The sequence below is a fragment of the Mesoplodon mirus genome, assembly GCF_964341445.2.
Source record: "Mesoplodon mirus genome assembly, chromosome: 4".
Classification (NCBI taxonomy): domain Eukaryota; kingdom Metazoa; phylum Chordata; class Mammalia; order Artiodactyla; family Ziphiidae; genus Mesoplodon; species Mesoplodon mirus.
The window spans coordinates 187,243,120-187,476,620 of NC_138979.1; the positions used below are offsets into that span (position 1 = coordinate 187,243,120).

General features: G+C 49.2%; 6 protein-coding genes and 1 long non-coding RNA gene across 34 annotated transcripts; 3 read left to right on the top strand and 4 right to left on the bottom strand.

The window, feature by feature from the left end:
- Positions 1 to 3,506: 3,506 nt before the first annotated feature.
- KLC1 (kinesin light chain 1) lies at positions 3,507 to 62,107 on the top strand. 23 transcript variants are annotated; one of them, XM_082619765.1, is made up of 17 exons: positions 13,530 to 13,603; positions 19,680 to 19,941; positions 22,025 to 22,255; positions 25,427 to 25,505; positions 25,997 to 26,222; positions 30,553 to 30,640; positions 31,244 to 31,345; positions 33,924 to 34,097; positions 34,254 to 34,353; positions 38,662 to 38,711; positions 38,797 to 38,864; positions 40,187 to 40,295; positions 43,340 to 43,474; positions 50,390 to 50,520; positions 54,599 to 54,665; positions 61,295 to 61,367; positions 61,732 to 62,107. In XM_082619765.1, exons 2-16 carry the CDS (start codon positions 19,681 to 19,683, stop codon positions 61,364 to 61,366), a joined length of 1,893 nt encoding a protein of 630 aa, XP_082475891.1. In that variant the 5' UTR covers positions 13,530 to 13,603; position 19,680; the 3' UTR covers position 61,367; positions 61,732 to 62,107. The 23 variants fall into 23 exon arrangements, 22 of the variants coding, with proteins under 22 accessions (XP_082475892.1, XP_082475890.1, XP_082475884.1 ...); XM_082619763.1 differs by having other exon boundaries at positions 13,581 to 13,603; positions 43,340 to 43,501; XM_082619766.1 differs by lacking the exons at positions 13,530 to 13,603; positions 61,295 to 61,367; positions 61,732 to 62,107 and adding exons at positions 3,507 to 3,777; positions 55,674 to 55,918 and having other exon boundaries at positions 43,340 to 43,501.
- XRCC3 (X-ray repair cross complementing 3) lies at positions 59,144 to 68,285 on the bottom strand. Its single transcript, XM_082619769.1, has 7 exons — positions 68,145 to 68,285; positions 66,346 to 66,483; positions 65,993 to 66,205; positions 62,843 to 62,997; positions 60,573 to 60,785; positions 60,443 to 60,489; positions 59,144 to 60,357 (listed from the first exon to the last, which is right to left on the bottom strand). The coding sequence occupies exons 1-7, from the start codon at positions 68,197 to 68,199 to the stop codon at positions 60,138 to 60,140; spliced, it is 1,041 nt and encodes a 346-aa protein (XP_082475895.1). The 5' UTR covers positions 68,200 to 68,285; the 3' UTR covers positions 59,144 to 60,137.
- Positions 68,286 to 71,892: 3,607 nt separating this feature from the next.
- On the top strand, positions 71,893 to 84,025 carry ZFYVE21 (zinc finger FYVE-type containing 21). Of its 2 annotated transcripts, none has more exons than XM_082619778.1 (7): positions 71,893 to 72,082; positions 79,510 to 79,560; positions 79,760 to 79,928; positions 80,725 to 80,800; positions 80,885 to 80,976; positions 83,170 to 83,312; positions 83,444 to 84,025. In XM_082619778.1, exons 1-7 carry the CDS (start codon positions 71,945 to 71,947, stop codon positions 83,477 to 83,479), a joined length of 705 nt encoding a protein of 234 aa, XP_082475904.1. In that variant the 5' UTR covers positions 71,893 to 71,944; the 3' UTR covers positions 83,480 to 84,025. The 2 variants fall into 2 exon arrangements, with proteins under 2 accessions (XP_082475904.1, XP_082475905.1); XM_082619779.1 differs by having other exon boundaries at positions 83,802 to 84,025.
- A 261-nt stretch (positions 84,026 to 84,286) lies between these two features.
- PPP1R13B (protein phosphatase 1 regulatory subunit 13B) lies at positions 84,287 to 172,860 on the bottom strand. Of its 5 annotated transcripts, none has more exons than XM_082619772.1 (18): positions 172,599 to 172,860; positions 136,808 to 136,955; positions 131,726 to 131,845; positions 123,818 to 123,894; positions 103,998 to 104,099; positions 101,644 to 101,818; positions 100,431 to 100,627; positions 98,144 to 98,284; positions 95,218 to 95,398; positions 93,657 to 93,761; positions 91,290 to 91,459; positions 90,427 to 90,928; positions 88,541 to 89,307; positions 87,815 to 87,952; positions 87,612 to 87,745; positions 86,858 to 87,024; positions 85,943 to 86,142; positions 84,287 to 85,368 (listed from the first exon to the last, which is right to left on the bottom strand). In XM_082619772.1, exons 1-18 carry the CDS (start codon positions 172,605 to 172,607, stop codon positions 85,327 to 85,329), a joined length of 3,375 nt encoding a protein of 1,124 aa, XP_082475898.1. In that variant the 5' UTR covers positions 172,608 to 172,860; the 3' UTR covers positions 84,287 to 85,326. The 5 variants fall into 5 exon arrangements, with proteins under 5 accessions (XP_082475898.1, XP_082475896.1, XP_082475897.1 ...); XM_082619770.1 differs by having other exon boundaries at positions 88,541 to 89,334; XM_082619771.1 differs by lacking the exon at positions 172,599 to 172,860 and adding an exon at positions 140,128 to 140,216 and having other exon boundaries at positions 88,541 to 89,334.
- Positions 124,698 to 125,606, bottom strand: LOC309802285 (melanoma-associated antigen 10-like; the record flags this gene model as incomplete). Its single annotated transcript, XM_082617704.1, is given in 3 exon segments — positions 124,698 to 124,820; positions 124,822 to 125,349; positions 125,433 to 125,606. Coding segments are annotated over 3 exon segments (825 nt in total).
- Positions 139,181 to 140,970, top strand: LOC309803485 (NF-kappa-B-activating protein-like). The gene has a single exon (XM_082619777.1). It carries the CDS (start codon positions 139,194 to 139,196, stop codon positions 140,430 to 140,432), a length of 1,239 nt encoding a protein of 412 aa, XP_082475903.1. The 5' UTR covers positions 139,181 to 139,193; the 3' UTR covers positions 140,433 to 140,970.
- A 50,526-nt stretch (positions 172,861 to 223,386) lies between the features above and the next one.
- LOC309801911 lies at positions 223,387 to 224,802 on the bottom strand. The gene is made up of 2 exons (XR_014293683.1): positions 224,631 to 224,802; positions 223,387 to 223,485 (listed from the first exon to the last, which is right to left on the bottom strand). It is a non-coding gene; the product is annotated as an uncharacterized lncRNA (long non-coding RNA).
- Between the last annotated feature and the right edge of the window lie 8,699 nt (positions 224,803 to 233,501).

Below are 233,501 nucleotides of genomic sequence, written 5' to 3' on the forward strand. Positions count from 1 at the left end.
GCTAGGGCAGGGGGCGGGGAGGGGTGTGGACCCGAGAGAGGAGTGCGGGCTGTGGGCGCTGGATGAGGTGCGGGGCGCGCAATGGGGCCAGCAGGGAATTGGGGGGTCCTGGCCGTAGAGCCTGTGTTTACCCTCCCCCCTCCCTGTCCCTCTGCGGGTGCGCAGGCCCCTCTCTGGCCTGGGCCGACCAGATGGGTCGCCCCTCCGGACTGAGGACGCCACCCAAGTACCGCTTCCTGGCCCCTCCCCACTGCCATGAGCAAGCAGGCTTCCTTCCCTTCCTTCTCCCTGCCTGCCCTCCCTCTCAGGCACTCACAGACTGGGGCCGGCCCCCGCTCCCTGAATGCAGACCTCTCAGGATCAAAGGGAAATCCCCAGATTCCAGTCTCCCCCAAAGGGCTGTGCCTGGACACAGACATCCACAGACATTTACAGTAAAAAGATGGTTGCTTTATAACCATGGTGACATCCCGCCCCATTCTCCACTGGAGACAGAGGATTGTGTGGTTTGTTGGGCGCTGGGCTTTCCTTCCGGCACTTCCTCCCCTGGGACCGTCATCTGCTGGGTCCTTCCCACCTGCCAAGTGAATGTCCCTCTTGCATGGGGTCTCCTGATCCCTGCCGCACCTGGCCCAGCCTCCTGTCTCAGCTCCTGTCCTGGGCTCACCTGTGCAGGGGCCCCTCATTCTCCCATTGCCCAGCCTCGCACCAGACAGTATTGGTTCTCAATAAACACTGGTAATGGAATGAGCGTGGGCCACCCTCCTAGCTTATCTCCTATGCCCTGGTGCCTGCGAACCGCAGGAGGTTGGCTTGTGGATGTTTCCGCTGTTCCTCGACCAGGGACCTCAGTCACAGCTTCATCTGGGCCCTGTAGGCTGTACTGCAGCCCTAACCTCTGTTTCGGCCTATAGGCTGCCTGTTGATTTCTCAGGTTTTGGAACAGGGGAGTGAAAGGTGGGAAGCAGACAGAAATAGATGAGGGCAGAGAGCACGGCAGGAGGATGGAGAGACAGGGACAGGCAGAGAGAACGAGGAGGAGGCGGCTCAAGCCACGTGCGCTGCCTTTCCAAATGGAAGAGACATACATGGGAGTGAGGAGGGAGGCCGCTCACGTCTCTCGTGTCTGTGGGAGGAACCCCTAGTCCTGCCCTAAGGGGTCGGGTGAAGGGCCCAGCTCTGGCCAAAGATCCCTGCTGCCCCCCAGGCACAGCCCCACCCCTCCAGGACCCTGGTTGGCCCAGCAGGCTGTTGGCTACAGGAATGTGCAAGCGTGTTTGCTGCCTCTAGGTTTCTGGGGAAGGACAGATAACGAATGAATTTGCGGCCCCGGAGTAGCCCTGATGAGGGTTCCCCACCACAAAGGCATCAACTCCTGGCTCCGCCAGTGCCTGCACAGAGAGGCCCAGGGGCTTCCATGTGATTCCTAAAGCCGAGTTAACCCCTCTTCGGGAAGCAGCAAGCAAACCTTGGAACCAGCAGGACCTCAGCTGCAACATCTGTAAAACGAGAGAGCAGTGCTTCTCTTGGGAGTTACAGTGAGATTCAGAGGATTGAAAGAGGCTGAGGCTCCTCGGGTTCTCAGGGAGGACGGCCGCTTGTTAGTCGCAGAGTGAGACCCCGGGTGAGGACGGGCGCTCCATCCCGCCGCCCTGAGAATGATGGTGCATCGCAGTGCTTCCAGGAGGGTCCCTGATTGTGGTCGATGATCGGCCTTTTCTCTGTTTCCCTCATCACTTCAGATTCATTGCTGCCTGAGGACTTTTGCCTGGAGTGTCCCCCCACCATCCCCGCCGGCTTTGCAGTTGGCTGCTTCCTATTATTTAGGTCTCAGCTCACCCCACCACCTTGCCTCTGCCTGTCGCATCATCTTACTTCAATTCTCTGCCGAGCACTGCACCAGAAAGAGCAGGCATCTTATCTATCCTGTTTACCAGTGCATCTTGGCTTTTATCGTGGTGACCATGGCAGTTCAACAGATATTTGTTGAGAGAATAAAAGACCAAGATAATAGAGCCTGAACAGAGCGGCAGCAGAGGGGATGGACTAAAGCAATAGCAAAGGGGTAGAATCTTGGCCACCCATCGGAAGAGGGCATAAGCATCTCAGGTTCCTCACTTGCTGGCGTGATGAGTGAGTGGAAGGAACAGTCACTGAGCCCAGAGCTCAGCCCACTCTTCCCCTCTCCAGAGCACTTCAGTTACAGCTGCCTGCCATGCTCAGCCCCAAGGTGGTTGCTGGGGAGCAGGTGACATCCAAGCTGCAGTGCGGCCCAATCACTAACGGAATATGGAGGGGTTGTTTGACTCTGATTAACTGCCTCTCTCTCTCTCTCTCTCTCTGCCCAGTAATTGCTGTGTCACCAAGGATCTTCCCCACTTTTAGCTCAACTTTGCATTTACAAATGAAAGCAAAGTAACTGGACCACCCTCTGAAAATCTAGGAGCATTTATTTCCCAGATGACTGGGTCATCTCAGGGTTAAAACGGCTGCTGGTGCTGGGGTGGTAGCATCTGAAAAACACAGCAGTTTAAAAGCGAGTGTAGGGGGGACTGGCACAGGAACCCCTCCTGGTTAGTAATGCCACTTGGGGCATTCGCAGACACCTGGGGGGGGTGGGTCTCCCAAACTGGTGGCAGGCGAAGAAAGCTGAGCCTTGCCCACTGAATCAGCAGGCATCCTCGCAGCTGGCTGCTGAGTCAGGCCTGCAGAGCCCCGATGCAGCAGGATGGGGCCCAGGAGCACTCTCTGACCTGGAAGTACTGCCCTTTGGGTTGGGCTGGAGGTCGTGGCACTGCGCCCAGGGGTGTGCCCTGGTGATGGCTGCCCGTGGGTGGGGGGGCGACAGCACCTCTGCTCTTGCCAGGCAGTAGAGGTTAAGCATCCCACCCTGCTTATGAGCCTGAGGTGCGGTTCCTGCGATGCCTTTGTGGCTGAGGGGAGGGCTTGGAAAGTGCCCTTGGACTCTGATCCTTGAAGATCCGATGGCCCAGGGGCGAGGGAACGAGATAGGCAAGGCGTGGGGACTGGGGGGGTCAGGGTCTCGACCGAAGACTCCAGATTGTCCTGGAGAAAGGCCTCCTGGCTTAGGCTAGCGCCTCAGGACACTTTCCTTTGGAGGCGCTGGTGAAAGCCCCCCTAGTGGGTTCTGGAAAGATTTAAACGAGCACATAAATATTATGTGAATAAATATTATTCCTGATACATGAGAGCAGGAGACGGCCGCGCCCGCGAGGGAAGGGGCCGGACGCGGTGCTGACCGGCAGCGCTGGGCCAGCGCCCTCCTCAGGCCACCTTCTGGCCCTGCCCGCGCGGGGCCGCCCACGGAGGGGGGGAGCCGCCCTTCTCCGCCCCCCAGTGTGGCCCACGGCAGCCAGCCTGGGAACGCGTCTGGGTCCAGGAGGCCCGCTCCGCCGGGCCCCTGGTTCCCGGGCCGCCCCGCCCACAGGCGGCGGGGCAGGGTGACGTCACGGTGGCGCGCGGCATTGTGGGGCGGGAACGCCGAGCCGGGGGAGGGACGCGGAGACGCCATTTTCGGCGGCGGGAGCAGCGGAGTCGGAGCCGGCTGGGCGGCGGCTGCGAGGAGGAGCCGCGGGGCACAGCGCGCGTGGGCGGCCGAGCATGCTGCGGGGCGGCCGCGCCGGCGCCCCTCGCTTGTGACCGCGGCGCCGCACCTGAGGCGGCCGAGGCGATAGCCCCGGCGGTCCCGCTCGGCGCACGCGCCCGCGGCCTCCCGGTGCTGACAGCGCGAGCGCGCGGCCCCGCGGGAGCAGCACGGTGAGTCGGCGGCGGGCCCGGGTCCTCCGGCCGCATCCGTGTCCCTTCCCGCCCCCGGCCCCTCCCGGCCCCTCTCCGGCCCTCGGACCTCCAGCAGGTCTGTCCCCTTTCTCCCCCGGCTCCGGCTGCCGCCCAGGACCCCGGCCCATCCCCGTCACGGCCCCTTCAGGTTCGGGTTCCCTCCGCGTGCCCATCTGGCTCCGGCCCCTCCCGGCCCCCCGCCCGGCCCCGCGTCGCAGGCTCGGCCCCGCTGCGGGCGGGGGCGGCCGCCCTGGGAACAGCTGTGGCCCCGGGAGCCGCGCGGCGGGGGACGGGAGGGAGGACGCGGCGCGCGGGGAGGGGGCGGCCGGCCCGGCTCGCTTTGTCCGAGTCCTTCCCTTTCCTTCCGGCCCCCGCCCTCTCCCGCGGCACCGCCCAGGGCGGGCGCGCCTGTCATGCTCGCGGGCGGTCGGCGGGTCGGAAGCGTGCGGGCTGCTTCCCGAGAGTCCGGCTGGACCCCGCCTGCCTCGCGGCCCCTTTCCTCTAACGGCCAGACCCGAAACGCCTCATCCTCAGTGTTCGCCTAGGCTGGAGTTGCTCCCACTAAACTTGTAGCATTCCGGTCCTGGAATACCTACTCGGTTGTCAAATTTGATGCACCTCTTTCCTTAAAAATTTAAAATAAAACATTAAAAAAGTGAATGCCTGGTGAATTGGATGGTTTTATAACTTAAGGTTAGTAGATCCAGGCAATTTGGTGTTAGAGATTTTGTACTGTTGCTGCTTTTTACTGTTTTGTTAAACAGCACATTCAGAGTTTACATATTAAGCGTTTGTTAAGGAGAACTTGAAAAAATGATGTTCTTTAGAAGTGTGAGAGCAGAAAATTTGTGATACACCATTTAACCTGCTGTGTGAAGGGGCCGTTGGTTCTTTGAGCCTTTGCATTAGTTAAGTGCAAAGGCTTTTTTTGTAGAGCATGACTAAGCCACTGATCAGAATCATTAGCTCAGAATACGTTGGAATAGTTCAGTGAATAGTTGCATTAGAAATTGGAACAGCCTCCTTAAATCTCATATTCTTATTTAGGATGACCCTCTTTTAGGGACTGGCAACAAGCCTTAGTTAAGGTGGGAAATTTGATTCATTGTTCTGTTTTCTAAGTACCTCTAAGAGTACAGTGATATTAAATACTAAAAGTTTCAGATTGTGTGGGATTATATGTGGCGGGGGAGGACCCTCTCTTAAGAGCCAGTTTCTCCAAGTCATCTAAGAATGCAGCCTCATGTTGCAGTGGAGCCTGGCAGCCCCGTTGTCACTGAGGGGCGTGGAGGACCTGGGGTGGTAACCTCACGGCAGCCTTGCTGGTTCACCTAGCTTGGCAGTGTCTTCTAACAGTGCTGTAGACGGTACATAATAAAGGAAGAAAGACATGCGTGGGAATCGCCAGCAAGGAGGAGGGAGGAAATGCCACTGGGGAGAGGCACATAGTATCCTAAATATTGCAGAGTAAGTAAAAACTCAGCTGCAGTTACTTAAATTATATATTCTTTTAAAAAATTATACCTTAAGCATGTTTCATAATGTTGAAAGATAGGTAAGTCAATGTGTAGCTTTCCATGTAGGGCTATAAACTATTTCAAAATATAATTGTACAAAAAGAAAACTAGAAGTGGAAAAGTCAGAAGTTAAATAAAGTGTAGGATTCGTATAACCTGGAAACCTAAGTGAAATATGATAATAAACCAGAACTTTATTGACAAAGAAGTGATCAGTACAAAAGTACTGATCAAAAAGTACAGGGAAGTTTTAAGTGTCAGTTTCGTGGTATAGGATAGAAATGGTTAGCCTATAAAGATGTGAAAGCAAGGTCTTAAAACGTCTGTTGAGAACCAGCTGAATGGCAGGTGCTGTGCCATGTGCTGTGTCCTGGAGGAGCTCACAGTCTGGTACCACAGATTAGATTGAATGCTGTGCTGAGTGCCCTGAGGAGGTGATTCTGGCTGGGAGACGTGAAGAAAAGTGGGGTGGGACTGGGAGTGGCGGTGCTGCAGATTGGGACTGGGTGAGAATGAAGGATGAGATCAGGAAAGGTGTGTCTAGGGAGGGCGGAGCTTCTGAGTTCGGGCAGGGCAGTAGGCACAGAGGAACAGATGAATTAGAGAGGGATTGATGGGTTAGGGTGGTCCTGACTTGGGGCCTGAGTAGAGTGGGGGAAGGGTGGGGCTGTAGGCAGAAGGAGACTATAGGCAGTTTTCAAACCCAAGCCAGCTGCTGAAACCGAAGTGGGATCATGTCACTCCTCTGCTGGAGTTCTCGCCAGTGTCCTGTAAGCACCCAGCCCGTCTTCGCCCCCTTGTCTTCCGACGCTTGCCCTCATTCAAGCACGCCCAGGCGCATTCCGAGCCTGCTCTTCGGGATATCAGTGTGTCCTCACTTCCCCACACTCCTTACCACTTCTCACTATCTTTACAATATTATATTTTCTTTTCTTTTTTTTTTTTTGGCCACATTTCGAGGATTGTGGGATTTTAGTTCCCCGACCAGGGATTGAACCCAGGCCTTGGGCAGTGAGAGCTCGGAGTCCTAACCACTGGACTGCCAGGGAATTCCCTACTTAATTATTTTCTTATATAGTTTATCTGTCTCCTCCACTTAACATTCAGTCTCCACAAGGGCAGGGTGGGGATTTTTATCTGGTGTATTCAGTGTCAGTGCTTGGCACATAATGTGAAGGAATACATCTAGAGTCACTTCCTTGTCTCTATCTTGGGTGACTCACTGGCAGGTGACACCCACCACGATGGGGAAAATGGGAGGAGGTGAGTTTGGGTGAGTTTGGGTTTGGGTAGGTTAAATCCACGCTCGTGGGGCGGCCAAGTGGATTAGTGGTCAGTTGGAGATTCAGGTCTGGAGCTCAAGACAAGATTTAGGCTGGAGATAAAGATTTGAGAGCTTCTGACACTTGCTAGAGATTGCGGAGTGGCCCTAAGGGTAGGAAAGCCCTGGGACATAGGGAAGAGGAGGAGGGCAGTGTCAAATTGGCTAAGAGGTAAGGAAAGATTTGGACAGAAAAGTCTATTGGATTTGGTTCTGGAGGGCTATTTGTGACCTTTTAAACTTTTCCTGAGAATATTGCTTTCCAAGACTGGAGGGCTAATTCAGAGATGACCTGCATTTTTTTCTCCCGAGGTATCCTTGTGTCATTCTGCCCTGTAGCCTGCTTGGTTAACATACGCTTAGATCAAAAATGAATTATGTTTTTATTTTTAACTAATTTTTGGAGGCAGATGAAAGCAATCTCAATCTATGCTTTTAAATATGCTTGGTATGTTGTTGATACTTAATAAAGCAGATATAAGTGAATATCACTAGAACAAACAATTTAAGCTAAGTGCCTGTGTAAAGTAGAAATTATTTCCTTGGTTCTAAAATATCCCAGTTACCTCAACTTTTTTTTCTTTTTTTTTTTTAAAGGTTTTTTGTTTCTTGTTTTTTTTTGATGTGGACCATTTTTAAAGTCTTTACTGAGTTTGTTACAACATTGCTTCTGTTTTCTATGTTTTGGTTTTTTGGCCATCAGGCATGTGGGATCTTAGTTCCCTGACCAGGGATCGGACACGCACCCCCTGCATTGGAAGGCGAAGTCTTAACCACTGGACCGCCAGGGAACTGCCTAACTCAACTCAAACCTTAGGTTGTTCCCTGACTTCGATGGCATAATGTGGAAATTTATGCTCCAGCCTCTTTGAAGTTATTGTACTACTACTGATACAACTGATAATAGTGAATTTAGCACTGTGCCGGGTAAAATTGGTGCAGCAATCACCTCTCTCCTGCTGTTGAGGAAACTGAGGATTAGAGAGGGCAAGTTATGTAAACCAGAGGTAAACAGCTGGTTTAAAGCCTTCTAATTCAAGGCTTTTTGCTTGTACACTTCAAGCTTTGAACCACCTTGCTATCATGAGTCACAGTAATGCTAAGCTCAGTCTTCCAGTTGCCTTCACCTGGGACGCCCTTGCCCCATTTCTTCCGTTTCAAAAGCCCAGGCGATGCAGGGTGGTCATGGTCACTCCTTGGGGTTGCTGTCTAAAGTATAGTGTTTCGGGTCACCATGTTGGTGTTGTAGTACTTGTGTCCTTCAGAGAAGCTGCCACAGGCTCCGTGGTCAGTAAAAGCTGACTGAATCTTCATTCTTATGGTGAATATGGTGGTGTGTTTTCTCTTAAATTCACTTATTCTGTCTAAAAATTATTTGTATTATTGACCAAACGGGGAAAATATGTTAATTTATATTCTTTTTAGATTGTGGTTTTAAAAAACCCCAAATTTACCATCTTAACCATTTTTAAGAGTGTAGTTCGGTAGTCTTTTTTTTTTTTAATTTTTTTAATTAGTTTCTGCTTTATAACAAAGTGAATCAGTCATACATATACATCTGTTCCCACATCCCTTCCCTCATGCATCTCCCTCCCTCCCACCCTCCCCATCCCACCCCTGCAGGCGGTCACAAAGCACCGAGCTGATCTCCCTGTGCTCTGCGGCTGCTTCCCACTATCTATCTACCTTACGTTTGGTAGTGTATATATGTCCATGCCTCTCTCTCGCTTTGTCACAGCTTACCCTTCCCCCTCCCCATATCCTCAAGTCCATTCTCAAGTAGGTCTGTGTCTTTACGGTAGTCTTAAATATATTTACATTGTTGTGCAGTAGATCTCTGGAACTTTTTCATCTTCCAAAACTAAAACTCTGTATCCATTAAATAACAACTCCCTATTTCCCCCCATCCCCTTAGCCCCTGGCAACCACCATTCTACTTCCTGTTTCTATAGATTTAACTACTTTAGATACCTCATATAACTGGAGTCATACAGTATTTGTCTTTTTGTGACTGGCTAATTTTAATTAGCATAATGTCCTCAAGATTCATCCATAATTTCTATTTTTTTAAACTAAAACATCATTAAGTTCTACAGCTTTTTTTGTGTGACATTTATGTTAATTTTCTATTTACCATATAACAAATTACTGCAAATTTAGTGGTTTAGAACAGTAATGTTTGTTATCTCACGGTTTCCTGGGTGAGGGGTTCAGGCATGGCTTGGCTGGATCCTCTGCTCAGGGCTCACGTGGCTATAGTCGTGTGTTGGGCTGCTGTTCTCTTCAGAGCTCAGGATGCTCTTGCAAGCTCTTGAGGTTGTGGCAGAATTCAGTTCTTTTGGTTGTAGGACTGATGTCCTGGTTTTCTTGCTGGCTGGCTGTCAGCTGAGGGCTGCCTCCCGTAGCTCCTAGAGGTGGCCTGCACTCCCCTACCAGCATTACTGACTGACTTCCATAACCATAGGTTCTGTCTATTCTAGAATTTCATGCAAATGAGATTAAACAATATATGTATTTTTGCATCCATCTTCTGTAACTCAGTGTAACCATTTAAAATTCAGCACATGCGGGACTTCCCTGGTGACGCGGTGGTTAAGAATCTGCCTGCAATGCAGGGGGCACGGGTTCGATGCCTGGTCCGGGAAGATCCCACATGCCTGCGGAGCAATTAAGCCCGTGTGCCACAACTACTGAGCCTGTGCGCCACAACTACTGAGCCTGTGCTCTAGAGCCCGTGAGCCACAACTACTGAGCCCGCATGCCACAACTACTGAAGCCTGCATGCCTAGAGCCCGTGTTCCACAACAGGAGAAGCCACTGCAATGAGACGCCCACGCACTGCAACGAAGAGTAGCCCCTGCTTACCGCAACTAGAGAAAGCCTGCGTGCAGCAACGAAGACCCAACACAGCCAAAGATAATAAATAAATAAAATAAATAAATTAAAAAAAAATTCAACACATACAATAGCATGCGTCAGTGATTTGTTCCTTTTTGTTCCTGAGTACTGTTCTCTTGTGTGGCTCTACCACAGTCTAGCCATTCTCCTTTTGTTGCGCATCTGGCGTGGGGAGCATTCATTCTTGTACAGGACTGTGTGGACGTACATCTTTTTTTTTTTTTTTTTTTTGCCTCACCCCGAGGCATGCAGAATCTTAGTTCTCCAAACAGGGATAGAACCTGTGCCCCCTTCCCCCCCACTGCAGTGGAAGCATGGGGTCATAAACACTGGACCTCCGAGGAAGTCCCACATTTTCATTTCTTTTGCATAAATACCTAGGAGTGGAATTGTTCATAGGTTAGATGTAGGATTAACTTTTAAAGACACTGCCAGTTTTCTAAAGTGGTTGTGCATTTTACGCTCCCACCAGCAGTGTGTGTGTTCAGTTGCTCCATGTCCTCTCCAGCTTTTAGTGTTGTCTGCTTCATCTTAGCGACTGCAAGGCTGTAGCATCTTGTGATGGGTTTAGTGAGCATTTCCCTGGTGACTAATAATGATGAGCACTTATTCACATACTTACTGGCCTTTTGTATACCTGCTGTTGTGAAGTGTCTGTTAAAGTCTTTTGCCCATTAAAAAAATTGGGTTGTCTTTTTGTTCTTGATTGTAGGAGTTCTTTATGTATTTGGGTACATGTCTTTTGCCATATGTTGGAAATATTTTTTCCCAATCTGGGGCTTAACTTTTTTGGCTGTGCCTTTTAATAATTAGTAGTTTTAAATTTTGATGAAGTCCACTTTATCAGTATTTTTCTTTTATGGTTCCTGCTTTCTGTTGTCTTCTCTGTTTTTATTTCTGTTTTTTTATATTTATTTACTTATTTGGCTGTGCCGGGTCTTAGTTGCGGCACACCAGATCTTCATTGTGGTGTGAGGGATCTTTAGTTGCGGCACGTGGGATCTAGTTCCCTGACCAAGGATTGAACCCAGGCCCACTGCATTGGGAGCACAGAGTCTTAGCCACTGGACCACCAGGGAAGTCCCCCTCTCTGTTTTTAAATTATTAAAAATGTGTGCTCATTAAGGAAAACTCATGATACAGAAAGATGTAAAGGTGTGAGTTGCCTCTTTCTCTTTTTCCATTTCCTTTCTCCTGAGAACTCATTTAAAAAATTTTTTTAATTTCCTTTCTTTAGGAAAGAAAATTATTTCATGTATGTGTTATTGATTAGCATTTAAATACGTGAACTTAGTCTTATGGTATTATGTTAATCTGCTGACATTTTTCATTTTGAAATAAAAAATTTTTTTTTTAAACCACATAATGAATACTTTATATTGTTTTGCCCCAGTCACCCATACCACCCTCTTATGTATTCTCTTAGTCACGTCTGATGAAGTTCTTTTTCCTTTTTGCTTGTTCAACCAAGGACTTGTAATAGAGACATCTGCATCATTTGGGCTCACTCACCCTTGTTTCAGGAAAACACATGTTCTCCCATATTTTCATGTAGTACCCTTCCCTATAGCTTCTCATACTTAAAATTTGTATGCGGAGAGATGGACCTGTGGTCCCACAGCAGATTAAAAGACCTCAGTGCACTCCTGGCCCTGGCCTGGAGCGCTGCTCGGGGAGAGGTAGGCACTTCACCAGCTGGTGGGGGATCTGGCCTTCTTGTAAAGTTCTTTCCACAGGTGGTGTGGTTAGGTTATCATAGAGTTAGAGGATCTCTGTACGCAGAGGTGGCCCAGTGCAAAACAGAACCACACTCAGCCTCAACTTCCTGAGCAGGGCTGTGGGGAAAAGTACCCGGAGTTCTGACTGCCTTTATTTCTAATTCTGCAAGGGCATCTACAGTAGACTCACCCAAGAGGCAAATACAAGCTTTTGTTTTATCCAGTGGTTTATAGTTTTAGGATGGAAACAAATTCAGAATAGGTACTGTAATTATGGAGTCTTAAATTTTAAAACATTTCACTTTATAGATTTTTCTGATTTTTAGACCAGCAGGATTTGTTCATTCGAGTTCATTCTTGTGACCCAAGTTTAGAAGAGGAAATAAAAGGATTAGATAAAGTTAGATTAGATCAGAGGAGATACCATGGTTCTGGCAGAAAATGATGCAGTCGGTAGTTTCCCTTGGCAGGCTCTGGAGTTGTATCTCTCGGTTGTCTCTGTCAGTTCATAGCCCAGAGATGAACTTTCTGGTCAGGAGGTACCTGATAGAGCACATCCTCCCTCGAGTAGATTATAGTGATTCTCAGTGGGTAAGGGCAGGCCATGTAGAGCTGGATAAAATATATTTATTATTATAATATGGTATTATATTTAGAAAACAAACTCACTATTGTAATACAAACCACGAAGGGGTGTGACATTTGCATTTTTATCCAAAATGTCATGGTTTGAACAAGATTGAGACCCTGCAGGAGACCTTTTTGGATTTTGCTCAAATATGAACCTTAACTTTGTTATATAAACTGGGGGAGTGACATACCTCCCTGCTTACCCTCTCCTGCCCCCACCAAAACAAAAATGAACCATCCCCTGGAAATTCTCGAATTGTATTTCCCTTTGACTCTACACTGTATAATTTTTGTTCTGAAATTTCAGAACTAAAAAGTGTATATTTTTACTTCTAATATTACCATTGATTACCTTTTTAGTTGCAATAGGTAACGTATTGTGTATTTAGACATTTTTAAATACCTTGAGAAGAGCTTGAGATTTTTGTTTATCAAAAGGGGAGCATAGGATAAAAAGATTGAGAAATGAAGCTTTCTGTGACTCCTTGATAGATTAGGTCCCAAAGTGGGGTATTGTGTTTTTCTTTGATCTGTATCATTTAATTAAAAAAAATTCTGGTTGTATTTTACTGAGATATGATTCATGTATGAAAAAATGCACAGGGTTTTGCAACCATCTGATTCCAGAACATTTTCATCACCCCAAAAAGAAATCCTGTACCCGTTAGCTGTTACTCCCCATACTCCTGTCCCTTTGGCAACTACTAATCTACTTTCCGTCTCCATGGACACTTGATATAAATGGAATTGTGCAACACGTGGCCTTCTGTGTCTGGCTTCCTTCAGTCAGCGCACGGCTAGCTACGTTGTATCAGTATCTCGTTCCTTTTTATTGCCAAATAATATTCCACTGTCTAGATATACCCCACTTTGTTTATCCATTCATTAGTTGATGGACATTTGGGTTATTCCCACATTTTTAGTATTATGATTAATGCCAAAATATTTGTGTACAAGTTTTACATTTGTCCAGCATTTTATTTTTTGGACCATTCATGTGTAAGTTTTTACATAAACATGTTTTCAATTTTCTTGGGTATATACCCAGGAGTGGGATTGATGGCTCATTCATTTAATTTTTTAAGTTTTGACACTTGTATCGTTTCACCCACAACACACTGTAATCTTGGGTTCCAGGATACTGAATGTCTTAGTCCATTCAGGCTGCTCTAACAACATACCATAAACTGGGTGGCTTATAAACAACAGGAATTTATTTCTCATAGTTCTGAAGGCTAGGAAGTCCAGGGTCATGCTGACAGGAGATTCAGTGTCTGGTGAGAGCCTGCTTTTGTTTCATAGATGGTGTCTCCTTGAGGGAAAGGGTGAGGGAGGTTTCTGGGGTCTTTTTTATAAGAGCACTAATCCCATTCATGAGGGCTCCACCCTCATGGCCTTCCCAGAAGCCCTACCTCCAGATGCCATCACCTTAGGGGCTAGGTTTCAACCTATGAATTTGGGGGGATACAGACATTCAGATCATAGCACTGAATATTTCCCTGAATACAACTTGGGTTGTTTTCTACAGACTCGTTAGAGACTCTCTACTTGCTTCTCCTCACTCCTGCCCTCTACATCAGGACCTTCCCTGTGCCTGGTGCTCATCAGGGCTTGTGTGGAGAGATGGGTCTGGCTGGCCGCCAGAGTTTCCCACTGGATCAGCTCAGATACCTCCTGGAAAATCATCTCAAATGTGATTTTCTGCTACCAATCTTTGCTAGGTAAAGACCTCCGTGTTCTTCCCTCCATCTTATTTTTCTGTGCCACTCTCTGCTGTGTTTATAGGAACTTCATTTCGCACTCAAGAACTGTCAGAATAACTCACATTTCTTTCTTGGCTGTTATTCACTCTGCATACAGATCTGCTACTTTTTTTCCCCACGTTTCGTATTATAATTTTTTTTTAAATTGTTGGCTGCGTTGGGTCTTCGTTGCTATGCACGGGCTTTCCCTAGCTGTGGCGAGCGGGGGCTACTCTTTGTTGTGGTGTGCAGGCTTCTCATTGCGGTGGCTTCTCTTGTTGCGGAGCACAGGCTCTAGGCGCGTGGGCTCAGTAGTTGCGTCACACGGGCCCTAGAACGTGCGGGCTTCAGTAGCTGCAGTTCGTGGGCTCAGTAGTTGTGGTGTGCAAGCTTAGTAATTGTGGTGCACGGGCTTCGTTGCTCCACGGCCTGTGGGATCTTCCCGGACCAGGGCTCGAACCTGTGTCCCCTGCACTGGCAGGCAGACTCTCAACCACTGTGCCACCAGGGAAGCCTGGTTTATGGGTTTTGGGAGGGAGACCCCTGAGCCCAATTTTGGACTAATGGCTGATTCTAGGGCTGGGCTAGGGAGAATACAAGATGGTCCTGGAATGTCCTGTAGTGCCAGAAAGTGCTCGAAAAATAAAAGGATGGGCATGTCAGTGGGGCACAAAAGAAACGGAAAGAGCTCCCGTGGCCGGAGCGGGAACAGTCGGAGCAACAGAATAACTAGCGTGTCTGTTTGTTGTGCGCCTGCCAGGGCTGTGCTGGTCAGCGGAGCCGCCTGGAGGCGCACTCAGCAGCAGGGGTGGAGGGAGGCTGAGGGCTGACAGACTGGGATGGCTGACATTAGAAATCAGCGTGACCTCTGCCATAACCCTCTCAGCTCTCTACTGTGATGGGCTGCAAAATAGTGTTTCCTCAGAAAGGTAGTTTCTAGATCAAACTTTAGTAGGAGGTTTTTTTTTGGTAGCGTCCTGGGGCTTGTGGGATCTCAGTTCCCCGACCAGGGATTGAACCCAGGCCACGAGAGTGAAAGCCTAGAATCCTAACTACTAGGTCACCAGGGAACTCCCTAGCAGTTTCTTATTTTAAACATCTTGAAAAAAAAATTTATTTATATTTATTAATTTATTTTTGGCTGCGTTGGGTCTTCGTTGCTGCGCGTGGGCTTTCTCTAGTTGCGGTGGCTTCTCGTTGCGGAGCACAGGCTCTAGACGCGTGGGCTTCAGTAGTTGTGGCATACAGGCTCAGTAGTTGTGGCTCGCGGGCTCTAGAGCATAGGCTCAGTAGTTGTGGCGCATGGGCTTCGTTGCTCCACAGCATGTGGGATCTTCCTGGACCAGGGCTTGAACCCGTGTCCCCTGCACTGGCAGGCGGATTCCCAACCACTGTGCCACCAGGGAAGGCCTCTTGTTTTACATAAACTCTTACTAGTCCTTTCTTTCAGTTCTCTGCCAGTTCATTCATGGAATGCTCTGTACCTTCACCTGTATGCCTAAATTCTATTCTAGTTTCTCGTGGGTCTTTTAACCTTTAATTCTTTATGCAATATGGACTTTATTTTAGTGTATAGTGAGGGTAGGAATGCATCTCCCCCCCGCCCCCCAAATAGCCAGTTGTCTTAGCGCTGTTTTTTATATAACCCACCTTTGGTTATAATGGCTTAGCTTAGAAATAAGAGAGCTATGGAGCAGTATAAATATATGTGCCATTGTGTGCTTCCCTCTGAAGAAGCAGCGTGCACAGTTGAATCCATGTGATGGTGACTTGGATGGGAGATGAAGAAACTGTCACGATTGAGGCGTGCCAGAGGAGTATGTGAGGTGTGAGCCGGGGAGATGGAAGATTTGGAGAGTCCTATGCCTGTTACACAATATTTGAAACGTTATCTTGTGGATGTGATAGTAAATGTATTTTGTGTTTATTTTAGAGGGAAGAAGTTGGCTCAGTGGGTAGAAGTTACAAGGAGGGAGATATCAACTCAGCAAAAGGAATAACTTTCTAACTAAATACTGGAACAATCTAACAAGGAACTGACTATCTTACAGAGTAGTGAGTTATAGGAAGTGTGTCTGCAGACCTCGAGCAGTCATTTATTAAGGAAGTTCCTGATTCCTTGTCTCCCGGGTGGGAGATTGCATTGATCACTGAGTGGTTCCTGTGTGTCTGTCAGCCGCTGTGCTTAGTGCCCCATCTACACTTGCCCATGTTCATAAAAGCCTGGTGAGGGAGGTCTGCTAACCACTGAGACCCCAGGAGGTTTGGGGACTTCGCCCGTGCTGCGGTGATGGCTGGTGGCAGAGCCAGGCTCCGTCCTGTCCACAGCACCTGTCATCTCATTTCTCAGGAGAGCTGAGTGCCCCCCAAAAGCATTTGGATTCTCATTTTCTTTTAAGAGTAAGTTTAAAAGAAAACTGCCTTAAGCGACTCTTTTTTTGGTGTATGTGTGTGTGTGTGTACGCATGCATCCAGATAACATTTGTATTCATCACGCTTGTGTATGGTTAAAGCCATTACAAGAGTCTGTGAGCACACAGTGCCCTGGGGCCAGTTTTGTTACATATTCCTTAAGGAATTAAAATTGAGTTTCTCTAAATGTATTTACTTAATTGAGGCATTCCCTCAATTAAAGTGGTAAGTCTTTCTCGTTTTGTTTTCTTTTTTACCTACCTAAGTCCTGCCTTTTGTGGTTTTCGTACTTTTGTATAAACACCGTCCCCCTTTCTCTTTTATGCCAACAAAAGTGCCCTCTCTTCCCTTTTCAGCCACTGCTGTAACCTGTAGAGGCGTGACACTGACCATCTTTATAGCTGCACAGAATTTAACCTGCAGAGCTATGACTTACTGCCCATTCATGCCCCAAGAGCCTTGGTTTTCCGGAGGTGATTTGAGCAGTGAAGTCGTTGCCATTTATTACTAGGTCTACAGACTCTCCTCTGCGTCCCTTTGGGTTTAACACTGCTGGGAAAGACTGAGAAGTTGCTGGCAAGGTGTCAGGCTTTCTGAGCAGAGGCGTCGAACCTTGGGCCAGCAGAGGGCTGGGAAGTAAGTGCCGTGGGTCTTGGTGGATGGCTCCGTGGCGCGGTCACTGATGCCCTCCCCCCTCTCCTGACTGCTGCCGTGGCTGCCTCACCCCGGCTCTTGCCTTCAGAGCGCAGGTGTGCTGTGGCCTCGCTCCTGTGCGTCTCTCGTCTTACCACCGTGAGCGTGCCTGGCTCACAGCGACCTGCAGCCCCGTGCAGCTGCTCACAGGCAGCAGGAGCGTGCACATCCCTGCCTTGCCTGTTGCCAGCAGTGCCCCGCGCTTCGTCTAGAGAAGATGTGCCATTTGCTGAGAGCAGCTCTCCTGGGGGTGGCGGTCGCGGGTCGTTTCTTCCGAGTAGCTGGCCTCCCCTCTCCAGGGGGAGTGCCGCTGCCCCCTCACCCCCCATGCTCCCACCGTGAGTCCTGTCACCTGTAAAGCGTCTTTAGCTCTGGGTGGATGTGTTCATTTACTTGTCTTCTTACCTGCATGTCCCTGAGGCTGAGGCCCTTGTCACCCCGTGTAAGCCAGGGCCTCGCTCGGAGTATGTTGTAGTAAAACACTTTTATGGTCTAGGTTGGGGAAGAAGAGAATAAACGTTGCATCGATAGGAAATAATACATAAATGTGTTGCTGCCAAAAGTGGAGAAGGAGTCCTTCATATTGGGTTTTTTTTCTTTCTCTAGGGACACCAGTTCTGGGAAGTGAAGCGTAGGCAGTGCTCAGATCCACACCTTAACCTAGTGGTATTGAGTCCTGTTCATTGGAAGCTGGTTCTAAAATGTTTCCTTCATTCATTCAGCAAACATATATTTAGCGTTTACTGTGTGACAGGCTGGGAATATAGCGCTGAGCAAGACAAATGAGGTCCCTGCTCTCCTGGAGTTTGCAGTGCAGTCGGAGAGCTATGAGATAAATAAGTATGTAACGAATCTAATAATACTGCACGGTCAGGTAGAGGAGTCGCCTCTGTTCTTTTGTTGTTTTCTGGGCTCTTTGTATTACGGAGGTGGATTTCTGAATAGTCCTACAGACAGCTTCTACATTTCCAAAGTTTAGTCTTTGTGTTATGCAAAAAAATCAGTTTTCCAGTATGAAACTGGGGGTACAAGGACAGATGTGACCGTGTTATCAGCTGCTTCCAGCCTTCACTCCCAAATCCTGGTGCTACTTCCCCAGAGTTCCCTGGTGGTCTAGTGGTTAGGATTCGGCGCTTTCACTGCCGTGGCCCAGGTTCAACCACTGGTCGGGGAACTAAGATCCCACAAGCCACGCAGCATGGCCCCCCCCCCCCCCCCGCCAAAAAAAACAAACCAACCACTGCTTTCCTTCCCCCAGCATCTATCAGTCCATCCATTCACCAGATGGTCTGTGAGGGCCAGGAACTGTCCTACGTAGTGGGCATTCACTGTGGGTATAAGGTAAAGTCTTGCCTTTTAAATAGAACTGATATTTAAGGGAATATAAGATAATATGTGAAAACAAAGATTTTGGGTGGTCGTAAGTGCTCTGAAGGAAATCATTCTCAGGTGATTTAATATGATTTCCGTCCCTATCACTCTCCTGAACAGGCTTTCCTAATGATCACTGTTTGTGGCCTTAAAAAAAAAATTATGGGATTTAAAAACAGACATGAAACTAGAGAGGGTAGTAAAAAGAACTATTGCTTTGTATTAGCCATCATCACCATTTTGCCGATGTTGTTTTATGTGCCCCTTTCCCCTTTCCTTTACCTTCTCACTGTAGTAGTTTAAAACCAGTCCCAGACACCATATGATTTCGTGCTGGTGGCCTCTTGGCTAGTCTGACCCAGTAGGCATGCTCAGCCCTCACTCTCCTGGAGTCTTTTTTTTTTTTTTTAATATGTTTTTAAAAATTAATTAATCTATGGCTGCCTTGGGTCTTTGTTGCTGCGTGCGGGCTTTCTCTAGTTGCAGCGAGCGGGGGCTACTCTTCATTGTGGTGCGGGGGCTTCTCATTGCGGTGGCTTCTCTTGTTGTGGAACATGGGCTCTAGGTGCGTGGGCTTCAGAAGTTGGGGCACGCGGGCTCAGTAGTTGTTCTGCGGCATGTGGGATCTTCCCGGACCAGGGCTCAAACCTGTGTCCCCTGTATCGGCAGGCGGATTCTTAACCACTGCGCCACCAGGGAAGCCTCCTCCTGGAGTCTTTACAGCACTGGTCATCCTGCTGTGTCACTCTTGTGTCACCAGGCTTCAGTCAGGTGTGGTTCTCCTGCTGCTCTGATTGTTCCCATGCTCCTTTGCTGGTTTCTCCTTTTCCAGCTGTGACCCCTTCTCAAGGCTTTGTCTGGTAAATATGTGACCGAGAATTTACTATCCCTTCTGCATTTCATTAAGGAAAAAAAAACTTGCAAACATTTAGAGAAGATTTTGTTCATGGAGGCTATGTGTTTTATTTATTTTAAAATTTTATTTTATTTATTTCATTTTTGGCTGCATTGGGTCTTTGTTGCTGCATGCGGGCTTTTCTCTAGTTGTGGAGAGTGGGGTCTACTCTTGGTTGTGGTGCGCGGGCTTCTCATTGTGGTGGCTTCTCTTGTTGCGGAGCACGGGCTCTAGGCGTGCGGGCTTCAGTAGCTGTGGCACATGGGCTAAGTTGTTCGGCGGCATGTGGGATCTTCCTGGACCAGGGCTCGAACCTATGTCCCCTGAATTAGCAGGCGGATTCGTAACCGCTGTGCCACGAGGAAGCCCTGCTGTGTGTTTTAGAAATGCCATTTGGATGTTTTGCTGCTTTTCATCTTTGGCATTAATTTCAGTTACTGTCATTCCTTCCGTAAAAAAGAAAATTCAGACATAAGCCAGAAAAGTAATTAATTTGGTCTGCAAAGGAAAAACAGAAACAGTACAGAATGTAGTATTTCCAGGTAATAAATCACAATACACATATTTATTATTCACCTATAAAAATGTTAATTCAAAAGTCTTCACACATGTATCTCGTTAAAGCTGTAACATAAATTAAGCCTCTAATGAGATGTCTATCTTTTTTTTCTTTTTCCATCCTAGAATGTATGACAACATGTCCACAATGGTGTACATAAAGGAAGACAAGTTGGAGAAGCTGACACAGGATGAAATTATTTCTAAGACAAAGCAAGTAATTCAGGGCCTGGAGGCTCTGAAGAATGAGCACAATTCCATTTTACAAAGTTTACTGGAGACACTGAAGTGTTTGAAGAAAGATGATGAAAGTAATCTGGTGGAAGAGAAATCAAACATGATCCGAAAGTCACTGGAAATGTTGGAGCTTGGCCTGAGTGAGGCACAGGTATAAGTCTCAGATATGAACATGAAGCTGACAGTCTGGCAAAGTGGAGACTTTGTTTGACATATGAGGTTTAACTAAACTAGAGGGCAGATACTTACAGAATAATAGAAATCAGCTTATATGTGGGTTATGTATGTTACACAAGTGATGATTTGGGCATGTCTAAATTTTAAAAAGTGGAGCGAAAATAGAGGTAACTCTGTGTCAGTTAGGATTTGATTTGGCTGCATGTATCAAACAGCAAAAGCAGGGGCTTAAATGTCGGTCATGTAAAAGCACATACTGAGGTGCGCTGTCCCAGGTGGGTGCTACAGCGACTGTAGCAGCTGTACCATACTGTACCCACTGTGGTACGTCGTCGGGGGGACCCAGGCCCCCGCCACCTGCTGCACTACACCCCAGTCAGCCTGTCTCGTGGGCTAAGGCAGAGTCCCCGCTGCAGCCACGTGACCCCACCCCAGGTCTGCGAGGGGGCAGGAAGGGTGTGCCTCCTCCCGTCAACTCCTTGAAGTGTGCCTGGCACTCTGCTTACACCTCATTGGCCAGAACTGGGTTCTGTGGGCACACCTAGTCGTGAGGCACACTGGGGAATGTTGTCTTGCCCCTTAGAGTTCCAGGTTCTTAAGCCTGAGGAAGAAGGGTGAATGTTGGCCAACAGCTCATAGTCTCTGCAGTACCCCAAGACAAGATTGTCTTATGCACTTGACTAAACCTTTGTTTCTATCCTGCTAGACATAGAGATGAAAAAATTGGAAACATTTAGGTGTGCCCCCCGCCCCCCCCGCCATAACTTTCAGCTTTGCCAACATATTTTAGGTAGAATCAAATACACTAAAAATTGGCTTTTTTTTTTTTTTTTTTTTTTTTTGCGGTGCGCGGGCCTCTCACTGTTGCGGCCTCTCCCGTTGCGGGGCACAGGCTCCGGACGCGCACGCTCAGCGGCCATGGCTCACGGGCCCAGCCGCTCCGCGGCATGTGGGATCTTCCCGGACTGGGGCACGAACCCATGTCCCCTGCATTGGCAGGCGGACTCCCAACCACTGCGCCACCAGGGAAGCCCTGGCTTCTTCTTTCTTAGCTTTCGTCTTGTACAGCGAATGAATGAGGCAGAAGTGGGGCTGCTGCGTTACCGGTTCCTGCTTTCACAGAGGAAATCATTCTGTACCAAAGTGATGGCCATACCCTGATTTTAGAATTCTTCATCCTAAGCATGTTACAGATTCTAATTGTAGGACTTTGGTTATTGTGAGTCTCTTATTTTGCAAGTTGTGTTGAAAAGCGATATAGGGGTGAACCTCCTTTTTTAGTTTGGCAGATATTGGGGTTAAAAGAAGAAGGAGGAAAGAGCCCCCACCTTCTAGAGTTTCAGGTTTTAGACCTAGGAGGATAATAAAGAGGGAGGGGCAGGTGCACGGTCTGCAGAGAGAACAGACCAAAGCCGGCTTTCCTCCCCAACTCTTTCAGCCCTTATCCTCCCAGGCAGGCCCGTCCCTGAGACCCATCAGTGCACCCCAGGCAGAGCCCAGTAGGGACCTCCGCTTATGAGTGCGTCAGGGCGTCCTGACTCTTGGTGCTGGCCACACCACAGAGCCTTCGTCCCTTCCCCTGCAGTGGCGAAGAAGTCTTGTCTGTGTGCCCCGCCCCAGTTCCACCACCAGCCCCTCACAGGGTGACCTGCGCTCTGAACACGTGTGCAGGTGTGTGCATGTGCTCTCACCCGTGGCAAAGGGTCTCTGAGAAATTCTGTTGGTGCCATCTAGATAAAAAGTAAAAAAACGCAGCCTTATCAGTTCAGTAGCTGCCTGTCCATTGCTAGTCCATTCGAGATGCTTTCTAAACAGAAAAAAAGTGCATTTCTCATAGGTGTTCTGAGCATGTGATATTCTTGATCATGCCCTGAATGTAGCCTGTGACTAAAGAAAGGGTGGAAATAGAAGTAAATGGCAAATTGTACTTGTATGTAGTTTGGAGCACGTGTCTGCAGGTGTCAGCTGGAGCTACAACCCCAGGACACTTGCGGAGACGGGAGGTGGCGTTTGTTGGGCTGAGTGCTGCAGTGCTGTCAGCGTTTCTGTCTGTCTAGGTTATGATGGCTCTGTCAAATCACCTGAATGCCGTCGAGTCGGAGAAGCAGAAGCTGCGTGCACAGGTTCGTCGTCTGTGCCAGGAGAATCAGTGGCTGCGGGATGAATTGGCCAACACGCAGCAGAAATTGCAGAAGAGTGAGCAGTCTGTGGCTCAACTGGAGGAAGAAAAGAAGCATCTGGAATTCATGAATCAGCTAAAAAAATACGATGATGACATTTCTCCATCAGTAAGTGGTTCTGCAGGAATGCCGTATTGACAATTACCATGTTATTGTCGGTAGATTGTTTCAGTCAAGCCGGCAGTGTTTTCCTGTCCCCTCCAGCGACTGTGTTTAAACAAGACCAAGGATTAAGGGTCTTGGGACTGAGTCCCTGGGCAAGTCATATAAGTTCTCTCTGGAGTAGTTTTTTCGTATGTGTTTTTTTGAACGATGGTCAGAAAATGTAAAAATACTTGGTAAATATAAAATATATGCAGAGAGGTGCCATTGCCTTCAATGAGGTCTGTCGCAGCTTGAGATCTCCTGAGCATCCTCACCCTTTGCGGTCTGGCTTCCATGCCCATCCCGCTGCTGGAATGCTTTTCCTTTAACAGTGCCCTGATCCAGTCGCCTGAATCCAGACTCGGGACTACCTCTGTAGTTTGTGGTGGATCTTCACTTTCTCTTTGCAAGCCTCTGCCCTGCTCCCAGGACACCATTGGTTCTCCTGCGCCCTCGCTCACGCCTCCTTCTTGGCCTCCTGCGGTTCCTGAATGTTAGGGTTCCCCAAGGATCTTCTGTTGGCTCTCTCTGGATGTTCATCCCAATCTCGATTACTGTTTTTCATTTTCTGTTTATTTCTGATTCAGTTAACTTTTTTTTTAAAGTAACCTTCTTTATTTTGGAATAATTTTAGATTCACAGAAAAGTCGGAGGTGGGGCCTCTGGGAGGTAGTGTGGATTAGATGCGGTCATGAGGATGGGACCACCATGACGACATTAGTTACACAAAGAGCAAGAGACCCTAGGTCTCTTGACATGATACTGTAAAGAGAACTCCCACATGCCCTTCACCCAGGTTCCCCTAGTGTTAACATCTTGTATTGCTGTATAACGTGTCTGAGTTAACTTGGGGCACTGTCTGTCTCCAGAATACCGTAGGCTGCATGGCTTAAACAATAGACACTTAATTTCTCCTGGTTCTGGAAGCTGCAAGTCTGAGATGAGGGTGACAGGTCGGTTTCTTGGTGAGGGCCTTCTTCCTGGTGTGTCTTCATGTGGCCTCCTTGGTGCATTTATGCAAAGAGAGAGAGGACTAGGGTCTCTTCCTCTTTGTGCAACTAATGTCGTCATGGTGGCCCCATCCTCATGACCGCATCTAATCCACGCTACTTCCCAGAGGCCCCACCTCCAGATATCATCACACTGACCATTAGGGCTTCAACATACGGATTTGGGGGTGGGGAGGACAAACATTCAGTCCCTAGCAGTACATTTGTTAAAAGTAAGAAATTAATGTTGCTACATTACTATTAATGAAATTACAGCCTTTCTTTGCATTTCACCAGTCCTTCCATTAGTGTCCCTTTTCTGCTCTAGAATCCAATCCAGGATTTCACATGGTATTTTGAGCTAACGTTTTTTTAATGCCTGCATAGTTCTAGGCATGTTCACTACATAATCTGTATACCATTGAGTTCCACATTTGTGTCTCCAGTCTGAGCCCTCATCCTAAGATTGTAGGAACGGTTTTGTGTATTGTACCAGCAGACCTACACTTGCCCTGTGTCTTAGCTTGGGCTACCATAACCAAATACCATAGACTAGGTGGCTTAAACAGCAGATCATTTACTTTCTGGAGGCTGGAAGTCAGATATCAGGGTGCCAGCATGGCTGGTTTCTGGTGAGGACCCTTTTCCCAGCTTGCAGACAGCTGTCCTCTTACTATGTTTGCACATGGCAGGGTGTGGGTGTGGGGGAGGGAGAGCTAGCTCTGATGTCTCTTATTATTAGGGCACTAATCCCATCGTGAGGGCCTCACCCTCATGATTTTATCTAACCTTATTTCCTCCAAATGCCATCACACTGGGGGTTAGGGCTTCAACATGATTTTGGGCACAATTAGTCCATAGCACCCTGTTTTATGAGGCATACTGTATTTCTCCCTTGCATCTCTAGGTCAGGAGCAACTGAATGTTTTGATTTAAAAGACATAACTCCTGTAGGTTGCTGTGGGAATAAGAATAGAGAAGTTGATTCACCTGGAAAACTGGATAACATTGAGCAGGGGAAAGCTGGTCCCATAGACTCAGAGACATTTAAAACTTTCTATTTGGAAAACATGTCTGGCTTGGAGAAGAGATGCAGTGAGCTAACCCTGCCCCCCTTTAGGGGTTTGCATGATAATTTTTCTGCCCCGTTCCTCCTACTGCTGCTGGTGCATTTCCTTAGCATGAGGAGTTCTCCTGCGGGGCCCTGGGCCGGGGTCAGAGTCAGGAGACTGAACACAGGCGCAGTGCTTCCTCTCTCCTCTGCAGCCCAGTTTCCGTTTTTGCTGATTATCTCAGCAGAGTCCTCGATGACGTTTTTCACTCATTCCAGGATCCAGTTCAGGACCACACGTTGGACATAGTGGTCACGTCCCTTTAGTTGTCTTTCATCTGGAACAGGTCCTTTCACAGAAAGAAGAAAGCCTGTCTTTGTCTTTCATGACATTGGTATTCTTGAAGAATACAGGCCAGTTGCTTCATAGATTGTTCCTCAGGTTGGGTTTGTCTGGTGTTTCCTCATGAGTGTGTTTGGATTGTGTGTCCCAGATGGGAATGTTATAAAAGTGACGTGTGCCTCTCAGGTCCCTTCCAGAGGCAGATGGTGTCCGTCTGCGCCAGGGCGGTGCTGAGTTCTCACCTGGTCAAGCTGCTGTCTTTTCTCTCCATCGTGTGGTCACTCTTTTTACCCGAGGGCTCATCTGTCGGGGACACGAGTCATAGGCTGTCACACTGCTCTTAGGGGTCCTGTGGTGGAGATACTGGGTGGGGAGGGGAGTGTCCAGCCTGCCAGTTCTGCAGTGTTCATAGATTTGCCATTTTAATCATTTTGTTTCCAAATAAAATTTATTTCAAGGGCTTCCCTGCTCTTTGAACTTCTGTAGGACACGGGTGACGACTAAGGCACAGAGATGCCATCGTGATCTGTTCTGCCACTCCTGCCCGGACAAGTACTTTGAGTTCAGTCTAGCAGGCTTTTTATTACTCTTTACTAAACTGATGGATAGACCAAATTGTGGCTAGTCCTATATTTGATCTGAAAAACAAACCATCTTTTCTATTTTTAGTTTAAATGAAATTAGTACCGAAGATTTCCAGTGCAGGATTTCTAGTATTTGTAGGACTGATACTGTCCTGGTTGGTCTTATAGGAGGACAAAGACACCGATTCCACCAAAGAACCTCTGGATGACCTCTTCCCAAATGACGATGATGACCCCGGTCAAGGAAGTAAGTTGGGAGTGGTGGTTAAATGGCAGCATGCAGACGGAGGTGGCGGGTCCTCGTGGGGTGTATTGCTGTCATTAGCAGGCGGTGGCGTGCCTGCAGCCTGCCTCACAGGAGCCCTTGCACACTTGGGCTGCCTCGTGGTTCCCCAGAGAATTGCGAGTCATTTGCTCGCTGGGATCGAGTAACGTGCCGAGCCAGCCCTCGTGAACGGGCACGCGCCAGCAGTTCCCACGCGACCTGTGGATTCTCACAGAGTGGAAGGGCAAAGGAGTCTTCCTGGGGCCAAGAGCAGTCTCACCACACTGTTGGGGCGCGTGCGGCACCCCCGACAAGTTGCTGGCGTTGCCTCTCCTGCGCGGGGAACGCTGGACAGGTTTGGTACAGTGGGGACCACGTGCTGAGCTGGACCAGAGCCAGAGCGGGGAGTGCTAATCAGCTGGTGTCATCGGGTGACTTTCTCTGTCGCCTGAAGTGAGCCCTTCTCTGTGCAGTGCAACAGCAGCAGAGCAGCGCCGCGGCGGCCGCCCAGCAGGGTGGCTACGAGATCCCCGCGCGGCTGCGCACCCTGCACAACCTGGTCATCCAGTACGCCTCGCAGGGGCGCTACGAGGTCGCCGTGCCCCTCTGCAAGCAGGCCCTGGAGGACCTGGAGAAGACCTCTGGCCATGACCACCCGGATGTGGCCACCATGCTGAACATCTTGGCCTTGGTGTACAGGCTAGTAGTCCTCATTTTATTCTCTTTATTTTACCTAGAGACAACATTTTTAATGAGCTTGCCCTAAAAATACATTTCTGTAAACTGTTATGAGCTACCTTTCCAGCCTTATCATCCATTTCTCTTTAGACAGCCAGGGGTTAAGTTCAAACATTTAGCAAGCTGTCTGGCAAGAGTGTGACCCTGAAGAACGGACGCTGCCTGGGGCTCCCAGGCAGCCTTCCGGGACTAGCCCACAGCACCCTTTGCTCTGGTCAAGCTAAGCTCTTTTGATTTTTTTCCCCACAATACTTGGTATACCAGGCTCCTTCTGCCCACCCTGCCTGCCCGTATCCCCTGCCTTTCTGAGGCCTTGTCAGCTCTCTCCTTTCTGAATGCAGGGCTCCACGTGCCCCTTCCCAAGTTGTGCCCCATAACCCTGTCCCTGCCTCTCTTGCAGCACTTGCCCTGTACTTGGCCTCTGGGTGATTTGAATTTTGTCATCTCTTCTCCCGGGATCCTGGCTCCTTGAAGTTGAGGACCAGGTTGTCTTCTTGTCTCCACCTTGAGTCACTTGAACATGTTTGCTAACTCAGAAGCCTTTGGCGAACTTCCTGAACGGAATTAAATAGTTTGCTTAGTCAGTGACTGGGCAGTGGTACGTGGGAGCCCTTTGTCTGCTTCTGTCTTTTAGCCGAATTGACCTGAAGTCGAGCAGGTCGGGGTGTTACTCACATGCAGGACTGGTTTGCTGTGGCCACTCCAGTGTGGTGGGTTTCAGTGAACTGCTCCATTTTTCTTCATTGGTTTGGTTGTTTCAGTTTAGCCAACAGTTTTGATCCAGACGTATGTAAGACTTTGGGCTGGTTCCTGTGAGACCCTAAAGATGAATACATAATACCTGTTCTCGGGGAGAAACCAGAACGTGGAATTTGAAGTCAGGAGAGTTCAGTTTGTATCTCTGCTAGGTGGCCCCTAGACAGAGGATGTTGTCCAGAGCCCTTAGCTTTTCTGAGCCTCTGAAGGGTTGCAGGGGATGTGAGACATGGTGTTACCTGGCACTGTGAAGTAGTCAAACAGCATCATCTAAACCTGTTTCTAAAGGAACTGAGAAGCTTGTTTATAGAGAATAGGCTGGCTATGTTCATATGTAATTATAGAAGCAGGGAGACTGTTGTTAATAAAATAACACAGAAGCGGGAATTCCCTGGCGGTCCAGGAGTTAGGACTCTGCGCTTTCACTGCTGGGGCCAGGGTTCAATCCATGGTTGGGGAACTGTGATCCCATAAGCCGCTTGGTATGGCCAATAAAGAAAGAAAGTAACCCAGAAGTGTTCATGGAACAGAAAGATGCCTTCCAGCTGAGAGGATTAGGGCAGGCCTAATGGAGGGGTGCGAGCGCTGCGGCCTTGAAGGGTGTGTGTGGGGCAGGCTCCTGCGTCCTGTTTGGCAGTAGTAAGGGATGGGGCTGGAAGGGCTGGGCGCTCTGCAGCTGCCGGGCTTAGAAGAGTGGCTGTGGGGAGCGCACAGGACCTGAGGGGGCTGGAGCCTGGAGGCAGGGCAGCCAGCCGGCAGCAGCTTGGGGCTGGCGGGGATGGAGCTGGGAACCTGAGCAGGGAGGGGGAAAGGAGAGGGAGGGCTCCATGAAGAGAAGAGGAGTAAACTGTCCGGAGAGGGGGGTGATCACCTTCAAGAGCACAGGAAGGAAACCGAGCACTGCCACGCCACTGCTGCGGCTCGGCTTCCAAAGCAGCATAGCCTTTTCCATGCTGCACAGCACTCTGTTTTACAGGTAGTCCTGACATTTTTTGACAGGTTTCCTGCTGATGGACATTTAGGTTTGCAGATTTTTACTGTTACGCATTATTGTAAGAATTCCCTAGTCACAGGTATTTGCATTTAAAATCTTGGTAGATTATGCTAAATTTCATTCCAGAAAGGTCTTTAAAAAATTTACATGCCTACGAAGAGCATGAGAGTTTTTGGCTGATGTTAGATATTTTTATTGTAAATGAGTTAAATACAAAATGTGTGTAGAATGCCACTGGAATTTGTTGTACTTAGGGTGCGTGGTCACACAGATGTCATTGTGCTGGGTGCTGGGAATTCGGTGGCCTCTCCTCAGTCTTGTGTTTTTCCTTCACACTATAGTGTGAGAGTTTACTCATGTCAGCAGAACATTTGAAAAAAGTTAGCAGCTACGTATATATTCATATTCAATATTGTGTCCTAGAGCTGTACCATAACTCTATTTCAACATTTTTCTATTAAGGGACATTTAATTTTAAGCTTTTTGCGGGGGGGGGCATTAATTTACTGATGAACATCTTTTGCTCAAGTTTTTTTTTTTTTTTTTTTTTTTGCGGTACGCGGGCCTCTCACTGCTGTGGCCTCTCCCGTTGCGGAGCACAGGCTCCGGACGCACAGGCTCAGCGGCCATGGCTCATGGGCCCAGCCGCTCCGCGGCATGCGGGATCCTCCCAGACTGGGTCACGAACCCGTGTCCCCTGCATCAGCAGGCGGACTCTCAACCACTGCGCCACCAGGGAAGCCCATTTTGCTCAAGTTTTGCTCAGGATTTTGTATTGTTTTAGTGTCAATTTCTAAAGTGGGTTAGAGTATAAACATGATACGCGGGCTTCCCTGGTGGCGCAGTGGTTGACAATCCGCCTGCCAATGCAGGGGACACGGGTCCGATCCCTGGTCTGAGAAGATCCCACATGCAGCAGAGCAACTAAGCCCGTGCGCCACAACTACTGAGCCTGTGCTCTAGAGTCTGTGAGCCGCAACTATTGAGCCCACATGCCACAACTACTGAGCCCATGTGCCACAACTACTGAGCCCACGTGCCACAACTACTGAAGCCTGCGCACCTAGAGCCCGTGCTCTGCAGCAAGAGAAGCCACTGCAAGGAGAAGCCCGTGCACCGCAACGAAGAGTAGCCCCCGCCTGCCGCAACTAGAGAAAGCCTGCGTGCAGCAATGAAGACCCAACACAGCCAAAAATAAATAAATTAAATAAATAAATTAAAAACAAAACAAAACATGATACACTTCTTGGTACATGTTGCCCAGCTGCTTTCAGGAAGGTGGTGCCAGTTCACACTCCTCCTCCTCCATCACCAGCCTGGGGATGGGCTGCTTGTCTCTTACTCTTTATTAATGGAGAAGTGCAGCATTGTGTATTAATTTGTATTCTGTAATTATGTGTTTTTAGTCATTTGTGTCCTTCTGTGAATGTTCTGTTACGTTTTTTAAAAAATATATATTTATTTATTCATTTATTTTTTGGCTGTGGGGTCTTCCTTGCTGCACGCGGGCTTTCTCTAGTTGAGGTGAGCAGGGGCTACTCTTCGTTGTGGTGTGCGGGCTTCTCATTGCAGTGGCTTCTCTTGTTGCGGAGCACGGGCTCTAGGCGCACGGGCTCTAGGCTCGCGGGCTCAGTAGTTGTGGCCCAGGGGCTTAGTTGCTCCTTGGCATGTGGGATCTTCCCAGACCAGGGCTTGAACCTGTGTGCCCAGCATTGGCAGGCAGATTCTTAACCACTGCACCACCAGGGAAGTCCAAAACTTATATACTTGGCCAGAATTAGTGTGCTTCGGAGGATCTGGAAGCCTTATTAACCCTTGCAGTGTTCTGCAGGACAGTCTGGCTTCTGCAAGGCAAAGCCTTGCTGGGCAGCCGTTCTTTCTCAGTTGGGAAGTATGTGTACTCAGTCTCACAAAGTAAATAACTGGTTGCAGCCCCATCATCAGGTAGCACTTAAACCAAGGGGGCTGGGGCTGGAGGTGCTTCTGTCTCCCCACTGTCAGCAGGACCCTTCGCCCCGCCCTGCTCCAGCAGACACTGTGGGGTGCATCCTGGGCTTCTGTTTCACAGGCTTTTCCGTGGCACGTGGCAAATCATTAGTTTCTTAGAGCAGCTCTGTGAGTCACGTCCGTCCTTTTTAGGTGGGCCGACTCTGACTGTGGAGCCCACGTGACGTGCCAGAGCCACGCAGCCGGTAGCTGGCAGAGCTGGGTGCAGACACCGGAATCCGTTCCGTCTGCCTCACCATTCTGGACGGCCTCGCTCACTGTGTGCGGGGTTATGGGGGTAGTATTGTCCCAGTGATCTAGACGGGAGGGCCAGGTTCAAAGCTAATCAGGCCCGACTCCCAGCTCACCTTGCCAGTACCTTTATTGATGGAGTCTTTTTCTCCTACATTAGGAGTGTTTTTAATAGTTTTAATAGCTAACGTCTATTTTTTAATAACTGAAGCTTAACTTTTATTTCTTTAGTTCCAAAATTACATTTTAAGGAGATGTAGTAAGCTGTGTCTATAACACTTAACTGTATGTTTTTCAATTTAGAGACCAGAATAAATACAAAGATGCAGCTAATCTACTGAATGATGCCTTGGCCATCCGTGAAAAAACTTTGGGCAAAGATCATCCTGCGGTTTGTATACTGGTTCTTTCATTCTTTTTATATATTATTTTCCCTAATGTATTTTTATACCCATCTCATTTTAATATTAAACTCAACAGGGAAGATTTAAGAGCTGCCTTTTCACTGGACGGCACAGGTAGGACTTCCCTCACTTAGTACAAGTGGTGAGCTTCAGTGCTGGAGACTCCCATTTAGCAGGTGTCAGTGTGCACTTAAGTTGTTTATCGCCCCACCTCAAATGGATCACGTACGGTGTTTTTTGATCCTAAATCAAATTGCATGTACTTCTGTAAATTTTTTCATAAAGATTTTGTATTTATTAAAATCTGGTCAGATTTGCATATAGATCTATTTTGGTTGGCTTTGTGGCTTTCAGTGAAATTAAAAAAAAAATCAAGATCCTGTTGATGTTGATTTGTTAATATTCTGCAGTGTTACTTTATGCATCTGTCTGTAGACGGTGAGATTGCTCTTTTGCCTCTAAGTGGGGTCATGTTCCTTCATCCGGCTGAGAGCTCTTCCCTGCACATACTGGGCGTGATGAGTGTGTGATGTCTCCCGTCCCCTCCACCGCTGTCGTTTACTGTTCTTCGCGGTTCCCTGTGTTGGTAGGTGGCAGCAACTCTGAATAACCTCGCAGTGCTTTACGGCAAAAGAGGAAAGTACAAAGAAGCTGAGCCGCTGTGTAAACGAGCTCTGGAGATCAGAGAAAAGGTGCGACTGAGACGGTTCTCCTTGAGATGCTGTGTTTTATGCTTTTAAATAACTCACTTTTTTTTTTTTAATAACTCACTTTTAAGCTTTGAGATAGGACCACTGTGATATATCATTACTGACCATTTACTGAAAATAAGCTCTTCAGTCAGGTGGGCAGCCCCAAACGCAGCCAGATGGGCCCATACACATGGGAGTTTAGGAGGAGTGGAGCCTTGAGTCTGCATGCCCTCCCAGCCTGAGGCCTGGAAATGATTCAACTGAAGAAGGAATTTCTCAGGCCTGTAGGTGGAAGGCACGGGGGCATTTCATTGACAGTTGGGCCCGTGCCTGTCAAGAAGAAAAACATTAAAATTTTAAAAATGAGGTCAACAAATACGCTTATGAAACTGAAGAAAATGAATAATTGTTTTTGAGAACTAAAGAACAACTCAGAGCTATAGATTAAGTCAATGTCATGGATAGGTCATATCAGCTAATACAGTTGATAGTAATTAGGTGTTTTTAAATGTAACTTGTTAATGTCAGCAGTGCTCTGTATGACCGTGTATTCAAATGTTAGAGACTTGGCAGGTCCACGCCATGATTTTTTTTTAAGGTTATTTTATGACATATAGGTTTGTTTATTTGTTTGTTTTTGGCTGCGTTAGGTCTTGTTGCTGCGTGTGGGCTTTCTCTAGTTGTGGCGAGCAGGGTGTGCAGGCTTCTCGTTGCGGTGGCTTCTCTTGTCGTGGAGCACAGGCTGTTGGCGTGCAGGCTTCAGTAGTTGCAGCATGTGGGCTCAGTAGCTGTGGCTCACGGGCTGTAGAGCACAGCCTCAGTAGTTGTGGCGCACGGACTTAGTTGCTCTGTGACGTGTGAGATCTTCCCGGAGCAGGGATCGAACCCGTGTCCCTTGCATTGGCAGGCGGATTCCCAACCACTGTGCCACCAGGGGAGTCCAATGCCATGATACTTTAATTTGACTTTTTGTGTCATTATTTACCATTGATACTGAGCAATCTCATTTAATTTTGAGTCATATGGCAAGGACTTGGGAAAGGGAAGATGAAAAGGGGCTAATTATCACATTATGCAGGTAAAGTTTTGTCCATGTTGCCATCTGCATAATATTTACAAAATAAAATCGTTTTTATTTTATTTTTTATTTATTCATTGAGATTTTGAGTGGGCTGGGGTTAAAATCAGGGAGAACCACAAACGTATCAAGTTGAGGATTATGAACTATAGATGATGATCAGATTCATTCATATATATTTGCTCTTTCATTCAGTCATGTAGCCAACATTTATTGAGGACTTGGAGGCTCCCTGCTTGGTTAGAGTTGGTGATTTCAAATTAGACACAGTCCTTTCCCTGGGAACACAGTGCAGTAGGCAGACCTTGGGAATGCATGTGCCTTGGCTTCTAGCCTAGGGCTCAGGGAGCACATAGAGCAGGGGCTTCTCCAAGTACAGGGCTGGGACTGCACTGGGCATGGCCTCCCACAAACGGCCAGTGTTGGAGCTGAGTCTCAAGAACTGAGGTCAGAGCTTCCCAGGCAGGGAGAGGTAAGGAATGCAGAGGGGATGGAGAGGCAGCCTGCCTCATTGGGGACTGTGTAGGTAAAGGCACAAGGTGAGAGACTGGATGGCTGGCTCAGGTCCTGAGGAAGCAGTGTAGTGTTTAGTTGTCCATCTGTGTGCCAGCACCGTCCTAGGTGCTGAGAGGACATTACATCCAGACATTGAGACAAGGCATTTGCACACTGAGGCTTACATCTTAACGGGTGAGAGTCAGGCGATAAAGGACTAAATAGATAAATAAGATAGTTTTGGGTAGTGATACTTACAAAGAAAGAAAAAAAACCAGGTGATTTGCTTGTGAGTAAACTGGGTGGGGATGGGCTGAGGGCTCCCTTAAATTGGATATAAGGAGGTCCTCTCTGAGGGGACCTGTAAAGAGACCTGAAAGATGAGTTGTTTAGTGGGGGGTGGGGAGCAGGGCAGTGCTGGGAGAAGAGTGTTGGGCGTCTGGGACAGTAAGTTCAAGTTCGAAGAGCCCTGAGGTGAAGTTTGAAATGCGAGGGAAGTGGTTTGGGATGCTCAGAGAATCTGGGTCTGAATGTGAAGGGATACGTAGGCTGTGAATTGAAGAACTGGAAGTGTCCTTTGAAGGCTGTTCTGTGCACGAATAAGTGTAATGTAGTTAGACTCAGAAGGGCCAGGTGTAAGTTCAGGCACTTCAAAGACTGGGTGGTCATATTAAACAGCCTTTATAAAACCCAGTTTCCTCATCTTCAAACTGTGCATAGTACTACCTACCATGTAGGATTATTATAAGAATTAAAGACACTAAAGCACGTGAAGGAAATCAGCATAGTCGTCCCCTCCCCCCAAGAATAAGGAGTTCAACAAATTCTGGTTAAGTTATTTTTATTATTGCATGGGGAGCCATTTAAACGTCATAAGCCTGGAAGCAAGGCACAGTCGTATTTATGTTTAGAAAGCGCCTTCTCATGATAGGGTAGAGAATGGATCGGATGGTACCGTGTGAAACAAATAATAAGTGTTTCTAATACACTATTTTTTATTCCCAGGTTTTGGGAAAGGATCACCCTGATGTTGCCAAGCAGTTAAATAACCTGGCCTTACTGTGCCAGAACCAGGGCAAGTACGAGGAAGTGGAGTATTACTACCAGAGAGCCCTCGAGATCTACCAGACGAAGCTGGGGCCCGATGACCCCAACGTGGCCAAAACGAAAAACAACCTGGTACGCTGACAGACGTTGACAGAGGTGCAACTCTGTAGATAGAGCCAGATGACTTTCCTCCTGAAATCTGAACTCTGTCTCATAGTTTAACCTATAAATAAGAACGTATGCTTCACTTACGTATGAAGAATAGTAAGTACTTTGTTTTATTTTAAGGCATCCTGCTATCTGAAGCAAGGAAAATTCAAGCAAGCAGAAACACTGTACAAAGAGATTCTCACTCGCGCACATGAAAGGGAGTTTGGTTCTGTAGATGGTAAGAAATGTACTTTTGTTTCTAAGCAGATGCAGTTGCAGGATGCGTTAAACATAGTGATTTCCATGAAGCAAAAGGATAAAAAAAAATAGTGATTTCTAGCTTGAACTTGGTAATACCCAAGTCATCACAGTATTTTCAAGACAGAATTTAATTTGAATTTTAGAAATGATTTTCCATGGAGCGTTTATTGGAGCGGACCCAGTCTGAGTGAGTGCCCATCAGCTCATCATTCATCATCCAGGGACCGTGGTGAACCCTGCGTACCTGCCCTGGCATTACCGATAATGGAGTCATGCAGCCTGTGGTCAGGGTGATGGGCCACACTACCCTCACCGGAGTCCACACGTGCTTTAGGCACAACCTAGATGCACTGGCTCCAGAAAGCCTTCCTGGAGTCATTAATGCTTTCTAGAATTGCTCTGTAATACAGTGGTTCTCAAAGTGCCGGCAGGAACCAGCAGTTTCAGCACCACCTGGGACCTGTCAGAAATGCAGATTCTCGACCCATCCCAGGCCTGCTGGATTGTTTGACGGCCTTACGGAGCTAAGGCCTGTCTCCTTTGTATTCCTTAAAGTATTGTAGGTGCTTAATATTAATATTTTATAAGATTTTAATTGCTCAGTAAAACAGTATTTGTGTGTTACATGAGGCATCTTCCCCCCTTTACTACCCTATTACATAAGGATTTCAGAATGTGAACAGTTGTTACTAGTGTGTGGGAAACCTTAGAATTCGTGGGGAAGAAGGTTTTGATTAATAAGTATTTTCTTCTATAGAGAGTTTCTAGAAACTACTTTTGAAAAATCTTTGAAAAGTGTATTAGTTTTTCTCTGTTAACAAGTGGAGCAGTAAATCTCTTACTATCAGAAGATCGTAATGCCTCAGGCCCATCAGTTTGACAATGGATTCTGTTTGCAGTTGTGCCGGGATTGGATAACAGCCCACCTCCCTGGACTTGTACAGTTCACAGGGAACTTTCATGTCCTCCTCTAACTGTAGAGGCCTTGCTGGTTTTCTGTTGATTCCAGGCCATCTTCTTAGTGCTTCTTTAAAAACATTTTACTCTTGGGGAAGACTTGTTTCCTTGCGATTTGCTAGCTTCTTTCTACTAAAAATAGTAACATGAAGTCCAGTTAATTGGGTTCTAGCTAAAAGCAGTTTTTCTGTACTTGGATTTATCCTCCACACAAATGTTAAAACGTAGGACAGAAAAACATTTTTTCTTTAGGCAAGATGCACATGTGTCCTGGTTTGCTGTCGGGGCGTGGCTTTCAGGTCACGGCCTTCTTGGCTACAGTGCAGCATTGAATCCCATGACCTGGTTGGTTGTCAGGAAACCTCGTTCTCTTAACTGTGGTGGATTCTTGTCTGTCCTAACAATAGGGTTAGATTAGCACATAAAGCTAAAACTGCAGTACATAACAGTGCTGTTAAGCTTTAAATACTGCTCACTCTGCTTTGTTTAAGAATTGTGACACACACTTATTTTTCCAGTTAAACAGTTGGACCAGCACCATTACCCGAACAGCCCTCCCATCCCCCCACTCATTCGTAAGGTCATGCTCTAAATTCTTCATCAGGTCAAGGGTTTTGTTGCTGGTGGTTGTGGCGGTGGTGGTTCCTCTGCTGGACCATTCCTCTCCATTTATGCAGGTGTTGATTCTCGTACCAGTCGCCCATCTTCTTGGCTGCTGTGGTGTGCAGTGAGGCGGGGTGGGGGCGAAGTTAGACATGTGATGTGACAAAGTCTGTAAGCACGCTTCCTTTTTAAAACTTCCCTGGCTAGTCTCACCGTTGTTTTTTTTTTTTTAAATTGACGTATAGTTGATTTACAATGTTGTTAATTACTGCTGTACAACGAAGTGATTCAGTTATATATGTACATTCTTTTTTATATTCTTTTGCATTATGGTTTATCATAGGATACCTAATATAGTTCCCTGTGCTGTACAGGAGGACCTTGTTGTTTATTCATTCTGTATATAATAGCTTGCATCTGCTAACCCCAAACTCCCATTCCACTCCTCCCCCACCCCCCTTCCCTTTGGCAACCACCAGTCTGTTCTCTCTGTCTGTGAGTCTGTTTCTGTTTCATAGATAGGTTCCTTTGAGTCATATTTTAGATTCCACATATGAGTGGTATCATATGGTATATGTCTTTTTCTGACTTACTTCACTTAGTATGATAAGCTCTAGTTGCCTCCATGTTGCTGCAAATGGCATTATTTCGTTCTTTTTTGTGGCTGAGTAGTATTCCATTGTATATGTGTACCACATCTCCTTTATCCATTCATCTGTCAATGGACATTTAGGTTGTTTCCATGTCTTGGCTATTGTGAATAGTGCTGCTATGAACATAGGGATGCATGTATCTTTTTGAATTACGGTTTTGTCTGGATATATGCCCAGGAGTGGGATCGCTGGATCATACGGTAATTCTAGTTTTAGTTTTCTGAGGAACTTCCATACTGTTTTCTATAGTGGCTGCATCAATTTACATTCCCACCAACAGTGTAAGAGGGTCCCTTTTTCTGTACCTTCTCCAGCATTTGTTATTTGTAGACTTTTTAATGATGGCCATTCTGACTGATGTGAGGTGATAACCTCATTGTACTTTTGATTTGCATTTCTGTAATAATTAGTTATGTTGAGCATCTTTTCTTGTGACTGTTGGCCATCTGTATGTCTTCTTTGGAGAAATGTCTATTTAGGTCTTCTGACCATTTTTTGATAGGGTTGTTTGTTTTTTGTTGTTGTTGAGTGGGAGCTGTTTGTATATTTTGGAAATTAAGCCCTTGTCAGTTGCATCATTTGCAAATATTTTCTCCCATTCCGTAAGTTGTCTTTTCATTATGTTATGGTTTCCTTTGCTATGCAAATGTTCACTCTTTTAAAACCAGTATTTAAAACTAGTTTCATTCTTCTCCTATGACATGCCAAATAATCCTAAGAATAGTTAACCACATACTAGTCTTCTAGTTAAAAACAGTTTAAATGTGTACTCTTATTTAATATTCTCAACAGTCCTGTGAAGTGGGTCACACATTACTCCATTTTAGGAGCGAGGACACTGCAGGCTAAGCGACTCACCCAGGATGGGTAGCTGATGCGTGGTTGGACTGGGTGGGAGCACAGGTCTTATTCTCCAGAAACCTCAAAAATAAGTGAAGAGACGGGATCATGAAAATCACCTATAATTTCATCATCTTTTAATTTTTTTAGTGTCTTTCCTTCCTTTTTTGCCTATTGATTTGCATAATTGAAACCACACTTTATATATAATCATGTATACTGCTTATTTTCCTTTATACTTGTAGCTTAAGCATTTTTCATGTCATAAAAGTGTTTTCATAACCTTCGCTTTTTAAAAAAATTTATTTATTTATTTGTTTTTATTTTTGGCTGCATTGGGTCTTCTTTGCTGTGCTTGGGCTTTCTCTGGTTGCCGTGAGCGGGGGCTACTCTTCATTGCAGTGTGCAGGCTTCTCATTGTCGTGGCTTCTCTTGTTGCAGAGCACAGGCTGAAGCGTGGGCTTCAGTAGTTGTGGCACACGGGCTCAGTAGTTGTGACCACGGGCTCAGCAGTTGTGGCTCACGGGCTCTAGAGTGCAGCCTCAGTAGTTGTGGCACATGGGCTTAGTTGCTCTGCGGCATGTGGGATCTTCCCAGGCCAGGGCTCAAACCCATGTCCCTTGCATTGGCAGGCAGATTCTTAACTACTGCGCCACCAGGGAAGCCCATAACCTTCACTTTTAAGACTGCTTATCCTCCATGATGTGGGTGCATTATTTGGAAGCTTTGGATGAGTGTGTTATGTGTCAGTGTTCTCAAAAGTGAAGAAAATTTTAAAGGAATATTGATTTGTAGTTTTTCCATTTTTGCTCCCAACATCTTAATATTATTTCTTAGACTTTTGTTTAATGTTAGTTGTTCAAATTCTGAATAGTTCCAAGTGTTACATGAGGGTTCTAGCATTAAAAGTTTCCTTATAGGGACCCTAGCATTTGTCTGTGTTTTTGATCGTTGCCTACCCTGTCTAGGTAGGTACCTGTGATTCCATGTCTTCTGTTTTCAGAGCTGCATGTGAATGGCCATTTCCTACTGGTTTCTTGTGGTCTGGTTCTGTCTTCATAGTCTTTATTCTCCATTGTGAAACCTTGTCTGTCCATGATGTGAAAAGTAATATCTGAGAAGGATCATATGGAAAACAAAACAGAAACCTTGCAGTTGCTGAAACTTGACAACTTCCACTTTGTGGGCTCTGTTATGCTTCAGTTTACAGTATGTTATTTTTTCTTCCCTAGATGAAAATAAACCCATTTGGATGCATGCTGAGGAAAGAGAAGAATGCAAAGTAAGGACATACTATTTCGAGAGATTCTAAATTGAATATATTGCTTAAGATAATTATTCACTTGAAATTATTTGCTATAATTTAGGGAAAGCAAAAGGATGGGACTTCTTTTGGAGAGTATGGTGGCTGGTACAAAGCCTGCAAAGTTGACAGGTACGTCTGCTTAACTGAAAAACAGAGACACAGCTGTGGAAGGTGCTAATGCTTCAAAGGTAGCTTGTAAATGACCGAGTATGTAAGTTCCTTAAAGTGGTGTGGTTGCACAGTCCCTGATTTCCCCCAAATTCCAATGAAAACTCCGTAACTTCGTAAATGAGGTAATTCATGTACACAAAACCCACTGTAATATGGGTCACATGGGTAAAATATTGGTTCTGTTCATTAATGCTGTGTCTAAGGCTAACTACCAAATCGCAGGAGAAGAGATGACTAAATATAGAGACACAACATTTAAGGTGGCCATAGAGCAAACTCACGGGAAACAGGCCAGCAGACGTGCAAAAGCCAGCACTTTGCAGGTGTGTCCAGGTGCACACCCCAGTCTCTCCCGCAGCCCTCAGGGCCTCTGTGTCTGCGGAGGGTTGTGTGAGCTCCTTCACCAGCAGCCCGTGAGCCTGTGCAGATGGCCGTTTCCTCTTCTGACTGCAACACCTTTCCTGCAGTCTTTTTCCTATATTAACTTTTGCTCACCCTTTAAGACTTAGTTTACCAGCCTTCTATTTCAGAAAAACTCTCTGAACCCCTAGTTTGGAACAAGTACTCCTTCTTTGGGTTCCCCATAGCACTTAGCATAACTTCTGAATTGCATGTGCTTTGTTTCTCCCAATACTCTGTAAATTGTCTCAAAGACATGGAGTATAGCTTCCTTATTTCTAAAGCGCCTGTCATCAGTAAGAAAAAAATCTCTTGAAGTATATCTGTACTTAAAAGGAACTAGATTTATTACTCGTTTCTTAGTAAGAGTGCTCTTTGAGGAGTGCAGAAACACTGTCTGTGTCCACACTGTTGGTTCATCCTTTCGCACACACAGCCGTCATTCTGTGGCTCAGATCTCACTGGTGATGAGTTTTGGATTCACTTGGCTTCCCCTCTACTTGTAGAGGGAGGGGGGAAGGTAGATAGCAGCATTGAAACGTGTGTCCTCTTTACTACCTGGCACAGTCAGCTCTGCCCCCGAGGGGGGAAGCCTGATGGTCACTGGACAGACCCAGAATAGACATTTCTGTTGAGACTGCCCGGTGGTCTGGAAGGAACACAGGGGCATGTCCCATCAGCCACAGGGCTCAGTGCGGTAGGCAGGGGATGCTTGACACAGAAGAGCCTTTTAGAGTTTTACAGTTAAAAAAAAGTACCATAGAAATTTAAATAATTTTAGCCAAACATAAGTCTCTTTGTCCTTTAGATTATGTGCTGTTGATAGTGGTTGCTCTAAAACTTATATTTTATCGTTTTGTGTATCATATGCTTTCTTACAGTCCAACTGTTACAACTACTTTAAAAAACCTTGGGGCACTTTACAGACGTCAAGGCAAATTTGAAGCTGCAGAAACATTGGAAGAGGCAGCCATGAGGTCACGTAAACAGGTCAGTCAAAAACCTTCTGTTTTTAATTTAGCCTTCCGTTTTTAACTTTGAGTTTAATGATTCTCTTTTACAAGACTTATTGAAACCTTGATTTAGAAATGGAAAATGTTTACTGTTTTAGTTTGTACAAATAAAATTATATTGTTCAAGCGACAATATAATGTAAATATATTGTAAATATGACACCAAAAGTACGAGCAACAAAAGCAAAAGTCAGTCAGTTAGATTCACCAAAATTAGAAACATTTGTGCATTCAAGGATACTATCAAGAAAATGAAAAGACTCACAGAATGGGTGGACATATTTGCAAATCACATCTCTGAGGAGGTCTAGTGTCCAGAATGTATAAAGACAAAAGGCCCACCTAATTAAAAAACGAACACAGGACCTGAATAGACATTTCTCTGAAGATGCTACACAACTGCCAACAAGCACATGGAAGGACGCTCAACATCATGAGTCATCAGGGGAACGCAAATGAAAACCACAGCGAGGCGCCACCTCACACCCACTGGGCTGGCTGGGATTCAGCAACAAAACAGAAATAGCAAGTGTCGAGGAGGAGGTGTAGAGACGGGAGCCCTTGTGCACTGCTGGTGGGGATGCAGAACGGGGCAGCTTCTGTAGAGAACAGTTTGGGTGTTCATCCAAAAGAGAAGCATAGAGCTCCTATCTGACCCTGCAAGTCCACTCCTAGGTATACACTGGAGAGAATGGAACGCAGGTACTCAAAACAAATACAGCCGATGCTCGTTATTCATGGTACTTATGTTCTATAAAGTTGCTCTGAACACTGAATTAGCAAGTACTGAACCATTGTTTCTAGGGAGATACAGAGTTACGTTCCTGGGAGCCTCTGGTCACGTTTACTTCAACCGATCAATACGTAACCTTGTTTTAGGTGTGTTTCTGTTTAAAGACACCTTATTTAGTATATGTTGTTGATTCATCAGCATCGAATTATGGCCAGCAGCACTGTAACTTGTGCCTGAAGAGAACTTACCTTTCTCCATAAGGCACACCCCAGCCTTCCTGCGCTTAGGAACACCAGAGGACACTTGAGCACCGCTCTCAGGGGCCGTTTTAAACAGTGAAACCACTGACCGAAATGCGGAAAACATGGCACCAGATGACTTAGACTGGGGGAGGGAGGATGCTTGTTTACAGTATAAGGTGAAACAAGAAAGCAGAGTGTCGCCTTGTTCGATCCTAGCTGGGGACGTGCGCGTCGGGTGACTCCAAGTTTTCTCCACTTCGTGTGTCTGTGAATGACCCTGAAAGCACTGCGACTCTTGATTTTAGGGTTACGATACCTTTTGGCCAGTAGGTGGATTAGCAGATACGGCCTCCGTAAGTGATGAGGATTGACTGCGCTTGTGCACGTACGTTCGTGGCAGCATTACTCTCAGTAGGCTGAACGGACAGACAGACGTGTGTTCGTCGGTGGACGAGTGGGTACACGAGGTGGTATATCCACGTGATGGAATACTGCTTGGCAGTCGGGACCGCCGCAGCGCCTTCCTTCATCAGCTGGGGCAGGTTAGCTGTGCTGAAGCTCAGCCGTGAGGAACATACAGGGGAAAGGCGGGGTTCTTGCCCTTCGATTGCCAGTTCTAGAGCAAGGAGGTAATGTATTCCTGTGTATGTGTATAATGCCTATGAGGATGGCAGGTTTTGTTTTCTGTTTTTAGGGCTGGAGGGACAGGTGTGGCTTTTTCCCCTGAATGGTGTATACGTAGCCTATTCTGCAGTTGTTGGTTTATAGCCAGCTTTTGGCTGGGATTACGGTCGCCCATAGGTACCTGGGAACTGTTTCCTTCCGGAGACCCTGCAGAGGGGTTCGAGAAGGCCCAGTGCAGTGTTGCTCTGGTGCTCTCCTAGCCTGTGCCCTGCAGGAGCCCCTCCTTGAGTCCTGTCGTCCTTCCCAGGTCTTCTGACTCTGAGGGGCTACTGTTCAGGGGAGGGTGCCCTGGGCGCAGGCGGCGTGGGATTCTGGCCCGACCGGGGGTGGTCCGTGGTGCTCCTTCATCACCGGGCTTTGCTGTAAACCAGTGCCAGATAGCGTTCATCCAGCCGGTGGTGTCCAGAGTCAGGAGCTGCAGATGTTTAGAGAGAGGGGTGTTGCTAGTGCTTTGTTGAGAGCAGCCCCTCCTGCGCCTGGGAGGGCCACGGCCCGCTCCACTGTGGAGGTCGCCGCAGCACATGGTCTGTTTGGGTGTTGTGCCCCCCTGGGGAGGAAACCCTCAGGGTCAGTGAAGGGGCAGTATTTGCAGGGGCAGCTGTTCGGATTGGGATTCCACGTGGAATAAAACATGCTGCACCTGCTCATCAGATGGTGCTGCAACGCACATGGAGAACGTTTGCTGCTGGGTGTTGATCCGGTTATGTGTTCACTCAGATGTGCGTGGGGTGATCGTCGAGAAGGCAGGCGGGCGCTTGCTGCTGCCCGTCGCTCTGCGCAGTAGGGAAGTTTGCTGTTAAAACGCCTGTTGTTAAATTAGTGGCTAATTTTTTAAAATGTTATACCGGGAACAAGTAATCCGTGAGTTTTCAACCATGTACTTATTTTGGAGGCATGGAACACCAGGCACTTAATGTTAAAGTGTCAAAAACTGGGCACTTTCCCAGCGTCTCACCATGAAACTTCCAAACATAGAGCAAAGTTGGGAGGATTTTATACCCGTGTACCGCCTCCTAGATTCAGTCACGAGCATCTCTCCCATCTATCCATCCTTCAGTTCTTTTTTTTTTTCAATGCCTTTCAAAGTTGTATACCTCAGTACACTTCCTTTTAAATACTTCAGCGTGCACATCATAACCTGGAGCTCAGTAGGTGTTTATAATTTTTTAACATTTGAGGTAAAATTTACATATGGTGAAATGCACAAGTCTTAAGTGTACATTCCTGAGAATCACTGTTCTGATTTTTCCCTCCAATGTTTAAGAACTTTTTTCCCCTAATATACATTTAGTTATCTTAGAAATCCCCAATAAAACTGAAGTGCTGATGGAGCAAACCCTTTTCCCCCTGCCTGGCTCGCAGGGTCTTGACAATGCTCACAAACAGAGGGTAGCTGAAGTGCTGAATGACCCTGAGAACACGGAGAAGCGGAGAAGCCGCGAGAGCCTCAGCGTGGATGTGGTCAAGTACGAGAGCGGCCCTGACGGAGGGGAGGAAGTGAGTATGAGCGTAGAGTGGAACGGGGTAAGTACAGTACACAGCGCGTGCTCAGCCTGTGCTGCGAGGCCCCGGGCGGCAGCTTGGGCTGTCTCCCACCGGGAGTGCTTTCTCGCATCTCCTGGCTTAACTGCTAGACAGCCTACTTTTCTCAAATTAAGTACAAATTAAGCTTTTTGTAAGTTCTGCTAACACTGAAGTCTGTTATTTGTTTGAAGTAGTAATTTTCTTCTTTTTAGGAATCCATGAAAGCTGTTTGGCTTAACTTTGAGCACTTAAATGCTGATTGAGTGTCCTGGTTTTTAAAGCATAATTCATAATTTGGTTTTATTTTAATATTAGGATTAGTGTGGCAGATAACTAACTTGCTTTTTTAACTTACCCATTTTCATTGCTAACTTCAGTGCTCCTAATTTCACTGACGAGGCTGCTGTGGATTTTGTTAGAATTAATTTAAATACTTCCAAGGAAAAGGGTGATTCAGACAGAACTCGTCTGTAGAAGAGAACAGGTCAGGAGTGAGAATGTTAGGGTGGCTGCTCTTCATGTCCCAGCTCAGTCCACGGAGGGCCCAGCGGCTCACCGCTCTCCATGGTTACCTGCCGGAGGCTTTTGGGTCCCGAGCATGTGCCTCTATTAGAAACATGTCACCTCCATGGCCAGGCTGTGCCTCTGCCTCTGTGGAAGTTCTTACCACTGCTGTTTCTCCAGTATTGCCTTCTGGACATTTTCTTTCTAGTGAATTTTTGTAACACGTGGGTAATTTTTTTGTACATTGAGCTGGTGTCTTTGGAATTCTGCTTTTATGGGGGAGGGTTGAATGCAGGATTAGCTTTAATGCATTCAGGTGCAGTGTTGATTTTTTTGAAGTCACGTAATGCAATTTGATTAGTTGTAATTGTGCAGATGTTTTGCCAAATGGTAGTTTGGGGCTTTCTTATAGTCTATCTTTTTGAATCTATTTATTCTTTGGGATTTTCTACAGCTGTAGCAATTTGGTAAGGGTCAGCACTCTAGCTGACATTTTACACAGAATGTTGTTGGCCAAGCTTTAAGGGAGAGCGTCTCTTTCGGCCGTCTTTACCTGGCAGCTCCCTTGCTTTGGTTTTCCTGTGCCAAGACAACCAATCAGCATCTGCTTTGACCACTCACCCTGTCGGGCAGTCGCCCAAAGCGAAATGAGGGCGGCTCTGCCCTACTCGTGTCCGTGTCCAGCCCGCACTGTGTACTGTACTCTCCCCGAGGTGGCTGCTGTCTGCGTGCTCTGTGTAGGAGGCCCTCCTTCCGCTGGTCTCCAGGAGCCAGGGGGCAGGGTTTGATCCTTCAGAATGAAGTTCTGGAGGAGCTTTCTCTTGAGACAGTATTTCTAGGTCAATCTTTTTATGAAATCACGTGAAAATAAAGTTATTGACATCTCAGAGTTCTATTACTGTCTTCAAGACTGAGACTCGGGGGTGAGGGAGAGCTGCTCTCATTCCTCCGTGGAGGGGTGGGTGGGCAGGCGTCATGGTGCGGTGGGCAGAGGTGGGACCCCGCCCCCCAGTTCCTGCTCTCTGCCCTTCACCTCACATTTCCTCTCTCACTGTGGACATGCTGTCACTCAGGACACACACACGCTGGGTGCTGGATACCTTTTTACTTGACTTTTAGACACTAGCGACTCTGCATCTTTGACAGAATCCACCCCAGGGTGCTTTGCCTGGGCTGGATCCAGTTGACTGAAAGAATCTAGACTGCAGGTCATCCAGTGCAGCGGTTCCTAAACTCACTTTGAGCAGCAGAAGGAGCCATCCCTTCAGATGGGTCTTACGTGAAGCAGTGAGTCAATAGAGCCCTGCTTGGGTTAACCAGGGAGGGACAGGTGAGAGCTGGCGCCTGAGGCCACGGCTCAGACCAGCACCGCCCGCCCCGCAACGGGGGCCTGGGCTCTCAGGCTGGTTTCCTTCGGAAGCTCTGAGGTTCTGAGAGGTTAGTGCTGCTCTCCCAGCACTTGACTTGAGTTTTATTTTCAAAGCATACATTTATGTTTTAAAAGGAGACAGGAAAGGCAGTGTGCACCCTTAGGTGGTGTTTGGTTTTTTTTTTTTAACATCTTTTTTGGAGTATAATTGCTTTACAATGTTGTGTTAGTTTCTGCTGTATAACAAAGTGAATCAGCTATACATATACACGTATCCCATATCTCCTCCCTCTTGCATCTCCCTCCCACCCTCCCTATCCCACCCCTCTAGGTGGTCACCAAGCACCGAGCTGATCTCCCTGTGCTACGCAACTGCTTCCCACTCGCTATCTACCTTACGTTTGGTAGTGTATATATGTCCAAGCCACTGTCTCACTTTGTCACAGCTTACCCTTCCCCCTCCCCATATCCTCAAGTCCATTCTCTAGTAGGTCTGTGTCTTTATTCCTGTCTTACCCCTAGGTTCTTCATGGCTTTTTTTTCTTTTTCTTAGATTCCATACATATGTGTTAGCATACGGTATTTGTTTTTTCTCTTTCTGACTTACTTCACTCCGTATGACAGACTCTGGGTCCATCCACCTCACTACAAATACCTCAATTTCGTCTCTTTTTCTGGCTGAGTAATATTCCATTGTATGTATGTGCCACATCTTCTTTATCCATTCATCTACCCTTAGGTGCTCTTTAGATACAGCTTTATTGAGGTATAATTGCGTGCAACCAGAGGAGCCCATTTTAAGCCCACCTTGGTTTAGAGGCTCACACACTGCTGTCCCCACATTATCTCGGTCCAGGTGTGAGGATGAAGTGTTCAATGCTGTCTCTGCGTGAGTGCAGATTCCCCTGGGATTACAGGGCAAGCAGGTTAAGCATTGTTGCTATTTGCAGCCACTTTCCTGTGTGCATCAAGATTTTCTCTGTTATGCAGTCAAGATAAAAGATAAAAATAAATTGGGAGTTGAGGTGGACGCTGAGGCTGGACCTGTCTGTAACTTCACGTTCAGATCACGGGTTCTCTAAGGCAGCCTCATTGTTCTTACTTGCTTACTTTAATCATAAGAACTTGTTACACGTTTATAATGAGAAAATGCTGTTGAGGTTTTATTTTATATTGGGGTTCTACATTAGATTTTAATTTTTTAAAGAAGGATTTCAGCGCTCCTTAAAAAGTTTGGAAACCGCTGCTGTAGGGAAAGTGCTGAGCTGCTCTGTTGGGAAGATGCACAGAGCCCTCACTTGGGTTTTCACAAACATTTTCACAAGACACTAGGCGCAGGCCTTCTCAACATTCAGAAATAACATGGACCACAAAGGGCAGTGTGGTCAAAGACAAGACAAACTAGGTTATAATAGTTACTCCCTGCAGATACTGCAAATCTGGATCAGCAGAGAACTGAATTGTATGCTATTAAGATATAAGAAACGTAAGGCTCCCGGGCATATTCTAATTCACGTGAAGTTTCTGGATGAGATTCTTGACATGGTAGATAATTTGTTTAGGGAAGTACAATTCTGTTCTTTTTCTATGTACCATAGAGATCATAATTGAAGTACTTGAAAATGTAACTTCATCAAATGTTATTTTTGTGTAAACTGTTCAGATCTAAAAGTCACTGTCAAGATAAGTCTCTTACGGTCCTGCTTCTAAAGATGCAGATGCTCTGTGCATAGTGACCCTTTCTGGGTAAAATTGACTTCACGTTAACTGTGAGACACATGTGTGTCAGTCACCGGGACCCAGGTCCCCACTGGGCCACGCAGGAGCCTTGGGGCTGCACTGTAATTAACGAATTGCCTTTGCAGTGGTCCCACTAGGCCACCAGGAAACATCAGACGTCTTACATTCTGAGTGGAATCTGAGCTTCACCTGTGCTGGCCTTTCTGTTTTCAGAGTGCCAGTTCTCTACTGGGGTCCTTCTGAAGTAGCCCCACCCCCATGTCCCCATCCTTTTTGTACTGCTCCCCATGTTAATATTTCTAAAAGCTTTTAATACACTAAACTCTTCCCCAGGATTCCTGGGAATGAGGTAACAGTTAATTAGAAATAATGTAATTTTTTAAAAATAAAAATTAAACTAGGAAGACAACTAGAATAAACCAAAGAAGAATTTAAAAACACCAAATCACCTGAAATCCATAGATAATAATTACTGCCATATAATTCTTCACCAATACATTATACTGTTAATTTTTGTTCAGAAACCCAGTTTTTTGATGCAAATATTCTTTCATGGCAGTATAACGATCTAGACCATTCTGAAAGTGTTGGAATACAGTGAAACCTCCCAACCCTCTAGTCTGTTTTGAGTAGAAATCCACCTTGTTTGGGTGGGTTTATGCTGTCCTTCCTGGTGGTTCTCAGGGGCCAGGTTCCCAGCTGGTGAGAGCGAGGAGGGCAGGCAGACCCACCTGCTCCACCGCCCACTTTCCCTCCAGGTGCTGCTCCCTAAGCCCAGCCCAGCCTGCCTTGTGGGGGGGGGGGCGGGGCGGGGAAGAGTGAGCGTGTGTGGATAAGTGTATGAAACGCTCTTGGAATCTGACTGAAATTACTCTTCCATAGTCTGCGGAGTGTCTAGTACAGGAATATTACAAATAGTACTACTAACGAGTAGCACTGAATTTTGAACTGAACACGAGGAGTGGTACTATTTATAGCATTAACATTTTAACATTCTGTTTCTAAAGAGCAGCAAGAACTTGTGTTTTCTTGTCCTCCCAGCATCGGTGGGGAGTTGGTAACAAGTTTTATTTTTCCATTTTAAAGATGAGAAAGATGAAGCTCGGGCTGGTTAAATGACTTGCTCAGCGTCGCATGGTGAGTCAGCGCGGGCGGGGCTCAGGTCCCCGCGGTCTGGGGCTTCCAATCTGCCAGGACCCAGGATGCGTTGCTGCTTCGGAAATCCTTTTTCTAGTTAATTTTATTTTGGATTATCAATTGCATGTTTCAAATGTGCTATAAACTTTAAAACTCAGTGTTTCTTAACATTTCTGAAATGTCTAAGATGTTAGTGTTTTTCAGAGAAAGTCCTTTCTGATTTCAGAGAGAACTTTATAGTTTAGTTCTATGCAAGAGGATTTCTGATAAAGTTAAAGCTTTAATGAATGCACTCCTCCTGTGCATAGCAGTCTTTCCTTTGGTCACTGTCGATGTTTTTTGTTTCAGAATCTCCTAATGTACAGTAACTTGAAAACCTTTTTATTGTAAGTATCAAGGAGATTTCTAGCATGGTGCCAGTCCGTGCTCTAAAAATGTTGAATTTTATTTTATTGAGGATTAGGAGTGATTTTAGTCTAGATTATGTAAAATGTAACATAAGGTCCAGTACCTGTTTCATACAGGGCTGACAGGAGCAGACAGAAGGTAATTCCAAATACTAAAGCGGTAAAAATGCTGCTTAGATTTTGTGACCTAGAAATACTGTAAGCCAAGCTGTGCTGCGTGGAAACTGGCTCTTTTCTCATGAGTTTCACCTGGGCTTTCTCTCTCCCTTTCTGTCTAACAGGCCTAGCTGCCCTCTGTGACACTCTCACTGTCTCCTGCATGATGGGCGGCATCCCCTCCAGCTTTTCTTCTCTCTCCAGTGCTGACTGCTGTGTTTAGCAATCCCCTAGGATTCTTGTCAGAGCTGCACCTCTCTGTGACTGGCCATTCCTTTTGGTGCTGCTGTCCTTCTGGGGGGTTCCTTATCTCTGTATACATGTAGCTTTGCCAGATATGTACTTAGTAATATAAACTGTGTTAATAAAACCATTTACTGTGTAATACATGAGTTTAAAATCTAAGAGCAATTAGCTGTTCACTTTGATAAGAGGTAGTTAGTTAGTATCCCCCAGGTGTTACTGCAATGGCATGATGGTGACTGTGACACTACCTAGGCTGTCAGAATAGGGCATGTGCTGCTCCTGTCGCGTTTGGAGACCTGGCGGGACCACCCTGGGCTCTGGGCGCTCCCCTTAGGATCGTGCTCAAGTAGAATTTGCTATGTAGTCTTTGTGTGAAATTTTGGCAATTCTGCTTTTCTCTACTAATCTTTAAGTGTTCAGTGATTTGTGTATTTGTGTCTTTCTAACTTCTAATAAACTCACTCCAACTGACCTGTGTCTTGGTGTCTGTCTGCTTGGTAGACCTTCCCACTCTTTCCATGGAATGCAGCATTGCCGTAGCTTCTAGAACTGGTGGGGCTACTGTTAATCTTACTAAATGATTCATGCTGAGAATAAAAGTTCTATACACATTTTTTTCACTCTGTGTATTTGATTTTCATATGCAGATACTGCCAAGTGTTTCACTTATTAATGTCTGAATCAGTTATACGAAAGCTGGGCACTCTTTTACTTGCTTCCTACAAGGCATCTAAGGATTTTTAGTTATTTGTATAGAATGAACGTATTGTTTAATTTTCCCACTACATTTATAATCTACATTTAATAAAACTGTCCTATAAAACTTAATGAAGAAACAGTATATCTATTGCATGTAGATGAAATTGTTAAAAGGAAGTTGCCTATGTCAAACCTAAATGTTTTAGGTCCTTTACTATTTCATGGACCAGATGCTTCCATATTTATTAAACATGGAGTTTGATTTTGGTGACCTTCTTAGAAGCTGCCTTAATTTCCTTGAGTCTTTCTGTGTATCTTTTGTTTCAAGACAGTAATATAATTAATTTTCCTTTGGGGATTTTACTACTTCTGTTTGAATGAGCTTTTTCATGTTCAAACGTTTTCATATTCATTGGATTATCTTTCATGAAATTTAAAATGGATAGATTTCTATTTAAAGTGTATTTACATACATGGCGAATTGATAATTTCTGTAGGAATCACATTACCAGCAAGTCACAGACCGGCAGGTCAACTGCGATGTGAATTCTTGTTTTCATTTAGCTTTGTCTCTTGCGGGTTGGGAGGGAGAACCATCTGGCGCTTCACATTTGTTCACGTTTTTTTCAGGATGGCACTGGATCTTTAAAACGCAGTGGTTCCTTTAGCAAACTCCGGGCTTCAATTAGACGCAGCAGTGAGAAGCTGGTTAGGAAGCTGAAGGGAGGAGGTTCACGAGACAGTGAGCCAAAGGACCCTGGGTAACTATCGCCGCCCCGCCTGCCCGCCCGCCCTTCTCGCCCGCAGACCTCAGAGCTGCATTCCCGCCTGCTTCCCACGCGGTAGCAGTGCAGAGGGTTAGTAGCTGCAATCCGACCTTTTCCCAGGATAGGTTGAGAAAAAATTGTGAAATTTCCCGTTGAGAGGCTAAAAGAGCTGAAGCCTTTGAAAGAAATTTATGGAATTCTTTGATTTTGTTACCTGTGCAAAGAAAGCCTTAACAGTGGAAAGTAGGAATTTAATATTAAAATATTGAGCAGATTAACTTGTTTTTTCTAAGTTTGCATTATTCATTTTTAAAACCAGCATTAGCTTAAATCCTTTAAAGTTAGTTTTAATCTTTTAAAATCAAATGCCAGCTATGTGACTATATTAAATCTCATCATACAGGTATTACTATAGGAAGAAAAATGGTTTAAATAGAAGGATCACAATTTCAAGACTTTTGTTATAATGAGTTTCTTTAGGAGATTTTAAAAAACCTTAGGTTTTTCATGTGTTTAGAAAAGGGTCTCTTCAGTCATGAGTCTTTTAAACAATAACTTTTAAGTTATCAAAGGAAACTGATTCTAGGATATTCCTGCTTTTTATAAGGTTCGTCAGAGGAAGGGTTCTGTGTCCTTCTCTGTTCGTGTTAACAAATTGCCCTGGTTTCTGGGTTATTTCTGGTGTAAACGGCTTCCTGTTTTTGGATGCGTTTCTCACAGAAGCTCTGTATTGTACTGTCAGCTGTTCGTGAAACTCAACCTCCCTAAAACGGTACCTCTTTTGTGAAGGTTGATTCTTAGTATGACTCTCTTTTAAAGTATTTCACTTTAAGTTCTGTAAGAATTCTAATGTCTCAGGACTGAGACCGAGTTCCTTTGGGTAATGTAGGGGAATATAAAGGTGGGTGCGTTTACAGCTGTGCGCTTCGCTGCCTGTAAGGCACGTCCCGTCTCATCCCTCTTGTCATCAGTTGGGGCCTGACTCCCGAGACCCCTGGGGTCGCCCAGCCCGGCTCTCTGCTCCGCGCGCCTCACCCGCACCTGTGGGGAGAGGGGCTGGGCTTGCCCTTAGCTCCGCCCCCGCATCTCTGCTGGTGGAGGGACTTGCTTCCCGATGGCCTTGGCGGCAAGAGCAGTTGGATGTTTATTTGCTGCCATTGCCCTCGTCTCAGAAATGCCTGCAGTCTGCAGAGGGAGTTCCCCGCGCTCCGCCGACGTCCGCTGTGAAACCGCCGGAAGCTGCGGTGTTGGAAGCCTCTGGGGGCTTCTGCGGGCGCGTGGGGCGTCGGTCCTTCCTGGGAGGAGGCATGTGCGCACTGCCTTAGGGAAGTGGGTCCTAAAGTGCCCTTGTTTGGTTTCCAGAGCTAAAACGATAGGGTGCTGTCTGCCCCTCTCACAGCGTGGTGAGGGGCTGAGCGGATTGCTGGGCCCTGCTGAGTCCCGTTCCTGATCCTCGGGCGGGGCTGATGCGTGAAGTGAGGGCGCGTCACGCGCTCTGTGCCCTACGGGCCGTCGGCCGGTTCCGCCAGGGCAGACGCACTGCGGCCTGGGGTTCTGGATGTCTCGGGGCTCGTTAGGGCAGCGTCCAACTCTGGCACCGAGTCCTGGACGCGGCAGAGCTCACAGTTTCTCCTTCTTCACGTCTTTGTCTTTCCCGTGACGCCGCGTGTGTGGACGCTCCCCAGTACGGATGTTCACGGCGCTGAGAGCGCTTTGCCAGCCTGACCTGATGAAATGCAGACCCACACACTTGCATATCGTAACAGTTTTCCCATGTGATGTTATCTGGGTTGATATCTTACTAAACTTTTTGAAAAACTAAATAATTTAGAAAGTTTATCCCATCAAATGCATGAAACAAAGTAATCCTTCCAGGTAAGAGCAGCAATCTTTATTAACTAGACCACTGGCTCTCCAACTGGAGCATGCCTCGTCGTCTCCTGGAGGGCTCCTGAAACAGACCGCAAGGCCCACCCCTGCGTTTCTGATGCAGCGGGGCAGGGGTGGGGGTGAGGTGGGGGGGGGCGAATTCGCCTTTCTAGCAAGTTCCCGGGTAGCGTCAGTGTTGCCGGGTGGGCCACGTTGTGAGAGTCACTAAAGTGGGTGCCCCGGGAGCGGGGTCTGCAGCCTGCAATGGGCACAGCTCCAGGGAAGCACTGGACTGCCTGATGGTCTGGGCGCCGCGGGCTTCAGTGAGACTGTGCGTGCGATTCCGAAGAGTCACTGATGGGGCGAGCTGTTCTTTCACTTCACCTTGGAAAGAAAAGGAAGTTTGAGGAGAAAGTTTGTGTACCTTTCTTAGGAAAAGGTAGCTGGCCAATTAAGTAATAGAATAATTCAATATGGCAGAATATAATTCACTGGTTATTTGGTTTGATTTTATCCTTTGTTCTTTAGTGGTTCTGATTAGAGGAAAACCTGTCCAGAGCTCTAGCAACACTTGTGTGGGGTTCATTGGGATGTTTTTGTCTTGTCCTAGGTGGGAAGTTCGGGGAGTGAGGTTTTTTTTTTTTTTTTTTTTTTTTTTTCTTTTTGTGGTATGCGGGCCTCTCACTGTTGCGGCCTCTCCCGTTGCGGAGCACAGGCTCCGGACGCGCAGGCTCAGCGGCCATGGCTCATGGGCCCAGCCACTCCGCGGCACGTGGGATCCTCCCGGACCGGGGCTCGAACCCGTGTCCCCTGCATCGGCAGGTGGACTCTCAACCACTGCGCCACCAGGGAAGCCCTGGGGAGTGAGTTTTATAATACTTGGGAATGAGTCAATTAAGGCTTTGCTTTTGGTGTAGTTTGTTTGGTGACAACTCAGTAAGTGCCTGCTGTGTGCCTGGCACTGTGCCTGTGGCGCTGGCGGCCATGAGTCCATCACCTGGGCCTTTGGTCCCTGCAGCTGGTGTGCACGTGCGTGTGTGTGTCTGTGTCTGGTTGTGCTCAGCCTTCACACCTGTGCTTCACCCTTGCAGCCATGCCCTCAGCTTGTAAGTAATAGTGGTCACTGTTGATTTCATAGTAGTTCAAATTCAGAATTACTGATCCTACTATAAACATTTAAAAATAACCTTTCATATTGGTTCTTTTAGCTTTAAAAGAGAAGGTGGCTTTTTGAGGTCATCCGTGGTGGCAGTAAGCAATTACAGTAATTATACGACTCTTTGCAATTTAAGTGTAGATTAGAGGTAATGTGTAAGATATTTTATTAAGTAGTTTAAAGGTGTTAAACGGGAGAAAAAAGTGAATGTCTACATATAAATCAATATGTTTTTTGTAAATGTAAAGCCATGAAATATGTTTTAAATTTTGGTTTCTGAGCAGAGAAATACTAGCCTTACAGTTTATTTTACTAATAAAAGATTATTTTTTCCTAGTTTTAATATAGAAAAATCTACAAAATACAGCATATATTTATGCATTTGATCTTAATAGTGAGCTTTGAGGGTCTCTCTTTTTAAATATTTATTTATTTATTTATTTGGTTGTGCTGGGTCTTAGTTGTGGCTTGCAGGCTCCTTAGTTGCGGCATGCATGTGGGATCTAGTTCGCCAACCAGGGATGGAACCCGGGCCCCCTGCATTGGGAATGTGGAGTCTTACCCACTGTGCCACCAGGGAAGTCCCTTGAGGGTCTCTCTCTGACGCGGTCACTTAGGGGCGAGGTTTACGGGAGTCGTTGAGGTCCCCTTCCTGAAACGCATCTCAGGAGGCTCCTCGGGCTCCTACGCCGAAGTCAGCAGGTGGCATTGGCAGAGCCCCTCGGCTCCTATAGGAGCCAGGTTTTAACAAGTGAAACTGCAGCGACACTGGCTTTATGGGGCTCGAAGATAAACTTTTTGCTGAGAAAGACGCAGAGGAACTAAGTTTTTTTCTGCCGGGTGCAATAGAGTAGATCTGGGATGTATGTGTAAAGAGTTGGGTGGGTTTCCCAGTCTGGGCGAGATAAAGGCCTCCTCTCCGTTAGGGATGGTCCCAAGCCCCCATGGTGACAGAGGCTTTGGAGGGGTGGCTTTGCTGTGCTCCCTGCTCCTGGTTGACTGATGTGCTGACGGTTTGTCCTTGCATGTCCGCCGTCCTGGGTGCAGCATGAAGCGTGCCAGTTCTCTGAATGTCCTTAACGTGGGTGGCACGGCGGCCGAAGACCATTTCCAAGTAAGGAGCCCTGCCCCACTTAACACCCTTTACATGTTGGCTGGACCTTTCCTCATCACTGCTGCCATTTCAGTAGAGCCTGTGAACATTTTAGTATTTCTGATTCAAGACAAATAGACACCATAAATGATACTTTCATAGTCGGCATGAACTTAACCATCTGAATTATGGGAATGCTGTGAACATTCTCAGTATACGAATTAATGATCTTTACAAATACGTTGATAATTAAAAATTAAATATTCTGATAAAGTAATATCAAAACTTGACCAGTTGTTAATTTGTATTATTAATTTGTATGATTTTAGCTTCTAGTAGTTTATAACTAATATAATGTCTAGCTAAGCTGTTCAGTGTTTTAAAACTATTCAGAACTTCACTAAGTACAGTCACTTTGACACAACAGTCTTTAGCACTTTGTCACCTGTCCAAGTCTCACACAGACCAGTCACCTTTGCACTTAAAACTGTTGGCATCCTGTTCTCCATTACAAATGGCCTTTTTATTTTCCATGTGTGACTGGTGGGTGCGCCCAGGCCTCTGGCCCCTTCTGAGACCTGGCTGCTGTCCACCGGGACCAGGTGTCCTGGTCACACACCTGTCGATGCAGCCGCTTCCCAGTCACCTCCGTCCCACCGGTAAACTATTTGACGTACAGGGACAGTGACGGCCGGCAGGTGTGCTGACCTTCCTCCTCACCCCCAGCACGCTGCGGGGGCGGCTGTCCCCAGGATGCTGTGGTCGGGCCTCTAGCTTACAAGCTGCAGGGTGCTGGGAGGATGCACTCCTGACGATGACAGTAGAAGAGGCGACGTTTGTTTTTAAAAGGCCTGGAGCTGACACAGTCCTTTTGCTCCCGCCTTGTGTTTTGCACACGCACATCTGCGCGTCAGGACTCTCGTGGGCTGGTGCGAGGCGTGCGGCTGTCATTAGTGCCGAGACCCCTGGAAGCTGGCGTCACGTGAGGTGCTGGTTAAGAATAATGTTTCCATTTGTTTTCTCACGCAGGAACGACCTAATTGTCTGGCCGACTCCAGAGCTCTGAGCGCCAGCCACGCCGACCTGGCCCCCACGGGTCGAGGTAGAGCTAGATTAACTCCCAAGGCTAACGAGCGCTGAGATCCCCACAGTGTGGCCAGGCCCCTCCCCCTGCAGGGCGGCCCTGGGGTCGCCACCTCTCCTGGATGGTGACCTCCACCACCTGCTGGAGGTTGGCCCCGAATTCTGTTAGGCGGTCTGCAGCCCTAGTGCCCGAGAGCTGCCAAAGCCCGGCAGTGGGACCCGGCCAGGTGTGGAGCTGGCTCAGCCTGCTCGGGGTCGGCCGCCGCTCGTGGACACCGGCCCCAGCACCGAAACCTGCTTTCAATTGTAATATACTGTGTTAAGGCTGTTCATTAAGACTGGAACCTTAAACTACATCCTTTGAGACTAGGAATCCAGTGACCTGTGGCAGCGATGCTGGGATTAGGGAGCGGGGGAGACGGGGTAGCTGCGGGGAGGCCTGCACCCGCTTCTGGTCTGCATCTCAGCCCCTTTGGAACCCTTTTCCCCTCTCCAGGCCTCTGTACACTAAGCACATGGAGATGCATGTTTTCCTTTTAAAAAGCTTTTCTTTGTAGCGTTAAGTAACACAGGGTGGGTTCTGACAGATGCATTTTCTTTTTTTTTTTTAATTTATTTTTGGCTGCGTTGGGTCTTTGTTGCCGCACGCGGGCTTTTCTCTAGTTGTGGCGAGCGGGGGCTGCTCTTCGTCGCGGTGTGCGGGCTTCGTATTGCGGTGGCTTCTCATGTTGCAGAGCACAGGTCCTAGGTGTGCAGGCTTCAGTAGTTGTGGCTCACGGGCTCTAGGACGCAGGCTCAGTAGTTGTGGCGCACGGGCTTAGTTGCTCCGCGGCACGTGGGATCTTCCAGGACCAGGGCTCGGACCCGTGTCCCCTGCACTGGCAGGTGGATTCTTAACCACTGCGCCACCAGGGAAGTCCTGACATATACATTTTCAAACCAGCCCTGAGACATTATTATTCCTTAAGGGAATCCGTGAGACTAGCTGATAGGTTAAGAAGGTGTAATTCCAGATGACGCCAACTGTACAAGGGTATATCCCTGCTGATGAGGTTTGAAAGAGGATCTGGAAAGCTGTGAGCATCCTTGTGAAATGTTGTCAGGGTTAGTTTCTAGTTTACCTTTATGTTGTCCTATGGGTGGTGTCACTGAGCAAAGGCGCTTCCAGCCACCTTTTCCTCAACAATTGCACCGGGCTGGGATGCTCCGTGCTCCCTGGGCTCCCTGTGGGGACTGGGGGGGGCTCCCTGTGGGGTGCCCTTGGACTGCACGTGTCCTTCCCCCCAGTGTGGACCTCGGACTGAGGGCTGGAGGCAGCAACGTCCTGGGGTTTCGGCGCAGCAAGGCTCGGCTTTCAGCTTCGTTCAAAAGTTCCTGTAAGTCAGCCGTGGGTCACCTCAGGGCACCGGTGCTTGGGTTGGTGAGAGCTGCTGTGTCCCCCCCGAGGCAGGCACCCTGGCCTGGTGTTGGGGGCCCTCGAGGCTGACCGGTCTCCTGCAGCCTGTCTCCTCTGGCCACGCTCCTTTCCTCAGCTCCTGACTCCACTTAGGTTTTGCAGCTTCCGATGGATCAGGAGCTTTCAAAGTGCTCTCTAGAGGTGTTTAAAAAAATATGCTGGGTTGTAAGAAACCAGAAGAGCGGAGCTGTGTCCCCTGTGGGCACTGTGGCCCTTTCAGGTCCACGTTTAGGTGCAGTGGGGGTGATGTGTGTGTGTCACATCAGAACCAGGAGGGGACCAAGCTGTCCTGGCTCCTCCTCCCACTACACTGAAGTTTTCTCCCGGCCACAGAGCTGATACAGGACATCGGAAACCCACTCGGTTTCCCTTAGTGACAGTTGTCTCTGGAAAAACAAAGGGCATTTAGAAAGAATACACATGGGGCTGAGAACAGAATTTAATTTTAAGCTTCCAGTTGGTGAAGAGAGACCTTCTTTGCAGGGGCCTTAGTGGAACCTTGTCTCGCTTTGAGCCCTCTGGCCCTGGTTCCCCGAGGGTTGTGGTGGCCTTTGTAAGGCCACATGGAGACAGCGTTTGGGGTAAGAGAGGCTCGAGGGCCTTCTTGAAGCTGGGTTGTAAAAGCCTTCGTGTCTCAGAGGGGATGCTACCTGGGAGTCAGCAGTGTCTGATTTTTGAACTTGTGTCAAAATAGAGAGAAGCCAGGTTGTAACCTACTTCCAGTCTGGTAGTCAGGATTTTAACATTCTCGGAGAGAGCAGTGGGGGTGGTCCAGCCCTCCCTCTTCCTTTCCTGGTGAGGGGACCCTAGGGGGCCAGCACCCATTTCTACACTATGTCTATCACGTTAGACTCCCCTGGCCAGAGGACGGACTGGCAGCGGAGGAGCTGAGGGTCTACGTGAGTGTCTGAGGGCAGAGGTCGTGGAGAGCCGGGCCTCCTGATCCTCCCGCCCCTCCCGGGGCGGAGCAGGCGCTTCCGGTGCTGCAGGGATTCAAATAGTTATTTTCTGAAACTTAAAAAAAGTCCCTATTATGTGTTTGGTCAGAAGGCTGCTAGGAATATCATGTAATTAGTCATTGTCTTTACAGTAAAGTATAAGTATCGCTAAGAATTCAGCGTTTAGTTTGTAGGACTCATTGTTATAACTTCACAGAATGTTCTGGGGAAGGCATGTTACATCTGTATGAGGCCAACTTTTGATATGTTTGAATGTTGTACTGTGTAATCATGGGATATCTGGAAACTAAAGCAGCACTGGATAGCACCAACCAAAGGTGAAGTGCAAGTGAGCTAAGCGAGCATCGTCCTGCAGATGTCTCCTCTGTGTAATCGGGCTGGTGCATAAAGACGTGTGCAGTTTCCACTTAGTTCTCCAGCACGACAGGAGGACGGAGATGGTTTATACAGTGGTGTGGAGCTACCCCTCGGGGGTCACAGGCCTGTGAGGACTGTCCGATTGTCCCTGGGGCATGCTCTGGGGGATGGGATTGGCTGAGAGGCCAGGGAGAGGCAGGGTGAACACTGCTTTGGGACTTGGTGTTCCTGAGACACAGAGAGAAAACCCCACTGCAAAGTCCTATGGCCCCTGGTGGGTGAGCACCCCCAGGGCGGCCTGTCTGCCTGGTGGGCAGGTGCAGCTGCCCAGAGGCCGAATGTGGGTGCGCTTGTGCTGGTCCGCACCTCTGCAGGGGGTTGGCCATGAAACATACCTTCTGTCTTGGAGCAGTAGTTTTCTTTTCTGTTAGTGTGACTTGCCTAGGAAATCATTTGGAACTGTTTATATTTACTTACAAAAATAAAGTGTTTTATTTCCTGTTGTAAAGTCCCTGTACTTTTGCGGAAAGGCTCTTTTGTAAAACTCCAACCCTAAAAGAACCTTTTCCTGTTTAACGTGAGGCACCCAATCTTTTTAGGGTCACAGACTACTTTGAAAACATGATGAAAGTTGTAACTGGACCAATCCCGTCCTCGAATGACGTGCACAGAGCGTGTGCCCCGTGACAGGGGTTTACCACCCTGCCCCAGTGAGCCCGTGGGAGCCTGGGACCAGTGTCTAGCTCCTGGAGCTGTGGGAGGGTGGCCACAGTGCTGAAAGTGGAGTGACAGGGCTGCCCCAGGGCTGTGAGGACAGACGTCACGTGTATGAGTCCCGAGGACAGTGCCTGGCAAAGAGCAAGCGCTGGTGAGAGAGTCCAGGGGCTGAAGGTGCCTTCCCGGCATGTCTGTCCAGCCGGGGCTGCTGTGTGCCGGGCAGCAGTGGGAGGGGGCGAAGGCAGGGCGCTGACGGGGGTGAAGGCGGCGCAGCCCTGCCGGAACTGGGCAGTCGCATCCCTTGGTGACCCCGGGGCCTTGTGCTGCCACGCCCAGATGCTCAGATTCTGGAGTTCCTGGCCAGATGCAGCAGGACCCCGGCTGATGGGAGGTCCCGAGTGCGGGAGTGCCCTGCCAGAGTGGACGCGCCCCCAGGCCAGCCTTGGAGGAGGCGCTGAGGGCACAGCGGGACGTGCTCTCCTTTTAGATTAGTCCTCATCTGCCCAGAACGGATCTCCCGGCAGATGGGCCAAGCCGGCGCCGCGGCTGCTTGTGCTCGCCGGGGCTGGTGGCAGGGGCAGCGCACAGGGCACGTCTCCCCGCCCCGACGCCTCTCCCGGACCCTGTGGCCTGGCCTGCCGTGTTCTCCACCCCGTGCCAGACCGGGGCCGGGGGGGTGTGCTGGCAGCCAGGAGCCGACAGCCCAACCACGGGGTGAGGAGGGCCACCCAGTGGGCGCTCGTCTGACCTCGGCCCCACCGTGGCCCGAGGCGTGGGTGTTGGGAGCTTTGGGAAGGGGATGCGGAGCCTGCGGCGTCAAGGTGGAGACCCCGTCGGGCCAGGGCCCAGGGGCCTGCATCCGGGCGGCTTCCTGCAGCCCCTGGTACCTGAGGGGACCCTAACCAGAGGGAGGGCCACACGTCAGCAGGACTCGGTACCAGGCGTCCCCCGCACACCCTCGGCGGTGACCGTGTAGGAACAGGACGAGGGCGGCAGGTGGGGGGCGGAGACCACCCTCAGGGTGCGGCGGGGTGGGGCGCAGCCGGCCTCCTCGGGGCGCAGCCGGTCGGCCATCAGCCTCACCAGGAGCTGGTTGGACCAGGTTATTCCCAGGGCCGGAAATGCCCGCTCTCCCCCGACACTGAGACAGAAAACAGCCCGACTGTCCTGTGCTGTGCGTGGAGCCGCGGGCCCCGCCACCCCTGCCCTCGGGGTGCCCCACTCACCCCGGCGGCCCGGCTGCCGCACCCCGCTCCTCCGCGGATTCCGTCACCTGGAGGGTCCAGATCGGGGTCAGCGGCAGTGAGGACCCGGCCCCCCTGGCCTCGCCCTCCCCGGGGGCGGAGGGGGGCCCACCTGGTTGACGCACAGCACGGGGCTCCGGAAGGTGCAGCTCAGCTGGCGCAGCTCGGCCCCCAGCGCCTGCAGACGCTGGGCCCTGAGGGCCGAGGCCGCCCGGTCGAACTCACAACGGAACGGGGCTGCCACGGAGTCGATGACCACCAGGCGGGCCGTGCCCCGTGATAGCAGCACAGGCACCTTCTTACGCACACACTCCAGCAGGGCGTCCTGGAAGCCGAGGGCAGGGGGCGTGGCCGTCACCACCTGCGCGCGGGGGACCCTCACCCCGCCCTGACCTGGGCCATCACAGCGGCCGGGCCCGGGCCCCTCCCCTTCAGTGGCCCCGTGCTGGGCACCGACCGCCTGGACCACCACGGTCACCAGGACTGCCCAGCCCCACCCAGTGGAGGGAGGAAGCAGGTGTGCGGGGACCTGAGTCTGTCCTGCCACCAGCGTCGCCTCCCACGTGAAGACCCCCAGGCCGTCCGTGCCCAGGCTGCGCGCTAGGACACTGACCGGCCCGGCGTGGGGCCTCAGGTGCCTCCAGGCCAGCCCCCCTGCCCCCCCAAGGCCCTACGCGCTGTGCTCGGGGCAGCCCTATCCCTTGGGGCCGCCTGGCCCTGCCTGCCTGGACTCGGCCCCGGTGCCTGGTGGCTACACACTGGCCATCCCGTCAGGCACTCCTGAGAGCCGTCGGGTGTCTGGGATGAGATGCGACTCTGTGCTTAACTCCCCAGGGTGTCTCCAGCAGAGCCTCTCTCTGTGGAAAATGGCAGCAGCAGCAGCGGCCTGGAGGACGCCAGCCTTAACGTGAGTCCTGCACCCCTTCCCGCCACCGCGGGCAGCGCTGGGGCACCGGGGGGCCGGGGCGGGGGCAAGGCTGCGCCCGCCTATTGCAGGGTCGGGACTCCGAGAGGGGCCTAGCTTGGAGACCCTGTCCCCTGGGAGGAGGCCTGGGGCCCCGAGGCTCTGTTTGTGCAGCAGCGTCAGGCCCCGGTCCGCACCTCCGGCCCCCGCCCCAGGCAGGGCCCCCCAGTTGCTGGGCAGACACCAGCGAGGGCCTGGGGGCCTCCTCTACCAGAGCTGCTCCCGGGACAGAACTTAGGAATGCCCGCCCCCCCACGCCCCCGGGGTCTCGGCCGGCCTGGCCCTGACCCACTGCCGCGTTTCGCAGTGAGGATGCACCGGAAGGATGAGGCCTGTGCCGCTCGTGTGCATCCAGAGGCCCTGTGACAGCCAGGGGACGGTCGCGAGGCTGGAGGGCCTGGAGCCGGAGCCTGTGGCACTGACCGTCTTCTCCTGTGTCCACGCCCTGAGCACCATCGCGCTAATAACCACGCCGCCTGCCGCCAGCGCGCACTCACCCGCAAAGCCACGGCCGCGCTGGGCCCCTAGCAGACGGCCACCTGCCTGCCGGTCCACCCTGGGCCGCCTGTGCCCTCAACCAGCCCGGGCTCGCGTGCCACCGCTCATCGTGTTACTTCCCCGTGCTATGTGTGGTCATGTATTTTACGGTAAAATTTTCTAAAATTAAAAGTTTATACAGCTCATCCTTTACTGGAAATTCTTTTTATAGCTGTTCTTAAATGGGGGAAGGGCCCGGGGGGTGGCTCTGCGCACTTGGGTTCGGTGCACTGGTCTGTACTCCGTCTCCCATCTCCCTCCTGAAGCCTTTGCTTCGTTATTCAGCCCCAAACAAACAATGACCTCAGCTGGCTGCTCCCCCACCGCCTGCCTGCCCCCTGCCCCCTCCCCAGGGGCCACTGCCCCCTGTGTTCCCACCGCTGTCTGCCCACGGGGAGGGCACGTGACCCGGGGACGGCTTCCAGGTGTGGGGTCGCCCCAGCGGCCCAGCCAGGCGCGCTCAGCAATCTGGGGGGGCCTCGACAGGGCTTGCCCCTCCTTCAGAGGCAGAGGTACAACCCCACACCACGGCTGCTGTCGGGCCAATGGCCTGGACGGCAGGTCCTGTCTTCTGGGCCGCGGTCACCTCTGCGGCCGGGTGAACAGCCAGCCGCAGGAGGCACTTGCCCAGTTGGGGCCTCCTCTAGGGGGCAGGAGGTGGCGTGTCTGGCGCCCTCCCTTGCCCGCTCTCCCCTTGGGGTTAGGCTGCCAGAAACACGCTGGACTCCCAGTTCAGCCTGAGTCCAGGTAACAAGTAGTGCCAGGCTGAGCGGAGCACACGGCCCCCAGCAGGCAACTCGCCGCAGGTGGGTACTGGGGCCTGACCTCGCGGGTCGTGCACGTGGCCCGCCCGCACGGCCGACTTCCCCTCAGACGCTTACCACGTCGGCTGCGTGCTCGATGAAGATCTGGTGGCCAAACTTGATTTTCCTGACCACGTCCCCTGGGACGTCTGTCCGCAGGCACTGTTGCTGAGCGATGAGCTGCTGCAGACGCCGGCTGGGGAAGGCATCCTCTGTGCACACGTAAACGGCCCCTGGGAAGCCGCGGGGCGGTGAGCAGCTGGGGGTGGCCTGAGGCCGCCCCACCAGAGGCCAACGACCCTCTCCTTCCTGCACTGCTTCTCGTGGGTCTGCCCCTCCGACCCGGCACAGGGGCCGGCCGGCGTCCACCTCTCAGCGCAGGCCCCTCGCCGCCGGAACTTCACCCTGTGGGTCTGCCCGCCCTGGGCTGTCCGGGTGGGAGCGAGGGGAACTGTAGGGGCTCCCGGCTTTCAGAAACGCCCCCTCCTGCAGACACAGGGAGGTGCCCCTCCCAGGCCCTGTCGGGCGGATGTTCCCTCAATTCCACTGTCAAGGCTCCTCCTACGGTTCTGGGCTACCTGGTGGTAACTGTCTTTGCTGTGCCTGGAAAAGCCAGTAAACAAAACACAGGCGATGCATCACCAGGGGCCTGGACTCCCCACCAGAAGGTACCCCCGGAGTCCTGCGCTGAAAAGAACCAGGGGCCGCCGATGCTCAACAGAGGAAGGTCCCAGGACAATTCAGCGGGGAAAGAGTAGTCTTTTTAACAAGTGGTGCTGGGACAGAGACACCCACGTGCAAAAGGGTGAAATTAGACCCTTACCTCATACCATATAGGGAAACTAAGTCACAGTGGGTCAAATATGAGAACCCAAACCATAAAACTCTTAGAAGAAAACACAGGGGTAAATCTTACGACCTTGGATTAGGCAGTGGATCCTTAGATATGACACCAAAAGCACGAGCAAGAAGCAAATTGGACATCATCAAAGTGAACCACCGTGCTTTAAAGGACACCAAGAGGGAGAAGACGAGAGAAAATACTGCAAACTCTTTATCCGATGAGTTCAGTATCCAGATTATATAAAGATCTCCTACAACTCCACAGGCAAATAACCCAAGCTTTCAAATGGGCAAGAGACTGGAATAGACATTCCTCCAGAAACACATGAATGAGCAGCAGCGCGTGAAGAGATGGCCCACATCACCAGTCACAGGTGGCGCGGTCAGCGCTGCGGTAAGACCACCCACGCTGGCATCAGAGGGACAAGCGTGGGCTCAGACGCGCAGGGATTGGAACCTCCTGCATCGTCGATGGGAAGGAAAACGGTGTAGCCGCTGCTGAGAACAGTCTGGCAGTTCCTCAAAGTGCAAAACACACAGCTACCGTACGACCCAGCAAGCCCACTCCTGGGTGTCCACCCGAAGCCACGCACGAACAAAAGGTGTGAACCACCCACATGACTGTCAGCGGATGAAAGGGCAGCTACGTTGTGGTCTGTACATGTGATGGAACATTCTTCAGCCCTACAAAGGAATGAAGAACCGACACATGCTCCAGTGTGGGTGAACCCTGAAGACATTACGCTGGGTGAAAGGGCGCATTTGCATGATCCCATTTGTCTGAAATGTGCAGAACAGGCGAATCCACAGAGACAGGAAGCAGATGGGTGGTTGCCAGGGGCTGGGGAGGGGAGAGTGCAGAGTGACTGCTCATAGGGATGGGGCTTCTTTTTGGGGTGATGAAATGTTCTGGAACTAGATAGTAGTGGTGAGTGCACAACTTTGTGAAAATGCTAAAAACCACTGAGTTAAATAAAGAGGAAAGGCCTCAGGACTTCCCTGGTGGTACAGTGGTTAGGGATCCATGTGCCAATGCAGGGGACACAGGTTCGAGCCCTGGTCCAGGAAGATCCCACGTGCCGCAGAGCAACTAAGCCCGTGAGCCACAACTACTGAGCCTGGGCTCTAGAGCCCATGAGCCACAACTACTGAGCCTGAGCTCTAGAGCCCGCGAACCACAACTACTGAGCCCATGCGCCACAACTACTGAAGCCCGCGCGCCTAGAGCCCACGCTCAACAAGAGAGGCCACCGCAATGAGAAGCCTGTGCACCGCAACGAAGAGCAGCCCCCGCTCGCCACAACTGCAGAAAGCCTGCGCGCAGCAACGAAGACCCAACACAGCCAAAAATAAATAAATAAGAAAGGCCTGTGATCTGCCGGTGTGCTGGCGGAGCCCCACCAGGACGCTCAGGGCCACGGCTGAACCTACTGTTCCTCTCGCTGTACTGGTCAGGGCACCACCCCGGGGAGGGGACCCAGAGACGAGCCAGAAGCACCGACACCACGTCCGCGCGCCCTATGTGTGAGTGTGTAACCTTCATGTTGACCCGATTCTGTTTCAACAGACTTTCAAACTTGGAAAAGAGATGCAAGATGGAGGGAGAAGCACCGTCTGACCATGTCAGTGGTGAGCTCCCAACCCTTGGGGCCTCCCTAACCTTTCCTGACACGTTCCAGCCCATTCCCGGGGGCAGGGCTGCCTGGGGAGCCCCCGACGTGGCCGAGACCCTCGTCCCAACGCCGCGGCACCCGTGTTCTCCACACCTCGGGAGAGGCCTGGACAGAGGGGCCACAGCCAAACCCAGTCGCGCGGCCCTCGCAGGTCCTCGCCCCACACCCCGTCGGGCGTCTCACTGGGACAGGTGAGTGGGGTGCCCGCCCACGGAGGGGCTCTGAGAAGCTGGCGGCAAGGCGGCCCGGCATTTGAGGGTCAGCGGGAGGAGCTCCACAGTTTCTGAAGCACAGGATCCAAAATAACTCCAGAGCCGCTTGGCCATTCTTTTCAAAATTGGGGCTTTCAGACCTGGTTTGGGAAGTCACTTTCTCAGGAAAATGTGCCTCAGGCCCCACATTTAACGCGGTCACAGTGGCCGAGGGCCAGGCCTCTGCAGGGGACATGCCGCTTTACGGAGTCACCCCAGACCGGCTCTGTCCCCCCTCGGCCAGGCCCCAGGGCTCTGCACTTTCGCTCCCACCGAGGGGCCCCTGGCCCCCCTCCCTCTCCTGAGGCAGGAATTGCAGAGCTGTTGCGAAGACAGAGACGGGAACCCTGGAAAACGGCCCCCAGGGGCAGCCTCAGGCCTCGACGGCAGGTGCCCGCGAGGTGACAGGTCAGGACCCCTGCCTGCCCTCACCGGGCGGACAGGTGAGCGGCCGCACTCACCGGCCCCCAGGCCTCCGTGTCGCCATGGGAACTGCACGGCCAGGCAGAGCTGCAGCGCCAGCTGGGTCTTCCCGGCAGAGCTGTGTCCGGCCAGCTCGGTGATGCCATCCAGAGGCAGCCCGCCACGGAGGAGCCCGTCCAGCACGGGGCAGCCCAGGCTCAGGCGCTGGTGCTGCTCGGGGAACTGCTCCTTCTGCTGGAGCAGGTGGAGCGCTGGGTGCGGGGAAATGACAGGTGAGCCCAGCCCCGCACAGGTGCCCCCGGCCCAGGAGGCCCCTCGGGCTGCAGCGCCGCGGCCTCCGGGCTCACCCCCGCGCCCCGCTCCTCCAGCCAGACCCCAAGGCACCGGGCACCTGTGCAGACGCTGCTTCCCCGCAGGTGTGAGGAGGCTGCCCTCAGCAAGCGCTGTACGTCGGGGCCGGAGAGGCGGGTCAGTCTCTGCAGGTCTGGTCCAGAAAGATGCAGAACCTCCTTTACTGACCTCAGTTTGGCTGAAGGTATAGAATCAATTACAAGACAAGGTCAGACACAGCAGGGACAACAGGTGTCCTCCAGTTCTGGGGACCTGGTGGGGAGAGGCCAGTCCACCTGCTCCCCGAAGTTGCAGGGACCCCCAACAGAGGGCGACCGTGACGGGACGGGAGGGAAGGGGCCTGGGGAGGCCCACGTCTTGGCTGCAGAAGCCGGACGCTTGGGCCTCTCCCTGGTGCCAGGAGCAGCGGCCTCTGCCTGGTCCCATGCCCGCCCGGACACATCTCCCAAGACAGGTCTGTGTGTGCACAGCCTGGGAGGGGCCCGGGCCGAGTCGGGGGAACCGTGCACGAGGGAGAGGCCGCAGGAAGGGATCCAAAGGAACGTCCACTGAACCGGGCCACGGGATGGCCAGTGGGGCGAACAGACAAAAGAAGAGTCAGCACGCTGGCGGCAGCATCGTGGAGGGCTGGGTTACAGGGTGAACGGCCCGAGGAAGCTGGTGTTTCATGAGGAAAATGAATGATTTTGAGCTTAGATAAGCACATTACTTTCAAACAAGTAGAAAGAAAAAATACGCTAAAAAAAATAGATCCAACCAATCCAGAAGAAAGCATAAAAGAAAAACAACACACAAAAAATAGGACAAACAGCGCAGCATAATAAGGGAGAGTTAAACCTATATTTATCAGGAATTACCTTAAATACGTATGCACTGCATGCTTCAGTTAAAAGACAAAGACTGAATGAAAGGGGAAAACAAAACTACTGCTGTGCCCTCGGGATGGAGGAGCCGGGGGCCACCGCTGCCAGCCCTGTGTGCACTCAGGGCCCCGTCACCTGCTCACAAGCACCTGATGTCGAAGCGTCCCTCACAGACACCCCGGGAGGCAGGGAGAACAGAGGGCGGGTGCAGGGCGCCAGCCGGGCTCCAGAGGGGCCAGTGCAGCCTGCGGATGGATGCGCCCAGATGCCAGCAGACTCGGTGGGCTGGCCAACCCTTTGAGCATTTAGAAAAGAGCCACCGCTGCCTGACAGACCTACTGCGACATGGGAATAATCAGAAGTACAGAGGAGATGCAGCGCATGAAAAAAGGAGGCAACCACTAACTTTGGGGGGAAAACCAGAGACGGTAAAAGAAAGGAAACAGTCACAACCCTGGGTTCAGTGGCAGCCATTATGTCCCTAGTCACAGCTCTGATGGCTAATGGGACCCAAACTGTGTTCCAACTGTGGGGGGGAGGTGTGGAGGAAGCAGGGGCACACGGGCACCAGCCTGCCCTCACCCCCAAAACAGGAGGCCTGTGAGGACTCGTAACACAGACAAATCAAACACAGCAACGTAAGCACACTCGTCAACAACCCAGATATAAATACAAAAAAGTTGCTAAAAGACTCCTAAGTTTCACTTTTCAGACACTATGTGTACTGCTTTGATGAAAATGAAATTAACTTAAAAGAAGTCCTTTCAGTTAAAAACACACACACACACACAACTGAAAAACCTGTGGCACATTCCAGCATCAGGTCGTTGATTAGGACCAGCTGTCCTGGGCTCAGTAACCAGAGGGTCCCCAAGGCTCGGACAGGCAACCTTGTACACCTGTTCTACGTAAGGTGTGTATATATGTACGTTCATACTTTTACACAATCACTTTATATAAACATCAGCAAACGCACCTTTCTTAGCTGCAGCAATAATTCTAGGATTCAGGTCCAACTGATCCAAATCCATTTTTTCAATGGGGTGACCACAGAGATGGACGAATTCCCAGGGACACGAATTCTGACGCGCTTGCCGTCCCCTCGAGCAGCCTGGGAGCCGAGTGCAGCAGAGTGACCGAGCCCAGGTGCGCGGTTTCCTTTGTGACAGGGCCACACCATCAGCCCAGAGCTTGGAGAGGCTTCACTGCACCAGGAACAGCACTGAGAGACGTCTAAGGCGGCGCTTCTGGCCGGGTAATTGTTCGGTAACTCAGAACCTAGGACTCAATCCACACACAGATGCATCTGAAGAGCCACCCCCTGCCTCGCATTCTGAAGGTCAGCCCGCTTCATCCCCCGCAGAAAGTGGGAGAAACCGGCTTGTGTCCCAGCCCCACGCCCCCCAGGCCAGGGGTGCCCTGCCCTGACCCACCTCTCTGGGGTGACGGCGCCGGATACAGTCAGAGGCCCGTGCGCGCTGGGCTCACCCGAGTGGAGCCTGCTTTGCGTTCTCCGGTGTGAGTTCCCTTAAGTGTGTCTCCACGGCGATCTGGAAGGAGCAGAAAAGGCCACGTGTGGTGGATCTCAGAGGACGCCCAGGAGGTCGGAACTGCTGTGACCACCGAGCGGACACCAAGCCCGGCCCGGCCTGCAGCCTGCCCTCCCCGCTGGCAGCAGGGGCAGCCGGCGGCGTGTCCACCCAGGACGGCACAGCCGGGGACGCAGCCGGGCAGTGACGCTAAGGCCGTGGCCGCTCAGCAGAGGCCAGGCTCCGCGTCCAGCAGCAGCAGCAGCGGCAAGGCCTGGGCCTCTGGACGGTGTCAGGCCGCTCCGGAAGCTTAAAGAACCAGGCCGTGTACACCCCCTCATTTGCGGTCTGCTCAGGGAGCCCCTGGAGGCAGCTCCTGGGAGGGGGCAGCACGGGGCTCTGGGGCCCACAGCCCGGGCAGGGGGTCTCCGGGCCAGCAGGCTGCTCCCACGTTCTGCTGGCGCAGTGGTCAGGGGACTCCCAGGCCAGCTCCTCGGGGCAGGGCTGACAGGAAACACTGCTGAGGCTGAGGAGAGACACCGAGGCCCTCAGGACTGCACATCACAGCAGAAGGGCGGCCTGAGTGCAGGGCCCCAGTACCAGCTGCGAGGTGGCCGGGGGTGTTGAGTAGCTAGGAGTGCACCCTGAGGCCGTGTGGGAGACGCCCGGGCATCAGACATCCGGACAGAATACCAACCTGGGTTTGTAAATTCTAGAGGAAGTGCGTGTGTTCTTCCCCTGAACTTGTGGGAAGCCCCTCCGGCGTGGGCCCTGAAGCAGGGAGCAGCGAGCGGGCTGGGGTCTGGATTCTGAATGATGGGGGGAGGGAGCCTGCGTGGGGACACAGCCGGGAGGTGCCTGTATATAAAGCTGGGATCCTGACGAGCAGCTGGACATGGGGCAGGAAAACCAGTGGGCGACCACCAACCGAAGGGCCTCAAGCTTCCGTGATGGGGGGGTAGGGCCCCCAGAAGCAGAGTGCCCACTGACGGAGCACCCGCTGGGTACCCGACACTGGCCCAGGAGCTGGACCAAGAGCAGGGCCCGGGTGAGCCAGCCACCCTCCAGGCCTGTGCTTCTCCAACCGGGGACAAGCACGTGCCCAGGCAGCACCCAGTGGCAGACACGGGGTGGGCCTGGACACAGCGAAGCAGCTTCCAGGAGCATCTGAGTGCAGGTACCGTTTCAGGGGCACAGCTAACAGCGGGCGCTGCTTGGTGAGTGTGAAGGCGCATCAACTCTTAGGGCCCAGCGCGAGACTTTGAGGAAACTCCAGTTACGTCCCCGAGCCTTCCCAGGTGGAATCACTTTCCTGTATCTCTGGGGCTCTGGGGCTCTTGGGCTCTGAGGGGGCCTGAGGACCCCATGCCGCCAACACACCCTGGGACAGGAAGGTGGGGCCGCGGCAGATGGGCCCACCTCCACCCTGGGGGCAACACTCAGGTTTCGGGCAGCTTTCATTGACTCAAACTAAGGACTCAAGGGGAGAATGAGGGAAGATCTTCTTTCAAAACTAATGCACTAAAATAAGCGTGTTCAGGGCCTCTCCCGCTCAACCAGACAGCCACCCAAAGGAGCCGGAGGGTTGGTCGGGGTGGGAGGACCCAATCCCCACACACTGAAACTGTTAATTCTTTCTCTGGCCAAGTTTGGAGCTAAATTCAGGCAAACTACATACAGCTCCACTGATGTTGCCCTAAAATCACCAAAGGTAATGAAAGGTCGAGGGCTGACATTTATCACTTAGTCTCTTCCAAGCACGTGACAGGTATGAACTCAAACATCACACGAGCAACATTATAACCCCTGTTCTGCTGGTGAGAAAACAGAAGCACAGAGTGGTTAAACGACGAGCTTAAGGTCATGCAGCCAGCAAGTGGCTGGCCTGCGATGCAGGTCCAGGCTGTGTGTTCTAAGCCCCGACCCTGAGTTTACACGGCCCACCTGTTAACAAATCCAAAGGGAACCGTTTGGTCTCCATACTCTGCAGAACTCGGTTCTCCAGAGGCTGACCTGCCCTGGGGGGTCCAGCCCTGTTGGGAGCAGCCCACCCTCAAGGCTGGGCATCTTTTCCGGCTCCCCCTCCCACAAAGGGCGCCAACGAGCACTCCTTCACCCTGGGGCTGCTGGGAGGAAGCTTTCACTTGGGACCTTGGGTGGCCACACAGGTCCTCCGACGCCTGGGCCACCTCTGTGGTTTCTCCAGAACTGGCCAGCCTAAACTTCTGGCCCCCCTCGCTTCTCAGGATCGTCTTCTGCCCTGGGAACCTCTTCTCTCTTCAGCCCCTGAGGCTTTGAGCACTCCCCACTCCCCCAGACCTGGGTGTCCAGCAGACCCCGCCTGGCCGTCCGATGGACCAGGGCGCCCTGCAGACGCACCCTGCCACCCATGCGCATCTGCTCTTCCCACCGGGCGCTGCATCTCCGAGGTTGTCCACCCCCCACCCTCTCCCACCCCACCCCACGGCCCCTAGACGGCTGCCACAGCCCAAACTGGCCCTGCAGCTGTGCGGGCTGACGGCCCCAGGACCGGGCCCCTCCTGTCCCAGCCCCGCTCACCAGCCCGCGCGGCACCGGCCTCGGGCTCCCTCCCGCCACCGGGACTCGCTCGGACCCTCGCTCGTACCCTCGCTCGGCTGTGCCTTCTGCCCGCCCGCCCGCGGGTGCGAACCGCGGCTTGGGGCATCGATGACGCGCGACCCCGTCCCCCAAAAGCCCCAGGAGGAGGGCCGCGCGGGCGCCGAGCTGCGCTCTCGGTGCCCACGGCCACCACTGCCTCCATCCCGCCCCGGACCACGGCGGCCACTCCTCGCACTCACCTAGCCCGCGCTCCACACGCTTCTTCGCGCCGTCCTACCCCTCGCAGCCTACTCTTCCAATGAGCGCCGGGCGCCCCGCGCCGGATACGCCAATCAGAGAGGAAGCGGCGCCCACGTCGCCGACTAACTAGCCAATCCAAAGTCTCAATAGTCCCGAGGGGGCGGAGCGTGCTCGGGCCGGCCCTCACTGCCTATTGGTGACCGACCGCAGGGTGGCAGGGGAGGTACCCTTGCGCCAATTGGAAAGCGCAGCGACGGGGAGGACACCTGGCGCCGATTGGGCCGCGCTCCGTGCTTGGCGTGGCGATTGGGCGGGAGCGCTGTCAGTCGCGCTGGCGGGGCGGAGCGGGGCGGGGCGGGGCGGGGCTCCCGGGGGGCCAGGGCCCGGTTGCGGGCGGCGGGCGGCGGGCGAGCGCTGGGGCGGCGTCATGTCCTCCGAGGTGGCCGCGCGCCGCGACGCCAAGAAGCTGGTGCGCTCCCCCAGCGGCCTGCGTATGGTGCCAGAGCACCGCGCCTTCGGCAGCCCCTTCGGCCTGGAGGAGCCGCAGTGGGTCCCGGACAAGGAGGTAGGTCGCGGACGCCCGTCAGCCCCGGGACCGGGTCCGCGACCCCTGTCCCCTCCCCGTGTCCCCGAGCCTCCCCGCGTCCGCGCCCGGGTCGGCTCCCCGGCCCCGCCCTGCCTCCCCGACGCCCCTCCGCAGCCCGACCCTCCCTCCGCTCCCCGCGCACCCCGGCCCCGGAACTGCCTCCTCCGGCCCCTCTGTCCTCCCCACCCCCAAACCCGGCCGCCCTCGGGACCCCTGCCTCGCGCCCTAGCGGAGCCCCCGGGCTCCACCCCTCCCGGGCCACGGGTACTCTGCCTGGCCTGGTTCCCTTTCGCGGGGCGCCCAGTCTACCCCGCTCTTAAGAAACTGCCCCCCGGGGTTTCTGTGACCCCTCACAGATCTCCCTTCCTGATACGACCCGGGCTTTGCCCAGCTGCGAGGTCGTCTGTGGATTCCGCCACATCCGTTGGTCGAGCTGCTGGGCTGGAACCTTTGAGACAGTTGCGACCCCCTCCCGCGAGGGAGGAGAGGAGGCCCGTGTTTGTTTATTTATAATTAGCGCTCTGTGTAGGGGACTCTCGCTGTGTGGACTGCCTGGCGGTGGTGTCTGAGGGAGTCTTGGGGGTGAGTACGCGTGTCCAGGTGGGGCGTCTGGAGGGCGTCCTGCCTGGGGAGCTGCACCTGCTTCCAGAGGTGAGGGGCGGGGCGGGGCGTGAGCTCTCCCCTAGGTTGGGTGGGGGCGGAACCTCTGAAGGCCCTTTTGTGCTGTGCCACAGGGTTTGGACTGGATCCCATAAGCCGGTTATTCTCAGCTATGCTAAGCCAGGCGGAAAAACTTACCGCATTTCTGTAAATCACAGACGTCCCAGAGACATAAAAGTAGCACGATTTTTGAAAATGCTTTAAGTTGCATCTCCTTCCAGCATTCCGATTGACCACTTTTCCTTCCCTTAGAATCACGGTTGCAGGCGGCACGTTTTTTGCAGGGGGGCGAAGTCGGGGGATGCGATCAGGTGTTTTCAGGGCACTGGCGGTGAAGCGCCCAGAGCTCGGAGGAGCGGTTGGGCCAGCCGCGGGGAGGTCTCAGCGCCGTCCTGCCAGGGCTGCCCTTTCCTCCCATCTCCTGGTCACCGAGGCCCTGCAGGCCAGTGCACAGAGAGGGCGAGACGTTGGCGCGCAGGCGGGTCACGGAGCTGGCCCAGGCCACGTCCGCCCTTCCTCTTGGGTTTCTGGTCGCCCTGTCTGTGCTCTCTCTCTTCTGCATTTTTCCTCCTGGCGTTTGCAGTTTTTGAAATCACAGAACGTACCTTTTCTCGCGTGGTCTCCTTGGTTAGTGCTGTTAAAAGGTGATTAAAGAGAAAAAAGGTAATATCACGACTCTCGTTCTCCTAAGTGAATGCACGTTCCGGAGCTCTTTTAACTGCATCAGTGAGGGAGCTGGGCAGGTGTTATCAAGGTTCGAGGAGGAGGAGAAGTCAGAACCGCACAGCCTGGCCTGGAAGGAGGCGGGGGAGGGCGGGAGCTAGAGGCGAGCTGGTCTATTCCCCGGCGGGGGAGGGGAGCCAGGACAGGGACACACTGTGTCCGCAGCATCTCCACTTCACTGAGTGGGCACCAAGCGTGTCCTCGAGGAGGCCAGGTCAGAGTGTCAGTCTCTTTCCACTGTTGTCCCCCGAGGACCCTCTTTAGACATTTCTTCCCTTGATTGATCCCCCATGAAATGCCCACAGCAGGGATATGTCCACCTCCTTAGGGACCGTACGTGCGGGAGAACACCCCTCTGGACGCTGTGCAGTTTTCCCCTGCAGCCCGAGAGCTGCTCTTCAGTTAACCTCTGGGTCCCCTCTGCCAGCCCTCTTCAGGGCCCTTTGCTCTTTCCTGGAATGATTGTTTCGCGGGTTGTACTGCATGTGTTGTCCTTCTTTGCGGGTCTGGTGTTGAGGTGCGTCTGGGGCCCTGCCCGCCTGTCTGGGGGCTCTCGGGAAAGTGATCAGGGTGGGTGGGAGTGCTTGGATCAGCGTGGCACTCCCTCCTGTAACAGAAGTTTCATTTTCGTGTTAGAAGGATGGCGGGGTGCCTTCCAGAAACACGCCCCCAGTTTGCCATCTGAGCAGCCAAAGAAGGCCCTAGAGGCGGAGGGAGCTCAGAGTGGGGAGGAAGCCTCTAAGTGACCGTGGACAGTTTCTCCTCTGACTTTGAGGAAGTGCATGTTGAAATGTATTGGGGAATGTCCTAGAGTCCAGAAGTGACTGAAGGAAGTGTCCGGAGGAAAAGAAACTTGAAGTGGGGCAGTTTGGGCTGGGAGAGTCGGGATGAAGTCTGGCCTTGGTTGCGGCGGCTCTTGGCGCAGACGTCGGGGGCGGGGGGCTTCCCCTGCTGCTCGCTCCGCTTGGCGGGCTTGGAGGCTCTTGGCCTGTCCAGTGCTTCTGGGACCCACGACCCTGGTGTGTGGGGAGGGGACTCAAGCATGGAGATACCAGGGCTGAGAAGTAGGTTTACTTGTGGTTTGGGACGGGCGGTGGCGGGGCATAGGTGGAGCATGGCGGGGGGCAACATGCTGTCCTCAGCTTCACCCGCCCCTGCACTCAGCTGTGGGTGGGTGAGTGTCACGGTTGTGTGCAGCCGTCCTGCGTTCTGCGTCCCGGCTGTCTTCTGCTGGGTCCATCAGCGGCTAGCCTGTTGCCCATCTATCAACTCTTTTTTTTTTTAGATTTATTTACATGTGGTTTTCTCATGGTGTTGCCATTATCAAAGTGGGATTCGTTTTTTTTTTAAATTAATTTAATTTTGGCTGCATTGGGTCTTCATTAGGGTGCACAGACTCTAGGCGTGTGGGCTCAGTAGTTGTGGCTTGTGGGCTCAGTAGCTGTGGCTCGCGGGCTCAGTGGTTGTGGCTCGTGGGCTCTAGAGCACAGGCTCAGTAGTTGTGGTGCACGGGCTTAGCTGCTCCGCGGCAGGTGGGATCTTCCCGGATCCATGAGTTAAAGTCCATGAGTTAAATCTTTGACATGGGGCTTCCCTGGTGGCGCAGTGGTTGAGAGTCCGCCTGCCGATGCAGGGGACACGGGTTCGTGCCCCGGTCTGGGAAGATCCCACATGCCGTGGAGCGGCAGGGCCCGTGAGCCATGGCCGCTGAGCCCGCACATCCGGAGCCTGTGCTCCACAACGGGAGAGGCCACAGCGGTGAGAAGCCCGCATACCACACACACACACAAAAAAACGGTTGTCTTTCAACAAAGATACAGTAATACATGTAATTTTTTTTTTTTTTTGCAGTACGCGGGCCTCTCACTGCTGTGGCCTCTCCCGCTGCGGAGCACGGGCTCCGGACGCGCAGGCCCAGCGGCCATGGCTCACGGGCCCAGCCGCTCCGCGGCATGTGGGATCCCCCCGGACCGGGGCACGAACTTGCGTCCCCTGCATCGGCAGGCGGACTCCCAACCACTGTGCCACCAGGGAAGCCCAATACATGTAATTTTGTAACTTATTTTTATGATTTATTTATTTTTGAGGAAGCTTTTTTCTTTTTAATTTATTTAATTTTGGCTGTGTTCGGTGTTCGTTGCTGCACGTGGGCTTTCTCTAGTTGCGGTGAGCGGGGGCTACTGTTTGTTGCGGTGCACGGGCTTCTCATTGCGGTGGCTTCTCGTTGTGGAGCACAGGCTCTAGGAGGAGGAAGCTTTTTTTAAAAAAATATTTATTTATTTATTCGCTTGTTTGTTTCGGCTGTGCCGGGTCTGAGTTGCGGCATGCACGTGGGATCTAGTTCCCCGACCAGGGGATCGAACCTGGGCCTCCTGTGATGGGAGCCTGGGGTCTTACCCACTGGACCACCAGGGAAGTCCCCTCATAGCCTGAGAAACAGTCTAGCATGTGAGCCAGGCGCAGCCGGTCAGGTGTTGTCCTAGCGCCGCCAAGGACAGCGTGGGAGGAGGTGTGACTGTCCTTTGCCGCTCCAGCCTCAGAGGGAGGGTGGGCATCTGTCCCCAAACTCTGTCCTTTTCTGTGTGTGTGGTACACGGGCCTCTCACTGTTGTGGCCTCTCCCGTTGCGGAGCACAGGCTCCGGATGCGCAGGCCCAGCGGCCATGGCTCACGGGCCCAGCCGCTCCGCGGCATGTGGGATCTTCCCGGACCGGGGCACGAACCCGTGTCCCCTGCATCGGCAGGTGGACTCTCAACCACTGCGCCACCAGGGAAGCCCTGTAGTAACTTCTTTTTAAACACTCCTTTAAACTCTCCAAACTCTCTCTTCCGACTATTCTACTTTGAGGGGAGATTCCCTGTCGGCCATCCTGATGTGCTGCCCTGGGCACCCCCAGGGCTCCCTGTGCTGGAGTCAGACAGCAGGTCGGCAGAGACCGCGGGTCTCCAAGCAGCCCTGTGGCCCAGCCTCTGCCCTTGGCCACGTGCCAGGGTGGACCCCATGATTCCCGAAGGCCCCTTCTGCCCTGGGCCCAGCTTCCTGAGGTCCTTTCTGGTTTCTCCTTTGATTGCTCGTAATCTCCTCACTTCCCCACCAGAAAGCACACCCCCAACCTCGTCTGAACTCTCCTGCGTCGGCAGGGTGGGCGTGAGTCAGCTGTTGCTTTCCTGGCCCGGCGAGGGGTTGAGGCCGCTGGGCCCTGACCCTGGGGCTGCAGCCGGGAGCGCCTCAGGGTTGGGTGTTGCACTAGAGGCTGTCTGTGCCACGCCCTGGCTCCCGTGTCCTCTCGTGGGCGCCCAGGGGACCCTGTGGAGGCCACCCTTACCACCGGCTTCCTCCCACCTGTGGGGCGGGAGTCCTGGGGGTGAGCGCAGGGGCCCCTGTGGTGGGCTGGAGGCTCCACCGTTGACACCGTTTCAGTCGAGGACGAGGACGGCCCTGCTGGTCCTACCGCCCGTCCTGGCGGGTGGGGAGCGGCCTCGGGCAGCCTGGGGAGGATCAGGCAGCATCTGCGTGTGTGTCTGTGTTTCTGTGCCTGTGTGCGTGTGCTGTGTGTGTCTGTGCCTTAACCTGCACCTCGCACGCAGGGCCCTCACTGAGCTCCTGTGGGTCCCGGTTCTCCCTTGCAAGTGTGCCTGTCTGTGACGCCAGCCCCAGCCCACCCTAGCGGCGCCGCGGTGACATAGGCCTGGGTGTGACGTCTGCGAGGCTGGAACCCAGGCAGCTTTTGTCACACATGGTGCAGGTGGGTTGTTCACACCTGGGTTCTGGACTCCGTCTCCCCAGACAGCGGTTTCCCGGAACCCCAGAGCCTCTGGGTCCCGGTAAGGTGCACGGGGCCCGGTGCTGGGCCTCGGCCTGGGCTTTTCGTTTCCTTTCGATGCAGCTGGTTTATCAGACAAGGTGTGAGTTCTTTGGTGGTAATTTTACTCTCGTATCTTCACCAGTTGCTTTATTTCCTTATTTAGTTCTGTTTTCATATCAAATTGTTCTCTTGATAACTTTAAAAGCTGCTTTTATATAATCCACAGGAAACTTATTTAAAACCCTGTACATTTTATGAATAATCTCGTTGGTTATTTAGATTAATACAAAACTTCTAGATCACTAATGTTTTTAAGGGAGCGAATTTTATTTATTTATTTTAAAAATTTATTTATTTTATTTATTTATTTTTGGCTGCGTTGGATCTTCGTTGCTGCGTGCGGGCTTTCTCTAGTTGTGGTGAGCGGGGGCTGCTCTTCGTTGCAGTGCACGGGCTTCTCATTACAGTGGCTTCTCTTGTTGCAGAGCACGGGCTCTAGGCACGCAGGCTTCAGTAGTTGTGGCATGCAGGCTCAGTAGTTGTGGCGTGTGGGCTCAGTAGTTGTGGCATGTTTGACTCAGTAGTTGTGGCACATGGGCTCAGTAGTTGTGGCACGTGAGCTCAGTAGTTGTGGCTCACGGGCTCTGGAGCACAGGCTCAGTATTTGTGGCACATGGGCTTAGTTGCTCCGCAGCATGTGAAATTGGATCTTCCCAGATCAGGGCTCGAACCTCTGTCCCCTGCACTGGCAGGTGGATTCTTAATCACTGCGCCACCAGGGAAGCCCCGGGAGCAAATGTTAAATTCTGCTATGGTCTTAGTTTAGAAATTGGTCTCTTAGTTGCTTAGATGCGAGCCTCCCGGCGAGGGTGGGGCAGCCCTGGGCTCCATGTGCCGCCATGGGTGCAGGACGCGCATAGACTCGGGAGGCAGCTTTCGTACTGGAGCCTGGCCTGACGCTGGTGGTCCCGCCGGCTTTCCCCACATCCAGTGGATTCTGTGGCTGGCAGATGTGTGAGGTCACAGGAGAGCGTGGCACACAGATGCCCTGCCATGGGTGGAGGCCTGAGGGCCAAACACACAGAACATTCCAGAACTGACAGCAAGAGGCAATAATGGCAGGGACTGGTGGAAGCAGCTGTGCTGTGATTAGCCAGCTCATGCCTGAAGCCAGCAGGGACTCTGTGGATGGTTCTGGAGGGCCAAGGTGGGCCAGGCCCTGTGTCCCAGCCCAGAAAGCAGCGTAAGAGCAAAGAGAAAATAAGGAAACGTCAATCACGGGATCTCAGAACGCTTAGACACCAGCCCAGGGTGGGGCCGTGGCCGTGTAGAGCTGGGTGGGGCTGGGGGCTGGCCTGGACGCCTGCCCTCCCACGGAGAAGGGCACACTGCGTGTGGATGCCAGGCTCCTTCCAGAAGCTTCCTCAGGGTCTCAGCCCCATGGTGGGCCCTGGCACCTGCTGTGCATTTCCTCAGAGCGACAGACCCGGCTGCAGGCGCAGGCCTGGGGGCGGGAGGGGTGCAGAGCAGGGGTCAAAGTCAGGCCCTGCGTTGGCAGAACGGGGAGGATGGGGACAAAGCCCGGGCAGCAAGTGGGTTCAGGCCGCCCAGGTTGAAGCCAGGCGTTGAGGACAAAGAGCCGGACACTGGGGTCAGTCGTGTTGGCCAGGACTGACAGGGGACTGGCCGAATTCGGGTCGCATGGTGGTCAGGGTGTCTGGCTCCCTGACGGTGGCATTTTACTGTCACTGCCATTGGGGTGAGGTGGCACGCGTGTCCAGGAGCAGCTTTCCCACCGTGGAGGCTGAGCCTTGGTGGCGTGGGGACAGTCTGTCCGCACTTGGTGCCGGGATGGGAAGAAACCCTCGCTCTGTGTCAGATAACAGGTCTGAGGTCCTCTGCGTGGTTGGTTGGTTTGGTGATAACGTGGCCGTTTCTGGCCCTGGGCCTCGGCCTGTCCCTGGAGCACTGTCCCCAGCCTGCCCCCTGAGCCCCGGGCATTTGGGGCTGGTAGCACCCTTGCTAGCTGGACGCTGCCCCAGCTCAGCAGACCCACTGCGCTCCTCCGCGCGGGGACCCGGTGTAAATCACTTTCTGCTGCGGCATCGCATCATCTCACGGCCGATCCTGGGTTCCGGCGACAGGACGGGGCTCCCCCAGGAGCTGACCGCGTGGCCTCGGCAGCCGGGTCTTGACGCCCTCTCACCTTCTCTCCTAGTGCCCGAGGTGCATGCAGTGCGACACCAAGTTTGACTTTCTCACCAGGAAGGTGAGCTGCGGTGGGGCGGGAGGGGGCGTGGGGGGTGGGAGTGGGCGCTGTCTGTCGCGGAGCCTCGGGGACAGTGGCGGCCTGGTCAGCAGGCGGGGTTCCGGCCGCTGGGAAACCGTTGGGACCCTCGAGGCATCTGGTCGTGGATGCCGGTGGCGTGGGTCTCCGGGGGTCCTCACTGCCTGCCCCGCGTCTCCAGCACCACTGTCGCCGGTGTGGGAAGTGCTTCTGCGACAAGTGCTGCAGCCAGAAGGTGGCGCTGCGGCGCATGTGCTTCGTGGACCCCGTGCGGCAGTGCGCCGAGTGCGCCCTGGTGTCCCACCGGGAGGCCGAGTTCTACGACAAGCAGCTCAAGCTGCTCCTGAGCGGTGAGCACCTGGGGCCTCGTGTCTGTCGTGTGGTGGCTGTGATGCTGTGACGCCCTGCCTGGCCTCTGTCTCTGCAGGGCGCCTGCTGCAGGCTTGGGACCGCTGGTTGGGACTCCAGGTGCGGCCCCCGCCGTCCTGGGACATGGTGGTGGCGAGAGGGCAGCTCTCTCCCCGGGCCTGCCGCCCCCTCCCTGGGCCTGCCGCCCCCTCCCAATGCCTGCCGCCCCCTCCCCCTGCCTGCCGCCCCCTCCCCAGGCCTGCCGCCCCCCCCCCTGCCTGCCGCCCCCTCCCCCGGCCTGCCGCCCTCTCCCCCGGCCTGCCGCCCCCTCCCGGGCCTGCCGCCCCGTCTCCCTGCCTGCCGCCCCCTCCCCCGGCCTGCCGCCCCCTCCCCGGGCCTGCCGCCCCGTCTCCCTGCCTGCCGCCCCCTCCCCGGTCCTGCCGCCCCCTCCCGGGCCTTGGCAGCCTAGCCCCCCCGGCCTTCGGGCCCCTTCCCCGTCCTGGCAGCAGGGCGGGTGGTGCTGCCCAGTGGCCCCTGAGCACTGGGGGTGGGTCGGCGCCCTGTGATCCAGGCCCTTGGGAGGTAAGGCCCCTGGGAGCCCTAGGCAGCGCCTTTTATTTCTGCTGTTGAACCCCAACCCCGTCACGGCCTTTCCGCCTCAGCCGAGGGCCCCACAGAACAGAGCTGCCACCTATCTTGCTTTCCTTTTGTCCTCTGTGTGTGTCCCCTGGTGGGCTGGTCTGGAAGGGGAGGCGAGAAGGGAGCTGCCGGGTCCTCATGTCTGGTTTTCACCCCCAGGAGCCACCTTCCTCGTAACTTTTGGAAACTCGGAGAAGTCAGACACGATGGTCTGTCGTCTTTCCAGCAACCAGAGGTAAGAGCGGGTGCTGCTCGGCACTGATGCTCTGTCGCTCCGAGCCTGAAGTGACGCGGTGTGGACACCCTCTGTTTGCTGCAGGTACCTGCTTCTGGACGGGGACAGTCGCCACGAGGTCGAGGTCACGCGCATTGCCGCCGTGCAGATGCTCACGGAAGGCTTCCCTCCTGGAGGTGAGTGCCGTGTGGCACCGGCCTGGGTGACTCTCGAGGTCTGTGGGCCGCCCGCTCAGCCGTGGCAGGGGCTTGTGCGTAGAGAGTGGCTGTAGGAGCTCACCAGGCGAACGGGGCTTAACGTGTAAAACAAGCGGGGACTCTGCCCTTCTGTACGTTTCACTTACTGTTGGACTCGGGTCAGGGGTAAGGCTCCGGCGGCAGCTGGCATCGGCCCGATTCCCCGATGCCCAAGGCGTTGCCCACCCAGCACCACGGCCCCCAGGGTCTGCGGGGACGACCCTCCTCCTGGAGCTTGCGGAGCGCTCAGCCTATTCTGGATCTTTCCACCTACACTTCCGCACTTCAGCAGCTGTCCTTCCACGGAAGTGGAGTTGGTGTTCCATGCTGGGCGCAGTGCTGAAGCCCTCGTGCCTTAGTCCGTCTTGCTTTCTGTTTCCTGACCGGCTCTTGCTTGTTCTTCTCTCCTGCCTGCCTACCTTCTTGACATAGAAAAAGACATGCACACTTATACCAGCCTCCTGGGGAGCCAGCCCGTCTCTGAAGGTCAGCTCCGCACTCCCCGCCGCTCTCCCTGCTCCGCGCCGCGCCTCCTTCGGACCCTGCTGTGTGCCGGGGTCCACGCCGAGGCTCTCTGTGAAACACACATTCCCTTCTTTTGGTTGGTTTGAAGGACAGTTGGGTCTAAGACGGGCAGACAAAGCATAAATGGAGCAATCTAATTTGCTCAGTTCTGCGCTCCCAAGGGGAGCCCTACGCAGTGTTTCCTAACGTCCCCTGGGCATCCTCCCCTGGGCATCCGCTGGGCCTGAGCGGGCCACGCGAGGGGGGCGCGGTTGGCGGCCCTCCCCAGCGCGCTCGTTCCCGTGTTCTCTCGTAGCAGCCTCCCTGCGCTCCTGGGACCGCAGGTGGCGAGGGGAGCGGGCCGGCGCAGCGTTTGCCCCCCGTCCCCGAGCACAGGCTTGTGCGTGGCGGCACCTGTGCTGGGCCATGAGTCGAAGGTGCGGAAGTCACGGTCCGGAGAAGCGGGGGGCCACCCCCCACCCAGGCCGGGGCGTCCCTCCGTGTCCTTCCCGCCTGTGGGCGGGGCCGGGGGCTGGTGGCGCCATGCGCCCCCTTGTGGCGGTGCTGGGAGGACAGTGAGCCCTGCTCTGCCCAGGCTTCCGGAACCATTAAATGCCCAGAAAAATGTGTTCCCGAGGGGGCGGGGGCGGCGGCCACAGCAGCGTCGCGCACTTCCTGTCGAGGCCCAGGTGCTTGCATGCAGCTCTGCCGGCCACAGACTCAAACTGTGCTGGGCCGGCAGAGGTCTACTTAGGGGGGCGGGGGCGGGGGCTGGGCAGAGCAGCCTGCCCGCCCCAGAGCCCGGGGTGGGGGCACTCCTGCAAGGAGCCCAGGCGGGGACAAGCCGCTTGACACCCAGGGTCGACCCGTGGCTTAGGAAAGGTCAGGGGGGGCGTCCCAGGCCTCGGGTGGCGGGGCACTTCCAGCCGGATCGACCTCCCGGTGGGCCTCCCAGCACCTGCTCCCCCGCTGGCCTGCGTTGGACTCTGAGACCTGCGTCTGATGGAAGGGATCTTCTGAGCTGGGTAACGGCTCACAATGGAGTTTTCCTCCCAAGTCACAGAGCAGAACAGCTGTAGGTCGGCAAACTCCACTGTGAGGCTTGGTCTCCTTGCCACTCTTCTGACTGCAGTCGTGACAGAAGGGCCGTCTGTCCCTCCAGCCGTTGGTTCTCAGAGCAGGTGCTGGGGTCCCGTCGTCGTCCATGGCATCACAGCCCAAAGGTGGGCAGTGGCCCAGCAGGCTGACCCCACATGGCATCTTTTCGGGAGCTCGTGTACTAGAGTGGGGTGTTGGCGGCACTTGTGCCCTCGGCTCTGACCCTGGCTCTCCAGAGTAGGGTGGGGGTGAGGCCAGCGTGACAGGCAGGGTGCAGCCTGGGCAGCCCTCCCGACGGCACCGTGCCTCTCCCTGGGTTCTCAGCCACGTGGTGCCGAGTGTTTGTTCCACCCTGTGAGCTTGGGCTCATCCGCTGGGCAGCCCCTAGCCCAGGCCCCGCCACCAGGCCGCCTCCGTCCGAGACCAGCACCAGGGCTGGGGAGGAGGCGCCCCGGCCAGCACATCAGGGCCGGCGGCACCCTGGGTGCTCAGCGTCCCCTCGGGCATCCTTACCTTGTCTCCCCGCTCCAGGAGGCAACGCGCGGGCCACAGGCATGACCCTGCAGTACACGGCGCCAGGGGCGGAGGGCGTGACGCAGCTGAAGCTGACGGCCGGGGAGGACGCGAACGGCAGCAGAAGGCAGGCGACAGCATGGCTGGTGGCCATGCACAAGGTACCGTGGGCCCGGCCCTTCTGCTCAGAGCCCTGCCCACCTTTCCCAGAGGGAGGCCCGCCGCCTGCCTAGCCGGGGTGCCCCCACTGGCTTCAGCCAGGCGCACGCATTTATCTCTGGTCACCTTGCAGGCTGCCAAGCTTCTCCACGAATCTCGGGACCAGTAACGCCACGCAGCCTGGACAGTCCGCTAGGGGCAGCAGCACCTGCTCGCCGAGCACGCACAGGCGCGACTAACCCTACACGTGCTGGAAACGCGACTCAAGTACTCGGAGCTTACCTAGTGCAATATGTACACAGTTGACTAATGCGCAGAACACCTCGTGCTTTAGAATTTGTCTCTTATCGATGCCTAATTGGGGGTGGGAGAGACTGAGCTACACTACTGCTAAACTCTTTTTAGCATAATCTATACCATGTTTTTATGAGTGCCCAAGTTTACTAGATGGTTCTGGCCCCGTGATGTTCGTTCCATTAACTCTTCCACAGAAGTGACCTGGGCAGTGGTAACTCGGCCTGATTTGTACTGGAGCATCTCACAGACTGCCCGTTCATGTGTCACTCATCTGGGGCTATGAACAAACCTTTGCTACTTCACAGGGGAAGGAACAAGATTTGTGTTTTGTACTTTTCACTATTTCCCTTTATTAAAATAATAATTGTACAACAATTTGTATATAAAGCTTACGATTAAAACGTATTTTGAAAATACGGATCAGGCCTCACCTCGCTGTGTCCAGACAACCTGAGCTTCATGCTCAGCTCAGTTCTGGCTCCAGAACACAAGACTCACAGCCTCCGGTGAGAGACAGCGGTTTATTGTGTGCACGTTTACACGGCGTCCGCGGAGACTGCCCTGCAGGGTGTTCGCTTCCCATCAGCACACTGTGTACAATCCATCAGTGCCTAAAGGCAGGCGACTACAACAAGGATCTACACGTGTCTACACGTAAATTACACACAAGACTCATACATGGAAAATAAGCTCAGGGCCTGGATTTTAATGAGAGAAAAAAACATTTCCAACATGGTTCTGACAGTTTCGATTGGTGTAGTCAAAAAATAGTTTTGGTGTATAAAAGCCTGTACGTACAGTTGACGCTGCAGGGAAGCGCCTTACTTGCTTCAAGTCTGGAACCAGGCAGGTTATGGTGTCATGGCCAGGACCTGGGAGCCAGGGGCCCTGCCCTCCTGCCCCCATAGCCGCCCCGTGACTTTGCAGGCTTCCCCGCGTCCACCGCCTCCTGGCCCGTGGGCTGCACGGCCCTCGGCAGAGCATGTCCATGCTGGGAGGGGCGAGGACCACACCGGGGCAGCACGAGGCTGCAGAGAAGGCAGTGCTGTGCCGAGACTCCTGACCACGTGTCACTCGATCTTAAGGTCCCTCGTGTCCATGGCCTGTCGGTGACCTAGACCGAGGCCCAGAACAGGAAGTGGAGCCCACACACCAGGCACCACCGCTGGACAGAAGTCTCCACACAGGGGCTCCTTTGGTGATGAAGAAACGCATGTGGTGAGGATGAAAAAAAGGTGCCCGGGTTTGTGATTTCTAGTAAACGGGAGGGCAGGGCTCTAGCGAGGGGACGCGCCTCAACAGCAGCTGCAAGTTTTCACTGTTGGGGCTGGGGTGGCACCGGGAATGAGGGACAACGGCCTTGGGGCCCAAGTCTGTGACAGCATTCATCTTCCTTGGCAACCGACCAGGGGTTAATTACAGGGCTTTTTACTGGCAACAGGGGCGGTCGTTTAGAAAGCTGGGTATTTTATTTATTCGGATTTACAGTAACTGGCAAAAGTCGGCCTTCTTGGAGGCTAAGGTCTCTCTCCCAGCTGCGGGCAGACCAGAGAAAGGGCCTCACCTAGAACCTGCCGGGCTTTCACACTGTGGACGCTGTCTGCTAAAGGGAGCACCAGTAAAGCCATTTCTAGCTTCAGCTTCCCGGGGAAATGGCAGAATCATCTCTTCAGTGGCTCCTCGTCGCTGGAGAGCCCGTGCGGTGCTCCAAAGGGAAGTTCAGGCCAGTGTTCGCTGTCGGGGTTTGATCCGTGGGTACAACTGGGAAGCAAGGGACAGGAGTTAGGACAAGGGGATGACCCACTGGGCAGGAAGCCCGTCCAGAGGCCAGGCTGCCCTCAGAAGGCCGCACACCAGCTCCTTCAGGCCGAAGTTCAGCTTGTCACCCTCCTACGGAGAACTTCCCAACTCCCAGGATACCCCACTCTTCTTCCTCTCAGGGCACTCGACACTGACACTGTCCGTAAGGCCCCTAAAGGTGCATGGCAGGCCCACGGTGTCCAGTGACTGCGTCACGAAAGCATCTGCCAGCCCCACCGGGCACGGAGCACGAGAGCAAAGGCACAGCCCTGCCGAGGGTCTGAGGAGCCATCTGTGCAAGGCTGAGGAGAAGCCTGCAGCCGCCCTTCCCCCACCCCATCACGGACCCCACGAGCAGAGCACGCTTTGAGCAGCCCGTCGGGGGGCTCCGGCAGATGCCCCCCCACGGCTCCCACGAGACTTGGAGAAAGGCAGTCTCCCGCCCGCAGGACTGGAGTCCAGGTTGCACCCACAGGCAGGCAGAGGGGACAGCGGGCTCCGGCACGGGGCCCCAGGTGCAGCGCACAGTGCTTACCCCCAGCAGGGTTTTGGGCACGTAGCCCTCCCGGTCCCCGAAGCGCGCCCACCACCAGTCCGTCTCGCTTTCGTCCTTGCGCCTCAGGATCGTGAGGGCGTCCCCTTCGTGGAAGGACAGCTCGTCACTGTTCTGGGCCTCGTAAGCCCACAGAGCGTACACCACGCCTTTGTTCATCACGCCCAACTTCTCCTGCACCCCTGGGACGGGAGAGCAAATGGTCAGGTCTCCATGGAGGGCGGGCTGCAGAGAGCGCCCCACGGCAGGACCAGAAGGGACACGCTGCTGTCCTTGGGCAGCCCGGCGGGGGCCGCAGTGGAGCAGCGGTCAGAAGCCAGGCCAGCTGCCGCCCGCTGCTTAATACCAACAGTCCCTTCCACGTCCCAGCAAGAGGACTGTGGTGGAACCTTTGTGTCCAGAAGCAAAGCAGTGTCGTTCTAAAAGACGTTTCTTAAGGTGAAACTTACAACCCACACGTAGAACAAACTTCCAAAAGCTGATGTGACTAAAGAAGCCGCGTGACTTGCTCTTGGACAGTGGGAAGCACTCACCACCAGAGCGACGGAGCCACTGCGACCCAGTGAGCTCACGCCCAGGACTCGCCTGCGGGTCCCCAGGAAGGCCGGCCGCCCCCCAGCCCCGCCGCACGGCCTCTGTCCTGGGAGCTGGGCCTGGAGGGCATTGCCTGTTTCATTTGTCACTTTGTCCCCAGGGTCTAAGGTAGGCTGGGCCCACAGGTTCTCCCATCAGGTGTAGCGTGGATGGCCTGTGACTGTTTAGCCTTTGGAACCCCCAGCCCTGCCTAATGGAGAAGGGAGCTTCCCTCCCCCACTCGACAGGATAGGATACCCAGCCTAGGACCCCTCAGCCCTCACAGGCCTCTCCCCTGGGGCCCCCCGGCCGCCCGCCCCGCACCGTGTAAGAACTGGGAGCACTGGGGGTAGCCTTCCTCCGCCTCTTCGCACTTGTCCGCAGCAGTCTCAACGTCGCTGATGGTGGAGGCGAAGATGGCGGCGCCGCTCTCCACCAGCTGCTTGCAGAGGTGGACGCTGTTGCAGGAAGCGGCGCAGTGCAGTGGCGTCCTGGAGGGACAGAGGCGGCGCTCACGCCCGGCCAGGCCCCCGGCGACCCCCAGGGCTGTGCGCTCAGGCCCGCGGGCTGCTGTGTTGCCTCACTTCTGCTAACACTTGTGGGCCACACACACGTGTCTGGAAAGGGCGGGCGGGGAGTGGACTGAACACCGGCCTGTAAGCTGGGTGTTCACGGTGCAACAGCACGAATGTGCCTCACACCAGTGACGTGTCCCTTACAATGGCTGTGACAGTGACGGCTGTGTTTTACCGCAATATACAAAAATAGCTGTTCAAACGCAGCAGCACAGACCGCGGCCTGAAGCTCACGATGAGGCCCACGGGGCGCAGGGCCGGCAACGCAGCGGCCGGCCTGCGAGGCTCCCCTCCACGCAGGCTTTCTGGCCGCTTAAAAACGTGGATCAGCAGAGGCTCAGCCTACCGTCGCGGTCAGCCACGTGAAGAGCGTGGTCACAGCCGAGCCTTTAACAAAACCCCCGCGAGAACGAAGACCAGGAGAATACGCAGGCCTGGGACCACGTTGCCCCCCCTCGTCCTCTTCCCTGCTCCCCACCACCCCAGCGCCCCGGGGCCCTCACCAGCCGTCGCTGTCGGCGGCATTCACGTTGACTCCAAAGTCCAGCAGGAACTTCACAATCTGGTGGTGCCCAGCGCAGACGGCGTTGTGCAGCGGGGTGATGCCCTCGTCGTTGGGCTTGCTGGGGTCCTCCACCTAGGACACAGGGCGCGTGAGCCCCGCCCCCTCCCGGGGCCACAGGGGCTGCAGCCGCCGCCGCCTCACCTCATAGATGATCCTCTGCACGAGGTCGAACTCCCCCTCCAGGGAGGCGTCTAGGAGAAGCGCCAGCGGGTTGAAGCGGACCCTCAGCCCGTGCCCCGTCCTCTCTGAGTTGGGCTTCTTCAGGTTGGTCCGTTTGCTCTATCGGGAGGAAGCTTTGGATTTCAAGGTGACCCCACGGAAGCAGGCCCCGGGGGGAAGCGGGGAAGAGGGGAGGGCCTAAAGCCCAAGGCAGAGCTTCACCCGCAGCCCCGAGTGGTGCCGGGCCCCGCGGGCCAGCCCGCTCTCAGGCCAGCCCGGCCTGGCTCCGAAGGGTGTGTCTGCCTCAGGGGCCGGGCTGCGCCGCAGGCACCCGAGAGAGGGAGCAAGGGGGGTCACAGCCAAGCCCAACTGCTTCCGCCCTGCCAGCCGTGAGGGGGCTCCCACGTGCCCCTGCTCCTGCAGCACTGCCCTCCCTCCAGGGCTCTGTCTAGAAGGTTCTCCTTCCCCTTGCTGCCTGCCCTTCCTCAGGGACGCCTGGGCTCTGTCTAGAAGGTTCTCCTTCCCCTTGCTGCCTGCCCTTCCTCAGGGACGCCTCGGGCCCCCAGGCTGGCCCCCTGGTAAGAGGCCACCGCCCCTCGTGCCCTGGATGAGCCCCACTGCTCCCAGCACCCCCGACATAGGCACGCCCTCCACAGGCACTGGCTGGGTGACTAGGGAGCCGTGGCCCTGGTCTAGGGTGGCACCCACCGTAGAGGCCGCCGGCGGGGGCACGGCGGGGGGAAGCGATGGGGGGAGGTGCTCCTCCCCTGGGGAGGGGACCTCGGCCCCAGGGCTGGGGACCGGCTCAGTGGACGGGGCCGTGGCCACGTTGTTGTTGTCGTCCTCGGGAGGCTCAGCTGTTTGGTGGGTGTTCGGGGGACAGATGAGCCCCTCCGGTTCGGGGGAAGGGAGCCGGTTGTCATTGGCGTCTGAGGTGGGGGCAGGCTCGGCCGGGAGCGGGGCTGTGGGCAGGGTGGGGCCGGCCTCGCCGAGGTTCCCGTTGGCAGCGGTGTTTCCATTGTCCACGTCGGCTAAGGAGCCCAGGAAGTCCTGCGAGGGGCTGGGCTGGTAGAAGGGGGTGCCCTCCATGCCCCCAGCCAGGGTGTTGAAGCGCTGATACAGCAGCTTCTGGATGTTGGGCCCGCCGGGGCCCTCTGGCTCCGTGATGGAGCTGCGCTTCTTCAGGGGCCGGGGCGCGTTGGCCAGCTTCCTGCGCAGGGCCTCCAGGTCAGCGTCGCTCTGGTAGCGCAATGGCGAGTGCACGATGGGCGTGAGCTTGGTGGGGCTGAGCGGCCGCGGCAGGCTCTCCACGGCGGCCCCGTCTCCGGGGGGGGCAGGGCTGTCCTGCTCTGGCTCCTTCTCAGCACTTTCTGAAGGCGGCAGGGGATGCGAGGCGCTTGTGGCCAGCGACCCATGAAGAAACGGTAGCGGCGACGGGGACGCGGAGCCGGACGGCAGAACAGGTTTACCATACACTGGGGAGACACAGAGGACACCGACCTCTGCAGCCTGTGGCGTCTGGGGCCTGCTCACCAAGCACCTTTGACGACACAGAGATGGGCTCCTATAGAGACTGTAATCTGCCACTGAGGATGCTAAGTCCCCATATTAAATCCCAAAGGAACCTGCTGCTCACAGAACCCCACCAACTCCTTCTGGAAGGTGGAGTGTTTCTCAAATGAAAAAGAACAAAAGGGTGCAAACCTGCCTTCCTGCCCTAAACAGGTGTTCACTGTTTCCTGGCCAAGGAGAACCCACGTGACCTGGGACCAAGGCAAATGATGTAAAACGCAGGCCACCTCAGAAAAGAAGGCTCATCTGGTGGCCCTGGCAAGCCTTTCCCCCGTGGGCCAGGGCCTGCCACAGGCCGGTGCTGGTATATCCACCTGGGAGATCCCTGGGCACAGGGTGGCCTGGTCTGCCTAGGGATTCTCAAACTAGATTCTGGAACCTGCAGCCCACACCCAAGAACGTCTGAAGAGGCCCCAGCCCAGCCCAGATGCCCAGGATCCTGCCACACAGGGAGGAATCACCGCCAGCCTCCTCCGTATGTGGGGAACTGGGCTCTGTGCTCACACCTGCCTCCCCAGGAGGCCCGGGGCTGATGTTCCCACACCCAAACCAGGGCTTTTCTCCCCTGTGGGCTCTGGAAAGGATCCCAAAGCAGCAAAACCCTCCCCCCTCACATCACCCCCTAGGGGCCTGGCTCAGCTACCGCTAGGAGGCCAGGAGGATCAGATCCAGGCAGAGCTCCTACTACGCCAGCTCCCCAGACAGGTCCTGTGCAAGTTACTACGAAGCAAGAGGAAAAGAGGAAATTCCGAAATGCCAGCCTTCCGAGACCTGGATTTCCTGAGAAATGCGGGCAGGCGGGCGCTCAGACAGGAAGTCAAGAGAGCTGTGGTCCACCTGCAGAACTGCTCTATGCATGTCATCTTTTACCCCCATCCCACACAGATACCCAAGGCCACACTTTATGTAAGAATCAAGTTTAATCCTAAATAGCACGTGGCCCAAAAGTAAGGATATGGATTGGCATTTTCTCAAGTATGATTTCCTTGCCCCGAGAGATGGAGAGTGCAACCCCACCATACCTGCTTTAACCGACTTATTTAAGGTGCTGTGCGCCGCTGGCTGGTACTTCTTAGGTGGCGTGGCTTGCTGGAGGTACATGGAGTATATGGAACTTGAATTCACTGTCTGTGGTCCTTTCCTGGGGGATTGTGGCCTTGACCCTTTATCAGCCAGGAAGGGCCTAATGGCCACAGTTAGTGGGAGTTCAGGTTTGCCGTCTCCAGCTGGAAAGGCAGGCAGCCCCGCCGGCGGGTACGTGGGACTTGGTGGCACAGAAATCCTCTGCTGAATCTGCTGGGAGGACCCTGGCTGGTGGGGGCCACCCGCAGGGGGCAGCGGTGCAGGTTTCTGACGACTGGGCAGGCCTGCGCTGGGCCTGGGCAAGCTGCCCTCCTTCCTCCTCTCCAGGGAGTTTGTCGAGCCTGGGCCCACGGGCGCAGGGCTTGGGTACGTCCCATAGCTTGGGGGCAGCTGCTTGCCGACACCGGGGATGGGAGGTGGCACTTTACCAATCTCGATGCCCTAAATTCAGGTGTTAAAAAGAAAGACAAAGTCATCCTTTGAAAAGTCAAGCACATTTCCATCCACGGTCACAAGAGCACAAAGTAGGACTTGTAATGCTTCCAACAGGCTTGTGACCAGGCACGGGGCACGCCATGGGGGTGAACAGCAGGGTGAACGACCCTGACCAAAGGCCTCACACCTGCACCCGGCTCTCGTGCTCAGGGTCCATGAACTCCTTCAGACTTGGGTATGATCTGGACACCAACAGGATTAATTTGCCTCGTGACACCTCCTACCACTTAGATAAAGACGAAGGCTAAATAAGGGTGTAGTCGGTTAGGAGCTTGTTTGTGTTTTGTGACAAAGACAAAGGGCCTACCAGCTTCTCCGGGGCTCCCAAGGCCGACAAGGGCATAGGCTGGCTCGACACGGCCCCCTGCTTGACAGGCCCCTCCACGTTTGGGTCCTTCCAGTCCACACTGGCGATCTGCGTCGGTTTCACCAAAGAGCTAGAATTTTGTTTTAATGTTGGCCAGTTTCCATCATTGGCTTGAAAAGAACACAGAATTTAAGTAAAATTTTTCTTGAAATTAGTTGAACCAACATAAGAATAACCCCCTGCCAGAAGCAAAAATCACCTTCTGGGACATCACGCTCTGATGGAGCTCCATGACCAGGAGGTGCCCCCCCACCCCCACACTGGCTGCTGTGTGGCAGGACGACCAAGGTCGGCGGCCTCTGCTGGCACCACCTCACCAGTGCCCACGTGCGGTCACGTGTGCAGAGACTCCATGACCAAGCACAGGGCTGCTCCAGCCCGGGTGAGGGGCCAGAGGATTGCAGAAACATTCTTAGCCCCCAGTGCAGTACAGGTCAAAGCCATTACATCGACACCAATGAATAACATAAGCGTCGGCACTTGGTTTTCAAACACTATTTACAAATACAGACAGCAATAAAAAAAAAGACATCTTTTGGTTTTTTTTTTTTTTTTTTTTTTTTTTTTTTTTTTTGCGGTATGCGGGCCTCTCACTGTTGTGGCCTCTCCCGTTGCGGAGCACAGGCTCCGGATGCGCAGGCCCAGCGGCCATGGCTCACGGGCCCAGCCGCTCCGCGGCATATGGGATCCTCCCAGACCGGGGCACGAACCCGCATCCCCTGCATCGGCAGGCGGACTCTCAACGACTGCGCCACCAGGGAGGCCCAAAAAAGACATCTTTTGACTTCATAACAGGTTTGACCTGTACTGCTTCTAGTATTAAAAGAAAAATTTGACCTTAATCTGTTAGAAATTTCCACCCTCTTAAAATAATTCATGATCACAGGAGGACAGTGCAAGTTCCCAGTGATTGGAGTAGCAGGCTATCATTCTGTTGCAGTGATTAGAAAGCCAGTCAACCCAGCATTTTCAGGACAGCCACTGAAAAGGTATGTTTTTTAACATAGCATCTTCCAAACTGAGAAAGGGTGCAGAAGCATCCCCTGGTAACACAGGCCCACTCACAGTGAGCCCACAGAGTTAGATCTCAGCCCCCCTCAGGCCCCTGCTTCTCTCCGCAGCGGTACAGGGCTGGACTGGAGTGGGAACCCTCACAGCCATCAGCCGTACGGGAGGGAAAGCAGCCAAGGGCACTGTTCTGGGCCCTCCTGTAAGAGCAGCACATCCTCGCCCCCTCCTCCCATCTGCCAGCAGGGGCAGGTGGGGCAACACCAGAGCAGCAGGGAAATCACCCTCCCTTACAGCAATTGTGCTTGAGCCCAAACCTGCGACTCACAAAACAGGAAGAGCAAACTCTCAAATCCGCTCTGCACATAGCCATACAAGGCAGCGTCAGCGCAGTGAGGACGACAGGGCCTCTGAGCGCCTGGGCAGCGACAGCTCCTAGGCCAAATCTATCTCTGGCAGCAGCACGGCCAGCCCGTTGTGTCCACTGCTACTCCGGCTCAGTTCCTCCATGGCTGGAAACCACTGCAGGCTCCAGGCCGCTGCTAGGGCCCTGGTGAGGCACTCCCAGGCCTTAGTCCAAACCATCGCTTTGCTCTGTGTGGCCCATTAGCCTCTTCCGGGCCAGAAGTGTGAGTGCTTTCACACCCCCCTGGTTGTATCAGACTGGGGTGTGTGTGAGCCAGAGATGCACAGGTTCACCAAGGATGCACCGAGATGCAAACTCCGGGCTGAGGGGAAAATGGACAGAGCCTGCTGCTGACTCAGGAGGGAGGATGGGGCTGGCCGCGGGGGCTAGAGCCCCTGACCTCTCTCAGGATCACAGAAAATGTGGCCACCAGCTGCTCCTCAAATCCCACAGCCATGGGAGAGTTCGCAGAAATCAGGCACAAAGGGACTGGACAGGGACTAGGAATTTTCTTTCTTCAGGATGAGGCAGGAGGTACAGAAGGAAGACCATTTATTCTTATTATAAAGGGACAATCATCTGTAAGTGTGATGGGAGATGCCTGTACTGAAGATAAAAGCCTCATAATGAACTCAGAAAATCATCTTAATTTTGTAAAAACAAAACCAAAAAACCCTTGCTGGGCCAGCACCTGTCAAACCCTTCCTGAGGATGATCTGGTGTTTCGACCCAGCCCAACTCTCACACTGGTTGAAGGCGGGGACCAAGTACGTATACGTGGCTTCTGTCTCAAGTCTGGATGCAAGGAGCAGCCTTTGTCAGTTTGGAAGAGCAGCCACGGCTGATTTGGCACTGTCACCAGAGCTTCCCACCAGACCTGCCGGCCAACATACGGTTCGCAAACGGGCTTGTGGGGCGCTGTGACGAGCCACAGTCAGGCCCGACGTCGAGGTCTGACACTGCCCACGAGCTGGTCACTCTGGGTTTACCATGGCCATCTGTGTGACACGGGAACCAGAAGGACAGCCGACAGCATAGTCAGTCTCCCCTGGGAGATTTTCTCACCCTGGCTCTACATCTGGGCCGAGATACTGCCCCCCAACGTGGGGGTGACACAGGTCTCCTGCGCCCACTCACCCCACAGCACAGAGAAGGAGCAAGGCTACTGCCAAACCTCCGGAGGACACGGTCTCCCGGCCCTGCGAGGGGTCTTCTCCCGGCAGCCTCTGTGAGGCGGCCTAGCACACACCCACAGAGAAGAGGGGAAACTCGAGCCATTCTCAGCTTGGGGCAGGTTTGAGATATTTAAGCAGAGAAGGAGCTGGCTGTGGTAATTATCTGCCATCGGCAATAGCTGAATATATACTCCCACTGTCGGGTGGTTCAAACTATAAATAACAGCTTATCAAAGAAAGCTGCAATTAGAGTTTCATGCCGACCACGCGCTCCACGTGGCTTCTGAGACACAGCCACGAAGAGATCTGAGCCGGGCACGTGGCCCGCGAGGACTGGGGACACCTCCTCCCACCTGGGTCAGAGCAAGCCCTGGGTCCTCCAGCGGGGGCAGCAGTGGTGTTGCTGCCCAGACCAGATGCCAGGCAAGAGAACTCAAAGCGAACAAACGAAAGGCCAGCACAAATCTACCACCAAACCTAAAAAAGTCCTCAAAATGCAGCCCCGACCCAGTCAGCACCACAGCTGCCAGGAACGTCACCTGTGCTCTGTGACTCCGTGTGTGATGGGCCAGTGTGGCAGCCCTGTCATAAACAAAGTCTCACTGCCAAGGAGCCCTGGCATCTCATGCATCTGTTTAAAGCACAGCCGTTTTCCTCTGAGGACACGGTGCGGAGTCTCCGTGGAGACCTGGGCCTGCACTCGGCTAGGAAGCCGGGGGCGCCGCAGGGGCTCCATGTCCTCGGGACGGCTACACACCAGCTCGGCGCTGGGGGCCCGAGTCCGGTCACACTGCACGATTCAGGGTGGCCAAGAGCCAAAGGGGTGGCTTGTGGACTTTCTGGTGGACAGAGACCATGCTGGGTAGGGAAGGCAGAGCAGCTACAGGCTCTGCTGATGGGGAGGCAGCCCTCTGCCTGGGCCGCAGCGTGAGGACGAGCAGCAGCCCAGGCTGCAGTGAGGCGTCCCCTGCCGCCTCCGAGCACCCTCACAGGCAAACAAAACCTGTGGCAGGAGAGGCTCAGGTCTTAACTAATTTGTATTTTGAGAAGCCACACACAGTAAGGACACTGAGTCCAAAAAAGAGAACCTGTTCTTGTTTTAGGATCATCGTTTCTGTGGTGGCACACAGATCCCCAAATGCTGCCCTAGAGGACAAAGTGCCTTGGAGGACACATCACAGAGGCTGGGTGCAACGTGGGGGTCTTCTCTGAGCCACTGTGCCCCCCCAGTCCCCCTTCCTGCTCACTTTCCCCCCGAAAGAGGACCCAGGCCACTCACCAGATTTGGATCTTCCGTGGGCAGCACTTGAGGCGACAGTGAGAGACTGGGGCTTTATGGGGTCTCCGGGGGCAGGACAGCTGCCGGTGCTGGGAACCTGGATGTAAGGCCCCACCGCAGCGACCCTGCCAGGCGTGCTCAGGGGTGACTGTGGCGACGACGTGCCATTCACACGGCTCAGCTATAAAATGGGAAGAAATGAGAGTCAAGATTCTCCTCAGTTAAAAGAAACTGTAAGCCTAGTATGACCGACTGCTCAGGTTTGAGCCAGTCACTCAACAGTTCATACGCAGGAAGCTCCCTCACCCTGGAAGATCAGTATCTAGAAAGGGCAAGACTTCAAAAAAGGGCCTGAACCCACAGCCCCATATGAGTGATGCTCTGCGATAACACCTACCTGTTTGTGAGTTATAAAACCAGGAGCCGAGTGTGTAACAGAGCAACCCCTCAGGACCCCTCTGTGTACATAACCCTCTCACCTGGGGATGCACTCCCTCCCCTGGGTGGGCACAGAGGCATTGTCAAGCCTGGGCTCTGAGCCTGGCTTCAAATCCTGCTCCGCCACTTTACTCGCTGGGCTGCCTTGGGCTGCCTTAGGCAAGTGATGCAACATCTTTGAGCCTCTGTGCCCATGTCCAAAAATTCGGGATAAGCACTGTTGTAAGGACTGAATGAGCCGCAGGACAAAGTAATAGGGTCTGGAACCAGGTGAGACTCTGACCAGTTCCCTGAAGGCAGCTCTGCTGTTCTCAGCAAGGACACCAGGCCACAGCCAATGACACTGGTCATGTGACACTGCCCAACAACAAAAGCCTGCAAAACAGGGATCTGACTAGACAAATACTGACCCTTAGAGTTCCCCGGACAGGCTCTGAGAGAGCCATACCCATCCTACGATTGTTTGCAAAATTCTGCATGCATGAGCATGTGTCATTTTGGAGAAAGCACCCGTGATTTTGACAATTGTTCAAAGGTGCCTAAAACCTTTGGGTTGGAGACACATCTCTGCAGAAGCACCAACTTCTTCAGGGAGATCCCTTGAAGTATCAGATGGAATAAGAAGTAATATTTATGTAGCCATCTGTGATGGTTTATTTTACCTATCAACTTGGCTAGGCTGTGATACCCAGATATTTGGTCAAACATGTCTAGATGTTGCTGTAACGGTATTTTTAACATTTAAATCAACAGACTTTGAGTAAAGCAGATTGCCCTGCATAATGTGGGTGGGCTGCATCCAATCAGTTGAAGGGCTTACAGAGAAAGACTGAGGTCCTCAGAGGAAGAGGGAATTCCACCTCTAGACTGCCTTCAGACTCAGGCTGCAACATCCACAACTCCCTGGGTTTCAGACAACTCGCCAGCCCTGCAGATTTGGGGTGTGCCTGCCTCCACAACCGCATGAGGCAGTTCCTTACAGTCAGTCAACTGATCAGTCTCTACACACACGTACACACAGAACTGATTCTGTTCTCTGGAGACCCCTGACCCACCACTACTAAGACTGTAATGTAAGCAAGCATGGAGCATGGGCACACGTCCTCTCCCATGGTCTGTGTGTTGTTAATTGAGAGAACAAGAAAATCATTATCTGAAATTATGGCATCATACAGATTAACCATTGACCTTTAAGGACTGTTAAAAAAAAAGTGGATTTGTAAATAAGAGACTTTTCACCTGAGACCACTGACCACAATGCCCACAGAAGTGGCAGGACCCTTCTGCCTCCTGCGTCCTCCTAACCCATCCCACCAGGCGAAGCTACTGAAGCCTGCACCTCACCTCCTGAGAGCCACCTTCAGAGCAGCAGGAGCTGACAAGAGGACACCTGTCAACTGTGGAAGCACCGGTTTTGGAGTGTGGAGAGAGGAACTCTGGGAGCACTGTCCCAGCTACCTGGCTGCCTGCTCCATTTCCACTCCTGAGGGCAAAGTGCCAATCAGCTCTCCACTCAGGCACTGCTCCCCTCAAACACTGAGCACCACTGGTGGAACAAAAGGTCAAGTGCTACATCCAGCCAGAGACACCACGCACAGCAGTCCCTTATCCTCCCACGAGCTCCCAGCGATGCACACACTCATGAAACACTGACAGCAACGGCAAGATTCAGGGACACCTGCTCACAACAGGGCTGGGTAACGTGACCACAGGCCCCGGGACGTGGAATATTACACAGAAGTTACAAAGGGAATGAGGTAGTAATGACCTGGAAAGATACCCATATTGCAGTTAAAAAAAAAAAAACAGAACAGTGTGAATGATATAATTCCTACAATTCCATTTTCAATTAAAAATTGAATACCTTTCCGTCTATATTAAGCAAAAGACTGGAACCATTAATAACTATCATCCCTGGAGAATGAGAAGGATGGAAGGGACTTCCACATTTTCCTTTAAATATTTCTGCACTGTTTTAACTTTCTTCCAATGAGTATTTACTACCTTTGAAATTCAAAATACCACATAAAGATTTTTAAAAAGCACTAACCCCTTATACAGCACTTTTCTCAGGAGTTTACAAAGTCTTTCCACATGGGTTATTTCTCAGAAGCCTTATAGCAATTCTCAGTTCACAGCAAGGACACGAGGCTACACAAGGTCCAGGAATTTATGCACGTGGCGCAGCCTGAAATGGGTGCTGCAGCTCCAGTGCCAAAGCTCCCCCCAGTGGAGGGGACAGAGCTGCCTGGGGGGTGGACGGTGAGGAGCTGCGGACCGAGGGGTTCTGACCCGCACACCAGGAAACAACTGTGTCTTTGGGAATGTGAACTTTCTTCCACTGTCACTTTTTATGGTTTATGGCCGATTTATGTTTATCAGCTATGGCACGTGGCGGGAGCAGAATGGCATGACACGAAGATGTGCACTTTGAGGATGAACCATGCTCAGTAGTTTATCTCACAGAAATATTTTCTTTTTCACATGCCTGAATTTTCTTCCCATAAAGACGCTCACGCAGTTCACTGATCCGCTTGTCCATCACGGCCACCTCCATGTTGCGCTTATTCAAGAGCTCCTTCTGCTGCTGGAGCTTTGAATTCTGTTCCTGGTTGAGCTGATTACGAATCTGCAAAATAGAAAACACAACATTTATGATTTGTATTAACTAAATAGTCACGTTCTCATTGTTAGGGGGATTAAAAAAAGAAGAAAAAAGCAACATTTAGTTCTTAGGTGTATTTACATACAGGCATTGTCCCCTGTATGCAAAATATTTTACAGGTACAGCACAGATGAAGCCGGAACATATTTCTTATGGAACAAAAAAAGCGCAAATATCTGCAAATGTGTCTTCTTCAAAGCGTACGGAATGACTAGCACCAGTAATGACTGTGGGACACCATGCCTGTGGTCCTAGGGGACAGGGGCGGGTGGGGTTCAGTGACCTAAGGAGGGGCATCTGTTCTGCCCCCCACAGTCCACAGAATGTGGCAGCAGGAAACCCAAGGATGGCCAAATCACCAAACAGAATGTTCTCGTATCATTTTAATGGGTTAGAACAAGCACTTTAAAAAAATGAAACAGAGAATACAAAACATCAGAGTGCACTGCACATAGAAGGTTAAGTCTTGTCTTGCTAAACTCCTGCAGACGCATACATGTACTAGCACATACATACTGGCATATGTGTATAGACAGGAGATAACATGTACTTTATAACCTAGATTGCAGTCAAAAAATTGGAAATATATAAAAATAAATATACTACAGTCATCACCCTTTTACCAAAAAAAAAATCCTTAAAAAATCCTGCACTTGCATGACGGAGGGGATATGGGGATATATGTATATGTATAGTTAATTCACTTTGTTATATAGCAGAAACACAACAATGTAAAGCAATTAGACTCCAATAAAGATGTTAAAAAAAAAAACCCTGCGCTTTCAACAATTGCTTAAAAATATAAAAAGTAATAAATTCTTGTAACACTTTGTTTCTACGCATTTACATTACAGAACTTAACGGTAACAAGTGAGTTTACTCTCTGTAATTAAAAATTTGCATTTGCATTTCATAAAATGATATAATACTTTTTCTAGCAAGTGCTAATATAACTGCAAAACTTGTATCTGGCTTGAAAAATCACCTGCTGGAGACTTCCCTGGTGGTCCAGTGGGTACAACTCCGCACTCCCAGTGCAGGGGGCCCAGGTTCAATCCCTGGTCAGGGAACTAGATCCTGCATGCCATAACCAAGAGTCTGCATGCCACAACTAAAGATCCTGCGTGCCACAACTAAGACCTGGCTCAGCCTAAATAAATAAATAAATATTTTAAAAAAATCACCTGCTGAATGACAGTTTCTGAGAACTGGGAATCTTGAGGGTTGTTATGATTGTGTCCTCCCAAAATTCATATGTGGAAGCCCTAATCCCCAATGTGATAGTATTTGGAGATGGGGCCCTTGGGAGGTAATTAGGCTTAGATGAGGTCGTGAGGGTGGGGCCTTCATGATGGGGTTAGTGTCCTTATAAGAGGAGAGAGAGAGATCAGAGCATGTGTGGACACAGCAAGAAGGCAGCCAGGAAGTGGACCCTCACCATGAACTGATCTTGGACTTCCAGCCTCCAGAACTGTGAGATATAAATGTCTGTTGCTTTAAGGCAGCCCAAGCTGACTAAGACAAGGATTTAACAAATAGGCATCTGTCTTGTCAACACACAGTTTACACAGAGGCCTTAAGTATTATCTAAAGCTTAATTCTTTACCAGTTCATCATATTGCCAATTAAATTCATACTGAAATTTCTGTACCAAAAACACGCTAAGTGAAAGAAGCAAGCCACAAAGAACTAAAACTGCATGATTCCATTCATATGAAATTTCCGGAATAGGCAAATCCATAGCGATGGAAAGTAGAGTCATGGTTGCTTAGGGCTAGAGGGATAGGGGGTTGTGGGGTGATGGCTAAAAGGTGTCGGGTTTTTTTGGGGGTGATGAAGATATTCTAAAATCAATTGTGGTGGCGTATACAGAACTCTGTGAAGATACTGAAAACCACTTAATAGTATGCTTTAAATAGGTGAATCGTATGCTATGTGAATTATGTCTCAAAGCTGTTTAAAAAATTCTTTTGTACTGAATATATTTTGTGCCTACTATTAAATTAGAATCCATTCATTTGTTTCCAGTTCCTGAGGTTTCCACACTGAAAGAAAACCCAAAAGATAAGGAAGTTTTAATAGAATCATTCCTCAGACCCAGGTGAGTTACCTGTAGCTCTTGGTACAGTCTTTTCAGCTCCACTGCTGCTGGTCCTGTCAGCTTGCCATTGTAAGACTGGAACCCATTCAGTTTTCCCTTCTTTAAATCTTCCAATTGCTGACTGAGCTGATCCACTCTTAAAATCGCAGTCTGTACTTCTTGCTTCTTTTCTTGGAACATGGCACTGAACCTTTCTATTTCAGCAGCTATAATTTCCCACCAATAAAGGAAAAAGAAACATAATTTAGTTGATATTCTTTTTTTCATAGTATTTTGCTATTTTTATTTTGTGATTTCTTCATTTCTATCCATTTAACTCAACTTTAGCATCATCTAGTGCCAGACCTTGGAGAGAAAGTTGTAATATCCATAATCCAAAACACACTTCAACAAGCCTTTGGAACACATAATGTGACCGTTCATATGACAAACAATTAATTTACACTAATTATTGAATATTTTTAAATTAGGGCAATCTGTCCAAAAGCTATCTTGGTCAAGCCACTTAGGAATCTCAAGGCACCAAAGAGACCAAAGGCTCTGTGAGGGCAGGACCATCCAAATCTATCTTGCTTATTCTGTAACATAAAGTAGGTACTAACAGAATTGATTGATGAAGTAACAATCCACGGACACAGAAATAAAAAGTGAGCATTTGTATGCTTTATCTTAATACATAGATAAAATTTATGCTGTTCAATTAAAACAGACCCTCAGGGCTTCCCTGGTGGCGCAGTGGTTGGGAGTCCGCCTGCCGATGCAGGGGACGCGGGTTCGTGCCCCGGTCTGGGAGGATCCCGCATGCCGTGGAGCAGCTGGGCCTGTGAGCCATGGCCGCTGAGCCTGTGCGTCCGGGGCCTGTGCTCCGCAACATGAGAGGCCACAACAGTGAGAGGCCCGCGTACCGCAAAAAAAAAACACCAAAAAACAGACCCTCATGATGAGTTGAGTCTTAAGAGTACCCTAGCCCCAGTCTAAAAGGTGGCTGCAACCAAGGTAACAAAAGGATCTCTCTACTACATTGCTAAAGCTGCAAAAGATTTTCTAAAATCTTTAATCTAACCAATCCATCCAGTTAGATGCAGATGACAGAGCAAAGCTTTAGTGCTTTTCTACAGCAAGATCTGACATCAGCTTGTGACTGAGAGCATCTGGAAGCTGGCCTCTGTCTCACGTCACCTACACCTGCTGAGTGTGGGCGCCAGTGGGCCGCGGCACGTACACAGATTGCCATTCATGATTTTGCTGTAGTCTACTTGTCCTCTCATGGCACGGATCTTCTTCAGTTTATTTTCCTGGGCTTCAACTCTTTCTTTCAATTTCTGAAGCTTTTCATTTTCAGAAATAGACTGCTGCTGACGGCGCTCCTGTTGCTTTAGAAAATGTAAACGCTGTTCCTATTGAGAGAGGAAAACAGCTAACTTTGAAAATTGAAACGTACGGTAACTTTTGTACACTAAAAAAAGTTTAAGTGGATCCCTCAGTATCTCCTATCTTAATGAATGTTACAGAAATGCTAGCCACGCTTTCACCTCCATCCTGTGTGTGGAAGCCCCAGCAGCCTAAGCTTCCTGCTGCCAGTACCAGGTTTCCTGCTGCTACAAAGCGGCTTTCAAGGGTCCCTTATATTAACCTCCTAAAGGAAATGAGCACTGACTAGCAGAGGATTTTATACTGAAAAGAGATAAGGTGAGCAGGAAGAAGATGAACCTCTAATCTGCTAAGTGACAGGAACCTTTGAGGAAGGGTTTGTTTTCTTTAGGATTGGTTCCTTCAAAAGTAATCAACCATTTTATAGTCAGACAAGAACAGGACAGTCCTACAGTAAAAATATTATGCGATACTCTTCAATAGTTTTTTTCCCTACTCATGTGAAAGCGTACCTTAAGGGTAACAGTCAACATTATTCATGGTCCCACCTGTATGCATAAAACATATTTAAGAAGAGGCTTAAGTGTGACTGTGTAGGCGTTACACTCTGCACACTAAGGGAAGGGAATATGTGCTTCAATATGGAAAGATCAGCATTAACTTGTGAATTACACTGCTGAAAGAATCTAAGATTTTTTAAAATAGCAATACTCTTGGATCAATATTTGGAAAGAAAATAAAAAGTAGAATTAGAAAATTTTATAATGACATAATACCACATACACTTCATCTTAGAAATGGGATGAAAATACTTTCCAATTACTTTTGTTCTTTATTCTTGTAAATCCAATAAACTTTATAAGACAACTTTTAAAAACAAGTCCAACTTAAACTATTATTTGCATAAAAGTGGATAGAATCACATGGTCATTCAATAAGTGAAAAAAAATTGAACTGGACATTTGGTTCTTAAGAAAATCTCTCTATAGAGCAAGCATGAAAAACCTAGGCAGTGGCGTTAGCATGTTCTCTGTACAGCAGTTTCAGAACATTTACGATCATTAGAACATGAAATCATTTTCAGCAGGCATGGGTGATAGGTCTGATTTTTTAGTCCAAGACTAAACCATTATTTAGAAAAGTTTTGAAAGCAAGCAGGATCCTGTGGGGCCATCCCAGGTACAAAACCCTTTCCGCGCCCCCATTTCTGGTTTGTAGGGAAAAGGCTTCAGACTCCTACGCCTTCCCTGAGCTCCAAAAGGCAGATTCAGTTACTAACCAGGAAGTAAGAGAATGCAGGAACAAAGGAGGAGCAGTCAGGAGACAACAGGGTCCTGGCTCCTCCTCCAGGGACACACGGAAGATATACCCTTGAGCTCTTCTGCAGGAACTAAGGCCCCCACCCAGGTGGAGGATGGTAACTCCACACTGAGCACAGACTCTGGAACACCAGCCTGTTCCCTCACCACCAACCAATCAGAAGAAAGCCACACACCCTGCAGCCCTCCCCTAAATTTTGCCTATAAAAATGCTTCCCTGAGAACCACCGGGGAATTCGAATTTTTTGAGCATGAGCCACCCGTTTTCCTCACTTGGCCCTGCAATAAACCTTTCTCTTTTCCAAACTCCAACATTTCTCTTTTGGTCTATTTGGCCTCACTGCAGGTCAGCAACAGTTTCAAATCCTATGACAGAGTTTCAACAACAAATCTAGTACTCAGTATAAATAATGAGTGCTGACAATGCTGTGCACCAAAATAAACCAAACAAGTTCCTCGTGCGGTGGGATAAAGGGAAGCCACTGTCTTGGGGGCCCATGGCCAGTGTCTTATCACAGGTTATTGGCTTCCTCTAGAACACTAATGCCAACTACATCAGCCGAGAACACATCCAGAGGAAAAAGGAGGGGACAATGGAAAGCATCCTTTCTTTCTAAATTTTATCTACAACTGGGTAAGGCCAACTGTTTCCTGTCCTGGGGGGCTGTGTGTGCAAGTCAAGGGTCAGATGCTCTTGTTCTGATACTTTCCCAACTTCAAGAAGCTACAGTATGCATTTATGATTACAGAAGAGATAACTAAGAAAGACACTGTGTTTAACACCGTGGCGGCATGGCCCTACTTGCAGGGGTTAGCCAGGTCATCTAAAATAATGCCTAAGAACACACTTGTTGAACATTTCCCCACCGCTGCTTTAATAACTTACCTTGGCAACCAACATTTGCTGCTGGTTTTCAATTTGCTGTTGTTGCCTAGCTGCCATATCTTGGAGTTCTGAGAGGGTAAGTTCGACACGTGGATTCCCAATCTGCAGGGAACAAAACAAACTCAGACTGGAATGTATGTTTATCTGCATAATCATTTTCTCTAGTGTCAAAATGCACACACATCAAGATTTTTAAATAGGTTCCCTAGAAGCTAAGAGAAGATAAATAAGTTTACTTTCTCATAAGAACTTTTCCTCCTAATTGTTGACTGCTTCTATTAAATTTATTTGAGTAAACGGGGATGTCAAATGTTTAAGGATAAACAATGTAAAAAATAAATGTGTAGGTGACACCTTGAGGACAAATGTCATTTCACTGCCACCTGGTCTCAAGAAGCTGAAATACAGAAAAGATTCTAATATACAAATATCTCATTAAAAACACCATAGGTATGGCCTACACCAAAGATTGACCCATTATTGACAGAGAATTATCCAATCTATGTGAAATAAATACAAAAAGGTAACATCTGGAGGAGTGGCAACCAATGGAATTGGAAAGCATGTCCCCATTCTCTGTTAATGATAAATAATTACACCAAGCATTTTTATTGTGTTCATCATGAACCTTGCACTGAACGAATTACTTTCCATTTATGAACTCATTTAAGCCTCAAAATGCCACTCTCAGGTAGGTATCATTATATCCCCGTCCTACAGATGAGAAAATGAAGCAGAGAGTTCAAAGTGTGCCACAGGTCAGGCAGTCTGCACGGACAGAGCAGGATGCAGAGGCTTACTGCTGACCATCTCATACAGCACGGTCTTTACTAAGCATGCGCTACTATGCTAGACGTGACACACGCACTGTATCACACAATCTTCATAACAAACCGCCGTGTCAGGCACATGAGCCCCACAATGGGCAGGAATCCCAGGAGAAAGGTGAAGGGACGTGGCTAAGGGCACAGAGCTGACAAAGGGACAGAGCTGCAATCCTAGCCATGTCTGTCTTCCTCCCACCTCCTCCAGCCCTGGCTGTGCTAACCATGCAGGTGCACAGCCCCTCCTCAGAGCTCCACTTTCTACCTCTAGGCTCAAGTGCAGTCTCAGAGTCCCTCCTACCTCCCTTGCGCCCTCTTGTAATTCTTCACAGGGGTATACCCACCCCGTTCCTCCGGCTCCAGTCCTCCCCAAATTGTGTGGTGTTCAAGCCCATTCTGGACTCTTGGAAAATGGAATCAGCATCTGTTCACCGGTCTTAACTGGACCACATTTATCTAACATCCCGAGAAAGTAATGTGGAGCAAGCCCCTTTTCAAAACTAGGTATTGTAAACTGCCAAGTTACAGAAACTTCATTTGAAAAGAGATTAGTTCATTCTCCAGAAATGCCTGGCAGGACTGTCACAATGCCCCAAATTTCTGCTTTAATACTAATAAAGGATTCTAATTTCTACCTATTGAGATTTTCCAATCACCACAACAAAAGGTATTTTTAAAACTTTCAGAACTTTACTCCTTAAACATTTTTCACTAGAGAAAAATGAAGTTCATGCAACAAATCTTTCAATTCACATTAATTTCATAATTTTACAACTTGAAGAAAAAACAAAAACCTGTCTCTTTGGTCTCCCCTCCACACCAATGGCTTAGAATAACAATGAAAAGAGGACAGAGGAGAAATTTAATTGTGTGATATTCTGATATTCATACCCGTGGACAAGAGAGAGCTCTCTGTATGTGTTGTGTCATAGTGTATTTCAAACTATAAGACTAAGATATACTCTATTTTCATAAGTAATTCAGGTATTATATCTTATGTATATACTCATATATATTGTAATTTAATAAAAGTTTACTGACATAGATATCACAAACGGAAAACTGTATAAATCATAGTGTTCAGCTCAGTGAATTATTTCAAAGTGAACACACCTGTGTAATTTAATTGTATTTTAAACGGGTTATAAAAACACAAGCCACCATAAATTTGTAAGTCAACAGACATGCAACATTTTACACTTTAATACATACTCCCTAATTTGTTCAATGTGAAAAGTTAGAAGAAAGCCCCTTTTCAGAGTTCTTTAAGGAAACAAAAACCTTTGATATAAACTCTATCCTTTTATGACAGGCCTATCAGTATGCATTCTCTCCTTGTAAACTAAACCCCAGAGGAACAATTCAAAGTTCTCCATATGAACTCAATTTATTCAGACAAACCAATGACCTAATTCCTTGCTTATTTCTTCTCATTGCATCTAATAAGAAGAAATCAAATCCTGTTCCCATGGGCACATCGAGGTCCCTCATTATGGTAGTTATCTGATGAGTTCAACTCCAGGTCACAGGGAGGACAAGTCACTTCCACGACTAGTAAAACTAGTGGAAAAGTTCTCTCGGTAACAGCCCAACAGGTTTCTAAAATACAGGCCCAGAGAAAGGAAACAGCTCCCCAGCCTTCCACCTGCTGCACCATCCTCCCAGTTGGACTGCTGCCTGGGGCCCCAGGGCTCAGGGTCCCCTCTCCCACCAACATTCTACCTGGACTCTGAATTCCAGGGCTGGTATTTATGTTCCCAACGAACGCGGTTCTCTCTCCAGCCTGACACTGATGTCACCCATCTCCCACAACAAACAGAGCCCACCCAAGCCCAGGTATAATGGACTCCCCACCCACCCCTACCCCCAACAAGCTCAGAGAAAACCAGAAGCCTCTTGCCCCCAGACTTCACTTATCTGGGCATATCATCCCCTTCTTTCTCCAAGCGTCTACAAATCTACTTGTGTGAACAATGAATTAAGAGACATTATTCCTCTAACTTACAATACTTGTATTGCAGTATATACAAAACCCTCACCTGACAGAAAACTTGTGCTGGCGTGCCCTGGCTAATGAGAGACTCTCCACAGGTCCCAGTGCATCCAACACCCACAGCGCCCAGCCCAGTGCATGGCCACAGGCTGCGATCAGTGATGAACATTTCTTGAATGGCTTTATAAGTTAACCGGTATTTCCTCACCCTTCCACCACACCCTGATCACACACCTACAGAGACAGCATCTTCTCAAGCTTCAAGTCCAGACTCCTTTTCATTCTGTCTTCTACGCAGAGTCGACACGCTCCTCACCATTCTATCTCCCTCCCCATATCTTCCCCTACACCTCGTGAACCCACATTTCCTCAGGCCCCTATCACCTCCCTTCTGACGATGTCCCCTAACTCCTGTCTGCCTGGAAAGTCTATAAGCAGCAGTAGTAAAGGAGCTTCGTAAAAGGAGAAACTAAGCCATGTGCTCAAGACCCCAGCAGGAGTCAGAGACAGAGCGGGGACCAGCACCAGGTATTCTCTATTTACACGACAGGGTGACTGTGAAGGGGTCAGGAGAACGGGGGCTTTTTTTTTTTTTTTTGAGTACTATACACGTTTGATACCATGGTAATTCGTTTACCCTCGATATGCCAGATATGATCCCAGATACTGTGAGTAATAGAAAAGTAAAATGCAGTTTCTCCCTGTTTTCAATGAGCCTCGATTCTGCTGAATGGGATAAGAATCTCACACGGGAAGCAATTAAGTTACCCATCAAATTCAACTATGAGGAACAGAGCCTGAGCTCAGCTCCCCATACTTAAAAAAGAGTCTCATGTGAAATACAAAGAGCATTTTTCCAGCGTAGCAGCAAGGACTTGAAGCATCACCAAGCACTCCTGTAAAAGTGTGCTGTTCAGCCTGGTACCCATCCTGGAAAGCCTGTGAGAAGCTCAGAAAAGCATAACATTTCACAGCACCACACTCACCTACCCTGGGTCCACTTGTCCTGAGAACTGTGGGTCTGAAAATAAAAAGTGCCTCTTAAAACCTCCTACCCCAAAACAATGAATCCAAATGAGAAGCTAAACCCTCTTTACATTATGGTTCCTGACTTTACAGAAATCCCTCATAAAAATATTATTTCACAAGCTTGGAAACAGATCCTCCAGCCCAGTCAAGCCCTGGATGACTGTGATCCTGGCCAACATCTTGATTACAACGTCATGAGAGACCCTGAACCACGCAGCCAAGCCCTGATTTCCTGACCCCTAGCAACTATGTAAGATAATAAAATTTACTGTTTAAATATATATACACACACACATATATATAATTTCACAACACTTATAATAAAAAAACACATGATTTTCTAATTTTTATGTTGCTAAATTTAAGATTAGCCACTTAAAAAAATTGATACGCATATATTCTAATCCATTTCAGATACAAAATTTCAAAAACGTCCACAGTGGTAATAAGTTAACAAAATGAAGTGACAACAGGCTACTTTAAGAAATAGCCAGTGAAGTTTTTCACGTTCACTTTACTTGAGGCATAATTTACAGGCCATAAATATGCCATTCAAAGTCTCCTGCTGCATGAGTTCTGGCCACTGCACATCACAGTGCAAGCACCAGCCCCGTCCGACGGACCGTCTCCATCACCCCAGAAAGCCCCCCGCTGTGCTTCCCGGTCACCTCCAGACCCCGCCCCAGACCAGCCGTCTGCAGGGGTGGTGCTGCGTGTGCCGCGATCATCACTGAGTCCTGCGTCCTGGACAAGTCCTCACAGATGGGGTCACCTCCTTGTGCTTGGCTGCTTTCATTCACCACAACGTTTCAGAGATTCATCCACGTTGCTACCTGTATCTGGAACTCGTTCCTTTCTGCTGACGAGTAGTATCCAGTCACATGGATATAACAGTTTTTGTTATCCTGCTCGTCTGCTGATGAGCATTGGGGTTATTTCTACTTTTTAGTTGTGAGGAATAAAGCCATCTTGAACATTCATGTACCAGTATTCATGTGGACAGACGTCCTGGCTTCCCTTGGGTAACTGAAGGGCAACGGGTTGGGGGGTGCTCTGTGTGGTTAAGGGCTGGTTTAACTGATACACACTGCCGCGCTGCTCTCCAAAGTGAAGCGCTGTTTTACACTCCCACCAGCAATATGTGAGAGTTCTAGCTTCTCCATAGCCTCGTCAACATTTGGTGTCGTCAGGGTTTAAATTTTAATGATCCCCTTTTGAAATAAAATGCTAACCTCCTGGTGAAGAAAAAATTCCATATAAATGGTAGTTTGATAAATAATGAAAAGAAGCATAAAAATGCCCTTAATGAAGCTATCAACCCCAAACGCACGATGATCAAATTGTCAATAAATAAGCTAGCTAGGGACTTCCCTGGTGGCGCAGTGGTTAAGAATCCACCTGCCAATGCAGGGGACACGGGTTTGAGCCCTGGTCCGGGAAGATCCCACGTGCCGTAGAGCAACTAAGCCCGTGCACCACAACTACTGAGCCTGCGCTGTAGAGCCCGCGAGCCACAACTACTGAGCCCATGTGCCACAACTACTGCAGCCCACATGCCTAGAGCCGCTGATTGGCCGGGCGTGGGTGCAGAGCCTCTGGTTCAAACCACGGGCGGGGCCTGGCGCCCGAGTTCCTGCGCCTGCCCTCGGCCGCCCTGCCCCCGGCGGCTCCCAGGTCTCCGCACGCGGCCAGGAGAGGGCTGGGTGGGGGAGGGGGAGAGGACGGGGTGGGGGAGGGAAGCCCGGCGCCTCTGCTCCCTGGACTGCTCGTCCCTCCAGGGGCTTCAGGTTTACCTGTAAGAAATGAAATCACGAAAGTCGAAAGGAGGGACTTCCCTGGTGGCTCAGTGGTTAAGAATCCACCTGCCAGTGCAGGGGACATGGGTACGTGCCCTGGTCCGGGAAGATCCCACATGCCACGGAGCAACTAAGCCTGTGCACCACAACTACTGAGCCTGCTCGAGAGCCCGCGAGCCACAACTACTGAAGCCCGCGCGCCTAGAGCCCGTGCTCCGCAACAAGAGAAGCCACTGCAATGAGAAGCCCACGCACCACAACGAAGAGTAGCCCCCGCTCGCCACAACTAGAGAAAGCCTGCACGCAGCAACGAAGACCCAACGCAGCCAATAAATAAACAAACAAACAAATAAGCTAGCTAGATTTGCTGAAATTTAGATATAAAGGGGGGCTTACTTCCCAGGCTAATGTCTCATTTGTACTAATTATGTGTATGAGTCATGACTCAGAAAGCTATCAAAATAAAGTATGTTTGACAAACAGGCTATCAGAACTAGATTTTTAAGATATTAAACAACTACAACTCACTTGATAGTTGTGGTTAAAAGTTTTAGATCCCAAGTCAGTTGATAACGTGGCTTTAGTCCAATGTATTTTTGTCTCCTCGGGTAATGTGTTTGATATATATTTTGAAGCTGGTGTTACAATAATTCAGTTATTAAAAATATATAATAAAGTCTCTCAAACAAACCATTGTAGACAATTATGCAATACACTCATCTTCCATCCTAAGCCTCTAATGATATGTTTTGTAGACTTTTAGTCTTCCCAAATATTAGTAAGAAGACTTGGCTTTATGTCCCATCTGAGGTACTACTGAAAACGTTCTGCCAACATGCACCGAATGGGCTTTTCCAATGCGTGCCCAAACCACTGAAGGCTGCGCTCTGTCTATGAAAACAGAAGATTCATCACCTCGCACAGCATGTGTTCAGTTAATGACTCTTCACTCTCACAGTTCCTAAACAAATGACACCCTTTTCCAGACAACTTTTTTTGGTATAATGACATCCAAAAACACATGAAGTAAGTGCTCTATAAGAAGTGATATTATGACATTAGTTTCAAGCAAATCAACAGTCACCAATTTACTCACCCCAACTGCTCCACATCAGAGAATAGGACGTGGCCCAACCCTAGAGCGAGTGTCACGGCTGGTGCGTCCCCACGTGTGCTCCGAGCACACGCGCCTGGTGAAGAGGCCGAGGGGCGTCTTCTTCAACCCTCTGCTCTGCTGTGCACAGGGCCTCCCCATCTGTTTTCAAGTGCTCTCTTGTTTAGCTTTTGTTACCCTAAAGATGCTTTCCTGTCCTATAACTTTAAGTTCAGTTTGAGTGCATTATCCCCAAAAGTTGAAAAACTGGTGAAGAAAATTATATAAAAGGAAGAATTTACATTTCAAAATCATTCCAAAGAAAAATTCTCTTGCATCCCTCTCCACCAACCACGCCTACTGTGAAGCCTTCTCCTCCTCCTTTTGCAAATACGACACACTGTCATTGCATGACATTTCATGTCCCAACTGTATTCATGTGTTATTACTTCTATCATCATGACTTCAGCATTCAACTCATATATTTTATATCTGTGAAAACAGTTTGGGAATCAACAGTCCCCTTCTTTATTTCACAGGCTGTGTGTCCGCTCTCTACTGCTGAGTAACGGATCACACCTAACCTTGGTATGAGCTTAAAACAGTACACATTCATCATGGCTCACAGCTTCTGTGGGTGAAGGATTTCCGAGCAGCATGACTGGTCGGTTTTGGCTAGAGATTCCTCCTGAGATGGAGTCAAATGTCAGGCAGGGCTGTGGCCGTTTTAAGGCCACAGGATCTGGTTCCAAGATGGCTCACACGCATGGCTACCAAGCTGCTGCTGGCTGCTGGTGGGGGGCCTCAGTTCTCCTCCAAGTGGGCCCCTTCTCAGAGCTGCCTGCTCCAGTGTCCTCGTGACACAGTGGCTGGTTTTCCCTGGAGCAAGCAATCCGAGAGAGAGCTGGAGCAGCTACCTCCTTATGAACTAGCCTCAAAGTCACACAGCCTCACCTTCCCCACGTTCTGTTTGTTAGGAGCAAGTCACTAAGTCTTGGAGAGGAGGGGAATTAGGCTCCACCTTTGAAGGGAGGCATGTTAAAGAATTTGCAGACATATCTAAAAACCACCACATCCACTGACTGTGAAATCTCGTGAAGACTCTATAGACTTCTATCATTCTATGATGTACTACTTAGAAGAGTTTGGTTGTTCCCAACAGCACTGTCACAATCCAAAGAAGAGAACGTTTATGAGCATATGTTTAAGAGAGTGAGATAACAGGGCAATCAACAGAGGTTTTAAATATAAATGCTGCTTTTCCCCTCAATGCCTAACGTACACTGCTTGGTAATCAATTAACAGCAAAGACTAGTGGATTCTGTCAGTAGTTAAACACCTATCAGCTAATGGGCCACTTTAGATGTCAGCTTTAATCCTGATATGCTGATTTTAACACTCAACCAAACAACTTCATCTTTGGTTATAAAACAGACAAGAATATAACTGTAATATTATTTGGGAAAAAAGTAAGTTCCCCAAACTTTCAAGTTTCTTCTTGTATTTAGTCTATATGGAGAACACAGCTAACCCACTGGTGAGCCTAGTCATCCACCCCTGGCCTCTCTCCAAAGGAGCTCTAGATCCAGAGTTCCCACGGCCAAACTCACATTTTTGTTTGTATGCCCTGCCAGCACTTCAACTTCCACATGTCTGAAACCAAACCCCTTCCTTTCCTTCCAACTCGGGCTTCCTCCTTAAACTCCGGATTTTCATCCATGGCTCTCGCGCTGTCTCTACCCTGAGCCCACCTTGCTCACTGGAAGCTGAGGCTCAGCTCCTAATCTCTCTCACAGCTGTGCCTGCCGCCCCATTCCACAAGTAACCCTTTCCCATCCCCATATTTTTGCTCACATTCTTCCTTCTGTCCATAATGCCTTTCTCCTACTTCCTAAACCCTTCCTTATCCTTGAAGATCTAGCGGCAATACCATCTGCTTCCTGAAGTTTTTCCTGATCATCTAAGGGATTTCTTACACAGCTGTTCTGACGCTCAGGATCTGACATCACTTCCAGACATGGGACAGAACTCAGTATTTTTTAATGGATTCGAAATTCTAGAGATTCAACAACATGTAAGGAGCATTTGCTCAGACATTTATGTATACTTGAGTTTACAGTTATCTTCGTTGATGTGTACGAAAACTCTGAGGGAAACTAAGCTTAGTTTAGGATGAGGAAGCTGAGTGTCTGTGCAGCTGCTGGCTGGCTCTCCCAAGTTCCTGCGGTTGGGTCAGTACCCGGGTCCGGACCTTAACCTGGGCCTCCTGACGGCAGCCAGACGCTCTTTCCATCGCACAGGTGGTACTGCCCTCCTGCTTTTTTCTTACCAGCTACAGCACAGGCACATCTGATTGCTCCTAACCAACAATCATTTATTGTATCAAAGGGTAGACACTCCATTAGACACGACTTATTGATTTATTATTAGTTTGAATCATATGAAAATGCTATTTTTGTAGATCAAAAAATGGTCAAAATCAATAATTTCATATGGTTCAATCTAACAGGAAAGGATTAATTCCACCCCCTGGGAAAAATGTAAAAGCTAAAGATAACTTGATTCTAGCATATAATAATAAAAAAAATACAGAGAAGAATGAACTCTAGGTAACTATTTTTGGAAGACTATGAGAAATGACAAAATAGACTAATGACACCTGCCTAGTGACACTGAAGGGCTTTCTGGAGGAAGGCAGGATGGTGAGCAGGCCTGCCTATCACTGCTGCTATTATTCCAGAGGAAGTCATCTGTGGCTTTCTTGGGACAATTTCATGTAAGCAGATATAAATGAACTATAAGAGGGGAAGAACTAATTTAAAAAAAAATAAATTTATTTATTTAATTTTGGCTGTGTTTGGTCTTCACTGCTGCATGTGGGCTTTCTCTAGTTGCGGAGAGCGGGGGCTACTCTTCGTTGTGGTGTGCGGGCTTCTCATTACGGTGGCTTCTCTTGTTGTGGAGCACAGGCTCTAGGCGTGAGGGCTTCGGTAGTTGTGGCACGCAGGCTCAGTAATTGTGGCTCACGAGCTCTAGAGCACAGGCTCAGTAGTTGTGGCGCACGGGCTTAGTTGCTCCACGGCATGTGGGATCTTCCTGGACCAGGGCATGAACCTGGGCCCCCTGCATTGGCAGGTGGATTCTTAACTGCCGCGCCACCAGGGAAGTCCCGGAAGAACTACTTTTAAAACCTCATGTCTGATCATTTTTCTTGAAAGATGATTTTCAAGGAATTTCTTTTCTTGGAGAGTAATATTGTCCTCCTACAAAGGTTTCTTTTAAGATTTCTTTAAAGAAAGGTCATTCTGTTAGCTAATAATAACTTCTCTTGTTTACATTAGTATCTCAAGTGACATTTTCTTTAAGTTGTAGTTTACAGATAACAGGATGTCTTTTGAGTTTATATCTCCATAACCTTGACATTTTTATTTTCAAATATTTTCTTTGGAAGTAAGTCTCTCTGAGATTCAAGTAGCTGTGACTCTGCTGTAAAGTACAGCTGGCAAAGCCTCATGAGGCTCCCTGCCTCCGGTCCCACTCTACCCTCTACCCAGACACACAAGCACACACGCTGGCACCCAGGGATCCTTCCGAGATACAGCTGACCCTGTCTTCCTCTTACTTAACCTCCTACAAGGTATGTCCAGGCTCTGAGACCCCCGGGCGGGTTCTCCAGGTCTCTTCCCTCTTCAGCATCGCCCCACCTTCCTGTCCCCTGGCTCTGCTGTTACGTTCTCTGCCGCCACACAGCCCCACGTCTTCCTCCCTATCTTTGTGGAAGCCTCTGGTCACCACCTCAGTAAAGCTAATCTGAGCCTCCTTGTTATTGTGGTGCCTTGTCCTACTCTTATCACACTCCTCACACTGTGTTATAGTTTATCCGTTTTCACAGCTCTCTCCAAAAAACACCCATTCTTTCTCTGTGAAATCTGAGGCAGACTTCAAGTAGCCATCACCAAACACCTTGCATTGATAATGTCTTCGGTCTATCTAAAATAAAAATAAATTGGATACAGGGAACTACATTCAACATCTTTTTTTTTTCGGCCGTGCCATGCAGCCTGTGGGATCTTGGTTCCCCGACCAGGGATTGAACCTGGGCCCTCGGCAGTGAAAGAACCGAGTCTTAACCAGTGGACTGCCAGGGAAGTCCCAATATCTTTTTTTTTTTTTTTTTTTTCTTTTTGCGGTATGCGGGCCTCTCACTGTTGTGGCCTCTCCCGTTGCGGAGCACAGGCTCCGGACGCGCAGGCTCAGCGGCCATGGCTCACGGGCCCAGCCACTCCGCGGCATATGGGATCCTCCCAGACCGGGGCACGAACCCGTATCCCCTGCATCGGCAGGCGGACTCTCAACCACTGCGCCACCAGGGAGGCCCCCAATATCTTATAATAACCTATGATGGAAAAGAATACGAAAAAGAATATGTATGTGTGTGTATAACTGAATTACTTTGCTGAACACCTGAAACTAACACAGCATTGTAAATCAACTTACTGTAATAATAAATAAATAAACAAATAAATTGGATAGAATTGCTTTAAAAAGAATAAAAGAGGACTTCCAAGCCTGGGTGGTAGTTACCTGAGTGTCTGCTAAGTAATTCTTTAAACCATACATGTTTTACACATTCTTCTGTACATTTATTTCTCAATTTAAAAAGTAAGAAATAAAGAAGAATTAGACCTAACAGCCAGTATCCCATCTTGTGATTTAATCATCACAAGATATTGGTTTAAAATTATAACTAGTTTTTTAACGTATAACTGGATTCTCAAGAACAATGCCACTTCAAAGATGACAAACATCCCTAAAACAAAACTGACAAAATAATTAGGATAAAATCTGTTTATACTCACATGATATTCTAGAACATTAAATCATTCCTCTTTTTTCCTACCTCTCTGCAAGGTTATAAACTTTCAGGTTTGGAGAGTATTTTTACTTGCTTATTTAGCAAACAAAAAAGTAGGTGATAATGATATCAAGGTACATTATAAACATGTAGGTTTATTTTTATCACATAAAATATTCAGTAAAACTGAACCTCTCTAACAATCTCATTGTGCTCTGGGACTGGTGTATTTCATATTCCAAAAATTACTAAGTCTCACAAATTAATAAGTCAATTAGATATCTAAAGCATATACTGGCTCCCCCCCCTGCAATACTACTACAGTATGTTATTTTATCCTATATGTGAATCACTCATATGATTAAAATTCACTGATACCAATTCAGTTTGGTTTAACCACATTTATACCCAAGGCAAGTGGCTAGGCGCAGTTGGGGCCAGAAAGATCAACAGGAGAACAGGGCTATCAAAGAGCATGAACACCAGAGAGAAACAACTACACCCACGTGAGTGCTACAAGCTGAGCATTATGGTAACTGCTCCATCTCTCAGAATGTGGCGCACAAAACACGCTGAGCTACACTCCTGATAGCAACAACTAAAAGGCAAGATAAAACATAAAAACCGGCTTCCCTGGTGGCGCAGTGGTTGAGAGTCCGCCTGCCAATGCAGGGGACATGGGTTCATGCCCCGGTCTGGGAAGATCCCACATGCCGCGGAGCGGCTGGGCCTGTGAGCCATGGCCACTGAGCCTGCGCGTCCGGAGCCTGTGCTCCGCAACGGGAGAGGCCACAACAGTGAGAGGCCCGCGTACCGCAAAAAGAAAAAAGAAAAAAAAAAAAAAAAACCCTCACAGGTCAAGTTCCAAGGAAAATGAGAAGCTCATTGTCAAAAATCAAAGCACACAAAGATCATAACACCATGACTTAAAGCCAGTAGAAGCGACATATGCAGAAATTGAAATTATTAGTTGCAGAATATGAAATAACTATGTTTAGTGTGCTTAAAGAAATAAGAGAAGCTTAAAATATGACCAAAGAGTAACCAAGAAGAGGTGGAAAAGAACCAATTAAAACCTCTAAACTGAAAAATTTTTAATGACTGTTTAAATCCACTTTACTGTAGTTGACATATAATAAACTGTACATATCCGAAGTGCACAATTTGACACGACCTGACAAACATGCACACCATGAAACTATCACCACAATGAAGAAAATGGACGAACCCATCACCCTTAAAACCTCCTTGTGCTCCTTTGTAATCCCTCCCTCCCACCTCCCTCCACCCCCTTCCCAGGTCCCAGGTCCACAGGCAACTGATCTACTTTCTGTTACTAGAAATTAGTTTACGTTTTCTCGAATTTTATAGAAATGGAACTATACAGTGTGTACTCTTTTGTCTGGCTTCTTTCTTACAGCGTAATGATTTGAGATCCATCCATGGTGTAGCATGCAGCAGTGGTTCATTCTTTTCTTTTTTAAAAAATTTATTTATTTATTTATTTATTTATTTGTGGCTGCGTTGGGTCTTTGTTGCTGTGCGCGGGCTTTCTCTAGTTGCAGCGAGCGAGGGCTATTCTTTTGTTATGGTGCGCAGGCTTCTCATTGCGGTAGCTTCTCTTGTTGTGGAGCACGGGCTCTAGGCACACGGGCTTCAGTAGCTGTGGCACATGGGCTCAGTAGTTGTGGCTCATAGGCTCTAGAGCGCAGGCTCAGTAGTTATGGTGCGTGGGCTCAGTAGTTGTGGCTTGCAGGCTCAGTAGTTGTGGCACACAGGCTTAGTTGCTCCACGGCATGTGGGATCTTCCCGGACCAGGGCTCAAACCCGTGTCCACTGCTCATTGGCAGGCTGATTCTTAACCACTGCGCCACCAGGGAAGCCCGGTTCATTCTTTTTATTGCTCAGAAATATTTCATTGTATGGATATAACAGTTTTTTTGTCCATTCACCTGTTAACAGACATTAGGGTTTTTCTAGATTTTTGGCTACCACAAATCAAACTCCTATAACATTCATGTACAAGTTTATATGGACATCTGCTTTCCTTTCTCATGTAAATACTTAGAAGTAGAACTGCTGGATCGTATAACAGATTTACGTTCAAGTTTTAAAGAAACTGTCCAACTGTGTTCCAGACCACACCACTTACATTCTCAGCAGCCATGTGTGTCTCGCAGGCTCTCCACACCTCTGCCAGCACTTGCTATCACCAGTCTTTTTAGTTTTAGACATTCTGATGGATGCCTGGTAGTATCTCACTGCGGTTTTAATTTGTATTTTCCTAAAAACTAATGATGTGCTTACTTGACATTCACATACCTTCTTTAGTGAAGCATCTATTCAAATATTCTGCCTGCTTCTTCTAAAACTGTTTTATTTTCTTAATGAGATTTGAGATTTCTTTTTATATTTTGAATATAGTTCCTTATCAGGTATAGTATTTGCAAGTATTTTCTCCCACATTGTGCCTTGTCTTTTCATAACAAGTAACATTAAAAGCATATTATATGTACTAACATCCAAATAAACACAGTGAAAGACAGAAGTCATTAACTGAAAAATGTATCTTAAGAAATTATCCAGAACACAGTACAAACAGATAAAGAAAGTGAAAATATAAAAGAGTAATTAAGGATAAAATGAAAGATATAATGTCTCATCAAAGTTCCAGAGAAGAAAAAAGAAAGAATGTGGAAGAAGAAATACCTGTAGAGATAACAGTAGAGAACTTTCCAGCTATGTTGATAGATGCCAATCCTCAGAATCAGTAAGTTCAACAAATCCCAACAGGAGAAATTAACAGAAATGCACACTTAGTTCTTCTGCTCAAAACAGAGAATTATTTAAACCTAATTTCATTAAATCTCAAAACCACTATATGATAGTAAAGGGATTTTTGACATCAAATAATATAAAACCACAAAAACAGGATAACAGAAATGGAGACAACAAGAATGTTTGGAAGCTGGAGAGAGAATGGATGAGAAGTAACTGACCTAGTAGATATGAGACAAACCTCAAGAGAGAAGAGGTGAAGCTGGATGAAGAAACCAGTTATATTACAGAACCTTCAAAGGGCTCAGGAATTGGCAAAACTATGTATCTCTGGAAAGGGGGATGAAATGTAAGGCACCTAAAATAAAGCAAACTGAGTGAAAGATATTTAAGAAGCAGTAAAATCCCTAGATCTCCCCCCCAACTCTATGATCTAGGTGACCACCTCTCTCCTACCCTGGCAGAAGTCTAGACGTTTATTCTCTAGACAATTGAAACATTATCTGGCCTGGGAGATGACAGTCCCAGCTGAGTCCTGGGTACCATATGGAAAACAAGGAGACTAAGTGACCATATTAATAATAAATGCTTCCAGAAACAAACACTCACATATACAGTCAATTGATTTGACAAAGGTGCCAAGACAATTCAATGGGGAAAGGATAGTCTTTGCACCAAAGGGTGCTGGGATAATTGGATATTTACATGCAAAAGAATGAATTTGGCCCCCCTACTTCATACCATACACAAAAATTAACTCAAAATGGACCACAGACCTGAATATAAGAGCTAAAACTATAAAGCTCTTAGAAGAAAATATGGGGGGTGGGGGTAGGTTCAACTGGCCTTGGCAACTTAGTGGATGTACAGGAATAAAGCAGAAATGGACTCAGATTTAGCCTGATTGGCTGAGAAAACAGAAAAGAAGTATAGATACTTTCAGGACACCTAAGTAAAATGCTTGCTTTCCTTCTGGGGGTCTGGAGTTTTGGTGCTTGCTAGACAGAGGCTGCCCACATGAGGAGCTCCCAATAAAACCCTGGGCCTCGGGGCTCTGACGAGCTTCCCTGGCAGACATTTCACACGTCACGATTAGCTGTTGGAAGAATTAAGTGCATCCTGTGTGACTCCACTGGGAGCGGACTCTTGGGAGCCTGGTTTCCTCAGATGTCTGTGTGCCTCTTCCCTCTGCTGCTCTTGCTCTGTGTCCTCTGACTGGAGGAGGTTGCAGCCATGAGCACAATCATAATGCTGAGTCCTGTGAGTCCTCCAAGCAAATCACTGACACCAGGGGTGGTCTTGGGACCCCCGATACAGGCATACACAATGAGAATAAATCAATTTGCCTTATACCATAAAGTTAAACAAGATCTGCAAAATTCTGTTGGAAAAGTAAGTTCCAAATGCTTACGACAGTGTGTACATATAACCTGGAGGTTCCCAAACTGGCAGGGCAACAGAGTCATATGGGGAGTCTTCCAGGCCCACCTCACACTTACTGAATCAAAAGTTCTGCCAATGGGATCTGGGCCTTTCTTTTTTTTTTTAAATACATAAATTTATTTATCTACTTTTGGCTGTGTTGGGTCTTTGCTGCCGTACGCAGGCTTCTCTAGTTGCGGCGAGCGGGGGCTACTCTTCGTTGCGGTGCGCGGGCTCTAGGTGCGTGGGCTTCAGCAGTTGTGGCACGTGGGCTCAGTAGTTGTGGCACATGGGCCTAGTTGCTCCACGGCATGTGGGATCTTCATGGACCAGGGCTCGAACCCATGTCTCCTGCATAGGTAGGCAGACTCTTAACCACTGCACCACCAGGGAGGCCCGTGGGCCTTTATTTCTTAGACAACCTGACTTCATGACGTGCAATTTTGGGAGAGCAGAACTTTCGCAGCCTCCTGCCTCAGCAGCTGCTAATGGGCATGAATCACACCAAATCAGCAGCCTGTCCTTCTCTTCCAACCCACAGGCTGCTGGATCTGTTCCTGGTTGCTGCAGCCCACAGACAGAAGGTTCACTGTGCCACCATTCTATATCCAGGATATACACAAAAACATTTTTGGAGAAGGACATTTTTAACATCTTATTAACTTTAAAAATGCATGTAAAAGTGCTTTGTAGACAATAAAGTACTTCACAAAGGTAATATATTATTAGACTTAAAAGGCAGGTGTGTGTGCCATAAAACACAGTAATAACATCTTAGATGCTTCTAGCACTGAGTTATACCTCCTCGCTAGCTTTCTACCTTCCTCTAATTATAAGCTCATGTAAAGGCTACAAACACATTTTAAATTTTGGTTTCAGGTTTCAGTTTTGTTGCTCTTGAAATGTAAACATCATTTCCATGTTAACAAGAAACAACTTCATCCTGGAAAAGATCACAGACCCATCACATCAAAACATCAAAACTCACCTTATTACATTATTGGAAGGGAATCCTTTCCTCCTGGGTCCCTTCCCTTTATCATATACACACATACCCCGCGCCTCAATACACAGAGCCCACTCAATGTATTTACTTCACCTTCCCTAAAGTTCAGGTCAGGAAATCTTAGAATTCAAAAGGATCTTCAAAATTCTGTTGTACAGGTAAGTTCTGAATGCTTCTGACAGTGGGTACATGTAACCTGCAGGTTCCCAAACCTGGCAGGGGAACAGAGTCATACAGGGAGTTTTCCAGGCCCATTCCAAACTTACTGAATCAAAAGTTCTGCCAGTGGGGCCTGGGCCTTTATTTCTTATGACTTTCTGAAGCACATATGCCTGACGGAACCCCACAAAGGCTCTAGATTTGGAGTGGACAAGTATATCAGAAGGCAGGAATAAGAAGAGGATTTGTGGAATGATCTTTAGAAATTGAAGGGTAAGGAAGGAGAATCCTTAATCTTGACATTAGGAATAGTTCTCCTTGAGTGGCACAAGGATTAGGACATTGGAACCAAAAAGAAGAAAATATAATCCAGTATAGCACTTGGCTCTGCAATGGATAATATCTGAAAAATCTAAAATAATAAACACCATTAAATGGTTTTCAACTTTGTAACCAATGTATAAACAAAGTATAAAGTCTTAACTATACTTAGATAAAAGTACACAAATATTATCAGCATTGACAACATAAAAGTACAGCTGAGGGCTTCCCTGGTGGCGCAGTGGTTAAGAATCCGCGTGCCAATGCAGGGGACATGGGTTCGATGCCTGGTCTGGAAAGATCCCACATGCCGCAGAGCAACTAAGCCCGTGCGCCACAACTACTGAGCCTGCTCTCTAGAGCCCGCGAGCCACAACTACTGAGCCCACGTGCCACAACTACTGAAGCCTGCAGGCCTAGAGCCCATGCTCCGCTATGAGAAGCCACTGCAATGAGAAACCCACGCACTGCAACGAAGAGTAGCCCCCGCTTGCTGCAACTAGAGAAAGCCCGTGTGCAGCAACGAAGACCCAACACAGCCAAAAATAAATTAATTAATTAAAAAAGGGCTTCCCTGGTGGCGCAGTGGTTGGGAGTCCGCCTGCCGATGCAGGGGACACGGGTTTGTGCCCCGGTCCGAGAGGATCCCACATGCCACGGAGCGGCTGGGCCCGTGAGCCATGGCCGCTGGGCCTGCGTGTTCGGAGCCTGTGCTCCACAACAGGAGAGGCCACAGCACTGAGAGGCCCGCATACCGCAAAAAAAAAAAAAGAAAAAAAAGTACAGCTGAAAAAGCTGGAAGGTAGGACAGGAGGGAAGGGGAGACGGAGAAAAGGGAGGGGGTGCTAATACCCTCATCTTACAAGAAGGGAGGTCCAGAGACATGGTTTAACGTTTATCATACAAAGAAACAGAGACTTAAGTATATCATTTAAAGTCACAATGGTAGCCAATAAAAGAAATAAAATCGGAAATCAATAATAGCGTGTTGGAAAGTACAGAGGCAAAGTAACTTGCTCAGACTTAGCTAGTTAGAAAGTTCTGAAGCCGTGTCTGAGCATGGGCCCTCTCCGCACTCCAGGCCGGTGCTTTTTCCAGTGTATAGCTGTGCCAAGCACATGCCAGGGGGTGACCCACCCAAGGCTACATACCTAGTTAGTGGCAGAGCCAGAAAAAGAAACTAATTCTCCAGCCTGAAAATTATCTGGAAAACTTATTACTAAAACTTCCAGAAAAGACCATGGTGAAAATTTCTCGTTCTTCCTTCTCTCATTCATTCACCCTCATTCATTCATTTCTGCTCATTCTTTTAACATGTATTTCTTAAAAAGAACCCTTTAGGACTTCCCTGGTGGCACAGTGGATAAGACTCAGTGCTCCCAATGCAGGGGGCCAGGTTCAATCCCTGGTCAGGGAACTAGATCCCACATGCATGCCACAGCTAAGGAGCCCATGTGCCACAACAAAGGAGCCTGCAAGCCACAACTAAGGAGCCCACCTGGCTGCAACGAAGACCCGATGCAACCAAATAAAATAAATAAATACTAAAAAAAGAAGGAAAAAAAAGAACCCTTCTACTTAGACAAACTTCCTCACCTATATCAATGTTAGGCCTATTCTCCAACTCTACACCATATGATAAAGGAAGTTCTCTTTCCTGGAGGCACCTATGAAGACTTCAACCCACCAGCCACTTTGTCTTTTAAGACCTGACAGAAGGTTCAAGACATCAACACTGAAGATACAAAGCAAGTCTGCCTGCCCATCTCTTAGTCTAGAGACTAGACCATTTGCTTCCTGGGGACAGGCCATTGTCATGAGCACAGAGGCACGCACGCAGCTGCTGCTCCAGGACATGCCGTGGGCGGCAACATGTAACGGGCATGGAGGGCACTGCTCTGCTTGAGACCATCCAGTGCATGGGCCATGGTGTGGATTGATAAAACCATTACCACTCAAGTGACTGTCGCTTTGTAACTTCATAAAATGTTTGAAATATTCAACAGAAATGACAACTTCTGTGAAAATACAGGGCAACCTTAGGAAAATGGAGTTGGGAAGCCACAGTGGGGAGCTCTCACACACATACAACTAGACACTGGTGCAGATCCTAACAGGAAGAGACGTACTGTGCATCCCCAGAGGAAGTAACACCACTCTGCTGCCACCAGCAGCAGGAAGAACGATCTCCTCCTTTCCTGACAACAATTCAGCCAATGAAAAGCCACCACACTTCGAACTCTCAGGTTCCTCCAACAGACGTTTTGTTGACAGCAGCCCCTCCCAACTTCCCCTTCTCCTCTAAAAAAGAGTTTCCTCTTGCTTTAGAGGACTGGGATGTGGTTGTCCAGAGCTGCGGGTCCTGAATTGCAATTCTTCACTGTTCCCAAATAAACTTGTTTTGCTGGTAAAATAATTGGCTGTTTTATTGTTTTCGGTTAGCACTACCCCAAAATTAATTCTTTAAAAATAAATTATAACCCCAATTCATTAGTACCTATAAAAAGCAATTAAAAATTTTCAATTTAATTCACTATTACTTACCCCATTTTCAGTGCGTTTTTCTCCAGGTACATTTATTACATTTCTCTGAGTTCTTTGCTCTTGGGTCTGACGGCCACCTAGAGAAATGAAGGCCAAACTTACTAAAAGACATACTAGAAAAACGATATTTTACCATTTCTTCACTTATTCAAATATTTATTGAACACAAGTATAAAATACCAGGCTGGACAACTCAAAAATTAGTACAGTTGAAAAAATGTCTTATAATCAACCTGTATACATAAAGTTGTTTAAATGAAAATTTTTTCTAATATTCTATTTCAGAATTTTGAAATTGCTTTATATCAAAAAGTTTCTAACACTTAGAAAATGGTCAAGACGGTAAATTTTACGTTATGTGTGTGTGTGAGTGTGTGTGTATATATTTTTTAGGATTAACTTCTACTTTTATTTCTCTTTTTCTTGACCCCATCAATTTTATTCTGAAGTTCTTTCTCATTTCCAAGAGATTCATATTCCAATGCCATGTTATCTTGTTCAGGATCACAAAATAATATGGGAATCTTACAATTTGTTTTATAAAATAGCAAAACTCTTGTCATTGGACTGAATTAACGCAAATACATGTGTGATCAATGTCATTCACAAACTTAGATACCGAAGCTTATTAAGCCTTCTTTTAAAAGGAACAATATTTGAAGAATTCCTAAAGAAAACAGAGATGAAATTCCATGTCATCATACACAACAGGAACCCAAAGATGCTATACACCGTGTTCCCCCAACTCTCCCGGACCCTCACTACTTGCAAGGCTGACTGCTCCCTCTTCACACTCACAGTGGAGGATCAGCCTCCCTTCCTGCCCTGCAAGAAAAGCTGCTGGATGTGGGCCTGGAAGGAGCCTGGCTGCTGCTCTGGCTCAGGGCCCCTCTTCCTCAATGCTCACAGCCTCTGCAGACAGGGTTGGGAAGGACCTGGGATCCCATCGATGGACCCTGAGCAGATACTCCAGGACCTGCCACTTGCTGGTCTCCATGTTGGCCCCGGGGACCCCACAGGAACTCATAGTGGGTGGGGTCGCTGTGGGGCACCTGCCAGTACTCCAGGTAGCCCTCCTGCACCCACACTTTGGTGAGCAGCTCCCTGGGCTCCCCATAGATGCAGTGCTGCTTCCCTGCATACACCCCCATGACGCTCAGTGCTTCCCAGACTTCCTCCTCAGAGGCACATTCACCCTCCAGGAGGATCACGGACAGAAGCATCACCAGGAGGCCAGCCTTGGGCATGCTCTGCCCATCGGTCAGCATGGTATCCCAGGTGAGGCCCAGGGTGGGGACCAGGACATAGGTGTGCTTGCTGGGGTCCACCTCCTTCACATCCACGCCAAAGACCAGCTGCATGCACTCGCAGGCTTGGCTGAAGACCACAAGGAAGTGGTCCGGATGGTCTTTGAGGACCATATTCAGCACTTCCGTCTTGGTGGTCGGCTCCTTGGCACGATACTTGAGGAGCAGGAACCCCACCAGGTCAGCCATCATCACATTAAGTGCCTCCTGGGACAAGGACTCGGCCTGGGTTGGGGCGGGACACAGACTGGGGAGGAGAAGGATGAGGGGGATGCAGCCTCCTCCCCCTCAGCCCTGAACAGCTGCACCTCCACTGGGCCCTGGGCCTGGACTGGGTCTTGAAGGTCTGCCTCAGGCTTGCAGAGCTCACTCATCTGGACCAGGGGCCTGATGACTGGGGTCGGGCCACCGACAGGAGTGTGGGTAGGGGTGACAGATGGGGACCATGGGCAGGTCTTCTTCTGAGGGGTGCTCTCAGGCATCACAGGGGCGTACCTCCTGGGCGGCCTGTCCCTTGCCAACCTCACCTTGACTCCTGGCACTGCCTGGGCCTCCTCTGCTCTGTGACCTAAGGACACGGTCCTCAGGCCTGGGCCTTCACCTTCCGGTTCCTGGAGCCCTCTTGGGTCCTGGATGAAATGCTGGCTGGAACAGGCTACCTCCCGGTCAGCTCTGAGCCTCCGACCAGCTGCACCCCATGCAGAGTGACTCTGTGCCCCAGACTGGAGGCTGGGTGGGAGCTGCAGCACCCCTGACCGCAGGGGAGGGTCCAAGAAGAAGCACAGCTTCCAGTGGTGCCTCTTTGCCCACAGTCAGACTTCAGAGTTTCTTTTCCGTTATGTATATTTTACCACAACTAATTTTTATTAAAAATTAAAGCTTGGACTTCCCTGGTGGTGCAGTGGTTACAAATCCAGCTGCCAATGCAGGGGACATGGGTTTGAGCCCTGCTCCGGGAAGATCCCACATGCAACAGAGCAACTAAGCCCGTGCGCCACAGCTACTGAGCCTGCGCTCTAGAGCCCGCGAGCCCCAACTACTGAGCCCACGTACCACAACTACTGAAGACCGTGCGCCTAGAGCCCATGCTCTGCAACAAGAGAAGCCACTGCAGTGAGAAGCCTGTGCATTGCAACGAAGAGTAGCCCCCGCTCGCTGCAACTGAAGAAAGCCCACGCACAGCAACAAAGACCCAATGCAGCCAAAAATAAATAAATCAATTTATTTTTTTTAAAAATCTTCTTTTTATGTATAAAGCAAAGCTACTGGGTACATAAACAGATATACAGTACACCTGATAGGGGGAAGACAGGGGCAAGTAAGAATACTATATCCAGTAAAGGGCCCTTAGGGAGGTGATAATGAAAAATGAGGTTAAACAACTGGGAATGACAGAGTATGCGACCGAACACAGTCGCATAATATACAATAGCCATTTCATCACAGCTATCATATTTCCTATTAGCAGAAATAATGCATACACACATCCTAGACTATAGCATCTATCAGTTTACAGGGTAAATTAAATTCTTAGTTATTAGTATTTTTAAGAAATAAGGTACTTGGGTTAATTTAATATTCTATCATTGCTGCCTCTTGCAAACAGCAAGCCATCAAATTAGAATACTATAAAACACACAACATTGAAATTATATCAAGTGCCACTTAATCTTTGATGGTAAAGAAGAAACTTGATGATCTTGCATTCTGGAGTCAGAAAATAATAATAAGAGCTGACATTCAGTGAGCACTTTGCCAGGACACCTCATTAACTGCCACCACAACCCAATGTGCCCCGCACATAAGGAAACGGAGGCACAGGGATGTGAAGTCACTTGCCCAAGGTCCAAACTGAGTAAGCAGCAGGGCCGGTGCTGAACCCAGGAGGCCTCGCTCCAAACTCCATCACACCAGCCCCCAGATTCTAGCTTACACTCTGCACATGACCTGCACCGAGTTACTTTACACATTAAGCTTCTGCTCCCCCAGGTATACAAGGTGACTGAAGGAAATGTCCTCCACACTCTCCTCTAGCTTCCATATAGGGAATTCCTACTCTTTTAAGTCAGGGTTGTCCTTTACTTCTTGTTATATCTTATAGTTCTACAGGCAATAAATACTCAAGTGTAACTCCTTTTAAACAATATATATCGGTGACAACTGGCTTGTCCTCAGCTCTGTGGGGAGCAGAGAGGAAACATGAGTCTTGGATCTTCACCTCTGGCTGCTTAGAATATAAGCTGGAGGGGAAGTTCAGTGAACAGAAATAAAACAGAACACAGCACCCAGTGAGAGCTGTTCTACCTGCCACCTTTCTTCTTGAGCTCTGAGAGACAGGCAGAACATGCAGAAGCACAGGCAGAAGAAAAAGGGAAGAGGGTGGAGCATCACAGCTGGAGGAAGATGGAATTCTGAGTTAGGGCACGACAGGGAATGAATATGCAACAAAGAATATGGTGGAAGAGAGAAAGAAGAAACAGTGAGGTTGAGGAGATGGGCAGGGTCCCATTACAAATGCCATCAAAGCTAAGCTGAGGAGTATTAAATAGGGAAGCAGGGACTTTGCTGAAAGTTGTGAAAAGTCGTGATGAGAGATGAGAGTCGTGTGATGAATTTGGTTCTTCCAATCCTGACCAACCCTCCATACCAGCCCGGGTCGAGAAAGGTGTACTCCCTGGCACCACTCCCCTCGGAGCCTCCTTCATCCTGGTCCCCTGCCTTCAATGCAGCAGCTCTGTACTCTCCCCTCCAGGTCCAACTCCCTCTTCAAGGCCCTCATCTCGAGCCCCATCCCCCTGGGACGCATTGTCTCCTTAACCTCACACAGCTCAGCATCCGGCTCTTCCACTGTCTCAGGTGTACTTGCCACGTCAGCACAACGAGACTGAGCAGCATCCGGTGTGACAATGAAGGTCAACTGGAAGGTCAGTGCTGTCCCCTTCCTTGTGACTCTAGACAGTTCTCTCAAGTATCCCTAATGCTTCCAGACTTTACAGAGTGAGACCAATATAAGACCTTCCCCCCATTCCACCATCCTGGGACAGTAAGCGTTATGTACATATATTATAATGATTAAAGTAAAATATAAAACTTTTAATTTAACTATAGAGTATAAATATTTGGAGCACTCAGGTAGAGAGTTAAAGTAAGTTCTTAGCACTAGAACAGTGCTTTAACTGCCAGCTAGTCTAATCCTCCTCAGGAGGAGTCCGTCCAGAGAGGCAGGGCCCTTTTCTAAGGTAGAAATGGATGAAGAGCTAGGCCTGGAGTCTTGGTCTTCTGACTCCAGATGACCAGCACCCAGTGGAATAAAAAGCAGAAGTAATGATGCATTGTGAAAAACAGCATGATATTTACAGCTATGGGAAGATGATTTTAAAGCAGACAGTAGCTCATCCTAGGGGCAAAATATCCTTTAATTAAAAATACAGGGGGCCTCCCTGGTGGCGCAGTGGTTGAGAGTCCGCCTGCCGATGCAGGGGATACGGGTTCGTGCCCCGGTCTGGGAGGATCCCATATGCCGCGGAGCGGCTGGGCCCGTGAGCCATGGCCGCTGGGCCTGCGCATCCGGAGCCTGTGCTCCGCAACGGGAGAGGCCACAACAGTGAGAGGCCCGCATACCGCAAAAAAGAAAAAAAAAAAAAATACAGGGACTTCCTTGGTGGTCCAGGGGTAAAGAATCTGCCTTCTAATGCAGGGGACGCAGGTTTGATCCCTGGTCAAGGAACTAAGATCCCACACGCCATGGGGCAACTAAGCCCGCGCGCCACAACTACTGAGCTTGCGTGCCTCAACGAGAGAGCCCGCACACCACAAACTCCAGAGCCCACGCGCCCTGGAGCCTGTGCACCACAACTAGAGACAGAAGAACTTGCATATCACTAGAGAGAAGCCCGCGCACTACAACGAGGAACCCGCGCGCTGCAACAAAGACGTGAAGCAGCCAAATACATAAGTAGGTATTAAAAAAAAAATACAACTAGCAACTTCCCTGGTGGTCCAGTGCTTAAGACTCTGTGCTTCCAATGCAGAAGATGTGGGCTCACTCCCTGGTCGGGGAACTCAGATCCCACAAGCCATGTGGCTCAGCAAAAAATAAATAAATAAAGAGGGATAACTTGTAATAAAAGAATCTTCTTTTTACAAAAGGATGTCCTTTCATTGTTTATTTTTTTTAAATACAAGAAGTAATCCATAATCACCGTTAAATAACAAAGGTTTCTTTCTTAACTGTACAGTGTATATGCTTTCCAAAAAAAAAGATTCCCTTATTTTAAATTTTAATTCAAAAATAAGTAGTTTATGGGAAACTGGTATTGACATATGCACACTGCTATATATAAAATAGATAACTAATAAGGATCTACTGTACAGCACAGGGAACTCTACTCAGTACTCTGTAATGGCCTATTTGAGAAAAGAATCTAAAAAAGAGTGGATATATGTATACGTATAATAGATTCATTTTGCTGTATACCTGAAACTAACACAACATTGTAAATGTACTATACTCCAATAAAATTTCTTTTTAAAAAGTAGTATATTCCTGTGGTTCAAAATTCAAAAGGAAACAGGTTTCTCTGGTGGTGCAGTGGTTAAGAATCCGCCTGCCAATGCAGGGAACATGGGTTCGAGCCCTGGTCCAGGAAGATCCCACATGCCGCAGAGCAACTAGGCCCGTGCACCACAACTACTAAGCCTGCGCTCTACAGCCCACGAGCCACAACTACCGAGCCTGCGCGCCACAACTACTGAAGTCCGCGTGCCTCGAGCCCGTGCTCTGCAACAAGAGAAGCCATCTCAATGAGAAGCCCACACGCCACAACAAAGACCCACACAGGCAAAAATAAATAAAATAAATAATTTTTTTAAAAAAAATTCAAAAGGAGGGCTTCCCTGGTGGCGCAGTGGTTGAGAGTCCGTCTGCCGATGCAGGGGACACAGGTTCGTGCCCCGGTCTGGGAAGATCCCACATGCCGTGGAGCGACTGGGCCTGTGAGCCATGGCCGCTGAGCCTGCGCATCTGGAGCCTGTGCTCCGCAACGCGAGAGGCCGCAGCAGTGAGAGGCCCACATACCGCAAAAAAAAAAAAAAAAAAAATCAAAAGGAACCAAAAGATATAAATGACCAATCTTCCCTCCCTCCTTCCCCTACCCAGCAGCCTTCCCCCGAGGCTAGCCATGTTACCAGTTTCTTACTTATCGTTCCAAAGATATTTCACACACACAAGCCAACACAGAATACATCATTACTCTTTCATCTCTGTTACACAGGAGGCAGCATGTGTGTACACTGTTGCTTATTCAAGTGACAAGTGCAGGAAGTGGTTTGGGACAGGGCACAGAGCAGATGTACTCCGGTTTCTTCAGTTGACGCCCCTGGAGGCATTGAAGGCTGCTCCTACCAGCAGTGCCCATGAGTTACACTATGTATATGTCATTTTGTATGTGTGCAGACACAGCTTTAGGATAAATTCTCAAAAGTGAGATTGCTGGGTGAAAGGTTTCATGCTTTTGTAAGCTTAATAGATACCACCAAACTGCCCTCTACAGAAGCTGCCAACAATGTGGAAGACTGCCTGCTTCTCAGCGTTCTTGCCAACACTGTGTTATTAAATGTTCTAATCTTGGCCACGTGACAGGTGAAATACAGTATCTCAGTGTTTTTCCTACATTTCTTTTCTTAGGAGTAAGGCTGAACTTCTTTTCATATACTTCTGGGTCATGAATGTTTCCTTTTCTATGAACAGCAGGTTTGTATATTTTGCCCATTTTTTTTTTACTGTTTTTTTTCTTATCATTTTATGTAAAGGAAATTAGCCCTTTGCAATATGAGCTATAAATGCTGTTTCCCAGTTTATAATTTGTCTTTTGGCCTTGCTTTAATGTGGTTATTGCCATGCAAAGAGGTTTTTTATTTTAATAATTTGGTTTGTCTTTTCTATTATGGTTTAGAGTTAGCTACACTTAGGCCTTGTTCCTTTTTTTTTTTTTTTTTTTTTTGGCCACACTGTGCAGCTTGCAGGATCTCAGTTCCCCAACCAGGGACTGAACCCAGGCTGTGGCAGTGAAAGCCCGGAATCCTAACCACTAGGCCACCAGAGAACTCCCCACTTAGGTCTTGTTCTTGTTTTTCTGTTTTTCTTTCTCTCTCCATATACATATATGTGTATATATACACATATATATACTATATATATATATATATATATATATATATATATATATATTTCCCAGAATTTTTATGATCCTTTCATGGTTTCATTTATTCTTAAAATCTAGAGATTTCATCCATGTGATATTTATCAAAAGCAATCCTTTTCAACAGCAGGTCCCCTTACACGTTTCAGTGAATTACGTGACTAACTTAGGATCCTGAGGAGGCTGAAAGTGTGAAATAATCATAAACTGCAATAACAGAGGTCAAAAAACCCTGTGAGATACCAACTCTCCCTCTCACCACTTGTTAGTGAAGGGGGGAAAATCATGTGAATAATTTAATATTTATTCCTGTTAATCCTTAAATTAACTTTAATTAATTTAATGTTTAAATTAACTTTTATGGCAAAAATTAGCAAATGGGGGAAAAAGCACTTATCTACCTTGTTCACTGCTCTCGGTTGGGGAATCTTCATGTCGAAGAAAAAATTTCACTTCTTCCCTTCGTGGCCCCCACTTCTGAAGATGTTCATACATCATATAATCAAAGGGTATGGGACGCTCTAGGAAACAAACAAACAAACAAAAAATCTTACTTTTCCCAGGAACAAGCAAAATGACTCCTACCAAAAGTAAAAAATGAATAAAAATAATTTAAAATAAATGTACACATATATTAGAATTCAAGGATATTACAAGCACTGAATTTTAACTTTAATGAAATGAAAGCAAGACCATGAAGGGGAAATAATTTAGGTAACATATAAACACAAAGAAGTAAACATAAAAGCAATTTTGCAACATTAAATGGGGAACAGTGAAAACAATGTCCTTTAGTATATTTATCATGAAGCAGTATGCCTCCCACTCTTTCAAAGAAACATTAACAAATTGGCCGAATCTTGTTATTCATTAAAATGTTACAGGTGGCAATCAGATGTATAAAGGGCTTGACAACGCACTTGCTGGCAATACAGCTAGCCCACACAAACACTTGTATGTGAATGTTCACAGCAGCAATATTCATAGTAGCCAAAAAGTGGAAACAACCCAAGTGTCCATTAACTGATGAAAGGATAAATAAACTGTTGTATACCATACAATGGATATTTGCAGCCAAAAAAAGAAATTAAATATTGATACATGCTACAACATGGATGAATCCTGAAAACATGCTAAGAGAAAAAAGCTAGATCAAAAAGTCACACATTAAAAATAAATAAATAACTTTTTTAAAAAGTCACATATTATATGATACAATTTATATGAGATGCCTCAAACAGTCAAACACACAGAGCCAGAAAGTAATACAGTGGTTGCCTGGGGGAGGAAGGAATGGGGAGGTTCAGAGTTTGGAAACAGTTGCACAACACTGAGAATGTCCTGAAAACCACGAAGTTTTACACTAAAATGGGGATTTTTATGCTATGTGAATTCTATCTCAATTAAAAGGAAATCTTGAAATGTTCCCACTGCTGCTTGTGCTTGAAAGCGAGAAAGGATATCGGCAAGTTCCAAGGCTCACAGAAAACGGCCTGGCGTGGGAGAGGAGCAGGACAAAACGGAACAGTATTTTGGCTCCTTTCAACACAGGAGTATGTCTGGGCGAGAGGCTCCTCCTGCTCAGCCTGAGAACCCGGCACTGAGTCAAGAGAAAGAGCGGTGCAAGCTGCAGCCTCGCCATACATTCAAGGTGTGATTTACTGTTCAGTCCTAGATAAGTGCCAGACTTCCGTAAGGAAGAAAACCCCTCCAGTCACAGAAATGCAGCGCACGTGGTACCGCTGCCATTTCATCTTCCTGCGTGTGCAGGCAAGCTTTGTCTATTCAACTAACATCAAGGGCAAGGACAGAGATCATCTCATCTCAGCTGAAAATGAAATCTGTGCGTGCTTAGTGCAACTCTGAACTGAGTATTTGTACAGCGAAAAGCAAGCACAAACTGAACACTAATGAAGTAATATCATTCCATATTTTTAGTTTTGAAAGTAACACTTTTTATGGATATAGGCCTATAAAAAAGATTTTTAAGAACTTGTATATTGTAGTTTTATAGCTGTGAGGCCCATGTTTAAGCCTAGTCGTGTCCCTTGGTTTTACATAAAATTGTGTCTTAGGCCATATTTTTATTCATATTGCTTTGGCTTACAAATTTTTTTCACATTAATTAAAATCAGTTTACAATCTTCACTTAAATCTACCAAGTTTGAGCATAACTTTATAAAGTTAAAACTCCAATTTTGCCTTAAAGCCAGTTACTGAAAAAAATGTTTCCCTTTATAAATAAAAAAATTTTAAAGACTAACTTCAAGAAAAGCAAGCTAAGCTTCACTACCTTTCTTAAATAAGAAGGTTTAACTAAAACGTTATTTCTGTTTTAAAGTGAAAACAAAACTACCCCACATGTATCATGTAGAATTAATAGCATACTATACCTCATTAGAATCTTATGTAATGGAGAAATCTATGATAAGACTTTCAGCCATTCTTGGATAAGGCAAAAAGAAAATCAAGCAGGAAATTTCACAAAAAGAAAAACTGAAGGTCCTACCTACACTCCTGATTTGCATTAGAGCTGACATATTCTGTGAGGAAGGGAACCACAAGAAGATCAGGATAATAAGCTGGCCAAGTTAACAGATTGTTATGGGCTGGGTTGTGTCCCTTCACACACAAATTCATATGCTGAAGTCCTAACCCCTAGTACCTCAGAATGTGACCTTATTTGAAGACAGGATCTTTAAAGAGGTAATAAGTTAAGATGAGGTCATTAGGGTGGGCCCTAATCCAAATGACTGGTGTCTCTTTAAGAAGAGATTAGGACACAGACACACACAGACGGAAGGCCATGTAAGGACACAGGGAGAAGACTGCTGTCTACAAGCCAAGGAGAGAGGCCTCAGGAGAAACCAACCTTGCTGACACCTTGATCTCAGACCTCTAGCCTCCAGAATTGTGAAAAGATAAATTTCTCTTACTTAAGCCACCCAGTTTGTGTTACTTTGTTATGGCGGCCTGGGCAAACTAATACACAGATCCACAGAGAAATACTCTCTTCTCAAAAGCACTGACAATTACATTGGAGTATCATACTTCTGAATACTGATGACATGAGTATACCATGTGTTATGGATGCAGTAATTTTTATGCAAAGCGTTCTCCAAAATCTGAAAATTACCTTAAGGGTTCCTCTGGGGTAAAAAAGACTGAGAAAGGCTGTGCTTTTTCCCTTTCCTTTGAATCTCATCCACCACCATCTCTTCAAGACCTCGCTTTGCTGCTCCAATTTACTCAATGATTTAAGTGTTTACTCAGGGCCTATTATGAGAAACAGGCTGGGCACTGGCGGTATGATGGTGAACAAACAAGTTCCTGTCTTCAGGAATTTTAGTCCAATAAGAGAGAGAGAGATGAAAGCTACTATATTATGTTTTGATAAATACAATGACAGTACTGGAGCAAAGGGGAGGGACCCTTAACGCACTCTGAGATTCAAGGAAGGGATGAGAAGCAAAGGTGCGTGGGTGCTAGGGACTGCTCTAGACAGTGGGAGCAGTGGCTGTGACTCTCTGTGCTCCGAGGAGGTAGGCCTCATTCCTGATGAGGCTAGACCACAGGTTATGATTTCAGATGGCCCTGGAGCCAAGGACTGCACCAACTGAGTGACTCAAGCAGCTAGGGACCACTGGGGCTCTCCCAGACTAATATAAGGGGCAGATAAGGAATAAGAAGTGACAGCAAGCCACAAAAAGCAAGAGTGCTAAGAGGCTAGAGAAGAGCAAACAATGATGGAATGACCAGGCTCTAACATTAGTCCTCTAAAAACTGCAATTACTTAACACCCCTCTTCCTGTAGCTGATATCAGACTGATAACTGAGGAACTGGACTCTTACTTCTACTTTAGTAAATAATCCACCATTTATCAAAGTCAAGTTTCTCTCAATGTGTCCTTAAAGTTTTTACTCTGAATTTAAAGGATAACATTAAAAGCACAAGACTTTGGAAGAAAATATTTACAAATCATACACCTAATAAGGGACTTGTATCTACAATATATAAAGAACTCTTACTGGGGATGTAATATACAGCAAGGTGACCAGAGTTAATAATACATACTGCAGGGACTTCCCTGGTGGTGCAGTAGTTAAGAATCTGCCTGCCAATGCAGGGGACATGGGTTCGATTCCTGGTCCGGGAAGGTCCTACATGCTGTGGAACAACAACTACTGAGCTTGTGCTCTAGAACCTGTGAGCCACAACTACTGAGCCTGTGTGCCACAACTATTGAAGCCCGTGCACCTACAGCCCATGTTCTGCAACAAGAGAAGCCACTGCAATGAGAAGCCCATGCACCACAATGAAGAGTAGCCCCCACTCGCTGCAACAAGAGAAAGCCTGTGCACAGCAACAAAGATCCAATGCCTCCAAAAATAAATTAATTAAAAAAAAACATACTGCATATTTGAAGTTGCTAAGAGAGTAGACCTTAAAAGTTCTCATCACAAGAAAAAATATTCTGTAACTGTGTGCAGCAATGGATACTAACTAGATTTACTGTGGTGATCATTTCACAATATATACAAATATCAAATAATTATGTAGTACATTTCAAACTAATAAAATGTTGTATGTCAATTATACCTCAATTAAAAAATTATTTTTAAAAAGTGCAAGAATTCACTGATTATCCCTAAGTGTCCTTTAAACACATCCATCTGGACGCCCACCTCATACACAGCATGTACCAACTGACCACTCTCTTGCTTCCTGACTCAGACCCATCCATGCACACAGCTACCTCCTTCCACACGCTGCCGGAGCAGGTGGCCTTGCCAGTCTAGTTCCCACCCTCCCGGGCCCCCTCCTCTCAGTGCTGTCTGAGGAGCACGCCTTGTCCATGCTCTTCTCTTGTCCTTCCCTCACACTGCTCCCCTCGCCTGGTGTATCCTATCCCAGTTCAATTCCACCCCTCCGTGACAGTCCACATTTTTTTGCAGAATTTTCTGTATTCGGTAATTATATTACGTACACTGATCATCTCTGCCCAGCTATCTGACAAATCCTTAAATGTAAGAGCCAGTATTAACTCTTCTCAACTTAATAAACAAGCACTTACTATTTAAAAGGCTTTGTACACAGGGGAACACGATAATGTTTTTGTCTTAGTGAAGTTATCGTAGGGAGAAGAAAAGCAGATGAACAACCTGACATGCAACAAACAAAACACTGTAAGGTCTCAGTGGTCAGAGAACTCTCGTTTGGTCAGCAGTGATGTCAGAAAGCCTTCACACGAGAACGGATCCGCTTTCCCAGCTTCTTCCACATGGCTACGGTGAGGGTCAAATCACAGAACACACTTTTTTGCAAACAGCATTTATAACATCCTATCCTCATGTGATAGAATAGTTTTTACTTTATTCAATTCCTTATTACCTCAGATAACAAAGAACCAGAAACAACATTCTGTATTCAATAAACACTGGATTTCATGTACTTAGTCATCTTTATAGAGCCTAATACATACCATTTCCCCTCCACACTTCAGCTAAATGGCAACTGCCTTCTCCAGGTTCCTTGCAAAATTCTACAACATCCCGACATGTTGTTTCTGGTGTTATAGGAACTTCTGTTAAAATCTGTTCATTGTTGCTCAAGAACACGGTTAATATCATCTGTAAGAGAAAGATTAAATTAAAGCTACAACTTAGAGTCATCCATCAATAAAGAGATTAATCTGTAAATTAAAAGTGATCCCCCCACCAACCCCACTCCCGCACTGCCACCCCACCCTGCCAGAATGCTTACGGGACAGGTTAAGCTGATCCTAAAGTTCATGTAGAAAAACTAAAATGTAAGACAAGTCAGGAAAATGCCAAAAGAGGAGTATGAGAAAGAAACTAGCACCTACTAGATATCATAAAGCCTCAAAACAGTATGGCAACAGCACATAAGGAGACCAACGGGACAAATTATAAAGTCCAGAAACAGAAAACGGTAATGACGAAGCAGGTATCTCAAAACGGAGGAGGGAGGGAAAAGACTATATAATGAATGATGCCTGAGCAATTAAAATACCCGTCTGGAAAAAAATGGGTTCATATTGCACATCATACACAAGCATAAGTTCCTAATAGATCAAATAGTTAAATATAAATCACAAAATTGTAAAGAGTCTAGACTAAAACTGGGTAAATTCCTTTTTATAACCTTGGAGTACAGAGCCCTTTCTACCTATGACTCAAAAACCAGACGCCACAGAAAAAGATATATTCAAGTAATAAAACACAGGGATCTTTTACAAAGCAAAAAAAAAAAAAAAAAAAACTGGGGAAAAATATTTGTAACTCATATTACATATAAAAAGCCAATCTCCTCAATATATAAAAGGCTCCTAAAAACTAGTACCAGAAAGACCAAAAATCCAATTTATTTTTAAAAATTGACTGAAGAAATAATATATCACAGTAAAAGAAATGAAAATGGTCCTTAAATGAAGGTACATTATAATGTATTTGAAAAATTAAAAAATAAAAATTGTCCAGCATTATTTAAAAAAAACTTTTAAAAACCCTACCACTTTGATCTAAGAACCCAAGAGGTTGTATCATAAGGGATTTTTAAAAAACATTACTCCTAAAGTAAAATTTAAACCAAAAATTTTCTTTGATCAGAGACAGTACTATAAAGTATTTGTTTAATCTTTGATCAAAGTCAGAAACAAAATCTGCATTTGTCCCAAAATTCTCCTCTCAAAATCCCTGCTGTCAACTAAGTATTTTAGTTCATTGTTAAAATATTTTTTTCTTAGAAGTGTCCTAAATTCCTAAATTTTGAGATTAAACATCTCCACACTGACGGCCAGATTTTATTACCAAAACTAGTGATAGTTATGAACTGTTCTCTTGCCACCAATCTCCTCTTACTCCAACCTACCCCTTCACTGTCGCCAGTTAATTTCCTAAATGTAAATCAGTTGAAGTAATCCCCTTGCTTAAAATATTCAGGAGCCCTGCACTGCCTAATAGCAATCCTTCCCAAAACATTTCTTCGGGTTTATAAACAGGAAACTGGTTTCTTTACTGAGCACTCAAGAGTCTAACATTGTAATGTTCATGTGAGTCTCTAACTTTTCTCCCCCAGAGACTCTTATGGGGCTTGGATTTCCACAGAATGCCCTCTGAGAAAGCCTAGACTACAGGATAAACTGCAAATTCCTATCACGGGTAAGAGATTCCTCACAGCCTTCCTAGCCTTCCAGTCCTAGTGCCTTCCCACAATGAACCTTGCTCCCTCAAGTCCAAGTTCTCTCAGGCCGCTGTCCCTCTGCCCCAGTGCCCTTCCTGTTTGCCTGTAAACTCCTATTCACCCTTCAAAACTCAGCTCATACGCTACCACCTTTGCAAACCCTCCCTTCACCACCTCCTCTCACCAGGGAGGTTACATGTTCCTTCCTTTGTGATCCAGCAGCTCTTCACACACACCTTTATTACATCACACTAGGCCCTACGTGCCTCCAAGCAATTCACTTTTTAATCTTTTGTTCCCATTGCCTGATCAGTATCGGATGTATGGGAGGCACTGTGAAATGTGGTCGACTTCACGAATGACAGACAAAATATAAAACCTCCACCATACCACAGAACTGAGGAAACACTACTCATGATCTAAGGTACATCCAGTCTGTTCAACAATCTCTTTTCCTTCGGTTCTTCTAGGATAAAACAGTTATTTCTGCTCACTAACCCACAGAGGAATTTATCTTTAAAAGTTGAGGGTCTTGGTTTTTTCCAAGGTTTTCTCGGGCTCGGGTGGTGTCGCGGCTGCTGGTCCTGGGAGCCAAGGCAACGGAGATCTTCCCAGCTCGCGAGAGCGCCCCCTTCTCCCACGGCTTTGGGGACCCAGCAACAGCTATGGCTCCGGTGTCTGGCTCCCGCAGCTCGGAGTGGGAGGCCTCGGGCTCCGGGGCGAAGCATCGCAGTTCGTCGAAGAGCCCTAAGCCCAGCAGATCCTCTCGCTCCCCGCGGGGCCGCCGCTCTCGCTCGCACTCTTGCTCTCGGTCCGGGGACCGGAATGGCCTTAGCCATCAACTGAGTGGCCCCAGTCAAGGCTCCCGAAACCAGTCCTACCGCTCCCGCTCGCGGTCACGCTCTCGACAGCGGCCCTCCGCGCCGCGGGGCGCCCCTTTCGCTTCTGCCTCCTCGTCCGCCTATTATGGCGGCTACTCAAGCCCCTACGGGAGCGACAAGCCATGGCCTAGCCTCCTGGACAAGGAGAGGGAAGAGAGCCTGCGGCAGAAGAGATTAAGTGAAAGAGAGAGGATTGGAGAATTGGGAGCTCCTGAAGTATGGGGACTTTCTCCAAAGAATCCAGAACCAGACTCTGATGAACATACACCAGTAGAGGACGAAGAGCCAAAGAAAAGCACCACTCCAGCTCCTACTTCAGAAGAAGAAAAGAAGAAGAAGAAGTCTAGTCATTCAAAAGAAAGGTCCAAGAAAAGGAGGAAGAAAAAATCACCTAAAAGAAAACACAAGAAGTATTCTGATGATAGTGACAGTGACTCTGATTCTGAAACAGACTCCAGTGATGAAGATACAAAAAGGAGAGCAAAGAAAGCCAAGAAAGAGGAAAAGAAGAAGAAACGCAGATCGAAGAAATATAAGAAAAAGAAGTCTAAGAAGAGCAGAAAAGATTCCAGTGATTCAAGTTCTAAAGAGTCCCAAGAAGAGTTTCTGGAGAATCCCTGGAAGCCTGAAGAACCCTCAGATTTGATTGGCCCAGAAGCTCCCAAAACACTTGCCTCTCAAGATGATAAACCTTTGAACTATGGCCATGCTCTGTTACCTGGGGAAGGTGCAGCTATGGCTGAATATGTAAAAGCTGGAAAACGTATCCCACGAAGAGGTGAAATTGGCTTGACAAGTGAAGAAATTGCATCATTTGAAAGCTCGGGTTACATAATGAGTGGTAGCAGGCATCGCCGAATGGAGGCTGTGCGACTGCGAAAAGAGAACCAGATCTATAGTGCTGGTGAGAAGAGAGCCCTTGCATCCTTTAACCAAGAAGAGAGACGAAAGAGAGAAAACAAGATTCTGGCCAGTTTTCGAGAGATGGAATACAGAAAAACTAAAGGGAAAGAAGACAAATAAGGATTTTCGGATTGTTCATCAGACATTTTTTTTTTTTTTAATTTTTTTTTTTTTGCAGCGCGCGGGCCTCTCACTGCTGTGGCCTCTCCCGCCGTGGAGCACAGGCTCCGGACGCGCAGGCTCAGCGGCCATGGCTCACGGGCCCAGCCGCTCCGCGGCATGTGGGATCTTCCCGGACCAGGGCACGAACCTGCGTCCCCTGCATCGGCAGGCGGACTCCCAACCACTGCGCCACCAGGGAAGCCCTCATCAGACATTTTTAACAACAAAAAAGAAAGTTTGGGTTCCATATATACACACAAAAAGATTATCATGATCTGAAAAAGCTTTACAGTGCTACTGTGCCTTCTATTTAATTCTTTCAGTCCTTCTATAAAAAGCTGCTTATTGATGTAACTTTAGCAAGCTCTTTGGGTTATTTTGGATTGACCAAAACAACCTTCTGGTTTAAAAATCCAAATTATGAATGAAACTCTACTGTGTTGAGGGAGGTGGCATTGAGAGAAGGTGCTGGTGAGGTGAGAAACTGCGCTCTCATACCACGGGACACTGCTCCCATTAGCTCTACATGGTGCCCACTCCCCAACCCATACCAACTGAACTTGGGAGAAATTATCATTCCTCTATGTTGAAGGTGTTATAAATGGACTTGATAGAAACACACAGGAGGCCACTTTTGTTATCAAAATGAAGGCATGGCTGAAAAAAGCAAATCTGGAATTTGAAGGTTGACTTGTATATTACAATATTATTGTCAGCTCTGGAAGTAATGTGTTTTGATTTTAGTCCCTACCTCCACCCCAAAACCAACAAACCAAAAAGCAAACTAACCCACAGACTTGTTGAATTAAAAATGTGAACATTAGTTTTAAAATTCTTAATAGGCTAATTAAAAATGGTTATTTCAAATATAAAATATTGGGAAGTCTCCTGTTGTGCCAATGTAAGTACATTATTTCCATCTGAGCTGTGTTTAGATCATTATTTGAACACTAGAAATGGATGGGAGTCAACAATGATCAGGAGTTTAATAAGGAAAAATATGAGTCATTGTCTTCATTGTTTTAACATGGTTGCTTCATTAGGATGAAGCTAAAATGATGTTAAACGTTTTTAAAGTCTGTTCTTTGTAATAAGCGGATTTCATTTTAAGCATTGTTAAACTTTTCAGTTTATTTTTTACATCTGTCATTCAGTTTAATCTGTAACTTCATATAGAACCCCTCACTTTCTCACGTTTTTATGGCCACTGTTGGCTTTTAAGTTTGGGGGAAATGGGAAATTCTGGGACTGTGAGATCGTGATCTTTTTCCTTCCCTCCTTTTGTTAAAGTTTAGTTGTTAGGACATACTAGTGAAGGGGGAGGGGATAGTAGAAGTTTTGGCTGTTTTTGTTAAGGTTGTTTTGAGCTGCATTATTATGTGCCTAGGATAAATTAAATTATCTGAGTGATGGGGAATTTCTGACTTTGCTGTTATAAAATGCCCTCTCTCCTTATAATAAAGTTTAAAAAAAATTTTTTTTTGAAGAGTACACTGCATTTATTTAACCCCATAAATTATAACATCATAACACGTGTAAAATTTTTATATTTTTAAAGTGCTTTGAAAGATATTTATTTTTTTAACAAGTGGAAAATAATGTTCTTTAAAAGACATCAAACTTTTAGTGGAAAATGATATTACCAGAAGCATGTAAGGATTTGTTCCTCCTCTTCAAGAAATGGGATTTTTATGTAAAATATATATGTAGCACTGAATGCCAAAATGATGGGTATGTGTGATTGGAATTAAAAATGAGATTTGCTAAAAAAAAAAAAAAAAGTTGGGGGTCTTTTAAATACTAACATAAATGGCCTGGAATATATAGAATTTGGAATAAAATAGGTGATTCCTGGATCCAGTGCAAACAAGGCTGGAACTGAAGGGCCTTAATGCTGTACCAGTTTTATCAGAACAAGTGGAATTTTTTCTTTTAATAAATTTATTTACTTATTTATTTTTGGCTGCATTGGGTCTTTGTTGCTGTGCACAGGTTTTCTCTAGTTGCAGCGAGCAGGGGCTACCCTGTTGCGGTGTGCGGGCTTCTCACTGCGGTGGCTTCTCTTGTTGCGGAGCACGGGCTCTAGGCACGCGGGCTTCAGTTGTTGTGGCTCGTGGGCTCTAGAGCGCAGGCTCAGTAGTTGTGGCCCACGGGCTTAGTTGCTCTGTGGCATGTGGGATCTTCCCGGACCAGGGCTTGAACCCGTGTCCCCTGCATTGGCAGGCGGATTCTCAACCACTGCACCACCAGGTAAGCCCTTGGAATATATTTTTATTCTTGTTTACTCATATTTATTTTATACTTCTAATGGTAAATATTTTCCCATGTGATTTCACAGCCTATGCTTTAAATTTATTTATTTATTTGTTTGTTTGTTTGGCTGCGCCGGGTCTTAGTTACAGCATGCGGGATCTGCATTGTGGCCTGTGGAATCTAGTTCCCTGACCAGGGATAAATCCGGACCCCCTGCATTGGGAGCGCGGAGTCTTAGCCACTGGGCCACCCGGGAAGTCCCCTCATAGCCTATGCTCTTTAAGATCTAATAACATATTTTCCCAAACCACAGTTTATAAATCAAAATTTCAAATCAGTGAGAATATTTTTAAAAATTATCTTCTCTTTAAGTGCTGTAACTACATTTCACTAATAACCAGGAGTGGGTCCTGTTTTCCGCAGTTCTTCAGCCTTTTCATTCCTCATCCTGTACCACTTGTGTCTACTACAGGATCCATGATTTGTTCTCCATACTGTGAGCTAGTGAAGGTTTACACAACCATCTGCTTCTGGAAGCTGGGCCTCTGGCCAGAACCAGTCTCGCATGCTCATCACCCACCATGGGCACATAGTGGCACCGTAAAGGCATGGCTTGTGCTTCTCTGCTCGGAAAGCAGAATTCTTTAGGAGCCTGCTGTCAGAATGAACCATGGCGTGACACTCTTCAGGGACACTTTTGAATTACCAAGACTTTCCAGCTCGTGAATATGTCCGGCATGATGGGGAAAGGGGAGGAGGGGCAGAATGGCAGAGTTGTGAGTCTGAACATTTATGTTTGAAAGCTAAGAACTCCCAGATAACTTATCCGAAAGTCACTACACATTACTTCAGTTTTTAATTCTATTTTATAGTCTTTAGTAAACCTTATCTTTCCTAATCTTAGCAAAATCCATTTCCCCTAATCTCTACTACTCAATCAAAGCTAATGTCATTATAATCATGACAGATTTAAAAGCTCTCCAGATAAATTAAGCTGGCATTGACCTGGATGGTACATACTTCCCTAGAGCAACCCCTAAAATTGGAGCTGAAAAGGCATGGGACTGCTACCATTATTCTAGCAAGTATTTTCTTAGATTAAAAGAAACTGAAGAATCTCCCAACACAAATATCATAAGTATTAATCCTAGATGCACTTTTTAAAAATATCTTTGAAATCACAATATATCTTACAACTGATAGCATGTCACAATCTAATGGGTAGTGTTATTTTTTTCTTTCTTAATAGTGCATAGAGATGAAGCCCAATAGGGTTAAGGATTAAGAAAACAAAGAAAAAAAGAAGTTGATGTTTATTCTTCCTAAAAGATGAATATGTTGAAAATAAAAAGATGTGGTTAACTACAGTTAGAAAACCACACAAAGATTTATACTATGTGCTGTAAGCAGCATAGCACGTGATGATAAGATGCCTTATATGCCTTTCTTCAAACTGTTCCCTCTGCCCAGACAAGTCACGCTATCAGACCCTGCCCGCCTGTCTGTCCTCCATCGTCCGCAAACGTCCACCTCCTCTTGGAAGTACTTCCTGACGCCACTGTCTACCCATCCTGACCCAATGTGAGTCAGGGCCTCCTCTTTTGCTCTCCTATAACAGACTGTGGCTATTTCTGGCATAACATTCTTACAGTAAATTATCAATGGTTTTCATGATTACATCCTCTACTGGAACAGTGTTTGTGACTCACAGGAATGCGTTGTGACCCACCACCTGCTCTTGAAATCATCTAAGTGTATCTCAAGCTGCACATATTTTTATATTTTTTAAAAGTTGTTAAAAAAAAAAAAACCTAGAATGGCCATAAGGCCACTGAGGGCAGGACCTGTGTTCTCTAACTCAGTGCCTGAGTAAAATATAAGTGTGCTCAGTAAAAAAAAGATGGAGGCAGCCTAGCAGGCAGCTAACTGCATAACCATATCAGATTAAGAGGTCAACTTCTCCTCACTCTCAAGAACATCTGAGCTACATAAAGAAAATCACTGGGAATCTATCACTAATGTAAGTCATCTACATAGTAGAGCCTTTAAAACATTTGCTCACCTAACCAACCTATCTAAAACAGCACTTCTCTATCTCAGTCTGCTTTTTTTCTTCTTCGTTTTCATCACCACCTGATCTATGTTGTACATTTATTTATTTGTTTATCCTCTGTCTCCTCCCACTAGAACATAAGCTCCCTGAGAGAAGGGATTTTAGTTAGTTCACTGCTCTATCACTAGTGCCTGGAGTAAAGCCTGGCACATAGTAGGCACTCAATAAACTCCCCAAAGTATATAAAAAAATTTCTTTTTAAAATAGGTTGAGTCACAAAGGGTAGGTGTCTTGCCTTCTTATCTTCAAGGTCTCCATAGGAAAAAAAAAAAAAGACCAATATTTTACCCCCCTAATCACTGAGTTACTCCACATCAGAGAGAAGAAGGATAAAAATCTTTTTAAAATGTTAGTGTTGGGGACTTCCCTGGTAGCGCAGTGGTTAAGAATCCGCCTGCCAATGCAGGGGACACAGGTTCAAGCCCTGGTCCGGGAAGATCCCACATGCTGCGGGGCAACTAAGCCCGTGCACCACAACTACTGAGCCTGCACTCTAGAGCCTGCAAGCCACAGCTACTGAGCCCGCATGTCACAACTACCGAAGCCCGTGCGCCTAGAGACCGTGCTCCACAACAAGAGAAGCCACCGCAATGAGAAGCCCACACACCACAACGACGAGTAGCTCCCACTTGCCGCAACTAGAAAAAGCCTGCATGTAGCAATGAGACCCAAGGCAGCCAAAAAACAAATTTAAAAAAAAATTTTAAATGTTAGTGTAAAAGTCAGAAGCCTGTACACGTGCATATGATATTTGGCAGATTTTACTCAAAACTAGACATCACAGAAATCCCTTGTTAAAGTTTTCCCTCCTTCCACAAGGTGGCACTGCAGGGTGCCAGGGGAGGGGGTGGAGACCCACCCCTACTCCTGCAAATTTTGGGGAAACGAATTAACTCCAAAGAAAAAGAACGAATAATTTGGTAAGATATTATGCTCAATTTCCATAATTGGAATTTGTGTTATTTTGGCAAAGAACTAGAACTAGCCTTTCAAGATCAATGAAGAATTTTTTTCTAAATAAGAAGTAAATATTTAACACTCTTGAAAGGGCAGATACATTTAAATATTTAAGTAGCATCTACTCATAAGAGACTAATACAGTTAAATGACCATTAAATTAGATCCTCAGTAACCATATCAATTAGTTTAAGTCACTGTTTTTGCCTTTTTTTTTTTTTTTTTCTTTTTGCGGTACGCAGGCCTCTCACTATTGTGGCCTCTCCCGTTGCGGAGCACAGGCTCCGGACGCGCAGGCTCAGTGGCCATGGCTCACGGGCCCAGATGCTCCGTGGCACGTGGGATCTTCCCAGGCCGGGGCACGAACCCATGTCCCCTGCATCGGCAGGCGGACTCTCAACCACTGCGCCACCAGGGAAGCCCATTGCCTTTTTTTAAAAAAAATTATTTTATTTATTTATTTTTGGCTGTGTTGGGTCATCATTGCTGCACGAAGGCTTTCTCTAGTGTGGTGAGCGGGGGCTACTCTTCGTTGTGGTGCACGGGCTTCTCATTGTAGTGGCTTCTCATTGCAGTGCATGGGTTCTAGGCACACGGGCTTCAATAGTTGTGGCACGAGGGCTCAGTAGTTGTGGCTCATGGGCTCTAGAGAGCAGGCTTAGTAGTTGTGGTGCACGGGCTGAGATGCTCCGTGGCATGTGGGATCTTCCTGGACCGGGGTTGAACCCGTGTCCCCTGCATTGGCAGGCGGATTCTTAACCACTGTGCCACCAGGGAAGTCCCTTTGCTTTAATAATTTAATATTTTAAAAGTATATATTCCATCATATAAAAATTTCCTCTCACCAGCTTGAATTGGTGAAATCTGGTCACACACTATTCCTGGGAATACAAAATATACATCTTAGCTTCCCTTCACCTTACTTACTTAATTCCTTCAGTATTTAAAAGCATATGCATTTTGAGGGAACCTGTCTAAAACCTTGTAGAAATACAAAACTCATGAAGTTTCTTGTAATGTCTAGATATGCTATTACTCCATACCATGTGTGGAGGCGATGCAACTGACCAAATATAACCTATTCACTAAAACTTAAAGAATCCTCTAAAATAGGAACAGGGCAGTATCAACTATGACACCCTTGTTCATCAGTGTTGAGAATCACTGCTCAGAATGATAGCTGCTTTACTGACATTGTCCATGTGAACATTATGGAAGCAGAACTGATTTTCAAACCACAGGTTGTGACCTACTCATGTGCTGTATAATCAATTAGTGCCCTCAGGGCCAGTTTTGTTTTTTAATGGAGAAGAACAATGTAAAATAGTATTCTAACACAACACTGTAAATCAACTATACTCTAATATAAAATAAAAATTTAAAAAAATACATTAAAAAAAACAGTATTAAGAGAATGAAAAGGGACTTCCCTGGTGGCTCAGTGGTTAAGAATCTGCCTGCCTATGCAGGGGACACAGGTTTGATCCCTGGCCTGGGAAGATCCCACATGCCGTGGAGCAACTGAGCCCCTGCGTCACACTACTGAGCCGGCGCTCTAGAGCCCGCGAGCCACAACTATCGAAGGCCTCATACCTAGAGCCCGTGCTCCGCAACAAGAGAAGCCACTGCAATGAGAAGCCCGTGCACTGCAACGAAGAGTAGCCCCGGCTCAACACAACTAGAGAAAGCCCGCACCGAAACAAACAAATAAATAAATAAACAAACAAATAAATAAATAATTTTAAAATTTCTTTATTTATTTTAAAAAAGAGAACGAAAAGACCAGCCTGGGAGAAAATATTTATAAAACACATATCTGATAAAGAATCTGTATCCTAAATATACACAGAACTCTTAAAACTCAATAAGAAAACAAAGAACCCAATCAAAAAATGAACAAAAGATCCAGATACCTCATCAAAGAAGATACACAGATGGCAAATCAGCATGTGAAGAGATGTTCATCAGAGGTCATTAGGGAATTGCAAATTAAAACAACAATGAGAAACCACTACACACCTAACAGAATATCCAAAATCCAGAACACTGACAATACCAAATGCTGACAAAGATGTGGAGCAGTAGGAACCTGCTGATGGAAATATGAAATGGTACATCCACTTTGGAAGACAGTCTGGCATTTTCTTACGAAATTAAACATATTCTTACCATGAGATCCAGCAATGAAGATTCTTGGTATTTACCCAAATGAATTGAAAATTTATATCTACACAAAAACCTACACACGAATGTTTATAGTAGCTTTTTATTCATAACTGCCACAACTTGGAAGTCACCAAGATATCCTTTGGTAGGTGAATGGATAAATAAACTGTGGTGCATCCAGAAAATGGAATATCATGCATTGATAAAAAGAAATGAGCTATCAAATCACAAAAAGACATAGAGGAAACATAAAAGCACATGGCTAAATGAAAGAAACCAGTCTGAAAAGACTACATACTGTATGATTCCAACTATGTGACATTCTGGAAAAGAAAAAACTGTGGAGACAGTAAAATGATCAGTAGTTGCCAGGAGTTGAGGGTGGAAGGAAGGATGAGTAAGTGGAAGGAAAAGAATTTTTTAGGGCAGTGAAACTACTCTGTATGATACCATATTGGTAGATAAATGACACTCCACACTTGTCAAAACTCACAGAACTGTACAACAGAAAGAGTGAACCCTCATGTAAACTACGGACTTTAGTTAATAATAATGTATGAATATTAGTTCATTAATTACAACAAGGTACCCCATTAAAGCAAGATGTTAATAATAGGGGAAACTGTTAGGGTTCAATCTTTCTGTAAACCTAAAACTGCTCTAAAAAAGAGTCTATTAATTTAAAATAAAAAATAAAACAATACACTACACATGGTAAAGTTTGAGTGCTGTCTCCTGAGATTCTGACTACATATATCCATATAGAGAGATACAGGATTGTGTGTAAGACTGGGTCACGTTGTAAAAGGTGTTTCTTGGTGTGGGTCACGGTCCAAGAAGTTTGGAAGAAACTGCTCTCAGGGTCTCATGAAACCCCCCAGGATTAAATGAAAAATCACTATACTGGGGGAAAAGCACTCCCATCAACATTTATCAGTGCTTATTACTAGGCACTGTGACACACACTTCACACATTCTCAATTCGCACACCAACTTTGATAAATACCAACTTTCATTTTACAGATTAGGGAAAGGAGGCTTGGAGAGGTTAAATAACTTGTCCAAGGTCATTGAGCTAATAAATGCCAGAGTAGGACTGGATTTATCCCTGGTCTGACTGACTCCAAAGCTAGGGTCTGAACCACTACTCTAAACCACTTCAAAAGAAAAAAAGAAAAACAGCAGAATTTTAATAAATACCTTCTACTTACAATATACTCCCCATCATTAAATAACTTCTCAATTAACTAAATTTTATCTAGTGTCTACAGTTGAAACTATCTAAAATGCAAAGTTAATCATACAAGGGAACCAGAACAAAGAATCATGCATTTTTTCTAATTATTCAACTATAAAGATGATCTCACGGGGGCTTCCCTGGTGGCGCAGTGGTTGAAAGTCTGCCTGCCGATGCAGGGGACGCGGGTTCGTGCCCCGGTCCGGGGAGATCCCACATGCCGCGGAGCGGCTGGGCCCGTGAGCCATGGCCGCTGGGCCTGCGCGTCCGGAGCCTGTGCTCTGCAACGGGAGAGGCCACAGCGGTGAGAGGCCCGCATACCGCAAAAAAAAAAAGAAAAAAAAGAAAAAAAGATGATCTCACTAATAGATGTTCTAATTAAATTTTCTTGACCTTACAAAATTTTAAATTAGGTGTACCAACAATTTTCAGAATAAGTCTTCCTCTTTCTACATATTTCTTTGTAAAATTCAAGAAAATATATTCCTGTGTGTATTTTTTAAAAACATTTATCTACTCCTAGGTATATACCCAAGAGAATCAAAAACATATGTCTACACAAAAACTCGAACAAAGAAGTTTATAGCACCATTACTCATAACAGCCAAAAAGTGGAAACAGCCCAAACTGATGAATGGATAAACAAATGTCATATATCCATCTACACAATGGAATATTACTTGATCATAAAAAGGAATGAAGTGAATGCTACAAACATGGATCAACCTCAGAAACACTGCCAAGTGAAAGAAGCCAGATACAGAAGGTCACATGTTGTGTGATTCCGTTTACATGAGATGTCCAGAATAGGCAAATCCATAGAGACAGGAAGTAGATTAGTGGTTGCCAGGGAACAAGGGGAAGGAGGAATAGGAAGTGACTGCTAATGGGTACAGAGTTTCTTCTTGGGGTGGTGAAAATGTTCTAAAATTAGATAGTGGTAACAGTTACACAGGTCTGTGAATATGTTAAAACCACTGAACTGCATACTTCAAAGGAGTGAATGTTATGTGAAATACATATCAATAAAGCTGTATTTTAAAAATATCTAGCTATACCAATTATTCAACCTATACAATCAGTAAAATATTTTTCCCAATGGAAACAACTTTAAGTAAATATTATGGGACTTCCCTGGTGGCGCGGTGGTTAAGAATCTGCCTGCCAATGCAGGGGACATGGGTTCGAGCCCTGGTCCGGGAAGATCCCACATGCCGCAGAGCAACTAAGCCCGTGCGCCACAACCACTGGGCTTGTGCTCTGGAGCCTGCAAGCCGTAACTACTGAGCTCATGTGCCACAACTACTGAAGCCCGCATGCCTAGAGCCCGTGCTCCGCAACGAGAAGCCACCGCAATGAGAAGCTGGCGCACCACAACGAAGAGTGGCCCCCGCTCGCCACAACTAGAGAAAGCCCGTGTGCATCAACAGAGACCCAATGCAACCATAAATCAATCAATCAATATTATATCATTTCCTTGTATATATCTTTCTTTTCTCTAGTAATAAAGATTTATAATTGTACAAATCCTGTTTTTTCATGTCTGCTAATACCAAAAGTTGAGTACTAATCCTTTTGCCAGCAGAAAACAAAGCTCAAAACAAGGATAATTAGTAATATCTCTGAAGAACACTTTAATATAATCACATGTATAGATACCATAGCAAATACCATCATCTGTACAAAATTAGAATACAATTTACGAAGGAAAAGTAAGTCCAATAGCCCTCCTATCTTTTTACAAATGACTCCGTCCATTTTGTCTTTCAGGTTTGAGCCAGCTTTTAAAAACCATGATGCTACTTTGAATTTGCCTATAATGCTCTGAGGTACCATTCTCAAAATATTTCTCATCTTTAGAAAACTAAGCAAAACTCAAGTGTAGAAAACAAAAGTCCCAGTGCCTGGAGATTATCTATGCCATTTACAAAGGAAAAATACTTCAATAGATGTCCCTTAGGCCTCATGGAATCTAAATTCAGGCACTAATGACATGAACCATGATAAGATGTCCTAATGAAACAAGACAGACCACTGTTGTTACAGCAGAGTGATATGGTGGATAAAGTTTCACCTAATTAGGTGAGTTCCATGGAAGAAAAAGTTTGGTGTTAGCACTGTTCAATAACAACCGTAACCAGGATCTAGAAATCGCTATGAAAAGAAAAACTAAACATCAATTTACTAATCTCCATATAAAACCCACTATTAAAAAAAAAAGACTTGCCTAAGTTTCGTCATCAACTTTAAAAGGAGAAACCTCAAGGTTTTTAAATAAGTTTTCATAATAAATGCCTTGTCAGTATGTTATGCTTAGGAAAATTGCTTGTTGAAGTAGGACACATACAGAGCTACAATTTTTTGTTTTTTCAAATTATGCTAGTTCTGACATATCTTAGGTGCTTAAAATCAGAAGGAAGTTTATAACAAGATACTTCAAAGGACTTTTACAATTTATTAATAATAAAAATAGCTATTATTTCAGTGCTTACTATGTTCACAGACAGGCCTTCTGTTTACCCGTATTATATCTCTGAACTCTCCCAACAGGTCTATGGAGCTAGGTGCTAGGATGATCGTGTCACTGCATACAGACTGAAGGACTGCCCAAGGTCATGTGACTAAGAAGTGCCAGAGTGTCTGACCCAAGAGTGTCTGACTCCAAAGCTTAAGTTTCTACTTGAATAGTTCAGGAACAAAGCAGTGAACACCTTTAAAAACAAAACAAAAAAACAACACAACTATTCAAGTTCTTCATCCCTATGAAACTGTAAGAAACAATCTCTATTCAAAAGTTATCAGACAGAAACATAAACTATTTTTTTTATAATGGAAGAACTCACTTCAAATATATAATGTACACACTCCTTTGAAAAGCAAATCATTTTAAGTATGAATACAAAACAGTAAATTAGTAGAGACTCATTATAAAATCCAAAGATGAATGTACTCCACAGCCTAGACTGCCTCTGGGAAAAAATTCCTACTAACAAAGACTAAACTGAAAACTGATGCCTTCCCACTCCATGTCTTCACCTCTTTCTTGACCTGACCTGGGTCCTGAGATTTGGATCTTTTCAGATACCAGAAGAACCTTTATAAAAACCTGTGTACAATTTGCAAAATTTCAAAACCATTCCTTTTGAAGAGAGAATTATGTATTCCATCACTCATTACAACATGAGGCTGCATGTAAGTTTTCTTATTATCACACATCCAAATTTTTACCTTTCCAAACAAAAAGCTTTATTATGGAGATCTGACTGAATTTCTGAGTATTAATATCATCAGAAAGTTATGTGTTTTCAGAAAGAGAAAAGAATGAACATTTTCTTAGCCCCTACTAGGCAATCATACACCATTAAGTCCTCACGGCAACCTCAGAGACCCCAACTGGGATGGCTTTCAGATGACAATTCTCTCCCCTCTTCTCTGGGACTCACACTTGGCAAGTTTTCAGGGGTCAGGCTTATTTTACATGCCCATCCCTCCTGCCATTGCTGACTCAAACTAAGGAAGATACATGATGAAAAATGTTCTTCGTCCCACAGGTATCCACTGAGTGCCTGCTGTGTGCCAGGCGCTGGAGATTCAGCACTGACAAAGCAGACAGGGTTCCTGCCCTTGTGGAGTTTTCATTATAGTTTGAGGAAAGAGACAAAATAAGTAGGTAGAACATGTATCGTATGGTGGGTGGTGATGTATACTATGGAGAAAAGCAAAGCAGGCAAAGGAGATTGGGAACAAGGCAATTTTAATTTTAAGTAAGGTGGTTAGAAAAGGCCTCCGGGAAGGAGGTGAGAGAGTGAGCCTGCAGACAGCCTGACAGAAGAGCATTCAGGCAGAGGGAACAAGTGCAAAGGCCCTGAGGCAGAAGGAATGCCTGGTACGATTCAGAATCAACAAGGAGCCAGCTTGGCCGGAGCAGAGAAATCAAGGGGAGAAGAGTAGGTGATGAGAGGTAAACTACTAATTAGGCTTCTGCTCAGAGGGAGCTTGGAAGTCCTTAGAGTTCAGCTAGGAAGTGTCATGTTTTACCATCATGATTTACAGACTCACTCGGCTGCCTTGTTGAGAACAGACTGAGGGTGAAGAAGCACAGAAACAGGAAGGCCCTTAGAAGGCGAACCCAGGAATCCAGGAGAGAGGGAGAATCCCGGAGGTGGTGCAGAATAGAAGCTGGCTAGACTGTGAAGGCAGCTCTGATGGATCTGCTGATGGAGTGGATGCTGACTACCAGAGAAAGAGGCTGTGCTGTAGAGAGGGGGCCCACCACCCCTGATGCCAAGGTCTCCAGAGTCGTCCCAGTTCCTGCTCCATCTGAAGATTCCGTTGTTCAGCTCTCCCTCCAGCATCCTTCCAATAAACCCCCTCTTCTCTAAGATTTTTTTAAAAAATTTTTGGCCACACCTCACAGCATGTGGGATCTTAGTTCCCTGACCAGGGATCAAACCCACACCCCCTGCATTGGAAGCGCAGAGTCTTAACCACTGGACCACCAGGGAAGTCCCTTTTCTAAGATTTTAGAAAGTACTTGCAACCAAAATCAACTCAACTACTAAAGTTAATATCATTTTACAAATGAGAAACCTGAGGTATAAAAAAGGTTCAGCGCTCATCCGAGGCACAGCAGTTCCTGGGTAGCTGAGTTCAGATGTGAACACACAAGTCTGCCTGGCTCCCGAAAGCCTGTACCACACTGCCTCCCAGGCCTTGACTAGTCCTCTACCTGCAAACAGGCACAGAGAGCATAAAAGCAAAACAAAACCAAAAGCAAAAGTGGGAGGGAAGTAGGGAGAAAAGGTCAGCAAGAAAACCCACTTCAGGGCCAGCATTTCACAAGACGTGAGAAGCAGGATCATCCTGTTACGGAGACCTACCTCCCTTTCCCTCCACCCCACAGGGTCAAGGGCCTCAGAAACTCTGTTCCACAAACACATGGAAGTCCCAGCTCTGTACCAAGTTGAAAGCTCCAACTGTCTCCATCCAGAAGCAGAGAGGAAATGGGGCTCAGGTTGACAGATCACCTTTCCTTTGGTCTTATCATCTCCCTACACTGCCACAAAAGAGTTTTCTTCCCCCTCTGGCCACAAAAACAGTTAACGTATTATTGTTGGCTCAGCACTTAGAGTGATCTCACAAGGATCCATGTTTTAACACAAAAATAAAATGTTGTGTTCCCTGAGGTAACAGTCATACCAGTCCTACAAAAAGCATACATTTTAAGCTGCAAATCTGAGAGGACAGTACACAGGTGCCTCAATTTTTTTTCAATAGTCAGTAAAGTTGTTTGGGGAAAAAGAAAAGATAAAAAATTTTTTTGGTAATTTGAGTTATTTTAGAGTAAATAACCACTTGCTTCTTAATCCATTCATAAAAGCATTCAATGCGGGCTTCCCTGGTGGCGCAGTGGTTGAGAATCCGCCTGCCGATGCAGGGGACATGGGTTCGTGCCCCGGTCTGGGAAGATCCCACATGCCGCGGAGCAGCTGGGCCCGTGAGCCATGGCCGCTGAGCCTGCGCGTCCGGAGCCTGTGCTCCGCAATGGGAGAGGCCACAACAGTGAGAGGCCCGCGTACCGCAAAAAAAAAAAAAAAAGCATTCAATGCAATTAAAAGGGATATGCCGAGAGTTTCAAATGTAAGCTATCATAAAGATCAGTCATCAAATCTTGGAGCCAGAAAGGAGCCTTACCTAACCACCACTCTTTCCCCATTTTACAGATGAGGAAGCAGAAGCCCAGAGAAGGAAATAATTTGTCAAGGTTAATAAATCTTATTAGTAACAAAACCAAGACTGAAATCAGGTCTCTCAATTCTCAGCCCAGCAGGCTGCCTCCCTTTCAGCAGTTTATTTAGTTACACTGTTTACTTAATATTGAATGAGAAGGTCTGTGAAATGTCCACCAAGAAGTCTGACATACAATATTCTCTCAAATCTAATTTCCTCCCTTTCTTATTTATTTAAATACCTGGCAACAACTTTGGGCACTGAAAAAGTTAGAAAAACGCCAGAACTAAAAATTATAGAAATGAATTGAAATTAAATTACAAAAGAGAACCATGAAACAAAACTGACACAGGAACACATTATCAAGTGCAAATTATAAAGGGTAGCTGATCAGAAAACAGACCTATAATAAATTTTGAAAATGACTCCATGACTATCAATGGGATCCTGAAAAATGTAAGCTAAGTGACACTATTTGTTAAAAAGGCATTCAATTGGGATATAACTAGGTGACCATATAATTAAGAACCAAACATGGTGACTTTGAGTGGGAAAAAAAGCTAACAAAACAGAATGCCAGGACAAAAGGCAAAAACCAAGATGTTCTCTTGCACACCTGGATGTATGGGCACCCAGTATAAATCACACCCATGGAAAACTACATTGTTTCATCTGCAACAAAACACTCCCAAGAGAAGAGTACCACAAAGCAACAAATATTTTAAAAATCAGGACAAAAGAGAAAATGAAAACTACAGAATAGATCTTTTTTTTTTTTTTTTCATGAAGATTCATTCCAACTATCTACTTCACCAGCAGATGAAAAGTAAGCCCTGACTTCCCTGGTGGCGCTGTGGTTAAGATCCATCTGCCAATGCAGGGGACATGGGTTTGAGCCCTGGTCCGGGATGCCGTGGAGCTACTAAGCCCACGCACCACAACTACTGAGCCCGAGTGCCACAACTACTGAAGCCCGTGCGGCTAGAGCCCGTGCTCCGCAACAAGAGAAGCCACCCCAACGCAGCAATAAATAAAATAAATATTTTTTTAAAAGTAAGCCTTATAAAATGACTCATCAATCCTACCTCAAAAAATTCTTTTCCACCCTTAATCCAACAGAAACAAGGAAAAGAACCATTTATGACATGCAAGTGAAAGAGGTAGGAGCATCATCCCCATTTTACAGATGAAGAAGCAGGGTGAAGAGAGTCTTTTCTTTTTAATTTATTATTTATTTTTGGCTGTGTTGGGTCTTCGTTTCTGTGCGAGGACTTTCTCTAGTTGCGGCAAGCGGGGGCCACTCTTCATCGCGATGCGTGGGCCTCTCACTATCGCGGCCTCTCTTGCTGTGGAGCACAGGCTCCAGATGCGCAGGCTCAGTAGTTGTGGCTCACGGGCCAAGGTGCTCCGCGGCATGTGGGATCTTCCCAGACCAGGGCTTGAACCCGTGTCCCCTGCATTGGCAGGCAGATTCTCAACCACTGCGCCACCAGGGAAGCCCCCAAGAGAGTCTTGATACGTCACTCAAGGTCCGAATCTAAACCCAGGGATGACTCCAAAAGCTACAAGGCCCATGAGAGTCCCAGGTCTCCTTTAGGACAGATATCACAGCTTGGTAGGCCACCTCTCTCCCTCCCTTCAAGATGAGGCAGACAGTGTTCCTATCCTCAAAAGAGAATGAGGGGAGGGGATGGGCTTGGCGTGTAGGTTTGGCACACCTCACCCAGCTGTGGGTCTCTCTCTTTCAGCCAAGGCCAGAAAAAGCTCATGGACCACGACGACCCTAGTCACCAGATCTGGGCCCCGTGGGATAACCAAGGACACCCACAGGACAACCAAGATCCTACATCCAAGGAGTCAACTGACCTTGGAAATTCAAACCACAGAACGTAACTTCAACTTTCAAGGGTTCTGCGGTCCAGCACCCATCTTCCTCCTCAGCTGCTGTGAACAGCAATAAAAGTAACGGCACCCATTTACTGATTGACACTATGTGCTAGACCTCATGCTGAGCATTCTCCATGCATAATATTGTTCAATCCTGCCAGAAATCCTGGGAAGAGGTTTTTGTTTTTCTTTGGGGTTTTTTCTTTTTTTTCTATTATCCTTATTATTTTTTAGGTGGCTAATTAACACCCACGTAATTTTTTTTTAGAGTCTAACAACAGATGTAATAAAAAACATAGACAGTCCCCCTAATGACTCACACTTTTAAACAGCTGGTATATATCTTTTTAGACCTTTCTCTCCACCACAAAACTCTTTTCTTCTTTTTTACAGTGAGATCACATTAAGTAGAAAACGGGTTTTTCAGCCAACACTACATTTGGGGCATTTTTCCACAAGAATTCACACAGTTCTACTCCTTTTTTTTTAGGCTATATATTATTTCTCCCTATGGCCACACCATTATTTATTGAGAGACACTGTTACTTTCAGATGAGGAGATAAACTCCAACAGGTATGTGACTTGTTTAAGGTCACAGAGTAAGTGGCAGGGCCAAGGCTGGACCCAGGCCTACCTGATTCCAAAGTCTGTGTTCTCGGACACTCGGTCCCACAAGGTACTTGTTTTGAATGTTTCTGTCAACTAGACTACAAACGCCTTGAAGACAGGGAATCAGTGTCTTTAAGTCTCCAATGCCTAGCACTGTGTTGGCATATAATAAGAGTTAATAAATATTTGTTGTGTAAATATCTGATGAATGTCACTTTTTTTATACCTCGTTTACCTTCCCTCCTATGCCATTCGTATCTTTCACAGTGCCCTGGCATATCATGGAGGCACAAACATATCTGTTGAAAGTATAGCTCTAACGCCATTCTTGGTCTGGGTCACTTGGCCTCTCTCCATCTCAGAATTCACCTGCAATGCCAGCTCAGACCCACCTGCTTCTCCAGGAGCTTCCCTAACAGAGGGCTTTCGCATGGAGACCCCTCTATTCAGCTCTAATACGACATCATAAAATGTTAGCACTAGAAACAATCTTAGCAGTTATTCATCCTGTACCCCTCCCTCACTCTGTAGTAATAGAGATCGTAATCCATGGTTTTATGACAAACTAATAAGGCTTCAACCACAAGAAATTAAACATTTCAAAACCAAAGTGTAAGTCACTTAAGGTAGATTTTGCTAGGTACTACTTGGGGAGCGGGATGGCAAGATACGAAGGCAGTGACATTTTGCAAGAATCTAAATGTCTACTTGAGCCTCCCAAAGACTACTAACCCTAAGTTTATAGTCTTGTCCTGCCTGACTCCATGGTGGTGCAGAATTTTGACCTTGGTAACCTCTAGCACCAGACTTCTCTGAATATTAGCCAAAACCTCATCAACTGATAGAAATGGGCTCTTCTATTGTATGATTAACCATAAAGCTTCAGATTAAGAGATTTTAATAACAGTTTTGCATAACAAAAAAAACTGGCAAAACAAACACAAAAGATAATTTTCCATTAAATTTAGTCATGGAACTTAGCTCCTTTGACTTGACTATCAAAAGTATAAGCAGGGGACTTCCCTGACGGTCCAGTGGTTAAGACTTTGCCTTCTGATGCAGGGGGTGAGGTCGATCTCTAGTTGGGGAGCTAAGATCCCACATGCCTCAGGGCCAAAAAACAAAACAGAAGCAATATTGTAACAAATTCAGTGAAGACTTTAAAAATGGTCCACATCAAAAAAAAAAAAAAAAAAAAAAGCATAAGCAGCTGCTACTGCTACTATAAAAATATCCCATTTTCCCTCCCAGTTACCCCATATGAGCCTTAGTATCTGATTATCAGCAACTCTCCAAAAGGACTCCCACCAGAAACCAACCGGACCATGAGGTATTCTCTGTTAACAATGATATTTGAGGATTTGTTCGATTCTAGAGGCAAATAACCATATAAGGAGATTAAAATTAGACTCCCGGGTTTATGACAAGACACTGCAGTATAATAGACACAAAAAACCAAAACCCATAATGTAAAGCAAAGTATTACAATGTATGTAACATAAACTGGACACACTTACAGGATCACTCATTCATTCAATTAGGAAAATTTTACTGAGCCCGACATGGCCCTGGGCCAGGCTCGGGACACAGACTGTCAACATCGCCTCAGTCACTGAATCTTGAGCTGAGACAGAGAAGAGATACCAGGAAACTACACTGGGAAACTGCAGAGTGCCATGAGACCCCACAGAAGGACAGCCTGATCCAGATGCCAGCGCCAGGGAAGACTTCCCAAAGGAAGCAACATGTAGGCTGAGACTAAAGGAGTTAGCCTTGAAGGGGAGTGGAGAATGCGTGCGGGAGCCAGGGGGTAAGCACATTATGTTCTTTTTTTTTAATTTTAATTTTTATTCATTTTTTTATTGGAGTATAGTTCAGTATAGTTCATACAATGTGTTAGTTTCTGCTGTACAGCAAAGTGAGTCAGTTATATATAAACATGTATCTACTTTTTTTAGATTCTATTCCCATATAGGTCATTACAAAGTATTGAATAGAGTTCCCCATGCTATTCAGTAGGTTCTTATTATCTGTTCTCTATATAGTAGTGTGTATGTCAATCCCAATCTCCCAATTTATCCCTCGTCCTTCCTTTCCTCCCTGGTAACCACAAGTTTGTTTTCTACATCTGTGACTCAACTGCTGTTTTGTAAACAGGTTCATTTGTACCATATTTCTTTTTTTTTTAATGTGTTTCTTTTTTTTTAATTATAAATTTATTTATTTATTTTTTGGTTGTGTTGGGTCTTCATTGCCGCGCGTGGGCTTTCTCTAGCTGAGGCGAGCAGGGGATACTTACTCTTCATTGTGGTGCGCGTGCTTTTCTTTGTGGTGGCTTCTCTTGTTGCAGAGCTCTAGGCGCATGGGCTTCAGTAGTTGTGGCACACAGGCTCAGTAGTCGTGGTTTGCAGGCTCTAGAGCACAGGCTCAGTAGTCGTGGGGCACGGGCTTAGTTGCTCTGCAGCATGTGGGATCTTCCCGGACCAGGGCCCGAACCCATGTCCCCTGCATTGGCAGGCAGCTTCTTGACCACTGCGCCACCAGGGAAGTCCTGTACCATTACTTTAAATTCCACATAGAAGCGCTATCATATGATATTTGTCTTTCTCTGTCTGACTTACTTCACTTACTATTACAATCTCTAGGTCCATCCACGTTGCTGCAAATGGCATTATTTCGTTCTTTTTTATGGCTGACTAATACTCCATTGTATATATGTACCACATCTTCTTTATCCATTCCTCTGTCGATGGACATTTAGATGGACCACTGTGCCACCAGGGAAGGCCCTGCCCCTTTTTTGATTGGGTTGTTTTTGATATTAAACATGAGCTGTTTGTATATTTTGGAGATTAATCCCTTGTCAGTCGCTTCGTTTGCAAATATTTTCTCCCATTATGTGGGTTTTCTTTTTGTTGTGCTGATGGTTTCCCTTTACTGTGCAAAAGCTTCTAAGTTTAATTAAGCCCCATTTGTTTATTTCTGTTTTTATTTTCATTACTCCAGGAGGTGGACCAAAAAAGATTTTTCTGCGATTTATGTCAGAGGGTGTTCTGCCTATGTTTTCCTCTAAGAGTTTTACAGTATCTGGTCTTACATTTAGGTCTTTAATCCATTTTGAGTTTATTTTTGTGTGTGGAGATTATGTTCTAAGCAGAGAGTCTGCTTAACTGTTCCACAGACCACCAATCAATGACAGATGAAAACAGCCATGATTAAATAAACCCCATTAGGCACTGACTTCTTCTGTGCCAAAAACCTGACATTTAAATAACCATACCCTAAAATTTGGTTACGTTTCCAGCCATGCTTCACTCTAGAAGGTGATAAAGGACCTCCTCTTAAATGTCTTCCACTGTGTTCTTTTTATATTTTGGGTTTACTTTTGCTATTATTTTCTACTCTATTTACAAATGAGAGTAGAAGGTGAAACTCTCAAAATAATTCAGTGTTAGAATATACTGAAGGAAAACAGAACTAGTCTTCCCAGACATACTAGGGCTGATAAAGTGTTTCTGAGAGAGAGTAGTTTAACTGTAACAGTACTAGTAATTAAATGTTGATAAAATCATCCTTTCAAATTTTTCCTAATTTTAATTAGAATCCTAAATCCTTTAATTATTAATTACACTATTTCTGTGGTTGTTAAGCACCCTTAATGCCCCAGCAAACAATAAAATTAGTTACCCAAAGACATCAATTAGAACATATCCTCACAAAATTACAATTTAACATTTTTCACCTGTGAAAACTTGTTAAATACCTATCTAAATTAAGCAGTCTCCAAAGCAAAAATGTTTTTTAAATGTACTGAATCAAGATCATTTAACATTTTGGAGATACTAAACATTTGGAGGATAACAGCACACATCTATAGTGCTTACTATATAGACCAGGCACTGTTATAGGTTCTTTATATATAACTCATTTAATACTTACAAAACCAGTGAGGTAGGTACTGCTATGACCTCCATTTTACAGTTGAGGACACTAAGACACAGAGAGATTAACTCACCTGAGATCACATAGGTAGGAAATTAAATAGTTGAGATTCAAACCCAGACAGTCCACCCCCAAATCCGTGCTCTTTAACTATTGCATTACACTGTCCCTCAATAGTTTTTCAAATATAAAAGCAAAAATTAGTAAATGAAAACTACTATAATAAAACACCAGGGACTTCCCTGATGGCACAGTGGTTAAGAATCTGCCTGCCAATGCAGGAGACACAGGTTTGAGCAGTGATCTGGGAAGATCCCACATGCCGTGGAGCGGCTGGGCCCATGCACCACAACTACTGAGCCTGCACTCTGGAGCCCGCGAGTCACAACTACTGAGCCCACATGCCACAACTACTGAAGCCCGCATGCCTAGAGCCCGTGTTCCACAAGAGAAGCCACCGCAACGAAGAGTAGCCCCCTGCTTGCTGCAACTAGAGAAAGCCCGCGCGCAGCAATGAAGACCCAACGCAGCCAAAAATAAATAATTAATTAAAAAAATAAAAATAAAACAAAACACCGGCCATGTACAATCCTTGAGGAATTAATTCTTATGAATGATAGCATTCTCTGACTAGCTGAGCATCTAACCCCTTTGTCTGAGCCAAAATCTGAAACTGTGCTGTCCATCTGATATGGCCACTAGGCACACATGGCTACTGAGAACTTGAAATGTGGCTAGTCCAAAATCAGGTGTGCTGTATGTATACAATGTGTCCTGGAATTTGAGAGGCTTAGTATGAAAAAAAATGAATGTAAAACACCTCACCAACCATGTTTTAATATTAACTGCATGTTTAAATAATTTTTGGATATAGTGAGTTACATAAAATATATTATTAAAATTAATTTCACTTTTTTATGTGGCTACCGGAAAATTTAAAATTGCATTTGTGGCTCACATTATATCCCTACTGGACAGAGCTCATCTAACACGTGTCCAAGCTGCTGTCTACATCACTGACATTATTCAGTCTTTTCTTGACGGCTCAGTCATCATGAGGACCTGTAACCACCACCCTGTGTGCAGTCTGTCATCCGTCATTGTGCTATCTTTGGTGGTGACTGAGGTCAGGATGCCCACCCTCAGACCACAACCTCAGGTTTTCTTAAAGCTGTCTCTTTCTGTGGTTTCCAGCAGCATGTCTGCCCACAGCTACACCCCTCCAGCAACCTCAGATGCAGCTTCTAAAGAGTTAGAAGCCAGGTAAATTAGAACTAGCACCTATGAATCAATGATAAGTTGAGGGCTGAGGAGGATCACCTCCAAGTTAGCTTCGATGCATGATTCTTTGACAACTATTTTGACTGCTCGGAGACCCTTTTCTGCCTTGACTATCTTGATAGACTCTTCTCACTGATTCCAGACACTTAATGCCAACGTTAACATAAATTAGAGCATTTACAACTCTCCTTAAAATCCTGCAACGGTAGTTTCAGTTTGAGACGCAAAAGTTCTGAAGATGAATGGTGGCGATGGCTGCTGAACAATGCGAATGTGCTTAATTCTGCAGAACTGTACACTTAAAAATGGTTAAAATGGTAAATTTTGTTATGTATATTTTACCGCAATTAAAAAAAACAACAACCAACTTCAACAGTTTCATATCTTTCTCAGGATCAAGTTCAAACTTTCATGCAGGTCACACATGGCCCTCAGAATCTGACCTCTACCGACCTTTCTAGCCCCCTTGCTTCATCTGGCCTTAAGCTCCAAGAAACTTCCCTCAACATACCACACCAATTCAGATCTCAATGTCCTGCAAACATTAAGGCCTCTACCTAGAATCCCTTCTTCCTCATCCTTCTCAACTCCATTCAAATGTCACCTCCTCTGTGAAAATTCCCCCGACATCCCAAGGTTGAGAAGACTCCTCTCACCACTGTGCCCTGCCGTACGTAGCTTGTACTCTGTCAGGCGTACAGTCCTTATCTTTCAGAATGGCACTTTTTATTTATATGATTGTTCCCCACCATGAGCTCACTGAGGGCAGGGACTGGGCCAGCCCTGGCACAGACCCAGCATATAAGGGATGTGCCCTAAATGCCTGCTGAGGCCATTCAGTAAACAAGTACTTACTGAAGGCCGACCAGAGGCAGGCAGTATCCTAAGCACTGGGGATCCTGCAGTGGGAAAAGAAAATGAAGCCCCACTTTCATGGAGCCTCCACAAATATCTGCTAGGTGGACATAAGTACTATAAAGAAAACTGAAGTACAATCAGGGAGGGACATTTCACACAGGGTGGCCTGGAACGAGCCGATTAGGTAGAGACCAGAGAGCAGGGGGTGAGCTTTTCTGCTGACAAAACACTGAGTGAAGTGAATCTGAGCTGGTTTTGAGCTGTGGTCTGGATAACAGAGGGTACTGGAAAGAGAAGGTAAACCTTCATTTCTAAGAAACACAAACCATCCCGCTCTGTCCTATCAACTTGATAGATTTTGCAATTACCACCTAGTTCTCCTGGCAGAAGGAACACAGGCATTCTACCTAGGTGGCGGAAGGTTCACTCACGGTCCTTTGCTGACTGAAGCCTCTCTGCCATGAGGCCTTATGGTTGCTAGAGAAAACTAAGAGGAGCCGATGTTATCAACAGAATGCACTAAGCACTTGACAATCCTCACCTTTTGAAATACACTGCTATTAAAACCTATTTTTAAAGAGGAAAATAAGACACAAAGAGGTTAAATAATTTGTCCAAGGTCACAGAGCTGGTAAGTGGCAAAGCTAGACTTTGAAACCAGACAGTCTTGGCTTCAGAGTTTGAGCTGATAATCACTATGCCCCCTGTTTTACATCTGTATTTCTATCATAAATACTCTATTCCTATTGTTGGGGTTTTTTTTCTGTTAATCCTAAAATTGTCACATTTTACTTCATCGTTCTTCACATTTTGACAAAATCTCACTTCTCATTTCTATTCTAACACAAAAATCTGTCTATATTTTGATCATTTGAGTTTAATTATTTACTGATATTATTTTCAAGACTGCCATGAGACAAAACTATAAACATGCAATAGAGCAAAAACCAAAATACAAACTATCAATACAGAGACACAGATTACACTGCTATAAAAAGTGTGCATATATACTCCACAAAGACGTAGGAAGGAGGCCCAGGCCAGCCACTGTCCCATGAAGCTGGGTCTAGTGGGGGCTCTGGGTGGGGCTGATCAGGCAAAATGACAAGTACAAGGGATGACACATGTGTGTGGCATGCCACAAATGCCCAGGCAATAATCTAGAACACCAAAAACACAACATTAAAAATCACTTACTATAGGGCAAATGATTTTTTTTTAACTCAATATATTTATTTTACCTTAAGATTTAAGAGTAACATCTTTCAGGCAGGATATAGCAGGCATCTCAAGCTCAACACACCCAAAATAAACCTCATTCATCCCCTTACAGCCCTCTAAACCTATTCCTTCTCACGTGTTCTCTATCTTGGTTACAGGAAAGACAAGCCTGGCTGCTGAAGCAATAAACCTGTTATCCTCAACTCCAGCCACTGTACTTCCTTCCTGTTAATCACACACACTCACACATCAGTACACACACTCACATGTACGCACACTCTCACACACCCTCTCACTCCATCAGATCTATTTTACCTCCTATTGACTGGCTCTTTCCCTTGACCTTCATGTCAAGTCTGACCTGCACCAGCTGGTCTCCTAACTGCTCTTCCTGTTTCTTTTTAATTTCCCTTCCTCCGCAGTCCATCCCCCGGCCTTGGCTCCAGAGTTCTCCCTCTACCATACAAATCTGACTGCATCATTCCACTTTTTAAAAACGTTTGGTGGGGGCTTCCCTGGTGGCGCAGTGGTTGAGGGTCCGCCTGCCGATGCAGGGGACACGGGTTCGTGCCCCGGTCCGGGAGGATCCCACATGCCGCGGAGCGGCTGGGCCCGTGAGCCATGGCCGCTGAGCCTGCGCGTCCGGAGCCTGTGCTCCGCAACGGGAGAGGCCGCAACAGTGAGAGGCCCGCGTACCGCAAAAAAACAAAAACAACAACGACAACAAAAACGTTTGGTTTCTGATCACCCACGGGATCCAGTCTGAACCCCATCGGAACACGCACACACCTCTTCACAATGGGGTCTGGCGCTACTTTCCACATCATACCTTCTGTCATTCAAAAGACCGTCACCGAACACCAACTACGCGGCCAGTCATTGGGACAGGCACTGGTGGTAAACAGCAAATAAAGAGAGACAGCTCCTGCTGCCCTGAAAATTACAGTTTAGGGCGAGACGGGCATTTACCAGTCACACAAACAGATGTTTCAGACTGCAGTACAAGGATTGCAAAGGTAGACCAGGCAAAGTGCTCTGAATCAAATAGTGGCAAAAGTTGTGCAATCTTGTAAACACACTGAAAACCACTAAATTGTACACCTTAAAAGGTAACTTTTGGGCCTCCCTGGTGGCGCAAGTGGTTGAGAGTCCGCCTGCCGATGCAGGGGATACGGGTTCGTGCCCCGGTCTGGGAGGATCCCATATGCCGCGGAGCGGCTGGGCCCGTGAGCCATGGCCGCTGGGCCTGCGTGTCCGGAGCCTGTGCTCCGCAACGGGGGAGGCCACAACAGTGAGAGGCCCGCATACCGCAAAAAAAAAAGAAAAAAAAAAAAAAAAAAAAAAGGTAACTTTTACGGTATGTGAATTATATCTTAAAAAAAAAAAGGCACACCAGGTTGAAGGCCTCTACCGTTATATTTGGCCAAGGCAAAGATGGGAAAGTTTTCCAGAGGAAATGAAACTTATTACATATAACCGACATTTGCTGAGCAGTTACTACGCAACAGGCACCTTTTGCTGTAATAATCCATCTAACCCTAAGGTGACTATTACTATTATCCTCAGTTTAAAGACAAACAACTGAGGGATCAGAGAGCCAATAAATGGTGATGCCAGAATCCACACTTAAGCCAGCTGCCACCAGGGCCCATACTCTGCTACAGTGAAGTCACCTGGGCAATGCCTGCTCTTAGAGCTACTCATGATACAATAAGTTAACCACTGCGTTTCATTCCTTCCAAGAGCAATTTCTCTCCACGTCCTCTATAAGGCCCTTCAAAGACCCTTTAAGATCCTAACTCATCCGCTCACCACCATCACCTTCCTGACTTCATCTCCTCCGCTCTCCCCGCCACGCCCCCCCCACATACTCTGCTCCAGGCGTCCTTTCGTGTCTCCAGAATGCTGGGCCGCTCTTACCACAGGGCCTTTGCACTTGCTTGACCTACAATGACTGCAAGCACAACATATGTTATAAATCATGATTCTGTCAGAACTTCAGTTCACGTTTTCTCTAGACACACTTACCAATACTGCTAGCAAGACCCTGTCCTGAATTAGACACTAACATTTCGAATGTCACTTATTAATTTTAGCCAAAACTACCTCATTTTCCAGTCTTTCATTGTTCTGTATGATGTCACCATGCAAAGATTTTTATTTTACAAAATCTAGTAACAGCAGCTTTTGCTTACCAATTAGTGTGAACAGCAGTCATACGGCTATCTTTGCAGTGAAATAAAACAAAGCAATCGAGCCAAGAAAGTGTCACAATAGAACCTGATTACCACCATTCCTCTGTTCAGCCCTAGAACCATAGTTTGTGAAATAACTATGGCAACAGCACTTCAAGGCATCAAAATCCCACCGAACTTTTGCTGGGAAGCTACTGCCCATCTGTGCAAACACACAAAAATGCATGTTGACAACCAGTTATATAACTTCAATACAGTAACCTGGTGATATTTTAAGTTTCTATCATGCTAAAAATTCTAAGTAACTCTTAGGCATATATGCTGGCATAAACTTTTCAAAGTAGGACGCTGAGAAAGAAAAGATACATTTAACACATTTACATTTAAAACAGACTTGTCCCCAAACTCAAGATGGCGAAAACTATCGCCTTTTATCAAAAAGATTCACCGTGAGAATCTTTTAAATATTAAGCTCCATTTGTGCTAAGCATCGGGGGAAAATATTTAGCCCAATTCAACTTACCAGCACCTCTAGCAAAATGCCTTGACTATAGCAAGTAAGTGACTGGTTCAACGGCTAGGAGCAAAGGCTTTTCAGTCAGACAGTTTGTTTTCAAACCTTGTTTTACCACTTACTATCTGGGGGACCTTAGTCAAGTTTTACTTCCTGAGCCTCAGTTCTCCATAAAAATAGAGACACCACCACAAAGCCTATAGGATGCAGTGCTTTAGCACATAATGACAAACACCATACACTGAGTGCTCACTGTAACTAAACTGAATTGTAGGAAGTTAAATAGCTGCAAAACTTTGTTGCTGTACTTAATACTGTAGCCTTCAGAAGAGTTATCCCTATAGACTAGTCTTTAGTTCAATAAAACTGTAATAATAAAATCTTTTATATACACATCTTTGTATGAGCGAAGCTCTGCTTTTCCTTTTGTGAATTTTTTGGGCACTCCAAAGGCTAGAAATAGTTTAATTATTTTAAATGGTAATATTATGTCTGTAATTTTGTCTTAAAGAAACCAGTTAAAAAAAAATCTTCTCCAGTCCTCAGTGTTTTGTTTACTGAGTTAGCCTGTAAATTCAAGCCTGTCAAATGACTTAATGATTAAGTGGGACTTCCCTGGTGGCACAGTGGTTAAGAATCTGCCTGCCAATGCAGGGTACACGGGTTCGAGCCCTGGTCCGGGAAGATCCCACATGCTGCGGAGCAACTAAGCCCGTGTGCCATAACTACTGAGCCTGTGCTCTAGAGCCCGTGAGCCACAACTACTGAGCCCACATGCCACAACTACTGAAGCCTGAGCGCCTAGAGCCCGTGCTCCGTAACATGAGAAGACACCGCAATGAGAGCCTGCACACCATAATGAAGAGTAGCTCCCGCTCGCCACAACTAGAGAAAACCCGCGTACAGCAATGAAGACCCAACGCAGCCAAAAATTAATTAATTAATTAATTTAAAAAAAAACAATAATAGTGAACATCCACTGAGCTCCTTCTATCAGCTCTATCATCAAAGATACTTGGGCAGTGAATGAGTTTACTAAAAGGCTGCCAAAACAAGTGTCAAGTTGTGTCAACCTTTGCTGCAGCCAATGCAAATATTATTGACCCCCCCATGAAAGTATCTGCTATATATCAACTACCGGACCAACCACAAATACTTGGAAACCACTAGGACCAACTCATTTTACAGGTGAAGAACTGAGACCCAAAGAGATTAAGTCCACAGGTCACACAGTGACTTACAAGTGGGGACTGGAACCTAAGCCTCTCTGCTTCCAGTACATTGTTTTGTCAATTACATGACGGCTGACGGTTTAAAAAGAGAAAGACCTATTCCAGAACCTCAAAATGTTTTCTACATCGTTGGGAAGAAAGTGAATACCTGAAATAAGTGAATGTTTGTTTAATGAGAGCTAAATATTAAGCACAAACTAATGTAACCCATAGCCCACAGTGAATATACTGAAGGGCTCCTAGGACAGAAATGAGTGGAATCAACTAGTCACACTGTGTGGTGTCTACTGGAGGTAAGGAGTCCCACTGCTAACATTACCAAAGGCACCGCCAGAGTGCCCTTCTTACAGGTAAAACACACTTCAGAGCTGCAAAACTTCCTTTACTCAAGTCAGCAGTCCTTTGGAAGAGAAAGAAGTCTCCTCAGTGCCACTCCCCAGATATATTTCACTGTGCACAAAGTTTTACAGCTGCAAAATGTTCATTCTCTGTTGAAAAGAATGATGCTAACAATCAAGGCAGTTTTTCAGCCTTTCCATGCTCTGAACCAGGCTAATTTTATTAAAATTCTTATTTTGGGACTTCCCTGGTGGCGCAGTCTTTAAGAATCCACCTGCCAATGCAGGGGACACAGGTTTGAACCCTGGTCCGGGAAGATCCCACACGTCGCGGAGCAACTAAGCCCGTATGCCACAACTACTGAAGCCGGCACGCCTAGAGCCCGTGCTCCGCAACAAGAGAAGCCACCGCAATGAGAAGCCTGCACACCGCAGTGAAGAGTAGCCCCTGCTCGCCGCAACTAGAGAAAGCCCGCGCGCGCGCGGCAACAAAGACCCAACGCAGCAAAAAATAAATAAATAAATAAATATATTATTTTTAAAAAATTCTTATTTATCAAATCTGTTTAGGTATGGCCTAAATGATTTCAGGTCTAGACCTTAGGGACCAGCCAACAAGTAATCTTTAAAGTATAGCCCTCTTTTTTGCCTGGGAAAACAGTTTTAAAATGTCACCCACTGAAAAAAGGTGAATGACCACAAATACTAGAATGCCATAATATTTTAATAAGGGAAAATTCTAAAATATAGCTTTGTTTAAAAGTAGACAATCATGAAACTCTGTGTAACAGGCAAATTGAACATTTCTACAAAGACATTATTGTGTCAGATGAGAACACGGCCAGATACTTATTTACAACGGCTGAGAGACTGGGTGCTGCAGTAAGCCATCTGATCAATTAAAAGTTATTACAGACTCTCAAATAAGTAGAATATACTCTAAACCTGTGTTGTTCAATAGAGTAGCCACTAGCTACATGTAGCTACTGAGCACTTGAAATGTCCTAGTCTGAAATGAGGTGTGCTATATATGTAAAACTTTACTGGATTCACACTGGCTTTCAATGACTTAGTACCAAAAAAAAGTAAAATATCACATTAGTAAATTTTTCATACTGATTACATGTTAAAATGATAATATTTTTGATACACTGAGTTAATAAAGATACTATTAAAAATAAAACCAATTACTAGAAAAATTTAAGTCTCATTTTGTTGCTCATTACATTCCTATTGGGTAGTGCTACTCTATACAAACTATGCAAAATGCAATCTAACCCTCTTTTGATGATTCATGACGATAATGATGAACACCAAATATATAATAAAGAAAAAATCTCATTTATATCTTGGATACATAGTTTAAGATAGTATCAAGTAAGAATGGCATGTTCTTAAAACTTCTATTAAATTTACAACCAACGCCAACTACATTTATAGAGGAAGGACTCAATCCTAAAAGTAGTACTTTTAGAGAACAAGAAGGAAATACAAAGTAAAGACCACAAAAGAGGGACTAAGAGAAATACCATCTGTTTCTAGAAGGCATTTAAAAATAAAAGCAGTGTGTTTTAAATAGTTAGTAGGCCTGTTTTTTAAAAACAACATTTGATTATTATGAGTATCATAAAGAAATTTCCCAATTGCCAGCTAAGCAAACGTCGTCAAAAGGAAAACCTGGTAAGGTTGAGACTAGAAATTCTAACTATGTGAGAAATAGAAGTAAAATGTCTGAATATACCATATGGAAAATGTAAGCCAAATTTCTTAACAGGGTATTTAAAATGAAACATCATACAATGATGAAACCAGTCAAAATTTTATAGATATCCTTCAATATTACTATGGTATCAACTGTTACAGGATTTAACTAAAAGCGGTTTCAAAATTCCAAAACACCATAGTGCCTTTTCCAAATCTAGCCAGTGAGAAATAGGGAGAGAACTGTTTCCAAATGCCTTATCTTGCAGAGGTTAAAATTAGAAATTGACAGTTCAGAGCCATATTAACCATAATAAATATCTGCAGGGCATTCTGTTTGACAAGCGCTATTGGACACATCATCCTGTTTGATCCTCAGGACAGCCCTCAGATATTGGTATGTTTTTATCCCTGCTTTAGAGGTAATTCCAGGCTTGGAGACCTTGACTTGTTCAAGGTCACATTGCTAAAAAGTAGCAGAACCAGTACTTGATTCTGGTTCTTCTGAGGCTCATCCAGTTCTCCTTCCATTACAAGACAATCACTCGTTTAAAACCAAACGTTTAGAAATACAACAAGCTCTGATGCCCAAGAAGGATCTAAGGATCAACTAGGTCAAACCTTAAGACTCTGCAAACACGATGTGCTGGAATCAGTTCAAAAAGGGGAGAAGAGATTATCAAGAGACAGGAAATGACTTGAAAGATCAGAGGGAAAAAAATCTAATCTAAATGTCCTTGGGTGCAGGCATAGCAGAATAATAGTATTCAAGCAGAAAAGGCAGAGAATCGGTACTCTCCTTCTGAAATGTGATTTTCAATGTAGAAATTGTAGGCTAAAAGAACGATTTTGTTGTTACTTTACTATAAATGTGTTTGAGAATTTTACTTAATATACAGGCACTCAGAAAACCAATACATCCACTGGGTACCACCAGCCCTTCATTTTTTTCACAAGTCATGACATTCGCTTCACAAAAAGCCACATGAGAAAAATTATAATTCAGCACCCACTGCTATTTAGATTAGAGTTAAAGGAAGAGGTCAGGTAGGAGAATGGCAAATTCAATGAGCACTGTCTTCTTCCTAGTACAACGCATCCTTGAGGGCAGGACAAAGGCGGCACCACCACAAACGAACCTAGTCCAGCCTTCACAACGCACTGACAACAGGCCAGTTAACGCAAAATGTACAAACCTCGAAGGCACCGTGGAAGGGAATTCCTAAAACGGCTCTCTAAATCCATTCCTAAGTAAGGAATGTAAAGTAAAGTCCTAAATATAATACAACAGGATTCCAGAATCAGGAAAGAGCTACGGAGAAAGGTGGGCTTCCAGCGTGGGAACACCACACGGGGGTGCCCACACTGCCGACACCAAATACGACACCGGCCCATTTCAGGCGGGGGACAGAGGCGCCTCGAGACCCCGAAACGGGGCGAGCGCCAAACGACACCCCTGCCTCCCCTTCCGACCCCCCGCCGGGACGCACGGGGAAAACCAACCGGCTCCAATTTCACCTCCGGCTTCCCCTCCCGGGCAGTGCGGCCGGGGAGGCTCGGCAGGAAGGGCCGCCCCGCGGCCGAGGGAGGGGGCGCCGGCCCGGGGACCCCCGCCCAGACCTACCACCGACCGCGTCGGCCCCCGCACCCGGACCCCGAAGCGAACCTCGGACCAAGGACCCCCGGACGCCGGCCCAGCCCTCGCTGACAGCCGGCGCCGCCCCACCTGCCCGCCCGGGGGGCGCCGGGGCCGGGCGCGCCTGCCAGGCCACTTCCTTCCCCGCCCGCCCGGCCCGCCGGGCTCGCGCGGGCCCCGAGGGCCGGGAGCCGCGGGAGGAAGGAGACTTGGCTAGCCGCCCGCGGAGGAAACTGCCGCCGCCCGCACCCACCGGCATCATCGCGGCGCGGGTCCGCGGCGCCCTCCGCCGCCTGACAGGACGCTCGGCGTCGCGCCGCGCCGCGCCCGCAGCTCCGGCCGCCTTCACAGGCCGCGCGCCCGCCGCCGCGCTCTCGGGCCCTCACGGCGAGGCGGCGGCTGCAGAGGGTTGCAGAGCCTGGTCGACCGTGTCGTGGCCGCCGGCGCGCTGCGTCGCTGTCTCCGGACCGGTCGCCGTCGCCACCACCTCCGCCCGACCGCCTGCCGCCGCCAGCCCGCGGACTCTCCTCAGCCCCCGCAGGCCCTGCCCCCAGCGCGTCGCCCCACACGGGGCCAGCCGCCCCCTCCGATTGGCCCGACTGTGCCGGGGGCGGGTCCGGGGGTGGGGCATCCCAGCCCCGCCCGCCCAACCTCGCTCCCGGCCGCGGCCAGGTACGAGCGCGTCCGCGCTCCCGCGGGCGGGCGGGGGAGGGGCGGGAGTGCTGCGGAAGCTGGATCGCTGCCCCGCCCGGCGTGAAGGCCTGTGGGCTCCAGGCCGTGCGGGGCCAAGATCCCGGACCCTCGGAGACGTCGGGCATGGGAAAACCGAGGTCCAAAGAAGGAAGGGTCCGGCCGGGGCACCGCAGCGGGTCACGGTAGGGCCGAGACTCGAACCCCAACTCAGGGAGGCCGGAGGGGGCGGGGCGCATCCCGCGGCGACGGCGCGCGCGCCCGCCTTTGACCGCGTCCTGACCCCCGGCTCCCGGCGCCCGGTGGGGCTGCAGGCCAGGGGCCGGATCGGAAGGGTGTGGGTGCGCCCCAAACCGTGCAAGTGACCCGGCTCCGCATTGCTTAAGATGAACCCACGAACCGGCGTGGCGCTCGGCGCCTGGGCACCTGTTCCCCGACACCACTACCTCCCCCGCGTGTTCTGCGACTCCCGCTGCCCTTTCCCTACGGCCAGCCGACCTTCCCGGGCACGTGACCGCTCTTCAGCCTTGGCCCTTCACACAGGCGATACCCCCGGCCTAGAATGCCTGTGCGCACCTGTACCAGCATCCTTCGATGCTCAGACGTCCCCGGGCAGCGCCCAGTCCTTCTCTCCAGGGTCCGGGTCTCTCTTTACAACCCTCTCTCCCGTGACGCCACCCACTCAGGTCTGAGCGCCTGAGTAACAGAGGCCAGGGCAGGGGCTGAGCAGACTCTCAGTGAAGGCCGGCCAATGGGCAGGCATCCTTTCTGTGCCCTCCACACTGTACCATTCACTGGAACCCTGACAGAGATGAGATGGTAACTGATGCACTCCACAGGCAGCTCTAAAACTTCCTTGAGCATCCGGAGCATAGGGGTCTGTTTATGGCCCCAAACCCACCTTGGGAAGGGCTCAGCTCCTTAGAGATGACAGCAGGTGGTGGTCAGAGTCCATCCCTAGCCTGTCTGCTCCTTTGAGGGGCCTGAGGCTGCTGGGTGGGGCTGAGGGACAAAGAGGGAGGAGGCCAGAGAGCAACACCATACTCCTCTTGGCCAAGGGGGTTAGTGGTTGAGAGAGTAGGACTTCCCAGTTAGACAGACACTGCCTTGGCCACACCCTCACAGTATGATCTTAGACAAGCTACATCTTCTCTCTGTATCTCAATTTGCCCACCTCTATAATGGGAAATGACAGGAATAATAACACCTGCTTCATATTTAGGGAGATTTAGCACAGTCTGTGGTCCATGGGAGCTGCTCCATAAATAGTAGTTTTCTGTAGTTATGCTATCATTAGCAAGCAGGCTTAGTATATACATCTATCCCAGGTAATCCCCTGAGAGAGGCATTATGCAGGGATTTTAAAATTTATACACACTGGGCATCAAGGGCTAATGACACATCTCTTCTGGGAGCAGGGTTTGGAGAGAAGAGGAAGCTCTAGGTAACGGGAGGTCCTAGGTTGAAAGTCAGAGACCTGGGTTCCAATTCCAGCTCTACTTCTGATTCCCTGTGTGGCCCTAAGCAACTTGCATCGCTTCTCTGGGTGTCAGTTTCCCCATCTCTAACCAGGAAGGGGTTAGATTCCATGATCTCTGAGGGTCTTTCAGCCCTGACACGCTATGGTCATGAGTCGTGAAGGAGTGGGTACCGGCCCACTAAGCCAGGCAAGGGACAGGCTTTGCCAGGGCACGGCAGAGAAGCGCCACCTGGGGATGAAGTGGTCAAAATGAGCTCACTCTCCTGAGAAGGGGAGGCTTGGCCGTTGGAGTCCCACTCTTGCCTGTAGGACCTGTGGGCACAGACAGTGGCAGCTCTCCTGCCCTCACACCAAGGTACTCTCTGTCCTCCAGGCAGGCATCCATCTGAAGCCAGGCTGGTCAACGGCCCGCCACAGAGGCTCTCCAGCTGCTACTCCTCCTCTCCATCCTGCTTCAAGCTCCAAGCATCAGGCCCCATCACCTGGTACCCAGACCAAGGTCATGCATAATTGGCCTCCCTTCTCTGACCTCCTCCACACCCAGACCATCCCACACATGGACATAACTAGGTCACACACAAACACCCCGACCCTGCAAAGCCCTCTGTGTCTCCACATCACCCAGATTAAAGTTCACAAGAGGCCCTTCAGGAGTCACTGTTGATGCTGGGATATGGTTTTTAGGGTGGTCTAAGAAGATGTCTGGATTGTTCAGAGAGGCATACTAGCAAAACAGTTCAGCAAAGGAGAGAGAGAGAGGCAGGTGGGATAGCTTATGCACACTCGGCCAGTTCTTGGTAATTGTTGAATCTGGGCAATGGGTACATGGGATACATTGTCCTTTTCTCTCTACTTGGTATGTTTGAACTATTTTATATTTTAAAAAATGATTACTCTTTAAAGCAAATAAAAAACCCATTTGGGGAGAAAATCAGTATAGACTCATATTTGCATAAAGGAATTCTTGAAGGGTCAAGAACACTAATAAAGTAATGATTGCAGATGGGAATGGGAACTGGGTGGATTAGGGACAGAAATCAGAGTAAGAATTTTCACTGTTACTTGTTTTTTTAATTTTTATTTATTTATTATTTATTTTATATTTACTTTGGCTGTGCCTGGTCTTAGTTGTGGCATGCGGGGTCTTTTATTTGAGGCATGCAGACTCCTTGGTTGCGGCTTGCATGTGGAATCTAGTTCCCCAACCAGGGATCGAACCCCGGGCCCCCTGTGCTGGGAACGTGGAGTCTTACCCACTGGATCACCAGGGAAGTCCCAAATTTTCACTATTCCTTTTTTTTTTTTTTTTTTTTTTTTTGCGGTATGTGGGCCTCGCGCTGTTGTGGCCTCTCCCGTTGCGGAGCACAGGCTCTGGACGCGCAGGCTCAACGGCCATGGCTCACGGGCCCAGCTGCTCCGCGGCACGTGGGATCTTCCCGGACCGGGGCACGAACCCGCGTCCCCTGCATCGGCAGGTGGGCTCTCAACCACTGCACCACCAGGGAAGCCCTATTCCTTTTTAAAAGTAAACTTTATAGCAATTTTAGATTTACAGAAGACTTACAAAGATAATACAGAGTTCCCATATTCCTTCCCCCAGCCTCCACCCTGTTTTCCCTACTATTAACATATTAGTGTGGTACATTCATTAAAACTAATGAACCAATATTGATACATTTTTATTAACTAAGTCCATACTTTATTCATTGGGTAAATTCCCTTAGTTTTACCCAATGTCCTTTGTCCTAGGATCCCATCCAGGACACCACATTACATTTAATCATGTCACCTTCGGCTCCTCTTGGCTGTGACACTTCCGCAGACCTTCCTTATTTTTTATGACCTTGACAATTAATGAGGAATACTGGTTAGGTATTTTGTAGAATATTTCTCACTTGAGATTTAGCTGATAATTTCCTCATGATTAGATTGAGTTTATGGGACTTTGTGGGGAATGTCACAGAGGTAGAATGCCATTTTCATCATATCATATCAAAGGCGCATACTATCAACCTGCCATTTCACTGTTGTTGTTGACCGATCACCTGGTCACTATTACTTTTCCTGTTTGATTTTTGAACCAGGTGAATAAAGTACTATTAAAATTTAAAAATTTCAGGGCTTCCCTGGTGGCGCAGTGGTTGAGAGTCCGCCTGCTGATGCAGGGGACGCGGGTTCGTGCCCCGATCCCGGAAGATCCCACGTGCCGCGGAGCGGCTGGGCCCGCGAGCCGTGGCCGCGGAGCCTGTGTGTCCGGAGCCTGTGCTCCGCAACGGGAGAGGCCACGGCAGTGAGAGGCCCGCGTACAGAAAAAAAAAAAAAAAAAAAAAAAAAAAAAATTTAAAAATTTCAATCTTAAGACCCGTATTAGTTTGCTAGGGCTGCCATAACAAAAGATCACAGATGAGCGGCTTAAACAACAGAAATTTATTTTCTCACAGTTCTGGAGGCTGGAAGTCATAGCTCAAGGTGGTGCAAGGTTGGGTTCTTCTGAGGCCTCTCTCCTTGGCTTGCAGATGGCTGCCCTCTCGCCAGCTCTTCACATGGTCTTTTCTCTTGTGCACGCATCCCTGGTGTCTCACCCTGTTTTTATAAGGATATCAGTCTACTGGATTAGGGCCTATCCGTATGGCCTCCATTGAATCTTTTTTTTTTTTTTTGGCTGCATTGGGTCTTCGTTGCTGTGCACAGGCTTCTCTAGTCGCAGCGAGCAGGGGTTACTCTTCGTTGTGATGTGCAGGCTTCTCATTGTGGTGGCTACTGTTGTTGCGGAGCACGGGCTCTAGGCACGCAGGCTTCAGTAGTTGTGGCTCGCGGACTTTAAAGCACAGGCTCAGTAGTTGTGGCACATGGGCTTAGTTGCTTTGCGGCATGTGGGATCTTCCGGACAAGGGATCGAACCCGTGTCCCCTGCATTGTTGGCAGGCGGATTCTTAACCACTGCGCCACCAGGGAAGTTCTTCATTGAATTTTGATTACCTCTTTAAAGACCCTATCTCCAAATACAGTCACATTCAGAGGTGTGTTAGGGGTTAGGACTTCAACATATGAATCTTGGGGGGACACAATTCAGTCCCTAACAAGACACTTCATAGCCTGGCCCAGTCTACCTTCTACCTTTTCAGGTTAATCTCCTATGCTCCCAGCACCCCACATCTGGAATTTTTTTTTTTTTTTTTTTTTGGCCACTCAGCTTGTGGGATCTTAGTTCCCCAACCAGGGATCGGACTTGGGCCCCGGCAGTGAAAGTGCCGAGTGCTAACCACTGGACTGCCGGGGAATTCCCTCACACCTGGATCTTATACCCCAGCCCTCCAGAGGCTGGGCCCTCCCCTCGTCCAGGACCCTATGCCTACAAAAATGCCTCTGCGATTTCCTCAAGAAGTGCTACCTGCTTCTGTCACAATTCAAATCCCTCCTCTTCTTCAAGGTGTTTCCAGATTCCCCCCAGGAGAACTCACCTCTACCACCTTCTCCCAGACTGCTTAGACCTGGCTCACTCGTCACATCCGGCTACTTTAGGTCTGGAGACATACCTGTCTCCCCCAGGGGCCAGTGGGCTCATTTAGGTAATAAGTGTTCACTGGCTTTCTCCAGTGTGCCCAGCACTGGTCCAGGCCCCGGCAACACAACCTTGAGTAAGACGAACATGGTCCCTGTTCTCACGGAGCTTATAGTCTGGTCAGAGAGAAGATGATAAACAAGAACGCAAGCAAAGAAAATAACTCTTCACATTCTGGTAAGCACATACAACAAATGCAGTAAACCAGATTAATGCGACAGAGATAACTGCTTTTGCCAGGAGAAGGTGACATTTGAGATGGGACTTGAATACTGAGGAGGCGCCTTCTGGGGCTCCCGAGGAGGGGTATGTGAAGGAGGAGGGAGAGCAGGTGAGAAGGAATGAGCTGAGGGCAGCCCTGGGGGCAGCCCTGGGGGCTCAGCAGGCACAGCAGGGGAGAATGGAGGGAGGTGAGGTCAGGTTTGGGTTTGCGGGCCAGGAGCCTGCATTTTATTCTGGGCGGGTAGAGAGACCAGATGTGTGTTTTCCAATGCCCAGTGGCCACCATGGGGAGGCTGGCTGGCGTGTGGCAAGAGTGGGGGAAGGAGGCCCCTTAGGGGGACTGAGGGGTAGGTGGTGGATGCAGGGATGGGGTCCCATTTGGAATGTGCTTTAAGGGGTGGGGCTTGAGAAGGAAGGACCTGGAATGGCCCCCAGGCTTCTGCCCAGTGCTGGGGGCTGGGGTTCAAGAGAGGCTGTCTGGTGCCCACAGAGCCCCCAGCATACTTAGCAAGCAGGAGCTAGTGGGTGCAGTGCTGACGTCCTGCTTGGCCATGTGGTCCCCGAAGGGCCACATTTCAGGGCTCCCCTTCCCCTGACCAGGCTGAGCCCGCCCCCCACCCAGCCTTTCATCCAGCACTCCAGGCAGGCCTCAGGCACGGCCCCGCCTCTCCCCTTCTCTGCCCAGCATCCCTGACTGCCGCCTGCCCCAACCCTTTTCTCCCCCTGCCCCACCGCAACAGGAACCACCCTCACCTCTCGTCTCCATTAAACTCTTTTCGGCCAAAGGGGTGTTTCTGCTGTGGAAATCATACCTGCCCACTGCCCCAGTGGGACCCCCTCAGTGGCTCCCTTCAGGGGGCAGGGGGTTGTTAAACCCCTGAGGGTTTGGGCCTTCTCTCCCTGAAACAGGAGGGAAGGGGGCAGGGCACAACCTTTGAAAGAAGGACACAGCCCGAGGACATGACATAAACTGGTTAGAATCAAATGGGTCCAAGATGGTGGACAAGTCGACTTTTTCTACTAGACCTTGAGCCTCAGTATATGCTCACATCAGCAAGCTAAATGACACGCCCACAGGGGCCAGGACGGTTCCAAGACTGAAATGACCAGAAGGATCAAAAAGTGGGCGGTGGTCCAATTCCTGGAAATCCCCGCCCCTTCCTAAAATAGCTGGAATACTCCTCCCACTCATTAGCCTATGAAATTACGCACCACTATAAAAACTGGCAACCCCGTACCCTGGTGCCTTCCTCACTTTCTGAGATGGCCCACACTCTGTGGAGTGTGTTTCTCTCTAAATAAATCCACTTCTTACCTATCACTTTGCCTCTCGCTGAATTGTTTCTGCGATGAGATGTCAAGAACCCGAGCTTGATTAAGTCCTGAAACCAGGTGTGTGATGTCAGTTGGAAGACAGCGGGTTTTGGCTGCATTGGAGTCCTGGGCGCGGGTGTTCGAGTCCCAACCTGAGGTGCATGGTTTCACCCCCAGGCTCATTTCCCACCTCCACCAGCCCCAGGTGAACTCCTACGCCTCCCACTCCGCCTGAAGGCAGCCCGCCACCCCACAACTCCTGTGTCCCCCTCGTGCGGGGGTGGGGACAGTTGGGACGGAGCCTCGTGTCCCGCCCCCACGGTTCTAAGGGAAGCCTGTTTCCACAAACCCTGGCTGCGAACCAATTGTGGTTCCGTTCGGCCCTCAGGGGCATTAAAATAGTAATATTTTTGATCAAGGTGAGAAGAGAACTTGACAGGAACACAGCGATCTGCTTTCCGTGTTTTACTCTGCTAGGCGGGCCCTGAGGGGGTGTGTACGCCGCGGGGTCCTCCGCGCCCAGCACCGAGGGGCGCCTAACGCGCACCCCACCGCCGCCTCCACCTCGGGAAACGCACCGCAGACCCCCAGACAGACGAACCTCAGGGCGGGGGCTCGGCAGCTGGGGAGCAGCGTTCACTCCCACACTGGTCCCCGCTGCTGCCACGGGTGCCGAGGTGCCGGGTCACCGCCCCGGGGTCTGAGGTTCAGCGCTGGGGGAGGGGTCCACATGCCCAGGACGCGGCCAGTGCTCGGTACACAGAAGCCTCTGCTCATCCCCGCGGGGACCTCGTGAGGCAGGTGTTCTCTGAAGCCCAGAGAGGTTTCGCCACTTGTGCAGGGCCACGGGGCGGGGACCTACGGTGGCTGGGGCTCGAACCTGACAGAGCCGGAGTCCGCCCCGCGGCCGCGGGTCCAGGCGCGCTCTTCCAATCGGACGCGGCCTCCGGGGCTCCCGGCGCCGCCGGCGCCGCCCAGGTGGGCGGAGCCTCCTCGCCCGGAGAGGGTCCACGGGGCGCCTGGGCTAAGCCAGACACACACACACACACACACACACACACACACACACACACACACACACACACACACACACACACACACACACACACACACACACACACCCCACTACACCACACACACATCACAGACACACAGACACACACACCCCACTACACCACACACCACACACACATCACAGACCCCTCGTCCTGGTCTGAGGCCTGAACCGCATTCTGCTCTCCTCCTGGGATCCGCCTAGGGCCCCTGTGGGAAGGAGAGAAGCCAGTGCTGGGCCCAGACAGTCATTCCTTCATTCATTTCTGACCTTGACTGGGTCCTCCGTGCTGGACTTGAGGCTACCAGGTTGCATCTCCCTGCCCACAGGCAGCTTGTTAGAGGTCATGACAGAATGCAATTTGGGCAATTTAGTCTCCAGTCTTTTGATCTTCCCCAGGCGTCCTACCCTCAGCATTCCCTTCCCCATTCCCGGAACATCATTTCCGCGGGATGCAGCCCCTCCCGCCCAGCCGCTGTGCAGGGTCCACTAATCAGCCCTCCCTCCTCCCCCCCCCACACACTTCAGGTGCTTCCAGTTTCCCCCATTATTCGTGATGCTCTCACATCAGTCAGGGGCCTGTGGGAAAACAGATGGCTTCCGTAAATTAGGGAAATTCCAGGAGGGTTACTTACAAAGGAGGACTGCTTACCGAAGGGGCGGGGACGCGGGGACGCGGGGACGCGGGGACGCGGGGGTAAGGGAACCAGAGGGAGAGTGTAAGCCTCCAGGACCAGCACAGGGGGGACAGTTACCACCCGTAGGGCTGGAGGGAAGCAGGAGGCGAGGTCACCAGCAAATGAAAAAAGAGTCACCAAGGGGATGCCTGACTTTAAGAGCAATGATGTTCGGTCAAGTGACAGCCTGTCCAGGGCCCCCTGACCTCCCACTAGGGCACTTCACTGGGCCAGCCCACTGGGTTCTGAGTACCAGGAACCTGTGGATGCAGTCCCTGGAGATGGACCTCCGCTGGAGAGTAGCAGAGATTCAAACATAGTTCTAATGCTAAATCCTGCACTCTATACACACTTTATGTTGTTTTATGAGCTTAGAATCCATTTCACAATAACTACTTTGTTATTTTGTAGCAAGAAGTTAACCAAATGAGCTTTCACATAGGAGCTATGCCTTTGGACTGTGGAGCTAGACCACCTGCTATTTAGGTCTGGCTGTGTAATTTGGGGTAAGTTATGCAAACTTTCTGTGCCTCAGTTTGCTCATCTGTAAAATGGGGATAATAGTAATAATAATAACCCTTCCTCAAGGGTTTTTGTCTGGATTACATAAAATGATAAGTGTGGCACACAGTGAATGCCAAACGGGCATTCGCTGTTACCCTGAACTGGGTGAGATGCTGCTGCCAGAGCAGGAGGGTCCCTCGTCTCAGAACAATTGTGCTCATCCACTGATCTGCAGCCTTGGGTGCCCGGTTATGCCAGCCTGACCTTAAAAAGCCCCCACCAGCTAAAGAGCAGTGTCTACTCCCCCCTCCCGCCCCCCTCGCAGTTTCCTCTGCACAGACACAACACAGCACAATCCAGAACAGGGTGGTCTGTCCTTTTTGCCAACCCCAAAGAAGGCATCTGGTAGCAGGGTTGGCCCTCTCGGTATGTGGAGAGAACGTGACTGACGGCTGCCATTTGTACCGGCATGCCTGAGACAACTCTGGACAAGTTCCGGAAACTCCTTCAAGTGAATGAGGAGGACACTGGACTTGCCTCCTAGGGAGCCAGAAGGGCAATTGCCAACCCCTTAGCCTGGCTGGCTGAGCACGGAGGGCGGTTCAGCTGAATGAGGTGTGAAGGGCACGTCAAGGCCACGTGGGAGCCTTGCTGGAGAGCATTGGTCTTGACAGATGGGTCCCGCTGGGCCAGAAGGGGGATTTACACAACACACACACACACACACACACACACACACACGTGCGTGCGCGCATGCAGAGGTACAGGTCACAGCTCACCGCTTGCTTGTCACCTCCCCAATCGGCTTCTAATGCTCTCTACTTGTAATATAGCGATTAGAGTCAGAAAGATCTGATTCAAATTCCAATTCAAAAACGCAAATGTGCAAAAATAGTTCTGTTTGGACAAAATACCTCACTTTATGTTTAAAATTAATTCATATTCTTATCAAAATAATCCACGGATTTGATTTTTTTTTAAGATTTAATTTTTAATTTATTTTTGGCAGCATTGGGCCTTCCTTCCTGCGCCCAGGCTTTCTCTAGTTGTGGCGAGCGGGGGCTACTCTTCGTTGCGGTGCTCAGCTTTCTCATTGCAGTGGCTTCTCTTGTTGCGGAGCACGGGCTCTAGGCGCGTGGGCTCAGTAGTTGTGGCTTGTGGGCTATAGAGCACAGGCTCAGTAGTTGCGGCACACGGGCTTAGTTGCTCCACGGCATGTGGGATCCTCCTGGACCAGGGATCTAACCGACTTCCCCTGCATTGTTTTTTTTGTTTGTTTGTTTTGTTTTTTAAAGAATCAATTTTATTTATTTTTGGTTGCATTGGGTCTTTGTTGTTGCGTGCAGACTTTCTCTAGTTGCTGTGAGTGGGGTCTACTCTTTGTTTTGGGGGGGTCTACTCTTCGTTGCAGTGTGCAGGCTTCTCATTGCGGTGGCTTCTCTTGTTGCAGAGCACGGGCTCTAGGCACTTGGGCTTCAGTAGTTGTGGCACGTGGGCTCAGTAGTTGTGGCTCGCAGGCTCTACAGCACAGGCTCAGTAGTTGTGGCGCATGGGCTTAGTTGCTCCGTGGCATTTGTGATCTTCCTGGACCAGGGCTCGAGCCTGTGTCCCCTGCATTGGCAGGCGGATTCTTAACCACTGCGCCACCAGGGAAGTCCCGCCCACTTGATTTTTAATGAGGCAAATAGTATGCAAATGCTTCTGATGAAAAACCCACAGGCCCATCTCTGACTCACAAGCTCCAGGGGCAGCCTCTTTCAATTCTTTTATGTGTGTGTGTGAGAAACCTTCATATTTATAAATATTATGCTTATACTGTTATTTCTTGAGTTTTCAATTCTAGATATTATCAACTGGCTCCCTATTATGGCAGATGAGAATTTAGCAGTCTTACTTGCCCTCTCCCAAAATGCCTTTTCCCTTTACACCACACACTTATATTTCTGGTTTAAACAATATTCAGGATTCCATTATTGTACCCTTGTAAATACTGTTCACTGCTGAGCCAAGCTGTGTACAGACTGTTTTCCTTCGACACGTGTTTTTTTTTTTTAATTAATTAATTTTATTTTTGGCTGCATTGGGTCTTCGTTGCTGCACGCAGCCTTTTTCTAGTTGCAGCGAGTGGGCTACTCTTCGTTGTGGTGTGCGGGTCTCTCACTGCGGTGGCTTCTCTTGCTGCGGAGCATGGGCTCTAGGCGCGCGGGCTTCAGTAGTTGTGGCATGCAGGCTCAGTATTTGTGGCTCACAGACTTAGTTGCTCCACAGAATGTGGGATCTTCCCAGACCAGGGATTGAACCCATGTCCCCTGCATTGGCAGGCAGATTCTTAACCCCCTGCGCCACCAGGGAAGTCCCTGACACGTGTTTTATTTATGCGTATTAGCTCACAGGTGATTGGTAGGCAGGGGCAAGGCATAAGTACAACCCGGAAGTTGGGTAGTTCTTATGCAGTTTTTCCCAGTGTATTAATGTTTTTGAAGTCAGCAAGGACAAGGATTACAACAATTAAAAGAGGGTCTTAGCAATATATGAAGGCCTTAAAAAATTAGGTAAGCTGAAAAATCCCACAGAAAAGTCTTCCTTTAGAGCAAGAATAATGTAGTGTAGGACCACTTCACTGCCCTTTGTGTTCAGTCTGTCTGTGGAAGCTGAGCGTGCATATGAAGAGGCTGCAAAGGTGTGCTCTCATATTAAAACATTTTGTCTTTGATGGATAAAGAAAGCTACCTCTAGATTGTATTTTTATTGTTGATGAAACTAGTCTCTTTTAGAGGTGAACATCTTCAAGGGTCAACGTCTCCAAGGAGGAAGCAGAAGCCTAAAGCCTAAGGCTGAAAAGGAGAGACTAGCTGTGATTTTAGGTGCTAATGCCAGTGGAGAAATGACTGTGTTAGTATCTTTATTAGTATCCTTGCTGGTTTTATTAGGGCTCTGGTTATAGAGCTATGCAAAAATATAAACTTAATAAAGGATGTGTATCCAGAATATATAAAGAATTCTTATGACTCAATAATAAGACAAACGACCCAATAAAAAAATGAGCAAAAGATTTTGAAGAGGGGCTTCCTTGATGGCACAGTGGTTAAGAATCCACCTGCCAATGCAGGGGACACGGGTTCGAGCCGTGGTCCAGGAAGATACCACATGCCGCGGAGCAACTAAGCCCATGAGCCACAACTTCTGAGCCTGCGCTCTAGAGACTGTGAGCCACAACAACTGAGCCTGTGTACCACAACTACTGAAGCCCGTGCACCTAGAGCCTGTGCTCCACACCAAAAGAAGCCACCCCAATGAGAGGCCCGCACACCACAATGAAGAGTAGCCCTGGCTCAACACAACTAGAAGAAGCCCCCATGCAGCAACAATGACCCAATGTAGCCAAAGAATAAATAAATAAATAATTTATTTATTTTAAGATAAAGGTTTTGAAGAGACACTTCAGCAGAAATATACATCACATATAAGCACATAAAAGATCATCATTGGTCGTCATCAATGAGATACCATCACACACCTGCTATAAAGGCTAAAATGAATAAGACTGACAAGACCTAGTGTTGACAAGGAGGTGGGGCACCTGGAACTCTCATACACGGCTGCTGGGAATGCAAAACGGTTCAGCCCCTTTGAAAACGTTTGATATTTTCTTTTATTTTTTGAAATTGAAGTATAGTTGATTTACAATATTGTGTGAGTTTTGGTTGTACAGCAAAGTGATTCAGTATAATGTATATATATTTCAGGTTATTTTCCAGTGTAGGTTATTATAATATATTGAATATAGTTCCCTGTGCTATACAGTGAATCCTTGTTGCTTATCTATTTTATATAGAGTAGTTTGTATCTGTTAATCCCATACTTCTAATTTATCCCTCCCCCTCTCCCTTTCCTTTTTGCTAACCATGAGTTTTTTCTTTCTATGTCTGTGAGTCTGTTTCTGTTTTGTATATAGATCCATTTGTATTATTTTTTAGATTCCACACGTAAGTGATATCATATGATATTTGTCTTTGTCTGACTTACTTCACTTAGTATGATAATCTCTAGGTCCATCTATGTTGCTGCAAATGGCATTATTTCATTTTCATGGCTAAGTAATATTCCAGTATATATATATATATATATGTATATACACACCACTTCTTTCTTTCTTTCTTTCTTTCTTTCTTTCTTTCTTTTTGACTGTGTTGGGTCTTTGTTTCTGTGCAAGGGACTTCTCTAGTTGCGGCGAGCGGGGGCCACTCTTCTTCGCAATGCGTGGGCCTTTCACTCTCGCGGCCTCTCTTGTTGTGGAGCACAGGCTCCAGACATGCAGGCTCAGTAGTTGTGGCTCACAGGCCCAGTTGCTCCGCAGTGTGTGGAATCTTCCCAGACCAGGGCTCGAACCCGTGTCTCCTGCATTGGCAGGCAGATTCTCAACCACTGCGCCACCAGGGAAGCCCCCACATCTTCTCTATCCACTCGTCTGTTGATGGGCACTCGGGCTGCTTCCATGTCTTGGCTATTGTAAATAGTGCTGCTGTGAACACTGGGGTGCGTGTATCTTTTTGAATTAGAGTTTTCATCTTTTCTGGGTATACGCCCAGGAGTGGGATTGCAGGATCATATGGTAACTCTATTTTTAGTTTTTTAAGGAACCTTCATACTATTCTCCATGGTGGCTGCACCAATTTACATTCCCACCAACAGTGTAGGAGAGTTTCCTTTTCCAGCATTTATTATTTGTAGACTTTTTGGTGATAGCCATTCTGACCAGCGTGAGGTGATACCTCATTGTGGTTTTGATTTGCATTTCTCTAATTATTAGTGATATTGAGCATCTTTTCATATGCCTGTTGGCCATCTCTATGTCTTCTTTGGAGAAACATTTATTTAGATCTTCTGCCCATTTTTTGATTGGGTTGTTTGTTTTCTTGGTATTGAGTTTTATGAGCTGTTTATGTACTTTGGATATTAATCCCTTGTCAGTCACATCATTTATAATATTTTCTCCTATTCCATAGGTTGTCTTGTTGTTTTGTTGATGGTGTCCTTTGTCATGCAAAAGATAATAAGTTTGATTAAGTCCCATTTGTTTATTTTTGCTTTTATTTCTTTTGCCTTGCGAAAATGATCTAACAAAATATTCCTACAACTTATATCCAAAAATGTTTTGCCTATGATCTGTTCTAGGAGTTTTGTGGTGTCAAGTCTTATATTTAGGTCTTTAAACGATTTGGAGTTTATTTTTGTGTGTGGTGTTAGGGAGTGTTCTAATTTCATTGATTTACATGTAGCTGTCCAGTTTCCCCAGCACCACTTGTTGAAGAGACTGTCTTTTCTCCATTGTATTTTCTTGCCTCCTTTGTCATAGATTAATTGACCGTAGGTGTGTGAGTTTATTTCTGGGCTCTCAGTTTGGTATTTTCCTGTGTGTGTGTATTTATAAAATGAGAAACAGTCCCACTTCTAGTCATTTACCCTTGAGAAATGAAAATATAAGTTCACACAAAGACCTGCGCACAAAGACCTGCATATAGGCAGCTTTAGTCATAATAACCCCAAACTGGAAATAACCCAACTTCTGTTCAAATGGTTAATGTGGTACCTCTATACAGTGGAATATGACTCCAGCAATAAAAAGGGACAAACTAAGTGATATACACAGTAAAATGGATGCATCTAAAATAACATTATGCTAAGTGAATGGATTCAGACACAAAAGATTACATACTGTATGATTCTATGACATTCTGGAAAGTCATAGGGACAGAAATATCATAAGGACAGTAATTAGATCAGTAGTTCCTGAAAGATTAAGGGGAAATGACTGCAGTAGGGTCTGAGGCAAGTTTTGGGGATGATGGAAATGTTCTATATCTTGATAGTGGTGGTGGTTACATGACTGTTTACATGTTTAAAACCTCATCAAATTATACACTTCAAAAGAAAAAATTTTACTATGTACAAATTATACCTCAATAAACTCAACTTCTTAAAGATGTTCCACAGGTTTTAAGTATCTAACCCTCTTTTCTCTGTAAGCCCGTTATTTTTTAGTGAATGACTTTACAGAAGGCAAGATTTTAAAGGAACATTTATATATAATTATAGCAAAAATATCTCAGTTATGATTACATCTCCTTTCCTCTATAATTTTTTGTTCTCCTAGGAGTTATACGGACGGGTTGCTCTCAAGTCTGCCACATGGCTGTTGTCCCTTGACCTCTCGCCTGCATGGGCTATCTGTTTCCTGTATCCTTTTTCATCCTCTTTCTTGAGTTTGCATCTTCTTCATGGCAAAGCACATTTACCAGCAGCTTATTGAGATAGGGTGCATAGGAGGTGAATTTTCTAAGACTTTGCATTCTGAAAGTGTCTTTATTCTGCTCTCACAATTAACTGATAGTTTGGCTGGGTATAGAACTTCAGGTTGGAAATCATCACTATCAGAATTTTGAAGGTGTCAATTCCATTGTTATCTTGCTTCCAGTATTTTTGTGGAAGAGATTCTGCTACCTCTTCCTTTGAAAATGACCTTCTTTTTTCTCTTTGGAAGTCTTTCTTTTCCTCCATTTTTTGGCTGTGCCATGCAGCTTGTGGGATCTTAGTTCCCTGACCAGGGATTGAGCCCAGGCCCCCTGCAGTGGAAGCCCAGAGTTGTAACCACTGGACCACCAAGGAATTCCCCTCTTTGGAAGTTTTTATCTTTATCCCCATTGGTTTGAAATTTCAAGATGAAGTGCACTGATGTGAATTTTTATCTATTAATTATGCTGGTAACTTGGGATTTTTTCATCTGGATACTTATATGCTTCCATTCTGGGAGTTTTTCGTAACATTTTTCTTTGATAATTTCATTTCTTCTGTTTTCTCTGTTTTTTTTTTCTTTGTGGAATTCCTGACATTCAGATGTTGGACCCCCTGGTTTAGTCTTTTAATTTTCTTATTAAAATGTCTCTCCTCAGGGCTTCCCTGGTGGCGCAGTGGTTGAGAGTCCGCCTGCCGATGCAGGGGACACGGGTTCGTGCCCCGGTCCGGAAGGATCCCACATGCTGTGGAGCAGCTGGGCCCATGAGCCATGGCCGCTGAGCCTGCGCGTCTGGGGCCTCTGCTCCGCAACGGGAGAGGCCACAACAGTGAGAGGCCCGCGTACCGCAAAAAAAAAAATTTCTCTCCTCATTTCTATCTCTGTCTTTTGGGAGATTTCTTCAACTTGATGAAATGATGATCCCAAGATGATCTTATCCAGTTTCACGGCTTTAAATGCTATTTGCACACTCATGACTCCAGCCTGGCCCTCTCCCCTAAATTCTATATTCCTCTAGCTAACCAGCTTCTCAGCATCTCTCCTTGCATATCTAATAAACATCTTGGCTTAATAAATCCAAAACTGAATGTCTGGTTTCTTACTCCCTGTGCTAGGCTGAACAATGGCTCCCAAAATATAAATACTTCCTAATCCCCGGAACCTGTGGATGTTACCTTATATGGCAAAAAGGACTTGCAGGTATGATTAAGTTAAGGTTCTTGAGATGAGGAGATGATCCTGTATTAAGTGAGTCCTAAATGCCATCACATGTGTCCTTATAAAAGCGAGGGGAGGGACTTCCCTGGTGGTCCATTGGTTAAGACTCCGTGCTTCCAGTGCAGGGGCACAGGTTCTATCCCTGGTCGGGGAACTAAGATCCCACATGCCACCAGGAGGCCAAAAAAAAAAAAAAAAAAAGGGAGGGGAGATGGTCAGAGGAGGATGTAGGAGACGTGACAGCAGAAGCAAGTGGTTGGAGTGATGTGAGGAAGGGGTCATGAGCCAAATAAAGCAGGTGGCCCCCAGAAGCTAGAAAAGATAGGGACACAGCTTTTCAGAAGGAACTGGCCCTGCTGACACCTCGTCTTTAGGCCAGTGAAACTGATTTCAAACTTCTGGCCTCCAGAACTGTAAGATAAAAAATGTGCTGCTTTAAACCACCAAGTTTGCAGTAATGTGTTATAGCAGTGATCAGAAACTGATACATTCCCCACCTCACTTCTCCCACAGACTTTCTCAGGTCAGTTGAGGGCACCCCCATCTTTCCAATCGCTCAGACCATAACCTCGGAGTGGTCCTTGAGTCCTCTTTGGCTCACACCCCATGTCCAGTCTACCAGGAAATTCTTTCAGCTCTACGTTGAGAACATCTTCAGAATCTTACCAGGTCTCGCCACCTCCATGGCAAACACTCCAGGCCAAGGGGGCATCATCCCTTACTTGGATCACTACAGAAGCCTCCAGAGTGGTCCCCCTGTTTCTGCTTTTGCTGCTCACTTACCACCCACCCCCCACCCTTGAGCCCATTTTCAACCTAGCACCCAGCACGATCCTTTTAAAATGAATAAGATCATTTCACTCCTCTCTCTAAACTCTCAATGGCTCTTCATCTCACCCAGCAAAAGCCAAAGCCCCTCCGCAGCCTACAGGGTTGACACAACTGCCACCTCCCATCCCCTCTCTCACCTCATGCCCAGCAACTGTCCCCTTGCTAACTCTAATCCAGCCACACTGGCCACCTTGCTCGATTGTGCTAACCACACTCCTGCCTCAGGGCCTTTGTAGCTGCTCTTCCCTCTGCTTGGGAAGTCCTCCCAGATTCCACATGACCAAAGCTGACTCTGTAATTTGTGGGGTCCAGTGCAGAGATGAAAATGTCGGACTCCTTATTCAAAAAGCAGTGGAAAAAAGGGTATCATTAAAATTACTAAAATAGGGCTCCCCTGGTGGCACAGTGGTTGGGAGTCCGCCTGCCGATGCAGGGGACACGGGTTCGTGCCCCGGTCCGGGAAGATCCCACATGCCGCGGAGGGGCTGGGCCCCTGAGCCATGGCCGCTGAGCCTGCGCGTCCGGAGCCTGTGCTCCGCAACAGGAGAGGCCACAACAGTGAGAGGCCCGCGTACCTCAAAAAAAAAAAAAAAAGTACCAAAATATAAAAGGTTTTCATTTCTTCTAAGAGAGAGGCTCTCTCTTGACCTGTCAAGGTCTTTTAAATTTGTTATTTAATGTTGCAGTCCCTGGGGCAAAGGGATGCTTGCCATGAACTTGCAGACCCTGGCGGGTACGCAGGGTCCCACACTGGCGCATGCACACATCACAGGCTGCTGAATAACCCCTACTAGAAAAGCAATCTCCCCTTGCCGTGGGTAACCCCCAAGGGGTTACAACCTCTGTACAAGAACTGCCAAATCTCCTACAGAACATGCTGTGTAGCTGGCCAGCATGGGGCGGGGCCAGCCACCTCCATGTCCTACCCTGAGATGCCGTGGGGCGTGTGTGACAGCCCCTGACCCTCCCGGTGCCAGGTTCCCAGTGGGGGCAGAAGATGGCAGCAGTTGCTGGTCTGGTCTGTGTGTGGCTCTGATGGGGTCCAGGGCGCCAGCCAACAGAGGAGTGGGCAGTCAAGAGGCAGGGAAACAGTGGGAGGGAAGACTGTGCGTTAGGGAGCCCAGCTCCAACCCCCAGGGCATTGGACTCCACTTACAAAACCCACATCCACAGGTAAAAGTATCAAGACTCTCACGACAGCAGGCAGAGCCTAAGTCCTGGGTTGGGACCCTGTGCTGGTCCACAAGGCTGGTCCTAGACATGCTTTCCTTGTTCTGTCTCATCAGGGGGGCCACCCCTGACCCCTCCCCCCATGCCTGGTACACCCTTTCCCTGCACTCCAGCTGGCGTTGTACATACTGTTTAAAGCCTGCCTCTCACCTCTGGAACAGATGCTTCATGCGTGGGGGAGGTGGGGAAGAAATCTCCCCAGCACCTAGAATACCGCCCAGCACATAAGAGGAGCTCCATAAATATATTGAATGAACAAAATTGAGTGAATCAGTGAATGAATGAATGGATGAGTGGACGGATGGGCTTGCTTCCCGTGGCTTCCCCCCTGCAGCTTCCGCGGACCTGCCAGCTCATCTCCCTCTGCTCTCCACCTTCAAAACCACGGCTGGACTCTTGGGCTCTGTATCACATCCTGCTGCTGCCCTTGTGGGCTTGTTGCCAGGCCCTTGGCGTTGTGGAATTCTAGAAAGCGGCCACTGTGACCCACTGCCCACTCAGCCTGTCTGAGCAGCCCCTTGGCCATTCTCAGCCCTGCCCCTCCTCTGAAATTCAGCTTTTTAGCCCTACGGGCCAGGCTCCTTTGTAGGCACTTGCCAACCTGGTAAAACCGTGACTCTCAGAGAAAGCTCCTACCACGTGACTCCCACTTTGTAGGTGGGTGAGCTGAGCAGGAGAGGTCGAGCAACTTCCCCGAGGCTGCACAGCTGCTGAGGGTCTGGGCGGGGACTTGAACCTGAGCCTCTGGCTCTAACAGTTCACATGCCCCAAGCTGGGTGCTTGTCCAGACTGGAGATGGTGGGTGGGGAGCGCCAGCCCTGGCAAAGCCTCCTGCCGGGAGCCTGTATTGTTCCTGGGATTAGGCTCTGGGGAGGCTGAGCTACAGGCCGAGTGTCACCAGGGCTTGCAGCTCTTTCCAGGGGCTTCCAGAGCCTTCCAGAGCCTCGGCGGGGCGGGGCAGGGCAATGCCCACCTCCCTCATCCTGAGAGGAGGCAGCCTGGGGACAGTACCTCGAAAAGGACAGGGGTGCTTCTCGGTGCTTCCAAGCTGGGGAGGGGCTGCAGAGGGACCCGCCCCCCCCACACCCCCAAGCGGCAGGGGCCCCAGGATAGGGACTGTGCAGGTGCCCTTCTCCGCTGAGGGTGACAGGCCACGCCTAACAGTGAGCAGCTCCAGCCATTCTGTCCCAAAGGCCCACATTAGCAGGGCAGGGCTCAGAGGAGGGGCCCGGACCCACCCTGCCCTGTAGAAGAGGGGGAACTGGGAGGGGAGGTAGAGTGCTCCCGTGGCCTGCGCTCCAGAGCCCTGCCTGTTGGAAGCTCCCCAGCACTCCTGCTGCCTCCTGACCTCCCCAGGGATCGAGGGGACTCATCAGGTAACTCTGACATGGTTTCATGGCTGCACGAGTCTGCCTTCCGTCAGCTCCCTGAGGGCGCTTTTACACACGTTTTTATCCTCGCCACTTCCCGCCCCTGGTAAGTGAGTGCTGCTACCACATCCCCATTTGATGGATGAGTAAACTGAGGCCAGAGAGGATCGATAACCTGCCCCTCAAGTTCACACCCGCAGGCGAGGGCCTGGAGCCCACGAGCTCCCACGCCTGCAGTTCCAACAGCAAAGCACCTCTGCCCAGGGCCCAGCCGAATGGGGTGCCAGGCGGTGCTGCGTGGGAGGTGGGGCTGGAGGGTGGTAGTCACGCCTGGGCCTGCAGGCACTGGCTCTGGGCCTGTTGGGCCAAAAAGGAATCCATCGGGTTACATGTCGGACCCAGATTTCTCATCTCAGAGGGACTTTCATCTCTCTCACCAGCCAGTTGGAACCCCTGGTCCCCCAAGCCCTGCACCCTCCTGGCTGGGGGCCACTGACTGAGTTGGGTCCTAGCCGGGCACAGTGTGCTGCTCTGGGGTCTGGCCTTGCGGGCAAACAACAGTAGTGGGGAGTCTGGGAGGTGGTGATGCTCCCCAGGCCTCCTTGGTGCCCCCTTCAGAGCTCAGCACAGAAGTGATCAGCTGCTGACCTGGGTTGGGGGGGCGGGCACGTGTTGAAGGAAACCTGGCTCCTGATGCCCTGGGCCCTCCATTCTAGCTCCTCTGGGGGCTGGTCCCCCCCACCACCCTGGCATCCCCCTTGTCACTCCCTCACCTGCCCCCTCCCACCGCCTTTGCTGCTGCTCTCACTGGACCCCAGGGCACCCTGGCTTCCATCTTCTCTGGTTAGAATCCTCCTCTGGTCCACTCCCTTCTCACCTCGTTCCCCCAGGCATTGGGCTAAGTACTTAGTAGGCTTTACCTCCTGAAATCCTAACAGCCACCACACACAGCCTGGGGGGGTGGGGGGTATGCGGGGGGGCGGGTGACCCTTTTCCCACTTCCTGTTCCAAAACTCAGGGCAGACCAGAGGGAAGGGTGTGGGCTGGGCCCTAGACTCCCGGATCCCAGGGGTGGTGGACCTGGGCTCCACTCCAAAGGCTCTCCAGACTGGCTGCCCAGGGCTACAGGGAGGGGTCCCCAGCACCCTGCCAACTCTGGCCCCCAGGGCTGCACGCCTACCCCGTCTAGGCTCAGAGCCACTCTACATGGCCACTCACTGACAGTGAGTGATGTGTACCACTCGGACCCTCCGTCTCCTCATTTCTGAATGAGAGATATCTTAGACTTACTTTAAGGCCCAGGTGTGGGCTGCTGGAAGGCAAACTGAGTTGCGATGACTCAGGCCTCTGTAACTCAATAGGCTTCACACCTATTGGTGGTTACTGGTAGCTGCTACTAATGACAGCTTATCTGTTCATCGAGAGGCCTGTGGGCCGGAGCTGGTGCTGGGCGCTGGGCTGAGGAGGGGTGGCGGGGCTCTCCCCCCACCCAGCCTTCAGGAGCACCCTGACGTCCCCACCCTGGACTCCTGCCTCACCCTTTCTCCATTTCATGTGTCATGAGTGTCACCTTCCTAGTACCTGTCTGTCCCTCCAGTGTGTCTGCACCCCTCCATGGCCCCATCACTCTGCAGGGGCCTGGCACCCAGAGGTGCATGGGGTGGGAGTGAGGGTGAGTTAGACATCGCAGCCCCCTCTCATTTTGCAGGTGGGAAAGCCAAGGCCCAAGGAGGTCAGGGGGAGGCCCAAGGACACAGTGAAGTGGGTCAGTGTCGCGAGGCTGCAAGCCAAGCGAGGGACCTTAAACTAAGTCTTTGGTTTGATCTCAGGTAGAGATCTGGGTTCCGGAAGGCTCCAGGAGCTGCAGTTACAGGTCAGTTTCAGGCCAACGAGCATCCTGGGGACACTGCTCTGTCGTTCTGCACCTGCCCTGACAGGAACTCAGGTGTCTGTCTGGGTGTCCACGGCAGCCTGGGCAGCTGGGATGGGAGTGGAGCAAGCCACACTCCACGAAGGGCTTCTGGAAAGCTGAGCAGCATCGGCTCTGCTGGGTCTCCAGGGAATACGACGGGGGCCCCAAAGACCCCTGGAGGTGTGAGCCATCCCCAGGCATCCCGGGGAGAATGCCAGAGGCCTTGACTTTCCCCAGCCCCCAGCCCCACTGCTGCAGCCTCTCAGGCCCCACCCAGCTCAGGCCCCTACTTCACCTCTTCACACACAGCAGTACCACTCGCTGGGCATCCTGTCCCCAACCACGTTCTTCCCGAGTGTCCACACAGCAGCCGGATGAAACCCGGATCTGACCAGGCCACCATCACTCCTGCTTGCCTGTGGGATAAAGTTCGACTTCCTGTACCTGGCATTCAAGGCCCTCCATCTCTGCCTCTAGTGTCTGGACTGCCCTTAAGAGGGGAGGAATGGGGTGTTCCCCAGGCAAGAGGTGGAGCCTTGTCCATAAGCAGCCGGGCCACCCAGACTGCACTGAGCTGCTGGACCAAACACGGCTTTCCTAACCCTGGGTGTGCAAGTGTGAGGGCATCTGTGAGTGTGGCTGGGTGTGAGATGGTGTGTCCAGTGATGATGTTGGGGCACTGTGGGATATTCCCAAGAGGTTTTTGTTTTCTGGTGTTTTTTTTTTGGCTGCGTTGGGTCTTCGTTGCTACATGCGGGCTTTCTCTAGTTGCGGTGAGCGGGGGCTACTCTTCGTTGCGGTGCTCAGGCTTCTCATTGTCGTGGCTTCTCTTGTTGCGGAGCACGGACTCTAGGTGCTTGGGCTTCAGTAGTTGTGGCATGTGGGCTCAGTAGTTGTGGCTCGCGGGCTCTAGAACTCAGGCTCAGTAGTTGTGGTACACGGGCTTACTTGCTCCGCGGCATGTGAGGTCTTCCCGGACCAGGGCTCTAACCCGTGTCCCTTGCATTGGTAGGCAGATTCTTAACCACTGTGCCACCAGGGAAGCCCCTCCCAAGAGGTTATGCTGCTGGGGCCACATCCTGGGACCAGCTTTCCCTCCAACTGTATCTTAGCAACCAGAGCTCCTGAGGCTCCACCGTTCAACCCCTTCCAGGCCTGGGCCTCAGACGACCTCAGTGGAAAACAGTGTGGCTTTGGTCAGAATGACACGTGGGGCACAGAACTGGGCTTCTGAGCCTGCAGGTGGAGTCTCAGGTCAGGCTTAACTTCGTGCCCCAAGATAGCTGGAGCCACGTGACTGGCTCTTCTTCCCCCGCCTCCACCCCCAGCTCTAACCCAGCCCCAGGGGCCGAGCCAGCTTTGAGGCTGGAGGGGGCTGACCAGGTAAGTCCCTGCTCTGTAGCTCAGAGGCAGAACCCTCTTACAGCCCACCCAACCTGGAAGGGTCTTCTGTCCATCAGGCCTTGTTCTGGGTCCTATGCCCTGGTTACCCTCTGCCCTGTGATCCGCGCTCTGTGTTGTCTTGCTGCCAGCTGGACCAAGTACGCCTTCCCATGCCTGTCGCTGACTCTGATCACCTGCTAGCTGGGTCCCGGGACCATCCTCCCTGGTCATGGCTTCTGGACAAGTAGCACCCCTGGTTACTGGAGCAATAATCCCCAGGTGTGTGCGGGTCTGCCATGGTAGCCTCTATGATGGCTATTGTTGGTGTTCTTGTCCCATGTCTGGGGACAGTGCTTCCTGTTCCAAAGAGGGGGTCCAGATGAAGGGCTCCAAGCAGCCCACCTGCCCAGGTTGTGTCCTCCTGCCCCGGGACTGGCAGGAGGGTAGGCCCACGACCCTCTTCATCCCTTGGATCTTCTGTTGTCCTGGTGGTCACACCCTGACATCCCCACACCACAATGTAAAGAACCCGTGTGAGGATGAGCACGCAAGGGATGGGGGTGGAATGCCACAGAGGGCACGGGAGGAGGGTGGCCAGTGAGGCGGGTGCGCCCTGGGGTCTGCAGAGGTCCTAGGATGCTCCAACACGGACTGGGGGCGTGGCCTCGATAGTGGGCGTGGCTTCAACGGGAGGGGCGGGCCCCGCTTTCTGAGACCTGTGGCCCCCTCCCGCCTGCCACTCTTCCTTCTCGTTGGGGGCTTACATCTTGCTTGGTGGTCCTGCTGCTCTTTCCCCCTGGCGCTGGGCCCTCCCCTCCGATCCTATGTCCTAGACGTGGTGACAACGACAACGTGGACGATAAGAAGAGCTTTGGGGACTTCCCTGGTGACACAGTGGTTAAGAATCTGCCTGGCATGCAGGGGATACGGGTTCGAGCCCTGGTCCCGGAAGATCCCACATGCCGCGGAGCAACTAAGCCCGTGCCCGACAACTACTGAGCCTGCGCTCTACAGCCCGCGAGCCCCAGCTACTGAAGCCCGCGCACCTAGAGTCTGTGCTCTGCAACTGGAGAAGCCACCGTAATGAGAAGCCCGCGCACCACAATGAAGAGTAGCCCCTGCTCACTGCAACTAGAGAAAGCCTGCGCGCAGCAACGAAGACCCAACGCAGCCAATAAATAAATAAATAAATTTATTTAAAAAAAAAAAAAGAAGAAGAGCTTTGGCTTCCGCCTTTCCCAGGTCCCCGCCCTGGAGAGGGGGTCCTCAGGAGACATCCCACCCGGCCAGGGCCTCTACCCACACCCTCCCACTCCCTGCTGACCACCCTGGCTCAGCTCTCTAAACCTGCCCATCCTCCAGGCCCTCCTCAAAAGTACCCCCTCCCAGAAGTGGACCCAGTTTAACTTCTCACCTCTGAGAATCATACTCTGTCACCCCCTCCCAGACACAGCCCACAACCTCCCAGCAACGGTGTCATCAATGTCCCTAAGGCCAGGCATCCAGAGGCCAATCAGATGTGCCATGGCTAGGTGACTTCCACAGTGGCCACCAGCAACACGGCCCAACTCGGCTACAAGGATCTTTTGCTACAAGACCTAGGATGGAGTCTTCCTACGGCTTGTGACTTGCAGTCCTGAGGGACCAGGAAGCTGAGGAGGGTCCTTTCTCCCAGAGCAGGGTGGGGTCTCCAAGAGGAAAAGCCAAGTCTCACTCACCCCCAGCCCCCCACAGCTGGGAAGTCCTGATGTTTTTCAAGGGTAAATGGGGGTTTTTGGAGCCATAGCTGGGTGAGAAGGATGTCTCCACCAGGCAGAATCTGCTGGCACACTTTCCTCACAATTGGCTTGGGGTCTGCCCATGCTGGGTAGGTGGGTGGATGGATGGGTGAGTGGGTGGATGGGTGACTGGGTAGATGGATGGATGGATATGTGAGTGGGTGGATGGGTGGATGGGTGGGTGGATGGGTGGATGGATATGTGAGTGGGTGGATGGGTGGGTGGATGGGTGGATGGATATGTGAGTGGGTGGATGGGTGGATGGGTGGGTGGATGGGTGGATGGGTGGATGGATATGTGAGTGGGTGGACGGGTGGATGGGTGGATGGGTGGGTGGATGGGTGGATGGATATGTGAGTGGGTGGATGGGTGGGTGGATGGGTGGATGGATATGTGAGTGGGTGGATGGGTGGATGGATGGGTGGGTGGGTGGATGGGTGGATGGGTGGGTGGATGGGTGGATGGGTGGATGGATATGTGAGTGGGTGGATGGGTGGATAGGTGGGTGGCTGGGTGGATGGGTGGATGGATATGTGAGTGGGTGGATGGGTGACTGGGTAGATGGATGGATGGATATGTGAGTGGGTGGATGGGTGGGTGGATGGGTGGTTGGATGGGTAGGTGGATGGATGGGTGGGTGGATGGGTGGGCAGATACCATGTTCCCAACAGAGGTCAGCAGACCCCCTACCTCCCTGCACGCCCTGAGTGCCCCAAGGCCCCAGGCCAGGAAAGGATCACAGAGCCTGTTCATAAAACAGCTGAGGAGGTGGGTGAAGTTCAGCCTGCAGAAGACAAGCCTCAGGGGAGCAGAAGAGGTGCCTTTGAGGGTTTGGAGGGCTCTCCGCTGGGAGAAGGCAAGGACACCCCCTCCTAAACGCATGGCTCTAGGGATGGAGCCAGGACTGGTGGGGGAGGTGGGAGGGAGGCAGATGGTGTCTTGAGGCAAAGCCAACTGCTGGAGCCTCTGCCTCTCCTGCTGGGCTCCTGACAAATGGTAAACGGAACCGGTTTTCTTGCTAACTTACATTTTCGGTTCCAAATGGTCTGTGACTCCAAACATGTTCTAATTAACAAAGTGTCTTTTTGTTGCAAGCAACACACTGACAGTCAGAAATGAATGACACAGAGGTGCGTATGATGCAAAGCCACACAGTACCTAGCCACCCTCCCCAAGTCTGCTCCTTGATCCCACGGGGCTTAGTGAGGCTCACAGCGGCCCCTGCAGCTGTACACACCACATCTACCTCTCATCTCTGACTTGCCAAATTGCAGACACTATGGACTCCTCAATATGAAAGTTGGAAATTCAAGAACATTACAGTTGACCCTTGAACAATGCGAGAGTTAAGGGTGCCGAGCTTCTGTGCAGTCAGAAGTCTCAGTACAACTTTACGGGTGGCCTTCTGATCTGAGGTTCCACATCCGAGGATTTAACCAACCTCGGGTTGGGTAGTGCTATGGTATGTATTGAGTGAGAAAAAAAACAACCCGCGTATAAGTGGACTCATGCAGTTCAAACCCATGTTGTTCAAGGGTCCGCTGTACATGACCCTCCTATTTTTCATATTTACATAGTTACTTTTATTCTTCTACTGCTTTTTTGGTAACTTTAAATAACATTCCTTCTACCATATAGCCTAGCAATTCTGCTGCTAGGTATATACCGAAGAGAAATGATAACGTGTCCACGGGACTTCCCAGGCAGTCCAGTGGTTAGGACTCCTCACTTCCACTGCAGGGGGCACGGGTTCGATCCCTGGTCGGGGAACTAAAATCCCGCATGCTGCGCAGCACAGCCAAAAAAAAGTAAACATGTTCATACAAAAACCCATACATAAATGTTCATAGCAACATGACTCACAATAGTCAAAAAGGGGAAAATAACTCAAATATCCAGCAGCTGATGAGTGGTTAAACAATATGCAGACTGTTCCTACAATGGAATATTATTCAATTATAAAAAGGAATGGGGACTTCCCTTGTGGCGCAGTGGTTAAGAATCCGCCTGCCTATGCAGGGGACATGGGTTCGAGCCCTGGTCCGGGAAGATCTCACATGCCACGGAGCAACTAAGTCCATGTGCCACAACTACTGAGCCTGCGATCTAGAGCCCACGAGCCACAACTACTGAAGCCCGTCTGCCTAGAGCCTGTGTTCCACAACAAGAGAAGCCACCACAATGAGAAGCCCATGCACCACAATGAAAAGTAGCCCCCACTCACCGCAACTAGAAAAAGCCTGCACACAGCAATGAAGACCCAACACAGCCAAAAATAAATAAATAAAATAAAATAAAAAGGAATGAAGTACTGAGACAGGCTTTACCACTGAACACACTATGCTAAGTGAAAGAAGCCAGACACACAAAAAAACACATATTGTATGATTCCGTTTATATGGAATGTCCAGAATAGGCAAATGCATAGAGAGGGAAAGTAGAGTTGTGGATGCTTAGGGCTGGTGGGCAGGGAGAAATAGGAGAAATAGACTGCTAATGAGTATAGGGTTTCTTTGTGGGGTGATGACCATGATGCAAGTAGACAGTAGTGATGGCTGCACAACCTTGTCAATGTACAAAACCCCACAGAATCACACACTTTAAAAGGGCGCGTTTTATGCTAGGTGACATATATCAATAAAGCTGTTATATGTAAAAATATGTATTCATTGGGTAAAGATGTAGTATACATATACAGTGGAATATTACTCAGCCATTAAAAAGAATGAAATAATGCCATTTGCAGCAACATGGATGGACCTAGACATTATCCTGCTAAGTGAAGTAAGTCAGACAGAGAAAGACAAATACCCTATGATACCACTTATATGTGGAATCTAAAATATAACACAAATGAACTTATCTATGAAACAGAAACAGACTCACAGACATAGATAACAGAACTGTGGTTGCTAAGGGAGAGGGATGGACTGGGAGTTTGGGATTAGCAGATGCAAACTATTATATACAGAATGGATAAACAACAAGGTCCTACCGTAGAGCACAGGAAACTATATTCAATATCCTGTGATAAACCATAATGGAAAAGAATATGAAAAAGAATGTATATATATGTATAACTGAATCACTTTGAGCAGAAACTAACACAACATTGTAAATCAACTATACTTCAATAAAATAAGTTAAAAAAATATATATCTATTCGTTCACATTCACTTCTTACCCAGCCTTGGGGAGGCAAGGTCACTAGTCCCCCCGCCCCCCCGCATTCCCCCATCTCTCCTCAGTCAGCCCCAAACAGTGAACTTGAACACTGTCCAACATCAATCTGCGAACGCATAATGACAGATGGGAGGCTGAGGTTGGGAGAGGATCTTGCAAAGGATCAGAATCCTGTTGTGATCATAATTGTGATTTAAAAAATAAGTGCTGTGTATTGAATACTCACCCCATGCCAAGGTGACGGTGTTGTGTGTTTTACATGCATCATCTCATTAAGCCTCAGGATGACTTGAGGTCAGGCACCGTGTCCCCATTTTACAGAGGAGGAAACTGAGGCTTAGAGACATCACATGACTGCTAGAACGTGGCAGAGCTGGGAGGAGAGCCCAGGGTGTAAATCCAAACCTCTTGGCCGCCTGGGAGAACAGCCCACTTTTGCTTTCTGTCTCCAAGTATGGGTTTTCTTACGCTGGTGCTCACGTAGACCCATTCATTTTACGTGTTTTAAGCCCTTTGTGCAATGCAAGACCTATCTCGAGAATGTCCTTCGGTGCAGAGGAAGGCAGTAGAGGCAAGGGCCCCCACCCCCCCACGCCCCCTTGCCGCCCACCTGGTACCAGGATGCTCCAGCCTCCCTGGGCCTTCATCCTGACCTCAGGTGGGTGCAACCTGGGCCGTGACCGTGACCTGCTTCCTGACAGACAATGGGAGGCCTGTTTGCCTTCCTGGCTGCCGGATTAGACAACGTTTAGCTTTCCCTCGGAGAAGAGTTGCCCCTCCCCCGCGTGGCAGGGCCAGCCGCTGGGCCGCCGCCAGGAGCCTCTCCCTGCTGCTCAGAGCCTCAGTGCCCATTCTAGAGGTTTAATCATTAACGGGCACATTTGGCCTTTGATTTCAGGTTGGAATTTGGGAGCTGTGCCCAGGAACAATTACCTCTGACACACTATTTTGTGTAAAATCACTCTTAGCTGCCACTAGCTGATAAAGCTGGAGTAAAGAGGGCTCCGTTAACCGCACTGGCCTCTCGGCCTCCGTGGAAGGCAGCCGTGAAGTATGTTCTAGAACGTTTGCTGGCCCTGCGGCTGCGTGGTGGCCTCACCCCCACGTGCAGTTCTGAGGCTGGCAGAGTGGCCGGAGCAGCACCGGCTCAGGGCAGACCCCCCAGAAGCCAGGCCCCTGTTGGCTCTAGGCTCCCGGAGTGAGAAGCCGCTGGGATCAACAGCTCCACACCCTTCCAGCCCGAGCTGGGGCCCAGGCAGCAATGCCCACCTCTCGTCACCCCTGGGAGGAGCAGCCGCTGCTTGGCGTGGGAGTGAGCTCCCCATCTCGGTCAGACTCCCATCTGGGGCGCCCACTCAGGGCTCCCCGCGACCTGAGCCGGCTTTCGGGAGTCACCGCCAGGTACCGAAGGCACGCGTCCGCCCCCTCCTCCTTCCCCTGCCCCCTGCCCCCCTGACTGCCACTGAGACCCGCCTCCCCCGCCCTCTCCTGGGAACGGCCCTGGGAGGCACGGGGCCTCCCAACGTGAGCTGCGCCCCCGCTGCCTTTCTGCTGCTTGGGGCGTTGCCGTTGCCAGAGCAGCTGGCTGGAGGCGGAGGCCGGTTGAGAGAGGCCTGCTTGGGAGGAGGGTGGTGGCTGACCCAGTCTCCTTCAAGGGACCCTCTGCCTTCCTGCCCTCCTGCATCTCTGCCGCCTGAGCCCTGCCCCATTCCTCCCCAGAAACCTGAGGCTGAAACCTCAGAATCTCCCACCTTCCCCTGCGCTGCAATTCCCCTTGAGCCGGCCCGTCCCCTGTCCCGTGCTGCAGTGCCAGTATTGGGGGGCCAGTCAGCGCGGGTTTGCTCAGGGGTGACCACGTGGTCAGCACCCGGATGGGCACGACCTCGGACACTCCCAGCTTGTCAACTGGAAGGGACTTGGAGGCCAGTGTGTCAGAAGTTCTCAGATGCAGAAGGGCCACAGGGGCCAGGTACACTGAGGGGCAGGCCAGAGCCTGCACACAGCCATGCCACAGCCACTGCCTGTTTTTGTTTTGTTTTGTTTTTAAATATTTATCTATTTATTTTTGGCTGCGTTGGGTCTTAATTTCAGAACGTGGGATCTTTTGTTGCAGTGCATGGGCTTCTCTCTGGTGGTGGTGCACGGGCTTCAGAGCATGCGGGCTCAGTAGTTGCAGTGTGTGGACTCTCTAGTTGAGGCGCACGGGCTCAGTGGTTGTGGCGTGCAGGCTCAGTTGCCCCGGGGCATGTGGGATCTTAGTTTCCTGACCAGGGTTCGAACCCGCGTTCCCTGCACTGGAAGGCGGATTCTTAACCACTGGACCGCCAGGGCAGTCCCCACTACTGCCTGTTTTGCCCAAGTAGCCGTGGGCCTCCCTGTGGGGCTCTGCTCTGTGACCCTGGTCGCTGGGCGTCATCTCCCCACCACACTGAGGGGCTTCGGGGCCTTCCTGCCAGCCAGCCCCGGCTCCAGATGGCCAGACACTCCCAGAGCCTCCGGCTGGCCGGGTGCGGGGCTCCCGTGGCACCGGAAGAGCTGCCTGGAAAGGCAGGATGGGCACACCCTGTTAGGGGCTTGCCCACTGTCCTCCTGGGAGCCTTCCTGGAATCCAGGAAATTAAGAAGGACTCAGGCAGGACCCCCCAGGGGCCTAGCGGCCCCGCCTCTGTCTTGCTGCAGGACTCCCGGCCCTGTTCTTGGCTCTGCCGGGGAAGCCAGACCCTGCTGCCCAGAAGCGGGGTGGTGCAAGCGGGGAGCAGGCCCTCCAAGTCCCCTCCACGTCCGCCCTCTCCTTTGCACCCCTGCTGCCGCCATGCCCCGTGGACCAGGGCAGTGGCCGCCCGGTCGGTCGCCCTGCTTCGTCCTTGCTGTGGCCCCGTCCACTCTCGGGCTGGCTCCATGGATTCGAGTTGTTTACTAGTCCCTGTTGCTTTAGGAACAGACTTGAAATCTTAAAGAACTTGACGCACAAAGAGGTGGCTGCAGGGATTGTGCGGTCGGGGGACAGACTCTTGTGTAGGCAGGGTTTGCAGGAAGCTGGTTGGTTACTCAGTAGCTTTACTTCACAGATATGTCCTGGAGGGATGAAAGCGCCGAATGTAAACAACAACAAGTCAGAAACGTTTAGAAGAAAGTCTGGGCACGTGGACCCGCCCGAGGAGGGGAGCGGCCTCCTTGCCCCAGAGAGGGGCGTGGCCGGCTGCTCCCTGGGCCAGGCATCCAGAGAAAACAAAGGCCAAGGATGCCACCCTGTCCACTGGGCCCCATGCGGGGTCAGGGACCTGCACCTCCCCACACAAACAGGCTGTTATCTCCAGCGCCACATGGCAGAGGGAGCCGTCTCCCATTCCCCACACTGCCCAGGCCCAGCTTGGTGGGATGCTTTGGGTGCGCAGCCAACGGCAGCGCTTGGGCCCTGGGGCAGGAGGGAGCACAGGGAGGCCACTGGCCTGGGTGGGGCCCTTGGACCCTGCTGACACCCACATGCAGGCCTGTGAGGACCAGAGTTGGGTGTTCCACACCGGGCAGGGAAATGACGCGCCCCGTGCAGCCCACTCCAGTTCAGTGCCAAGGGGGGCAGCCTGTGAGGGGAGGCCTGGCAGAGGCCCTGTCAGCCCTTCCCTGCATACCTGACACTTCCCAGGCGGCTGAGGTGAATCAGCCCCAGAGCCTTTAAGAGACCAGCGGGGAAGCTACTCTTTATGAGCTGCTGTGATAAGGATGATGCACGTGTAGAGGCAACACAGACAGACCTACACGTGCCTCAGTTACCAGAGCCTCAGTCTCTTCATCTGTAAAACGGGGACAAGAATCAGGGTACTGCCTCAGGGTGCTTGGAGGATGGAGGTGACATAATCCTGGCACCTGGCAAGTGGTCAGTGCACGGGATGAGGCCTGGGTGCATGCCCAGGTGCAGAGGGGCAAGGGGCTCCCTTGGGTAGGGAGGGAAGGCTTCTCATCCTGTGTCTGCTCTGGGTGAGCCAGGCTGACCTCGAGGACAAGGGAACCCCGGCAGAGGGCATAGGACGCCTGGAAACTGCAAAGCCCCAGGAAGACTGCATGCTCAGAGGCTGGGGGGAGGGGCTGAACAAAAGGATGGCAGGGAAGGGCTGGTCCAGCTGGAGGGCCTGGCCGAAGGAGAGGGGCGGCCTACCAGAACTTTCCTCCTGGGCGTTCCCTGCCCCCTGCTGCCTGTCAGGGCCTCTGGACAGTGCAGACCAGCTGGCTGGGGGCCTGGGCTAACATTTCCATTTAAAATTCCCAAGTTGCCCTAAAGGACCCAGCAAGAGCACAGAGTGAGGGGTGGCAAATGTTAGCTGAGAATCTGTCCTGTCTCTGGAGTTCTCCTGACCCTCCTCCTGTCCCTGCTGCCCCTGCAATGCTATGAGGTCTGCTCCCTGCCGCTGAGTTTCTTTACAAAAGAGGAAAGCAAGGCTCAGAGAGGAAAGAGCCCTCAGAGTCCCACTGTTGGTCTAAGGCCAGATGGGCTTTAAATCCAAGCCTGTTTTATCACTGGGACCGGAGGGGACCAAAGAAGTCCACCATGGCCAGCAAGGATGGCTCATACTGTACCGCATCCCAAATTCCTTTGGCCCAGAGTCCCTCTCCACCCCACCAATCAGGGGAGCCTGGTGGACGCCCACCCTGGTGGCCCCTCCCACAAACTACAGGTGCTCAGGAGTGTCCTTGAGGCTTCCCCTGGCCAAGGTCAGGACTGGCGATGCTGACCTTGAAAGTGGTCATGGCCACAGTGGTCTCTGCTGGACTGCTCTGAGGGCAGCAGATCCAAAGCTGGTGGTGAGGCCTCCAGCCCTGCCTGCGGCCCGAAGTCCCCTGCACTCAGGAGGCAGCTGTCAGCATCCCTGGTGGATGTCCGTCTCTGAGTGCACGGAGGCCGAACAAAGGAGGGTGCCCAGCCCTGAAACAGGAGAATCTAACAGCAGCCCCTAGAGGGGACCCAATGATCAGCGTAGACCCACACCGTGGGGCTCCCAGCCACTCCCCTTCTCCAGGAAAGCCCCTTACATGGGGTGCCCAATGGCCAAGTCTGGGCCTGGTCACCCTGCCCACTGGCCTCAGTTGCTGGTCCCGGTGTGGGCCCCTGACTCAAGCTGACCAATCAGAATTTCCTTCCTGGAAATCTGGCTCTGATTGGCCCACAGAGCAGCCCTGAGGGCCACACCTGGCGGCAGGGGCCCTTCCTCATCCATAAAAGAATATTAAAAATGACATTTTCCAAACATGTGGGCATAAAGACAAGCATATGCATATTATATGTGGAAACATTTTCTTCAACCTAAAAGCTCATTTTTTCCCCTTCCAATCTGAGAAGAAATAAAAACATTTTGGGGGGCACTGAGCCTGCTGTGCCTCTTGGAGGCCCCCCAGGGTCAGCACTGCAGGCTTGCTGGTCGCACTCCTTCTTGACCTGGGAGACACCTCCCCTCCGTCCTGTCCGTCTCCTTTTGGCCTGAGTTGCCCAGAACTGGATTCTGAGTGCTGGTGGCCTAAGAACTAACATGGCCTTCCTGCCGTGGCTGCATCTCGGAGCGAGCCCGAGTGTCACTCATCACCCCTGCAGCCCCGGACCCCGTTTCACAAGTGAGGACACTGAGGCCTGGAGAGTTAGCTGCCTTGCCCGGGACCCCGCTGTGGGTCCAGAGCCAGGTTCCGAGAATTCACGTGCAGCTTGTTCTTTGTCAGGAAAGGTAAGCAGCTTCCTTCCCAGTTTCTCTCACTCTTTCCTTCCTTCCTGGTTCTTCCTCCGTTTGCGCTTAGGCCGGGGTCACAGAAGGATGGAGCTGGGAGGAGGAGTCTGGGCGTGAGAGGACGGCGAGGGTGGACAGACCAGACAAGTGGGCAGTGGCTGCTCCAGAGCCTCTCAGGTGCCACCCCCTCTGGGCACGAGGCCGGTTCCTACAGCATCCCTGGGTCCCCCACTCTGCAAGGCCCTCGCCAGGAGAGGTGTCCCTAAGGCCACCTGCAGGAGGAGAGTCCCTTCAGGGATCTGGATCAGGGCAGAGGTGCTGCCCAGCTGCCTCTGGCTTCAGGGAGAAACCCTAGGCCCCATGGAGCTCCGTCAGCTTCTCCTGAGAACAGGAAAAGAAGCGGGAAGTGGGGTTGTAAAAATAGATGCTACAGCCAGTTGGGGCAGGACCGGAGTTGGCGGGCCTCACGTCTTCCTTCTTCTGAAGGTTGGGCTCGGCGTGCCCAGCCTGGGAGGGACGCCCGCCGGGCCTCACCCCCTCCGGCTTCCTGGACGCCTCCTGGGCCCCCAGCCCCGGGAGGCACATGCGCGGGCCACAAGGCCTCTGGGTGGGTGCTGTGATTCACAGGGCCGGCCACCAGCATGGCTTCTGCGCACCGCTGGTGACAGCTTCCCTCCAGGGCTGCTGGGTTGGGTGAGCCACACACGCAGCACCCAGTGGGTGTGCTAGAGGTGTGGTGCCTCCCTCACCTCTGCCCAACCCCCACCCAGAGGGGCTGCCCCCTCTGGAGCTGCCTCTGACCTCTAACCTTTCCCAGGCAGGTTAGACTGAAGGCCTGCGAAGAGGCAGGGGTGGGGCTCATGACTATCTTTCCAAAGAGCAGCCAGCGCTGTAGCCCCTCCCAGCTCATCCTCCCCACACCGGCCCTCAGCCCTGCGCTGGGGGCTGAAGCCCCAGGACCCACCGATTCCAGCTTCTGCCCGATGCAGCGGGAAGGCACTGTGTGTGGCCCCGAGGCCGGCCTGCCATTCTGCTGTGTCCCTCCCTGCGACCTGTTTCCCCATCAGCCAAAAGGAAATTCAGCTTCCGCCTCCTTAAGAGAATGGGAGACGGAGCTGTGTAAACTGTAAAGTGCTGTGCGGCGCGAAGGGCCGCTGCCCCCTTCAGGAAGCAGGGTTTCTCTCTGAGGTTGCAACAGAGAAGCACCTGCAGCTCCTGCCAGCTGCCCCGCCTCCACCCCACGTTTCCCTCCTGTCCCTGCGTCCCCGCGGAGTCCGTCATCTTCCGGCCACGCTCAGCTGATGCTGAAGGTGAGTCAGGTGCGATGATGGCCCGAGCGCCGGTGAATCACGGAGCCGGAGGAGGAAGTGGGTTATTACCGGGACTGTCTCCCTGAGAAGCCGAGAGAGCAAGAGTGACATCACTGCCAGGTGACCTCACACGCACGAGGCCCTGCCCAAGCTCCAACGGCCCTCTGTACCCCTCCGCACCTGCTCTGTCCCCGCAGGCTGCGTTGGGCCCCGGCTCTGAGGACCACAGGCTGAGCGCCGCCTCCAGGCTGCTGGGAAGCACGGGCACAGAGCGGGGATGGGGGCCGTGCCTGCCTGGAGCCACCCTCACAGAGGCCTCAGCTGTGAGCCTTTGGCACCTGCTCCAGTGAGGTTAATTCAGGGGGTTCAGGGCGAGTGAGAGGTGACACTGGGACATGTAAACTTTAAACTGTGTCAGTGTTTGTAAGTTGGGTTTGACATTTAAAAATTTTACCCAAGGGACCATACTCGATATTTTGTAATAATCTATAAGGGAAAAGAATCTCAAAAGAATATATATATATATACACATACATGTGTATAACTGAATCACTTTGCTGTACACCTGAAGCTAACACAACATTGTAAATCAACTATACTTCAATTAAAAAATAAACACATTTTATTTATTTAAAAATCCTCATCCAGTGGAAGTGGCTCTGGCCTCTGAGGCCCTTTGGTAAAGCCACTTCAAAGGTCTAAGGTCCCAGGGCAGGGTCAGGGCAGGGGAGGGGCACTGGAGGGGCCGGGGCAGCCTCGGGCAGTGTCGTGGGCCCTTACAGTGAGCGCCCCTTCACTCGCTTGACCCTGGTCCCAGCCCCGCAAGCTTTTCTAAGTACATGGGGGACACTGAGGCCTTGGGTCTGGGATGGGAGCCAGGAGTCGGCTTGGTGGGGTACGGACCGCGAGGGCTGCCCGAGGGCCCCCACCAAGAGCAGGTCTGGGGGCAGGGTCTGTCTGTCCTTCCTGGCAGAAGGCAGCACCCGCACAGCCTCAGCTGGTGACAAAGGGGCAGAAACACTCTGGACGTGGACAGAGGGCGCCGGCACAGCCGCTAATGAAAGGCCGGGGCAGTGGGAGCTGAACCCTCCTGCGGCTTCCTCGAGGCCCGGCCACTGTGACCGTGATCGTGGTAATAACACCAGTGCCCATCGTGGGTGGTCAGGCTGCTGGTGTGGGATGTCTGGACACCGAATGGCCGGGAGTTCAGGAAGCCCCTCCCCACGCGATCTCACTGATGCTGCCCTGGCTGGCTGGGCTGGGGGATTATTACTTTATTGTTTTTAAAGTGCCCTGTTGTTATTTTTTGATTACGGAAGCAATCCAAGCTCATGATAAAGACCTTTGAGCACTGAGCGGGCGGTGCTATTAGCTTGGTTCATGGGTCATGGATGGGGAGGCGACGCAGCCCGTCACAGTTCATCAGCATCAGCAGCAGGATGACAGAAAGGACTCAGTCACCGTCCTTTGGGGCACGGCTGGGTAAGGCTGCTGGCAGGCAGACAGGGTCTGCACCCCGGCCTCCCAACCTAAAGCTGACCAAAAATGAGGGTATTTTCTGCACAGTCCTGGGAGGTGAGGGCAGGAGTGGGGGCTAAGAGCAGATGCTGGCACAGTCCCCCAGCCACTGGTGGCCGCAGCCCACAGGGAGACTGCCCATCTTGCTTCTCCAGCTGCTTCCTGCTGCCGGATCTGGGGCTGGGCTGCTCTGATACCCTGGTGCTTCCCGGGGTTAGGGGAGGCCACGGAGAGCTGGCGGGCACGGGGTGGCTCCTTTCATCCACGCGCAGGCACCTGAAGACCTAGGCTGGGCTGCGTGCATGAGGCTCCTCTGGGGAGCACGGGAGACAGGGGTCCTGCAGAGGAACTCTGTGCTGTGCGTTTTTGTGGCCCTGATTTTAGTGACGAGCCCCTTAGCCCAAACCAGACCATCATGTCCTGAAGAACACAGATCACCTAATTCATTCTCATGAAGTCTCACCGTGAGCTGCTGATGTGGCCATCACAACTCCATTTTACAGATAAGGAAACTGAGGCTTGGGGGACGATGTTCACATGTCCAAAGCCACACAGTACTAAGTGGCTGAATTTGATTTGAACCATTCCAAGCCCTTCCCCCGTCTCCCAGCTCCCTGCCCACACTCGGCTCTCCAGGCCCTGACGCTATGGACACAATGCTGCCGCCCATCTTCAGGGAGCAGGGGCTCCCAGAGCCCAGCGGTGACCAGGCAGCGGGTGTGACCTCCTGGGAAGCCAACCTTGGAACTTGTTTTTCTTAGCACCCTACTGGGGACTGCATTCCACCGACCCCAAAACACACATTTTTCCCAGGCCTAGGTGTGAAACTTTGGGCGAGGGTGGTCAGATCTGGGGAAACTCCCAGAGCCCCTGGGGTGATCTGGGAAGCTGGGCTTGTGTCTGGATGCTGCATCCCCAGGATCTGGCTCAGAGCAGGCCTTCTGTGTTTGCCAACCGTGCCCCGGGGACAGGTAGATCATGGGCACACTTGGCTTAGAGATGCCTGGGCCTGGTTTGGGCTGAGAGTAGGGAATGGGAAAGGATATCAGAAAGGGGCGGGTGCTGAGAAGGGGGAGGGCCAAGTGCAGAATGCTGGTGGGCACTGCAGTCAACGCTGGTGCCTAAGGGGTCCGCTAGGAGGGTCTCAAGTTCAGAACACCTTGCAGGGGGGTTGCAGGGGCTTGAAAAAGCCTCCAAGTCACCCGTTTCCTGTGACTTCATTGGTGTTGGTGTGCAGGTTATCTGGCCTCCTTTAGTTTTGCTGCGTGTTTTACTGTTTGGCTTATCTATCTTGGTCTGGCAAACTTTCTTTTTGGAAGTAAATGTTTATTCGTGGGTGTTTGACCTGAAAAATACTATTGCTGGGTTTTCTGGCACCTCCAAACATTTAGGAGACACATGTGGAAGCCGAGCTGGGCGTCAAGTCTGCCTGCAGTGTCCCTCGGGGCTGGGAGCCTCTCCAGGTCAGGTCAGGCCCACCTTGGAACCGCCTCTGACCTAGAGTCCAGGCCCAGGCCAGCATAGAGGCGGCAGCACCTGCTTGTTGAGTGAATAACCGATCTGGCCGGGGGACGGTTCCTGGAACGGAGGTGCCAAGAAGGTGAGAGAAGCCAGGCAGGAGGGCAGGGCTGCGTTAGGCTCTCAGGGTGTAATTCTTCTTGCCCTTGCAAGGAGGGTGCAATTTACTTTTTATTTATTTGAAATCACACAGTAATTCTTTTTAAAAAAAAATTAAGTTGTTTTTGGCTGTGTTGGGTCTCCGTTGCTGCGCACAGGCTTTCTCTAGTTGCAGCGAGCGGGGGCTACTCTTTGTTGCGGCGCGCGGGCTTATTATTGTGGGGGCTTCTCTTGTTGCGGAGCACGGGCTCTAGGCGCACAGGCTTCAGTAGTTGTGGCGCGTGGGCTCAGTAGTTGTGGCTCCCGGGCTCTAGAGTGCAGGCTCAGTCGTTGTGGCGCATGGGCTTAGTTGCTCCGCAGCATATGGGACCTTCCCGGACCAGGGCTCAAATCCATGTCCCCTGCGTTGGCAGGCGGATTCTTAACCACTGTGCCACCAGGGAAGTCCCACACACAGTTAATTCTTGAACACAGTCTCATATAAATCAAAGTGTACCAATAAAATCCAAATCCATCTTGATCAAGCCCCTTTATTGTGCCCCCTGACTCCCGGTATATTCCCTGTTTCAGTGCCTACTTTGCCAGATTTTTACTGATATACAAGCTCGTGCCTATATAAACACAGTTTGAGTGTTGTGCCTGTGTGTGTGTTTAAACTCAAAGGGTGTCGCTCTGTATGTATCATGCTGTAAACTGCTTTTCCCTCGAGCAGACTAAATCTTGGAGATCCTGTCAGTGTGCCTTATGAACTGCGTCTGCTGCGGAGGACCCGAGGCTACAGCAATGGCCCCCACAGGAGTCAGCACGCCCATTTTATGGATGAGGAAGTTGAGGCTCAGAGAGGTTGGGTGACTTGCCCATCGTCACCTCCAGCTGTGTGAGGGTTGGGTCTGGCAGGGACTGGGAGAGGGGCAGGTGGACTGCTGAGTGTGGAGCACAAAGAAAGGAGTGGCAGGTGAAGGGGGCCCCAAGGGCAGCGTCCAGATGCCCGAGGGAGGAAATCAATCAGGGCCTCTGGGAGTCTCAGAGATTCCAGATGGATCAGGCAGGAAGCTGGCCCTCCGCTGGAAGCCGAAGAATTCTGCAGGCCCCACCCGGCCACACGCTCGCTCTCCCTTCCGGGGCCCGACTCCCCTGAGCCTCTGTGGCCAGGGTGCTCAGGGCTGGGTGATGACCGAGTGGGCCCTGTCCTCCAGGACACATGGCCTGGGCCCACCGCCATGCTAGGCGGGCCCAGGGGCAGGTCCTGCTCACGTCCGTCCCCCACATCCCCACGACACCAGCTCTGGGTGGCCTCTGCCGGGTGCTCATTCCCCAGGACTTAGGTCAGGGTGAGGCACGTGCCGGAAAGACCAGGCCACCCGGGCGGGCCCAGGGTGCGACCTGCAGTGCTTCCCACGAAGGCCGAGCTGGCCAAGGTGCTGATTGGGGCGGGCTTCCCGAAGAGGCGGAAGGAGCAGGGAGGTGGCCTCCAGCCTCCTCGACGCGCTGCTCCCTCCTGACTCACTGATGGCTCGCCCACCTGTGGCGGGAAGTCACCAAACCTCCCAGACTCAGGAGCACCTGCCGGGAGATGGACCTTGCCCCGCACTCCCCACATGCGCCTACCTCAGCTGACCCACTTCCCAGGCATTTGGCTGAAAGAGGCCAGTGCAATCCCGAGGGGTGGAGTGGGTGCGGCCGGGGTGTGTCCATGGCGCCAGTGCCCATGCAGCATCCTCGGACTGGTTTCCCAGGGCTGCGCCCCACCTGACCACCTTGTGCCTGTCCCCTTGGAAGCCACTGGCTTATTCACAAGGCCACTTGTGCCCAGCGGCTCAGGGGCATCGCTGCCAGCAGGCTGTCAGTCGGGGCCTTCCCAAAAGAGTCCCAGGGAGGAGCGTCCTTGGGCTTGGTGTGCAGGTTCCGTGCACCCCAGGCCCTCCTGCTCTCCTGGCTGTAGGACTTGGACCAAGCTACCTCTGGCCCTTCAGGCTTCCTGACTTACAGTGGAGACTCTCAGATTCCATCTCACACGCCGTTACCTGGATCAGACAGAGCCCGGTGTTCAGGAGGCACGGAGCGAGCTGACCACAGGCTGCTGCGTCAGGGTCAGTAGCATCTCTGCTTTCTGAGTCTGTATCTCGCCCAAGCAGGCTTACTCCCATCAGATCCCGTGGGGCTCACTTTTGGAGTTCTCAGTTTGGCTGCAGTGCAGAATCTCTTGGGGAGCATTTTTAAAAAACTTTCATTATGTGGAACATTGTTAATATTTTACATCGAACTTTTTACAGAAGTAGACAGGATTTATACTGAAATTTCATATCCTCATATCAACCATCAACTCATGCCCATCTTGTTTTATTTATACTCTACCCAGTTCCCCTTCTCCCTACATTGTTTTGAATCAGACAAAGGAGGTTTTTATCTTTTATCTTTTTTTTTTTTAAGTACAAGTGCCAGACTCTCACCCCCAGGAATTTAATCGAGTCATCCAGGCTGGGGCCCAGGAAAAGTGTATTTTAGCAAAGCTCCCTCCTGGGAGACACAGCGGTGTAGCCAGTGGGGAGGGTTTAGAGCCAGCAGATCTGTGGAGCCGCTTCCAGGAGGGTCTGGGAGACATCGCGAGACCCCAGAGCGGTGGTACGTGGGGTGTCAGCCCAACAACCCTGACCTAGGTGTTGAGGTTTGGATGGCCCCCTCTGAGGGCGCACGACCCCTTCACTCCAGAGGAGGGAGAGAGATCCCATCCCACTCTGACGTGGAGGGTCTCGAGGGGGTGCTGACAGCCCCATCAATCCCGTGCTTGGGAAAGCCAAGACCAGAGTGGATAAACCCACCTGGAAAGTGGTTAACTGGTCAACCACAAGGCTGCATGTTCCCAGGGGCTGCGCCAGCCAGCTCCTATCAAAGGAGATCCTGGCGCTGGCAGGGCTGGGCCCACAAAGGATGCTTTGTTCACCCGTTAAAATAAACACTTCCCCTGGATATCTACTCCCGGGACTCAAATGTAATATGGGGTGTAAGTTACTCTTTAACAGGAGACCTGATCCAGGCCGCCAAGCTCTCCTGAACTAATTTCCTGGAAGAAAGGCATCCCTCCGCCAGCCCAGGTGTTTATTAACCACTCCCCGTGGCTGGCCGTGGCCATCACCCGGACCCTAGGTTCATCCCGAGAACCCTGGTCCTGAAGGCCAGCCTCAGTCTTCCCTGAAGGAGAACGGAGGTGACCAGCGAGTCCTCACTGTCTGGGCAGTGAAACCAGAGGCTCAGCAAACACGTGTTTTCCTCTGGTCTGTTCAGTTCGCACTTGGAGAGAACACGAGTGGACGTGGGCTCCTACCCGGAGAGGGGGGCATGCAGGTGTCCAGACAGGCCCTGGCACCAGGGCCCAGCACACACCCACAGCAACTGCCACCAGACCCGGACTTCTAGGTCAGGATCATTGGGTTGACATACATCAATCTTTAAAGGTTACATATAACTTCACGAACCTGGGGGCTTTTACAATCAAAATTTTCAAAGCCCAGTCAGCGATGGAGTGAGAGGTGATGGTCAGAGCTGTCGTGAAGGAAAGCCGGCTGCCAGTCTCTGCTTGTCACAGCGATTGGATCAGGTGGACACCTGACCTGAAGGCAGCTCACGCACAGGCTGGCCATGCCCTGTTAGCCTGGTGCAGAAAGATGGGCTGGGCCAGTCAGATGTCCCCCTCAGGTATCTGGACCAGGAAGAGAGGAGGGGAGATGCCCCGGGGAGGAGGGTAATGCAGCAAAACGTCACATGGGCCCCACACGGCATCATGACCTCATCCTCGGGCCGAGACCAGGAGGAGGAGAGGAGTGGGCAGTACAGGCACCAGGGAGAAGAAATGCTGGCAGGGGGAGGCCCGAGGGATGCCGAGACCTTCCTTCTCCCAGATCCAGTTCTGCTTCCAGGAGGCCCAGGGGCCCCAATGCTTTCCTTGGGTTCCCCAGGGATCCTGTCCTGCCCAGGCCGACGTGAGGACAAGCCAAGTGAGAGCATCTTGGGATGGACGACTGTGGACACTGGAGCCTGGTCTCCTTCCGGTCTGCCTCGGTTTACAGGAGGGGCAGGAGGGGAGTTGGGCTGTCCCCTGCACATGAGGGTGGCTCTGTGGCAGTCCAATGGCCACCTTCAGGTAAATGTAGGTCAGCTCGCACTGGCTCACAAGCTGGGGTGCTAGCAGCCGGCTGTAGGTGTTGGGTGCAGGTGGCCCACCTGTGGGGGGGGCCTGGTGAACAGACCGACAGTGTGGGTGGGAAGGGCCCAGGGGAGGTCCCGGCCAGTAGTGACACTCGCTCCATCTGTGTTATTCCTGTATTTGACTGCACACTGGGGACTGGACGACAGTCCATCTCCTGGGGCGAGGGGACTGAGCCAGGCAGGAGGGCAGGCCCTCTGATGCCCAGCTTTGTGCTCACACAGTGGCTGCGAGGCAGGGGGCCAGCTCAGCCTGCCAACTGGATGCACCAGGGGGCTGGAGGGGAGATGACACTGGGCCCAAGGCCACCCTCCAGGTCACCAGAAATGGAGCTTAGGGCCACAAGACTAACTGGGGCCCCCAGGCTCTGGCGCGGTGGGGCTCCCAGCCTTGGGCAGGGACCGCGGGGAGGAAGGGAAGCAAGTGTTCAGATACGCAGCTCTTCCCCGGCAGCACCTGGGCGCTGGGCCCCGTGTCAGGAAAGCCTGCTGTGCTCACGTCTGACTCACTGACTGGGCAGAACCTTGCTGGAGCCTCTGCTGCAGGCTTCCTGCACAGGCAGGCTCTTCCAAGGGTCTTGAACTTGTGTGATCAGAAGCTCCTCGAGGGCTCCTTAAAGCACAGGCCGCGATGCCGCAGCTCTGGGCGGGGCCTGAGGACCTGCATTTCCTACCGGTTCCCAGATGCGGCTGCCGCTGCAGTGGCCCCGGGACCCCACTTTGAGAGCCACCGCTGTGGCTGAAGCCATTTCAGAGAGGACTTATTTTCAATCATTCTGCACCTGCTTCCTTTTGGAAGGGGGCTGTGGCCCCGTCCAGTGCACTTGAACCACCTCTCCTGGACCACTGTCTCCAGGGTGCTGGGGCTCGAGGGCAGGGATCTGGGGAGTGAGGGCAGAGCCCCGCTTCCTTCCTGAAGGTGGGGTGCGGAGACCTCTAGGCAGTGCCTGGAGCTCAGGGCACAGCTCACCTGTGGAAAGGGGTTCTTGGCAGGGATGGGGACCCAGGGACCCCACTTCGATGGCTGGCAGAGGCTCTGAGGCCAGCAGCGCCTCAGCACACGGGATGGACTTTGGAGCTGCTCCGGCTCCCCGGGTGAGGGCATGGGAGGCCACAGTGCTGGTTTCACTGGAAAAGCCACTGGGTTTTGAGGCCAGAGAGGAGATGCAAACACAAGGCTCCTCTCTGCCCTTTTCAAAAGACAGAATGCCCGCACTTCAATGGCAGTGTCTGCACTGAGTCCGGCCATTGTTCGCAGGAGGTAGAACCCCAGCCTCCAGGACAGGCGGCTCCTCTGTGCTCCCCACAGGAGTCCCTTTGTGGGGTGGGGGAGGCGCTGGGCCCCCGCCAGTCTCCTGGATGCTTCAGGACACTGGCAGGTCCGCTGTGATGTTCCCAAGCCACAGGCTGGGGTATCAAGTCACCTGAAGGAAGGTGATATGAAGGTCAGGGGAGACCACAGTGGCATAGCCACCATGCCGAGGTACCTGTGGGCAGGGCCGTGTACTGCGCACCCCTGGGATTCCTGTCACGTTCGTTTGAAAGGTGTCTGGAGGCTCAGGATGGGTGGTCAGAAGCTGACTCCCAGGAGAGGAGGCAGGTGCGGGTGGCTTCTTGGGGAAGTGGCCCCAGGGGAGATGGCGAGGGTGGGAGGAGCAGGCTTTGTAACACTCTGCAAGAGGAAGATGCCAACCCGGGGGGTCCACAGGGGAGGGCCGCCCCAGGGGACGTGAACTCCTGGCACTCCTGGCTCCTCCCTGGGCCAGTCCCCAGAAGCAACTTTGCAGGGGCTGCAATGGGGGAGGCCAGCAAAGCCGGGAGGGCACTCAGGGCCACGAGCAGATCCCAGGGGTCTGCGGCAGCAGTGATAGCACCCACCCCACCTGAGTCCTCCACAGACCCTTCAAGCTGGGAAGGAAAACGTCCTTGTAATTCTTTTAAGAAATCATCTACGAAGGGAGATGTGTAATGATTAAAAGAGCCTAGTGACTACAACCCATAATGGAATAGAATCTGAAAAAGAATATATATATATAGAGATATATATGCATATATAACTGAATCACTGTGCTATACACTTGAAACTAACACATTATAAATTAACTACACTTCTATTAAAAAAAAATAAAAGAGCTTAGTGACACCAGAAGGGCGTATGCAAAACATGGTGAGAGCAGGAGGTGTGGATTCCATCTTGGGGCTTCCTGCGCTGTCCCTTGGCTCAGGAAGAGCCGGAGAATGCTGGGCAAAGGCTCACCATGAAGAAAAGAGAAAACCCAAATAAACAAAACAAGAAATGAAAGGAGAAATCACAATTGATACTGCAGAAGCACAAAACACCGTAAGAGAACACTATGAATTATCATATGCCAACAAATTCGACAACCTAGAAGAAATGTACAACTTTCTAGAAACATACAGCCCACCAAAACTGAATATAGTAGAAACAGACAACTTGAAAAGACTGATCACTAGATGTGAAATAAAATCTGTAACAAAAAAACTCCTTACAGGGGGCTTCCCTGGTGGCTCAGTGGTTAAGAATCCGCCTGCCAATGCAGGGGACACGGGTTTGAGCCCTGGTCCGGGAAGATCCCACATGCCGTGGAGCAACTAAGCCCGTGTGCCACAACTACTGAGCCTGCACCCTAGAGCCCATGCTCCACAACAAGAGAAGCCACCGCAATGAGAAGCCCACACGCTGCAACGAAGAGTAGCCCCCGCACAGCAGTGAAGACCCAATGCAGCCAAAAATAAATAAATTAAATAAATAAATTAAAACAAAACAAAAAAAACCTCCCTACAAACAAAAGTCCAGGACCTGATGGCTTCGCAAGTGAATTCTACCAAACATACAAAGATGAATTTATTCCAATTCTTCTCAAACTCTTCCGAAAGACTGAAGAGGGAACACTCCCAAAGACATTATATGAAGCCACCATCACCCTGATATCAAACCCAGACAAAGACACCACCAAAAAAGAAAATTACTGGCCAATATCTTTGATGAATATAGATGCAAAAATTCTCAACAAAATATTAGCAAACTGGAGTTCCCTGGTGGCGCAGTGGTTAGGAACCTGCCTGCCAATGCAGGGGACACGGGTTCGAGCCCTGGTCCGGGAAGATCCCACATGCCACAGAGCAACTAAGCCCATGTAACACAACTACTGAGCCTGCGCTCTAGAACCCACAAGCCACAACTACTGAAGCCTGCGCACCTAGAGCCTGTGCTCTGCAGAAGCCACCACGAGAGGCTTGTGCACCACAACAAAGGGTAGCCCCCGCTCAACGCAACTAGAGAGAGCCCATGTGCAGCAACGAAGACCCAATGCAGCCAAAAATAAATAAATAAATAAATAAATAAATTTATATTAAAAAATTAGGAAACTGAATCCAACAATACATAAAAAAGATCATACACCATGACCAAGTTGGATTCATCCCAGGGGCACAAGGATGGTTCAACATATGCAAATCAATCAATGTGATACACCACATCAACAAAAGATAAAAACCACATGATCATCTCAATAGATGCAGAAAAAGTATCTGATAAAATTCAACATCTATTCATGATAAAAACCCTTACAAAAGTGGAATAGAGGGAATATATATAAAATAATAAAAGCTATTTATGACAAACCCACTGCCAACATAACACTCAATGGTGAAATACTGAAAGCCTTCCCCCTAAAATCTGGAATAAGACAAAGGATACCCGCTTTCACCACTTTTCTTCAACACAGTATTGGAAATCTTAGCCATAGCAATCAGACAAGCAAAAAAAAAAAGGTAGTCAAATTGGCAGGGAAGAGGTAAAATTGTCATTATATGCAGATGACAGAATACTATATATAGAAAACCCTAAAGACTCCACACAAACACTGCTATAACTGATAAATGAATTCAGCAAGGTTGCAGGATACAAGTTTAACATACAGAAATTGGTTGTATTTCTTTACACTAACAATGAAACATCAGAAGGGGAATGTAAACAAACAATCTTTTTTAAAAATGATTTTATTTATTTATTTTTGGCTGCATTGGGTCTGTTGCTGTGTGTGGGCTTTCTCTAGTTGCGGCGGGCAGGGGCTACTCTTCGTTGTGGTGCGCAAGCTTCTCATTGAGGTGGCAGAGCATGGGCTCTAGGCGCACGGGCTTCAGTAGTTGTGGTGTGTGGGCTCAGGAGCTGTGGCTCACGGGCTCTTGAGTGCAGGCTCAGCAGTTGTGGCGCACGGGCTTAGTTGCTCTGCAGCATGTGGGATCTTCCCGAACTAGGGCTCAAACCCATGTCCCTTGCATTGGCAGGGGGATTCTTAACCACTGTGCCACCAGGGCAGCCCAGCTGAAAGTTTTTTATACGCACTTCTATATATATTTTAAAAATAAATTTATTTATTCATTTTTGGCTGTGTTGGGTCTTTGCTGCTGTGCGTGGGCTTTCACTAGTTGTAGTGGGGGGGGTACTCTTCGTTGTGGTGCACAGGCTTCCTATTGTGGTGGCTCCTCTTTGTTGCGGCGCGTGGGCTCTAGGCGCATGGGCTTCAGTAGTTGCAGCAGATGGGCTCAGCAGTTGTGGCTCAAAGGCTCTAGAGCGCAGGCTCAGTAGTTGTGGTGCATGGGCTTAGCTGCTCCGCAGCATGTGGGGTCTTCCCGGACCAGGGCTCAAACCCATGTCTCCTGCATTGGCAGGTGGATTCTTAACCACTGCGCCACGAGGGAAGTCCTAGATGCCCTTATATTGTGGACGTCATGTTCCATCCCTACTTTGCTGAGAAACTTTACACGAATGGATGTTTAATTTTGTCTAATGCTTTTTTTTGGCATCTATTGAGATGCTACTGTTTTTCCTTGTTATTGTATTAATATGGTGAGCTACATTGATTTTTTTTTTTTTTTAGTTAAGCAAAGAACACCTTATTTCTGCTACACATAACAGCATACTGCCCTAAGAAACAACTACTATTTTTTTCTTATTGAAATACAGCTGATTTTCAGTGTTGTGTTAGTTACTGCTGTACAGCAAGGTGATTCAATTATACATACATACATACATATATATGTATATACACATTAAAAAATTTTTTTCCATTATGATTTATCATAGGATATTGAATATAGTTCTCTGTGCTACATAGTAGGACCTTGTTTGTTTTTTTTTTTAGGAACTTGTTGTTTATCTATTCTATATATAAAAGCTTACATCTGCTAACCCCAACCTCCCACTCCATCCCTCCCCCACTACTACTATTTTAGTTTCAGCATTAACATGTGCATTTACAAATATAGGTCAGCATGTATATTAAAAAATATGCCAGTAATCCCTGCTCCCTGGAGAAAACAATGTTGTAGATAGATTATCAGTCAGTCAGCTGAGGATTATGTCATTATTTAGTCTTTGTTCTTAAGAATCAGTAGGTTCTCTGCTGTTTGCCAGATTCTTTCTCTTGGGGAACCTGGCAGCGTAACCTGATCCTATTCAGGGTTTCTTAAACATCTCAATTTCTCTCCATTCTCTCTATTGAATGTTGCCATTGATTAAAATCCACATCTCATTGATCTTTGAATGTTAAACCAACCCTTTCTTGGTCATGACTTTTTACTTTTGACTGGATTCAATTTGCTAAAATTTTGTTAAAAACTTTGGCATCTATGTTCAAGAGGAATATTGGTCTATAGTTTTCTCTTAATGTCGTTATACTTTTGATTCATGCTGGTGCTGAACTCACAGAATGAGTTGGGGAGTGTTTCCCCCTGTTCTATTAAGGAAGAATTTGTGTACAATTGGTATTATTTCATTCTTCAATATCTGGTGTAACTCATCAGGGAAGTCATCTGAGCCTGGAGGTTTCTGAGAAAGTTTTCAACTACAGATTAAATTTCTTTGACATAGGGCTATTCAGATTCTCCATTCTCCTTGAGTGAGCTTCAGTGGTGTCTCACAAGGAATTTGTCCATTTCATAAACCCTGTAGAATTTTCTGGTTTCAAGCTCTTTGTGATATTCCCTTATCCTTTTAATATCTGTAGAATCTGTAGTAATGGCACCTCCCTCATTCCTGGTATTACTTTTTTCTCTTCCCTTTATTTTTTCTTCATCAGTCTGGCTAGAGTGTCCATTTTATTTATCTTCTCAAAGAACAAGCTTTTGCTTTCACTGACTGCCTACTACGAATGCCTGGTCCTATGTGAGATACCAGGTGGAAAGAGATGAATCAGTGTCCTTTACATAAATCTGCTATTTTATTCTTTTTTAGAAAGTTCTCTGCTATTTCTTTTTTTTTTTTTTTTTGCAGTATGCGGGCCTCTCACTGTTGTGGCCTCTCCCATTGTGGAGCACAGGCTCCGGATGCACAGGCTCAGCGGCCATGGCTCACGGGCCTAGCCGCTCCGCAGCATGTGGGATCTTCCTGGACCGGGGCACGAACCCGTGTCCCCTGCATCGGCAGGCGGACTCTCAACCACTGTGCCACCACAGGGAAGCCCTGACATTTTTTTAAAAAATTAATTTGATTTATTATTTATTTTTGGCTGTGTTGGGTCTTTGTTGCCACACACGGGCCTTCTCTAGTTGCAGTGTGTGGGCCTCTCATTGCGGTGGCCTTTCTTGTTGCAGAGCACAGGCTCTAGGCACGCGGGCTTCAGTAGTTGTGGCTTGTGGGCTCTAGAGCGCAGGCTCAGTAGTTGTGGCGCATGGGCTTAGCTGCTCCGCGGCATGTGGGATCCTCCCGGACCAGGGCTCGAACCCATGTCAACCACTGCGCCACCAGGGAAGTCCCAAATCTGCAATTTATGATCAATCATCTTACAAGTGCTGCACAGCTCAACTGGGGCACACGCACCCCTGGGATATATTAATTCAACGACAAGCAAGAAACACATGCCTCCTCCAGAGGCTCCCTGGTGGCTGAAACACATTGTTGAAAGTTACCCCTTCAGATGCTGAGACCATGTTCTCCTCCCTCTGCCGTTAGGGTCCTCCACAGGCCACTCTGAAGAACACTGACGAAGCACGGATGGGCGGGATGTGTGGACCTCAGGATAAAGGGCCTCCTTGGAGCTCCACCTGGAAACTGGCTGCTCCTGCCCACGGGTGAGTTCGAGGCCCTCTCTGCTTCTGTAGACAGACGTCTCTCTTTTGCCGGCACCGCCCAAGTGCTGCTCTGAACAGGGTGCCCCCAGTGCCCAGCACAGCTCCGGGCAGTCCCACATCTGTACTCAGTGCCCACAGGAAGCCTGGTGACCACAGGCTGGCGGTGTGCACTGGCTCCACCTGCAGGCCACCTCGGGACATGACCGGCTTGTTTGCAAACAGCAAGTGGGTTCTGGGCAGCAACAAAACTCTGCTTCTTTCTGCAACAAAACACGGTGTCTCCACTTAGGAATTAGGGATGGGAAACCACTTGGTGCAGCAGGAAGACAGTTTTGTTCCACTCTTTAAGGCATGGCTGACTCTGGGCACAATCTCCAGGGGTGGGGATGGGGGTAGAGCAGGGCTCTCTCTCCTCAACATCCTCCTACCTGCCGCTCTCACAGGCCACAGGGTCCACCTTTCATAGGATAGACTCCATCTCAGCCAAGTTCCCTTCATGACATAAATCCCAAGAGCCCCTCACCCCATTCTGCACAGGTGCAGTACGGGCAACTGGTCCATGATGGGTTTTTATTTACCGATGGTTATAACTAAAGGAACCCACAAGCGGTAGAGAGGGACACACTCCCAGAGCTCGCACACCAGCTCCTCCACTGACTCCAGGGGCTGGCTGCCCAGGCCTCACCTTCTCCTTTTCTGGATAAGAGCTCAGCCTCCCAGAGCGCAAGTCCTGGTCCCAGCATCGGCTAGCTGACCTCTGGCACATCACGGCCCTCTCTCAGCCTCAGTTTCCTCCTACGTAAAATGGGACTGCAGGTCTACCTCATTCGGTTCTTAGGACTGAGTGTGCTAAGGGGCACAGCACCAGGGGGAACATGGGTGGACACTGATGTAGTGGATGTAAGGGCTCGGGGTGGGAGGGGACGGGACGTTCTGTGTATGGATCAGTGGTTCTCAAAGTGTGGTCCCTGGGCATCAGCACGTCCTGGGAACCTGTGAGAAATACAAGTTCTCAGGCCCCTTGCCACACCAATGGAAGCAGAAATGCTGGGCCCCGCTAGTCCTTGCTGACCGCCCTCCAGGTGATGCCTGTCTCAGAACAGATGGCCCACATGAGTAATTTTTAAGACTAGGACTTTCTGATCCACAGTGCTGACTCATCCTCTGGAGGGAGAAGAGAACAATGGCTTATCGGAGAAAACGTGATCCCTGCTTTAGAATGGAACCCTGCTCCCAGCTCCAATGCCAGCTCTCACTGGGGCTGTACGATGCTTTCACGCCAGTTCCCCGTTGAGCCAACAACTGTGAGGCAGTCAGTGAACCCGGTAAGTGGGTTTTATCCCCATTTTACAACAGAAGAAACCAAGGCTCAGAGACCCCACCCAAAAGTGGCAGCCATTTGTCAGGCACCGACCATGGTGAGAGACCAGGGCCAAGACCCGGGCCACCATTTCTATTCCCAGGCAGAATCCCCACCACCTGCAAAGCACCACATTTCAAACTGAACTCAATTCCACCCCTATGCTTACTGCTTTAGAATCTATTTTTTAAATGCAATTTTAGGGGTTTTGCTAATTGCCTTAAATGGAGAAAGACATTATGCAGCATTCATTGGATATTAGGCAAACTAGAAGTATCAACTGATTTTTTTTAAAAAAATTTATGTACCTTGCCTTAGAAGTGATTTCTGGATAAAATTTTCTAGAGCGTATAATTCCATCCACCATGTGATCTAATACTGTCTATTTCTAAAGCATTTTACATAACTTTGCTGTACACCTGAAACTAACACAACATTGTAAATCAAGTATACTCCAATAAATTTTTTTTTAAAAAGGCATTTTACAGTTTAAATGATGCTCTTGCAAACTTTCTCTTACTGCACTCCACAGTAACTCTAAGTCAGAACTTACACATTATCTCCATTTTCCAGATGAGAAAACAGAAGCTCAGGGAGGTCACAGGAGTTAAATAGCAGAATCATCTGCTTAATAAATTCACTGACCTTCAGAGTGTGAAGCCTAGATCCACCCTCCACCCCTGCGCTAACCGAGGTGTTCACTCCTCAGCCCCTTTAATTTCCTAAGGACAGGACAGCTCGGCAAGACTCTGGCTGCACCTGGCGCACGCAGACCTACTCGGAGTGCGGCAGGCGCGGGGCGGAGGGAGGGACACGGGCGCAGGCAGCGTGGGTCTCACAGGTACGTTTATTCATGCCCAAGGGCAGCGGCACTGCTGCAAGTCAACGTGATGTCCCACGTTCCCACAACACAGCCAGACCGACGTCCCGTCCGAAGAGAGCTCGTTAATGATGACCATGAGCCGGCGCAGGACTGGAAGCTTTTCAAAGAGAAGCACAACACAGATACAATTTAGGAGGAAAGGAACAAGCAGAATGTGGTTTGTTATATAGGTACGTACTGACATGCCAGAAGATGCAAAGGACAACTTTCAATATGGTGGAGTACATGGAGGGTTATTTCTATACAGATGTACATGGAGGGTCTGTGGAATCAACATGGGCATGCAGGCCACGTGCAGGCGCAAAGAGCAAGCGGCATGGAAACGTCTTCTCGCCAAGGTCAAGGGCCAGTCCTAAGTTTGCAAGGACTCAGATGACTAGAGTTTCACTGTCATCTGGAAGTGAAGTGAAGAAATGCCCAGCACTAGGGCACAAATTTATGTGGTTCTTGCTTTCAAAACACGTTTTACAGGGCAGCCCACGGGCACAGCTAACTCCTGCTTGCCTACTGGTGACACCAGCTAGCTCCGATCAATTCATTTCACTCCTGGAAGCTGTACTTGGCCCAAGGGGTGAGCAACGGTTTTTAACACGCAGACTGTAGGGGGCAGGACTTCAGAATCCTCTTCCAGCAGGCCAGCACTTGCCACGTTCTGAAGTGGTCCTACTGCATCTGCGTGCTTAGTGAGCCACGCACCAGCTTCAATTCACAACAGGGATATAGCTTGTCCCAAAAAGGTACAATGGGGCTTTTCATTCCCCACCCATTTTAAGAAGCAGAAATCTTACCTTTCAAGGCTTTACTTCTTTTATCTAAAATAAATGGAAAGAAAAATTGGTCATGTCAATGCTTTACAAAAATGCCTTTAGTTGACTCACTGTCGAAATCATCATTTGGCTGAAAAGTTCATAGCTTAGGCAAAGCTATTAAATGAAGCTTTCAGAAAATAGGAACTCCTATAGTGTCTCAAAGCCAAGAAGTGGTAAAAATTCTACCACAGACGTTCTCTGAACAGTTAAATAGCCCTTCAGAATCTGCAGCACTCTTCACTCTCTACCAGATCCTAACCTCCAGTCTTGCAGTTTAAAGTTTCTCCTTTCTTTCCTCTTTTTAACCAATCGCTCATTCATACACAGTTGGGCCTCATCTCTGCTTCACTGAGAACCAAACGGTTACCCTGCCCCAACTTTTATTATGAAAATATTTAAACATTCAGATCAGTGGAAAAGGTACAATAAAACACTGCATACCATGACACTTCATCCCTAAATATTTTAACCTGCATCTCTTAAAACTAAGAACATCTCCTATGCATTCTAAATACCATTGCCACACCTAAGAAAATTAATAATTCCGATATCAAGGTCTTGTTCAAATTTCTTATCGCTGACATAGCTTACACTCCCCACATTTTAACAAAGGACCACCAGGGGTTCGGATGTTCACTCCTAGTTAAGAACCATAGTTTCTTTACAATATGAACTGTGATTCCTCTTGGAAGTAATTTTCTTCTTAACCTCCGATGAATCAAACACAAAGAAACTTACCAGCACTCCTGATTTTATAAACGATAAAAGCCATCAGCCCCATTCCTGCCCAAATCTCCTGGTAAGCTTGGGTATAATAGGGCTTCATGGGGATCCAAACATTCTTAATAAGGCTTTGAAGCATCTGAAAAGGAACACAGTGATAAATACTACCTGACTATTGTTTTAAACCTAACTGGTAAGAGGTTTCCATTTGTTAAGGTTGATCCTATTTCCCAAACTATTCAACAGGGGCAGCCCCTATGCCGGACCTGCTACCCGAAGCCATTCCAACATCTACATGGGGACTCCTGCTCTCAACAGCTTTCCAAGCTCCACTCACCTCTCACCATCCCCTGACCTTGGCCATCCGGACACTCCATCACTTCACATTCCTCCAGCCCCAGAGCTCTCCCAGCCCGTGCTGTCCCACACTGTCACCAATGGTCCCCCTCTCTGAAGGCTATCCTCCACGAATGCCCCCAAATTATGCCAAGAATTACACACTTTTGAAGCAACTAGCATACCTGCCCATCACCATGTTAAGAACTGTTGGCATTCAAAGCTGAAAAAGAACATGGTCAAGGCACGGTGATTTCCCTGTGAGACTAACACCCAGGCTTGGGCTCACGTCCGTCAGCTGTATCTCAGTCCTTCTTTTGTTTTGTTTGAATCTCAGCTGTATTGGCATAACTGACATATAAAACTGTAAGACATTTACGGTGTACACCACGGTGGTGACTTGACACATGTGCACAATGTGCAGGGACTTCCCCCATCTAGGTGATTAACACATCCATCACCTCACTTTTTTTTTTTTGGAGAGAACTTTCACTTCTCTAAAGAGCCAGAGCATCTGGGAGAACAGTGTCCTTGGTAGAGGCAGCTCACGGGCCAAGACCCAAGGTCAGAACATGTTTGGAGTGGGAGGAACAGCGAGAAGGCCACTGTGGTTGCTCAGATTCAAATCCTGGCTCTGTCACTTTCCAGCTAACTTAAACTGCCTCGGTTTCCTCATCTCTAAAACAGGGATAAAAACAGCACCCGCCTCAGAGGGCTGTTGTGAAGATGGAGGAGTTGCTCTGTGTGAACTGCAGTATCTGCTGTCCTACAGCAAGTGCTTGTTACATAAAGTGTCATGGCTGGGCTAGTGGACAGAAGATGGCCAGGTCATACAGGGCCTTGGAGGCCACAGCAAAGAGCGCAGCTTTTATTCTCAGAATGTCATGCAAATTTAACAGCATTCATGAAGTGCTTTACTTGCTTATCTCCTGCACTCCTTGGAGAAGATCACACAGTTGCCTGAGATCACACAGCTGGATCTGTAAGGCACCCAGCTGGATCTGCTCATTACTGAGAATCTGCTCTGAGGCCCAGCTTCCAGCTCTTCCAAAGAGAGAACATACCCAGGCTGAGGCCCAGGCCTGAAGGCCAGCCAGCCCCCGCGTGACCCAGGAAGACGTGGCTGTGTCCTCCTCCTGGAACCCCTTGCAGACATGCCTGCCCTCACATTTCCTGTCTTCAGGCAGTACTGGGATGCTCTGTCAGAGCATAACGTTCCAACAGCCCTGTCCTGAAAAGGCAGCGGAGAGGATCCAAACAGGCTGTGGAGGAAGCCTCTGGAAGCCCTGGACGGAAGAGTTCAGAGGCACTGAGCAAATTCCTGTCCTCCCTGCGCCAAGCACTGACCGGGAAGGAAGACCAATGGGGTTGGAAGCCTGCGAATCCTAGGTTCCTACACCAGTTCAGCCTGTTTTGCCCTCGATCCTGGGAATGTCTTGAAGCTGTCATTTCAGAGGTTTCCCTTTCCGTGAAACAGGGATAGCTCCACCTGCCCTACTGGGCTCTCAAAGTAAAGGACCCCAACCTACTGCCTGGTGTGGAATAAAAACTCAGTAAGTGATCGCAGCAAGATCAGAAAGAATTGCTGCAAATGCCCAGCTGACTACAACAGCACTAAGCTCCTGAGATTCTACGAGGAAGGACTTAAGAAGCTGAGGGCAAAGGCCCAGGCCAGGGAGGGGCCTTAGAGCAAGGCCAGAAGAGGATCTAGAAGGAGAAGAGCAAAGCAAACTAGGAGGGTGTAAAGGAGGTAAGAAGGGGCCAAAGAAGCTTCTGTTATCTCCATATTTTGCTCAGGGCCCAGGCCCCTCGTGTTGTCTCCTCACCTAGAATTACCCAAGAGTGCTTCAGGGTAGGTACACGGCAAATGCTTACCTCCCACCCCGCCTTTGGCCCAAGGCTGACATATCTGGCTGGACAAGCGACATGTTCCCAATGTTTACAAAATGAGGCCCCCTACTTTTTCTGCCCGAGTTCACTCTATCTAGCATCGTTTCCCAGCTGTGTGAGTTTTATTAGCGCCCATTCCTTCAAAGACCCATCCTATTCAAAGGCCAAGTGGGTGTCGGCTGTGTCCGTTTAAGTCTGCAAACTGGTTGGTATGTTACATAAACAGCAAACTATTACCTGACCTTACACTGGAAACAGGAGACGTCTGACCCGCTGAGCCTCACATCGGGCTTCACAGGCTGAGGTCCGTACAATTGCAATAACCTCCGATCCCGTTTTGGTCCCCGTTTCCCCCTCTCCCAAAGCCCTGTCACACGTACAGTGTAGCTCCGAGAACACTGTGCTGCAAGGAAACTTGAGGTGTAAAGGAGAGAAGAGACTAAACCTGGGGTAAGGGCTCTCGGCGTGGATCCTTACTCCATCACTAACCTGCCGTGTAAGCTCGGTTAGGTGGCTGAACCTCTCACGGCCAAAGGAAAAGGCGTAGCGCGGCCTCGACTAGTAACAGCTAACCCCCGGACGACCTCCCTTTACAGTTTGGGGGACCCAAGTAAAAAGTGCGAGTGGGCAGGGAGAGGAGTTGGACCTCAAGGTCAGCGGGGATGGAGGTGTGGCCGCGGTGGGGCCGGGGAGGCTCCCACCTGCCGCGGAGGCCACTCCGGGCTCCGAGTCCTCGCCGCCCGCCATCCGGCCCCTCGCCGTACCGGCTGCTCCGCGCCGAGCGTCGACCCCAGCCCCGTACTCACCTCGGCGATGGACTACCGTCTCAGCTAGCCCCAGCTCAAAGCTGATGCCTCGAAAAGGTCACTGAGCGCGCAGGCGCCGCGCGGGGCCAGCCGGGAAGGCGGAAGGAGCGGCGTCGCCCTAGACCAGCGCGCCTCCCCCGGCCGCGCCTGCGCACCACAGCGCCCCCAGCGGCCGCCCGGGTTCGGCCGCCTGGAGGGTTGGGGGAGGGGACGCGCGTGTGTGTGTGTGTGTGTGTGTGTGTGTGTGTGTGTGTGTGTGTGTGTGTGTGTGTGTGTGTGTGTGTGTGTGTGTGTGTGTGTCACAATCACGTGACTTAACCATCCGGATTTGCCTGGGCATGGGACTTTCAGTGCTGAAACAGAGAAGGTCTTGGACAAAGCCGACGAGTTGGTCTACCTGAAAAAGGGAATCTTTGTGTTAAACGCAGAAAAGTTGCATCTCCCGTCTCTGATTTTCTTGCCATTTCTCTGTGTTAACATTTTTTGCTCTGCATATTTTTATGCATCAATTCTGTGCATCGTAATTCTATTCAAGAGACAATATAAAGACTTCCACAGGGGTGCCAGACACTGGACCTAAAAGACACCGGCTTTAAAAATAACCATGCTTGGGACTTCCTGGTGGTTCAGTGGGTAAGACTCTGTGCTCCCATGCAGGGGGCCGAGGTTCGATCCCTGGTCCGGGAACTAGATCCCACGTGCATACCGCAACTAAGAGTCCACATGCCGCAACTAAGGGTTTGCATTGCCACAACTAAAAGATCCTGCATGCCGCAACTAAACATGCCACAACGAAGATCCCACAACTAAGACCCGTGCAGCCAAAATAAACAAATATTTAAAAATAAATAAAAATAACCATGCTTAATATGTGCAAGGAAATAAAAAACAAGACTGAAAATCTCAGCAGAAAACTGGAAACTGTAAAAAGTGAAACAAAAGAAAACCACTTAGCTGATTTGAAAAAAGAGCCCAATAGAAATTGGATTGATTTAGCAACAGATTAGACAGTTGAAGAATTACTGATTTGGAGGCTGGGTTAGAAGAAACCATTCAGGAACGCAGACAAAAGAGAAAGGAACAGCACGAAAATCTATCATACGTGTAACTGCTGTCTTAGTATAATTGCCAATCTAGAATTCCATGCGTGAGGAAATTAGCATTCAGAACAGAAGGCGAAATGACATTTTGGGCCAACTAAGACTGAGGGAATAATCACCAGTAGGTCTGCAGATTAAAAAATAAATCAATGTTCATTATTCAGGCAGAAGGAAAGTGAGCTCACAAGGAAGGATGGGGAGGCTGAAAGGAAGAGCAACAAACTTGGTCCTGCTTCGAAGTGAAAGCAGCTTAGGATCAAATGAAGCTGCATGCAAAACTTGGAAAACTTAGGGTAGTGATGCTCAAAGTGTGGTCTCAGGGTTCCCAAGGCCCCCGAGGGACGAAACTATTGTTCGTAATAATGGTAAGATGTTACTCGTCTTTTTCACTAGAATTCTCTCACAAGTGTATGGTGGAGTTTTCCAGAGGCTGTGTGGCTTGTGATGCCACAACAGAATGAGTACAAAAACAGGAGAATCCAGCTATCTTCCATTAAGGCAGACATTAAGAGGTCTGTGAAAATGTAAGCGTCTTTTATTCTTCTCAAACACAAAAATTTGGGGGTAAATATAGTGACTTTTCATAATTATTCCCTTTAACATCAACTGGTTTTATTATTATCATTTTTAAATGAGTTTAAAAAGTAAATAAAACATTTCTCAGTTGTCATCCCTAAATAAAGCAGATAGAACCCATGTAAACAAAAGCTCTGTAGGGTCTTCAACAATTTTTAAGCATGTAAATGGGTCCTGAGACAAGGACAAGGTTTGAGAAATACTATCTTAGAAAAAGAATGTTTTAGACTTATAATGAGCTAGAAAACCACAGAGGACAATAAGCACTTAGGAAGAACTTAAGGAAGATCATCATCATTGTAAGCTATTTCAAGACAAATCTTTTGAACTTCAAACTCGACTTGAGAGCGACAGAATTTTAATGTCCTCAGTTGTTAATAAAACGTAGCCCATGAAAAACACACGTTCAAAGAAAACAATGTTTAAAGAAAGGGTCAGCCCAGCAGATTAATTCAAGGTGCAAAATGCTGTATTTTGTGGCTGAGAAGGTCACTGAAGATATGAAGGTATTTTGGGCAAAGCTCCTCCCACTTCACAGCATCAACATCACTTGGAATTGCTCTCAGCTGTTTCCCCTTTGGGCCTGCAGCTCCAACTGTTCTGGGGATGCAAATATATGAAACCTCCACCAAGGCCTGCTCCGTGGCCTTCCCCTTTGCTCTGGCCTAGATGTCTACGTGCCTATTTGGAACTATGAAGCTGCCTCTTTTTAACTCTGGACTTTGGGCAGGAATGCCAGATGAGCTGGGCCAGATGACTAAAGAGCACCAAGAACTACTCATGAAATGAAGGGGCTCAAAGCCATTTACTCTGTCACGACACTGAATGTTAACCAGTGTTTCGTCTGGGAAGTGGCAGTTACATGACAACAAATTTCAAAACTGAAGAAGCATCAAGACGGTGTCCTTCAACTGCAGTTGAAAACTCAAACCTCAGGAGGACCGAAGGAGGTAGGTAGTAAGCCAAAAGGATCAAAGAACATAGAAAAAGCCCTTCAGAAAACATCTGCATGAAAGACACTTTCTTCAGAAAAACAGCAACTTCCACTTAGAAACACACTCACTGTGACATCAACAAAGGAGGGCAGTGTGAGAACAGTAACGTACTAGGAAACACAAATGGGATTTGCAGAGTTGTTTGAAGTGGTTTTGGCCTATCTTGTGAAATTCAGAACACGTGCTAGCCTTCACAAAATGGATGAAGTTGCAGTATTTTCCAACCAATGCTGAATGACATACTGAGAGTCTAAATGACTTTATGATCACATTTTCTTACTTATTGAAAAATATGTTCTTTTTTCCTTGCCAAAAAATGTGCGTGTGAGGGGGACTTTTGAAGCCTGCACTATTTGGAACAGTCAAAATACGAGGCCCAGAGCTCGTAATACATCAGTGGTGTGGCCAAGATAGGGCCTGGGACTTCTAGCTCAGTACCATGCTGGGTTTGTTTTTTGTAAGAAACCAATAGCTCAACCCGGCCTAGTCTGACTTCCCTGTGCACTGTTCTCAGGCTGACCTCTTATTTGCCAATCTTTGGGCATTTTCCAGTGTTTAACTGATTGGCCCTCACACTGTTGACCAGTGCCATGCTCTGGATGCCTCCCACCTATTTCTTAACAGGGCTCTTTCCTGCGAGCCCGCACTGCGCCAGACACTGCACTGGGCACTGACGGTGTGAAGGTGGGCAGGCAGTAACGTCACTCTTCTGATTCTCCCTGTTGCCTTTCTTCCTTTGTGTATCTTTACTGGATTTTTCCTCTCTGACCCTTCTTTCAGGCTGCTTCCTAGTTTCTGTCTACCTTCATTCGCTCTGGCCTGGACCATTTCAGCTGCTCCCAGGGTTTTAACCACCATCCATTTGCTGATGACCTCCAAATGTGAACCTCTCACCACCTGTTTCCGTCTAGCTGTGGGGAGGACACCGCCCCTGAGACGCGGATTTAGGAAGGAAGGAAGATGAACTCAGTTTAGTCAAGATCTCGCCCCACTTAACTTCTTCCAGATCCTCAATTCAGCCAGCAGGGCCACCTGCCGTCAGGCCTTCATCAGCGTAGTACCTCCCCCTCTGAGTCCTCTTTCGCCGGGCTTGTTCCTGGTTCTTCTGCAGGTTTCCACTTAGGTGTCATTTTCTCCAAGAAGCCTTCCCCAACTTCCTTGCTCCTTTCCCCAAATTAGGTTCAAGGTGTCCCAGGTTAGCAGGCTCTGGTTTGCCTTCCATCTTCTCCACGCTGAGGTCCATTACCACCACCCTGCACTGGGCCAGGCACACAGCAGGTGCTCAATAAACGTCTGTCCCGTGTTGGCCCAGAGCGCCCGCCAAGCCTCAGATGGAGTAGCCCTCAAAGGGGGAGGTTGGAGAGAGACTGGAGGCCTTGTTCTTGCACATCCCGGGTTCGCTGATGCTGGGCCCCGCCCCCAGACGGCCGACGGGCCCTGAGGGACTCGTTTTGCCAACTTTGGTACCTGGTGGCCGACCCCCAGCGGCCGGACTTCGGCGACGCTGACTAGCAAGTGCTCCCGGCAGGCC

What these genes read in the sequence shown, in the direction of transcription:
- LOC309803485 (XM_082619777.1), top strand. Translation starts at nt 139,194, where the DNA reads ATGGCTCCGGTGTCTGGCTCCCGCAGCTCGGAGTGGGAGGCCTCGGGC.
- ZFYVE21 (XM_082619778.1), top strand. Translation starts at nt 71,945, where the DNA reads ATGTCCTCCGAGGTGGCCGCGCGCCGCGACGCCAAGAAGCTGGTGCGC. An exon ending in AGTGGGTCCCGGACAAGGAG is followed by an intron (nt 72,083 to 79,509) that starts GTAGGTCGCGGA and finishes CTTCTCTCCTAG; the next exon opens with TGCCCGAGGTGCATGCAGTG. An exon ending in GGCTGGTGGCCATGCACAAG is followed by an intron (nt 83,313 to 83,443) that starts GTACCGTGGGCC and finishes GTCACCTTGCAG; the next exon opens with GCTGCCAAGCTTCTCCACGA.
- XRCC3 (XM_082619769.1), bottom strand. Translation starts at nt 68,199, where the DNA reads ATGGATTTGGATCAGTTGGACCTGAATCCTAGAATTATTGCTGCAGCT. An exon ending in GGGAAGCAGCGTCTGCACAG is followed by an intron (nt 66,206 to 66,345) that starts GTGCCCGGTGCC and finishes CCCCGCACCCAG; the next exon opens with CGCTCCACCTGCTCCAGCAG. An exon ending in TCGAGCACGCAGCCGACGTG is followed by an intron (nt 60,786 to 62,842) that starts GTAAGCGTCTGA and finishes CTCGGCTTCCAG; the next exon opens with GACGCCCTGCTGGAGTGTGT.
- PPP1R13B (XM_082619770.1), bottom strand. An exon ending in AGCAAATGTTGGTTGCCAAG is followed by an intron (nt 101,819 to 103,997) that starts GTAAGTTATTAA and finishes CTCTCTCAATAG; the next exon opens with GAACAGCGTTTACATTTTCT. An exon ending in GTGCTCCCAGTTCTTACACG is followed by an intron (nt 86,143 to 86,857) that starts GTGCGGGGCGGG and finishes CTCCCGTCCCAG; the next exon opens with GGGTGCAGGAGAAGTTGGGC.
- KLC1 (XM_082619766.1), top strand. Translation starts at nt 19,681, where the DNA reads ATGTATGACAACATGTCCACAATGGTGTACATAAAGGAAGACAAGTTG. An exon ending in TGAGCGTAGAGTGGAACGGG is followed by an intron (nt 43,502 to 50,389) that starts GTAAGTACAGTA and finishes CGTTTTTTTCAG; the next exon opens with GATGGCACTGGATCTTTAAA. An exon ending in CGGCCGAAGACCATTTCCAA is followed by an intron (nt 54,666 to 55,673) that starts GTAAGGAGCCCT and finishes TTTCTCACGCAG; the next exon opens with GAACGACCTAATTGTCTGGC.